General features: G+C 41.5%; 2 protein-coding genes across 4 annotated transcripts in view; both read right to left on the bottom strand.

Annotated features, from left to right (window-relative positions):
• Positions 1 to 9,651, bottom strand: part of C2H4orf19 (chromosome 2 C4orf19 homolog) — a 17,651-nt gene extending 8,000 nt beyond the window's left edge. The window contains exon 1 of the mRNA XM_027599927.2: positions 9,602 to 9,651. The gene's annotated coding sequence lies outside the window, so the exon portion shown is untranslated. The remainder of the gene's footprint in view (positions 1 to 9,601) is intronic.
• A 65,538-nt stretch (positions 9,652 to 75,189) lies between these two features.
• On the bottom strand, positions 75,190 to 243,813 carry NWD2 (NACHT and WD repeat domain containing 2). Of its 3 annotated transcripts, XM_027599542.2 has the most exons (7): positions 243,562 to 243,813; positions 183,728 to 183,816; positions 162,190 to 162,306; positions 98,936 to 99,139; positions 91,491 to 91,635; positions 85,818 to 86,407; positions 75,190 to 81,396 (listed from the first exon to the last, which is right to left on the bottom strand). In XM_027599542.2, exons 1-7 carry the CDS (start codon positions 243,710 to 243,712, stop codon positions 77,464 to 77,466), a joined length of 5,229 nt encoding a protein of 1,742 aa, XP_027455343.1. In that variant the 5' UTR covers positions 243,713 to 243,813; the 3' UTR covers positions 75,190 to 77,463. The 3 variants fall into 3 exon arrangements, with proteins under 3 accessions (XP_027455343.1, XP_027455344.1, XP_027455345.1); XM_027599543.2 differs by lacking the exons at positions 183,728 to 183,816; positions 243,562 to 243,813 and having other exon boundaries at positions 162,204 to 162,309; XM_027599544.2 differs by lacking the exons at positions 98,936 to 99,139; positions 162,190 to 162,306; positions 183,728 to 183,816; positions 243,562 to 243,813 and having other exon boundaries at positions 91,505 to 91,533.
• Between the last annotated feature and the right edge of the window lie 44,545 nt (positions 243,814 to 288,358).

Here is a 288,358-nt window from a genome sequence, read left to right as displayed (position 1 = left end):
TAACCTGGGTGGAAGAGTGAAGCAACATCTGTGAAGCCCAAATGGAGGGGTATCCTGCAAAACAGATGGCCTGTACTCTTGGAAAAAAAAAAAAAGTACTAGTGCGAAAAACACAGACAGACTTGAGGAGCCATTCCGGAGTAAAGAAGACTAAGGAGCTACGATGGCCAAATGAAATGCATGCGCTTTTTGCTAAAAGGTCATTATTGACACAATTGTTGAAATCTGAGTAAGGCCTATAGATTAGGTAACCGTATTAAGTCAATGTTAATTGCCTGATTTTGATCAATGCACTGGGGTATATAAGAGAACCACCTTGTTCTTAGGAAACGCCCAGGGAAGTATTAAGGAGGAAAGGGCATGGTATCTGTAATTTATTAAAATGACTTAGAAAAAAATTTGTGTGCGCGTCTGTGCGTGTGCAGAGAGAGAGAGGATAAAGCAAATGTGGTAAATGTTAACTTTGGGGGACTGTGAGTGGAGGGTATACGAAGGTTTTTGTACTTTTCTGACAGCTTTTCAGTAAACCTGATGTAATGTCAAAATGAAAAGTTAAAAGAAAAAAAAAGTGGGAAATTAAAAAAAAAGAAGGCACCAACCTAACGTCAGCTCTTGTTCTGTGTATCTCTGGACTAGGACCGACCACCGACAGGAAACCGCTGATAGTAAGGTACTCCCGCTAAGGAAGCAGCGGGGAAAGGGTTTTGGAAGGGAGCTCCCCAAGCCCACCGATTTTTTCTGGATTTAGTTATTCTGAGCACATCCTGAAGACCTTTCCTCAATAGCCAGTCCCAGGCACCGGAGCACCACAGGCCAAGAAACTACGGTTCCTGTCCTCCGCTGCCGTCTTCGAGGGGACGAGTGCTTTGGTGTCCTCCGCAGTCTGCTTCCTCTTCTATCCCAAGCTCCTCGCAGGCAGCGCCTAACTCACGGCAGCATCCAGCTCATACGGGGCCCTTTGCACTTGCTATTCAACCGAAGGCATGCTGGGCGAGTGAGAGCTGTGAGTGAATTAAGGACGAGGAGGAGATTTTCTAGGTTATTCCGACAGAGGGCCTGCCTCTTCCTGTGATTGCACTACCCAGTGGCCCAAAACAAAGAGCCAGGCGCAGGAGCAGAGAGAGATGGGTGGGACTGGGTGCAGCAAACCCTCCCTCGGGCCGTTCCCCGGGTCAAGGGCGTTCGGCGCCCAGGGTTCTAGCCCTTGAGCCGTAGAGACTGCAGCGGGGAAGCGGTCTGAGTTGATTGAAGCTGGAATGCTTGGGAGAGAGACACAAAATAAAACGCTTAAATTTCCAGCTCCGTTTTTTTTGAAACACCAACTCGCCGGTGTTTGCAAAACAGCTGGGATTTCATGTAACCTGGGCAGCAGGTGAAGTTGACAAATATTTAGTGAGTCGTTTCTGGGTACTGAGCTCCTGGGCTCAAGAGGAATGAAGGATGATAATTGCCAGGTGCTGAAGAAATTGCTAGGTGCTTTATAGGACAGATCCGAGATGGCCTGCCCAACTTCACTGACTGTGCTGAATTCACAACAGTAAAGGGACAAGAAGCTAAATTCTAAGACCACTCAATCCATTTCCTCCTTTCTGGACAGCTTTTGAAAACTCTTGGTGTGTTTCCTTTTCTCCTTAAGAGGCTAAGCTTGGGTGATTTTGGAGAACCTGAAAGACTATATGAGGACCTTTATTATCACCGTCTATTTTATGCATTCTCAATAGTTGATGTGCAGGGCACATGGGCCGCTCAGTCCGTTAAGCTTCCGGCTCTTGGTTTCGGCTCAGGTCATGATCTCAGGGTTGTGAGATCAAACCTTGAGTTGGGCTCTGCCTTCAGTGTGGAGTCTGCTTGAGATTCTCTCTCTCTCAAATCAATAAATAAAATCTTCAATAGTTGATGTGCTACGATACGTGTTAGCATCACCCAGAACTGGGTTTGATGGGATATTTATGTGCAGAGATGTGTTTGTAGGTTTTTCCCCTCAGAAAGGGGTCCATGGTCAGATAGGTTTGGGAACAGTAGCGATTAAAGGTTAAAGATGAAGGGCGCCTGGGTGGCTCAGTCGTTAAGCGTCTGCCTTCGGCTCAGATCATGATCCCAGGGTCCTGGGATCGAGCCCCACATTGGGCTTCCTGTTCAGCGGGGAGCCCGCTTCTCCTCTAAAATCTTAAGAAAAAAAAAGATTAAAGATGAACACATTCGTGATTATGAAAAAACTCTTTCACTTGGCTGACATCGGTATTTACCCAAATTATTTGACCACAGAATTTTCCCCCCATAAAAGACTTAACAACCAACAAAACTTGTGTTTTATGAAATATTTTGGGAAGAACAACGGTCGAAATGACAGTCCTAATTATCAGGGGGCAGTTTTGTGCCTCAAACTCGAAGTGTTATACCGTGTCTGGGGGGAACCAGCCCGGCCAAGTTACACATTAGCAACAGCTCCCTCACCAGGTGCAGACGTGGGAAACTCTGTGGTCTCTCGATTCCTCAGTTTCTTTAGTTGCAAAAGGAGTCCATGACCTCAAAGCTCTCCTCCAAATCTGATAACCTAAAAAGGTGACTCAGTGAAGAAAGGGGGACTTCCCTCATGACCCCCTCCTCCACCTGGTTTACACACGCCTGTCCCCTTGAATACTGAGGCAAGGCAGACACCAGTAGGACGCTGGCGCAGGCGAGGTTTCTCGCAACGGCTTGTAAACTACACCATGGCCATACCGCTGAGGTGTGTTTGGGTCCCGGCTCCACACTCGCCCCAGCGCAAGATCCTGACCAAATACAAAAAGCTTCCCCTCCTTGTCCTCCCTCAGGCCCCGAGTTTTCTGGCTCATTCTCTCATGCGTGCGGCTCTTTGGCAGAGGTCTCCTCAGCCTCTTTCCAGGGAGTCCCCGGGGCAGAGAGAGCATGTAACAGCAAAGCCCCTGGGAGGGGTGAGGGCTCAGATCTCGGGGACCACCCTGTGAGGCTGGAGGAGGTGCGCTGCTGGACCTGTCTCCACTGGAGAATGGGGGAGGGGGAGGCGTGGGCTTTGAGCTGGAGGTTGAGTTCTCAGGAGCCAAGGAAATCAGTCAGTCTCTGAGGATGAAATGTCAGGGTTGAAATCGGTATTTCTTGATGAAAGGCTGCGCTGGGGTCCACTCAAATCATATTATTTAAAGGGCTGCCTCCTTGGTCTTTCCCAAGGCTGTCCTTGCCAGGATGTTCACCCAAGGAGGGTGTCTACACTGCTCCTGCAGTGCTTCCATTGCATGAACTGGGAGGAACAAGCCAGGTCCTGGTCCCGTAACTTCACCGCTGCTGCGGCCACAGGATCCTTGGTGTCTGTGTTAAATGTGGAAAAACAAGACTTTTCCAACAGCAAGAACGTCACTCCATTTTTCTCTCCTTGTGGTCCCGAGACTGGCAAATCGCAATCTCTCTGATGGATCTTAAAAACATTTTTATGGCCCTTCCTTCTACTCAAAATCTGACACCATTTTTTCTTTTCTGATGTGGTCGTTGGTGAGCTGTCCTTAAGACAGATGTTTCGTGAATGGCCACAGCCATTACACGGTGTCCCCGCTGATTCCACGGCTCTCCAAAGAACCCCTAGCATGTACCAGGCACTGGACCAGGGTCTGGGGAAACAATGGCGTCCGGGTACTCCCTGAGAGAACGTCTCGTCTTGAATGTGTGTGTGGTGGTGGTGGCGGCGGGGTATATGTGTGGGGTGGGATGGGCTTTAGATAAACGTTTGGGAAGACTCATCACAGCACACAGGCATTTCAGCCTGGTAGATGAAGGAGCAATCTAGGTGCCAAGTTGCCAGTTTCAATTCTCCCTCCAACACTTACTAGCTCTGTGACCTGGAGGCAAATTTCTCAGCTTCTTCAAGCTTCAGCGGACAAATCTGCAACATGGGAATGAAAGTGTTCCAGCTTGCCAGGATTGTTTTGAAAATTAAATGGCTAGAAGTTTGTAAGGCATTTACTATAGTGTCTGGCATACTGCCAGTTCTTATTAATACTTAGGTAGTTAACGTTTCAGTGTTTACTATGCATCAAGTAATGTTTTAGGAACTTATTTTATTTTATTTATTTCAGAGAGAGAGAGAGAGAGAGAGAGCATGAGCAGGGAGAAGGGCAGAGGGAAAGGGAGAAGCAGACTCCCAGCTGAGCAGGGAGTCCAATGTGGGTTCGATCCCAGGACACTGGGATCATGACCCGAGCCAAAGGCAGACACCCAACTGACTGAGCCACCCAGGCGCCCCTGTCCTAGGAACCTTCATGTACTCATTCATTTTAACTTTGCAACAATCCTTTAAGGCGTGAACCACTTGTTTTATAGATAAGTAAATGGATATAAGTTAGTGATACAGTATAGCTATTATTAATGCTGTTGTTCTAATTTTCATTATTATTAACATTTCCCAGCCTCTGTCTTGGTAGCTTCTGTTGGTTTCTGAGTCCATTGGGTTACACAACAAACAGCAGTTGGGGATCCAGTAGCTTCTGCAAAAGGGAACTAACTGGATCCTCTTAATTGGGGCTCAGACAGAATTTTACAGGTGTGCTTGCTTCTGTGACCACCAGATGGCAGTACACAGCGGCTGTTTAATCTACACTGGAGGGAGGGCCGGGTTGGGAAAGGCCTCTGAGACAAGGTTTAGGGCATAAATAGTGTAGGTGCTTTGCCCTGTGGCAAAGTTAGGGAGTAGGTGATGTGGTGAATATTTCAGATAGTGGAGTGTCACCTTTAAGTCCCGGTGGCTGTGGCACCACCATATGGCAGGGCCTCCTCCAGCTCTGGCCCTGCACGAGGAGGTTTATTCTGTAATCTGGCCACATCATGGTGGGGTCAAAAGGCTCCCACAATCCTATAGAGACCACTGTTGACACAGTGACTGCTCATCAGATCCCCAAATCGGAGAGTCTGGGTTGCTCCCTCCCCCACCTGTACGTCTGGACAATAATTCTGTGGAAGTGGCCGGGGAGGAAGGAGCCTGTGGAGTATGGAGTTACAGTTCCTTCCCCCCAAGTTAGATATGATGATGCTGGGCTGTCCATGTGGCTGCCCCTCCCCGTGGCCATCCCTGTGTTCCCCCCTGACCCTGCGGGCTAGCCCATGCGTGAGCTGGTTTTGGGGACCCATCTTCTGGATGAGGGTATGTGGCCATGAACTAGGGAGTGAAGATAAGCCACAAAATAACACGTGGATCAATCTGAACGTTTGGGGGGAAGAAGCTCATTATTTTTACTTAAAAATAAATTCAGAATATTGTGTGTCTCAAAAGGCAAAAATCTGCATGAATTATTGGACTTAAAACAGAAGGCATACAGGAATTTCAAGTCTGTTAGTAGCTTGGGGTCAGCCGTACCCTTGGTGGGAACTGTTGTAGGGGAGAAGTTTGAGTGGCTCTGCCTTTATTCTCTGGAGTGCACATTCCTAAGAGTAGGCTTCTCTTTGGAGCAGATGTACTTCTCCCCTTCTCTCTCTCTTGCTGCTTGGACAGTATGCTGTCCATCCTGGCACTGGCCATACCTCCCTCACAGCCCTCCACGGCTCCAGCTGCTGCCCCAGCATCCAGTTCTGTGCCCCCCCCTGCCCCCTGCGGTGCTCCTGTCTTCCTGCCTTGACCACCTCTGTGCTGCCTCACCGGTTGGTTTCCCAGTTCTGCCAATATCTGCATAACCCGCTGACTCTAATTTCCCTCTGTTTGAAAGGACAGGTTCGTGTTTCTGAGCCCAATACAAACAGTATCCTGGTCAAAGGCTTTCTCGCTACGCTACTAAAGAGTATACAGCAACAGTATTGGACTCTCAAAAACTGGTATTCTTGAACGTTCATGTTGTTGCTTGCTGCACATCTGACACAGGGCGGGCCGTGGGGGATGTCAGTGGTGGTTGGGGAGGGGACTTAAGCCCCTCCATCATCTCCATCAAGTTCTCTTCCCTTTCTCACCACATATCAGTCTGTTTCCTGTACAGTGTAACTTCCTTACAAGTCTCCTATCTTCCCTTCCCAAGCTCTTAAGCCCTCCTATATCTATATAGGGGTATTCTAAAACTGCCATTGGAGAAGGAATCGGGGCATAAGGACCTTCATGCTATTTTTAGTAATCTCACGAAAATACTCAACGTCATTGATGGGTGTGGGTGATGGTGATTAATAAATAAGCTTACAGATGTTCTTTACGGCTGGTAAAATAAGGAAGTTGTTCCCTATTATTAGTATAGGCACCAGGCTGTATTGACCCATTCCCCATCATCGATATAGTGTCAGGAAGCTGATTTGTAATATGACCCTAAAGGCTTCAGGGAGGCTCCAAGTCAATAGCTTAAGACAAATATCTAAAACTCTCAGCGGTGGTAATCCAGATATACCCGTGCTTATCAAAGTGCTTTTGAAGTATATGTTGAGGAACTCAATGCAGATTATCACAGACAGCTCTGAGGAGAAAGTGACTGGGACCATATATAGCTCTCAACTAGTATCTACATAATCTCATTGAAAATAACAGATTTTCATCAATGATGTGGAAGTAGATGTTTTTCCCAAATACTGCTCCTTGGGTAGAATCTTGTTGGCTGATGAGCCAGTAGACCATGCCATTGAAAACAAAACCAAGTGTGCTATTCAGGAATAATCACCATGGCACCAAGACTCAAACCCTACTGAAGATGGGCGGCGGGGGGTCGGGGGGTGGAGTTGGGGGGAGGAGACCATGACCTTCTGAATGGCTTTTACTTTCCAAGAATTTGAACAAGTGCATTTTGGAGCATCTTCAGATAATAGAAGTATAGTTTATTCGAGAAGATTTTAAAAATCTGAAGTGAAGATGATGTGTTTTCATTTAACACGTGCAGTTCTCTTTCTCATGTGCGATCAGGGGACTGACCCCTTTCTGGCATACTTTTGACCACCATGGTAATGGTATCATTGGACAAAACTCATCTCGACTCAGTTTGCTGGGCCCATCTACTGACTTTGGTTCAAGCTGCATAGGAAGGTCATCATCACCCTTCTTTAGTAGGGTATCTGCTTAGAAACATAAGAGATGCCCTTGGCATTAGCACATGGTTGCTTTCATTTTTCTGGCCACATTACCAGAAGGACCGGTCAAAGAACATGTATAAAATCATAAAGGGGGTCTAAGAGAAGAGGAAGAAGAACCTGAAAATCCAGTATGCAGAAGACAGTTTAGTGATGCAATTATGGGAATGGGCTCTGGAGTCAAAATTTGGATTGGCCTGTTCAAAGCCGGGTGATCTCCAGTGAGCCATTTAACTTCTGAGTTTGCCAGCCATCAGATGGGGGAACACAGTAAGACATAATCTCGCAGCGTCCCTATTAAGATCATGTGATTTAGGGGCACCGGGGTGGCTCAGTTGGCTAAGCGTCTGCCTTCAGCTCAGGTCATGATCTCAGGGTTGAGCCTCCGAGTCTGCCTCTCCCTCTCCTTCTGCCCCTCCCCCTGCTCATATTCTCTCTCTTGCACTCTAATAAATAAAATCTTTAAAAAAAAAAATCACATGATTGAAACATGGTGATGGGCCTGGCAGAGTGTGTCTGGCAAGCAGGAGGTTCTTAAATGTTGACTGCTCTCATGTTCACGGTCACTGTCTTTGAGAAGATTCTTGAACTACAGGCTGCTATTCGTGTTTACACACTGACTAGAATTTCTGAGTGATGTTCTGACCGAATCCTCCCTGGAACTGCATGGGAATCAGGGCGCATCTCCAACACACAGTATGCCTCCTATTTGGGAAATAGCTTTATTTGGGAGTGGGGAGAAGTCCGGAAGAAAGGTGAAGCATTTAGAAAAAGCTAAGGTTTGGAAATGACGAGGAAGCCTTAGAGGAGGCGATGTGGACTGAAGTTTATAGGGTATGGCCAGTCTTGTACTTCTACAGATAATGACAGCTTTAAAAGCAAGCACAGCTCAAGGCTAGATGCTTGCAATCAACTAGCTCTGTGTAAGTCCCAGTATCTTAGAGTGCCCAAACAGCAAAGAATCTTAGAGAACATCCCACTCAGTCACCTCATTTTATAAATGTGCTCCGGACTCAAGGCTGGAAGCATGAACTGGTCAGAGGACAAGAAAAAACAGATGGTCCCGTATTTAAGGTGACCTCTCCATATAAAGAATTGAATCACCAAGGTTTCTTTGAAGTGTAGTAAAAACAGTCTGTGCACTTGAAGAGATTGAACATGGTTCCAAGGCCTCAGTTAACCCTCAGCACCTAACTGGGGGCAGCACACTCTGCTAGTTCTTAGGACACAAAGAGACAGAAGATCTCTGCCGTTTGTTAAAGGGCTCACCACCCCATTCATGCAACATATATTTTCTGAGCACCTATTACGTGCCAAGTCCTGAATTCAATCTCAGGGATCTGGAAAGAATTTTACAGTCTAGCAAAGGAAAAACGTATAACTAACATACAAGCTTGGGGCGCCTGAGTGGCTCAGTTGGCTGAGCGCTCAGGTCATGATCTCAGGGTCCTGGGATCGAGCCCGCATCGGGCTCCCTGCTCGCTGGGGAGCCTGCTTCTCCCTCTCCCACTCCCCCTGCTTGTGTTCCTGCTATCGTTATCTCCCTCTGTCAAATAAATAAAATCTTTAAAAAAAAAAAAACATACAAGCAGATGACTAGTCTAGTGTTAACAGACTGAAATGCGTCACCCAGTGTTACATAAGGAGCACCTGAGTAATCTTGGGAAGATTAAGAAAGGCTTGTGGGCAAAGGTGAGCAGATAATGGTGCTGGTGGAGTTCTGCACCACATTCCAGGGGGAAAGCAACATGAAGGCAGGAATGCTGCCTCTTACACTGTCTCTCTTAGACCCACCATCTTCTCTCCATGTGCACGGCTACTGCTCTGCCCATAACATTATCCTCCTGTCACCTACATCCACCCGATACGCTGGCCATACAGAAGTCACGCGGTCTTTTCAGGACATAGATCTTAATCCTATCACTCTCCCTGCCCATAAAACTTTTCAAAGGTGCCCAATGCCCTTAGGATATTTAATAACATTTAATAATGATGATGATGATGATGATAAAAATATCAAACTTACAGAGAGCTTCCTAGGTACCTGGTGTTAATCTACTTGCTTTATGGGTCTAATTGATCCCCATTATTTGTGGATTCCATATTTGTTTTAATTCATCTAACCTGCTAAAATTTATTTGCAATCCCCAAATGAATACTCACTGTGCTTTTGCAGACACTTGTGGACATGGGCCGAGTGGCAAAACGTTTGAGTTGTCTGATGTGCATGTTTCTAGCTAAGCTCAAACAAGGCGATGATATTCCGCCATCTTGTTTCAGTTCCTCATAGTGTAAATCTTTCAGTGTGAAGACTTAGTTGGGTCATGCTCATCTCACATGTTCTAGAATTGTATCCCAAAACAACACGAGTAAAAAGGAAATAACGAAATTCTACTCAAACCTGAATGAAGCCAGAAAGAGATAAGACTTCAGGGATTGCTCAGTTTACTGGCTTTAATGTTTCGGGCAATAAAAACTGTAGTGAGAAACCGAGTAATAGAAAATTTAATGGAAAATGGAAAGACTGCTTTTCCCAAAGCATAAAGAAGAAAAGAAAATTGCTTACCTGCTGTGGAGATTGTCCATTAGGTTTCTCTCCAAGTTTAACTTCTCTTCCTGCAACAATAAAAGAGTTGCAAATTGAGTCTCCAAGTTGCCTCCTGTTCCCAGCCAAGTTGCATCTTGACAGTGACAGTAGACAGCATGCCCTGAGGGGTTGCTAGGCAGCGATGTGGAGGAAAGGAGTTCCTGGCCCAGAAAGACAAGTGTCTTGAAACCGGCCAGGTCTGGGTCTGCAGCCCTAGCTGCTGACAACCAGAAATCAATGAACAATCCACCCAAATTTCAGGGTTTTCTTTTATAAAATAACGTTGTAGTGAAATTTAAATGGCACAACATGGAAGCAGTCTATCACGTGCTGGGCATGCTGGAGTTGTTCAATAATGGAAAACTACAGTTGTTATTTAATAAACATCACATGACAACACATCTCTGCTGGGTGAAGTTTCAACTAAACAGAAAAATAATTCAAGGAATTTGCTTCCTGGAGATATATCAAAGTTTCAATGACTACATGTACAATATTTTAATAAAATACATAATTTAAAAATAGCTTTGCTTAGTGAAACTAATAATATGTAAGATTTGAGAAAATAAAGCGAATCTTCAGATTTTTACCAGCTTCTGTGATTATTAGAATAATTCACTTATACATAGACACAACTTTTTCAAGAAATGCTCTTAGCCCATTCCCAAGTAAATCACTTCTTGAGATCATTAATTCTGCCTCGAATTTGTCACGCAATATCAGAATGGTTATATACTTTTGGTAATTCATTTTCATTTTCTTGTCAGCAATGTGTTTTCACTCAGTATTATTTCCTAGTGTTTAATAATTTGTTAAAATGGAATACATTGCCCAAATGTCACATGATTCTATTATTCTTTTTTTTTTAAGATTTTATTTATTTTTTTTGAGAGAGAGAGAACACAAACGGGGGAGGGGCAGAGGAAGAGGCAGACTCCCCACTGAGCAGGGCACCGATGCGGGGCTCGATCCCAGGACCCCGGGATCATGACCTGAGCCGAAGGCAGACGCTTAACGACTGAGCCACCCAGGCGCCCCATGATTCTATTATTCTTAGTTTTTACCACAGTGTTCATAATTCAACTCAAACATCACTTGGTAAGGAAGACACGAGAAAGGCAAGCTCTCAGGGAGCTAGCCATCTGGTTGTGGAGGGCAAGGAGACGAGAGTTTACAAATCACTAAAACGTTATGCAGGGTACGAATAATGCCATCAGAGGTACACAAACAAAAGGCCAGCAGACTTGGATAGCTGGGGCCAGCAGCCCTGAAGCAGGCATTCACTGAAATTTGAGAGCAACCGTGGTAAATGGAAACATAACGATGGTGAGATGAGGTGGGAGGGCCTTTCAGATAGCGGGAACGTGACAGAGAGGAGACAGGAAAGAGTGGAATATTATTTAGAGAACAAATCATTGAATTCCTACTGTGTGCCAGGCACGAGGAAACTGCAGTGAATGGGACACCATGTTGTGTGCCCTATAAAATGACAGCCCTATGTGCAAGACAGGGAATATTCTGGATTGCTTGGTGTTTAGAGAACCTGGAACTTGCCATGTGGTGGGCAGACTTGCCATGTGCTAAGTGCACCGTAGGAAGCCAACGGGATGTGGCAGTAGACTGTAGGGACAAAGGGGTAGGGCCACAATCAGCACGATTTGGAAGGTGTGTAAGAAGCAGTCAGGTTCCTAAATCTCTTTCCGCCCGCCCAGCTTTTGGGGTGGTTGCCGCTCTCTATCTCATCCAAAGAATGTAAGCTAGTTTGTTTGTTTATTTTTATTTAAAAAATTTTTTTTAAAAATATTTTATTTATTTGACAGAGAGAGAGAGAGCGCGTGAGCGAGCGCACAAGCAGGGGGAGCAGAAGGCAGAGGGAGAGGGAGAAGCAGGCTCCTTGCTGAGCAGGGAGCCCTGTGCGGGGCTTGACTCCAGGATCATGACCTGAGCCGAAGGCAGACGCCTAACCGACTGAGTCACGTAGGTGCCCCAAAGAATGTAAGTTTAGTGTCTGGAAAGGGTAAGGCAGGGCTTCTGGACTAGGAACATAGTAGAGAACACACAGCAGCGGGCAGGGGTGCTGAATCCAAAACTGGGTTAAGTGAACGTATGCACATGCAGCCCTGAGAGCCTCAGTCTGCTCCCCTCCTTGGCTCTGGGAATGTTGGCACGCACCCTCCAGCTGTCCTCCAGACATTTGAGGAAAGTCTTGAACAGGAAAGACAGACGGAAAGCACCCAACCAACCAACGAACCAACAAAAAACACTTAAAATGAAAAGTAGGGAGAAGAAAACTAAATTGGAAATTAAAACAAGACAACAGGGGCGCCTGGGTGGCTCAGTCGGTTAAGCGTCCGACTCTTGACTTTGGCTCAGGTCATGATCTCAAGGTGGTGAGATTGAGCCCCTCGACATCGACATCAGGCTCCGCACTCAGCAGGGAGTCTGCTTGAAATTCTCTCTCTCTCCCTTTTCCTGTACCACTCCCCCCCACCACCACACTCTCAAATAAATATTAAAAAAATAAGACAACAAAGATGAATATTTCAATAAAGAGTCTGAAAGAAAAAGATGAGGAAATCTCATATAAAGTAGCAAAACAGATAAAGACATAGAAAATCAAATAGAAAAGATGAAAGAAAATTAGAGGACCAGTCTAGGAGGTCCAACATCCAAGTAATAAGAGCTCCAAAAAGAAAGAACAAATAAAAGGAGGGGAGGAATTCATCAACAAAGTCATTTGAGAAAACGTCACATAACTGAAGGAGTTTCTCGATGAAAGCACTCACCAAGTGCCCACCACAATCAATAAAAACAGACTCAACACCAAGACACACCATTGTGATATTTCAGAACTGGAATCCTATACAGGCTTCTAAGAAAGAGAAAACCAGATCATATTTAAAGAGTTGGGGATCAGAATGGTTTTAGACTCCTCAAACACACACACACACCCCATTCTAAACCAGGCCAAATGACCAATTGAGAGGGTTTTCAGATATGAAAGGTCTCAAAAAATTTACCATTCACACTCTGTCCCCTTCTGGAAACAAAGCTATTGAAAAATGTAACAAACACATGAAGGAGTAAACCAAGAGGGGAAGGCAAGGGATATAGGAAACAGGAGAGGGACAAACGTGTCCCCAAGGATGATGGTGGCTGAGACCCCCGAATGCCAGCAGTGGACACAGCCACAAGGACAGCTTGTTCAGACTGGACAAGGCAACAAGGCTCCGGGCGGTTTTCTTTTGAGAGAGGAAATCAATAGAATCACTTAAGGATCCCCTTTACTTACAATAAGAAAAGAATTTTGGGGGTTGAATCAGTGAAGTATGCAGAATACTCAACAAATGAAAAAATGAGCCATTTGTGACCCCAGAGAAAAAGCTACGTGGAAGGGAATTGTAATTCTCTACCTGGGTTGGCTGTGAACAGCATTTACAGAGTTCTAACGGATACTAGATATTCACCAAACTAAAACTGGAGGAGGTACACAGTGGGGGTTGGGAACATGTCTTATGTGGGGTACGGGATGGAAGCTGAATCAACTTCCATAATGGAAGATAATGTCTAAACCAGAAAAGAAAACCAAGACATGGTAAGAGAAGCATTCATTTAGAGAAACAGAGGCAAATAACCCAAATAATCAGCTAAAAAAGTGACTTTCAGAAAAAAGAGGGTTTTCCTTGGAAGAAAGAAAAATGTGCTCACAAGTGGGCAGTCTGGGCTTCATTTAAAGATGTGGGAATCAGTCTAGTCATAAGAGCAAAATCTCAAGAAAGGGTAAACTGGTAGCAAGCAGTAAAAATGATGCTTTTGAGGAAGTCGAGTCATATCCATTTACTTAACTTATATTAATTATTCAACATCTAGTACTGTGGGCCAGGTCATGTGCTAGTAGATGATCACAGCAAACTGAATAAGACATAAAGCTTATGACCTAGTGAGGTGGGCAAAACATAAGTAATTATGACCCACTGATATGCTAGAGCTTATAGGCAAAGTATTATGAAAATGTAGGGACCAGCAATCAAAGTTTCAGAATATTCTAGAACTGTGTGTCCAATATGGTAACTACTGGCCACATGTGGCTACTTAAATTACTTAAAATTAAATACATTACATAAAAGTTCAACTCCTTGGTTACACCAGCCAGCCATGTTTCAAGTGCTCAAAAGCTACTATATTGGGCAATGTAGACATAAAACGTGTTCTTCATGGCAGAAAGTTCTACTGGATGGTGCTGATCTAGAGGTTCTTAAATGGTGATTTTTTACAGTGTTCTCAAGTACATTAAACCCCTGAAGGGATCACATTCCATGGGTCTATTAGTAAATAAAGCTTTGCAGAGCTTGATATTTAACCAGCTACGTTATCTGAACATGGAAAGGAATTTTTACTCTGTTAGAAGTTTAGTTTGCACCTGGAGCCACTTGGGGAGCTAGTAAAGGGTGTCTCTTGCAGGTCCTGACCCTGTTTGACCACACACAGATGTTGGGAGCGAATGCCGCTGGTGACCAGCCTGTGAGTCTTTGCGAAAACACTTTTGCTTGGCAGAAGGAGGGAAAAGTTCTGGAGAATGCAGAAACTCCCAAGTTCGAATTTTGGCACCACTACTTGTTAGATCGGGGGCCTCGAGCACATCTCTCAACCCCTCTGGGCCTTTGCTTTTTTCGATGCGAGGAGCATAACGAAAGCATGGATCACAATAAGCGGGTGGCAGAAACACAAAGATGGCAGCCTCCATTCTTCTCACTGGTCTTAATCTCCAACAGGCAATAAGCAGGCCGCTGAGGAGGGGCCCCACATTGGAGGAGAGGGCTGGCTCTCTTCATTTCATCGCATCACTACCCTGTTTCCTGGCTTTTGTTAAAGGATCGATCACCGACCAGGAAGGAAGTACCTATAACAGGAAGGGGAATTTCTGTTCGAAGCAAGGCAAAGAGAAGAAGGAGGAAGGGTACTGACATTTATCAAAAGCCCAGGACATACCAGACCCAGTGGCATGTACTGTATGTCCTTCTAAAAATCCTCCCAAGGCCTAGGAGAGTGGACGGATGTGAGGAAGGGGGCTGGAAGCGAAGGCTTGTGGGTGTTGGAAAGACAGCACGGTGGGACATAAACCCACCAGGGATGGGCCGCACTTCCGTGGGGAGGGACGGACTGCCATGTTAAGGGCCCCACCTGATGAGACCTTCAGTTCACGGGAACAAGCGGGGGCAGCGTGTTGGACTTACTGGTGGGCCCAGAGCAGAGGTGGCGGGTAGAGGTAGCTGAGGTGAGTTGAGCCGGCCCGTCTCCTAGCCGCAGACAGGTCTTTGCTCAGAGTTTTTACTACGTGGTGGGCAGTCCATCCCTGCTACCTTCTTTAACTACCATGAGGAGAAAAACAAAGTTGCTTTCCAAGTGGAGTTAAACTCCAAATATGATAAGCCTGAGTTGGCACCACCAGTTGCAAGAATTAACTTTTCCTGGTAATTTGTAAGTGCATTCAGGTCTGTTTTCAGGTTTTCTTTTAAGGGTTTTCCCTACCCCCACCCCCAGGCAGGGCCAATATACGAATAGAAAGAAAAGATCTCCAGTTGGGCTCCTTTCTTCGAACAAGCTTTGAAAGCTTTGCAACATCTTCCTTGGATGCAATTCAGCTGGGGGCCTTCCCTGTGTTCCAGAGGAATCTCTGCGTCCTCACACAGGGGCCCTTTGTTGTCTGAGGTTATGAGAAGTTAACCAGGACTTCGCACAAGGAAATATCTTTTCCTTGTGTGAAGCAGTGATCAAAGAGGAATGTCATTTAAACCAAAACCAAAAAACCAAAAAAACGAAAACAAAAACAATAAAAAACCGCCCCCAAACAAAAAAGCAAAAAAAACCCCACTCCAAAACCATGATTTGTATCTAGAATCTCTACAGAAAAAAGATCCGAGTTACCTCAGTAAAGCACAATCATCACAGTATACGGTGTAAAATTAACTCATCTATTGATGGATTTTAAAGCTTAGTCCTTGGTACAAATTCTAAGTACTATTTTTAAGTATAAAAACTTTTTTTTCTTTTGCATCTGTTCTGCTCACAAATATCTCCAGTCCTTCCAAATCCTTTAAGAAGTTTTTCATTAAAAAATGAGATGTACTTTTGTATGTATACATATTCATATAATGTACATATATAAAAATAGATATAATGATACAGACATATAAGTACACAAAATTTGGGAAGAGTGCAAAAAAATGTCAGCAATAATCATAGCAACCTAACCCTGTGTTACGTGTTCATTTTCTCCCCCAGGATTTTAGTTTATATCCATTTACAGACTGATTTTACACAATATATAAATAACTTCACGCCCTGTTTTCACTGAACATTTTGTTTCTAGCCTTTCTCATGACAACACATAAGGTCCATAATGATTGTTTTAAATGGTGCAAATCATTCCGAGAGCGACCATCAGCCAGTTAATTAAACATTCTTCTCCAACACTTAACATTTCTGGAACTTTCCATTTTTGGTAAAGTCACCCTCCTTGCAGTTTCCAAGTTTAAAGTCTACAGTGCTGACTTTAAGCGTGACATAATTATAATGTGTGAGATGATTTTGATTTTCCTTGCCTTTCCTTTTTAAAATTGTCTTCTGATCCGAAGCAAAGATGACCCCATAGGACCCAGCGGTTAGAGGCCAGCCAGGAAACTGTGTCTCCATCAAGAACCAGGAAATGCTGGCTCCACAGGGCATCACTACTATTCAGATTCAGAAGTCCAGGAAAAGAGCAAGAAAAATCAGCCCAGCAATGACCTGTCCCAGGCAGAAATCCTCCTTTCCCCAACAGTTAAAGACGCTGCATATAACACACCCCAGGAGTCTAACTCCTACTAAGTTAATCTCTTCCTTCTCTGCACACAAGCTCTTCCCCAAGGAGGCAGGAAGGGTATGGCTCTCTTAGCTGCAGGGGCCCCAGAATGGCTAACAGCCCTCCTGTAAATCTGTAGGTAGGCGCGCCAATGCCCTTTGGAGATTATGTTTGCTATTTATAAAGTCCTATTCTGTCTCAATTTTCTCACATTTGTGGCATAAGAGATTTGTCTCAGATGTGCAAACCGTCTCACACATGTTCATTTACGAAGGGCAGGTGAAGGGAACAGGGGAGGCTGGAGGGAGACAGAGCCCTGGGGCCACATCACCTCAGCCTAGTGCTGTCAGTTCCTGCGTGAATGGGAGCTCAGGGCAGTGGTGGCCACAACACTCTTCCATGGGCCCTGGCAGGCAGTGTTTGAAAACAACGGATTTTCAAAACCCAGACTTGGGGCTCAGGATGGATCTGATGCGTGCAAGTCTGTGTCTGTGCGCACGTGCACGCGGAGGTAATGATGCCGACACTTGAGCATCCATTACGTGTTTGATACGATACACTCACTACCTCATTTTCTTCCCAGCAAGTCTACGAAATAGGTACTATGAGCTCCATTTTATGAATAGCAAACTTAACTAACTCACGTAAGGTTTCACAACCGGCACATGGTGAGGCAAAGATTTAGAGTTTAAGTTTTCTTCATTGACACCTTGGAGTCTTTCACATGACGGGATGAACGCAACCAAGCCTAGTATTGTGGACGTAGGCAGGGAATATGGGATATAGGAGGCCAATTTACGTGGGCTTCCCATTCATGAAGGGCCTCAGATATAGACTCTTGACAAGTATCTCCAAGTACATGCCCCGAACTACTATTGACAGGATTGAAAGAAGACAATATTCATCACACAGCTTTGAACTTCAGTCTCATTTTTCCATAACAGATCATCTGTAGCTCCTTATGAACTAATACTTTATCTTAATAGGAAAATTCTATCACCTCTATGCATGTGTACAATATCGCACATTTGTACATGTTAGCATTTAAAATATTAATTTTTCTAACCCTGTTTTGTCATTATTTTAGTACTTTAATATATTGAGAGCCTCCAAAATAACAAAAAAGTAATCCAGGCTTCTTTCAATGTCTGAGAGACCTTGATCTGATCCTATAGTTCTAGAAAAACCAGGTTGTATGTTCACCATTAAGTATAATGCAAAAGTAAATATTAGGGACAGATTTCTGAGCAGTTATATTAAGGGACATTCTTGGGGGTGGGGGTCACCTCTCACCTCTTGTAGAGACTCCACTATTTGTGATTCCTTAAGTATCTGTATTTTAAGAAATCTTAAGAGCTGATATCTTATGGATGACACACTTTAAATGGGCGCAGGTAAGCAATCAATCACAGTAGCTATTATTATGGTGCTTCTGGTCCTCCAGCTTCTGGGCCTTTTCTTTCTCGTGTAGGCAGGCAAGCACCCTGCTGCCCAGAATCCATCACTCTCTGCAAAGCTGGCCTGTCACACCATGAGTCCCTGAGACTACATGCTTTAATAGGAGGAACGTGAACATGTCCGTTAAGTTGTCCCTTAAATGTCTTCCATTCTAGAGCGAGATTTGTAAAGGATTTTGACACTCTGGTTAAACTAATTAGTGTTAGCAGAGACAGAGAGAGAGAGAGAGAGAGAGAGAGAGAGAGAGAGAGAGAGAGAGAGAGAGAGAGAGAGAATAAATGGCTATGAATAAAGATGAAAGTTAAAATCACAGCATTTGTGGGGTGAGAAGTCCCTGAGAAAATATTAATCTAACCCACATGTATTACAGATTGGGAACTGAGCCCCGAGAAGCTAAGTGGCCACCAGGACTAGTTTTGCTAAACCATGCTTCTATCCTTGTACAGATCTGGAGCAGGGATTAGGCCACCTTTTGTTGGTAAATAAAATTTTATTGGAATACAGCTACGCCCATTCATTTACGAGATGTCTGGGGCTGCCTTGTGCTACACAGCAGAGAGCTGATATTTGCAACAGACGTCGTTTGACCCACAAAGCCTAACATTTACTAACTGGCCCTTTACAGAAAAAGTGCTGACTCCAGCCCTACAGGGTAAACAAAGTCCATGAGGCGCAACCACAGGATGCCAGCAACGATGTGAGTGAACTTGGAAGTGGATCTTTGGAGGCCTGCCAACAGGCACCTGAGTGAGCTTGGAAACAGATTCTCCAGCTCCAGTCCGGCCCGGAGATGACCACAGCTCTGTCCGACGGCTTGGCAAAACCTCATGACAGACCGTGAGCAGAAATGCCCCGTTAAGCGGTGCCTGGGTTCCCGACCCACAAAGACTGTGAGATAAAAATGGTTCTTGTTTTAAGGTGCTAGTTTTAGGGGCAATCTGTTACACAGCAATAGATAACTAATACAACTGCATCTTTTTGGCTGGGCTCACCTTTTGAAGGTGAGTGAAATTCTATCTCCAAGGTCAAAGTCTCATCATGATCTGCTCTGTGGGGACTTTTGGACCCTCTGTCCCCAACTCCAAATGGAACCACATCAACGTACTGTGCCAACTGCTCACTCCAAGTCTATCCCATACCAAGTGGTCAGAATCTGATTAGTGCCTAGTAATTAGAATAATAATAATAATACATATTTATTGAGTGCTTACTATCTGTCAAGCACTTTATGTACAGTATCTCATTTTACCCTTATAATGATCCTAGAAGGCAGTACTATTTTTTTTAAGATTTTATTTGTTTATTTTTGACAGAGAGAGACATAGCGAGAGAGAGAGCACAAGCAGGGGCAGTGGGAGAGGGAGAAGCAGGCTTCCCGCAGAGCAGGGAGCCTGATGCGGGGCTCGATCCCAGGACCCTGGGATCATGACCTGAGCCGAAGGCAGACGCTTAACAACTGAGCCACCCAGGCGCCCCAAGGTAGTACTATTTTAAAGCCCATTTAATAATCAGGGAAAAAGCAAGTTAAAGAGGTTAAGGAACTTGCCTTATACTATCCGGCCAGTAAGTGACAGCACCAGGACTCGAGCTCTGACAGATCCTGAAGCTGCCACACTTTACCGCCTGGGACCCAGAGTCCCGGGACACGTGGCTCCAGTCTTGGCACCACCATGTTTAGCTGTGGACTTAGCAAAGTCGCTCATGGAGAGGAAACCAATTTCCTCACCCATCAAGCAGTGACAATGATGATGATGATGATGATGATGATGCCCCTTTCCTATTTCTCAAGGCTATCGTGAGGAAAACACCTGTCCTAAAATAATGATTTTCAGTTCACGGTAAACATGGAATCAAAACAAAGTGATTTACTGATCTTTTGACCAAACACCCCTTGGCTGTGGCAGACCTGAGAGATCAGGAAAACAAGCAGAGGTGGACAGAGGTGAGAGGGTATTTAAGGAAAGAGCCTGAGGGAAAGGAAAAGGAACACTGAAGTCTACTTCCTACCCCTTCCCACTTCCTGTTCTCCCCCCCGTCTTGGCATCATCGCGGCTCCCCACCCCATCTGCAGAAATCCCCTAAACAATGGTGGCTATCCAGGTCAATGAGAAGAAACCCTCAATTATTTAAAAAACGTCTCATACTTTTATACTGTGGGAGTTGGTTTTTTTTTTTTTAATTTTATTATTTGTCAGAGAGGAAGAGAACGAGCACACCAGCAGGGGGAGCGGCAGCGGCAGGCTCCCCACTGAGCAGAGACACCCCCCCCCCCATGCAGGACTCGATCCCAGAACCCCCTAACCGACGGGAGCCACCCAGGCGTCCCGTCCACTGTGGGAGTTTTTACTAACACTGCATATGAGCTCTTTCTTTCCTGGAAAGCCCTCTTTATATTACCTGACTGACTCCAACTTCTCACTCCATCTCGGCCTCTTCCAGAAAGGAAGGTGTCCTGGATCCCTCCAGGCTGGATTAGATGCTCTGGTTTTTAACTCTCACTGCAGGCTCTGCACCTCTCACACAAGACTGAATTTTTCATAGTTGAATCCTCAGTATGTGGACAAGTGCCTGATATACAACAGGCATTCGATTGATTTTAGGTGAATAAAGGAAGGGATTTTCACCAGCTTCATGGCCGTCTTATGCTAGAATGCAAATTCCAAAAGGTAGAAGGTACTCAATAAATATTTGTTAAATGACTGACCCTAAAAATCTGGCCTCATCCTATTAGATTCAGGACAGTATGGTCAGATGAAAGAAAGTAGAGTTCAGAGAAGGGCTTCAAGGCTAAGAAGACACCTGACTCTGGTCAAGGCCCCTACTGTGGCCACACTAGAACAGATGCCCAGAATCTTCCTGGACATGGGCTCTTGTGACTTCATCCTCTAGGACGAGTATTATCTATGTATGTACGTACTTATCATTATCTATTATAAATATCTAGTTGTATCTATCTAGACTGCAGCCAATGACCTTGGATTTAAATTCTATATTTCTTGGACCAGTGAGATTGAAAAGTTTAAAAAAAAAAAATTGTTACTTCTGTATGGACTACTTTATTCATCTTGCTTTCTTCAATGTCACCGAAACAAACAAACAAACATCCAAGCTCTCAACCCACAAAATCCCAAGAGACAACCAACAAAATCCCAAGAGAACTTTGTCAGGGTTTCTTTTCAGCATCATTTCTGATGAATTAGATAAAACAGACATCCCAAGAAAATAAAGAACCTGATGTATTCTTAATAAAACCAGAAAAAAAAAACCCTGCCTAATAATCATCAGCAAAATGTGCACTGTAAGTATTTCCCACCATTACTTGGCAATCGCCTAGTTTTCTAAGGGAACCAAGAACTCTGCAGACAGGATCTGTCTCCATTAAGATGACTGTTCAAACCTAAGTCATATTTTTATTGCCCAGTTATTTTTATCCCTTCTACTTCAGCATTCCTAGTCCTATATAAGAAATTTTCTACGAAATATTGGAAGGGTCCCTAGTTGTTTTTTATTTCCTTCCTTCCTCTCCTTTCTACCTACCTTCCATCGTTCATTTTTTTCACTAACAAACATTAGATGTTCATAATAGTAAGGTGAAAAGGATGACAATTCTCAAAATTTTGCATATTACAGTTTGCTCAAAGAAAACATGGCTTGGTCAAAGAAAAACTGCTTATTTATAAGCTAAAATAGGCAGGACAGCCCCACCTTCTATAGCGTGGAATGTAATGCAGAAACCCAGTTTGTGGAAATCGTCCAAAACCAATTAAAGTAGATTTAAGTAACGAGAATATAAAAATATGCATGACAATCCACAGATTTCTAGAGTATTTCTAGAGAGTGGTACAGGGTAGACGTAAAACAAAACCAGAAATTGATAAGCTCTTAACCTACTTTTAATTCACTCAACCATGTAAATATGAGACCGGCTTAAATTCTCATTTTTTTCCCCATCCTTAATGTTTCCTTAGCGTGATACACTAACACGCAATGTATATTAGCTTATCGTCTTTGGGGGTAAAAATCCTACTGCTTCAGCCAGAGATAGCTGGAAACGGATCCTATTATTAATCTTCATTAGCCAAAAAAAGGTATGTGTACACTCAGCAACAAAATGCATGACATTTCAGGAGACACTCATCTGTGCCCTGGTTTGGGGTAGTTGAAAGAATTCCTGACAGTCTTCTCTTTTGTTGGTAGATAGATGCAGAACATTCAATACCAGGAGTTGGCATGCTTGTTAGCGTCTCTTTTTTTTAACAGCAGTATAAAAAGCTGTGTACCTATTTCAATGATGTCCAACAGGGCATCAGTGTTCCAGGGTACGGCATGAATTTTGCTCGCTGGTTCTGGCAGTGGCAAGTTTGCAGACCAGTGATGCCCCACTGGCAGTGGTATGCTGGCAAGTATTTAGCAACTGGTTCCATAGAAAAACATGTTTATCATTAAAAAAAAAAAGGACGTGTGCAACACAGTTTGTAAATAACAATAAAACAATCCTCTCTATTATAAATTCTATGTAGGCCATTGGCTTTCACAGAATGCTTTAACAGAGTTTTGCCAGACTCTTCTATCAGGAGTTAACCTATGGTTACAACTGACAAGTATAGTTCTAATATGAATGTTAGCTGGTAGAATGATTTAAGTTGACAAGTTAGACAAAAGTGAAACAAGGAACACATGTGTGGGAATGTCACTGGTTTGTTCATGACACGAGCAAATTCTTTTCTGAATCAGATAGTTTTTGAATATTGGACGAAAAATGTCTTCAGGATTTTTTGTGTTTTTCCCATGTCACAGCTACAGACTCAGCAAAGTTCCACATTTCATTTGAGTTAACATTTTCTTTACCATATTCTTAAGTGTAGTCAAGCAACAAAACGTTACGTTGAGCCCTGATTTAGAGATTTGCTCATCTCCACGTGTAGATGCCCCAGTGGCTGACGTAAGACACAATGTTAAGTCAGCGAACACAGAGCTGGGAAGAGATGGAAACTGTATACCATTTTGCAGGATTTCTACCATGCAGACACAAGAGAAGTCTCAATAAATATCCCCAACAGCACAGAAAACAGTAAAATAATTTGGAAGCGATGAGTTTTGAGTACTTGTTAATTTTGTCTTCAACGTAAGTTAATTATACTTTAATACAATTTAATTTTTAATATCATCTCACAGAACTTCCCAAATTCGACAGCCAGCCCTGGCTGGCCCCAGCACAAGGTTTCAGGGTTCTGAGCCTGAAGGGCAAATGCATTTCTCAGACAATTTTCCCTCAGCCACACACCCCTAACCTCCAATTAACAGTCACCCCAAGACCCAACTTCCCCTGCGATGTGTTAATATTGTCTCCAGAAGGGGATGTCTGGTTTAAGTTCCCAGGAGAATATTAACATTTAGTGAGAGAGAAAATGACTTCAAGAAAGTGATGCGCCTTTGAGACAGTACTCAGTTTCCTCACCTGTGGAATGGGGACAGCACTGTGCCTAGGGCTGTTCTATGGATTAGAGATAACGCACCCAAAGCCCCTGAATGCTGCCTCAGCGACAGCAGATGCGGATTAACTAAGTGTTGATCATTAAGATGAGGGCAGAATCACCGTAAAAGATCCCTTTTCTGGACACACCTGGGTCCGTCAGGCAAGCTGCTTCCTTTCCAACAGAGAAGCAATTTTCAAATGGGATTGAGGGAAAAGGGCTTGAGAACAAGCCCAGTCATGGTCAGATTTCTTGAGTTTGTGGAAGATTGTTACCTGGCTCCCAAGGATCACTACATTCATCTCTTCCCTGGAAATACTGAAAAAAGTGAAGGCAAATTTGTAACCAGAGAGTTTTAGCAAGGACCCAAAGAACCCAAAGCGTAACTTTTTTTTTTTTAAGATTTTATTTATTTGAGAGAGGGAGAGAAAGAGCCAGAGCCTGAGCAGGAGGGAGGGGCAGAGGGAGAGGGAGAAGCAGACTCCCCGCTGAGCAGGGAGCCCAACACGGGGCTGGATCCCAGGACCCTGGGATCATGACCTGAGCCAAAGGCAGACACTTAACCAACTAAGCCATCCAGGCGCCCCCAAAGAGTAACTTCTGACAGTCCATATTTTGGGTCAGAATCATGGGCTAGAAATTAGGACGACTCCTTTGTCGCCTGTGAAATCAACACAGACAGTGGTCTGGGAGCAACCTGTTTAGATAAAAGATAAAATCTTTTAAAGCGTTTTTGATACTTCGAAAAATATGGTGCCCTAGAACATTTATCTCCAGCCTCTTTAGATCCTTTCTTTACCTCTTTGGTTTTTTTCCCCTTAAAGCAGACATTTAAAAAGCAAAGTGAAACAGTACAAATAAGGCTTACATTCCTTTTTAAATATATGGATTCAGGGTGATGATACCTATCTTACAGGTTGGTTGTATTCAATGAACTAAAGGATTTATTTTATTATTTTTTAAAAAGATTTTTATTTATGTGACAGAGAGAGAGGGAACACAAGCAGGGGGAGTGGGAGAGGGAGAAGCAGGCTTCCTGCCGAGCACAGAGCCCGATGTGGGGCTCGATCCCAGGACCCTGGGATCATGACCTGAGCCGAAGTCAGACGCTTAACGACTGAGCCACCCAGGCGCCCCTGAACTAAAGGATTTAGTGCATGGAATGCATGTGGCACATTTCGGCAGTGGGGGAGGGATACACCTCCTGGCAGCTGTTGGATGTAAGCACACTGCACTCTTCCCTCCTTTCAAAATCTACTTAAGGTTAACCGTGGAGCGGGGGCAGGGTTTGGGGGGCGGGCACAGACAAACCCTTCTGAAGAGGCCAGCCTCCTCCTGTCTTCTACATGGTTGGCTAAGCAGGTTGAATTGGCTCCATCTTTTTTCCCCCTCTCTAGAAGACGGTTATTTTCTTCCAAGAATAAAAAGAACAGCCCCACTTGTGATAGTTATTAACCAGATCAAATCTCAAGGAAGTCAGAGATTCTAAAATCTTGCTTGTCCTGTTATTTATCTACATTTATTAAGCTCGATTCTTTATTCTGGATTTCAGGGACACGTAAGATTGACAAGTCACAGGCAATTTTGGCAAATGCAGAGCGTTTCAAGCACAGAAGGTGTAATAGAGCAACTAGGAGTCAGCATTGCCTTCCGATATAAGATATTTATGGTATCAATAATACATGATCATATGGTTGGGGAGGAAATAGGAAGGGTACATATGAGTCTCAAAGCTAGAAATATTAAAAAAGAATTAAATTAAAAAGATTACTCTTTATAATAAATATATTTATGTGGCATGTTATTGAAGTTTGATAATGGGTGCTAGGGAAATCAGAGAATTTAGCCTAGAAACATTTTAAGGTATAAGGACTCCAGGTAACATTAAGTTTAGCATTACTCAAACTCAGAGATTTCCAGATTTCCAGAGCTGTTAAATCATCCCATTTCATAAAAACTCAAGCTAGGTTCCTGGGTAGAAAACATTCTAAATGGAAAAAAAAAATTCAAAGTATGATAAACCAAATATATTAGAAGTAAAATCTCAAACCATGAGCACTGAACCAGATTACCTACACTGAATTTTTGAAATTAATACGTGTGTGTGTTTCTATGTACAAACTTAAACTGAAACAAAGTAGGAAGTTCTCTCCTGGTGGAGTTTACATAATGTACACTAAGGCTAAAACTGTGCATGAGAACAGTTCCTTCAACTACGGTATTTTTAAATTTGAATACTCACTGCTGTATGGTTTTATGTGACTTTGGAAGGAACGCAAAGTACATTTATGGGATCAGTCTTTCTAATTCAATTTCAAACTCTTCCTTCCCCACACGAATGGGCTGCCTTCCTGCGTAGGAGAACGCTGCATAAATCAATATGGGCTTCTTCCTCTCTCGGACCAATTGCAAGAAACGGTTTTGTGTTTTTTTCTGAAGCATTTTCTTACCTCACTGGGCTTCTGACCTCATCAGACCTATACTGGGGCTGTGCTGCTGAATCTTCTCCTTTCTTTGTGCCAGAGGTGCCCCAAAAGCTTACATCCCGGGGCTAAAATCCCAGCAGGTCCTTAGGACTTCACACAGTTGTGCAATGGTTAAAAAACCAAACAGAAAATCCAGCCCTGAGCCCTCTCGGCTGGGCTGTGGCTTCAGGTTGGCTGCGGGGCTGACGGCTATTGCTTAACAAAACCAAACACTCAGCGCTGACTGAAGCCAGGTGTGGGGATTACATATTAAAAAGAAGGACCTATATACCTCCCATGAAATCCCTTTAATCGATGCTCTTTGGGGTCAAACATTACAGTGCTTTTCAACTGTTAGCATTCAAGGAGTACCTGGAATAAAGACAAACCAAGCCCTAACTTCTGTCTCCCAGGGATCAATGATCGATGTGATTAAATTTGGTGGAAAAGGACAAACTCAATTAAAAAATTCTGAAGCGAAACCAAATATTACCATTTATACTTAGATATTATGTTTCAGCTTACTGCCTGATGAAGCTTAACATATTTTGGAACCCGAGCTGCGAATTGACCTAAAAAGAAAACCATACAAAATATATATAACATTTCCATTACTCATTGCAATCCTAAATTGCATGGAATGATTTCAAGTGAGCCAGGCAGTGTTTTAAACGTCATTAGGTTTTTAGTCCACTGAGGCACTTTAGAATTTCAAAGCAAATACAGACATCTCAGGCCCAAATATTTTATAAGATACTGCTGTAGGTTTTAATCGTTAAAAAGTATTTATTCTACACCCACATGTACCTATATGTATCTAGCACTGTGATAGCCACTGTGGAAAAATAAAAAAGTGTATGTATGACCCACTCTTTCCAAGAATTTCATAATGTGATTAAGAAACCAAATCCAACACACATGAAGCAATATGACGGTAACTGTACATCAAATACGGTTCCGGATACCAGTGTAATAGTAGGGGTCAGTCCTCAACTCAGCTCGGTCTGCAGCCACTCTCCGGCTAAGAATTTACAGGTCTCTTTTGCTTTGATGTTTACAGTTTACTTCACTGTAAATAGTATGATATAAATGTTTAGTTTATTAAACCCTAGGGGTAGGGGGCACCTGGATGGCTCAGCTGTTTGGGCATCTGCCTTCGGCTCAGGTCATGATCTCCAGGTCCTGGGATCCAGCCCCACATCAGGCTCCTGGCTGGCTCAGCAGGGAGCTTGCTTCTCTCCCCTTGCTTGTGTGCTCTCTCTCTCTCTCCCTCTCTCTCTCAAATGAATAAATAAAATCTTAAAAACAAAAAACAAAAAACCCTAGGGATAGTACAAATTTTACACTCCAGGGGTGATCAACTCGTATCTAATCAGGAAGACTATACCAAATGCAACGCCAGCTATCCACTGATTAAGATGATTAAGATATGAATTCGTTAATGGCATAAGTGGGTTTTCATTGATGAAATTCATGGCTTATTAATCAGGAAATTAAATGTGAGAAAGAGACCCTACCTGTGGGGATTGAGGTTTGCAGGTGGCCCTCTGTGAACAGGGAGTAGAAGTCTAATGAAGCTTGCAGTCTACACCCTTGGGTGTGTTCCCTGAAGCCAGATTCCTGGTCCTGTGACACACCAGTAGATCACCTGATTCCTGGTGCCGGATGCTGACTCCAAGAGTAACAGAATACTGTGTCTGGAATATAGTCAGGTCGGACTTGAGGACTTTTTCTGCAGTGTGGTGGGAGGAGACCCTAAAAAGTTAGAGGACTGGGATTTCAAGTTTACAAAATGGACTGATGGAGTGTTTTGTGCCTGCTCGCTAGTAAATGTGGTTTAAAAATACATGTGTGGGGAATTTGGTCTGAGACTCGCTTTCATTACGTCTTGGCAGGGATGATGTTGGAGTGGCTAATTCTCATCCACCTTCAGCTTTCCTTTGGCTGCTGTTACCTGTATGTGATCTAATTTAGTTTGATTTTTAGACGCCGGGAAGACCTATTTTAAAGTAAAGTGCAATTCTGACCCCTACTAATTGGTTACGTGGCTGACCGTAAATCCTCTGGGTTCAATTTTACTCCCATTAAATGAGAATAACAACACTTACCTCCCAGGATACGATAGGAATTAAAAACCACTGCGTACATACCCCAGTCAGATACTCACAGTTCGTGCACCCCCTCTGTATTACTATCCCATTGCTGTCCCTTTACTGTCCCATTTTCCTGTCCTAGAGGAAATATACAAACGTTTGCAGAACTGAAATGAAGAACCTCTTTTTATTGTCCAATTTTAGTGTCACTGGATGGAACAAATCTTGGAATCGTTAATTTGGGACCTACAATTTACTCCATCTTAAATCTGGATGCCTTGAATCATCAGAGAGGCTGGAACCCTCCGGCCTCTCTACCTTCTTTCTAGTACGGGGCATCCCTCTTTAGCCTTCTGGAACCAAATTCTGCTCCTTCACACTTCTTGGACTCTCCAAGAGTGACTACTGCTTTGGCCTCTCTCAACATCACCTCAGTCATCTGCCTTAGACACACTCAGGAAGAGGGTACCTAGTTAACCTTCATTTCATAAAAAAGTCCTCCCTCGCTAAGCAGTAGAAGGTGAGAAGCTACAGCAGGACGGTTCTTAGGTGTGGTAGCCGGCCTCCCTGCTGGCCCCCAGCGGTCCTTGCCTCCCGGTTCACCTCCCCGCATGGTCCCCTTCCCACTTTGAACCAGGGCTGGCCTGTCAAGGGAATATGGCAGGAATGGCGGTGGGTGAGTAAGTCAAGGCTAGGTTAGGAACGGCATGACAGCTTCTGGGATACTCTCTCGTGTTGCTCACTCCGAGGGAAGCCAGATGCTCTGCGGTGTGGACAGGAGCAGCAGAGAGGCCCCTTGGCAAGTGTTTGCTCCAGTCTCAGTCAAGTCTCAGTGACTGAAGTCACAGCTGATGACCGACTGCAACCTGACGGGTATCCCGAGCCAGAAAGGCCACCCGGGGCCACTCTCCATTCCTCACCCACAGAGACTGTCAGAGATGATGTTGACTGTCCTTTGAAACCACTACTTTGGGGAGAACTTACTACACTGCAATCGATAACCAATACATTAAGAATGCACTTCCTGTTCTCAAATGGCCTCATGATGGAGATAATCCGATGCAGGTGAAGTATTTTAAAGAAGGAACTCACTTGTTGCTTGACTGGTTACCCTTTTTGCCACTTTCTTCTCTTTTTGAAATGTAAATGCTAATTTAGCTGTGAGGGAAGTGCTATGGGCTAAATATTTGTGTCCCAAGTTCACCGGCTGAAGCCCTGATCCCCACTGCCACGGGTGTCTGGAGGTGGGGTCTTTGGAGGTGATTAGGCTTAGATAAAGTCCTGAGCGTGAAGCGGCCCGAAAGGATTAGTGCCCTTATAAAAGGAAGAGACAAAGAACACTCTCTCGTCCTCTCCTGTCTAGGAAGAAAGGCCACGTGAGCACGGAACGCAGAAGAGGACCCTCCCCAGGAATCTGACCAAGCTGGGACCCTGATCTTGCACTTCCAGCCTCTAGGACGATGAAAAAGAAATGCTCGTTGCTCAAGCCACCCAGACTATGGTAATTTGTTGTAGCAGCCCCAACTAAGACAGGAATGCGTTGTATACGTGCATATAGCACACGAGTATGTAATTTCCTTTTACTTGTGGAGGAAAACAGAGACAGCATATAACCCTCCTTTGGGTCTTAACTATACACAGAACGTTTGGAATGTTTGTGCCCCACCCCCGCAAATTCATCTGTTGAAGCCTAAACCCCAGTGTGATGGTATTTGGAGGTGGGACCTCTGGGAGGTGATTAGGTCATCAAGATAGAACCCTCAAGAATAGGATTAGTGCCTTTATAACATAGGTCCTAGAGGGCTCCCTCCCCCCTTCTGCCGGGTGGGGTCACAGGGGAAAAAAATGGCCATCTGTGAACCCGGAAGTAGGCCTGCACCAGACATCAAATCTCCCGGGCCTGGATCTTAGCCTTCTCAGCCTCCAGAACTGTGAGAAATAAATGTGTGTTCTTTATGAGCCACCCAATGTATGGTATTCTCTTATAGCAGCCCAGAAAGACTAAGACAGTCTTATATGAAGACTGACTGGTAAATTCCAATAACTCTGCAAGGAGTGGGCTGTTCTTTGTGCATGTTAGGTGCACAAGGGTAAAGGTGTGCCAGGGAAGTCACTGATAGCGATTGTTTTATTATACAAATAATACACAGTCACTGCAAAAGAATTAGAAAATCCAGATGAAGCAGAAGTGTAATAATACCAAAGATAGTCATCGTTAACTGTAGTCACCTCCAGCCTTTTTATCTACTTAGAATTATATCATGAATATTTTCCATATCAGAGCATATACACATTTTATAATTTTTAATAGCCAGATTATAATCCTTAGAATTAGAAACTCTGGACAATTTTTTACATTAGCCTATTAAAAGTCATTGCCAAATTATCATCTTGTAAGCAAATAAGTACCCATTTCCCACAACAAACACCAGCTATCATGGTTCCTTAAAATCTGCTATTAACTTCTAGAAAGCCAAAATGTAATGATCTGTTAGATATGTCAACAAATATTTGCTAAGAATGTGAGGAAAGGATTTTAAATATATCTTGTGAACTGATCATTCCACTACAACGTGTCATGAGAGTATTCACGTGTGTCTGGCCAGTGGGGCCAAAGCAGGATTGAGCCATGTGAGCTCCTGGTATGATTTAGGCCAGTGGGTGTCCAGATGGGGTACTCGTACCTCTGGAAGTTACTAAGGTGAAACATTGGAAATTGGGAGAAAAAAATCACAACTCCTATTGATATTTGTTTATCTCATCTTTAAAAAAAATCTACTCAGTGTATAACATTGTTTAAAAATATTAGTATAGTATATGTGTATTATACAAACATGCACATGTGCCAAAATTTTTACTGACAGGCTGCACAATCCAAAGATTGGAAAACACTGATTAGGTCATTGCTTCCCAAACTGGAATGTGTTCAAGAATCTCTTGGGCATCTTGTTAATATGTAAGCTCTGATTCTAAAGGCTTAGGGTTGGCCCCAAATTCTCTTTTCAACAAGCTCTCAAGTGATACAAATGCTAGGAGTCCACAGATCCCTCGGAAGAGCAAGGATTTCGATCACTCTTCCTCTGGCTTCCATGGTACTATGTGCTCACTTAATCAGAGATCCTGTCACAAGGACCCAGAGTCCATACTCAAAAACTTTCTTTAAACGAACAAGGATGAATACAAATGACAGGCCTGGATTCCAGCCACTGGTTTATGTGTTCTCAGGCCTCAAATTCTGTTATGGACTGAATGTTTGTGTCCCCTCTAAATTCACATGTTGAAGCCCTAAACGCCCCAGTTTGGCTCTTTTTGGAGAAGGAGCGTCTAAGGAAGTAATTAAGTTTAACTGAGGTCATAAGGGTAGGCTGGGGTCTGACAGGATTAGTGCCCTTATAAGAAGAGACACCAGAGAGCTCTTGCTCTCTCTGTCTCTGTCTCCTTGCACAAGCATGAAGGCCACATGAGGACAGAGCAATAAGATGGCCGCCTACAAGCCAGGAATAAGGCTTTTGCCAGAAACTGAACTTGGCCAGGACCCATTTCCTTGGACTTTCTAGGCTTCAAAACTGAGAACACAAATTTCTATTTTTTTTTTTTTTTTTAAAGATTCGGTTTATCTGTCAGAAGAGACAGAGAGAGAGAGAGAATGAGAGCACAAGCAGGGGGAGCGGCAGGCAGAGGGAGAAGCAGGCTCCCCACAAGCAGGGAGCCCAATGCGGGACTCGGCCCGAGGACCCCGGATCACGCCCTGAGCCGAAGGCAGACACTCAAATGACTGAGCCACCCAGCTGTCCCCAAATTTCTATTTTTTAAGCCACCCAGTCTCTGATCTTTTGTTATGGAGGCCAAGCTGACTAATATAACCTCTGTGCACTCCCTCAGCAACTGGGAGCAGATAGGTAGAACAAGCTTTGGAATTAGACTTTTCAAATCAGGTGCTGGCTTATGATGAACATAAGGAGCTTATTTAACCTCTCAGAGTCTTTGTGATCTTATGTAAAACATAATGAGATCCATTTCAAAGAATTGTATGAGAAATCAGTGATTTTTCTGGGGAGGAAGGTTACTGCCTTCCTCCCCAGAGGGAGGGACATCTGGGAATGGTTAGAGGATTAGTGTCTTAGTGTCTCAATGACAGGACACTAAGGGCATTTAATGCTTACGTGTAACCAAATTGTAATGCTTGGGCTTATCCAACACAACAGAGAATTCCCTTGTTCAAAATGCCGGTTGTACCCCACTGAGGAAACAAAAAATTATAAAGTGACTCTCTGGCAGGTAAGAGATGCCAGTATTCACTTTCTTGACACTATCTGTAGTTAACTACAGGAATAGTTTCTCTCACCTGTAAAAATTCCCAAGCCATTTTATAAATGAAACAGTCTCGCACTGTGATCATTCATGTCATGATAAATCTCTCAGTAGAGTGGCGGGGGAAAGAGAGAGGGTTATAAACTCTACAGTACCCGCTACAGTGCTATGGACCAAACAGATACGCAAGAAAGTATTTGTTGATAAAGCCGAGAATGATTGTTCAACCAATATGTTAAGAAGTGAGAGAGAACAAAAATTTATGGTCAGAGGTAAATTAGGTTTTTTTCTGATAAACAATTTAAAAATTGTTTTATTTGGAGTCCTGTAATTCATCACTAATTAGAGTGGATAATTACATGTTCTTGGACTTCCGTGTGATTAATACATTGGTAAATACTATTTATTTATTTTAAAGATTTATTTATTTGAGAAAGAGATGGAGAGGGAGAGAGAGAATCCTAAGCAGACACCTTGCTGAGCGTGGAGCCAGACACAGGGTTTGATCTCACGAGCCCGAGATCATGATCTGAGCTAAAACCAAGAGTCAGAAGCCCAAATGACTGAGCCACCCAGGCGCCCCTATGATCTTTGTGTATTGGTAGAACATCAGGTAAAGACAGTGGATTAAACATACTCATCAGTTTTGGCCTACTCCTGAATCTTATTAAAACTAAAATAATTTGGGATGCCTGGGTGGCTTAGTCAGTTAAGCGTCTGCCTTCAGCTCAGGTCATGATCCCAGGGTGCTGGGATCGAGTCCTGTGTCGGGCTCCCTGCTCAGCGGGGAGCCTGCTTCTCCCTCTCCTCCTGCCCCTCCCCCTGCTTGTACTCTCTCTGTCAAATAAATAAATAAAATCTTTAAAAAAAAAACCCTATCTCTTTTTAATAATACATTCAGGAGAGGTGACAAGAGTAGCATTTTGCAAGCTAGAAAGCAGGTGGATAGTGACCACTCGGTGGACCTGAGAAAGCTGGACCAGAAACTGGAGGTGGGCCGGATGTGCCCCACCCAATTTATACTGCATCCTCAAAAGGCTCAGCGACTGTTGGTGGCAGGTGCCTCAGGCAGAGAGGGAGGCTGAGGCCTGAACAGTAGTAGTGGTTGAATTATGTTTGAGAAGCAGTTGACACCCCCTGCCTTCCCCAACTGTCCCCTGGGTGACAACACCTACTCTATGTCAGCAGGAGCCTGGAAGCTTATCCTGTGGTAGGGGCAAAACCAGGTCTCTGAATTGGGGGGTGTACCGGACAATATTCAGGGTGGGATACTACGTAAAGACAGGATTCTTCTAGTCTACTTCGCACCCTCATCTCCCAAACAAACACTGACAGACAGGTTTTTACCCTCCAGGCAAGGACTTGGAGGAGTTTTCTTAGAGGATGTGACTAATCCATGGGGAAAGCCCTAAAGATCCTGGCACTAGAAGTTTCCCAACAACTGGCTCAGCCAGATTATTACAAGTCACCATCAATGAGCCCTCCCTCCCCCGCCTCATCCCCTTCACGTTTAGAACTTCGGTTTTTAGTTTTCTGCTTACATATGAGCAGGACAGCAATGATTATCAAACAGCTGGGGAAAAACCAGAAACAATCTAGAGGGATCAGGAACTATGGAGGAAAAAGAAAATTTCAAAAATTATTATTAAAAATCTCATGTAGGGGCGCCTGGGTGGCTCAGTCGGTTGAGTGTCCGACTCCTGCTTTCAGCTCAGGTCATGATTTCTGGGTCCTGGGATCGAGTCCTGTGTGGGGCTCTGCACTCAGTGGGGAGTCTGCTTGAGGATTCTCTCTCTCCCTCTCTACCCTTTCTTCCGCTTGCACCTTTCTCTAAAATCAATCAATCTTGGGGAAAAAAATTTCATGGATATAAGAGAATACATTGTATCGTGAAGCAAGAAAATGATGCTGTAAAAAAAGGGTACTCAAAAAACAAAACAAAAAAACCTCTTAGAAATTAAAAACCCAAACACATAAATACAAACCTCAGTTGAATTGATACAACACCTGATATATAACTGACAGAATCATGGAACATCCTGAGAGAATATTTAGACAACTAGTAAATATTTTAGTATTGAATGAATAGTTAAGTACATAAAAAACACACACTCAAGAGAAACAAACATACAAAAATAAACAAGTAAAAAGAAAATTATTAACAATTGGGATAAGTTGTACAAGAAAAAAATATAGTTTAGTATATGCCCCATTTCTGAATAGCATATACAGTGGACCCTGAACAATACAGTGATTAGGGGCACTGGCCCTGCTGTGCAGTTGAAAATCCATGTATAACTTTTGACTCCCCCAAAACTTAATTACTAATAGCCTACTGTTGACTTGAAGCCTTACTGATAACTTAAAACAGTTGATTAACACATATGTTATATATGTTACATGTATTGTACACTGTATTCTTACAATAAAGTAGGCTAGAGAAAAGAAAATGTTATTAAGAAAATCAATGGGAAAAGAAAATACGTTTACAGTAGTGTACTGTATTTGTCAAAAAAAACTGCCTACATGTAGACATGCACAATTCAAACTCATGTTGTTCAAAGGTCAACTGCATAGTCAATGTAAACCTTGAATATTTTTCTTTCTTTCCTTCCTTCCTTCCTTCCTTTTTTTTTTTTTAAGTAGGCTCCACGGCCAGCATGGAGGCTAATGCAAGGCTTGAACTCAAGACCCTGAGATCAAGACCTGAGCTGAAATCAAGAGTTGGACACTGAATCGACTGAGCCATCCAGGTGCCCCAAAACCTTAGATCTTTTTCTAATCAAAACCAAGCTGTAACTATATTGTGAGGACGGAAATTGATTGTGCATGGTGTGTATGGAAAAGAAGAATAAAGAGTTAAGACCTCATCTTCCAAAGGGGAAAGACAATGTACAATGCCCCAAACTAAAAAGAAAAGGTGGCGGCGATACTTGCTTGCCATTAAGGTATGTGGACATAATACCAGGCAAAGAGTTGAAAGTGGTTTCTGTGGGGAAGAGGAACTAAGGAACAGGAGAACTGGGGCCTGTTCTTTTTCCTGAGAAACCTTGTCGAACTAGCGGAGGTCCTTTAACTGTACCCTACTATATAGCTTTGACGAAAAATTAAAAAACTAATTTAAAGTATATAGAGAGTGAACATGCGATTTTTCAAAATAACATCTACGTGATTTTGGTGAATAATATTTTGGGTGTTCATTTTCCTCTTTTATAAATTGAAAGGCTTGCATTAAATAATTTCTAAGATCCCTTGACCTCTATGTGTGCATTTTTTCTTTGAACATGCTTCTGTACTTGTGAAAACAAACACACAGAGATCTGATGACCAACAGCGGAATTCCTCTGATTATTCTGATCATTAAAACTTAGTATGTGTTATCCATATATCTATAAAGGCGCAGTCTGATCCTACCAAATGGAGAACAAAGTGGCACAACCATCTACCCATTTGTAGAGAAACACCTGAGGCTGCATTTCTGTCTTTCTCTGCCCATGTGAGAGGAGACACAGGAAGAGACTAAAGTCCCCTGGTATTTAGACTTTGGCTTATGACTCATGGAGGTGCTGACCTAAAAGTTAATATTTATCCATCTCTGTGGGTTAAACTCTTCTTGAGAAGTCGGTGGGGGAAAAAAGAGGAAAGCCCTACAAATTCGGGTAGAGATTTGTGCTAAAATCAATATTAATCTTGGTAGCATAGCCAAGCCACTCACATTCTCTCTAGCACATGCCAAGGAAGATCATGGCTAGGACTATAAATAATACCAACACTAATATGGGGATGGTGGGTAGAGAGCTCAGAATTAAAGAGAAAAATGAAGACCGCATAGTTCAAACCTTCTACTACTTCCTAGCTTTGGTAGATTAATCAGCTAATCTCTCTATGCCTTGGGTTCTTCATCCATAAATTGCAAATAGTAATACTATTCCATATGGTTGTTAGGATAATTTTATGTGTGAACACCTGTAGAGCATTTAAAGAGTGCTCCAATATACCTTCTCTCAATAGAGATGCAAAGAACATAATGGATTCACAAGGGCCTTGGATCCATGGCATCCTCTCTCTCTCTCTCTCTCTCTCTCTCTTTTTAAAGATACGTAACCTGGTCTTTAGAATAAAAGAAGACCTAAGAGGAGAGAATGTCCCATGACAGATTTGGTAAAGTCAATCTCAAAAAGTCAAGGAACTTATTGTTCATTGACTATAATAATCCTGTTTGGAAAAATCTCAGTTTACTCATTTGCACTACCATTTTGGATCTGACACTAAAGCTTTCCTTTGGTTGACAGATGTATTTGGCACTCTGGGTTCATGGACAGACTCATGCTAGTGCCAAGTCAAGGAGTCCAATGACTGCTTTAGGGACACCCTTTCATTCTTGTTATCCCCGGGCTTCAATAATATTTCACACACAAAGAAGATGCCCAATAAATTTGTTGAATTAAACAAGGAAAAATACATTGGTGTGCCTCTTGTAGTAAAAAATTACATAACCAGACCTCACAGTTACCCACAATTCTTAAAGATCACAGCCTTATTTTTCTCATTCATTTTGTTTATACTAAAACTTGTGTAGGTTAAACCACTATATTAAATGGAACATTACCGTATCACAGCATGGTGTGTATGATGTACATTAAGAAAATTAATAAAGAAGACTGTCATCCTAAGGAAGTGGTACTCTTAAATGGTGAGCTATTTCTGTCTGAAAACTCCCAAAGAGCTATAGCAAAAATCAGACATAAAAATAATATGAAACAGATATTTCTCCCCTCTCCCCCAAAATGAGATCATAGGATATATAAGAACTTAGTGTATAAAAAATACAGAATTTCGAATCCATGGATTTTATTTACTTACTATGGTAAGAACACTTAGTATGAGAACTACCTTCTTAGCAAATTTTCAAGAGAATAGCACAGAATTGTTAACGATAGCAGATCTCTAAAACTTGTTCATCTTGTAAAACTAAAAGTTTATACCAATTGAACAACAACTCTTGAGTTCTCCTTACCCCCAGTCCTTCACAGCCACTATATTCCACTTTGTTTCTATGAATTTGACTATTTTAGATACCCCGTGTCAGTGCGATCATGCCATATTTGTCCTTCTGTGACTGGCTTATTTCACTTAGCATAATGTTCTCTAAGCTCATTCTTAATATGGCAGGATTTCCTTCCAAGGCAGAATAGGATTCAATTGTGTGTACATCTAGGTTTTCTTTATCCATTCATTCATCATTGAACATTTAGGTTGTTTCCACAGCATGGTTATTGTGACTAATGCTAAAAATAACATGAGATCCCAATTTTAATTCTTTTGGGTTGTATACCCAGAAGTGGGATTGCTGGATCATAGTAGTTCTACTTTTAAGCTTTTGAGGAACCTCCATACTGTTTTCCATAGTGACTGCACCATTTTACATTCCTCCCAAGTGTACAAGATGCCAATTTCTCTACATCCTCACCAACACTAATTATATTTTGCTTTTTTCAGAACAGCCAATCCAATAAGTGTGAAAGGACATCTTATTGTTGTTTTGATTTGCATTTCCCTGATGATTAGTGATATTAAGCATCTTTCCATATACCTGTTGGCCATTTGTATGTCTTTTCTGAAGAAATGTCCATTCAAGTCCTTTGCCATTTTATTTATTTATTTATTTATTTATTTGCTATTGAGTCATAGGAATTCCTTATATATTTTGGATATTAACCCCTTTTTTTTAAAAAAAGATTTCATTTGACAGAGAGAGACAGTGAGAGAGGGAACACAAGCGGGGGGAGTGGGAGAGGGAGAAGCAGCCTTCCCGCTGAGCAGGGAGCCCGACGCAGGGCTTGATCCCAGGACCCTGGGATCATGACCTGAGCCGAAGGCAGACACTTAACCAACTGAGCCACCCAGGCGCCCCATCACTGTGTATTCTTAGCGCGCTTGTCAAAGATAAGTTGACCATATGCTATGGACTGAATGTTTGTGTCTCCCCAAAATTCACATGTTGAAATCTAATCCCCAAAGTGATGATGTTATCTGGAGCTGGGGCCTTTGGGAGGTGATTACATCATGAGTATAGAGCCCTAACGAATGGGGTTAGTACCCTTAGAAAATAGATTGCAGAAAGCTCCCTTGCCTCTCACACCATGTGAGGTTATAGCCAGAAAAGAGTTATAAACCAGGAAGTAGGCCCTCACCAGACACTGAATCTGCTGATGTCTTGATTTTGGACTTTCCAGCCTCCAGAACCAAGAGAAATAAATTTCTGTTGTTTATAAACCACCCAGTCTATGGTATTCTGTTATAGTAGCCCTAAAGGACTAAGACACCCAATAGGCATGAGTTTATTTATGGGCTATTCTGTTCCATTGGTCTATATGTCTGTTTTTATGCTAGTACCACACTGGCTTAATTACTGTAAAAAATATGTAAGATTTCATTTATTTTAGAGAGAGCGAGAGTGAGAGAGAGTGAGAGAGAGAGAGAGCAGGAGCGGGGGCGAGGAGCAGAGGGAGAGGGAGAAGCAGACTCCCCACTGACCAGGACCCTGGGATCATGACCTGAGCTGAAGGAAGACGCTTAACCGACTGAGCCACCCAGGCACCTGTGATATATTTTGATTTTAGGAATTGTGATGCCTACAGCTTTGATTTCCTTTTTCAAGATCACTCTGGCTGTTCTGGAACTTTTGTGGTTCCATATAAATTTTAGCATTTTCTTTTTTTTCTGTAAAAAATGCTACTGGGATTTTGACAGGGACTGGACTGAATCTGTAGATCACTTTGGGAAGTATGAACATTTCAACAATAGTAATTGTTCTGACGCATGAACACGGTATATCTTTCTATTTATTTGTGTCTTCTTTAATTTCTTTCATCAATATTTTGTAGTTTTCAGTGTACAAGTCTTTCACCTCCTTGGTTAAGTTTATTCATCAGTATTTTATTATTTTGATGCTGCTGTAAATGGGATTGTTTTCTTAATTTCCTTTTTGAATAGTTTGTTATTAGCATATAGAAACACGACTGATTTTTATACATTGATTTTGTATCCTACAACTTTATTAAATTCATTTATCAGTTCTAACAGGCTTTTTTTGCTTGTCTGTTTGGTGGAATCTTTAGGCTTCTCTACATATAAAATCCTGTTAACTTTTATTATTGCCTCATAAATGGTGCTGGGACAATAGGTTTTTAGGAAGAAGTTATATCAATTACATTATATAATGTAATTATATACATTAGTTACATTAATACATTTTTTGTATTATGAGAGGAAAATACAAGTGAATATTTACCTAATTTAGGAATAAAGAGGACCTTTTCAGTTACGAAAGGTCTGGAAAAAAACACAAAGTAAAAGATTAATGGATTACGTAAGAAGTAAACATTATTCGCCTTAAAAGACACCATTAGCAAAAATGCAAGACCAAATGAAACAATATTTTGACACAGATGATAAAGGGTTACAATCCTTACTTTAAAAGGATACTTAACTGGATATTTGTTAAAGACACCAATAAAAAAAACAAAGGACATGATCAGTTAATAAAATACTAAAAGAACAGCCAATGAATATGAAAAATTATCAACTACAGATATAAATAAATGGATAACCCTTTTGCCTAACAGATTGATATTTTTGTTTTTTTATAACAGCCAGTGTTACAGAGCCTTTAAAATATCAATAACTTTTGCTTCAAAATTCCAATTATTAGAATCTAACCAAAAAACATCATTAGAGACTCAGAGAGGTGAACAAAGATCTTTGAAAAAGGGTGTTCCCACTTAGTTTTTATTTTTAATACTACAGGACATTTTAAACTTTGGTGCTCAAAAGCAGAAGTATCTTTAAATAAATAATCGTATATTCATAAATTGGAAAAAGGAAAAATAGTATTAGGTGAAAAAAACAGATATGTATATAAAATGTAATTTCAATTTCATTTTAACAATTAATAAATGTGAATATAAACACATACATAAATAATTAAGGAGAATATACCGAAATGAAACAAAAGTCACCATGGGGTAGATAGGATGAACTCATAATTTTTGTGCAAATTGACTCACATTTTCTTTTTAACCATGAAATATCCTTATTGGCAGTCTCTACATAAAGACAGCATGTATCATATGATGCTGGATGAGAACATTTGTCTAAAGCACATTTTGGAAAGAATTAATCAGCATGACTTTTAAAATACCTGTCTGTCACACAGATTCAGGGAATATCTTGGAATACTGGAAGAGCGGTGTTATGTTCTCCCTCCACATGTTTTTTTTTCAATTTCTTCTTTATTACTTTTTTTTGGCTTGTATTTGAAAGAATTATTTGACATATACAAAATGATAATTTTATTTTTTGTTTGACATTATACCTTTGATCAAAAATTGGAAGAATATTTATGTTTCTCTCTCCTTGAATACATGTCTTCTGATATTAACATGCAGTCCCTAATTTCTTTTTTTTTGCATCTAGTTGCCTTATCTTTGTCTTTCCTTTTATTATTTATTTTCTTTGTCACATTCGGGGTGAACAGCAATTGACATTACTCCTTTCTAACTCAACCTAAAAGTCTCTGCCTTTTAATAGAGAATTTTAAACCATTTACATTTATGCTATATGCTGAATCTCTCTTTTGTTATCTTATTTCACCATTATCTTAATGCCTCCTAGTTGTTTCCTTTATTTTCAAACTTCAGACTGCTTTTAATTTTTGCTTTGTGTTTAATTTTCTCCAGCATGTTGTGAAGTAGAAGATGTGTTTTAAAAATCCTACTCAAGAGAGAAAATATTCTCTTTTTATCCTCCTCCTTTAAAAAGAGTTATTTGCGGGATGCCTGGGTGGCTCAGTTGGTTAAGCATCTGCCTTTGGCTCAGGTCATGATCCCAGGGTCCTGGGATGGAGCCCCATGTCAGGCTCTCTGTTCATCACGGAGCCTGATTCTCCCTCACCCTCCACCTACCACTCTGCCTACTTGTGCTCTCTCTGACAAATAAATAAATAAAATCTTAAAAAAAAATTTTAAAAAGTTATTTGCATAAATTGGTGCCCAAATGAAGTTCTAATGTGAGCTTTCAAGTGCAGCGCTAATTGGGTAACTTTTGAGGATAAAGGCAGCACTCATATTAATTACGAAAGGACAAGTGTCAGTTGGAAGCATCTTAGGTAAACAAGGATTGTGGTCACTCTATCTCTGGGTGATAGGAATAAGGAGGTGCAGGCATGGGGGTGAGCAGATTTCACTTTGGTATATTCTGTATCTAAAGTGATTGATAAACATTCAAAGGTAGGTGTTCAGTTGGCAGTTGCATACATTGGTCAAAAGCTTAGGAAAGAGCTGTGGGCTTGAGATAAAGATTTCATAGTTATCAATAACACAGCTAATAAATAGGGCCATGAGACTGAATAAAAAAATAGAGGCAGTAAGTATATAAAGAAAAAACTGATTCCTGAACACCACCACTTAATGTTAAACAAACCTAAAAACTAAGCAAAAAACCAAAAGACTCACAATTTGCGGTCAGAAGAGTAGGGGGAAAAAAAAACAGGGTTGACTCCATTCCTTGCCATGTCTTCTCACAAGACTTTTAGGATCCAGTGGTTTCTGACCAAGAAACAAAAACAGGATTGTCCCATCCTGCAATGGATTCAGATGAAACCTGGTAAGAAAATCTGGTACGACTCCAAGAGGAGATACTGGAGAAGAACCCAGCTGGGTTTATAAGAACTGCATCAAGGTCACTAGCATCCATCTTTTCATATCAAGCTGAAAACATTACCACTCTCTGGACAGTTGGATAAGTCTTACCGGGAAAATGGCTTTTTTCTCTTTGTTTCTACACCTTTGTATTAGTAGGTTGGTTCAGTAATAAATACGTGAGATCATTGGTTTGAAAATAAAGAGAAATAAGTGTAGTAATGGAAGGAGGTAAAGTGTTTTAGGGAGTAAGGACTTGCCAGTGTTGTTAAAGGACATTCAAGGATCAAGTAAGGAAAGGACTAAATAGGCATATCTCAGATATTGCAAGTTTGCTTCCAGAACACCTCAGTAAAGTGAATATTACAATAAAGCAAGTCAAATGGATTTTTAATTCCCCAGTGCATATAAAAGTTATGCTTACCCTATGTAGCCTATTAAGTGTGCAGTAGCATTATGTCTAAAAAAAATACAAACTCTAACTAAGGAATACTTTATTGCTAAAAATGCTAACCACTGGGGCATTTGGGTGGCTCAATCGGTTTAGTGTCCAACTCTTGATTTTTGTCTCAGGTCATGATCTCGAGGTTGTGGGATCCAGCCCCGCAATGGGCTCCGTGCTGGGCTTGGAGCCTGCCTGAGATTCTCCCTCTCCCTCTCCCTCTGTCTCTCCCCACTGCTTATGCTTGCACATGAGTACTCTCTCTCTTAAAAAAAAAAAAAGAAAAATGCTAACCATTACCTGAGCTTTCAGCAAGTTGTAATCATGGATCACAGATTACCATAACAAATACAATAATAAAAAAGTTTGAAATATTGTGAGAATTACCCCACAATATGACACAGAGACACAAAGTGAGAAAATGCTGTTGGAAAAATGGGGCCAACAGACTTGCTCGACACAAGGTTGCCACAAACATTCAGTTGGTAGAAAACTGTGTCTGCAAAGCGCAGGAAGAAGGGCAGTAAAGCAAAGTGTGCCTGAATATGTCTCTTAGATTTAGCACCAGGGATGTAACTGGTAACTTGGAAAAGGCAAGTGTTTTTGCAGTAGTGAATCTGGAAGACAGATGGTTGTCAGTTAACCAGTAGCAGGAGATGGGGAAGAGGAAACACTAAGCATAACAACCCTTAGGGGCGCCTGGGTGGCTCAGCTGACTGGGCGTCTGTCTTTGGCTCAGGTAGTGATCTTTGAGTCCTGGGATCGAGGCCTGTGTCCTTCCTGCTCAGCGGGGTGTCTGCTTCTCCTTTTCCTTCTGTCCCTCTCCCACCATGCTCATGCTCTCTCTCTCCCTCGAATAAATAAAATCTTTAAAAATATATTTAAAAAGAAAACACACACACACACACACACACACACACACACACACACAACCCTTAGAAGGAAGTGGGCCGTGCATGGAAGGTGAGAGACAGGAAGTAGGATTAAGGGGAGGACTGCTTATGTTGGGAGAGCTTCCAAGTTATTTGGATATGTTGGTAGGAGACAGTTGGAAGAAAGGAGCTGAAGACAGAGGAAAGAGCATAAATAACTAAGGTCCATCAGCCGGCAGGAGGGAAGAGCAAAGTATTAAGGAACCTTAGGTGAGAGATGGAGAAGGAAAAAGGGGGACCTTCAGGGGGGCGCAGTGTCTTCATCTTCTGTGCCTTCCGGTTCTGCAGAGGCTAGACAGAGCCAAAGCAGAGGCAGGTCTCCCAGACTCTCTTGCAGGAGGGGTCCCATACAGACGTAGATTCAGACAATCCTCCGCCAGATGAGAAAGTGGAAGGAAGCGAGGCAGAGGTTGTGCCAAGGCCACTTCTGCTTTTTCTGCCTTGGCAAGTCCTTGGTGGACACATGGGTTTTTCTTCAGTCCTGTTCCAGCGTGTAGGTGCTTTGTTGCTCTCAAAAGGCAGAATGTTGGGCATTGCTTTTTTTGCCAAGGTGGATCCTTCAGGCGTGGTGGGACTCTGTGGCCACCAGCTGTGGCAGCTCATGGGCTAACACCCGCCAAGGCAGTGTTCCTGGGGCCAAGCATTCCACCGTTCCTTTCCAATCCCCCTCCTTTTTGATTGTGTAAAAGGAAGCAGGTTCCTGGAAGAGCTCGTTCTCTGGTGGCGCTGTTAGTATTAATGGGCTTGCTAGTTCAGCCCTTCCTGTGATATTGTATTGCATTCTGTTCCCTGTATGGGATTTCATTTCGCTTGAAACAGCTAATGTAATTTCTGTTTTCTGCAAGTCAACTCTGGCAGCAAGGGCCATCATCTATTCTTGCTTGAAAGAGGGAAGGAAGAGATAATGGGTGTAGATACAGATAAATTAGTTTCTTTGGTGATGGCCATCTCCTGGAAGGTAGGAGTTCTTACTGGGGTATGCAGTGCCCTCAAGGGGTTCATGGATAGAATTCAGGGCATCTGTGAACTTAAATGAGAAAAAGTCACATCTCGGGGCGCCTGGGTGGCTCAGTCGTTGGGCGTCTGCCTTCGGCTCAGGTCAGGATCTCAGAGTCCTGGGGTAGAGCCCCGCATCGGGCTCCCCGCTCCACAGGAAGCCTGCTTCTCCTTCTCCCACTCCCCCTGCTTGTGTTCCCTCTCTCTGTCTCTCTCTCTCTGTCAAATAAGTAAATAAAATCTTAAAAAAAAAAAGTCGCATCTCCTCTTCACCAACCACTAACTTTGTCATTTTCTTCAATTCTGAAGGTAGGCATCAAACTACAGCATCATCAGTGGTTCCCGTGACTTTGTCTCTAATAGAAATCACAGGTGTTTGCATATTACATTAAGAGCTGTTGTAGATTTCAAAATACTGGTTAACCTCATAACTATCGTAGTTATTAGACTTGCTGCTAGATCTTGTTCTTTAATGCATTTATAAAGAGTCACATATTACTATATCGCAAGTTTTTAAACTCGAGAACTGTATTTCTTTCACAATCTTATGTATTTTATTTTATGCACTTATGAATATTATTCTGAGAAGCGGTGCATAGGCTTCAACAGACTGATAAAACAGCCCATAGCAGAAAACATGTTAAGAAGCCTGTTCTAATGTCTTCTATTTTCCCTGTAAAGCAGGATTTCTAAACTTCAGTACTATTGACATTGTACAATGGATAATTCTTCCTTGCAGGGAACAAATCTTTTGCATTGTAGGATGTTCATCAGCCTCATTCCACTGTATGCTAGCAGCATCCATCCTGACTACATGACAATCAAAGACTTTGTCACTTGGGGGGCAAAAGGGACCATGGCTAAGCACCGCTAACATGAAGTAGTGCTAAGAGTGAGGGCTGGAAGGTGACCGGGTCTGAGATCTGATCAGAAAGGTTTAAAATGGATGCAAGAGAAGATGAGATTTGACAAAAGAAGGAGCAATGCTGAGGGACCAGGAGAATTCCTCACTTAGCCCATGGATAGAAGAAAGAGGTTCTCAATTTGCTTTTCTCTGCTTGACAGACATGATGTATTTGTGCAGTAGAGGCTACTTAAAATGAGAATTACCTACAATCCAAAGAACCGTTTCTCCCACCAATGGCCCATACACCAACATGGCTTAACACAATGGTTGGGATATACACCGTCTTCAAGCAAAAGGATAATGAGAACATTTACAGTCTAAAAACGACTATTATTGCCCCTTCTTCTGCTCCTGTATGTGGAAAAGAATATTCTGGACTTGAATGTATTGGAAGTTGCTATTCTGAGAAAATCTGAGCCCAGTAGGCATCGATATGGAGGATATGGAGCAACCTTATGATACAGCAATTTGACTCCTAAATATTTACCCAGGACAAAGGAAAACATATATATCCACATAAAGACTTGTCCAAGACTCTTGACAGCAGCTTTATTCATAATAGCCCCAGACTGGAAATGATTTCAATGTCCATCAACAGTATAACACACTGAAATACTATAAAGGAAGTACTACTGAGCAATAAAAAAGAATATGCAGCGTCATGAATGAAACTCAAAAACATGCTGAGTAAAAGCAGCCTTACACAAAAGAGGACTTATGGATTGTATGATTCATTTATTTGAAGTTTTGAACAAACTAATCTCTGGTGATAAAAAAAAATCAGAATAGTGTCTGACTCGACGTAGGTGGGGACAAGCACTGATTGAAGGGATGGGGGGACTTTCCTGGGGCGATATTACTATTCTCCACATATCCTGATGGCAAGTTGGGGTACATGGTTGCATGCAGCTCCCCAAACTCACCAAATTTCACGCTTAGACATGTGTATTTCACTGTATGCAAATGATACTAGAGGAACAGGTTGGGAAGAGGGAAAAGAAAAAAGAGAACCATAAATAAAAACTGAACTCACGGTTAATGAAATACATGCTGTAACGTTTGAAATGAACTGATGTCTGCAATACTCTGAAATAGTTTAAACAATGCAGTTAAAAAATGGGTTGATGGATAGCGAGCTGGTTGACTATGTGATAAAAATGTAGAATGTTAATTGCAGATTCTAGACGGTTGAGTGTGGTTCGTGCGCCATCTTCCAACTTTTCTGTAGCTTCAAAAATTTTCATACTGCAAAATGTGAACATTTGTGGGTGAATCTCTTTATGCCTTTCGAAGTATTTCATTCATCTTTGGGCAAAGAAGGCTACTTCAACACAAGCAAAGCATTTCATTTGGTTCTTGCCCTATGTTAACGAATGGGTCCTAAAACGCCACATGCATCAGCTCCATCCAGCGACAACCAGCGCCCACCATCGCCACCATTTCTGGATCATGGGAGCTCGTCCCAGGCACCGCGCTAATTACTTTACATGTTCTCGTCACGTAGAGAAATTAGCGGCCTTCTTGACTGTTTAACAAAAAGCTCTGGGCTGAGTCACATCTTCAGAAGTTCCAGACAGCCATGGACCAGAACAAGCAGATGTCCAAGAGGAAGCTAACATCCGTGATGGTAGGTACTTTTAGGAGAATGTATTATTCAAATGTGTTGTGAAGCTACGTCACGGCGTGCGTGTGTGCGTGTTTGGGTGTAGCAAGCTGAAGTGGGAGAAGGAAAATATATTTTAGAAAGAAGATACACACCGTAAGTCATACAAAGGAACAGTAACTTGAATCCAATTTCTACAGAGAAATAAACCTAGTTCCTTTTCTCTTTTTCCCTGAAGCTCCTTTCTGGCAGAGCAGCATGACAAAGGCTGCCTGGATTTGGCACCTCCAGCCCTTTTGTGGCTTTCCCCTCTCAATAAACCTTTGACAAAGGTCGGGCGTTTGAAAGGCTGGGTTTTTCCTTGTTGGGTCTAAGTGTTTGTTGCTCAGCAGAGTGATTCAGTGTCTCTGAGGGTCAATAAATAAGTGGTTTCACTGAAGCTTTTTGGAATCTATTTCCCTATGGGCTGCTTGGTGGTGTGCCTGGGATTGCGTTGGTTTTGTGTGAAACTAGTAAATAAACAATGTAACTACCAGGCTGCCCAGACCCACGACTCCTGCCACCTGCAGAGTCAAGGCAGGCGAGGAGAGAGCAGGGATAGAGTATCTTCACCTCAAACCAGGAGTTAGAGCCTTTGAACTTCAAGTGAGACGGACAAAATGCCAAGGCACTAACGTGGCCGAAGCCAGATCTGAACTAGGGAGATCTTAGGAGGACTGGCACAGCTGGAATAGGACTAGCAAGAATCTATGAACTAGGTAAATACCTACTAGGAACAAAACAGGAAGCCAGCCTTGAACAAAGACACATCAGTCTCTTTATGGACTTTATTCTGAGCTACGGCTAGCGGCCACATTCAAACCTGGTCCATGAAGAGATGCCCATTAGAACTGGCTGCGTATGGGGGAACGTACCAGAATCGGACTAGCCAGAGCAGCCCCATGGCGAACAACTTCAGGGAGATCTCGTCTGTTCATTTTTTTTTTTTAAAGATTTTATTTATTTATTTGTCAGAGAGAGAGAGAGAGAGAGAGCACAAGCAGGGGGAGCAGCAGAGGGAGAAGCAGGCTCCCTACTGAGCTGGGAGCCCGATGTGGGGCTTGGTCCCAGGACCCTGGGATCATGACCTGAGCAAAAGGCAGATGCTTAACTGACCGAGACACCCAGGCGCCCTTCTTTTTTTTTTTTTTTTTCCCATGGACCCTCTAGTGCTGTCATCAAGGAGAGAACGGTGGTTTTTGTAAAGACAGGCCAAACCACCTATTCTTGTCAAGTATTCTATTCTTGACTGACATGTAAACCAAGCATTTTCTGCCTGTCTTGTTGGAATAACGAGGGATGCATTTCAGAAAAAACTCAGTGATATCCAGGTTCCAGAAAGTAGCAGACAGACTTTGAGACTTAAGAGGGCTGAGGGGAAAAAGGAATTTTGGCTCCTTCCCTAACACAAATTGTCTATAATCAGCAAATAAGCAGGCAGTTTTCATTGGTTTGTGATTCATTTGGGACTTAATTCCAATAAAGATGATGTGATGACATTTAAAAGGGTGGATGAAACTAGGTACACAGGAAAACCGAAGGTGACTTTGGTGGAGAATACAGAATATAAAATAGAATACAAGGTAATAAAATATTCACTTCTTGGCTGGATTTTATGAGTTGCTGATCCAATACATCTGCGCTATACCAGTGTGATGGTAGGAAATAAGGGACTTACTTTTACAGTCACAAAGTGTCCTGGTTTTGTTTTGTTTTTTATTTTTATTTTTTTAAATATTTTATTTATTTATTTGACAGAGAGACACCTCAAGAGAGGGAACACAAGCAGGGGGAAGGGGAGAGGGAGAAGCAGGCTTCCCACAGAGCAGGGAGCTTGGTGCGGGGCTTGATCCCAGGACCCTGGGATCATGACCTGAGCCACCCAGGTGCCCCTGTTTTGTGTTTTTTAAAAGAATCATCTATTGGCATCATCATCTCAACCATTCTCCCAGAAGAAACAGAAAAATTGAATGACCTGCTTTCTGAGCAGAGAAGGAGCATTTAACAGACTGCCTGCCCCCACCCTGCACCCCGCATATAGGAGGCCAGCCCTCATGGATGCCCCACTACGGGCTTCAGGCACAGTGTGGTGGAGCAGATCGCTGTTCACCTGTCCTTGGGTGCTCTGCGCCCTCAAGGTGAAATGCTGGTCTCACCCCGTTAGAAGACAAATCCAGAAACCTCCACTAACATCTCCATCTTCGGGATCCAGTATGGGGCTGATTAGAGGAATACCGAATGTTGCATTTTTCTTACCTTTTGTTGTTGTTGCTTTTTATAGGATTACTAATAAGCCTGAGTAAGAAAAATCCTGCCACTGTGTGTACTGGGGAGAGTGCTGATGATGGAAACATTTCAGGATGACTCTTCGTGGCACAGGGACACCAGATTTCGGATGTGGTGTAGGCTGTGGAGGCTCAATGGTGGTGCTAGCTCTAGAAGAGAACTTCGTGCCTCTGGGGCTGTTATGGGCTCAATTCTCTCCCCATCCCCACCCCCCACCAATTCATACATTAACGCTACAACCCTCAGTACCTCTGAAGGTCACTGCAGACTGCATTCAGAAGGAAGACCTTTAAAGAGGTAATTAGGGTAAAATGAGACGCATCGAGTGGGACCTCAGCCAATCTGACTGGTGTCCTTATTAGAAGAGAAGAGGGCACACAGATAGCATGCAGACACCGAGGGATGAGCGGGTGCAGAGGCCGCGGGAGTGTGCCTGCCTACAAGCCAAGGAGAGAGGCCTCGGAGAAGAAAAGCTGCCATCACCTTCATCTCAGACTTCCGGCCTCCAGAACTGTCAGAAAATAAATCTCTGTTGCTTAAGCCACCCAGTCTGTGGTGTTTTGTTAGGGCAGCCCGAGCAGTCTAATACAGGGGTTTCAAAGAAAAAAAAAAAAAACACCCAAAAAACAAAACAAAAAACAATGCAAAGAATATTTGGAATTGTTCAAAGTAAAAGCCCACGTAGGCTAACTCAGTTGTGTGAACTGTGTTCCCAGGAAGTTCAGTAACTGTCAGCAGAAAAAGAGCAGGGGGATTCCGGGCTCAGATGAATGTGGTGGGACCTGCTGGCTTAGTTAGCCAGGTTTCTTTGCTGCAGGACTTCTCAGAGTCTTTAATGGTCTGATTCACACATGAGCACGATTCCTACGATTTGTGTGTCATCCTTGACACCTGTCTTTCCCTCGCATTTTATTTCCATCTATCACCAATTCCTGATGACTGTATCTTTGAAATACTTGAACTCGTTCACGTCTCTCTACTGAACTGCCGCTGAGACCCAGACCAAACTTCCCATGTCTCTCGCTTAGTCTGCCACAAAACCTTTCTGATGGGTCTGCCCACACCGGAGGGTACTCTCCAACCCGTGCGGCACAAATACCACCGGAACAGTCTTCGCCAAGCAGTGGGTGGGTCATGCCAGCTCCCTGATTGTTTTAAAGACATTTTAGTAGCTTCCCATCGCTCCTAAGACGAGAAGACAAAATTCCTACTCCTATCTTCAAGCTGATCTTGAACCATCTCCCGTCCTGGGGCCCATCTTTACAGGTCTTCTTTTAGACTCACGTTATTATTTCGCTTTTGCCCACTAAAGGGCTTTTGATCCTGCTGTAGTTTCTTTCTGGTTAACTCCCTTCGTCTTCCCTGAGAAGCTTCTTTCACTTCCCTTCCTTATTGGGTCAAATCCTCCACTATTGATTCACATTGCACTCATTACTACTGAAAGTTTACATTTATTGATTATCTGGTTAATACCTGAATCTCCCTCCTCTAGACTACAAACTCTGAGTTTGTAGAACATCTTTTGTGAAATAGCCAGTTAATTTACTGAAGGTTTCAAAAGGACACATCTGAAACTCAATGGGAAGAACATTTATGAAGAAAGAAAAGTGAGCAGGGTTAGAGAGAAAGGTTTGGGGTCCTCAGAAACACGCAGTTGGGGTACCTGGGTGGCTCAGTCAGTTAAGGGTCTGACTCTTGATTTTGGTTCAGGTCATAATCTCAGGGTTGTGGGATCAAGCCCCACGCTGAGTGTGGAGTCTGCTTGAGATGCTCTTTCTCCCTCTCCCTCTGCACACCACCCCCCTTCATGCATGCACTCTCTAAATAAATAAAGTCTTAAAAAAAAAAGAAACACGCATTTATTTGCTGAAATTTAGCATCCTTTGATATAAACCACCCAGGATATGATATTGGGCTAAGTTCTGGAGATACACATGGGTGTGTAACTTTTTTTTTTTAATAACAGAAGATTTGTATTTAGAACATACACATATCATCTAATTAACCAAACTCTTGCATTCAATAAGATGAAGAACTCAAAAAAAAAAAATGGGCAAGATCTTGATCGGACTCTTCCCAACTGATGTAGATTGGCCATGAACAGAACTATCCATCCCAGAGACACTGATGCCAAAGAGGGACAGAATGCAAGCTTCAGCCTACAAAAGGCCTTTGAAAGTGGGGCCAAGAGTCCAACAGGAGGAGCGTGTTGTAACTACTCCTGGTGGAAAAGAAAAGAGGCCAAAAGATCCTTTGGTTTCCTAGACCTCAACCATGGAGTTTCTCACATCTGACAGGTGTGGCCAACAGGGAAGCCTCATGATACTGAAAATGGGTGGACACTCACTGGGAGTGTAGCTTTTTGTTTTTAAAGTTTGATTCTCAAGTGTTTCCAATCTGTAGAAACCATGGAAGACTGGGACAATGAACAGCCACCTCCCCTTTAAGCAACATGCCTAATGTTTTGATTTTGCTCCGAAGAAGCTGCTCTTTCCTGCTTTACTGTGGACAGGTAAGGGGCGATTCTGATCGCCCCTCAGAAAGACAGGAAGGACCTCGAAATTCGCTCACCAGCGCCCACACTGCGGGAAGGCCACCCATGCCTCCTGGCAAATAATTCATCAAGAAATGTTTAGGGCTTGACCTTACATAAAGTGCTGTGGGAGATAAGAAGACATTTACGGGACATAACTTTAAGAAAAAATTTACAACCATATGAGAAAATAAAACACTTTCATGTGAAAGAATAACCAGCAATAAAAATAATGGATAAGCCTTGATGGAGAGAGATGCAGAAAGTTGCCGAAGGTGTTAAGAGAAGATTGTTTCTAGTTAAGTTTCTTCACGGAAATGGATTCCCTACCGAAAGCAGCATACCTTACCATCAAGGAAAGTTCATTTCCATTGTACCAACCAAGGAAAGTTCACTTCCTTGTACTAAAAGGCCAACTCAGGATAGTAATTTTATAAGGCAAATTACAAATAAGTATTTCTTCTGTGAACAAACAGAAGTATAAGAGGGCTCATTCCTTATCTGAACAATATTTACAATTATTCTAGCTCTTGACTGGAAGGACAATTCAAAGCTTGGGGAAGTTATTTGTTCCCTTACCGGCTAACCTTAGTTTGGTGGACTTAAGCCAAATAATCCTTTTTTTTTTTTTTTTGCCTTGACAAAGAATGGGCTACTATATTCACCTGATGTACTAGGACAGTCCCACACTAAGAGCCTGCTCTGCGAAGGGTGTGATTCTCAGTGTCTCCCAGGCCTGGAGATCTGGGCAGCATTTCCCTTAGAGCCCATTATTTGCAGAGGTCTGCATTTAGGGCTTCGAGAGAAGACCCGTGTCGGGCACCATGCTTAGCGTGGAGTCTGCTTGAGACTGCTCCATACTCAGCACAGAGCTCCGTGTGGGGCTTGATCTCACAACTCCTGAGAGCATGACCTGAGCTGAAACCAAGAGTCAGATGCTCAACTGAGTGAGCGACCAAGAAAGGAACCTCTATGTTTAAACTTTTAAGGAAATGCCAGACTGTTTTCCAAAGTGGATGCATCATTTCACATTCCCACCAACAATGTATGAAGGTTCCAATTTCTCTATATCCTTGCAAACACTTGTTATTGCCCATCTTTTTAATGGTAGCCATTCTCACGAGTGGCTGCTATAAAGTGGTACACTTCATTATTTTTTAACATACGTCTTTAAGAATTGTTTTCTGATTACAGAAGTCATACGAATTAACAAGCACAATTTCTTCATGCGCATGCACTGATTTGATTCCCAGCTTCTAGGCCAACAATAGCACCATCTATGTGTTGGCACAATTATTTCCCCCAGTTTTACAGAGACGGAGGCTCAGGGATGCTGAGAAGCTCTAAACCTGGGACTTGAACCCAGGTGTGTCTAAAAGCTTCTGCTTTCCATAACCGTGTTATCCTGTTGTATTGGCTACTTTGTGCATATATAAATACATGAAGATCAAATGGGATAAGGAAGTGAACTTTATGAATTTATAGCATCTAGTAAGGAAGAGTAAGATGTTGAAGGGACACGGCTTTTGGATTATAGAAACAGGCAACATGTTATCTGTTGAGAGATTAAGGAATAGAGCGTGATTTCTGTGGCCACAGAGAAATTTAAAGAAGACCTGGGATTAAGGACTCTCACATCAGTTTGGAGAAACTAGTGTCTTCATCACCCCATCTGGAGAATGAGAACATTAATCGTCCTAGGATTATGGTCATAAGTAGCATCAAAGTATGTGCTAAACGTGTTCACCTTTTGGTTTGTGCACTTGAGAGAATGAGGCCAGTTTCTCCTGAATTACTCTAGTATCCGAATGCAGCAGGATACCTTATTTTGGTTTTGTGGTTCTTTTCCACCGCACATAAAACTGTTCCTTTCTTTTATTCTTTATAGTTGAGGAAAAATTATTCTGCTATAATTAAAATTATTTTGAGTTTTGGCCACAATCAGGAGGAGTTCTAGAAATTAAAATTCCCTGTGCTCTAGTTAAACATTATTAGGAAAAAGTTCCCGCTCACTAAAATCCCTTCTCTAGAAATCTATCCCGTGGTACTAGGCATGTGATTGTATCTTCATCTAGACTCTCAGTTTTCAAGTTTACATCTGTGACTCAAATAGAAGATTTCAAGGGAACTGATCTTCTAAGTAACTACTTTGTAAACATTGTTAGAGATGGCATATTTTCATTCCCCAACTTCGAGAATCTTAAAAGGAGCATGCTAGTGTGGGGTGGGACAGAGTTAATTCAGGAATGAGAGCTACAGACTAGAACGTGCATTATTTAAAAACTATGTGTATTTTGGGGGCGCCTGAGTGGCTCAGTTGTTAAGCGTCTGCCTTCGGCTCAGGTCATGGTCCCAGGGTTCTGGGATCGAGCCCCGCATCGGGCTCCCAGCTCCACGGGAAGGAAGCCTGCTTCTCCCTCTCCCACTCCCCCTGCTTGTGTTCCCTCTCTCGCTGTGTCTCTCTCTGTCAAATAAATAAAATCTTTAAAAAAAATAAAAAATAAAAATAAAAACTATGTGTATTTTGAAAAAAGGATCCTCATTGTCTAAATCTTGAGCTTGTACCTGGCAGCCTGAATTTGGAGGGTTTACCCTCCCAAGGGGTGAGGGGGTGGGGTGGGGACAGACAAGAGAGCACTTCCAGTTTTATCACTCTTATGAATTTTGTGCTAGGGTTCAAGTGCTCAGCGGAGGGAGGGAGCCTTGTTTCTATGGACTATATAAAGGAGAGGGAAGGAGGAAATGTTAGGAGGATGATTCCCCAATTTTTATTTCTTAAAAGGTGCTCTTGTGGCTCCATTTCCTCTAAACCCAATGTTTGGTGTCCATGTCGAGTGAAATGCATCCTTCTTGGTGAGGCAGTGGATGGAAAGGTCAGGAAGGATTTTTTCCTAAACCAGCAGAAGGTCGAGCAGGAAAGCGGGGAGAACGGATTCTGCTGATGTATCTTCAGTAAGTGACCGTACTGGTCTTTGAAATCATTAAGCTTTGGCATTTTATTCTGTCTAAAAAGGTCAAGTGAGCTCTTTTATAAGGAAATGAAAAAACATCTGCTAGATGATTATAAAGTAACTTCTGAGTTTCTAAGTGTCATTCGGCCTTCATAGGCACATCAGTAATGCCACTGCTTAACAGTCAGTCAGGGCCATCTAACCTGGTGTGGGGGCATCTGCTCTGAGGTGAGGCAGCTAACACGTAGGCAGGAGTATGCTGGCTAAGAGCGTGGGCTCTGTGGTCACACAGAACTTGACTTGAGTCCCAGCTCCGCCGCCTTGAACAACTTGCTTAACCTCTCTGAGCCACCCCTTTAAGTTAGATGATGTATACAAATCACTTCGAGTGCCGGGCACATATGAGGTGCTCAGTAAATGTTAGCTATTCCTGCTGGCCTGACAAAGATTTTAACTACTACCAACACAATATGGGCCCTTGCCCTTCCCACTCATCCTAAGGCATGTCTCATGTCATCTGTATTTTATTTGGCCCCTACTGTCAAGTAGCGTGCCCTGACCCAGAGTCCTTGCGCCTGATGGGAAGGAAAACTAGGTGACGTCATCCACTGAGGGTACCGGGAGGGAGGGCCAATCAATGGGGTTGGCGACGGGGCAGCGGTGAATGCAGTTCCAGATGGGTTGAGTTTGAAGGGGTCTGGGGATCCACAAGGGGATCTGCCCTGCAGGCACTTGTTATCAAGGGATCCGTAGCCGTGTGGGGAGAGTGGGGCCGGAGATAGGGCGTTTGGTGTCATGCGCATCCGAGCCCCGAGGGGCACACACATTCTGACGCTGCCAGAGGTTGGTGAGGGAACGAGAAGACGAAAAGGGCTGTGGGGCGAAGGAGGAGCCAAGGGGCACACCCATACTTGGGAATGGGGAAGTGGCAACTGGGGTGTTGGGGTATCTCCTAGGGCCCCAGATAACATGACATGGGGCTATCTGGGTTTTCTGATTAATATTTATTAAAATAACGTCCCAAAATGTAGCTTTCTCTCGAGTCGAGATAACTGCAAATCTTATATTCTATTTACAATTCTCTAAACTCTGCCAATCCTTTTAAGAGTGGTTTTCCAACGTGGTTAATTAAAGGAAAGGACAGTTAAATGTTTTATTTGGAAATGTAATATATTTGATTTTTTAAAAGTATCTCAGTGACCAATAAACCCTTCTGCAGTACTTAAGTCATTTTATAAAACTAATAAACTCATAAATAAGGTAAATCTTCAGGTGTCATAAACATTTCACTCCAGTATAGAGCAAAGCAAAACTGGGGCGCCTGGGTGGCTCAGTCGGTTAAGTATCCAACTCTTGATTTCGGCTGGGTTGTGATCTTGGGGTCATGAGATTGAACCCCACACTGGGTTCTGCACTCAGCGGGGAGTCTGCTTGAGATTCTCTCCCTCTCCCTCTGCCCCCCCCACACACTGTATGCACTCTCTCTCTCTAAATAAAAATAAATCTTAAAAAAAAAAAGCAAAACTATCTGGAAAGTTTCAACTTAAAAGAGCCCAAGTCTAAATCAATCAGCTAATGACACATTTTAAAGTGGAATCAAAAGACTTAACATGTTAATTAACAAATTACCTTACACACTGTGAATACTGTACATGTTCAAAATAGTGAATACAGGCTCTTCCACAAACTGGTCTAAAAATATAAATACTTTGGGTTTTATTTAGTTCATCATAATTTAATTCTAAACCTTCCCAGGGTTAAAACACCATCTCGTAAGGACATAATTTGCTTTAACACGGGATCCACACCTCACAGAGGGCTCAGTCTTCTCACCTCTGTCCCCAGGATTCAGATTGCGAGTTAGCTAGTTCTCAAGTCCTCTGAGTCTCCCATCTCCAGCACAACCTGCCGCTGACCGGAATCAATGAATCTCGTCACCGTTTGAGAGGGCTCTGAATTCGCTGTCCACCCTTCCTCGCGACACAGTCATAACTCCTAGGTACGCACAGGACCTGTGACTGGGTTCTGCATCACCAAGCCCCAGCGTCAGACCTGACAGTAGACGGCAGGCAAACAGGGACCAGTCATGGAAGGAGCTGGAAAACCAGGAGTGAGAAGTAGAACTGTCTAACAGAAGTCAAAGGAAGGAGAGAATTTCAGAAAGGAAGGCGGCATCAATGTCAGTAAAGTGCCACGGGGTAGTCTGTAAGGTAAGGGGATGAAATATGACTGTCAGTCTTTTTTTTAAGATTTTATTTATTTATTTGAGAGAGAGAGAGAGAGAGAGAGAGAACGCAAGCAGGGGAGGGGCAGAAGGAGAAGCTGACTCCCTGCTAAGCGTGGAGCCCGATGTGGGACTCAATCCTGGGATTCCAAGATTATGAACGGAAGGCAGATGCTTAATGGACTGAGCCACCCAGGCACCCCACGACCATTAGTCTTAATGGTCATAAATTTAAATTTAAATTTTGTCAGTGAAATTTTCACGTCACAGTGTGGGTAGAAAACAAATAACCATAAATAAAGAGTGAACTAAGAAGTGAGAAACTGGGAACTGCATTTAAAGGCAGAAATGAGTCAAGAATTCTTTAAAATTCCACTTAATATTTTAATAAGGGAAACTGGGGGTGGGGGTAGGTAGCCAAAAAGGAGAGGAATGAGGCTCAAAGGAAGAGATGTCTGTTCTGTTTTTTAATTAAAAAAAAGGGGGGGGGGTTGAGTGTGTTCACTGAAGACAGCGTTGACTCCTTTTTCAGGGGGAAGAAGGGGGTTCTAAGAGCTTGAAAATTTGGGAGAGAGCCTTACTACTTGATGAAGCAGTGTCCCAGGGGACTGAGGCTAAAAGCAAAGGAGTCCATGTGAAAAGGTTGACCTTGAACAGGAAAAGGAACACCTTATCCTCTGAGAATGGAGGGAATGAGGAAAGAATTGATAGCAAGGTAGATACTGTGTGGCGGGGGCGGGACAGGAAGCTGGGCAGCTCCGTGGAGCTGTCTGAATCTGGCCCCAGGGCCAGTCCGGCAGCAATGCATGCAGCACACAGTTTCTGGGAACAGACTAATTCTGGGCTGGGATGCTGACAGCGAGCTTCCAGGTAAGGGAGCAGTTCATATTAATCACAGATCAGAGAAGAAATTCTCGAGGTTTCCGTTCAACGTTGGTCCTGGGTTCAGGAAAATGAGACCAGAGGTTAAGATGTGCTCAAGAGTAGTTGCTAGCATCTCTTAAACTAGAAACTGGGTTTCTTGGCTTCCAGAATCATGCTCCCCTCTTAAAAAAAAAAAAAAAAAAAAAAAAGCTAACCAATTTCTTCTCCACCCCCCCTCCCTGGCTAACCTGTCTTCTTTCTTCCTGTTTCAGTGTGTCACTTTCTCTGAAAAGCCTTCCCTGACCTCTCTCCCCTCCTGTCTAAATCAGATTCCACAAAGGCTCTTATCTACCCGTTTTATCCTTCCTTTGTTGCACCATAGGCTGAAATTCTAGTTTTATTTATGTGACTTGTTTCATGTTCCTCTTTCCCAGTAGATATTATAAGCCACATGAGGATAGGGACTCTTATTTGTTCACTTCTGTATCCTGGTCAGCACACAGATCAATGCCTGCCATGCAGTTAGTGCTCAATAAATATGACAAATGAAGGGCGCCTGGGTGGCTTAGCCGGTTAAGCATCCATTGCTGGATCTCAGCTCAGGTCTTGATCTCAGGGTCGACAGTTCAAATCCTGCACTGGGCTCTGTGCTAGGCATGGAGCCTACTTAAAAAAAAAAAAAATTATGAATGGATTTATATTCCAAGTGTATGGTGTGGGAGCATGGGATTCAAGAAATTTGTCTGCCTGTTAAAGGTAACAATTGTGAAAAATGCACAATGGTGGGATTCCCCGGCAGGCTGACTTACACTTTCTCTGTAGGTCTGGCATCTGGGAAATGCTCGATACATATTTGGTGAGCGATTAAGAATTTTTGCACTATTGGAATTTTAATTCCCTTAAGAAAACAAACATAGCTGCCTCCAAGTCACTCAACGTAATTTAAAGATATTACCTAAACATTAAAAAAAAACTTATTTAAAAATAAACAAATTAAAAATTTCCAAAAATGTTATTCAGACTAAATATTAGAGTTCATCATCGGTACTCTGTTAATAATTATAGTGAAAATACTGATCATATAACTAAGGTAGCTTTTGGGATAATATATAACTAGAAAGCCCAATGTTTTATTTCTGAAGTTTCACACTTTTTAAGTGTCTCAGAAACATCTTCTTAGATCCAGCCTTGATACTTAATGAAATTACCAATTTTTAGTATAGAAATTCATGGACTTGCAAACATTTAAAAAGAGAAAGCATCACCAATGAATTCTCTGCCACCTTTCTCAGAGAAGGAAATTTGTGAACACATGCATGAAGGTTAGGACCATACAGTAGGCAAATATTTTTCCATGTCCCACCCAAAGCAAACAAATGAAAATTGAAACTTCAAAGACAATTATAAAATATCTCCAAATTTAAAGATACAGCATCCTTTTCTAGATTCACAAGAGGAGGAAAAACAACTGATTTGGAAGAACTTAAAACTAAGTTTTATATGAACGTGTGTGTGTGGTGGGGGGTGAGTGCATACAGTCTAAAAAAAATCAAACAGATGGTAATTAAAAAAATGGAAATGTTTAAGATATGGAAAAGGCTGAGTTGAAATAAATTAATAAAACACTGTAAACAAGCTCACCAAATTTTTTTTAATGGGAGAATAGTTTCCGAAAGACAGTGGCCCATTTAGGTGATGAACACCAGATGCCAACTGCAGTTCATTACAGACAAAAGTATTCTGATTAGCTTCAGGGGAGAAGGAGAAAAGAATCAGGCACCAAAGGTGGGAAAGCCAAACACAGCCCTCCACGGGCTGCTGGCATGTGGCTCCCCAACTGTCCCCAGCTAACTCCTGGTCTAAGGACAAAGTCGTTTTCTCTCCACCCTTTGGTCAGTGACTCCTGATCCAGAATCATCTAGTTCACTGGGCCACCACCATGCACAGTGGAAGATCTGAACCCACAGTCAGGCCAGGGCCAGCTGTGTTTCCGTAAGGTCAGAGTCCCTGAAACCCACTCTTCAGGGGAGCAAGAGCTCAGAAGACCGCAATGGGAAGTCACCAACATGATCAACTCATTAAAGGAATCTTTGACTAGGGATGCCTTTGCCTTTGGAAGGTCCAGAATACGGGGGTATTGTTGCAGGGGAGAAGGGTACTTGCTGACCCTCCCCAAATCCAAAGTCTATGTTCCCAGCATAACCAAGGAGGCAATGTGGCTGAGTGTCCCTAACTTATCCTTACTCAGTGTGGCATGAGAGAGAGTGGGGGAGTGGAGGCAGGGAGACTGAGGGTGTCTTTCTCCTTGAATTTTAATCCTGCCTCTTGGATCTGAAGTCTAAAGTCTATCCGTTGCTTTAGTGAGTGTTCTACAGAGTGCTGAGAGCACACAATGCGGGACACAGTCTGAGCACATCATTCAGTGGCAGACAAAGATTTATTTACTCGACAGTCCAATAAAAGCCAAGTTATTCATAGATACAGTGTGTGCTAGAGAAGACTTAGCTGTTGTAGCAGAAAGAATTTTAGGCTAAGAGTTAGCATATTCCTGGATTCCGGTCTTGGCTCTGTTAATTTAGGGTCATGTGATTTTGGCCAAGCCCTTAACCTCTCTGGGCCTCAGCAGCCTCGGAGGTGAAACGGAGATAGTGAATCAATCAAATGACGGCTAAGGCCCTTTTTGGATCTAACACTCTGGAATGAATGTGGCCTGTGTGTTCAGAAGAGGGAGTAATCATTCTGGGATAGAATGATCAAGAGTTTTTACAATAGAAGTAGGGTAGTTTGTTCATTTTCTACAAAGTCTGATTTCTCTGTTGCAAAAACCCCAGGGTACAGAAATGTCAAATGTAGATGGCAAATGTCCCTAGCAATCTTTGGTTCACAGACAAATAAATACTGGTAACTGTTTGGACTTTTTTTCTTCCAGATATTTTAATTATAAGTGCTACTTACAATCATTACTATTGCTAAGTGCTAATTAGAATCATTACTATCTGTATTAAAAGGGAACACTAAGTATATGTTTCTTCAACAAATTTTTATGAATTTAGAATTATATCCTCGGCGTCCTTCTACCATGTCATCACGTACATCTCATTATTTTCATTAGTGCAGGGTGTTGCGCTGTGTCTGTGAGTGGTACTTCATTTAAACAATGCCTATTGATTATAAAAATTCCTTGCATACCCATGTCCTAAAATTCAGTCTTGACACTGCCTGCCTCTCTTCCCATTCCCGCCATCACCAGGTCCGGGTGCTGTCACCCAGTATCTCAGGAAGCCAGCTGTGTCTTTCTCTCCCTCCAAGTACCTCCACTTCATTCCAGTGGAGGTCCAACCACAGGTCCTACAACCACAGCCCCTTCACGGGTCTTCTCTCTCCCCGGCTCTGCAGCCAGAGAAGCAAATCTTAGGAATTACACGTTGAAAACCTTTGATCGCTTCTCACTGTTCTTAAGGCCACTGACTTACAATGCTTGTCCGGTCTATAATTTGCTTTACGATCCAATGGCATAGACTCTGGGATGCATGAGTGGGGTTTTAGTCTGTACCCTAGGCTGTACATTAAGTTAGTTGCCCTGGTCAGGAATACGCGGGTCCCAGGTCCTCAGTAAGAATGCTGTCACAAGGGCTGCAGGCTTGAGGCAGTTTCTGCAGGTAGGTTAGCTTCTGTATCTCCAATCAACACAAAGGACTTTGTTAATTAGCATATGGATGTTAGAAGCTGTTTTTCCTCAGGGAAATCACTTTCATAGAAGATGTACAGACCGGTTGGAAACAGAGTCGAGGTGCCCCCATTCTTGCACCAACACAGTAGCTAGTAGATCCAGCCACCTGTACCCTCCCAGGGGGGCCCAGTACTTGTTTCTGCCAAATGCCTGACTCGTGGCCAGCTCAAGGGAGTCTTGCTGCTTAAGTTACACTCTTAGGTTAGCTCAACCCTGCCTGTGGAAGAGGTCACCTTTGCCTCTAATGAACTTCCCACGAGATATAGCTGGAAAAACTAAATGAATGGAACCAGGGACTTCATCAAGCCTACACAACAGGCCGCATGACTGTTCTGATTCCTGCTTGTGGATCAGTGTTGGAAGGGGGCGCTGCATTGAGCCTGAGATCTGCTTGCAGACCGAGTGGGAGGCTGTGAGGAAGACGACCTTCACCCTCACTCAACTCTAGATAGTGGAGGTTTCGACATCCACCAAAAAACCCCTAGATAAATAGGAAGGGTCACATTGGTAGAGGTCAGATTATGTAAAGCTTGTGGACTACAAGGCCCTGCACCTCCTGCCTACCTCTCCTGGTACTCCTCGTGCTCACGACATTTCTAGGAACACTGCTCCCTCTGGATGTGTGCCCACGCCGTTCCCTCTCGCACCCCTGTGGCTCCTCGGCCTACCAAGATCTCACTTGGATGCGCTTCCTCTGGGAGGCCCTTCCTGCCTCTCGGTCCAGGTCCCTGCTCCCATCCACCCCCAGCGGCGCCCAGGACCTCTCTCCCCGCCGTCCGTCCACCCAGGAACGCAGAGCGAGAGGTCTGTGTGGTTATCACACTGATAATTATGAGATTGTTTCCAGGTCTGTTCTGTTCACCTTTGTAGGCCCGCCAGCTAGCACGGCCTCTGCATACATTTGCTCAACAGAAGAACAATCCACACAGCATTAGTAGAGGGGAAAAAAGCTTTTTATGGCACTAGGTTCACTAACTAAAGTGGGCCTCTATAGTGAAAAAACTTTACAATAAAGTTCTTAAAACAATCCAATCAAACTCACAAAGTAAAGGATGCAGAATATATAAAATACATAAGGTGAGGCAATGGCCATCTCTTTTAAATAATATGAATGCCAACTTGGTTATTTTGAAAATCCTTTATGGAAATGAGGACCAGGAAAAAGTCATCATCTTCAAGTCTCATTTCTCCCAATTTTGCAGTTTTCTTTAGTCTTGCTTGGCACTTATGGAATGATCATTCCAGCATGTAACTAAGTTCTGCTTTCTCAAAGAACTCCACGTTTGTCTCCTCAAATGAAGTCCTTGGCACCCTCCCTACCTCCCACTAATACAAACATGGAATTGTGACTCCAACCGCCCCCCGCCCCCCGCAAGGTTCTCTATGCTTGAGGTACAGAGGGCATTTAAAACAGACCCTGGATAGACATTTAAGTAGATGACTTTATAATAAGGAAAGTTCCATATCTGGTTAGAAATTCAGGGCAAATCCCATGTGTCTGAAGGCTGAAGTCCGCTGTCACTCCGTGTGGCTTTTATCGATGGTAAAGACGGAGTGAGTTGTGGGGAGACGTGGGTCACCTGATCGCCTCCGCCAGCCCCAACCTTTCCTTCCATCCCATACCCTACGGTGCTGCTCCGGTCCAAACCTCACATTTTACATCTGAGAAAACTGGAGGCCACAGGCTGAGACTCAGAGTTACTACACATCTGCTAAGTGCGGATCAAATATGCATAGGATGCTGTCATCTGTGTTTGAGGGGATGATCCTGATGACTTCTGACTTACAGGCGCACGTACGTGTGCCTCACCTGGTCACACCTGCCATTAAGGGCCTGCAAAGTGCTAGGGTGGCAAATTCTTGAGTTTGTTTGTTTGTTTGCTTGTTCTGCTTTTTGTTCATCTAATTAACTCTTACAGGGTAACTGCCTGTCAAGGGTGCAATTTCAGTAATTTTACTTTCTCTAAAGATACTTCAGCTTTTTTTTTTTTTTTTGGATTATATGAAAGTCACACTCCTTTTGCTCCATTAAATCTTTGAACTTAGGCAGGGTATTAAAAGACAACCCTCAAGCTTTCTCCACACTAGTGGGCTGTGACTTCTCTACCCCTTCCTTTGTTTTTAGGCTCACCTCCCCAGACGCACACCTTAGCCCTGTACTTCAGCACCAGGAAACGCTCGCCTTTTAGCTTTGACAAGAGAAAGTCTCACATCAGTAATGGAGGCGGAACTAACTTGAGGCGGGAGGATCAGGCCTTCGTCAGCCATCTTCTGAGGCTGGACCTCTGCCTGGGTTGCAGCGTCGCACTGCAACTGTTACTATGTCCACCTTCTAGGACATTTGGCCTCCTTCACCAAAACCAAATCCCAGTGAGGATCATAAAACCTGTCCTGTCAAGTTCAAAAGAGAATGCAGATAAATTGTACTTTGTAAACTACATCTTGACTGTCTAGCCAATTAACTCTTGTTTTATGATTCTTTGTAGAAATGACTGCAGCAATAAACGCATCCTGGGACATGCTAGACAGCCAGCAAATCAGGATTCAAACCCAGGTCATCTTGACTTTAAAACGTGAGCTCTCCCAACTTCCCCAGGGTGCCCCCCCAGAGGCTGGGAAACACAACAGGGAAAGGAATTGCTCTGAAGTCTTTTAGTCAAAGAGTACAGGGCTTGGCGGGTGGGGGAGTGGGGAGGGCCCAGGGTCCCGCCCTCGTTTTGCCTCTGACTTGCAGGGTATCCCAGAAAGAGTCTGATTTCTCTTCCCAGGCCTCAGTTTTCTTAACCCTAAAACCGGGTTTGGATCAGTGAAGGCCCTTTCCAGGTCATGCTTCTGTAGCCTACAGACATTTTCAGAGCCTTAGCTTAGTTGCTTAAGAAAAGAGGCTTAAAAATTTACTTGGAAAAAAGAAAGATCTTTTTATCACTCAAAGGATCAAAGGAAAAGGTTGCAAAATTGCGTCATTTGAAATATAAAGTGGGATTTGTTGCCGCTGGAACCAACGGAGGGATTCAACTCGAGAGGGAAAACAGATAAAGGAGGAAATGTTTTTATGAGGCATTTTTAAGTTTCCATGAAGTAATTACTTCAAAATCCCCAATTTAAACTTTCAAGCATCTGAGTTTGGCACAGTGTCTATGAGACGAAGAGAAAAGAAAAGAAAAGGAAAGAAAAGAAAACCCCAAAGCAAAAATCAATCAGTTTGATAATTTCCTCCAAAGACCAAATAGAAAACCTGCAGAGTACTTCGCGGGTTAGTCAGAAGACTGGGCTTGGTGTCAGCAGACCTGAGTTCAAGTCTTGGCTGAGTGACATCCCGACCTCTCACTGTCCTTAACTTACGAAAGGGGCATAACAATCCTGTCTCTACAGATGTCACGGGGAAGATCTAATAAACTGAAGAACTATATGAAGAACTGTTTCATTATAACTCATTGCCTGCCAAAAAAAAAAAAAAAAATTCTTTCACCATATACAGGGAGTGACAAGGGATACAGATTTGGAACTTTGTTTGAACTGCTTCTTAGCAAAAGTTGAAAAACTGCTACAACTCAAGGGAGTGGGAGAAGCTGCCTGAAAGCAGACAAACAGAAAACCAAAACTACCATACCACCAAAAAGGATCTTCTTTTTCAGGGGTAAAGAAGGCAGAGGTAACATCCCAGCCTTAAAGTGTGGGAAATGCAGCTCAGAACTTGGCAGTCCAGAACCATCTCTTCACTTCCTTTATTTTTTCCCTTTCCTCAGAATCCAAGTTGGCATCCAGTCTTGGGGGATGTGCTTTGCTTCTCAGACTTCACTGTACTTATGAATCGAATGGGGATCTTGTTAAAATGCAGATTCTGATTCAGCAGATCTGAGGTAGCATCAAGACTGCATTTCTAACCAGCTCCCAGGTGACCGCCAGGCTGCTGGTCTATGGACACCACTTGGAGTAGCAAAGCTCTTGGCTTTCTGGGGAAAAAATGGTGGAGGATTGTTTTTGGAGACATGTGGATCTGGGCCTGAATGCCATCTCATCAGCTCTTAACTGTGTGACCTTGGGCAAATAACTTCACCTGTATGGTGGGACCAATACCTATTTTATATAATAGGAGGATCCTTTGAGATATTAATAAACAGATACGATTCTTTTCAAATTAGTCTTTCCCTTGGCTCCCCTAAGCTCATTATCTTGTCCCCTATTACTCTTGATTGATCCAGTTGGCTTATTTTTCTTTACTCTGAATCTTATTGTTTAAATACCTTATGTGCACATGCACACATACCGTACCTTCTTTGAGGGCACAATCGTCTCTGATTTTATTTCTTTTAGCACATAAATCAAGCAAAAGTACTCTTAAATTTTGTTTGTACAAAACCCTGAGTTGTAGGATAATACCATGCTTCCCATCCTTCCCTGTCCCTGTAGCGTCATGCAGGGGCAGAGAGGCAGAACTGCACCGTGGTTACAAACATGGGCTTTGGGTTGGGTCTGAGGACTAAAGCTGGTTCCATCTCTTGCCAGCTGCATTTCCTGCCTAACTCAGACTGACATGTCTGGGTTGCAGTTTCTTCACCTGTAAAATAGGACTTCTGCCTGCACCTCAAGCGTTGTTGGGAAAATTCAGTTAGTTGAGTTATACAAAGTGCTTAGCCAATGTGGTAGACTGCAAAAATGACTGCGATTTCCCACCGCTCCCTGAATCCCTCCTGTTCTCTAAGGTGAGTCTGCCAGTTCCTCCCACCAAATGGTGGAGTCTACTTCTCCACCCTCTGAATCTGGGCTGGCCTCTTCACTGGGTTTTAGAGGAGGCTGGAGGAGAAGCAACTCTCGTCCCTTTCAGCCTAGGCCTCATGGAGTGCTGCTTCCACGCTCCCTCCTACAGCCATGGGCCAACACGTGAACAAGCCCAGGCAGCCCGGGACTTAGCTGATGGTCAGCCGACACTCAGGGGGCAGGGCTACCTTGAGACCACAGATGCATGAGGGAGTCTGACAAGACCGGTGCAGTCGCCAGGCCCCAACTGCTGACCCACAGGGTCATAAACTAAATCAATAGTGGTGATTTTCAGCCACTACATTTTGGACTGGTTTGTTACACAGCAATAGATAATCGATACTCGATGTAAGTAATTTCTCCACAAATAGTGGCTGTTATAACATTTTGGGGAAAAGGTACTTAACGAAAGATCAACTTCCCATACCACTAAAATCTGTCCTTTCGGCCAGGTGTAGTAGGAAGGTGACTGCGCTGGGAATTGGGATTCTTGGATTGTGGCCCCAGCAGCTTCTGTGTTAGGCGACTGTATGACCTTAGACACCTCATTTAGCCTCCCCGAGCCTCAGTTTCCTCTAAATTAAGCTGCTCAGAACCAGTGATTTTTAAAGTTCTTTTCTGGGTCTAAGAAGGATTGAGGGTGCACTTTTCCAGAATGCGACACTTATTTCCTTGTTAACAGATAGTTCCGAACCCAATTTTTCCTGTCTTGTCGACTCAGAATGTCATCGCAGGCAACCTTCGCTCTATTGGTTTTGCTGTTTAGCAAAACCAGTTGTGACTACATCCCACGCTTATCCTAATGGCTTTATGCAGAATCTGGGAGGTGAGCTTCCCTGCCATGGACCACGAACCCACATAGCCAAGCTCATTAGGAGTCCAAAGAGAAATAATTACATGTATGTACCTTCTGGTGACGGTCTAAGTATGTGGCTTTTTTTTTTTTTAAGATTTTATTTATTTATTTGACAGAGGGAGACACAGCGAGAGAGGGAACACAAGCAGGGGGAATGGGAGAGGGAGGAGCAGGCTTCGGGCTGAGCAGGGAGCCTGATGTGGGGCTCGATCCCAGGACCCTGGGATCATGACCTGAGCCGAAGGCAGACACTTAACCGACTGAGCCACGCAGGCGCCCAAAGTATGTGGCTCTTAACAACTCTTTACGGGTGCGGGTAGACTTTTATTCATTTCTAGGTTGCCATAGTCTGGAGAACTGAGGTTGCTGGTCGTCTGACCACCAAAGAAGAGGGATAATGCTTCACAGCCGTGACATGCAGACCCAGTCTTTATCACACAGAAATGACCCAAGGTATGCACTCAATTACCAAATGGAAGGAAAACGACTTAACACCAAAATCAAAAGAAATGTCCAAACTCTAGGGTGCAGAGATGGACTCTGGGACTCAGGAACAAGTGAATCACAAATGCATCCAAACACATGTTGTACGACAGAGCTCTGCCTGGGGCAGTGACGGAGGTGACTGTCCCACTGTCCCAGGCCCTCAGGGCCTCCTGCGTTCTGCTGGGGGGGCGCTCGGACACTGCATTTCTGCACACTGCGACACAGTCAAGGGTGCTATTCCCAGAAGGAGTTAAGCTAAATCAGAGGATGTGTATACAAAATGAGGGCAACCGTTTATCCTAACTTTGCCTTCCGATGTACACATTTAAGTCTGCTTGAAGAAGCACTGCGTTGCTGAAAGTGCGAACTATACTTGGCTCATTCTTTGTCAACACCTTTCTCCGTGAGAGAAACAAAGGGCGTAGAAGGGGAAGCACGTGGCTCACAGCTACCTGCCTGCAACAGATGTATTTTGAAATGACATGGAAATCAACTGCAGAGACCTGAGTCACCCAGTATTTTCTTGGCTTGAGGTCCCCAATACCTTTGTCCCGCTAAGTATCTTTAGAATCAATTCAATTCTCACTCCCCTCTCGTGTGGATTTTTACAGCAGCTGCCTGGCTGGGATCTTTCCCATTTCAGGCTTCTCGTTGCAGCCGGAGAGAACTTTCTAAGAAACAGAGCTGCTCTGCTTAAAATCCTCCACTGGCTTATCTGAAGACTGTTAAGTTCCCTGAAGGCAAGGACGGTGTCCCCGGCACCTGGCTGAGTGTGCATCTGATTATCTCTGGGCTTACAAACCTGCTGTCTCCAAGGTCAGGGAGGGGTTTCACTTCATTTTAGAGAGCCCCTCGACCACTGAATAGAAGGGAATTCACTGCTCGGGGTAAAGTTTGAGACATACTCCTTTTTAATATTCACTGCAGCTCAGGAGCATCTTTTCCAAGATGCTTGATGACACTGAGCTAGTATTTTGACTTATTTTAAGTATCTGCTTCAGGACATATATTCATCTGATGGCTATGTTAAGTCTTAGGATAGGGTCTTTTTTTTTTTTTTTTTAAAGATTTTATTTATTTGAGAGAGAGAATGCACACGAGCAGGGTAGAGGGGCAGAGGGAGAAGCAGACTCCCCGCTGAGCAGTGAGCCCAACGCGGGGCTTGATCCCAGGACCCTGAGATCATGACCTGAGCCGAAGGCAGACGCTTGGCTGACTGAGCCACCCAGGGGCCCCAGGAGAGGGTCATTTTGATGATATATGGTCCTTCTGAAGATTCCAAACTCTATGGGACCAGGATATTCTCAGGTGAAAAGGGTGTGAGTAGATAACAGATTTCACTTTCATGTTATTCTCTTAAAACAGCATTCAGGTGGTAACCACACTAAGAAAGGCTACAGATGGGTGACCCATCTGACCTGCAGATGGGTGAAGGCTCACGCCTATCCTCCCCTAGGATGAGGCTACTGACTCTTCTTTTTTAGATATCTAGAAAGTATACCTGCCACCAGATAATCAATCTAACGACCAAAAAAAAAAAAAAAAAGGGCAGAAGCTAGGTACTATTTAACCAAGACCTCAAAAGGGCCCAAGATTCAGGGTTACTGGGAACATTGTGAAACTAAGGGAATTTGCAAGTCCGGGTAGAGGAAACCCAGCTACGGGGAGACTGGTATTCAATTATTTGGAAATTGGAGTCCCTTCCAAGAAGCTCAGTAAATGGGCTTTTGAGGCCCCAAAGGCAGGGCAGTTGCAGGAGGAAGGCAGACAAGTACCTGCTCGGCCCCTGGGCTGAGACTCAATTCTGGCCAGAACTTGGCTAGGTTGCGTTTCCAGGCTGAGAGAGACATGAGGTGGGGAGTCAGGGGGAATCATTCCATTTTTAGGCTACTGAACATACTTAGGTGACATGCAAGTTTCTGTCTGGTTTTGAATCCAGATTTGCAACAGCTCTTAGAACATAGCAAAGACAGGCCACGTTTCTGGGGCCAGATGCCACGAGAAAGGCACTTATCACATACTTGCTGAACAGAAAGAGCAGGACCAGGAGGAACAGTGAGTGAGCAAAGAATAAACCCAAGCCCACCTTCCTGGATTCATGTCTGCTCCGTTCTTGTTCTGGGATCAAGGCACCTTCCCGTAGCTGACTCTTCACACGTTAGGTAAGTACAAAGAACCCCAGAGTCCTACTTAGCCTTAAGAGCTTCAAAGTACTGTCTCAAAGACCTGCCTCACGACTGCTGAGGTGTTCTATAGATACTGGTGTTTAGCATCAGAACCTCTAACATCTGTCTCCTTAAAATATTAACTGGAGGATTAGATGTGGAAATAAGTGGAATATTTTTGTGGGAATAAGCGGAATTTATTGTGTTTAAAAGCAGCGACCACTTTCTATTTCTTTCTGATTCAACTCTCAAAACATTTCTCATCGTTTCTACAGCCTTGCTCCTCACAACAGCGGGGGTACAGCCACCCAGGACACTTATAAGCCATATGAAAAACGCCACCAGTAATTCTCACAATGACGGGAAGAAAACAAAACACCCTGTTCTTTAATGATCTGAACCACTTCGTGGAACACCGACTTCTAAATTCACTGGGCAAAAGTCTATATACCACAGTGGAAAATAAAATGTACTAAGTTACTAAGGGGAGTTTTTGTGTTGTTTTTAAGGTTACAGTCCTGGAAGGGGGTAAAAAGTCCCACTGATTTTGAAATCTGTCTTATATCATTGGAAAAATTCTTCAGTGGTGGTTTGTGAAAATCTCACCTCATCAGGGCTGCCAAGGTCAAATGAGACCCAAGCAATCGACCTGGGAGATGCTTGCCTGATTATTAAATATGCAGCAAACAGTTTGTGACCATTTAACAGTTTGCACCTGGCACGCTCTTTCAACACGTGCCGCTTCCCAGCGCTGCACCCTCCCCGCCCCACCCCTTCCCACCGCCACCCAGGGCGCCAGCACCCGGACCGGAGCAAATCCTGGGGACCAAGGACATTTCAAAGAAACAGCGGCGGTCAACATTCCATTTCCGTTTTATTCGAAAACGCTCAGATGCTTAAAAATGGAGGGAGGGGGACACTTAGAAATAAGGGAAAATCTCTTGCAGTTTTTCCAACTCAAGTTCTAAGGCGCAGTTGAAAGTTCATTAATTAGGGATTTAAAAACCAAAACTGTTTCATACACCACTGAAATGCCAAGCTTTCCAAACTGTCCTGGTCTTGAGTTTGGGGAATTTGTAAAAGTCCCGCCCGCCGGCCCCCCCGCCCCCCGCCGGTGCTGGATTTGGCCTCCCTTTTCGTGCCTTTTTGAATTCTGTGACTTTTCCGAAGTAATCAAACTGAGAATTGCCTCGCCCCATTTTTTTTTTCTGCCAGAAGGAAGTAAAGAAAGAAAAACGACCTGCGAGAGAAATCGGGGAAATAATGTCCCAAAGCCGAGCTCGGCAGGAGGCAAGCCCACGGCGGGGCCCGACGCGCGGGGCGGGGGGACCGTCCCTACCTGGGGCCGGGGGGCGGCGGCGGCGGTGGCGGCGGCGGCGGCGGCGGGGTAGCGGCGCCCATGGCTTCGCCGGCCTCGGGCGGCAGCGCCGGGAAACGCCAGCTTCTCAGCGCCGTCCGGAGCCCGCCGCGCTCGCAGCGGCCGCCCCGGCGCCGTCATTGGGCCTGCGCGTCACGTGGCGCGGCCCGCGGGCGAGCCTCCCCGGCACGCGTAACCCTTTACCTGCGCGCCCCGAGCCGCGCGCGTCCCCCGCCCCCGCAGCCTCCGGCCGCGCGCCCCCCGGAGCTGGGCTGGCGGTCCCCGGGCGCGCTCGGCCCCCGGGCAGCTACTGCCGGCTCGCGTGCCCACCGCCGGCCCGCGCGGGGTAACGTCTCGGTGCCTACTTTTCCGTAGTGCTGGAGGGAGAGGGGAGCCTCCTAGGATGCGGGACGTCAGTGGGGAGATCCACTGCGGCCCCTGGCAGAGAGATCTGTACCCCTCACCCCGTATTTTTGTGTTTGGGGTTCCTCCTCAGTTCTAGCCTCTTCCGTTTCGTCCTGGTGTGTACACTGTCGCCCGCCTGCACTATCCGAGTGGATGGTCTGAGACCCAGCGCGGACGCTACCGAGATGGAACTCCCAGGAAGTTGCACACACTCGCCTGCGCCCTCGACACCACAGTGGGAGCTCAGCGAGATCCTGCTTCCCCCGCACCGCCCCCTTCCCTCTCTTTTCCCGGGCTCTTGCAGCCTCGGCTGCAACACCGCGTCCACACCCCCTGGGCTCCACGCGCGTACTTGTTGCGGTGCGCGCACCTACGGTGGGTGGAGAGCTGGTGGCTTTACCTGAAAATGCTACTTTGGTTGTTGGAAGTTCTTTTCACCTGTGCGCCCAAGTTGGGATTGACAGGAAAATGTGTTAAGCAACCGCGCCACCTAGCTTACCCTCTTCTCTCCCCTTTAAATTATCCAGGGAGAGTCAGGATAGAACAGGCGGCTGCGGAATGGGACAGAGCATTATTTAAAGACCGACATACTGTCCTTAGTTTCTAACGGGCCCACGTTAGGGATTCCAGCCCCATTTACACAGTTGTCACCCTTTGTGGGAGTAAACTCATTTTGGGGGGCATCCTGCCAGTCGTGTAGTAGCTGCATGCTTTAAAATGATAGATTTAGAAGGAAGTTCTCTGCTATTTTACATCATTTTCTGATAAAACCCTTTGTCACACTTCTAGTGGATGCTTTAGTAACGTCCACAGAATACTGGTACATTTATCAGTTAAGTTACTCTGACCAAAAAGACATGGGTATTTATCTTAGGTTTCGAAGTGTGGTTCCCAGACTAGCGGAATCAGCTTCATCTGGAGGGATTCAGTAAAAATGCAGATTTGGGGGCTCTACCCACGACATACGGATTCTGAAATAATTGGGGATAGGGAGGGTGAAGTAATCTGTGTTTTAACAAATGATATACACTCCAGTTTGAGAACCACTGCTCTGAATATGCTCAAGCTGCTGGCTAAGTTACCTTCATCTATCAAAGGCTGGGATTCTGTAAAGCCAGAGATGGTGGTGTTATTGGTAATCTTAAATTCGGTGTTATATTATTTGTCATATTGTTACACTGAAACGAAACCCTCCAATATGTCCATATACGTGTAATCTGTACTTCATGCACATCACATGGAATGCCAAATGGAGCTGTCAAGGGACCCTTGTGAAAAATACAGAAGAAAAACCAGTGGTTTCTGGCTGCATGAGGGAGTGAAACACCATGATTCAGTTAGTGTTTTAGGTGTGTTCATGTTTTCATTGGCATATAAATCGCTCCAACCGATGAGTCATGGAAGATAGGAAAACTAATTTGTTTGAGGGGATTTGTCAATAGAGTTCTAAATTTGTCAATATGGTTCTAAAAAAAGAAGACCCACAATTTTAAGAAGTTTATGGTATTGGCTTATATTATGAAAAAAAAAGCACCATCTTATGCATTATTTAGATTTTTGAGAAAGAGATAACGGGTTGGATTCTTTGCCTTTAGCTATAATTTCTCTAGGTCCAACTTTATTTCAGTATTTCCTTCATCTTCATCTCCTAAATGTATTCATTTTACATCTGTAATTCTGTCCACCCAGTTTCAATTGGAGCTGGAATTATGTGAGTTCTCCTTTGTTCATCACACAACTCTGTCAGTTAAAGCCCTGAAATCATGCCTCTTCTTAGCATCCTCACTACGGCTGTCCTAAGATCAAGATCTTCTACTTTCTATATCAGATCCTTAAAATAGTTTCTTTACTGGTCCCCAGCTTCTGGTCTCTTCCATCTCCGATCCATGGGACATAGTACTGCCTAAGTCATTCTAAAACACCATTTCAACCAGGTCTTTCCCCTTCTCAAAAACTTTCCCACGATTCCCTATGAGTTACAGAATAAAGTTAAACTTTATGTATGTATGTATTTAAATAACCTCTATGACTAATGTGGGGGTTGAACTCATGACCCTGAGATCAAAAGTTGCATCCTTTACCAACTGAGCCAGCCAGGCGCCCCCAGAATAAAGTTTTTAAAAAGCCAGCACAGCATCTGTAGTCATCCACAGTGTATGTTGACTCTCCCTGTTTGTGCTCACAGAGCTTCCTTCTCCTGAAGTGTCTTTTTGACATTCTGACAGTTAAGTTCCATTTGTCCTTCAAGCCTCCACTATCACCTCCTCTTGGCCATTCCTTTTGAATCCCAGTTCGAGTTAATTGCTCCTCTGTAGTGTGTTCTCAACACCTGCATTTCAGTTATTATTAACTTTTTAAAAAATCTGTATCACATCTAATTTAGTTGTGTCTCCTTTAGATTTTAGGATTCTGGAGGGCAGGGGTTGTGCATGACTCATTATGAGATCATCCTAGGGCATGAGCATAATGCCTTGGACAAAGCAAACACATGGTATTTGTTGCATTCTTGACACTGGGAAAGAAGATATTTAAGTTTGTTAAACAACAAACTCCATGTATATGAAATGCTTTTATGCAAACAATGACAATCCACTCCTCTACGTTTTCTCAGAACTGAAAGAGAAGGTTTAACCTTCAACCTAAAGGATTTAGATTAGAATCCAAGAAGGAATTCCCAGCATGGGTGGTGGAATTAAGGAGAGTTTTCAAGGGGGGTAAATTCTAAACAGAAATAAGTCTCAGCCACATGAAAATGAAACCAGATAGATGATTTCTTCAATTTTTTAACGTCTTGATTTTAAATTTCTCTGAGAATGACTTTCATGAAACTACACACAAAGTTTTCATCTGATTATTTCCTAGTTATCATCACTTAAGCTCTCCATTGCTAACTTGTTTAAAAATTTTTTTGTGAGTGCGGGTGTGTGTGTGTGTGTGTGTGTGTGTGTGTGTGTGTGTGTGTGGATTCTCAGTTCCCAGAGGCAAGAAATGGAAAAAGGTGCCTATGGGAGGAAGATCCCCCCTTGGTCCTGCCCTCTCACCTGGAGGCAGTTTCTGAGTGGGATGACTCCTTGGTTATCATTCTTCCCACCTTGGCCCCAAGCCCCAGAAGGAAGCACACTGTCCTTGCACTTACCCGTAGAACTTGTTTCCTGTTTTCCTGTTAAGACTGTGCGATCCTAGAAGGCACAAGCTACTTTACTAACCTTTGCATTCCTGGCGAAGTGCATGACCAAATAACTATTTGTGGAATGAATACATCAGCAGTTGTGGTATACCTGAAACTCCTGGGAGTTTGCAAAGACCTCCGTTGATCTTTAGAGCCTAACCTGGTCTCTAATCTGCAAGCTGGAAAACATTTTGTAGGCCATTATCAGTAAGTGCCTACTGGATATTCAGTGCTGTAGTCTATGTGCTTTGGAAAAGGTAACAAAACCACATTGATGGTATATTGAAATCCTGTTCAGCAATTCCCCCTGGACCTCTGTTTCTAGGTTGTTACGTTTGTGAATTTGGAATACTAACAGTTACCTACCTCATAAGGCTTTGGTGGAGATCACATGGCTTAGTACATACGAGGCTCCAAAAATAGAGTCTGGTATACAGTAAGCATGAACAATTATTATTATTACTAAAAATCTCTAAGTACACTTGCAAAAGTTGGGGAAGAAAAACCCACAAATCTAAGTAGTTTACCTTTTATTCATACAAACAATACATACACAAGACTGTACATTGTTTGAAGACTGCAATAATTTTCTAGTGTAACAACTCTGTAACAAAATTTAACTAAATGTAACATTTATGAAAATATAAATCTCTGATTGGGTAATTCTTCCCAACAATACAAAGTTTACATAAAAACATTCAATATGAGCTATCAGTTGCAAACAAGTTAGGAAAAATCATTCAAGTCACTTGTTAAACTCTATTGGCTGTTACATAGAATATTCACACACTACATTTAATCCATCTAGGCATTTAATTCTTAGAAATGTGTGGCAGGGAGGTCCAACTGATAATCACAGGAGTAGGAATGTGTTGCCACAGAAGAGCTAAAGAAAAAAAAAAAAAGCATTGACTCATACAATCAACTCCAGGTGATCTCTACGTGGGCTAAGCCTTCGCTGGGCTACCCCCTTTCCGGCTGGTAGCTAGGCCAGGAGGAACATACTGAAAAAAATTCTTCCACCACGGAGTGGGGTGTTATGTCTGAATCCCATCTCTGTATGCTTTCATGTGAAACTGCTTTCCAAAGTGAAATGCAATGAACTTGGATTCCCTTTGGATCAGATCATTTTGCTTCTCCCATTTGCAAAAACAATCAAGCTGTCGCTGTCTTCTTCCTCACATTGCTCCCCAACATCCCTATAAGGGCTAGAGCAGAAGCTATCACTCCCTTTATTTTGCAGCTTACAAAACAATACAGCGGAGAGGCTAAAGATCTGCCTGCGCGAAGAGTTCGTGGCCGAGCTGGGTTGAGAGCACGTCAGTTCCTTGGTCATCATTCTGCCGCCACAAGTCACTCCTGTCACTCTCCAAAGCAAACCAGTGCTTCTGACACCCTTTGAAAAGTCATCCAAGGACATGCCATGTGGAGGATATGGAAGGAAGAAAAATCACTCTCCCCCTTTTGGGATGTGATATTTTCTTTTAAAAAGGTGAAGTAGTGTTTTTAAAAAGTATTTAATACCATTTCACAGCTTCTGCTTTGAAACGGATAAGACTATAAAGGCCCCGAGGAGCCCTCCAGCAGAAAGGGTGACAGAGGAAGAAGCCTACATACACTGTGGGGAAGTAAGAAAGTGATTACAAACAGGGACAAGAAAGAACCTTTGGACACCCTTAAGATATGGAATATTTTAGCACAAAGACAGGCATATTCAGTTTGTCCCCGAGTATTTGGTCGTCTGTCTGCATTTTACACAGGAGAGAGGAGGAATGAGAATAAGGCAAATGTCTTCAGTATTTCGTAGATGACATGTCAAGAAAGCTTTCTTTCTGTTAAGATTTACCGCAGGGATTTAGGAAATAATGTATGCTTCCATACAATTGACTGAATAGCCCAGACTTTTGTTAGTACAATGATGGAAATGAACAGATGTCTTATCAAATCTATAATGCCCTTTCTGTAATTCCGCTTTAACTTCTAGCACAAAGAGGCATTTCAAAAACACACGAAAAGACTCTGGTTTCCTATTAAATGTGTTTCTCTTGCAGCCCGGGAAGTAGTTTAAAAATCGCATGTTCCGTTATACAGAAACCCTTGCATGCAACTGTCTCAACTGTATCCTAATGAAGACTGACTGCGTGCTCAGTAGCCCTAGGAGGGTGGTACTAAGTTCTTGTGCCCAGTCCAGTTTGTGGCCTTACCTCTCACGTCCTTTCTCCTGGGAAACTGGGAGTACGAGGGGGCATTTTTGTTACGTGATTTTGCACCTTTTGACCTTCCATCTGCAGACTGGGTTTACACAGTTGTCAGGATTGTAAAATGTAAGGAGAGATTAAGGCTGTGTTTACTTATGGCCACACCATCATTGGAGGTCAAACAGCTCTTTGTGTTCACAATTTCAAACGATTTCTGTAGAACGAAGTCCAGTCCAAGGGGTCTGGATATAGTTCTAGCTCTGTCTTCTGAACCCATGGAATGAGTTATGCTGTTGCTTCCCATGCAGCTAACGTGAAAAATATCTCCTAGCTCCCAGTTGACGTAGCCGGTTAAACACCATTTTTAGAAATGCTCTGCCAAGGTGTCATTCCTGGATTAACTTTGACAAAAAGAGCCAACTCAAAGCCGATTTCACATTTCTGTCTTTTTGACAAGCATGTTAACACTTGAACTCCAGCATCTTTCCTGTCTTTAAAGAAAGGAGTAGTTTATCATTTGGGAGACAGAAGATACTTTTTTTTTTCTCCCTTGTGCGTGTGTATCGCGCATGTCTGCTGAGCAAGAAGAATGTTTTGTCAGTTGTCAGGGGCGTAGCTGTGGCCCCTGGATTCCAGGGCGGAGCACACCCGGTCATAGCAAGGGTTGTGTTTCTTGGATGGTGTCGCCTCATTGGGCTCAGTGGAATCACTCACCGTGATGGGACTGTCTCTCGCAAAGACCTCGGTAGACTCTCTCCATAGGCAATCCACAGACACTTTAAAACAGTAACGACTACACTTTGGCCTGGATGACTGTGTCGCATTGTTGAAAATCTGTCTGCTATTTGAAGTGGCAATTTTAATTTTCAGGGCTGCGTCTACACGGTCTACCACTGTGTATATCCCTATACTCCCGTCGTCAAAACCCACTATGATGTTCAGGTGCCTCTGTGAGAGGGCGAGAAAAGTTGGTGTTTTGTAAAGGGAGCAGGCACCGATATTTTTGCCGTCAGCCAGTCTCATTACAATCAAACTGGATACTGCACCGTTTTCATCCCCCTCCTCCCCATTTCGGAAGCAAATGTATACCAGGTAGCGACCATCTCGAGAGAGCCTTTGCCTCCAGATGACCCCAGAGGCGTGAACCACCCGTAATTTGCCACTGTGTAAATCCAGCACATTGATATTTTCATCTCCCCTGGATATAATGCCTAGCTTGCCATTGGGAGAAATCTCGAAATCCTCCAGATTTTTCAAGAAGTTGTTTGGAAGTTGCACACGGCGACAGATGACTTCATCCGTCAGACTCCAGATATTCACTGTCTCGGCTGATGTGATGAACACAATGATGTCAGGGCAGTCGGGGATCAACTTAAAATTCACAATGGTGGTGCCATCTTCACAGCAAAATTTCTTGGTGATGCTTCCTGTCCAGAGACTGACAGCCAGCACTTTGCTTTTCGTCATTCCCACCACGAAAGTATTTGCGGAGGTTATAAAGGCATTCTGCAGGGTGGTCAAAATGTTGCAGACCCTGTGGCCTGTGGCCAGTCTCCAAACCCTGGAGGCATTTTCCTCACAGAGAGAGACCACAAACTGGTCATTGTGCGTAATTAGCAGCTGAGATATTCTCTGCCCGTTAATTCGGAAGAGGTTCTCCCCGCTGCTGGTGTGCCAGACGTACTGGCTGCTTTTGTCATCTGATGTCACCATGACATCTCCAGAGGACGTCAGCACGCAGTGCTCGACTATGCCCTCATGTTTGAATACTGCCTCAAGGAACCCACTGCTGAAGTTCCACTTGTGGACACAATCCGAGCCATCGAGGGAATAAATGATTTCCCCTCTGGCAGGTAACACCAGGCTTTGAATGGGTTTCCCAGTCTTATCTATGTTGGACATAGCGGTGATTATATCTATATCCCAGATGGAAAGAACACCACTGGTTGATAAAGAGAGCAGCATATTATGGTGACTGGATTTCACCAGCTTGACTATGGTACCTGAGATTTCCTGTAAGCTCGCCATACATTGTCCTGTGTCCCGCCTCCAAAAAAACACAGCTGAGGTATTTTCCATGGTCGCGATGATGCAGTCTCCGTTTTTGGACAGCACAGCAGAAATAAAACGTTCGTTGTGCTTAGCTCTGAACTTCTCAGCCACCTTCCACATGCCCGTATCTAAGAGCTCAATGCTGAGGGCTTTACAGATCAGAATCGCATTTTGGTCCTCCGAAAGTTCAATGCTGACCACCTCGCTGTCTTCTCTTCGGCAGTCAAAGTCGTCAGTCAGCTGGGGATTGGAAATGTCCTCAGTATTCCAAACCGAAAGGCCTCCCTCGCTGTCCACCATTACCATTTCTTGAGCCATGTCCAAGATAAGAAGAAACTTCACAAACCCACCTGAAAATTCAGATGTCACCGTACATAACTTTTCTCCACTCCCTAAATGAAATATGGTGGTGGTGTTCAGGTACTGTCCACAGAAAGCATACATGCCATCCAGAGAGCACTGGACACAGGTCACTTCGTACCAGCAGTGGAACTGGTAAAGGGGCCACCCGTAGAGCAGATCGATGACAGTGACATCTTTGCTGGCTTCAAGCCATGCGAGGGCGTGGTTGACAGACAGTGTAAATCCATTGATGTAGGTGGAGCCGCTTCCGTGCTTGGTGCCTTTGATTTCCACTTCAGACAGAAGACAAGAATTTACATTGTCATAAATCAGCAAGGTGTTATTTGTCGTAGCCACCACAAGATACTTTTCGTCACTGGTGAGTTTCATGCCCAGGATGACAGACTGGGCTGTGGTGATTTGCCGGAGGAGTTGACGGGTTTCCACATCCCACGTGCTGATGGAGCCATTTTCTAGAGCTGTGAGGACAGTACTGGGGTTACATGTAGGCAGAATCTCGGTGACATGCAGGTGACTAGAGGACAAGGGGAGACGCTCTGGACTGTATGTCACATCCATGGATGAATGTAATGGCACAATGGAGCAATATTTGGGCCCATCTTTGTCACATTCTAAAAGGAGGTGTCTAAGTTTGGGCAGGGAACTTACAACAGGCAGCAGCCTTTGCTGAAGCTCTGCTGAAAGAGAGCCCGGAAACGTAGTGACCTTGGTTTTGATGCCGCGGAGAGTGCTAGCCAGGAACTTCAGCTCCTTCTCTTGCGAGTAGTTGTAAGCCAGCTCAATGTCTGAGAGCACTTTGTCGAACTGGCCGATTTTGATCATGGTATAAAGCCAGCTGAAGTTCATGATGATCCCGTAAAGCAGGTCATCGGTTTTTCCACACCTTGTCAGGTGGTGCAAGAGCTCAGACATTTTCCGATGATTGACAAAGAAGATGTCAGGCTCCAGTGGATTACACTGGAAAACCCAGGGCTGGTCTGGAGCCTGCCTGTCAAAGGAAGCCTGTTCCATGAAGTGCTTCTCTTCCTCAAGCAAACTTCTGCTCTCCAAGTCAAGGCAGCCATTCAAGTAGGGGTCTTCAAGGCAGAAAGCTTTCCTCCTGCCCCCTGACCAGACTCCCAGAAAGTAATCTGCCAGGATGGTGTGCATTTCGCGCAGGTTACTGTCGTCCTGCAGATACAACTTCTGGGCTATGAGCTGCAGGTGTCTATTGGCCCAGACCAAGAGTGTGACGTTCTTCACATGTCTTTCTATTAAGTATCCACTGAGACCCTCCTTGAGCCTCGCAATGTACAGATAAGGTACTCTCAGGGGATTGCTGGGCCTAGTGTTCTCATTGAGCTCATTCATCACACTGTTGTCTAGGGCCAACACATCCTCCAGTTCCATTTCACTCAAACCTATTTTGGCCATGGTGATGTAACCGAGAGCCCTGGAGACCAGTTTCTGACCACACTTCTTCTCCAAGGACCAGAATAGCTGCTCTATACTTTCGTGAACCGTGACACAGAGGGAGGATTCATCGACGTCTTTGTGAGATCTCCAACATCTCACCTCCCTGAAGGTCAGGTTCACAAACATGGGCAGCGTGCACTTGGAGAATGCATTGTTCACATAAATCTGCTGACCTGATGTGACCTTCCTTTTGACCCGCAACAGCTGGTGTTTGAGGACCTGGCTGCACATCTTCCGGTCCCGGGGAATCAGCTCGATGTAGTTGGCTTCTTCGTGGATAAGGCACCTCAGTTTCTGCAGGATCCCATGTCTGTTGGGCAGTGTGGACAGGACTATTCGTACGAAGCGGGGAAGGTGAGCTGGGAGCCACCAAAGCTTCCTGGCCTCGTCACTCTCTGAGAGCTGCTCTAGGGCATCGAATATTATTACTAGAGGTCTCTGCAATGAAGACTCGTTCAAAAGGTTTATAAATAAGTCTCGGAGGTCATGGATCTTCTTAGGGTAGCTTTGAACCAGACACCGGTAGTTGACTGCCAATTGTTCACAAACACTTAGAAGGAGAGTCTTAAGGTCAGTACTCATGTCTGTGGTTCCTAGAAATCTCATGACGACTACTGGGTCAGATTCTGGTCCTGTGTCTTCATGAAGCCAGCCATAGGCCTAAAACATAGAGGTAGTGTTTAGAACGGTAATGTATATTCACATGGTCGCATACACAGCATTTCCTCTCTCTAGAGGTCAGACTTCTGGTAACCCTGACCATGCAGAAAGTGGCCTAGAACCAGGGAATGGGAAAACCTGAGAAGATCAAAAAGCTGTCACAAAACTCATGCACCAATATCTATAGATGAGATCCTCAGGATCACTCTACTGAAGGTAATAAAATAGTGATAATAGTCTTATTCAATCCCAAGGCAGCACTTAGCTTGTTGTATTCTAAAAGTGACAAAGGATTTCATAAACAGTAAATCTGCATATCTAGTATGGTCAGCTTTTCCTCACTGAATCCTGTTTCCTGGCATGGTTTGTTGGTGCACAGTAGGTGCTTAGTAAGTATTTGTTTAATGAATAGATTAAGTAGTGACTTACGCATTATATTGAGTCAAATGTTTTCACTAATTGAGATCACATAAGGCTGATCAAATTCCTAGCTAATTAGAATGTGATAAAAATAGTACTAAAATACTGAATAGAATCCTGAATGATTCAGAGGCATTTTACTATATTGTGGTGCTATAGGGTCATCTTTATGATTATTTACCATTGTCATAAAAATCTGTATAATTCTGGCTAAAACGTTAAGCTTTATGTTTTATAACAGACAGCTCACTATATATTAACCGTCAGTTATCAGTCCTCACATCACTTCCCTGTAGGGCAGATGGGATTATAGTACCATTTAACAGAAGAGGAAACCTGTCCAGCCTGGATAAATGACTTGCTCAGAGTTAAGCAGTTACCAAGAGACAAAGCTGGAGGGTTTTTTTGTTTTTGTTTTTCAAATTGTAGAGTGAAGGAGTTAGCATATATGAGGGGGCTGTTAAATTTAGTATGTCTCTGGCTGGAAAGGCGAGGACGAGAAGGGGTATGATCAAAGTATAAAAAAAATCCCTGTCTATTTTTAGGGAGATAATGTCTTTCAGTAATCCATGGAATTCACCAAGAATATTGCTTAGGAAAGGATGAATTTTATTTGTGAGGAAGCAAGTTTATGAAACTTGGTTCCTCAAGATGTAGTTCAGGTTAAGGCATGAGTAAGTTTAGGAAAAAAAAATGTAGCAATTAAGGAAAAGAAGCAATTTACTGTTTAGCCCCAACCTTTGAAGCCAATATGGAGGAAGATAATCCTGCCATCCTACTACAACTGTCCTTCCGTGGCAAATCAGAAACAGAACATGATATTTCATCCCTACGTGAATTGCTTATGATGATTATATGTATTGTCCTCTCTTCCCCCAGTCACGTGTTATTGAATGTGTAGAGCGATCCTCTGATCATGAGCTCGTGTCCATGAAAATGCTGAGCACGGAGGAGATAACCTCGAGATAAACATGAGACATCTCCCTGCATTCTCACAGGGACATGAAGTCACAAAGAGAGCACAGGTTGTCATTGGTGGGACAACATTCTGCAGGAGAGAGGCAAGGGACCTGGAAACAGATGAGGCTTCTTGTGGACCAGAGACCTGGACTGTGAATAGACACACTCTGGTGGTTGGACAAAATATCCAGAAGAGTTAGAGCTCAGAAAACCATTTCTCAACTTGACCAACTCGACTGTCACCACCCCTGCTCTGCGGGGTCCGTTGATCTGTACAGGGATATCAGCACATTCCACACAATTCTGTACCTCCCCTGCTACGGCACATGGACTTGCATCACAGTGAATATAGTCAAGTCCAACAACATTTGCCCCTCCAACGACTTTACCCTTCCCTCTTCCGGAGGCAAAAAGCCCTAGAATGAAGGTGAAATGGTGTTACGTGGATGTTTTCTCATTAGATTTCAGCTTCCATGTGCTCTTTGTACTGTTGTCTTGTTGACTTGGAACAATTCTGAAGTTTGAAGATTCACATACAAATTAGTGTTCACACACACACATGCACGCACAGACACACACTTTATTTTGATGCAACAGGGCTCCTAAATGTAAGCCTGCCACTTCATCTGGTGTTCCATTAAAAAAGAACTATGTCATTTAACACTAAAAGAAACACCAGGGTCGCCTGGGTGGCTCAGTCTGTTAAGCGCTGGACTCTTGGTTTCGGCTCAGGTTATGATCTCACTGTTGTGGGATTGAGCCCTGTGTCCAGCTCCATACTCAGTGCAGGGTCTGCTTTGGATTCTTTTTCCCTCCTCTCTCTCTCTCATAAATAAAAATTTTAAAAAAGAAGAAGAAGAAGAAGAACAACAACAACCCGCAGCTGGGCTTGGCATATTAAGAAATGGTAAATTAACTTTCCTGGGGACCTTTTTTTTTTTTAAGATTTTATTTATTTATTTGACAGAGAGAGAGAGAGCGTACAAGCAGGGAGAACAGGAGAGGGAGAAGCAGGCTCCCCGCTGAGCAGGGAGCCCAATGCGGGGCTTGATCGAAGGACCCTGGGATCGTGACCTGAGCCGAAGGCAGATGCTGAACCGACTGAGCCACCCAGGCGCCCCTCCTGGGGACTTTTTAAAAGTAAGTTAATACACCAGATCTTTGCCTGTGAGCTTAATTTGAAACCTAATCCCCACGTAAGGTACAACACAACTGTCCCTGTTCTTGTCCTCAAGATGACCTCCCTGAGATTGTGATAGCACACGACAGATGACCAGAGTGTTCGCAAAGTTAAAGAAAGCTCTGTTCTTGAAAGAATAAGCACAGGAAGAACAATATAGAGATTCTGAGGTAACACCAAGATAAAATAAACTACCAGACCTGGACATCCAGTGCAACAGGAGGGTATACTGGAACTAGTTTAGTCCAGTTTAGACTGACATGCCAAGACAATAGACCCAGGGTGAGGTTCCACACCATCATGCAAGATTTGTAAGGGAGTTGTGAAAACCAGTTTTGCTACCTTTAGTGGACTACCCAGCTCCAGCCTAAAAAGGAGTTTCAAGAGGCCAAGAAAAACATTGGAGATTAGGGTGCTGTGGGTCATATCTGTTACCATCCACTCCCAAAGGGCAGGGCTGAGAGATGTCCTCACTTCTCACCTCGGGAAAGGGGCTGCAATGGACCACTGACAGGGTCTCCACTAGAGCTGGAGAGACAGGGAGACAGATGTCCTCAAACACCTGAGAAATATGGAGGTTGACTGACAAGGCTGGCTAGCTCTTTGGGTGGAGGAGGGATGGAGAGCTGCTGTTTCCTAGGGCAAAAAATTCCCAAGTGCTTCCCATGTGTCACATGTGGGCCACTGGCAAGACTGAGCTGACAGAGGTTTTTGTTGGTTCTGTTTTCCTCAGGTCCTGTCTGAGGGAGCTTGCTGGGCTGTGGATCTTGGCAGAAAGGTACTAGAAGTGTGTGGCTGGGTGTCTAGGAGCCATGGAAGTGACCAGCTGGGGAAAAAGAAATGCATCCCCCTGTGTTTGGAGAACTGTAGGTAAGACAAGATGCTCAGGGAGGACAGGGCAGGGGAGGCAGGAGGGAAAGGACATCCAGGAAACTAGAAAAAGGCCTCAGAGGAACTAGGAAGCAGCTTTATTTATTTATTTATTTATTTGTTTGTTTGTTTATTTATTAAAGATTTTATTTATTTATTCATGAGACTCAGAGGGGGAGAGAGAGAGAGAGAAGCAGAGGGAGAAGCAGGCTCCCCGCAGAGCAGGGAGCCCAGTGCGGGACTTGATCCCAGGACCCTGGGATCATGACCTGAGCCGAAGGCAGACACTTAACCATCTGAGCCACCCAGGCGCCCTAGGAAGCAGCTTTAAATGCCTGCCAAGATCACAGAGTGTGGAGTCCAGTTTTCAGAACAGCACTGGTCATGTGAGAACTTTCTGGCCACCTTATCTTTCCTACTTCCCTGAAGCCACAACCCTATAGGAGTCACAGCCCTACAGGGATCATGTGCTTGGGGTTGGGGACAGAGGGGAAGAAGTGCTATGTGGTGAAGGAAGGAGAAGATGACCACATCCCCATTTCCCATGGCAGGTACCTTGCTTATGTGAGCCTCAGCTGTGGGAGAGAAACATAAACTCAAGTTTTAATTACCATTTTCGATTGGACAGATTTAATTGCTGAACTGTGAATGACTTAGGGTCCAGAGTGATAGGAAGGCTTGTCTTTGCTGAGAGGGATGAGAAGAGCTGTGAGATCTGCCCTGGTTTCCACCCAAATGGGAACTAGCCCCACAACAGAAGTTTGACCAATGAGAGAAAAAATAAAGCTGTTCTCTAACTGTATCCCAAGTGCTTTTTTCTTTCAGTATGACCATTATACCAGCATAAGAGAAACACCAAAGTATCCTTTCCAAAAAGACTAATTATAATTCAGAAGAAAACACAGAAAACGGAAATGAATTTTGACCAGTTTATCTTTTCCCCAAAGTAAAGGATTTTTACAAATAAGCTTGCGAAAGAAAAGGCTCTCACCTTCTTTGCTACTTCAGCTAGCAGGAGGGTCTTCCCAGTGCATGGTCCACCATATATGACGAGAGGGTTGATGTGCCCGGTTTTGCTTGGCAGAACGTATTTATGCACGATGTTGAGAGATTCACATTTATACTCGTAGAAGGAGGCGTACGTCTTACATAATGAGGAATGCTGAAGGATTTCATCATAGAGCGTGTCGGTTTCAGTGTCAAAATTCTGTTGTACGGTTGCCTGAATGATATCAATCATGTCCTCATAAAATTGTTTACCAAGTCCTTCTATGTAATGATTTTCTATTTCTTGGGAATAGCCCAGTTTCATGTCACAATGAGTAACAGATGTGTACACTCTCAGATTAGATGATGCAACAATAGTTGGAATAAATTCATCCCTGAGTTTTATCAGCTTCTCTTGGGCTTCTGCATCCCGCATAATCCTTGGTTCTGTTCCAGTGATATCCATGTATTTTCCCATCTCCGGGATTTTCACAAAACGCTCAATGTTAGCAATTTTCCGAATGTAGCAAACACACTTCTTTAGGAATGCTGGAGTTTGCTTTCCTAGAGCAAAGTCAAACTCGTCCTCTATCGCTGAAAGAAAATGTGGCATGGGGTTTATTGTCTAGAACAAAGAAGCAGCGGGCCCACACCCCCAGTACTTATCTCTCAAGTCACCAGGGGGAGATTATTTTGCTTGCAGTGGGTAGCAGACTCTTTTGTAGATTAATTTCTTAATTCCTTAATTTCTTATCTCTCTTTTCCTAAACAGCCAGGAACCCAGTACAATGGGTTTTAATTAAAATTAATTTCCTCCCCAGTCAGAGAGAGAGAGCTTGAATATAGGCATAAAAAAGAAAGCATACTGAGTTTATAGTTGATTCTTTTAAGCTCCTGTTTAGTTTCTCTCTCAGACTTAAGGGGTTCTAATAGCGAAGAGCAGGAACCAACAGAGACCAGTAAAGAATGAGGAAGAGGCCAAATGACGCATCTCGCTGACTTCTTCCTTGTCACTGTCTCCTTTACAATGTGGCTTCACTATTTTGTTTGAGGATGCACTATACCCCAGACAGATATGTGTAAATAGTAATACAAATCATGTTCAACATCTAATCATGTTCTGATCAGTGATCAGTCTGAATTTTCCATATCACTGTTAAATTCCATTATATCTACCAAAGCAGGTACAGAAAAATGACTTAATATGTAAATGTATTTCTTCAAAGATAAACTGGGTCAGACAACACATTGGCTTACATACAAGTAAATATACATCATAAATCATTGAGGCCCCATAAGAACATTTAAAACTGGAGCATCAGTAACAAAAACATCACTGATGCATGATTTTATGGAGGAAAAATAAGAAGGAATAAAATAATTAAACCAATGGCAATGAACTTTAAGGCAAGCAATCTTTTAAAACTGGCTGCCTCCCCTCACTCCCCCTGCTTTCCTTCATCCAGTTGGTCTTAACTGAGTGTCTACTATGTGCTAGGCATGCTGCTGGTTACTCAGGATATAGTGGGAAGAGAAAACAGATAATGCTGAGCGAAAAAGCCATTACAGCGCTTGCAGTCCACTGGAGGATGGTGGACGTGAGTCTCAGAGTCCCATAATGCATGTTTAATGATTGTTTTTAGTCCCGCGAAGGAGAATAACATGGTACAATGAAAGCAAACAATCAGGAGGGCTACCCCACTAGGAGAGGTCAGGGAAGGCTTTCTTAAGGAGGTGCCTACTAGGCAGCAGTCGGATAGAAGAAGGGGGGGCTGGGGTGGGCCTTGAGTATGCAGGGCCGGGCTGGCCAGAAACTGAAAACATTTCAATGTGCCGGCCCAACTCGAACATCAAACAAAACCCAGAACTTGCATGTGTTCTCTACAGTAACTATTAAGGAAGGTGGGAACTGTAATTTTAAATGGTGCCTTTTAGGACTCTCATGATAATAATTTTTTCAGGAATGATAGCCCTCAATCAAAAGCAATGACTCAAGTAAAAAAGATCTGTTTATAGCCACCAGCGTGGAGTGAGCCGTGCCATGGTCACCAGTCCACGTTACAAAGGGTTTTGTTTTTTTGGGTTTTTTTTGTTTTTTTTTTTTAAGATTTTATTTGTCAGAGAGAGAGAGAGGGAAAGCACAAGCAGGGAGAGTGGCCGGCGGAGCGAGAAGCAGGCTCCCCGCCGAGCAGGGAGCCGGATGCAGGACTTGATCCCAGGACCCTGGGATCATGACCTGAGCCAAAGGCAGAAGCTTAACCGACTGAGCCACGCAGGCGCCCCTACAAAGGGTTTTGATGAGGTAAGTTGGTTAAGGAGGCCAGTCAAAGGAGTTTATACAATAGATATCTACTCTTCTTTTTACAAGAGTAAGAACTTGTAATGTAGATGAGGCAAGATGTAGGAAATCTGCAGAAAGCAGCCTTTGGCTCATCTCTTTTCCAGCCATCTGTGCAACATGCTGAGAGGCACCCTGGACGAACCAGGTGTTACCTTCTGTGGATCATGAGAAAGGAAGTGTCAACCTATAGTTTGTATACCTAATTGATGATAACCAGAGATTGCACCATCACCTCTGACTCCCAGGAAACAAATCAACTGTAACATAACTGCCATTGTTACCATCGCTATGGAAAGCATGTGCCAATCAGGAGTGTTGATTATAAATGCTTTGTAAGAAGACATAGAGACAGACCAAGTTGGTAGAACCCAGCGAAGCTTGGCTCAGGGTGAAAAAAAGAGGCTGTACGTAAGAATGCCTGTTGATGGTATAGACTTAATAAATATACCTGAATAAATGAATCATGTGAGACAAAGTCAACTCTAGAGTTCTTTCTAGAAGCCAAGTGCATCCTCATGATTTTGGGGGACTTTTATTGATAATTTCTGATATTTATTGATCTATAAATATTATAAACTTCCCCTTCCTTACCAGAATACCATATTTGTTTTCTGTCCTTGCATTTTTCTAAATATCCTAAAGGTTAACTGGTCATGGCACCCGATGAAGATAACATTAGGAGAGTTCCAGCCCTGGCAACTATCATTCATGAGACATAAATCCCCAAAACTACTATCCCTGAGACCATTCAGTTTTAATGTTCACAGTTGGGCACTATTTTGGGGTCTATTTTATTTCTCTTCATCTCCTGTTATTTATAAAGGAGAAAGTAGAAGTGTGAAAAATTAGGGGCATCTGGATGGCTCAGTTGGTTAAATGGCTGTCTCTGGCTCAGGTCATGATCCCAGGGTCCTGGGATCCCCCTGCCTTTGCTTGCTCTCTCTTTCTCTGTCAAATAAATAAATAAATAAATAAATAAATAAATAAATAAATAAATAAAATCTTAATCTTTATATGGCTGGCCACATGGACAGAGTTTTTTAGTGTAGAGAAAATTAGGAGAAAGTGTTTGCCAGTGAAATACTTGAACACTGGAACTGTATGATTCTACATAAGAGGATGCTCTCCCAAACTGGGGTCTCTTACATCAAGAATAGGAAAGCTTTGGAGTGTCTGGGTGGCTCAGTTGGTTAACCGTCTGCCTTCAGCTCAGGTCATGATCCCAGGGCCTCTCCCTCACCCTCTGCCTGCTGCTCCCCCTGCTTGTGATCCCTCTCTCTCTGTCAAATAAGTAATAAATAAAATATTAAAAAAAAAAGAATAGGAAAGCTTTTGCTCTGGGCATTTTCTTCAAATACAGCACGTTTTTAGGACCAGAGTAGTTTTGTTCTTGATGAAGCTGAAGAACCAGAGCCTCAAAATTGGTTAAAAAAATCCCAAAGGAACAAGGATATTTGTCAGTCTGTATATTCTAAAGATGGTACTTATTATTGCCAGTTTTAATATTTTCAGGGACACCTAAAATAAGACCTAATTTTTTTTGGGGGGGCGCCTGGGTGGCTCAGTTGGTTAAGCGACTGCCTTCGGCTCAGGTCACGATCCTGGAGTCCCGGGATCGAGTCCCACATCGGGCTCCCTGCTCAGCAGGGAGTCTGCTTCTCCCTCTGACCCTCCCCCCTTTCATGGGCTCTCTCTCTCTCAAATAAATAAATAAAATCTTTAAAAAAAAAAGACCTAATTTTTGATAGTTTGTTGAGAATGAATTTGTCAAAATTACATACAATTGCCCTAGCTTGAAGTACCCATATACAGGGAGAATGGTATTGAGTGCCTTTTAGGTTTTTGCTTTGTCATGCCATTCACAAAACCAATCTGAAAACCCAAGTGCTATTGCTTTTTCCTCAATCATTCTTCACTATCAATTTTTAAGATTGTATTTATTTGTTTATTTTAGAGGGTCAGGGGAGGGGCAGAGGGAGGAGAGAGAATCTTAAGCAGACTCCCCGCTGAGCACAGAGCCCAACGCAATGACCCACTCAATCTCACGACACCCTCCCCGCCCCCGCAACGAGATCATGAAATCAAGAATCAGCACTTAACCTACTGAGCCACCCAGGTGCCCCTTCACTATCAAGTTTTAAAATAAATGTTATATATCTGATTACTCTTACCCAGTAGTATTTGTCCCCTGGAAAGTACGACTGACGTATTCCTTCAGCTCTGTGATTTCCTGTGCGTCCTTTAAAAATAAAGCCTCCTTTCTATGGCTGAGAAAGGCTGACAAATGAGTCTCTGCTCAGTGGATTTTTATTTTAAGGTTAAATTAGATCCTGCCACTGTCTTACTTCTTTATTTCTCAACCTCCAGGGGCTTCCCAGCTTACCCAGAATAAAACATAGGCTCTTAGTATGGCTTCATCTTTCCTTCCCCAGGCCTGGCTACCTTCACCTTCTTCCTGCTCCTGGAACTTACTAAGCAGGGATCTTGACTCTGGTAATCCCTCTGCCTGGAATTCTCTCCCTGAGATAGAGCACACCGGGCTCTGACTCTGTCATTCAACTCAAAGTCCTCTCCTTACTGCCCACTCCATTTACATTTGGACCCCCATATCCTTCATCAGCCCCTATTACTGTGTCTTGTTTGTTCATATTGCTTATCCTTTCTGAAATGATCCTGTTCATTTATTTGATTACTTGCATATCATTTATTTTCCCCGCACTAAAATATAAGTTCCAAGAGAGAGAGAGACCTTGCCTTTTTGTTCATTGTTGTATGCCCAGTGCCTGGCACATAGCAGGCACTCAATAAATGTTTGCTGAGTGAGTGAGTAAATGAATGAATGAACAGAATGAATGAATGAACTGAGAACATTGGCAGAGTCTGGTCTAATACAGGCAGCCTCCTCTGACTTCTTTAAAATCACATTTTCAGGGTGTCTGCCTTCGGCTCAGGTCATGACCTCAGGGTCCTGGGACTGAGCCCCACATCAGGCTCCCTGCTCAGCGGGAAGCCTGCTTCCCCGTCTCCCGCTCGCTCCCCCTGCTTGTGCTCTCTCTCTCACTATCTCTCTCTCTGTTAAATAAATAAATAAAATCTTAAAAAAAAACAACAAAAAAATAAAATCACGTTTTCTGGCGAAGTCTTCAAATTAAGTGAAGGCTTATCTATTGGTTAAAAGAAAAGAACACTTGCCTCTTGAGGAGAAGGAAATATTTAGAAAAATTAAATTTCATCGGGCAGTAAATGAAATTAAACTTGTAGACCCATAAAATGGAAGCAGTGAATGCACCTATTACTTATCTGTTCCTTAGTTTACCGAGGATGTGTAAAAATTACCTGAGAACAGGTACCTCTTAGCTTGGCTATATTTCATTTTCCCCTTTTCATGTAACAGTTTTACAGCAGCCTTAAATATCCTCTTGATCTCATCTGATATCTCTTGCCAGGTCTTCTCATTGTCAGCTTTGGCAGAAGGCTGCATCTAGGAAAATGTAAAAGTGAGATACTAGTCTTAAGATCATCAAAGAAAAAAAATCAGTATTAAAGCACAAGAAAAAAAGCACTATTATCTGAAGGTCTACTGTGGGCCAATACTATGATAGGTGCTTAACAGGCCAATGCCCCTAGTAACCCTGAAAGTTAGAAATTATCTCCATGTTATATGTGAATTTGCCCAAATTACACAGAATTTGTTTATTGGGCTTTCTTATTGTACTACATATTTCCCTTTTTTTTTTACATTTTTATTTTAGTTCCAATTAGTTATATTAGTTTAGTTTCAGGTGTACAATATAGTGATTCAACACCCATACAACACCTGGTGTCCCTCACGACAAGTACACTTCTTAATCCCCATTCCCTATTTCACCCTTCCCCCCACCCCCTCTGGTGACCTTCAGTTTGTTCTCTATAGTTAAGAGTCTGTTTCTCGGTTTCTCTCTCTCTCTCTCTCCCCGCTGCCCCCGTTCCCTCCCTCTCTCTCTTTTTCCCTTTGTTTATTTGGTTTGTTTCCTAAATTCCACATATGATTGAAATCATATGGTATTTGTCTTTCTCTGACTTATTTCACTTAACATAATAATCTCTAGCTCCAGCCATGTCATTGCAAATGGGAAGATTTCATTCTTTTTAATGGCTGAGTAATATTCCACTGTGTGTGTGTGTGTGTGTGTGTGTGTGTGTGTGTGTGTGTGTGTGTGTGTATCACAGCTTCTTTATCCATTCATCAGTCGAAGGACAGTTGGGTTGCTTCCATATCTTAGCTATTGTAAATAATACTGCTATAAACATAAGGATGCAAGTATCTCTTTATCTCTGTGAATTAGTGTTCTGTATTTTTGGGGTAAATACCCAGTAGTGTGATTGCTGGATAGTAGAGTAGTTCTAATTTCAACTTTTTAAGGAAACTTTATACTGTTTTCCAGAGTGGCTGCCCCACTTTGCATTCCTACCAATAGTGCAAGAGGGTTTCCCTTTCTCCACATCCTTGCTAACACTTGTTGTTTCTTGTTTTGTTGGTTTTAGCCATTCTGACAGGTGTGAGACGATGTCTCATTGTGGTTTTGATTGGCATTTCCCTGATGATGAATGATGCTGAGCACCTTTTCATGTGTCTGTTGGCCACCAGCATGTCTTCTTTGGAGAAATGTCTGTTCATGTCTTCTGTCCATTTTTTCATTGGATTATTTGTTTTTTGGGTCTTGAATTTTATAAGTTCTTTATACATTTTGGGTATCAGTCCTTTATTGGATAAGTCATTTGCAAATATCTTCTCCCATACCATATGTTGCCTTTTAATTTTGTTGATTGTTTTCCTCCTTGTGCAGAAGCGTTTTATTTTGATATAGTCCCAATAGTTCATTTTTCCTTTTGTTTCCCTTGCCTCGGGAGACATACCTAGAAAAGAGTTGCTATGACTGATGTTGAAGAGGTTATTGCCTATGTTTTCTTCTAGGAGTTTATGGTTTCAGGTCTCACATTTAGGTTGTTAATCGATTTTGAATTTATTTTTGTGTATGGTGTAAGAAAGTGGTCCCGTTTCTTTCTTTTACATGTTGCTGTCCAGTTTTCCCAACACCATTTGTTGAGAGACTGTTCTTTTCCCACTGGATATTCTTTCCTGATTTGTTGGAGATCAATTGACCATATAGTTGTGGGTTTATACCTGTGTTTTCTATTCTGTTCCATTGATTTATGGGTCTAGTTTTGTGCCAGTACCATACTGTTTTGATCACTACAGCTTTGTAATATAACTTGATGTCCAAAATTGTGGTGCCTTCAGCTTACTTTTCTTTTTCAAGGTTGCTTTAGCTATTCAGGGTCTTTTTGGTTCCATATAAATTTTAGAATTGTTTGTTCTAGTTCTGTAAAAAATGTGTTGGTATTTTGATAGGGGTTGCGTTAAATGTGTAGATTGCTTTGAGTAGCATAGATATTTTAACAATATTATTAACCCATGAACATGGAATGTCTTTCCATTTCTTTGTGTCATCTTCAATTTCTTTCATCATTGCTTTATAGTTTTCAGAGTATAGTTCTTTCACCTCTTTGCTTAGGTTTATTCCTAGGTATCTTATTATTTTTGGTACAATTGTAAATGGGATTGTTTTCTTAGTTTCTCTTTCTGCTGCTTCATTATTGGTATATAGAAATGCAACAGATTTCTGTACATTGATTTTGTATCCTGTGACTTTACTGAATTTGTATATCAGTTCTAGCAGTTTTTTGGTTGAGTCTTTCGGATTTTCTATATATAGTATCATATCATCTGCAAATAGTGAAAATTTTACTTCTTCCTTACTAATTTGCCTTTTATTTCTTTTTCTTGTCTGATTGCTGAGGCTAGGACTTCCAGTACTATGTTGAATAAAAATGGTTAAAGTGGACATCCTTATCTTTTTCCTGACCTTAGGGTAAAACCTCTCAGTTTTTCCCCATAGAGGGTGATATTAGCTATGGGTTTTTCATATATGGCTTTTATTATGTTGAGGTATGATCCCTCTAAACCTACTTTGTTGAGGGTTTTTATCATGAATGGATGTTGTGCTTTGTCAAGTGCTTTTTCTGTGTCTATTGAAATGATCATATGGTTCCTATCCTTTCTCTTATTAATGTGGTGTATCATGTTGATTGATTTGTGAATATTGAACCACACTTGCAACCCAGGAATAAATCCCACTTGATCGTGGTGAATGATTTTTTTAATGTATTGTTGAATTCAGTTTGCTAATATTTTATTGAGGAGTTTTGCATCTCTGTTCATCAGGAATATTGGCCTGTAGTTCTCTCTTTTAGTGGTGTCTTTATCCAGTTTTGGTCTCAGGATAATACTGGCCTCACTGAATAAGTTTGGAAGTTTTCTTTCTATTTCTATTTTTTGGAATAGTTTGAGAAGCGTGGGTATTAACTCTTCTATAAATGTTTGGTAGGATTCCCCTGGGAAGCCATCTGGCCCTAGGCTTTTGTTTGTTGGGAGTTTTTTGATGACTGATTCTCTTCCTTCCTCCCTTCTCTTCTCTTCTCTTCTCTTCTCTTTCTTTCTTTCTTTCTTTTTTTTTTTGATTCTGTTTCTTTGCTGATTATCAGTCTGTTCAAATTTTCTATTTCTTCCTGTTTCAGTTTTGGTAGTTTATATGGTTCTAGGAATTTATCCATTTCTTCTAGGTTGTCCAATTTGTTGGTGCATAGTTTTTCATAATGTTCTTTTATAATTGTTTGTATTTCTGTGGTGTCAGTTGTTATTTCTCCTCTCTCATTTGTGATTTCATTTATTTAGGCCTTTATTTTTTCTTGATAAGTCTGTCTAGAGGTTTATCAATTTTATTGATTTTTTTCAAAGGACCAGTCTCTGGTTTCATTACTCTGTTCTATTGTGTGTGTGTGTGTGTGTGTGTGTGTGTGTGTGTGTGTGTGTTAGTTTCTATATCATTTATTTCTGCCCTAATCTATTATTTCTTTTCTTCTGCTGGTTTTAGGTTTTGTTTGTTGTTCTTCTTTGAGCTCCTTTAGGTGTAAGGTTAGGTCGTTTATTTGAGATTTTTCTTGCTTCTTGAGGTAGACTGTATTGTTATAAACTTCCCTCTTATGTACTTTTTAATTTTTTTTTATTTGCTGGTTGACCCATTCATTGTTTAGTAGCATGCTATTTAACCTCCGTGTATTTGTGGTCTTTCCAGATTTTTTCTTGTGATTGACTTCAAGTTTCATAGCATTGTGGTCAGAAAAGTTGCATGGTATGACTTCAATATTCTTGTATTTTTTTGAGGTTTGTTTTGTGGACTCATACGTGATCTATTCTGGAGAATGTTCCATGTGCCCTTGAAAAGCATATGTGTTCTGCTGTTTTAGGATCTGAATATATCTGTTAAATCCATCTGTTCCTGTGTGTCATTCAAAGCCACTGTTTCCTTGTTGATTTTCTGTTTAGATGAGCTGTCCATTGATGTAAGTGGGGTGTTAAAGTCCCCTACTATTATTGTGTTATTATCTATTAGTTCCTTTATGTTTGTTATGAACTATTATATGTATTTGGGTGCTTCTATGTTGGATGCATAAGTATTTACAATTGTTATATCTTCTTGTTGGATTGTCCTCTTTATTATTACATAGTGACCTTCTCTTTCTCTTGTTACAGTCCTTGTTTAAAGTCCGATATAAGTATTGCTAGTCTGGCTTTCTTTTGACATCTATTCGCATGACAGATATTTCTCCATCCCCTCACTTTCAATCTACAGGTGTCTTTACATCTAACATGAGTCTCTTGTAGGCAGCATACATATGGGTCTTGTTTTTCATCTATTCTGTCACCCTCATTCTTTTCATTGGAGCATTTAGTCTATTTACATTTGAAGTAATTATTGATGGAAATGTATTTATTACCATTTTATTATGTATTTTGTGGTTGTTTCTGAATATTTTCTCTGATCCTTCCTTGTCTTTTTTTCATGTTTTGCTGATTTTCTTTAATGATATATTCGGATTCATTTCTCTTTATTCTTTGCATATTTATTAGTGGGTTTTGATTTGTGGTTACCCTTAGGTTTGTATATAACTTCACATGCATACAGCAGTCTATATTAAATTGATGGTCATTTAAGTTTGAACCCATTCTTTTTTTCCTGTCCTCCCACATTTTAGGTATATGTTATTATATTTTATATCCTTTTTTGGTGAATTCCTTGGCTGATTTTTTTACAGAAATATTCACTTTTACTGCTTTTGTTTTTCTTACCTTTGTACTGTCACTTTTGTTCTCTCCTTTCCACTCAAAGAGCCCCCTTTAATATTTCTTGCAGGGCTGGTTTAATGGTCATGAACTCCTTTAGTTTGTGTTTGTCTGGGAAACTCTTTATCCCTTCTTCTATTCTGAATGATAGCCATGCTGGAAGGAGCATTCTTGGCTGAAGATCTTTCCCATTCAGCATTTTGAATATATCATGCTACTTTCTTCTGGCTTGCAAAGTTTCTGTTGGAAATCTCATGCTAGCTCTATGGGTTTTCCCTTGTAAGTTACTGACTTCTTCTGTCTTGCTGCTTTTAAAATTCTTTATCACTAGATTTTGCCAATTTAATTACAGTATGTGTCTGTTTCTCTGTGTTAAGAAAGTCAGCTATGTCTTCTGCTCTTGAAAGTAGTGACTTTATGAAGAAGAGGTCCTGGAGTGCCCTGCAGCACAGTGTCCCCTGTCCACCAGAACTTGACCCTTCAGGAGAGTACCCTATCTGTGTTGCTTATGCCCTGCTGTTGTGTTGGAGTCACTTTTCCTTTCAATGGAGTCATCCGCACTGGCTCTTTGCCTGATGTGGGCTATGCTTGCTCTCAGTGGTGTTAGTGGGACCCAAGGAGGCCAGTTCTGAGGGGGCAAGACTGCTGGGGAACTTGGGATGGGTGATGGTGTTAGCAAAATTTGTGCTGGCCCCTAGTCTTAAGCCAGATCTCCAGTGCTAAGGCGGCTGGGGGCTGCATGCTGTGGTGGCGAGGGATGGGAGGCTGGGTGGGGTGAGTGATGAGGGTTAGACATGCCTGGGCCTGGTGTGAGATGGTGGCTGGGGGCACATTGCTGGGCATGGTGTGGTGGCAGCTGTGGACCAGGTGGCAGTGTGGTATGTGCATGGCTTTAATAAAACTTGCCGTGAGCCCCGGGGCCGAGGCTAGCAAGTTTGGAATGGGCGAGCCCTCAGGAGAACTCGTGGGCTTGGCTCACTGCTAGCAGGTTAAGTAGCAAGTCCCTCTTGGGTTTTGATACAGAGAACAGAAAGTTAAAGGAGAGGTCCTCATATGTTTCCATTTAATTGTCTTTAGTTGTCTCTTCATTTGTTTCTGAGTCTCTGGGAAATCAAATGGGAGGACTGCCGACCAAGCAAGTAACACTTATAGAGTCTTGGTGATAATCTTATTCGTGCATTCATTTATTTAACAATCATTTATGCAGAAATATCAGGTGGGGTTTAGAGAATAACTTAAATTTTCCCTAGATGATCTCAGAATGACAAAGGAACAACTCAAGCCAATTAAACAGTAACATATGAGCAAGTGCTCCCAAACCGCTGTCTAAACCTGGTTTTGTGAGGTATTAGGTTTTTTGATATCTACATTTACCAGCAATACATTTACTCCTGGCATATTCAACTGAGGAATGGCTTGGATTTGCCCTACGATTCCTATCCACAGAAACCAGATTCTTGCAGATAAGTACTTTGAATAATGCATGGAGGGGGAAGAAGAAAAATTAAGGATCCTGGCATGATTTCATATTGCATGCAGAAAATGCTGTATGCTAAATATGAGAATGACAAATACACAGGTTCTTAAATGAACTGTCGCCAAGTCAGAGCTGTTCTCCTCTCAGAGATGCCTTGGCACTGAATGTATCAAGGATGTTCTCTTTGGAAGAGGGATGGATCTCTATTCCTTCTTTTCAATCTCTCCAGGAATCCTGTGCAAGGAAAAGACCCATCCGTTTTCTCTTCCTCCTTTATTCTGTTTCAGGGGACACATGGTAGATACATTTAGGAACCAAGTTGGAGAGGAAACATTGATACTGTTTCCATCATACAAAGGCATGAATCAACCTCACTCCAAGATTATACATAAGATACAAGAATATAAACTATGCATGAAATATTAAAGGAAAAATAATTAAGTCAAAAAATGAGAGACTTTAAAAATAGCTAGGCAGATTTTAAAAAGCCGCTCCCCCCAAAAAAACTTTTACAAATCAAAAATATAACTGTTAAACCTGAAAGCTTAATGCATGAACAGAGTGGACACAGCTGAAGAAAAAAAAAATACTGAATTGGAAAAGACCTAAAATAGTCTTCTGGACAGCAGCGTGGAGGGCTAAAGAAATTGATATATGAAAGAGAATCAAGAGAAATGGAGGACAGACTGAGATGGTACCGTGTAAACTAAATTATAGTGCAAACAAGAAAGAACAGAGGGAATAGAGGAAAGACGTTATTTGATGAGATGATAGCTGAGAGCTTTCCAGGACAGATAGAGTACATGAATTCATGAATATAGGAAGCACGACAACATGACTTCAGAATATCATAGACACATTATGGCAAAATGATTTCTTCAGATAAACAGACCCCAGTCCGAGAGGCCAAAAAGAAAGGTAAGTCAAAAATTGGAAAGTTTCTTAGCTTTGGATTTTGTTGTTAAAAAGAGATGTAAGGTCCAGGGCAGAATAACTTTCTGTCTGCTATGCCTTTTCTGTGGATGACCGACGGTTGGAAGTAATAGACACGTACATACTTTGGAGAGAAAGATAACTCACTGCATTTTTATTGCTTTTCAGCATTTCCGATTTAGGTCTGAGGTAATAAGCTGCCGGCACTGAGTTCTCGTCACGACAGTACCACTCTTCCAGAAGCTTGGTCTCCAGCTTCGCCTCTATAGCAGCATCCAAAATCATTTCAAACTCCGAGGCTTCAACTTCTCCAGGGATTCGAATGTTCCCGTACTTTTCACCCAACAGTCCCTGTGTATCCACAAGAAAGTTCAGGTTAGTGTATCACCAAGAAAATTCATTTTAGTATTCACATCATGTAGTTAAATTGAATATTTATTGAACATTAAATAGAAACAAGATACGTTGTTCTATCACTTTTCTCTTTTAATCGCAGTGGATACTTTTTTCCCATGCATTATTTAATAAGTAGTTAGATCAATTATATTGTAATTATAATAAATTCATATAATGAGAACTGAGATTGCATATCACATCAGACAAATTCAAAATACAGAGTTTTGTAGCAAATTTATTTCCCCCAAATTTACATAACACAACAAAAGTTGTTCTACTCTGAGATTTTTGTTTGTTTGTTCATGACAAAGAAAAATGACATGCTAGGCTCTATGAAATATCACACAGGCAAACTCTCAAGAGAATTGCTTTGTGAAGAGTTAGATTTTCGCAGCTATAAATGAAAGTAGGAAATCACTGAATGCGATACTACTATGGACCCCACTGTAACTCAAGACAACTTATAAAATGTAAATAAGATATCATTTTCTCCTTATTAAATCGGGAAAGAAAAACATGCTCCATGTTATGTGAAAGTGTGAGAGGATACCCACATAGTGCTGATGAGTGTGTAAATGGATCCAATATTTCACTGAGGAGTATTCTGGCAGAATGTATTAAAAGCCTTAAAAATCTATATAACTTTGGACTTCTGGGAAATTGTCTTTAGAAAATAATTAAGGATGTGCATAAAGACTTACCAGAATATTTATGCTGATACAGTTATAACAGGAAAGAATTGACATAACAACCTAAGTGTCCTGCAAATGGGAACATTTAAATATACTATGGTACGTCTATTCAAAGGATAGAGCAAGTCATGTTCCATTACTGTATTGATGTAGAAAGATTTTTTTCAAGTTGTTATTTAAATTCCAGTTAGTTAACATACAGCGTAATATTGGTTTAAGGTGAGGAATTTAGTGATTCATCACTTGCATACAATACCCAGTGCTCATCACAAGTGCCCTCCTTCTTCCCTATCACCCATTTAACCCATGTCCCCGCCTGCCTTCCCTCCATCAGTTTGTTCTCTATAGTTAAGAGTCTGTTTTCTGGTTTGCCTTTTTTCCCCTTTTTTTCCCCCATGTTCATCTGTTTTGTTTCTTAAATTCCACTTATGAGTGAAATCATATGGTATTTGTCTTTCTCTGACTAACTTATTTCACTTAGCATGATACTTTCTAGCTCCATCCATGTCATTGCAAATGGCAAGATTTCATTCCTTTTTTATGGCTGAGTAATATTGTGTGTTTATGTGTGTGTGTGTGTGTGTACACCACATCTTTATCCATTTATCTAGTTGATGGACATTTGGGCTCTTTCCATAATTTGGCTATTGTTGATAATGCTGCTATAAATATGGGATGCACATATCCTTTCCAATCAGTATTTTTGTATCCTTTGGGTAAATACCTAGTAGTGCAATCACTGGATCATAGAAGATGTTTATAATATATTATTAAGTGAAAAGCTAAGTTACAAAACAATATGTATAAGATGATTCCGATGTTTTATATATATTACATATATATGAGAGAGAAGATTGTATATATATGTATATACAAACATACACATAAGAAAAATTTTATAGGAATGCACAGCAATATTATCAATGGCTATCTCTGGGTGGCTTGAATTTACTTAGGTTGTTTTATGAATTTATTGTTTTTTTTAAGTTTATTTATTTTTTTAGTGATCTCTACATCCAATGTGGGACTTGAACTCACAACCTTGAGATCAAGAGTCACATGCTCCACCGACTGAGCCAGTCAGGCGCCCCAGAGTTTATTGTTTTTTTTTTTTAATTAAAACTTTTTTTTGTAGTATGCATTATTATTTTGTAATGAGAAGAACCACGGGCACTGAAAAATTTTAAACCTAGTGATGCTGTCTATACTGCTTTGTGGAACAACACTCTTGAGCTTCCTCTAAATGTCTGCTTAAGACTGTGGTTCTCAAAGTGTGGTCCTCAGACCAGCAGCATTAGCATCACCTGGGGACTTACTAGTTCTGCAAATTCTCAGGTCCTAGCCCAGACCCACTGAGTCAGAAACTCTGGGGGTCTCTGCTGAGCAATTAGTGCTTTAGCAAGCCCTCCAGGTGCCTGAACCACTGTTTGAAGCTAATAAAAATATTACCTCATATAGCATCTGGTATTTCAATTACTCTTCAATGTCTTATCTAGTGAGAAACAAGGAAAGGACATAATGGAACCCTAAGACAAATCTATGCCATCCAAGACAAGTTTGTCTGCTTTATGGTGTCCATGGGAAGGTTTCCCTTTAATCTGTGGGCACCTTCATCCTTTCCTCCTGTTGACTAGCACCTTTACTATAAACTCCAAGCCCTGTTTATGCATTGAAACGTGGGTGGTTTGGCTTCCTTGGGGGCACTTCTTACTACCTCTACTGCCTATCACTGCAATATCCACAGTGTTTTTTCACCTCATATAGCTAGATAGTTGAGAGAATTAAAGTCCTGGGGAGATCTGTGTTCCAACTAAATTCATAACCTAAACTCTACTGCAAAATGGTAAGCCCCATAAGGGTTGAGGCCTGAGATGTTGATTCCTAGCACATAGAAAATTAAAAAAAATAACAACCCTATTTGTTAAATAAATGAATGAACCAAAATAGAGAAGAAATCTTTAGACTGTTCTATTCATTCTTTAAAAGATTTATTTATTTATGTATTTTAGAGAGAAAGGGAGGGAGGAAGAGAGAGAGAGAGCATGAACGGGAGGGGCAGAGGGAGAGGGAGAGAGAATCTCAAGCAGACTTTGCACTGAGCACAGAGCCTGATGTGGGGCTCCATCTCATGACCCTGAGATCACAACCTGAACCGAAACCAAGAGTTGGATTCTTAACTGACTGCACCACCCAGGCAGCTCTTAGACTGTTCTGTTCTTAGTTGAAGCTGCTTCTCATATTCCGAGATAATATTTCAGCTCTCAACAGGTGGAGTAACAATTTGGGAAGGTGCTAGTCTTGTCTGCAACCTTCATTTCAGCCTGTAGTCTTTTAATAGGTCCTGTCTAAACACATCCCTGGTTGGGCCATGCCCTATCTCCTTGGGACATAATCCATCTCATCTAACTGGCTCACTCCAGCTGATTGTGGCTAACTGAACTCACTTTTTCAAGCTCAAGTTTCCTCAGTACTAGCCTCAGACACCAGGCAGGAGGGAGATACAACTTACTTGTCCTCTTTGGCTGCATAAAGGCCCTTTGTAAGGGCCTTGAATGGAGGGACACCACTGCTTTGGTCTCCATTATTTCAGCACAGTAAACGGGGGTCTACAGAGGGTTCTTTTGAAATAAGGGTGTTCTCACTCCAACTCACTGTATCAGCCTGAAGGCCAAATGAGAACCCTTTTATTTCAATCTGCATTTGTTTTGGGCTATTCTTGACAACAGGCTGTATGCAACAAAGCTAATGTTATTTTGAGTTGTGTCTCACTTTCTATTTTGTTAAGGAATAATCGACAATGTTGCACTCGCCTCAGGTATATAGTATAGTGATTCAATACTTGTATATGTTACAAAATGGTCACCACAATAAGTCTGGTTACCATCTGTCACCATACCAAGTTGTTAGGATATTATTGACTACACTCCCTATATTGTACGTTATATCCCCGTGTCTCATTTATTTTATATCTGGGAGTTTGTAGCTCTCAATCCCCTTCACCCATTTCGCCTATGCCCTCACCTCCCTCCCCTCTGGCAATCATTGTTTTATTCTCACTTTTAATGTTCCTCTTCCAAACTCTCTCATGTTAAACTTGGGTAAATGAGCAGGTATGACCTCTCATTCTGCCAGAGATACAAAGGGAGACAATATTTTTAAGGCTAGCCAGACTGGGGATTATCCTGTTCCTGTTGGTTAGTTCTGGATAGAGGAGAGTCAGCATCTTCAGTCAGGACTGTCTGTCATGAGGAGTGAGGTTTTCGTGCTGGGATGAGCCATCCAGAAAACCTATATGGGCAAGGTAGAGAATAAGAAGACTTCGCAGCAGTAGCCACTGGAGACATTCAGTAGAGTTTGGCCGTGGGTGGAGGATCTGGTGGATAGCCAGAACATTAAATATGGGGTTTAGTAATTGACACTTCTCCATCTGGCAGCCAGTGAAGCCCAGGAGTATCATGGACCTGGCTACCAAGATCCAGGGCAAGACTGGCTGGATTTGGGGTATGGAGTAGGAAGGAGGACAAAATAGTGACTTCATGAGACAAGACTGTGTCCTAGCACAGGACCATCATCACTGCACTAGCAATGAACTAACTGCTGGTTCTTTGTGTTTCTGCCCCTAACTAAGGCTGGTCCCAGAGTCCAGGGCAGTGTGAAATCTATGGCTCGGTTTCTAAAGCATGCACTGTGGATTACCTGCACCCCAATCATTCAGGGTGCTTGTTAAAATGTAGGTTCCAAGATCACTTCTCAGACCTAAAGAGCATTGTGGTTGGCAGCCCAGCAAGATTCATTTTAAAATGAGATTACAAAGGACACCCAAATTTGAGAACCACTTCTATGGGCAATGCACATGTGGTCTCATGACTAATGGTTAGCAAGCATTGAAGGGGCAGGATGGGGAACACAGCAGATCATTAGAAAAATTGAAGGCTACACAAAAATAATTATTTGAGGGGCGCCTGGGTGGCTCAGTGGGTTGGGCATCTGCCTTCGGCTCAGGTCATGATCCCTGGGTCCTGGGATCGAGCCCCGCGTTGGGCGCCCTGCTCAGCGGGAAGCCTGCTTCTCCTCCTCGCCGCTCATGCTCTCTTCTCACTATCTCTGTCTCTCTCTCTGAAATAAATAAATAAAATCTTCAAAAAAACAATTATTTGAGCAGAACTGCTGGCACCAAATACTACAATTACATGATCGATATAGTAAGGCCAAATGTATTTTAGAGTAGAGATACTAAAGAAGAAAAAATATCCTCATCCAATTCAAATAACAAATATATATTGAGCACTTACTATATATATAGTGGTAATATAGAACTTCAGGAAAGTAATAATGTGCTACAGGCTTAAAGTTTCTTATTGGATTGTTCTCCCCAAGTCTTTTCCTTCTATTGATTCTTCCTTTAGGTGGAATGCTCATAAATCACGAAGCAGTTACTTTTCAGGAGTCCAAGACAGGATTCTGTCTCAGTCTTATCTTGCTATTTGAGAAATAGCAAAAAGAGAAATAGCAAAAGAGGAGTTTGCCACCACATTTTTCAGGAAGACTTTATGGGGTTCTACATGCTTATAGTTTCAAGGTAACACACAAAGCATGCCTATTATCTACCAGGACTAGAGACAGTCAACTTAGAGAAAGAGTCAGTTAACTTGGTTGCAAAGTCCAGCTCATATGGTTGATGGCTCAGAGTATGGGTAGAGAGATATAGGAACATGCCTAAGAGGCTAGCAGTTAAGATTCAAGGTAGCAAGATGGTGTCCATCTTGGTTTTCTCATCAGATGATTCCTTAGCTCTGGAGCCATAGGGCAGTATCCATGAATGACCATGGAAACTATGAGCAAGAAGGCATCCTCCTCTGTCCACTGGCAATAGCATATTTACTCCCACCACCAAAGGAGAAACAACTGGTCCACATCCTCCTGACCCCAATGCTCAATGCTCAAGAAGGTCATTTTTTGCTCAGTTAAGCCAACTTTGTCAGTTTGTAGAGAAATTTGGTGGCAAGTTGAGGGACTACATTCAATTTTGCATTGAGGTCCATTTTTATTAACTACACCACTGATCAGTCTGTCTGCGTGATCCCTTATGGAAGAAATGCATATGTCTGAAACAATTTTCAACTTTTTGTTGAATTGCTTTACACACTGTCAGTATACATAGGAACATAAATATAGGGAATTTCTCCTGTCTGCAGAAATCCATAATCACCTCTCCCACCCACTAATCAAATGTGAAAACATTTAAATTACCCATTCTTTAATATTGAAGATATGTTAGTTAGGCAAGTAGAAACAATCCAATTGAGTTCTCCAATACAATGAGGGAGTTAAGTTCAAATGGTTGAAAAGCCTAAGAAAATCTATTTTCACCGTAGTTTCTGCATGTAAAATTCTAGCATAAGAAATACTTTCAGATGCTTTGGGAACTAGATAGAGGTGGTGGTTGCACAACACTGTAAATGTGCTAAATGCCACTGAATTGTTCACATTAAAATGATTAATTAAAAAAAAATTTTTTTTTTTTTTTGAGAGAGCACGCGCATGTGGGTGGGGAGGGGCAGAAGGAGAGGGAGATGGAGAGAATCTTACGCAGACTCCAAACTCAGAGTGGAGCCCGAGTCGGGGCTCCATCTCACAACCCCAAGATCATGACCAGAACCAAAATCAAGAGTCAGATGCTTAACCGACTGAGCCACCCAGGCGCCCCCAAATGGTTAATGTTATGTGAATTTCATCTCAATTTAAAAAAAAATTCTAAATTTTTAAATTCTTTGCAACCAGGACCTTAAATGTAAAAGGACTCCTCTTTTTGTATCTCCCTGTCTTTCTTTACATGCTGATATAGATTCATCTAAGCCATTGTTTTTAAAGGCTTAGAGATGACATTTTCTTTCCTCATAATTGATTTTTCTCTTCTATTGGGCAAATGCTGATTCCCTCCACCACCCCCTTCTGCTCTTCATGTGCAGTTCCTTCTGCCTGGGCTTGCGATTCAGAATATTTGGGGTCTGAGTCTGATGGTTATGCAGTTTATGTTGTAGCAAAAAGAACAGAAGGATTGAGATATTGTTAAAGGCATGGGGGAGTTCAGTGTGTCTTTGCTCTTACTGTGTTGTGGGATGCCAGGAAAGACATGCAAGAGCAGACTTTGGAGGGTTATGGATGCCATGCTCTGTAGGCAGGAGGACAGGTGCTCTCTGGGCTTCTATTTATGAGCCCAAACTCATGGGGGCAGCTGGAAGGAAAAGGAGAGATCGCCCCCAACGGTGGAACTATAACAGGCTGAAGCAATGCTCCATAAACGCACTGGTCCCCCTAACTCAGTCACTCATGAAAGGCAGGTGGGACTCTTCCTTCCTCCTGTAAGCTTCCCTTTTATTTATTAAAATAAAACCCACATTTATATATATACTTCTCCTTCATGATTCTGTGACGTAGGTAGAGTTGCAGAAGAAAACCCTATCTCACAGACCTCAGCCGGCTTTCCTAAGACTACTTCTCTAAGAAGACACCGTAGCACCAGCACTTGAATATGGGGCTTTTCATTCAACAACCTCATTCTTTCTACTTCATCAAATTACTGTGCTATGCAACCTCTAAAAGTGCCTTCAGGTCGCATATTTGCTTGTGGTGGCTCTTATAGCTGGTGCCCTTGGCCGGGCCGCCATCCATGGCCACGCAGTCTCTGCACCGCACACCTCCATGGGGCATTGTTCACAAGGACTACAGCATGTGCAGTGTTAAGGCCCTGGGTTACAGCCCTTGGTATTCTTTTTGTCTGATTTATTGTTGGGTGGAGGGACCAAAATGGTTGTGATGTATTCCCTGGAGCTCACAGCCCACCTTCATAGAGCTCTGTTATAGAGTGAGGCCACCTGAACAAAGCCAAAGGGTCAGCACCCGCTTCCCACGCTTAAGACTATTTTCTCAATTTTTTTTATTATGTTATGTTAATCACCATACATCATTAGTTTTTTTTTTTTAAAGATTTTATTTATTTAATTGACAGAGAGAGAGAGAGAGAGAGGGAGAGACAGAGAGAGAGGGAACACAAGCAGGGGGAGTGGGAGAGGGAGAAGCAGGCTTCCCGCCGAGCAGGGAGCCCGATGCGGGCTCGATCCCAGGACCCTGGGATCATGACCTGAGCCGAAGGCAGTCGCTTAACCAACTGAGCCACCCAGGCGACCCACATCATTAGTTTTTGATGTAGTGTTCCGTGATTCATTGTTTGCATATAACACCCAGTGCTCAATGTTTTTTTAAAGTCAATAAGCACCTTCACAACTGACTTTTACATTTTTAAATCTAAACATAAGATAAGGTACTTTATTTAGCAGTGAATTGCAACTTAGTTACTCCAGCATTGTTCCATATGTCATAAGAAGCAAGAGTAAACGCAGAGAAGGGAATATAAGAAATGCAGAGAAGGTTCATTTTATGTATCAACTTTAGGAGGTGCCCAGGTATTTGACCAAATGTTATTTCTGGGTGTGTCCCTAAGGGTGTTTCTGGATGAGATTAGCATTTGAATCAGCAGACTGAATAGAACAAAAAGGTAAAGGAGGAGAGACTTTGCTCTCTCTGCCTATCTGAGCTGGGACCTTGGTCTCCTGCCATCTGCCTGGGACTTACATTATCGACACGGCTGGGTCTCCAGCTTGCAGGAGGCAGATCGTGACACTTCTAACTTATCTGTTAGAATTAAATAATGTCCACACTAAAGATAGTCTGGATAAGATCTTTAAGAAGGGTCATAACTTTTGGCACGAAAAGACATAAATATCTTTAGAAACCTGTTCATCTCTTAATCATTAGAGATGGACGGTTGCATGCAGGGTTGCCAAGAATGGATGTTAGCAGATATGTTTAGCACCTAGGGCACACAATTATCCAGATAACCATGATGGAATTAACAGGTATATTCTGATTAGACATTTACTGGCATCTGTCTATGGGCAAAAAATACACTCATCTCCCACCATTTGTACATAGTGAGCATGTTTCACATACCACAACAACGAATTTCTGAAATACAGTATATAGACAAAAAGATCTGTTCATGCACACAAATGATCTACATGTCACTCAAGAATATTTTGAGGTTGGGAAAGGCAAGTGTCAGGAATGACCTTGGAGAGTTGCTTCACTTCTTTGGGTCTCAGCCTTCCCATCTGTACACGGAGAGATTACTTTAGGCTTTGTGTACTCATCTGGCCACACAGCTACCCTGGTTTGTTGTGAGAATCAGGCAGGTCCTACAGGTGAAAGCACTCTGTGAGGTGCAAAGCACCTGGAGATATATAAGGTGCCACTACTTTACCCAAATATAATTTATAGAGAAACACACGTGTTCAATACACTCAGACATACATCCATGGAGTAGAAATCAATCCTGAGAAGTATGGCTGGACAGATAGGGAAAGCAACGAAGTATCTCTCGATTGAAAAAAGAGAAACGGAAGACAGGAGGAAAAGAGTGGGTAGCTGTTTGCTTACAGGTGGTAAGAAGGTGAGGCAATATAGAGTCCAGCCTGTAAGGATAAATTCCTCCGTTCTCGGGAAGTGGGGCGAGAAAAAGAGGCTTAAGGGGACTCTGCTGGGTGAACTGTCTTAGGTAACTGCAGCCACAGCAACAGATGTGTGGAGTGAACCTTTATGGAGAATGACAGGCAATGCTTTAGGGGTAGCTGACGGCTCTCATGTAAAAATAAGTATTAAAAAATGGTGCAATTTGTGTCATTATCCATGTGTTAATAGCCATGTTTGAAGGAACTGAGTTACTGAAATTCAATTATGCTACAAAAGAAGACCAGCATTGCTTCTGACTGAACTGTGTCTCCTGGAATTCATATGTTGAGCCCCAACTTCCCCACGTGATAGACATGGGGTCTTTAAGGAGGTGATCAGGGTTAAAGGAGGTCATCAGGGTGGAGCTTGGAGCCAACAGAAACGGGTGCCCTTATAAGAAGAGGAAGCGAGCCAAGAGTTTTCTTTGCTTTATGCCAGAAGGAAGTTGTCTTCAGGCCAGGAAGCGTTCTCAACAGACTCTGACCGTGTTGGCACCCTGAACTTGGACTTGTAAATGCCAGAACTGTGAGAAAAGACATTTCTGTGGTTTAAGCCCCCCATTCTATGGTATTTTGTTATGTTAGCCCGGCTAATATGGTGTGGTAATATGCTATGTTAGAACTGACTAAGGCAAGCCTAATGAACAAAACGAAGCAAATTTTGTCAATGTAAGATCTGGTATTTCTTTTTTTTTTTTTTTAAGATTTATTTATTTATTTATCTGACAGAGAGAGACACAGCGAGAGAGGAAACACAAGGGGAGTGGGAGAGGGAGAAGCAGGCTTCCCGCTGAGCAGGGAGCCCAATGTGGGGCTTGATCCCAGGACCCTGGGATCATGACCTGAGCCGAAGGCAGACGCCCAACAACTGAGCCACCCAGGCGCCCCAGATCTGGTATTTCTGACAATTCATCATAAAATGTACTGAAGGGGTAAAGTCATAGATTAAATGATCTACCAATTCCGTAAAGTATGCAACAGAATGTTAATGCTTTGATCTAGTTTGAGAGTCTCAGCTCGTAACAAAGTATAGTTTTACCTTTTTTATTTAGTTATTTACATACTGACACGCACTGCTGAACTTAGATTAATAATTATATCAATAATCTACCTTTTACTTATTACAATGTGCTTTTGAGTGTAAGGACATTTTATTACCTGGAAAATACTGGACACACTCTGACTCTTTAGAACCATCCCAGCAAGGGAAGCAACCATAAGTGCGAAAGGACTGGGGAGCAGAACCTTCCTGGGGTTGGCCGTTAATTTGCATCAGTTTCAAAGTACAGGTTATAACCCTAATGGTGGCCAGCTGCCTCACAAAACTGAGAACTGGGACATGTGTAAGGATTATTGGGATTCTAAAATGCTAAAGAAAGAATTCATTGAAAAAGTGGTTACAAAAGAGGAAGGGCTTTGGGGGGCGGCGTGGAAAGGAGTGGGGAGAGCGTTTTGGACATATTGGAAGTGAGATGCTATTATTTCAGTGGTGCTGTTCATAGAGCAATTACAGATATGGATCTGTAAGTCAAAGGAGTAATCCATCTGGAAAAGCAGCCCCCGAAATCCTCATGCATTCATTCCACAAATATTGAGCACCTAACTCGGCAGGGTGACCAACATTTCGGTTTGCTCAGGACTGTCCCAGTTTGACAACTGAAAGTCACAGACACCTCCTCGGTCCCCAGCAAGCTGGGATGACTGGTGACATGAAGGCACTCATGGTCCTTGCTCCTTTGAGCTTTCTAGGAGGGCAGTCGGATATCTGTACAAATTAGATAGTTCAAGGGGGAATGACAGAGTGGAAAGAGAGCAGGGCTGAGGACCACCAAACTTGAGTGTGGGCATGGGCGCGGGAGGAGGAAGAGTGGACGAGTGTCCCAGAAGTCCAGAGGGAAGAGAATGATAATGCTGAAAACATTTATACAGAGTTCTTACAAAGCAGTGGGAAAATGGACAAAGGACACGAACTGGTAATTCAGAGAGGCAGAAAAACAAGGGCCGGTAAGCATGAAAGGGAACAATGCTCAAGGCTAGCTTTTGCAAATGCAAATACACGTGATTGAGGCTTTTTGCTAATCAAACCGATAGAGAGAAATAATACCTCGCAGTGCAGAGGCAAAAGGAAACGGGCACTCTCCGACACAGAGAACTGATAAAAATGGGCACAACTTTGCTGAGAATGTAATCTGGCAGTAGGTGTAAGATTCTACTTTTAGAAATCCATCCTACTCTTTCCACAAAGATTTGTGTACTAAGATGCTCAACAATTTTTAGCTTATGTCTTGGCTTTATTCTCAGAAGAGATTTTAAATTTACCAGTGTTCATATAAACAAACAAAATTGCCAGCCATAATCACTAATTCACATAAGGTGTGGGAGGGAATTCTGCTCAAGTGTCTATTTTCCTAAGGCTTCGAAGAAATTAACTAGAGAAACACACAAAGCATAAAATAACCCGCTATGCCCCACACCAGCTTGGCCACTCAACATTTGGTCCTATTTTCAAGTGGCTTTTTTTTTTTTTTTTTAATTAATAGATCTTTCCCACTGATGGATATTTAGATTCTTCCAATCTTTTTTAAAATATAAATAACACCATACGAAATATCCTATCATTAAGGTAGCAGATATTGAGGGCATTGTGTCCATGGAAATAGCATCCGTTTATATTTAACATAGAAAATGTCCCACACTCAGATCAGATTCTAACTTCACACTTAAAAATGTGGATTCCAGTCCTGTTTTAGAGCCTGTGGAGGCTGGTTCTCGTTGCCATGGTCCAGCTGGCTGGGTTCTCCTCCTGGCTTTGATACATTGCACAATGCCTGGCCCACAGCGGGCTCTCCCTTCTCTTCCGGCTGCCCTGCAAGGGTCAGCCCCGGTCAGTGTGTCTAAGGGTTCTTTCAGAACTGCCCATCTGTGTGCAGATCCTGGGAGGCTTTTCAGCGCTGCTTTGAAAGCCTTACGGGGAAAAAGCTAAATTGCCCATGCATGCTGCTGGCCCACAGTTCTAAGCAAAGTTTCTTCTTTTGAACTGGGGCAGAGCAGAGAGGTCTAGGCGGAAGGCTGGCAGGTGCACCATGGACCCGAAAGCTGGACAGAAGGAAAGCCGGCTTAAGGGTTAACTGTCTAACTGGCAGTGTTATTAATGGGTATCCAGTAATAAGGTCTGGGCTCAGGAAGGTCAATGGTGACTTACCAGCATCCCGTTCAGTATATGTCTAATCTATAATTGGAATTTTACATTTCAAAGTCCTTCTAATATCTTGTATAATCTCTCCCCTTAGATGGTAGTCAACTGACCGGTATTTTCAAATGCATTTAAATGGTTTTCATTACAAGGAATGTTCATTTGAATATCCTCTTTCTTTCCTGATGGAAAATATTGGGTCATACGTGGAAATATTTATGCCATCCATATTTCCTAGGCTCTAGTGGCTGGTGATAAACTAGAGTCAAAATCATTGCTACAGAAGAGCTAGAGCTGGCTTTGCATCTACCTTCCATGGAGCTCTGAATCCCTGGAATTCCTCCAGAAGAGTTCTGGGAGGCTCAGGGGGAACTTCAGATTTGCTCTGGGGTTTAGGGGTCTTCGTGTTGCTGCCCTGCCATCTTACCTTGGTAAAGCCCTCCTTGTCTAAGGCAGTGTCTCCAGAAGTGGGGGTGGGGGGCAAAGGCAGCAGTTGGGTGTGGGAACCTAGCAGCACCGCAGCGGCCATAGTCCGTACTCACCATGGACCACGATGCTAGAGCGGATGCCTGAAGACCTTTATGCCACGGTTCCTGGCGATGGGTGTCCCTCCCTCCTCCCATCCCCCACCGATGCCACATGCTGGCTTTGCCTTCTCTGGTCACTGCAGATGCAGAGGTTCCTGCGGTCCCGAGTTCTTAGCTGTCCACAGCTCCATTTGCTCTGAGCATCCCCCCTTGCCCTTCGGATGCAGGATGTCCTTGGACCCGCGCCTCCCTTCCATGATGGCTTGTGTCCTTGAGACCAAACTCCTATGTTTTGTTTTACCTTTCCTGGATGAGAAATTTCTGTAGGCTTTTCATGTGGCCATTTTAAGGGACGCTCCATCATTCCTCTCATCTTTGCTAATTTGCTTGTATTCTGGGGTAAAGGCAGTTTATGAGGCTCCTTCTTGGATTTGTCTTCTGCTAATTTCAGCATGTCTATTACAAAGAAACCCAGTTATCCAGCACCACTAGCTCTTGCACATGAGAGGGGGGAATACGAACTAATTATATGCCATTAACTCATCTGATCCTTGTAACACTATGAGTTACTGCTTCCATGTTGAAGCTGAGAAATCAGAGGATCAGAAATGTCAAGTAACTTGCCTAAGATCCCACAGCTGGTTAAAGATGGAGCTCAACTCTGAGCCCAAGTCTTTCTAATGCAAGTCCATAATCTTTTTACCGTATCATGCTTTCTTCAGGGAGATTTCCAAATAGCTTGTTTATCCCTTTAGGCAGCTTAAAAACTCTTTAAAATAAATTTCAATAGAAAAAATGTCTAAGCTGTATTTTATACTTTTATTTCACTTTGATATATATCTTGGAAGACAGTGGGTACAGTTTACCTTTTATTAATGAGGTGGCACTGAAAATGGTTAAGCACACAGTCTCTTGTTACGTGACCTCAGGCAACTTTGCTCCAGTCATAACAGGGCCAACCTCAGTGGATTGCCATGTGGATTAAGAGCATTAATATATAAGGGAATTAGAATGGTAATGAACATAAATACTCAGTAAAGGCTACATTTTAATTGAAGAATTTGTCAATAATCACTGTATAATATGTGGATCCAATTCTTTTACACATTTTTATTTGGTCCTGTAAATGTCAGGCTGTGGGCTATCATTTTTCCTGCTGTCACAATACCCAATTCCAGCAGACTTCCTTTACTAGATCTAATGGGGAATGAGAAACTAGACCAACCAACTTTTACAGAACTGTATATTAAGTCTGAATGACATTTGAAGAAGAAAGATTATTCGTGACTTTAGTTTCACTACAGCTAGGAGCAAGGAGACCATTTATCTTTATTTCTGAGTGTCGGGTTACTTTTTGAAGTTCATGTTGAGGCCACTGGGAGGCTGATCTCCAGATGAGGAAAATGTAATTCTCTAAAATGTGAGGAAGTCTAGTGTAGGCAGTGATCATTTAAAAAAAAACAAAAAACAAACCTCCTCCCCACCAAAAACCAAAAACTTGTGAAAACTTTCAAACACACCCAAAAGTAGAAAGACTAACATAACAAACCCCCAGACCTATTTCAAGTAATTACTAATACTTAGATAATCTTGTTTCACCCATCCTTAGGAATCCTGTTGTTTTATCAAACAAAAACAAACCAAAAAACCTTCAGCATGTATTTTTCCCTTTTAAAAAGTTTTAAATGTCCTCCTCATGCTGTTATTAAACTCAAAAGAATTAAGTGTAATTTATTGACTTAATCCCCCCTCCACTCCATATTGAGATTTCCCTAGTTGTCTCAAAAATTTTTTGTAGTTGCAGGTTTTTTAAATCGAGATCTGAATGAAGTCCATAGATTGCATCAGGGTTGTATACCTTTTAAATTTAGCTTCTTTGGTCACAGCCCCCCTCTCTTGCAGCTCACTGGTTGGTGGAGTAAGCAGGTTATTGGTCCTGTAACCAGTGTTCAAAGTGTGGGTCCCAGAGAAGAAGTGTCAGCCTCCCCTGGGAACACGTTAGAAATGCAAATTCTGTTCTCCGGCCCCATCCAATCCTGAGACAGAAATTCTGGGAATTAGGCCCAGCCGTTTGCTTTCCTGTGCCCTCTAGCACCCGCATGTGGGATAGTCAACAACAGTGGTACCCAGTCATAGATGTGGCTGATTGCCACCTCCTGTTGCCATTTATCTTCAATCAGCCTTCATATTTCCTATCAGCTGGCAATTAGATTTAGAACCTTGATTATATTCAGGTTCAACTTTTTTTTTTTTTTCTTAAGGACAAGACTACACCGATCATGCTGTGCTTTCTTCCTGCATCAATCATGAAGCTCACAAGACCCGTTTGACCCAATGCTAGGAATGCTGAGACTGCCCGGGCTCAGTTGGCGCCCGCCTGATGCCTGCTTTACTGAGTAATCGTATCAACCATTGATAAGTGTAGTCTAGACTTACTATTTCCTTTGGGGTGGTGAGACGATGATTTCTAGTATCTGTCCTGCATTTATGGATCATTTGCAGCCCTTTGTGGTTGTTGCTTAGAGACCAGGACAACCTCATGACATATTAGCAAGTTTAAAAAGCAGCATGAATTTACATGACTCTTTGTTTACAAATTTTTAAAAAATCATGAATTTTTGGATAACTCTTGGGATAATCAGTGATAGACCTATGATTTGCATTTGTTCAGAAACCACTCAATTAGTGAAGAAATGATAATTTAACAGTTTTGAATATGGGCTCTGGCTGTGAGTCAATTGTGGTCTTCCTGTGCTAAAGCCAGATCCGCTGCTCCACCAAGATGTGTTCATAGGCATGTGTTCGGATGCCTCGGTACGCTTTATGCTGTGATGACTATATCCCCTATTCCTACCTCCCTGATAAGAATTTTAAGATAGTCTGAGCTAATGTCAGAGTACCTTGGGTGAAATCATAAAAATGCATCTCTTAGACCTGACTCATTTAATCTATGAGACAGAGCAACGTTTCTCAAACCTTTTTGGACAGAGACCTACAGAAGAAATGTTTTTTATATTGTGACCCTGTTCTCCATCCCTTCCTCCCCCCTCCCCCCCCCCACACGCCTACTTTAGAAGTGGAGAGTCTGTGTCTACTCCAGACCTATGGAATGAGAAATTGACAGCAGATCCAGTAATCTGTTTCATCAAATGATTATATTACATGCAATGCAGCGTGATGCTTGCTTTTGATTCTCTCTAGTTCTATCCCACTCCACTAAAAATTGCTGGTCATAACCCACTATATTAGAAACTAGAATAGAATGATTTCCTAGTCCACTATTAGACTATAATCCACATTTTCAAAAATGTGTAATCCTTCAAAGAAAAACCTCTCCTCCTCCATGGTTTTAAAATCACTTTCCCCAAGATTGCTTCATTTTTATTTGGTTACCTATTGAACATAAGTGTCCCTGATCTCAGGCACACACAACTGACTGTAATGCGAGGTGGTGCTGCTAATAAAAGCATAAAGTGAATTCACAGAGGTGGGAGCCATTATTTGAACTAGGAGCACAAAGGAAGTTTTTATGCTGAGGATAATTTTTTTTTTTTTTTTGAGACGGGAGGAGGGCCAGAGGGAAAGAGAAAATCATTTTTTTAAAGATTTTATTTATTAGAGAGCGTGTACACACGTGCATGAGAGGGAATAGGGTCAAAGGAAGAAGCAGACTCCCTACTGAGTGGGAAGCCCAATAAGGGACTCGATCCTGGGACTCTGGGATCATGACCTGAGCCGAAGGTAATCGCTTAACCAAATGAGCCTCCCAGGCGCCCCGGAAAGAGAGAATCTTAAGCAGATTCCATATCCAGCATGGAGCCTGACGCAGGGCTTGAACTCACAACCCTGACATCATGACCTGAGCCGAAATCAAGAGTCAGGTGCTTAATGGACTGCACCACTCAGGCGCCCTGCCGGGGTAAAAGTTTATTCATTTATTCATAATTTAAGTGAAGAAGTAGGTACAATAAATGAAGGACGAGATTCTGGTCCTTCCTGAGGTTACAGGCCAGATGGGAAAGGAAAGGAGACATTCGGTCTGGACTCAGACCTCCGAGAAGACTGACCTAGTCAGAAGGCTGACTGCGGAGGAGGAAGGAAGCAAAACTTGAACCAGCCCCTGCTGGATACAAAGGTCACATGGCGGAAGGTCGGGAAAAGACCTTCTGGATGCTTGCATTTATAAATGAGGAGAGGCGCTTTTCAGAGGCCACTGGAAGCCTGGCAACAATAACAACAAAGCTTTTATTTTTATCAATAATAATAACAGCAATTACTATGAAGTTATGAGTTAGGTACTATTAGTTCCAACATTGAGAAAGTCTGATGAACTTGGTCACACAGCAAGTATATGACAGAACAAGGATTTTGACGTCAGGTCTGTGGAACCCTAAAGGTCGCAGTCCTTATGCCCTGGAGTGCGGCTGGGGCAGAACTCACATTACGAGCCGGCATGCCGTGGTGTGTGATGCCATTTAAGGGGTGGGTGGCTCAAGTGTGGACTGGCAGGGGAATGTGGACCTAATTCTACAGGCCTCTGATTCCTAGGACTGGATCAGCTATGAGATGTCCAATATGACTGAAAAGGAATTACTCAAGTTTGTGAATGGAAGATTACTACGCCTACCAATAGTGACATTCTTTCTCCTTTTCCATCTGGTGTACATTCCTGAATTCGACTAAAGGGACGAGTACCACAAATTGCCCATGACCTGAAGCCTACCTCTTCCATGCCACAGGCCATAAAAATACCTGGGTCTGCTCCTAGGACTGGTGTATAGATGTAAACCCCATCTTGAGGTGTGTGTATTAGAACAACAAGGGAAGAGTTGCTGCTGTAGGGTATCAAAGATGATCTATGCGCTTTAGCTTTGCCCTGGAGAGGCTGTGAGCTTTGTATTGGGTATGCAGTTGCCTCAACTTTAGGGAAGTCCTCTCCACTGGGGAAAATGGATCTGACTTCTAGGAGTTTGTTTCCTCGTGGAACAGACCCACTGGGATCCAGACTTATGGTTGGGTAGGTTGCCTGGTGCCGATTCTGAATGTGTAGACTGATGGAGTCATCCTAGGCTCTGCTCAGATGTCACTCTCACCTAAACCTGCTCTATCCTCTCGTGTTACGCTAGCCTTTCAAGTACAGATCATACCTCACCATATCGTTTCTTATTGTGCCTTATCACCAGCTAAAGTGGCCTTTGGAAAATTCTTTTGTTTTCTTGTTCATTATGTTTTCTCTGTTATAAGCGCCAACAATGCTGGGTCCTTATCTGTCTTGCTCATTGCCGTATTCTCATGCCTAGGACAGGGCCTGACGCACAGTTGGCAGTTCAGTAAATACTGGTGGATGAGCAGAAGACAGCTCCAGGGAGTGGTGGGCTGGGGGTCTGGCAGTCTTCCCAGTGCTTTGTTTTCCAGTTTTCCAATGCTTTTGTTGTTGGTGATTCCATGGAAAGTTCAGGAAGAAGTGAATAGCCCCGTCCTTTCTCCCAGGGGGTTAATTACGTGGGTTGAGACCTTTTACCATCAAGAAATCCTCGTGGCGTTCTAAGTACATTTGCTTATGCTGCGAAATATGGTTCATCAAAGTTAACAATCAGTTGGTGGTGTACAACAGAAACTAATGAAAAGTCATGGTAATGGCTAAAATAATAAAATCTTAGCCTTGGTAGAAACGTTAGGGAGAATGTAGTACCAACCCTTCGTTTTACAGATAAGGAAATGGAGTCTTTCCAAGACGAAATGACATGTCAGAATCTATGCAGCTGGGTCATCATAGAGAGCCAGGGCTAGAACTTAGGATTTCTCATCCTGGCCTTACTGTCTGCTTTATAACAGAGTTTCCATAATGCTATCTTCAAATGAGAAATTAATTGATCAAAGGACAAATATTCTAGATATGGGTGAAATACATTGCATTTAAGTAATATTGCAGCAGAAGAAAAGGTCTGCTAAAAATGAGCTAACATTCTCCTCTATAATACCTCTGTGTTTATCCCTGCGATTAACAGCGCACAATTTAATCCAGTGCTTAAACATCTCATTATGGGAAATCCCCATGTTTCTCAATGGAGAACCTGAAAAAAAAAAAATCAAAAGACATTGTTCCTGATCTCAGGCATAGATAACCCTGATGGAAGGTCGTGTTGTAAAAGTATCAAACGTGTACACAGAGATGAGTGCCACTGATTTGAACTAGAAGCACACCAAGGATAAGAATTTCAACAAGCAGAAGACACTGCAGTTGGGGGAAAAGCAGGAGGTCTGAAGGTGGGCAGGGATGCTCAAAGAACTGTAGGCAGCCTTCTGAGACTGAAAGAATGCGTGGAAGACCCTCTTTTCCGCAGAGGAAAGCTGGGCACTCAGAGGTGGATTGTGGAGGACCTGGTTCTCATTAAGGTTTTTTTTTTTTTTTTGATACCACTGAGTTTTTGAGGAGGGGACTAACTTCATCACATACACCTCTTAACAACGAAGTCATTCTGGTGTAAAATGCTGAGAAGAAAGCTGCTGCCATCGGAGGGACTAACGAAGGGTCCAGATGAGAGGAGATGAGGTTCTGAACCAGGGTGGTGTCTCAGGTCCTGGAATGGGGAGAGATGGAGTGTGTGCGCCATGTTGAGCTTCCAGTGGACAGGGAGGGACAGAAGGTCCAAGAGAAAGAGCTAACTGGAAGAGAAGATCTGGGGGCAGCTGAGGCTCAGGTGGCTCTTGGGAGAGCAGCCTTTCTTGCCAACTCAATCTGCAGACTAGACCCAGTGGAGGTGAGGACGTAATCTGTGAGGGGGGTAGGGGGGTCAGGGGGTTCGTGCTGATGTCCTTTGTTTCTCAGTAAAGAGGGAGATGAGCTCTCTTGCCAAGTTGGAGAGAGAGAAAGTAGGTTTTGTGATTGGTAAGTGAAAGAGCTACTGCACAAAATACACATTATGGGCTCTTCCAGGAGACATGGTTCCTAACTTAATGAATGGTTTACTGCTCTTTACTTACATATATACATTTTAAATGAGTGTTATTCTCACTTGTTCTGCTAGGCAATTATCTGTGCCTCGAACAAAATGACTACACAGCATCCATTAATGATAGCACATGTCACTGAATCCTTAATGTTCCTTTTTTGCTGAATCAATCCTGTTGAAGTTCACTTTTAAGCACACTTGTAGCCCCTGTGACCACAAAAAAATATACATAGCCATCATTCGTTTAGTTTCCCTAAAGCTATCTGGCTTCTCCAAACTTCGTTTCAAGAAAGGCAAATTGAGATTAAAATGTATGCATTTTGCATTTTGTTTATGATGCATCAGCGGTCACAGTAAAAACAGAGCATTCCATCCTGGCTTCCATAAAATCATAACATGCCCATTTGTCAGCCTCTCATCAAGAGCAAGTGTCCAAGGCAATTAGGCACAAAGTTGAAATGAAGGGTCTGAGAATTTTTAGTGGGCTTTCTAAACCTTGGCAAGAATCCGGACTATTTTCATTTCAGAAATGGCCCCTCTCGTGAATTGATTGATGATGGCCAGGAACTCTTGCTCCTGTGAGGGGGAAATACCTGCCATCACCCCAACTTTTCTGACTACGGCTGGGCAATTCCTCCCCACTGCAGTTTGGTTAACAGCCACGGACAGACGGAAAAATCCATGCTGAACAGCAAGCCTGATACCCCGAAACCCAATTCAGGAAGGCAATTTTTCTTTATCTTCCCACTGGAAGAATGGATGGGGGAAATTGAGCTGTTCCCTCTGCACTTCTTCATTACTTAAGTTATATAGGACAGATAGGAACACATTTGGAGACGAACACCAGGAATATTAGATCAGATGGAAAGGCAAACTGATGATAAGGGATTCAATTTACCCATGTGTATCTGTTTAGATTCAGTCAATTTCCAAGGCTGTTGAAGCTCTCAAGTTTTGAAGTGGTTGGGGATGCAGAGTGTACAGTCTGGCTTAGCTCCAGGTACCTGCTACTTACTGATTTAGGAAATGTGGGGGACAGAAAGGAAAACCTGGGGCTCAACATGAGCCTGCTTCAGAATCACCTGGCGAGCTTGTACAAACAAAGATCGCTGGGCCCCACCCCAGAGTTTCTGATGCAGTAGGTCTGGGGTGGGGCCAGAGAGTCTGTATTTCTAAGCAGCTCCCAGGTGATAACAGTGGCAGCTGGTATGAAATCATACCTGAAGAAGCAGCAGGAAAGTTATAATCGTGAGTGTGAGTACAGAGACTGGACTTCACTGCAAGGCTAAAGAAATTGAACTTTATTTTGGGAAAGAAGATGAAGAGGCAAACCATGTTACCAACTGGAAGGATTGGATCAGAAATTCAGTTCATGTCGACAAGAGGCAGAACAGGAGAAAGTGGTCTAAGCGGTAAGGAGCTCTATTATAAGGTTGGGTATCTGGGAAATATCCGGCCACCAAAGTTGGATTCGTCAAATGAGTGATCTAAAAGGAAAATCCATCATTTTAATCCCAAAGTACTAACTTGAAGACTGGTAGCTCATGAAATAATTGCATTTGAAAAAGCAAAAAAATAGAAATTATTTTGACTAAGATATTTGGAATTTTAAAAAATAGAAGTTGGCACACAAGTTCATGGGGGCTGCATTCAGGTCTGTTCTAGTGTATTCCTAGAGCCAGATGACAGCCAGAGAGCCTTACCCAGAGTCTCTTGGCCTGAGCCACCTATTTACTGAAAATGTGATTGGCCCTGTGAGACAAATTCTATCTGAATTTTTCTTGAGGGATTGGATAGGGAAACGACAAAGACCTAAACTTTTCATTGACCTTCATATGTGGACATCTGCTTTGTCTTAAAATTGCAATTGATGACATAGCTGTCATGGGAAAAAAAAAAAGACCTAAGATAAGTCTCTTTCACAATTCAGTATTATCAAATTTGTACCTTCTCCCATAAACTGCCATTCCTGCTTTATCACATGATGAAAGATATGAAATTTACTGTTCCTCTTTTGGTCATGGCAGCCAGGAACCCCAGAGCTAAGTTTTCCATCTGGCAGCTTCCCCTGAAATGCCTTTCTGATATTGTTGTCTTTCCCTAGCTCCTTATTTCTTAGCCAGTAAATTTTTCACATTAAAAAAGACAAAAACTTTTTCTTTTAATATAAATTCTTATCCAAACTTTTTTGCTATAGCTATGGTTACATATGAATTTTAAAATATATAATCCAATTTTGTCATAAATATTTGTTCAATATATAAAAGTCTCTTTGTTGATAAAGGCAAAGCTGACCCTGAAGCAGGATATTCTTTGGGGGGGCCATAGCATTGGACTATAAAACACAGGCTGTAATTTGAAACCCAGCCCTGCCACATTGGCTATGGGTCCCTACATGAGTTATTTAACCTCTGTGGGCCTTGGGTCTCTCATCTGTAAAATGGTCTCAATTGCCGTACAAACCACCATAGATTCTTGCGAGGATGATTTAGTGCTTTGAGTAAAGTGCCTTGAACAGTGCCTGGATCACAGTTAAATACTTAGTAAATGTTAGCTATTTCAATTAGAAACAGTGGTGATGAGATTGTGTAACTCACTCCATTGTGGGGTTAAATGGTATCAATCACGGGTTCACGTTTCTGGGCAACAGGAGTTCTGGTTTTAATTTGGACTTAATTTGAAAGATCCATTTCCACTCAGTGAGCACTTATTATAAGAAACTTCTATGGCCTTAGCGTGGCCAGCGCCAAACCCAGAGGCAGTGGACAGAGAGCCACAGAAAGATGTGGATCTGTAGAGACGGGGGAGACCATTCCCAGGGAAACAGGTTGCTAGGGGCAAGCATTTGGCCAAGGGCGCCGGAGAAATGCAATTTCCTTGAACCCCATCTAATGAAAATGCTCTGTACTTACAGTGAACCTTAAGCAAGTGTGAAGGGAACCAGAGTGCGTTGGGGAATTAGAAATAAGGGTTCTGAAATCACCCTCACTCCAGCATGGGCTGCTTTATGGTAAGAACAATGTGGGCACACAAGAGGAGACAGCAAGGGTCTGGGTGACACCAGAGAAAATCTGGAATTGAGCATGATAGATTTAATCCCCTATCTTGGAGAAGACAGTTTGGAACCTAATGTCCCAGCTGGGTGGTTAGTGTATGTGGCTGTATAAATTTATCTGCCAGACAATCATGTACTAATCTCACTTCATCATCTGGGTTGTTCCCCTTCTAGGATATCTAGAACATCCTTGTGATGTCTTCATAAAGTTCTGAGTTAAAGACCTGTTCTGGGTACCGGCGAACAGATGTTTACAGGATAGAATCCACTACCTATTGGTGAGGAGATTAAGTTGTCCAGAGTGAGCAACACAAGTTATAAGTCTTTGTAGAACTGATATAAAATGTTGAATAGGGTTGTATTAATCAGGGTTCTCTAGAGAAACAGAACCAGTAGGGCATGTGAGTGTGTGTATCTCTATTTTTAGGAATTGGCTTATATATATGTGGGGGCTGGCAAGTCTTAAATCTGTAGGGCAGTCTGGAGACTCCAGGAAAAGCTGATGCTATAGCTCAAGTCCAAAGGTAGCCTGCAGGCAGAATTCCTCCTTCCTGGGAGGACTGTAGTCTTTTTCGAGTAAGGCCTTCAACTGATTGGATGAAGCCCATCCACATTATGGAGGGCAATCTGTTTTACTCAGTCTGCTGATTTAAATGTATAAAAATACCCTCATGGTAACATGTGGACTGGTGTGTGGCCAAATATCTGGATACTTTAGTCAGTTTGACACACAAAATTAGCCTCTTCCTGAAATCTCAGACTTTTCACTAAAATCCAAAGCGAGGGCAACAGGCCATTGCAACAATGTAAGGAGGAGTTGCTGGACATAACTGCTGGGCTGACTACAAAGTGGTCACCTTGTTCCCATCACCCACCTCCAGTCCATATAATGGAAGACCGGAGACTAGACAGAGGTTCACTGGAGGAAACTGCAGCAGAGTCTGCGTTGCTTTTTTTCTTTTCCCAGACTGAATGCTGCTTCCCCCGTCCACATCCCCACAAGAGGAGGGAAGTTCTATCTGTAGAGACCGGGGAGGCCACGTTCTACTCCCCAAGACCTGCTGAGCTAAAGCAGCCCATAAAATCCTCTCCAGTGAACACTGGGGAGTGGAACATGGTTAAAGATTTCTTGAGAACCCACGGTGTGGCCTCAGAAGCTTTGGAAGATTTGCCCGGAAAAAGGACCGATTCTTGCTTCCATCCTAGAGAACTGAAGGCAGAGTAAGCACAGGGCAGCCTGTGGCCTCCTCGTAACGAGCTCCCGAAAGAGCCAGTATGTAGACACTAGATGTGAGGGAGTGCAAGACGGCAGGTAGGGGTGGGCAAGTTTCTTCATTTTTGCTCCTTTTTCTCCCTCCCTTTGACCTGAAGGATCCAGCAGCCAATTCTGATGGTCGCAGGCTGGGTGTGGAATGAAGGGAGGACTAGTATTAAGTATGGACCCAGCCCCTTCTCTATTCCCTATTTGAGAACCTGAACAAGGAGAAGCAAACACTAAACTGGGAGTGAAGTAGACACTTTTACTTAGACTCACTTGGACTTTTTTTTTTTTTTTTTAAGACTATTTGTCAGAGAGTATGCACAAGCAGGGGGAGGGGCCTAGGGAAGGGGAGAGGGAGAAGCAAGGCTCCCCGCTGAGCAAGGAGCCCGATGGGGGACTCTATCCCAGGACCCTGGGATCACATGACCTGAGCCGAAGGCAGACGCTCAACCGACTGAGCCACCCAGGCGCCCCTCACCGGGACTTTGAGTCTTGATAGTATCTGGCCGAAAGCGCCTCCAGAAAGGGATCTGGCAGAGCATGTTTGGGGGCAGTAATGCAAGAAACTTATCTAATGTGTCCTTAACTGAGTTCAGCCCTCTCAGTACACTGGTTCTACAAATGTAAAACGGACCCCGCCCCTTCTGGGTTTAGTGGGTGTCACCACTGTTGTGGTGTATCCCACATCTTGGAATGCTTTTTGGCCCTTGACTTGTCTGGGCACTACATCTCTGTCAATTGAGGCCTAGGAGGGGGGTGAGGTCCCCAGCAAGAATTAAAACAAAGGCTCCCGAGAGAGGAACATGGGTCGATTTGTACACTGTTTCAGCATAATGATCCAATCGGGGACAAAGTTCCCATGTGTATGATTAGGTCTCCACTGCAAACATGCCTGTGTAATCTTCCTGTTCCTCTAAGGCTAGACTAGCTTTCAGGTCAGGGAGAGGAAAGAGGAATTAGAAACGACCGCAGGTCAGCTAGAATACCAGTGCCATGGCTTACCTGTAGTCCCTCTTTCAATTCAATGGGAGGGGTCTGCCCCTAACTGATGAGTATTATCAATAAGTACTTAAATGCCTGTTTCTGGGGATCACTCAGTCACTTGCTGTGCTAGACACTATTCAAAGCAACAGGTGTTTTTGTTTTAGCTTGTGTGACTCAATTACTGTTATTTATGTCCAGCTTCTGTTCCAAGCCCATCCTGGTGTTAACTGATTTTACTATCTCCCCTGCAAATCCCTGGTCTCCTGCTCCTACCCCTTTTGAGGCTTCTTGTTTAATCATGTCAAAATCATAGACACATGCATAAGGAAAATACTGGCAAAGATCTCCGATTAAAAACTGAGGCTAACCAGGTATCAGTGAGGTGAGATGATACGTTTACTGCAGTGTTTAGGGTGGTTATATTAGGGGAAGACAAATCCTAGGCAGATTAGAGCTGCAAGGGTTTCCATATTCACTTTAAATGTTTCTCCTCCTCTATCTCATTTTTCTTAGAAGATGTCTGAAAGGAATAATACTCCTATTTGGAGGGCTTTTCTTTGCAATTGGAGGACAGTTCTGTTTGCAATTCTTTGCTGAAGTAAAGAATTCTTTTTCAAAGGTTGACCTTATACTCCCAGCCTGGGACTCAGGGAATTAGACCAGCTCACATGGCCCCACACATGGCTTTTAGCCTCAAGGAGGTGAGAGTTGTGCTAGGAGAGAGGGACGTTGGTTGAGAGGAAAACCACAGAAGGTGTAGGAACTGATAAAACCCCATGTTACGTCAGGAGCCGTGAAGAGTGTAGATAGAAAGGAAGTGAGGAGTCCAGAGTGCTAACTGCTGTGCAGAATTCAGCTTTCCAAAGCATTAAAAAAAAGATAGTGGTTCCGACTGAGAGATTCTACGGTCCATGAAGGTGTCTATGGTAGTATTTGCATCCCTTTGCATTTTTAAAATATGTCTGGACTATCTGGACATTTCCAAGTTATCCTGGGTAATTATGAAGTTTCTCTACTCTTCATGATGCTCAGGCATTTTTTTATAACACAGAGCCCAGGAAATAATAAAGGGTCTTGATTAAAAATATAAAAATGACTGAAATTCCTGGAAAGCCTCTTCCAAAAATTTGCTCTGAAAAGGATCAATTGCCTCTCTTGCAAATTAGGTAATGTCGATGGTTCTAAAAGAGGAATGATATGATTAAAAAGCCCAACAAGGGGCGCCTGGGTGGCTCAGTCGTTAAGTGGCTGCCTTCGGCTCAGGTCATGGTCCCAGGGTCCTGGGATCGAGCCCCGCATTGGGCTCCCTGCTCGGCAGGAAGCCTGCTTCTCCCTCTCCCACTCCCCCTGCTTGTGTTCCTTCTCTCGTTGTCTCTGTCAAATAAATAAATAAATAAAAATCTTAAAAAAAAAAAAAAAAAAAGCCCAACAAAATGACAATTATTCACGGCATGAAAGACCGTTTTCTCTGAATCCCATCTTTATTTGATTATAATCAAGGTCAGTTTTTCCCCCCGGAGGTTTCCTGCTAGCTTAAAGCAGATCCTTTGTTTTCTAAGAAAAAGGCCTAACATTCATGGCTTGGCCCCAGGGCCCGCCGCTTCCCACTTCCTGTGGCTCCGTGGGTCGGAGCTGGTGGTCCCCAGAGAGGGGAACCGAAAGATGGCCTGCTCCGGCTCTGCTGTTCACTTGAGTGTAGCTGGAAATGATTTGAGGACCGACCGAAATTGGGGCCAGTAGAATTCTGAAGCGTCCATACATCCACAGACATCACAGTGAATGAGAGCATTCCTTGGACCCTGGCAAATTCTCTAAGAGGGAGACTAGTTCTGTAGTTTTAAGGAGACTCACACCTCAGACTGGTGGAGACCATGTTCAGGTGAATACATGGTCGACTGCTGAGTCCGTCTTCACTCACAGAAGAGGTTGTCGAGGACCCTGCTGGGTGCAGAGCTCTGGGGGACCAAAAGCTCAAGCTCAAGCTCAAGCTCAAGCTGTGCAAAGGTGAGCGCTCACACTCAGGGAGGTCCACTGCCGGCCACTCTGCCCACTGCTAATCCGGGATCCTGAGGAACTAACTGTGCTCTTGGATTTTCTCACATCTACATCGATAGTTCTCAAGGGAGGTGGGCAGGGATTCTGCCCCCAGGAGACCTTTTGGGTTGTCACAACCTGGGGGTGGTGGTGGAGGGTTGCTACTGCTATCTAATCAGGCATGGTCAGGAATGCTGCTAAACATCCCACCATGCACCTGATAGACCCCTGACCGAAAATGTCAATAGGGCCGAGGATCAGAAACCCTGATCTGAATGGTCTGGTCTAAACTATTCATGATTGCTTCATCATCAATGTTCTCATCTTTAGTTTTTATGGGAGATGATTAGGCTCAAGCCTGTGTAATTCATTCTCAGGCACGTTAAGAAGGACAGGCTCAAAATGGAGTTGCTTATGCTAAGCCCCACCTCCCCAAACTGACTTAATTACAGTTTCAGCTGTCCCCCAAATGGAATCTTAAACTAGTCAGGAATTGTCTGATCAGCACTTGTTAGGTCATCTGCCTGAGAGGCCCCTGTCATCCCCTAAAGGAAAGTAACTTTGCAATAACCAACCCGATTTTTTGCTTACTATAAATTCCTTGCTCCTGTTCCCTTTTGCCTTAAAAAGTCTTTTCTTCATTTTGTACAGCTCCTTGGAGCTCCCTCCTGTCTGCTAGATTGGATGTTGCCCAACTGAATTTGATTTCTGTTCAAATAAACCCTTGAAATTTTTAATATGCCTCGGTTTATCTTTTAAATAGGATTTAGGAGGTGGTTTTTGCCTTCATGTATTCATACTTGAATTCATCAAATGAGTATTTTTGATGAAGGCATGCACAGAACATACAGATTCTTAATTATCTCACAAATTTGGTGAGGTGAGGCCATCTACTATAGCTGAGGGAAGACACTGGAGCAGGAGGGAGAACTTGGGGTTGGGGGGGCAGTGGTGCTACGTTGTTGAGATCTCTCTCTGTCTGCTTCCTCCCATGGATGAGGAGGATTGGCTTGATCTCCAAGTTCTGTTTGGCCTCTAACATTCTACCATTAAAAACTCCTGGTGATTGGGACGCCTGGGTGGCTCAGTGGGTTGAACATCTGCCTTTGGCTCAGGTTCCTGGGAGTGAGCCATTGAGCCCCTCATTGGGCTCCCTGCTCAGTGGGGAGCCTGCTTCTCCCTCTCCTCCCTGCCAGTGCTCTCTAGCTATCTCTGTCTCTCAAATAAATTTTTTTTTTTACTCCAACTGAAGATGATTATTAACTTTGTTATTTCAAGCCTTAAGTCTAAACCCTTCCTTTCCTCCCCATTCAAAATTCATCTTCTGGAAGCCCCCTCTGTCCCCCAACACATCCACTGCTCTGTTACATGCATATTATTTCCTAACCTCTGTCTGTGGGCGCCTTTACATATCACAAACGTGCTCAGGTGATGTTCTAACACTCTGTTTTTTCACGTCCTTTTAATCCTATAAAGCTGTGTGTGTTCTCTTTCCACACATAGAATTCTGGAATATGGGCACTACTGCATTTAATCGTCGTAATTTATAGGGTGTGGAGTTTTTGATGGATAGTCGCAAGTGCTTTCCTGGTTATTAGTAAGAGACAAGGCATTGCTATCACAAGCAGTTTGAGAGAAAAATAACAGGAAGGTGATACTATCTTACTGAATTCAGGGCTGTAGGTGGCAAATGACCTCCTCAAACTGGCGATGTTTTGAAAGCAAAGCCTGAGTGATGTGGAGTGTATTGACACACAGACTCTAATTTGAATTAACTCTGTAAATGAAAATTTAACAGATAAATCCCACAAACTTATTGAAATATAAAAACCCGTTTATAACTTGGAAAACAAATTATATATATTCTCCATTTTCTTTCTAAAAGCCTTCCAAAAAAATGAAACCTTTCCTGAACTTCTGACAGGTTCCAAGGTATCAAGGTCCTTCATGAAACTTCTTTACTAATCACCAGTGTGGCTCTTGGCAAGTCACTGAAACTCTCTGTACCACAGTTCTCTCATGTGCAAAACTAATTTTTGATGGTTTTCTAATACTACAAGTCCCAACCTTGGCTGCACAGGGAATCCCCTGAATTGCTTCAAAAAAAATCCTGATGCCCATGTGAGACCCCAGACCAAATAAATCAATCTCTGGAGGGTGGGGTGAAGCAACAGTACTTTTAAAACTCCCCAGGTAATTCCAGATGTTCAGCCCAGTTAAGCTCAGTGTTCACCCCTGACTTATGACAAGCCAAATCTTAGATTGGTGACTTTCTGAATGTTGTAAACATGTCCCACTGTCAGAAAAAGCATTTCCTAGTGTGCCTGAGTACCCACATGAATAGGTTTTAAGATTTCAATAAAAGGAGTTTGTGGAATGTATCTGTCAAATTTTATAAAAAAGCCATATCATGCACTCTGATATTTTCTATTCTATAAATTAAACAATTAAGTTTTCATGACCTATACATTGAAAAACACAGGCTAGATCCTATAATTTGGCCACTAGATGGAGCCCTCACATTTAAAGAAAGGAACAACTCCAGATTCAGAACTCCACAGAGCAGAGTAAGAATAAACATGCCTGTGACTGAATAGCTTACATCTAGACAAAAGATCTTTTGTACTAGAAGCAGTGTGGCTGTTGGAAATGGTAGTTATATTAATAGTAGCTAACACTGACGAAGAATGAGACCCTGTGTTGAGTGCTTCACTCTGGCTGTTGTACTCACAACCACCTGATGAGGTCACTATTCTCCCCCCTTCCCAGTTGAGGGCACTGAGAACCGGAAAGGTTCACAATTGTGATCAACACTCAAAAAAATGGCAGCTCTTGTCAATGGGGAGGAGCAGAGGGGAGAGAAGGGTTTGAAATCTCATCACAAAGTGACAAAGAGACAGAAGCAGAATTTAAGTCCAAATGTGCTGGGCTCTCGCTTCTAACTGTGACAAAGGTAAGAGAGTTAGGGTTGATAACATCAACATGTAGATTAAATTTGTACAAAACAGGAGCACACTGGATTTTTTCTTTCCTGGGCTTCTAGGCTTCAGAGGGCACACATTTAAAGAAAAGGGGAATGAACAGCGAGCACCACAGGGGGCTGGCAGAACAGTGGCCTGAGGCAGAGGCTCTGATAAGAGGCTGCCTGGGTCCAGGCATGACTTTTTGTTTTATTCAAAGTGCACTGGGATCCCACTGAAGGGTTTTGACAGGGGAAGAACTTGATGGACTTTTGCACAGCCCATGCCTTCACTTCACTCCCCTCCCTGGGCAAATGCCTTTTCCTCTGGCCTTTCCTGATCATCATCTTGTCCTCCAACCCCTCATGAGGCTTTCTTTTTTTTTTCACCAGCATTTAGCATTTAGCTTTAGCAGACATTATGTTAAATATCTTCTTATTTACTCTCTGCCTCTCCTCAGGTAGAAGCAGGCTCCATGATGGAAGCTGAAAAGTGAGTTAACTCAGATGTTGGGGAGATGGGGAGTTACTGTTTAATGTGTCCCGAGTTTCTGTTTGGGGTGATGGTTGCACAGCATTGTAAATATAATTAATGCCACTGAATCGTACAATGGTTAAAATGGCAAATTTAATGTTATATTTTACCACAATAAAAAAAATCAAAATCATTAAAGTCAGTAACTCAAAATTCAAACCTACAGAGTGAATTAAAAAATATCGCTACTGGGGCACCCGGGTGGCTCAGTCGGTTGGGCAGCTGACTCTTGATTTTGGCTCAGATCTTGATCTCATGATCCTGGGACATAGCCCTACATCAGGCTCCTGGCTCAGCTGGGAGTCTGCTTGAGGATTCTCTCTCTCTCTCTCTCTCTCCTTTTGTCGCTCCCCCAACTCTCGCTCACTCTTTCTAAATAAATCTTTTTTTTCTTAAAAAATATTACTATCACTTATGGATTGCTTTCTGTGTACCAAGCGCTTTACATCTGTTAGCTAAGTGGATCCTTGCAGCAACCCCGTAAGGTAGATCCTATTATTGTTCCCCTTTTACAGATGAGGAAACTAAGTCACAGACTAGCAATTTGCCCACCGTCACTCCGCTGGTAAGCAGAGGCAGGATTTATACTTGGATAGGCTGCTCTTAACCACTCCACCTACTGCTGTATCTAACGCTTAGAACAGAGCCTGGCACGTAATTATTTGATAAATACTCATTTCAAGAGTAAGTATTTCAAAATGCTTACTTCGGCTGCTGGGTGGAGGACAGACATGGAGGGGTGAGGAACTGTGGGGGATAGTAGGAGGTCTGTGGGTGAAAGATGTGATTGCCCTGGAGGCAGAGATGAGCGGATGGTTTACATATATTTTAAGACAGAGATAACATGGTTCTAATTGGAGGAATGAAAGAGGAAGCTGAGATCAAGGCTGCGCTGTCCATTAGTGCCATGCATCTGCTGAGCACCCAAAATGTGGCTGGTAAGAATGAGGTGTCATTGTGTTAACTATACTGGCATTAAAAAACTTAATTAAAAAAAAGTGCAGATAATCTAATTTCAGGGTCTCTGGTGAATGTTAATGCTTAATCTCATGTTTGACGAAGCCATCTATTAATTAAAAATATATATAAAAAAAGAAACGAGGTGTACTGATGGGCATAAGATACATTTGGGATTCCAAAGAGTTTACTTTTCTGTGATATTTTGATTTTTAGATTGATGTAGTGATGACAGTATTTTTGCTATACTGATATGTTATTAGTAAATATATTGTTTTAAAATGGGGCTACTAGAAAATATAAAATGCCTTCTGTGGCTCACATTGTATTTCTATTGAAGGTGCCGATCTAGGATAATGTCCTGGTTTCTTGCTTGACCAATGTAATCAATGGTGACACGTTTACTGAACTGGAAAGGTGGGGAGAGGGAGACTTAAGGGTGGAAATAAATTATGCTCAGGACACATAAAGTTTGCAATGTTTGCGAGATACTCAGGTGGAAATGGGCTGCCTGGGGCTTGAAGCAGAGGTCAAAGCTGGTGCTACACACTGGATGCCATTAGCCTGCAGATGACAGTGCCAGCTGAGTATAGGAGATCCCTTCCAGAAAGCCCGTATGTAGGAGAGAGCCCACTAAGCACCCAGGACCAAGCCCAACATTTAGGAGTGGGGTAGAAACAGGTGACCAGATGTTGCAGAAATGATACTACATTTCTATGTTCAACTTTCTAGCTAAGAAAATACCTATACATTCATTATGGTTTCATGTCATTGTACTTTTACCTAGAATTTTTTTTTTTTTTTTTTTTTTTTGGTGAACTGCAGTTTATTTCAATACACACACTAGGAGTGCTTTTTATTTTTTAGACTACATTCGTAGAGTGTAGCAGCAGAAATCCTTGGAGGGCTTCCTTTATACAGAAATAACAAAACTCATTATGATCAACAAGTGCCATAGAGAAAGCTCACAAGATCCCTAAAAATCCATCATCAAAGGAAAAAGTACTGCTGCTTAAACTCTCAAGTGACACCTGCTTTATGGCAAGCACCTTGGTAGGTTGGTATGCTTGTTGAGAGAGGGACATGTTTTTAGAGATTTTAAAAACGTCAGTTAATCCCCAAAGTTAAGTATTTCTTTAGAGAACTTTTAGATAACAATTAATGATCACGTAGTTAAAGAGCTTGAACTTTGTGGCCGGCTCCCTGTGAGTTCATGAATGCGCTTAGTAGAATTGCTGGCCTTTCGTGAGCGCTTGGTAAATGTCACCATCATTGTTCTTGTTAGGAGTACGCTTAGCAGAAGTTCCTCTGCGCCACCCCGTTAATTTCTATCCTAATAGGGTTGTCTGTGTGTATACACTGTATAAAATAAGTATGTTATATCACGTATATCAAACCAGTTTATGCGTTTCTCCCCCTTGTTCTGAGATACAGCACATGTTTTCTTGGTGAACGTGTTCCTCTGCTTGGTGTTAAGGTGGAACTTTTTGCAGCTGGTGTTTCCACGGGGAGAGACCCCCAGTTCTCGCCGTCCTTCAGTCCCTCCTCGCGGTGGGGGAATGACTCTCTGGAGGCTTTGGGAGATGGAGCTGGGCATCTCTTTTTGGAATCTGCCTGTTGGCAGAGACCGAGTCTGCTCTGCTCCACTGAGCATCTGGGTGCCTGGGGACAGGAGCCCTGGAGGGAGACATGAGGCTGTCCAGCACCGGGTGGTTAAGTAATGATTGTGACACTTAAACCCGCTTACCTAGAAATTCCAAGTGGCTAGATCCATGGTGAGTTTTTAAATGTTACCTGACTCCTGTATTTGTCTCAGGTGGTTCAAAATTTAAGCATGGGTAATTGGAGTGTTATTTACTTATCTCTCTAAATCCCTAGTGTCTGGTACATTCATTCAGCCAGGAACTTTGAAGAATAGACCAAGAATGGGGTTTTTGTGGGGCCAAGGCACACGGCTTCAGGCCTCTAGGGTGAGCGAGGAGGGGTCATGTGTTTTAATCTTGGTAGGTGGCAGGTGTCCCTATTGTGACCTGCAGCTGTTTTTCACCATTGGCTTTTAACTGGTGGGGCTGAGTAGAAGGCTTCAGGCTTTGGCCAGTGGGAGTCTTGTGGGATTCCTACTGAGGCTGAGGATGGTTTTACCTGCAGGTGAATAGCTATTTTTATATGGGTAAGAAAATACTTTTAAAAAGATTTGAGAGGGGGAGCGAGCAGGGGGAGGGGCAGACGGAGAGGGTCCCTGCTGAGCCTGGAGCTGGACTTGGGGCTCGATCTCATGACCCTGAGATCATGACCTGAGCCAAAATCACGAGTCAGATGCTTAACTGACTGAGCCACCCAGGCGTCCTGGTATGCAAATATTTTTATGGAGTCAGGACTGTAGTTGCTCGCGACTTGGAAGGCAGTCATGATGGAAGTCAAGATGAGGAGAGCGTTTGTACAGGTAAGGCTTTTACATATTCATGAGCTAAATGACCTTTTGCTATTTCTCAGCTGCACCTGTTGGCCAGGACTTGCAAGAGGAGACATAGCTGAGCTCCATGTGCACTCCATGTGCATTGGTAGGATCTAGCCTTACATTATTAGTGCCAGGCCCAGGAAGCCAGCATTATTCTGGCGGCCTCAGAATCCACACACTACATCCAGGGCCGAAAGACGAAATTCATATGGCTAACCTCTTGTGATTATATGCTCTCAAGGGTCACCTGTGAAAGGCAGTATATTCAAAATAAATAGAATATGCCATCTTCTTGGATTGAAGTAGAAAACAACTCAAGATTATTGCCAATCCCAAATCCTGACGCTGGGAATTAGGGAAGGAAGGGAGAACTCAAGTGCTCTGACAAATGTGCTCCCGTTTGACAATCCTATCAGGAGCAATGGATGATTGAAAACATAAGGCAAACTGATTACAAGTTGAAGGGACAAAAAGATTCTCCTGAGGGAAAGGCTGACATCTTAGGAGACAAACTAAATAGGTATGACATCTTTGAAGGCCCGAGGAGCCAGCTCTCAAATATGAGACAGGCCTAAGTCTGTCTGTTCCTAAAAGAAAGGCGAGACCTTTAAGTTGCTTGTAGATCAGAAAGAGTGACCTGAGCCCAAGGAACCCCACCAGAGAACAGAAGGCAAGATTCTAGAAAACAACCTGAAATGACTCCCCTAGAGGGCCCTGCAATCCAGAACACCTTTTGCAAACCCCTTCAGAAACTGTGGAGTCCAAAGTGAAGAGCCATGGAGGACCCACATTCTGGAGGTTGGGTCAGTGTAGAAAGTAGTTACATATGTGGACAGACTGGATAGGAAAAGTCAGGTGATAGAGCCTCTGGAGGCGTGTGGGTGTTTCCTGCGCTGTGAGGGTCTTGCTCAAGAAGCTCATGAGGTTAGAACTTGAAGACGGAGACCAGGCGGGGCAGCCGTGGAGCATGTCCACATCCGTCTCCATGCTCCATGGGAGCAAATCACCGGGGTGGAAGTGTCCAACCTCGCAAGGGAGAGAGGCAGGATTTGTTTGAAAAGGAGAAGCTCCTGGCATATCGAGAACTCGTAATTTCCTAGTTCTCCCATGAGGATTCTAAAGAGATGTCTTAGAAAATCAGTTGTTTGGGCTATAAATTAAGGGGGCAAACACCCTCAAATTTGGTAAACAAGGCTAGTCCCAAGTGTGTTAGGAAAGGGAAGGAGACCGAGGATTAGCTTAAGCTGTTAGAAATTCCCGAGGTTTCCTAAAATACTAGGTGTTGCTACTGTAGGGAAAAATAACCCAGGGAAAAGCTCCTCAGGCTTCAAACACTCAAAAACTGAGAAGAGAGGGCTTTAAGGAGAATATGACGGAGGAAATGGTTCTCAATAGGCTCCTGAGACATCCACAGCATTTCTAGTTCTGGAATCTTCTTAGGGCAGTTCTCCAGGTGAAACAAATGTGTGGATGCCCTGAAAATCCTCCCTAGGAGCCATGCTTCATACATGTAAGCGATGCTACCACAAGAGGCGGAGTAACATTTGTCAAGAGTTTCACAGAAGGCTGTGGTTATGTCCCTGGGTCCCCACCTTCAGCATGTGGGGCCAGCAGCCTGGGGCTCAAAGGTGAGAAGTGTGGGCAGAGGTGGAGGAGCACCATTGCCCGCACTCATATTGCCACTGGGAAAGACGGGCAACTCTCAAATCAAGCCTGAGGTCTGGGGGTTGTCACCAACCCAGATACCAGTCGGCAAGGGGGGAGCCTCTCCCTGTTACTTCCTGTGAGGGGAGATGGTGCATGTAAGGAGAAAGGTGCTCTGAGGATAGGTAAACAGAGGGCCCCGATTAGCCTCTTGATGGGAACTTTCTCCCAAATGAAGGCAGGGCCTCGTCCCCGGAACGCCGCACGGACAACCGGCATCCCAGCGCGGCAGAAACCAGACCGTTCCTGTTGAGTCTCTTTCACTTGCTACCACTGAATCTCTGCTGTGGTTTTTGGCAACACAAAGTATGGGTTGGGGGAACGCAGGGAGCCCAGGCTAACTTCTTTGGGGCCTGGGGTTGGCTGGTTTTCTAAATGTCATGGGTGTGGGGACAGCACTGCCATGGCTGGTTGTGTTTTATCATCTCTTTGGAAACAGACTATTAGTTCATTTCTGCGAAGCTGAAGTCAGAACACCCATCCAGGGGAGGACCCGCCCAAGCTTGTCCCAGGCATCAAGATTGCCTGTGAACTAGACTGAGCAGAATAAGACATTAGAGAAGATCAATTTTGAACTTTAATTTAAAAAATTTTATCCTACAAAAGCAAGAGCATTTCCAATTATTTTGCTATTCAACTTAACTAATTTGCACTTGAATTTTTTGGATGTTAATTTTTTAACATTATTTAATTTCTCCCATTACAATTAATAGTGGCATGAGATTTCTATTCAAATATAGGACTGTTTATTAGCATTTCATTATCAGAGTGGACATATGCCTTCTTTTAATGTTCTTACTGAACCTCCAAAGGCCTATCTTGGATAATGTGGCTGCACATAACTTGGGAAGGGAAATAGAATATAGACCGACTTTTGGATTTAGGTACAGAGTAGCCTAGGTATTAATTAATAATTGTCTATTTCTGACCTGTTTTGGGGCTTTCTAGGGGAAAAAACCCCGCTGCCTGGCTGTGGTTGGGGAAAACCCACAGAAGCAGGAGTTGATAGTTGATCTGGGTGAGTGGTCTCATGAGGTCTGGGGGCAGTCCTGCCCAGACAGATGTTAATCTCCTCCCCTGGGAAACAGGGATCCGAGAATGCTAAATTCCCATTCCCCTCTCGGGGAATGTTTCTGTTTGGAGGAGCTCCATTAGAGTGACACCCCTGGCCTTTCTCCCCCTCCACTCCTTCCATCCAGGAGCAGAGTCCCTTATCTGATTGGTGATGGGGGAGAAAGGATGGAATTCGAATGAATTCTCTTGCCTTCTCTTTCTGGGATCTGCCTGCAGCAAGTCCTCACCCGGCTCCAGTCCTCCACAGGGTGGGCTCCATGGGGTGGGCATGAGGGGTGATGTGTTAGACTGGCCAGGAGGCAGGTCATTCTGTCTTATGAAAGATTTAATAACTGGAACCAAATCGAAGCCATGTTCTTCAACAGCTCTATATGGTCTAAAAGGTGACATTTTAATTTCCACCTGCCCGATTCCTGCAACCACCTCTTAACTGGTACTAGATTCGAGCAGGGAAAGTAAGGGCATTTTCCCTCACCTGCTACAGCCCTAACACTTGGGCTCCCTCCCGACTGGGAGAAGTCTGTCTTAACTTGTCTGTCAGAATAGATGCAGAATGGTGAGGGCTTGGACGCCCACCTGCCTGGGTTCACATTCTGGTTCCACTGCTCATGGGCTGTGAACATTTGAGCAAAAACTTTAAAACTCTCAAAATGACATTTGTAAATTAGAAATAATGTAGCAACCACTTTATCTGATTGTCACAAAAACTGTAGTAGACGCTAATATTATTCCAATTTTATAAATGAGGTAATTGAAGCTTAGAAAGACTGAAGTTGTCCAAGGTCACAAGAGTAGATATTTGAACCCTGACAGTCTGAGTTCGGAGTCTATACTGTTTAATAATACGCTGTCTCTCTCAAATAACACCTGCCATGTGTTGGCTGCCTAAAATGTGCTTGGCATAGATTAGGAGCTTTATCTCCTAATGTCCCCAATCCTATGTCGGTTACGGACACAGACTTTATAGTCAGATATAGTTTTGATTTCCAACTCTGCAATTTTCTAGTTTAGTAATCTTGGGGAAGATCTCTTGAACCTCAATTTCTCATCTGTAAGTTAGGGACAACAATCCCTACGCCTCCAATGTTTGCTGGAAGGATTAAATGAAAGCCCCTTAGTATCTGGCCTACTAGAAGCACTCAATGAAAGGCAGAATTTCTTATTCCCACTTTACAGATGAACAGACTGAAGATCCCAAGTGCCAAGTTCAAGTCTAACTGAATCCAACTGATCCAACTAAACCAACTTGCTTTTTCCTATATGCTATTCCGGTTGTGAGTAATTTCTGGCCTCTCCACAGCGAATTTCTCCTTATATCATTCAGTTCTTCCGGGAAGAACAAAACCAGTCCTTACCTTTGTGAAAGATACCGCAGAATAAGGCAGTGGGTTCCCAGCTGTGTTCCGTGGAGCCTTCTAGGGTCCTCTGGGGATGGCAATGGAAACAGGTGGGGGTAGGACAGAAGTCTAAGTACCTGATCACTCTGCTTCAACTAGGACAGTTCTGCCTTCATTTGTCTTATGAAGAGATAGTTTACTTTTTTCATTAAATGAAATTGTTCCTTGGGAAAACAAAAAATGAAAGAAGAGTAGGTGGCTTGGGACCGAGACGACTTTGCATTTGCTAGCGTGTGGCCTTGCTCACTTCAGCTTCATGATTCTCTGTCTTGCTTTATTCAAGCGAAGCAGCAAAATCATAAAACCTTAATACATCCTGGGGCTATTAAAAGAGGAGTAAGTGAAAAAATATTATTAAATGTGCTTTGTGAAACACAAGGGCATGGCACAGGAGTAAATGGACCCCGGAGCCAGACTGTCAGGTTTGGAATTCCGGTTCCCTTTCTTACTGTGTGACCCTGGGCATCTACTCAACTTCTCTGTGCCTTGGTTTGTTCTGTGAAGTGAAGGTACCTTCCTCTTCACTCACTGTGAAGTGAACAGTACCTTCCCCTTCATGCTGTTGGAAAGACTGAATGGTTGAAAATATGGAAACTTGCTCCATAATTATTTTGTTGTATTCTTTTTTGGGGGGTATTTTTTGAGTATAGTTGACACGGGATATGCTGTATTAGTTTCAGGGGTACAACACAGTGATTACTTCTTAGGTTTGACGGACTCTAGTAGCTCTCTCTGTCTGTCACAAGTCTTATGAACACCTTGCAAAACAGATCATAAAACGCTGCCCTTTTCTGAACCTCAAATCTAACAGAATATTGGGCAGATTCATGAACTTTCATCTGGCTGTCCACTGAATGATCAGATAACTGGAGAAAAATCAGCTTTTGGAGGGGGGACACAGAGGAGTGCATATTAGCAAGCATTTGCTAAGCTTTGGCTTTCCTTTGTACAATTAGTCTGAGAGTTGAGTTATAAAATGGGAATTGAAATTGTAGCCGGTTTTATAGCCTCAACACAAAGGAAATAAAACGATTCCATTAGCTTTCTAGTTTCTAATTGAAAACCTATAAAAACAAATGTTCATTCCCTTGGCAGCTTTAAAACAACACATAGGTCGTTGGGAATGCCAGTGAAAATTTCAGCAAAAAACTTCACCAATTCTTTAAACTTATTTGTTAAAGAAATCTGTTGTTGAGCCCAGCATGAGGGAGAAAGCAGTTTAAGGAAAATGACTTATAGAATTACATCAAGAGAGGACACATGGAGGGGTGCATTGAAAGAAATACTTTTCTACCAGCCACCAAATAATAAGGCCCTCTGACTCAAAGGTCACTCAAAAAAAAAAAAAAAATTCAGGAAAATAAGGCAAAACATAAGAGCCAGCAGAAAGGCAGTGGCTGTTTTAACAGGCCAAGGAGTTGTCCCAAGACCCTGGCAGAAACAGGTTCGAGTCTGGCTGGCATCAGCCAAGGTTGCAAGGAAAAATGGAGTTCCCTCCTAACTTTCCTGAAATTGTGGACTATCATCCAAGATGAATGATACCTACTGAACTAAATGACACTGTGTCCACACTGCTCACTACTTAACCAAGAGCCTCATCATTATTATTATTTTTTGGTTTGTGTTTCACTTTTTGAGAAAGCTTAGATAATAAAATTGAACCTAAACCTGTCCAATAAAGATGACTGTTACATATGTCCTTTATTTCAATTCAGACTTCAGTATAGAAGCACATAATAATAGAATAAAGTTCCCCAAACCAAAGTTGTTAGTATTTTGTAAAAGGATTTATTAACAGGGATGTGGAGCCAACAGGCCCCTACGTGGAGGAGGGTGGGATGGGGTGTGGATGGAGGGCATAGAGAGCCATACAAAATTTATTTTCATCATCATAATGAAAATCAGGCTTACAAATTTATATTTTTATTATGAAAAATATGGTCTAAAATATGCTTGAAGCTATTTTATTCTGAAAAGCTTCCCTCCTCTGAACTTTTATGACTTTGTTCTGACAGTGAAAATAATTTTAAAAACAAGGTTGACTTTTGCAGGTTTTATAAAACCTTCACAGTGAGATTCATTTTTTGTGTTTTCCTCCCCCAAACCTTGGGAGATGCTGAAAACATTTCTTTTTCAATGGAAAGGGGAGGGAGCCATTTGCCGAGGTGGACACTGTGACTGCTATGTCTGTTCATCAAATCACACTGTCACGAGGTGGTCCCCACTCTGGCACGTGCCCTTGAGTGTGGCCTGTGTGGCACTGGCCTGTCATTGGGTCTGCCCTAAAGAATGTGGTTAGCAAGTAGTTGAAACTATAAAAACTGCCTTTGAGAGCTTAAATGTGAGTTATTTCTATTTTTAAAAAATTCTGCAATAGGAAAATGATAAAATGTTTTAGGGGCTAGAGAACTGGGATCATGACATCTATTCACAAAATGTCCTTTGGAGGTACAGTAATTTTATATTCAGCTCAGTACAGTAGATATGCATTCCTAATACATATCACACTTCGTGCTAGGTACTGGAGATCCAGGACAAAAATAAAACTCCTCCTGAGATTCCACAATCTATTGATAAGTACATATAAAACCAATATGAGTCTAAATAGAGCTCCAAGTAGGTGACACAAAAGTGTAGAGTAATATTTTAAAATAGTTACCATTTGGAGGTTGCTGTTTGTGTACTGAACACTTTGCATGTATTATTTAATATTGATAATAGACCAAGGAAGTATTATCCCACTTTAAAGATGAGGAAATGGAAGTTCAGCGAAATTAAGGTTTGTGGGATCAGTATTAACTTAATCTTCAGGAATAACTGGACGACTTTCCATGTCAGCCTCTATGTGAGAACAATTTAGTACAGTGATATTTTGTTTTATTTATTTTTATTTTTTAAAGATTTATTTGTTGGAGCACATGCATGTGCAGGGGGAGGGCAAGAGGGAGAGAGAGAACCCTAAGCAGACTCTGCACTGAGCCCAGAGCCCAGCGCAGGGTTCAGTTTCACGTCCTGGAGATCGTGACCTGAGCTGAAATCAAGAGTTGGATGCCTATCCAATGGAGTCACCCAGGTATGCCAATGTTCTGGTTTTTTTCCTCCAAATTTTTATTTAAATTCTAGTTAGTTAACGTATGGTGTAATATTGGTTTTAGGGTTATATTTTGTTTCTTAAAAGTTGAAAGCATCTTGCTCCAGAGCCTGACAAAAATGACTGTTTTTTTTTTTTTTTAAAGATTTATTTATTTATTTATTTATTTGACAGAGACAGAGATAGCAAGAGCAGGAACACAAGCAGTGGGAGTGGCAGAGGGAGAAGCAGGCTTCCCCCTCAAAGAGGGAGCCTGATGTGGGACTCGATCCCAGGACCCTGGGATCATGACCTGAGCCGAAGGCAGACGCTTAATGACTGAGCCATCCAGGCGCCCCAAAATGACTGTTCTTAACCATTATCTATGCTGCCTTTTTCTGAGGCAGGCATTAACAGGTAAATTACAAAACAATATTCCAAAGGCTAATTCACATATGAAGATCTATTTCTAAATGTCACCAGCCGCCAAAGATGTGGAATAAAGTAAGATACCACTTTTTCACCTATCAGATTTGCAAAAGTGTTAAATATAGTGGTGCTATCCAGAGCTGATAGGTGGGCACACTCAGCTTCTCTGGGTAGAAACACAAATTGCAAATTCCTTCTGGAAAACAAACAGAAAATCAGGATGGCTCACAAATATTAACTTTTGGCCTAGTAATTCTGCAGCTTGGAGTTTATCCTCCAAGAAAAAATTAGGCAGCTTGAATTTATATGAAAATGTTAAATGCATTAATATTTATAATAAGAAACAAATGACCTACATATTTAAAAAGGCAATTTTTAATTACATAAGAGTTCACTCATATGCTAGAATATTCTACAATTATTAAAGTTATAATTTTAAAACACATCATTGAAAAAGGCTTATGATAACATATCGGAAAAATGTCTCTGAAGAGACAGTATAAAGCAATGGATAAAGGGAGTGAATTCTAGAGTAATACCCCCAGAGTTGACACCTCAACTATGTGCTTGATCGGCACTTGCGCAAAGTACACCACCTTTCTAAGCATCAATCCCCTCCTCAGGAAAATGGGGATTACAAAAATAATACCTATGGCAGAAGATGCTTATAATTAAAACATGCAGACTCTTAGAATTGGGCCTGGCATATACTAAAAATATTAGTTAACACATTAATGGTGAGGATCTCTAGATGGTGAGATTATGGGTGATGACTTTTCTATTTTCTTTATAATCATCTGCAAATTCCTGTCAATAAAGCATTGATTTTATAATAGGCATTCCTAGAGTAATCACAAAGCTGGTTATTAATTATGATTGATATTCTTAAAATGTAAAGGAAGAATCTTCCTATTGGTAGACTTACAGAATTCATTACTAGTTAGAAATGGGTTTTGAATTTTATTAAGTGCTTTATTTGGCAGCAATTAACATTTTTGCATTGATTTACTTACTAATGGGCTTTCTCCTAATCTTACATTTCTTGGATAACTCAGTATGGTAGATACTTTTGTTTTTTTGGTAGAAACTTTTCTAAACTTTTGAATTTAGTAATTTATAAAGAATTCGTGGATCTATATTAAAATTAATAAGGGGCATTTTTGTGTTCTTTCAGATTTGGGATCAGGGCTATGCTAGTTTAAAAAGTGAACAGGATGGCTTTTGCATTCCTGTCTTCACAATGGAATGGTTTGCATGGGAACATGTTCCTTGAAAGCTTACAAGAATACACAGGTAAAACCACTTTTTATTTTTCCACTTTTTGGAAGCAAAAGGAACCTTGTTTTTGGAACTTAAGCTTTGATCAACTTTCAGTGTCTTTGACAACTACCAGTTTGTCCAACTCGTCTTGAATCTGTTTTGGTAATTAACACTTCTCAGGAAAGTGTTCATATCATTCAGCTTTGAAACTTTCAGCATTGAGTTTTACACAGTATTTTCTTGGAATTTTAAGAGTTTTCTTGTGATAGGAATGTTTAAAACTTCGTATGTGTAATTCTTACTCATGGCACTTAGCACTCTATTAGTACCATTGCTGTTATTCTATATATGTAGCTACATCATCTTTTTTTAATTTTGCTTCTATGTATTTGCTCTATTTTGTTAGATTTGTGAAAGACCTACATTTTTACTGCTCATCAAAATAATTTGTGCAAATTTTTCTTCTTCTATTATGTCTCTGATTATTGTTTCTGACCCTACTGTTTTCCTTGCTGAAAACACCTGTACTTCAGGGGTTGGAGTCCATTCTCTGTTATTTTTCCTTTTATTTTTTATCATTCCTTTTCCTCTGCATACCAAGAAATTGTATTTATTCTCTGCAACACTGACTTGATTTTTACTACATTAATTTTACTCATTGTCTTCCTTGCAAGTCACCCATTTCCTATCATTTAGCTGTTTTTTTACACGACTCTGTTCACATCATTCAATTTTCAGCCTCAAGAGAGTCCTCGGCACACTACTGAGCTGCCAACATGTTTTCTAAAGTCTTTTGTTTCCTGGAGCAAAGCATTTTCAGACATATTACCCTTCTTCCTAGTCCACATCCTTAATCCATAAAATCTTTTTCTCAAAATCTTTTTTTCCAAGCTTGATGTTGAATATATAGAATGTCTGGCTTGCTCTCTTGTTCTGATCTCCGTCCATTTGAGTGTTGGTCAAATCTTCTTCTCCATCTCTTGCTGGAGGACAAACTGATGACCTTTCTCCTACTTCAGAAACCAGTGTCTAATGGGCATTTAGCAGAATGAGCTGGATCTATCCACCACTGCTGCTTATCTCTAAGTGTCTTCAGTGATGGGGTATATGAATATTTAGAATTCTCAGAATGCAGTGCTAGTAAGGTATTTCCAACTTTCCAACAAGCAACTGGTTTATTGGGAACACCTATGCCAAAATATGGTAAGCTACCAAACCTCTATCATGTTCCTTGTTGATAATGATTTGCAGGTGTGGAATTTTTGCTGATTGAACTTTGACTACCTTTCTGGAAAGCTGTATATGTACAGCCATGAATGGTGGCTTAGTGTATTTCATACGACTGCCGAGGATTTTGAGGCTAAAGGGCAGGTGGTGAAGTCAGAATGAAGCATCTCATACCAAGTGGCAGGAGTCATGTTTAGAGTAGTTAAGACTATGAACTTCAGAGTCAGTCTATCTAGCTTCAAATCCCAACTCTTTGTGCCTATTTCCTTATCTTTAACATGGAGATAATAGCACCTACCTTATTACTGTGAGGTCCACAAATGACTATATATAACCACATAAGTAATGCCAAGTAAATGTCCACTGCTATCTTCATTTACTACCCACATTTTGTGACTCTATTTAGCTCTATGTGTCTTATAACTAGTTGAATTTCCTTCTTGATTTGCTCTAGGTTTTAGCATTGTAAATTTTTATCTTTGCCTTCTAGCCTAAGTTCATTCTATTTCATTGTAAAGCTAGGACAGTCGGACAGAATTTATGATGTGAGTCTGCATGCTTTCATTCATTTTCTTGCCAAGAATTAGAGGGATGATGGCTTCTATGGGAGATAAGGAAACACAAACTAATCACCTGTTGAAACGAACAGTTTTCTGTGCTGCACAGCACAATGGCACGTGAATGTGCCTTAAAATAGAATGAAAAGTATGGAGTGGAATGTTGAGAAGGGTGGAAGTTGGGAATGCTATTCTTTAACCTTGATATCTATGAACTGGAGGCATACTGAGAAGGTGTTACCAGTAGATGACTATGCTCCAAGGGGAATTCAAGACCTGTTGATAAAGAGGACTTTGTAGGTTGGACTGAACACACATCTTAATTCAGGGGAAACAAAAAGCTGAGCAAAGACAAATTGAGGAGCAAGACTGTGGAGTAGTTAATGTGGAAACCTCAGACCAGACCTACTGAGTTTGTGTCCTGCATTGTTCCTTCACTAGCTGTGTGTACTTGCAGCCCAGGAATCCTTTTTGGTCCTGGGTTACCTCATCTGTACAGTGGTTATAACAACGGCAACTTTTTCATACACTATTGGGAAGAGTAAGTGGATTAATCCACATATTGTACTCACAGTACAGCCTGTGTAAGTGTCCCATTAATGTTTTACATGTTTACATTGATTCATAGATCTCTATAATCTGGACATTTTTTTAAAGATGGAGTCAAACAAGTGTGTGTTTAGTTCAAATAATAGTGTTGAGGTGGAGATAATTAGGTAGTAAGTAAAATAAGATACAAATAAATTGTTATTAAATGTACAATTATTATTAAGATAAAACTTAATTTCACCTAACAATGACTTGAAAGGATTTCACTGTACCATATTTTCAATATACTGTATGAACATATTAATTTTCTTATTAAAAACACAATATTTCAAGAAATAGCAGTGACTTTTTGACTCCCTAAAATTTGTTTCATTTTTGTCCTCACACTTTATGAATGTTATTACCGTGAATACAGTTCTGCTTCATTTTAGAATGCCATTGTTAAAATATGAATAGTTTGAAATTGTAAGAATTCATTTCTTTGCATTAGAAAAACTTTTAAGAAAGGAAAAATTATTCTGTACTACAGGGTAAAAGGAGATAGAATATCAGCACATATTTTAACATTTTCTCCAGGGGAACAAAAAGGTGGAACATATATTCAGTTGATTGGTTTGTAATGCTAAGAAAGGAGAACTAAGTGAGAGATAGCTGGTAAACATGAGCCAATACATGTCAACCATAATTATTGATTATACACCATGAGGTGAGAAAAGGGAAACTCTTGCCTCCATTCCCTGAGAAACTTCAACACATTTAATTAGAATAAAAGCAGAAATTATATCATGGGTAAAAATTAACAGGAAAAGCTTTCTGTCTTAAACTTTATTAAAGAAACTATTTTAGCCGTCTATTAAGAGGAAATAGAAAACACAGTGATTATGATTAATAAGAAAGTAGAGGAATGTATGGTGGTCCATGTGGGTAGCAAGACCCTCATCTTACACTGTGTAGGTTGCTAGAGGCAGACTAAAAACCAAACACCACTTTAATCTGTAGGTGTGTTCACACTAGGTAACACAGTTACAAATCTAGGGGCACCTGGGTGGCTCACTTGGTTAAGTGTCTGCCTTCCCCCGGGTCCTGGAATCAAGCCCTGCATCAGGCTCCCTGCTCAGCAGAGAGTCTGCTGCTCCCTCTGCCTCAGCCCCTCCCCCTGCTCATGCTCCCACATGCTCATGCTCTCCTGCGAACGTGCGCTCTCTCTCTCTCATAAATCAATAAAATCTTAAAAAAACCCCCACAGTTACAAATCTAGTAAAAACTAAGGCTGGGCTGAACGTTTTATAATGAAGCTCTAGTCTCATTATTATTCCTGTCTTGAAGAAATGAGGCATAGAGATGGATGTAATGACTAATACAGATTCTTTTTATACTTCTCCATTTTGGAAAAAGTTGAGTCCAGTACTTCACTGACACTGCTGTAGAAAATTAAGATGTAATCACTTCCTTGTTGGTTCATCAGGGACACCCCTACATTTATAACTGGTTCAAATTGGAGACCAATTAATATCCATTGTCACAGGGACATAATTCAAAGCCTCTTCCAAATGCTTACTCAGCTGCCTCTTACAAAGCCCACACCCATGTTTGGGCAAGAAAATAATTTTATGGTTAAAGCACCATGGTTAATTCAAAGCCATGAAAAGATAACCCTTTTAAACGACGTATAGTATTGATGGTGGTATATGAGTATCTGATTCTAGGTCAGAAACAACTCACCTTAATGACAGGTTTGGAAAACTTGGAGCATTCATGTATGTCTTTTTGAAAATAGACAATGTATAAATGCTGAACCAAGTAAAAATAAGCAGAGATTCTCTCTCCAAGTTAAAACTAAAAAGTTAAAGTCATTACTTCTTCCATAGTCGGAAATGTCATATGTAAATAAATAAAAATGCTGAAATATTTAAATTGCCTCAAACCATTCAGTTCAGTTCTGCAGAATGGCTAGGAAGATGGTTTTTCCAACTTGTTAGAGCAAAGCAGGCTGGGGAGGTGGAGCACTGAAGATCTACACCTAGATGTGCACTTCCCCCAGCATCTCAGGTGCTGGAGAAAGAAGAGAAAGAACAGCAAAAAGGGAAGGACCTCCCGGTATTTCACGGGCTGTTATGGACAATGAGAATCAAGAAGGGGTCATAAAACAGAGAAGTCCCTCAAGGCTGTCCCATATTTGTGCATATCTCCAAGCTAGGAGAGCACCTGCTTTGACCTCCACCCCCAGAGTTTTCTTTGCATTGGACCCATAATAGATGTTCAAAAAACTGCTCCTCTCCTGATACTTGAAAGAAGAAAAGTAAATACCAATGTCAGAAGTGTTTGTAGAGTTCTGATGATCCACACTGATTCTGTGACTCAGTTCACTCCTTATTCACTCTTGGTTACAGGTTTTACTCCTCTCCTACACTGCCTAAGATGGAAAAGACTCAGGAAGAAAACAGATTGCGAGTAATAAATATTATACATTCTTGCTGGTGCATATAGATTTTATATTCAGCAAATAATTACCTTTTGTAAAGCTGGATTGTATAGGTAATTCCGTGATGTGAGAGTTTCTGTGTGTAATTTAAGTGTCTATGAGGGTGGGATGGGTGGAAGAGCCCTGGATATTAGCATAAGCTAATACCCATCCTCCTTCAACCCCCCATTTAAGCAGTCAACATCAAATCTATTTTTTTTTTAAGAAAGAAAGACAGCATGCGTGAGTGGGGGGTGGGGAGGGGTAGAGGGAGAGGGAGAGAGAGAATCTCAAGCAGACTCCCTGCTGACGTGGAGCCTGATGTGGGGCTCGATCTCAACAACCCTAAGATCATGACCTGAGCTGAAATCAAGAGTTGGATGCTTAAACCGACTGAGCCACCCAGGCGCCCTGACATCAATTCTATTTCTTAAATGTCTCTAATCTATGCCCGCCTCTCTATTTCACCTCTCACCACACCAGATAATCTTTCACCTGGATAACGTCACCTGCATGACATTAGCTGGGCTCCACTGTCTCTAGCTTCTTCACAGTACTTTCTCCAGAGTTACCTATCTGAAGAGAACGTTCCTCCTCACTGTCGACAAGCATAAGCTGAAACTTGCTCTGGCCTCAAACTCCATTTCTTGCCTCACGTTCTTTGCTGCCCTGTCATGACGCCTGTATTCTCACTACATTCAGGAACTATTGGTCTCTGGACATTCAAGGCACCATCACATTCCCTGCATTGAATCTAGAGATGAGAAGCTCTTAGTCCTTCTAGCTTCTGTGTCAACATCACTTCCTCTGCAGCCTTCTTCTGACTCACAGAGTCAGAACAAGTCACTTTCTCCCTTTTGCTCTCATAATACTTGTCTAACACCATATTGATGCATTTGTCAAACTGGGTATTTACCTGCATACACATCTCTTTCTCTCTATTTAGGTGGGGCTCAGGAGGACAGAGATAGTATATTCCTTATTTTTGTATCTTTGAGCACACAGAATATTCGGATATTAATCAGAGAATTTAGCATAGAGTCTTATACATGCTAGGCCCTCCAGTAGATTTCTTTTTTATTGAGCAACACAGTGCATTTCCAGAACCACATGGGGACTTTAGGTTGGTCTGGCACAGCAGACCTGGACCTTGTACTGTAAGTAGATAGATAGTAAGTGTAAGGGGGGGGGAAATCTAAGAAACCTTTGTTGTTTTCATAATTTGCATGTATGGCATTCCCAAGCACAGATTTTGGCAGCTTCAAGTTCCTCTGTCCAGGGAAATTATATTAAAAAGTCAAAGTTTATTACAGAATTTCATGACTAGCTTAAGCAATTTTAATAAAGCCTTGGGCAAAACAGCTACATTCCCCACTGGAGAAAAGTATATTGCACACTAGACCAGTGATTATTTTATCTAACTCATTCAACTATGTGTGAAAGAATCCCACAAAACTGAAACAGAGGGTACAATTCCTGTGTTTTCTTTTTTAAAGATTTATTTATTTTTTTAGAGGGGGGAGGGGGAAGAGGAGTAGAGGGAGAGAGAATCCAAGCAGACTCTGCTGAGCACAGAGCCCAACTCAGGGCTCGATCTCACAGCCCTGAGATTGAGACCAGAGCAGAAACCAAGAGTGGGATGCTTAACCAACTGAGCCACCCAGGCGCCCCCAATTCCTGTGCTTTTATAGTGTGAGAAGAAAGAGACCGGGAGAAAGGGATGTTGGTTCTAGACCTCACTATCACCTCCAAGTAAATCACTTAGGGTCTTATAGGAAGACTATGGGCATATGGGCTCTGGAATTGGAGACCTAGGTTGGAATCCTGGCTCCATCTCTTATTAGTTGTAAGACTTCAGGCAAATTAAAGAAATGACTTCTACTTTGCCATCCTTGTTGACAAAGCTGGAAAAGTAACAGTAGTAATGGGTTAGTATAAGAAATGGTATAGTGCTCAGCACAGAATCTGGCATATTTTAGGAGCTCAGGAAATATTGGATGCTTTCATTTCTTTGGGTCTCAATTGCTACCTGTGTGTAAAACATAGGATTTCTTTTTTTTTTTACTACTTAGTTATGTGATGATCGCAAGGCTCTTTCCAGTTCTGAAGTCCCATCATCCTTTTATCTTTACAGGTGCAAACAGTACTGAGAATCTTTGAAAGCATTTTAAAAGCTGCTGCATTCTGATGAATGGGTCTCTTTCTTCTAATTTCCTCAGGTTTAATTTTCCCTTTTTCGAGCCTCTTTGAGATGGGCAACTAAATCATTAATTGTCAAACTCTCTTTTCTAATATATATATTGGAAACTATGCATTTCCTCCTTTTTTCCTGTAAGCACTGCTTTAGTTGAAGCCCATGTATTTAGATGTTGTTTTCATTTTAGTTGGTTAAGAATATTTTAAAATTCCCCTTGTGATATTTCTTCTTTCACCCATGGTTTATTTAAAACTATGCTGCTTAACTTCTGCATATTTGGAGATTCTCCAGTTACCTTGCGGTGATTTTTTTTTTTTTTAATTCCACAGAGGTCAATACACAAATTTAGTATAATTTCAATCCTCTGAAATTTGTTGACTTGTGTTATTACCTGCCATATGGATGAATCACACTTTATACTTTAGCAAATTCTCTATATGTAACTGAAAAAATCTGTAATCTGTAGTTATTCGTTGTAACAGCAACAATATAAACGTCAATTGGGTCATTGTGGGTCATATTATTCAAATCTACATACTGATTTTGGTTTCCTGCTTATTTACTCAGATACTAAAAGAAGTTCATAAAAATTTCCAACTATTTCTCTTTTAGTTGTGTCAAGCTTTGCTTTATATACAGGCATACCTCACTTTATTGCACTTTGTAGATAAGTGTGTTTTTTACAAATGGAAGATTTGTGGCAGCCCTGCGTCAAGTACATCTATTAGTGCCCTTTTTCTAATGGCATTTGCTCACTTTTCATGTCTCCGTGTCACATTTTGGTTAATTCTTGAAATATTGCAAGCTTTTCCATTTCTATATTTGTTAGGGTGACCTGTGATCTTTGATGTTATTATTGTAATTATTTGGGGGGGGAACACAAACTCTATCCATAGAGAACAGTGAATTTGATTGATAAATGTGTGTGTTCTGACTGTTCCACCAACAGTTGCCTGTCTCTCCCTCTCCTTGGGCCTCCCTATTCTCTGAGACACAATAATATTGAACTTAGGCTGATTAATAACTTTAGCATGGCCTCCAGGTGCTCAAGAGAAAAAGAAAGAGTCACACGTCTCTCACTTTAAATCAAAAGCTAATGATTAAGCTCCATGAGGAAAGCACCTCAAAAGCCAAGAGAGGCTGAAAGTGGGGCGTCTTGTACCAGCGACCCAAATTGTGAATGCAAAGTATAAGTTCTTCAAGGAAAGTAAAGGTGCTACTTGAGTGAACACACGAATGGTAAGACAGCCCTATTGCTGACAGGGAGAATGCTTGTCTGGATAGAAGATGAAATCAGCCACAATATTCCCCTAATCCAAAGCCCAATCCAGCACAAGGCCCTAATTCTCTTCAATTCTGTGAAGGCTGAGAGAGGTGAGGAAGCTCAGAAGGAAAGTCTAAAGCTAGCAGAGGTTGGTTCATGAGGTTTAGGGAAAGAAGCCTTCTCTACAACATGAGAGTAAAGGTGAGGAAGCAGGTGCTTACGTATAAACCATAGCAAATTAGCCAGGAGATTGGGGCAAAATAATTAACAAAGGGGCTACACTAAGCAGATCTTCAATGTAGACAAAACAGCCTTCTGTTGGAAGATGATGCCATCTAGGACTTTCATAGCTAGAGAGGAGAAGTCAGTGGTTGGCTTCAAAGGACAGGCGGGTCTCTTGTTAGGGGCCAATGCAGTTGGTGACTTTCAGTTGAATGAAGCCAGTGCTCATTTACCACTTCAAAGATCCTAGGGCCCTCAAGGATTATGCTAAAGCAACTCTGCCTGTGTTCTCTAAATGGAACAACAAAGCTTGGATGACAGCACATCAGTTAACAACACAGTTTACTGAATAAGCCCGCCGTCAGGACCTGCTGCTCAGAAAGACTGCTTTGAAAATATGGCTGCTCATTGACCATGCACCTGGTCACCCAAGAGCTCTGATGGAGACGGACAAGATCAATGTGATTTTCATACCTGCTAACACAAACATTCTGCAGCCCATGGATCAAGGGCTCATTTCAACTTGCAAGTCTTATTAAAGAAATGCATTTAATAGAGCTGTAGGTGCCATAGACAGTGATTCTTCTGGTGGATCTGGTAAAGTAAATTGAAAGCTGTCTGGAAAGGATTCATGGTTCTAGGTGCCAGTACGAACATTTGTGATTCATGGGAAAATGAAATAGATGTATATAAATAAAAGAACACTAACAGGAGTTTGGAAGAAGTGGATTCCAATCCTCATGGGCGACTTTGAGGGGTTCGAGACTTCAATGGCGGTAGTAAGTGCAGACGTGGTGGAAAAAGCAAGAGAATTAGAAGGAGAGCCTGAAGAAGATATGATTGAAGTGCTTCAAGCTCATGATAAAACTTGAACAGATGACGAGTTGCTTCTTATGGATGAGCAACAAGGTGGTTTCTTGAGATGGAAACTATTCCCGGTGAAGATTCTGTGAAGATTGTTGAAATGACAAGAAAGGGTTTAAACTAAGTTGGTGAGGCACTGGCAGGGTCTGAGAGGACGGACCCCAATTTTTAAAAAAGTTCTACTGGGGGCGGAATGCTATCAAATGGCACCAGCAAAAAGATGATGACTTGGTGAAAGCTCGGATGATGGTTAGCATTTCTTAGCAATAAAATATTTTTAGGTTAATACATTTTTTTAGAACAAATACTATTAATAGACTACAGTATAGTGTAAACATAACTTTTACATGCACTGGGAAACCAGAAAATTCATTTGATTCACTTTATTGTGATGCTCACTTTATTGTGGTGGTCTGGAACCAAACCCTTAATATCTTTGAGGTGTTTCTGTATTTTGAAGCCATGTTATTAGGTGCTTATAAACATAGGAATATTATATCCTTTTTTTTTTTTTTTGAGAGTGCACGTGTGTGCTGGTGAGTGTGGGGGGGGAGGGGCAGAGGGAGAGGGAGAGAGAACTTGACGTGGAGTCTGACATGGGGCTCAAACTCACAACCTCAGATCATGACCTGAGCTGAAATCAAGAGTTGGACGTTTCACTGACTTAGCCTCCCACATGCTCCTATTACATCTTCTCAATGAACTGAACTTTTTATCAATGTGAAATGTTCCTTTATCTTCTTAGCTTAAAGCCCACTCTGTATTGACAAAACTTTCTTTTGGTTTGTATACAGCACATAGTTGAATCTGTATTTTAATTGTTTAGTCTGTTTACACTTAATGAAATAGTTGGGTTTAAGGCTATAATTTTTCTATTTATTGCACCCATTCTTTATTCTTCTTTTCTAGTCTTCTTTTAGAGGAGTTACTCTATTTAATTTCTTACATGAAATTTTTATATCATTTTGTATCCTTATTTAGTGGTTCTCCTATATATTGGTGTGTTACAATATTCATCCTTGACTTATTACAGATCAGCTTTAATTTTTACTTTTATCACTTCCCAAATAATGCAAGACTACCTTTGTCCCTTTTGCCCTTTGAGCTATTTTGGTCTTATTTCTTACTTCCTTAAATGTTACAATCCCTACGCAGCATTATTATTGTTGCTTAACAAAGTCAATACTCTTTAACCTTATCCTTTTCAGTGCTCTTGATTCCTTCTTATGGATTTGAGCTTCTATCTGTGGTCATTTTCTCTAAGGCAGAAAACTATCTTTTACTTTTTTTTCAAATGTGGATGAGCTGATGACAATGCCCTTCTGTTTTTGTCTGAAAAGATCTTTGTTTCATTTTACTTTTGCAGGATACTCCCACTAGGTACAGCAATCTAGCTTGGCTGTTTTTTCCTTTTAGCTCTTTAAAGATGTCATTTCATTGTCTTTTGACTTCCAGAACTTCTCTATTAAAAAGTCAACTGGTAGCATCTCTGTTGTTCTCTGAAGGTTTTACACTTATGTGAGATGATTTGTGCCTCACATGTCTCCTCCACTTCACTCTGTTTTTCCTACTTTTTTAAAGAAAATCTGTGTTTCCATTTGGATATTTTGATTGACTTCTCTTTGAGTTCACTAATCCAGTCTTCTAACTGTATTGAGTATATTATTAGACCCATCAAATAGTTTTAACTTTTAGCTACTGTATATTTTAATTCTAAAATATTTCACTTTTTTGTATTTTTTATAGATTCCAGTTCTTTGTTGAAATTATCCATCTTCCCATTCATTTTACCTATCTTTTCTTCTATTTTCATTAACATTTAAAATAGCTACTTAACAGCTTTTGCCTGCCAACTCTATTGTCTTAGGCATTTGGGGGTATGATTTCTATTATCTACTTTTTCTTGTTTATTAATCATATTTTCTTTCATGGCATTCTTTGCATGGCTTGTAATTTTCATTGTATTCTGGGCATTTTTTTATTGACGCATAATTAACATACAATGTTATATTAGTTTCAGGTGTACAACACTGATTCAATAATTCTATACTTTACTCAGTGCTCCCACAATAAATGTAGCCACCATCTTTCACCATACACCCTTATACTATTATTGGCTATATTCCCTGTTGTGTACTTTTCATCTCCGTGACTTATTTATTTAAAAACTGGAATTTCGTACCTCTTAAAATCCTCTTTACCTATTTCACCCATATCCCCACCCACCTCCCCCTTAGAAACCACCAGTTCTCTGTGTTGAAGTGTCTGTTTTCTTGGTTTGCTTGTTGGCTGGTTTGTTTGGTCAAACTTGTTTTTTTAAATTCCACATATAATTGAAATCATATGGAGAAGATATTTGCAAATGACCTCTCTGATAAAGGGTTAGTATCCAAAATATACACAGAACTTAGAAAACTGAACGCCCATAAAACAAGTAATCTAGTCAAAAAATGGGCAGAAGACATGGATATTTTTTCTAAAGAAGATATACAGAGAGCTAACAGACACATGAAAAGATGCTCACCATCACTTATCATCAGGGAAATACAAATCAAAACTATGAAGAGGTATCACCTCACACCAGTCAGAATGGCTGAAATTAACAACACAGGAAACAACAGATGTTGGCGAGGATGCAGAGAAAGGGGAACCCTCCTACAGTGTTGGTGGGAATGCAAAACTGGTGCGGCCACTCTGGAAAACAATATGGAGGTTCCTCAAAGTTAAAAACAGAGCTACCCTATGATCCAGCAACTGCACTACTAGGTATTTACCCAAAGGATACAAAAATACTGATTCAAAGGGATACATGCACCCCTATGTTTACAGCAGCATTATCAATAATAGACAAATTATAGAAAGAGCCTGAATGTCCATCGACTGATGAATGGATAAAGAAGTTGCGGTATCTTTACACAATGGAATATCAGCCATAAAAAAGAATGAAATCTTGCCATTTGCAATGACATGGATGGTGCTAGAGAGTCGTATGCTAAGGGAAATAAGTCAGACACAGACAACATGATTTCACTTATATAGGGAATTTAAAAAACAAAAGAGATGAACATGGAAAAAGGCAAACCATAAAACAGACTCTTAACTATAGAGAACACACTGAGGGTTACTGGAGGGGAGGTGGTGGTGGGGGGAATGGGTTAAATGAGTGATGGGAATTAAGGAGGGCACATGTGATGAGCACTGGGTGTTGTGAGGAATTACTCAATTCTATACCTGAAACTAATATTACATTGTATGTTAATTAACTAGAATTTAAATAAAAACTTGAAACTACAAAATAAAAGTGAAATCATATAGCATTTGTTTTCTTTGACTTATTTCACTTAGCATAATACCCTCTAGGTCCATCTACGTTGTTGCAAATGGCAAGATCTCATTTTTCATGGCTAATACTCCATTGTATATATATATTCACCACAGATTCTTTATCCATTCACTTATGGATGGACACTTGTTTCTGTACCTTGGCTGCTGTAAATAATGCTGCAATAAAACACAGGGGTGCCTATAAATAATTCATATATGAATTAGTGTTTTTGTTTTCTTTGGGTAAATACCCCGTGGGATTACTGGATCATATGGTTCTTCTATTATTGTATGTCTTCTTTGGAGAAATGTCTGCTCATGTCTTCTGCCCATATTTTTTTTTAAAAAAGACTTTATTTGAGAGAGAGAGAGAGAAGAGAGCAAGAACAAGAGCAGAGAGAGAGAGGGAGAAGCAGACCCCCCGCTTTTAGCAGGGAGCCGGATGCTGGGTTCGACCCCAGGACCCCAGGATCATGACCTGAGCCGAAGGCAGACACTTAACTGACGCACCGAGGAACCCCTCTTCTGCCCATTTTTAATCAGCTTTCTTTTCTGGTGTTGAGTTGTGTAAGTTCTTCGTATATTTTGGATATTAACCCTTTATCAGATATATATCATTTGCAAATATCATCTCCCATTCCATGGGTTGTCTTTTTGTTTTGTTGACAGTTTCCTTTGCTGAACAAAAGCTTTTTATTTTGGTATAGTACCAATAGTCTGTTTTTGTTTCCCTTGCCTGAGGGGACATATCTAGAAAAATGTTGCTAAGGCTGATGTCTAAACGATTACTGCCTGTTTTCTTCTAGGAGTTTAGGGTTTCAGGGCTCACATTTAGGTCTTTAATCCATCTTGATTTTTCGTGTATGGTGTAAAGGTGGTTCAGTTTTCTCGGCACCATTTGTTGAAGAGACTATCCTTTCCCCATTGTATATTCTTGGCTCCTTTGTCAGAGATTAATTTAGTGTGGATTTATTTTTGGGCTCCCTATTCTACTCCATTTATCTGTCTATTTTTGTCTGGGTATTGTATTTAAAAGAACCGTTATTTATAGGTTCCTTTTCCTATGTTAGATTGGATAAGAGGCTAACGTGATAGTCTCTCCAGTACTTGAACCTTGGTACCATAAGGTTGTAGTTTTAGTTGATTCAGTTGACTTGGAGTTAAAATGCGTCAAAGGCAAGACTTAAATATTCATGTTAGGTTTTAGCGGACTTTGTCTCCTAAACACCAAGAGATGGTGGAAGAAGACTTCACTCTGCTTTTCCATCCCAGGTTTCCGTTATCCCATGCTGCCCACTGATCGGCACGTGTCTCATGGAGAAAACCACTGAGACTTTGGGGCTCCTCCATCTATAAATCCAGCTCACCAAGAAAGGGCTTTTTTCTCTGGAAATTAACTTGTCTAATCATCTATGTCTACATAGCTCTACCATCTCTGTAAATATAGGATGTTTATAGTTTTTTAAGTTGAAATTCTCCTCAGAAGCAGAAGTCCTTTGGACTGTAATCTTCAATGAACATTTTTTTCTTACCAACTAAGTTACACAGAGACTGACTGCTCTCTCGGTCACTTTCTTTTCTCCATAATTCTTTTTGCCACCCAAAACAAGCCATACCATGTGAACTGTGAAACAGGGGCTTAAGCTATATATATTAGCAGAAATGAACTAAATTAGGGGTCTCTTGGATTCTACCAAGATAACAGTCTTTTCAGTAATAATTTTCAAGGTTTGCCCATTGTAACATTCCTTTGGTGATGATGAGGTAATTTATTGTTGGAACCTAACTGGAACCTATTTTCGAGCTATGACGACTAGTTGATTTCAACTGGACAAGCTTAATTTTATAAAAAAAAAAAGTCTTCATATGAAAAACTAAGGTTTTAGATTTTTATTTAGTTTTTTAAAGAAAGTACTTAAAAAAATCTGGATTAATTTAAATGATTTTTCCAGTTCAGATCAACAACTATTTTTCGACGTTTAGTACGTTTTGGTTAGTAAACCTATACTTACAAATAGGAGAACTAAATCATACAAAAGCCGGCACATTTTACTGAAGTACAAACCAAGACTTCTATTTTTTCATGTTTGTATTTAATTTAGTATACCTAAAATGGCAAATCAATCGTATAATGGAATATGGATACAATATTTTCCAAAGCTCAGCTGTTGTAAGAACACAGTCTTTCAAATTCAGTGATTTCAGAACTCTCACTGTATAGTTTTCCCTAATTGAAATTTACTTTAAAAAACTACACTGAATCTGAACTATTAAGGCAGCATAATGTAATTTTGAAGGGAAGTGGGGACACAGGTGATAAAGAACTGATCTCTATGCTGTAGGTTTCATTCAATAGTGTCCCTCAGGGATGTACAAATATGGGAAGGTTTAATTTTTACCAGTAACAACTATGGACCTTGCTTTGTCTCATCTTTACTCTCCTGCTTAGTGGAAAAACTTAAAATTGCTCAGTAATGATAGATTTCTCAGTCCAACCCTTTCTGTTTTCGTCCTTCTGGTTTGAAATTTAGCCCAGCTGAAAATGTCTGTTTCCGAGTTTCCTTCTTCCCGCTTTGTGCATGGTCCGGTGTGGCTGCCAGGAGCTGCCTGTGGCGGGCAAGAGTGGGGCCTGCCCTCTGCTTGCAGCATCTATGCCAGCGACGGCAGGGGGCGTGTAGGGGTGGGGGGTGGAGGTCCGGGCATCCACTGACACTCAGGTAAGAATGATGGCAGTAGTCCCATTCTTTTGGTCTCAGCTGCTTCTCTATCCAATGCCGACAAATTATGTCTGTTTATATTCGGTCCCCCCGATGAGGATGCTATATGGGCTTTGGCTCCCTGAGACTTCTGGGAATTGACAAAGCCTACCACAGGCGGCATTCTCTTTGGCCTGACTCTAAGATACAGGGAATGCCCCTTTGAGTGTGAGGTCCTGGAATCTTCTCTTACCTGTCTCAGTCAGTAGTAACCGGAACTCCCTGTGCTGGTTCCCTGCACGGCCTGGCTTGACTCCCTCCCTGGGGCAGCCTACCAACAGCTTTCCATCAGGAAATCTCTCCATCATTCACTCTGGACTGAGGGATGGAGTGAGGCGCTGTCTGCATCCCCCACAGCTCCTACACACTTGGGGGCAGCTCCCTTAATTCTCTGAGGAAGCTTTCAAACCCCCAGTTCTTCAAGCCAGCAGAGTAGTTGTTTTTATCAACTTTGGCCAAGAGACAGGACTTCACCTAAGGTCCAGGGTCAGGGGTCGAATGTCACAGGAAATTCTTTTGAGGTACTTCAAATCTGGAAGGATGACAAGACGAAAACCCATCCTCTCCATCAACACACATCATGAAGAAGGGGCAGGGATGAGAGAACTCTGCTCTCTGCAAAAGACAATACTCCTCTCCCCCTTCATAAGGAGTTTTTAGGGACTAGGTGGCTGGGGCAGGTTGGTGGGGAACATTCTGCCAACCTTTCCATACTTCGCGGGGGAGGGGCTGAGGCCATTCTCTGCAGATAAGGACTCTGACCTCAACTGTAGGCTGTCTTCCTGTTAGGAGCAGTCCTGGTCAAAATCCCTCCTCCGGAGCAGATAATGGTTTAAGTACATTCCAGCAAATTCCTATCTAGCAAATGAATACACACTCTCTACATTTTACAACATTTGTTAAGAATGAACTCAAAAACCCTTTAATATATGACTTTAATGTCTGATGGTGTGAATCAAGTCCTAGTGCTCTTCTACATTTAGACTATCATCATTTTCAAAGGGAAAATTTTCCAGCGTCACAGAAATGTCCATTATGAGTAAAAACATTTTTATTCTCATTTGAAAATAACTTAAATCACAACTTAATAATAACTAATGGCTGTGTAGCCCTTTATAAAGGACTCCTATCACATTTGGTTCCTACAATAAACCTTTGGTATTTATTCAACATTTACTTGTCATTTACAGTTATTATTTCCCCATTTTAAAGCATGGTGAGGTTAGTTAACTGCCCTGTCCAGAGCTCTAACTCGGGGTGTGAAATAAAACTTCTGGGTTTGTCCCCACTGTGGGTGCTTTCCTACAAGAAAGTGATGTATTCTCAGTATGACATGTCTCCTGAGCCAATCCTCTGAGGGTAGAACTGGGCACAGGGACAGGCCCCGTAGTCCATCTCATCCTTGTGATCAAAAACCAGTGTACAGACAGCTGTGTAGGATGAACAGGCACAGTCTGCCTGCCTCTACGACCTCAGGCCACATCCCAAAGGAAGACTCGTAGGAAAGGAAGCTGGAAAGAGCCAAGCACATGTAACCTTTAAGTCCAGGTTCCTTTTGGGCCTTAGCTCCCTGGGTACTTAAAAGGAAAGCGTTGTTTGGTTCCTGAATTTATCTGTAACATATCTGTAAAGCCTCTGAAAATATAAAAACCTTGTCATTCAGCAATAGTGAATTTTCTTGCCAAAAACTTTAGCATTAGGGAAAATAATATGCCGTGCTTTGCAACCCACAGGGGTCATCATGATTTCTAGAAGTACCATAAGGGAGCACGGGGCAAGGAAACTGAAGCTCAAAAGCGATACCGAGACGCCTGCTGTTACCATAGTTACAACAGGAAAGGAAGGAAGAGATGTACTATTTCCCATAAGAAGTGAGGTTAACTCTTGCCTGATTTAGGATCACTAGGGTGAATAATCCGAGCTGTATCCACAGGGTTTCATCGTGGTTGCCGTGAGTTTCAACATGTAGCAGTGAGCAGGAGGAGGGATAAATCGTTTGTTTACACTCAATGAAGCTGTTTCTGATGTGCCATCACTTAACCTCTACTCTCAGAACCTGCTGGAACTTGCAGGCTTTATTCACTCCCCTACCGGCAAATTGTTAGAATTAATGGCCATGACTAATTTTAGTTAGTTTGGGTAGGACACGCCACAGGGAGATAAAAGGGGAGAATGTCTCTCTCATTCCTGAAGTTCCGAGGCTGGATCAGGACAGAGCGGTGTAGAGCATCACAAGGGTGACTTCCCAGGGCATACCTCCCAAATCTAGCTTCCAAGCATCATGGAACCCGGTCTGACTTGTCTTCCACTGTTTGAATCTCTTCTCTGGCAGTCCCCTGCTGGACTGCATTGTATTCTCTCCTTTGAGGACAACTTTCTTGGTGATGCACTCATTACAATTTGGGCCAGGTGATTTCATCTTTAAATGGTTTTGAGAGATAACAGTAATTACCACAAGTAACAACAAACACTTGCTGTGGATTGCTGTAGGTGAGACATTACAAACTGGAGTTTCATTTCATCTTCAGAATGACCCCAGGAGCTAGACAATGATCATCATCATCTCCAGTTCACCGATCAAGAGACCGAGGCTCAGGGTAGTAAGGAAACTCCTCCACTATCACGCAGCTATGAAACGTCAGACCCCAGGGATCTGTGAGACCCCAAAACCAGTGAATGCCGAATCCTCCAACTTCTTCACCCGGCACTGAAACTTGTGTCCATGTACTTTCCATCTGCTGGTCCTAGTCTAACCTCTGAAGACCCATGGAAAAAGTCTTAAATCCCTACCACTACTAGATCTTCCGATATCTAATATGGCTTTCAGGACTTTCTGTGTTGTCACTGTTTTTAGATGTCCATTCTTCAACCCCCTAAGCCATGTGTTTTTGTTGGGCTTCCTGCATTAACATTTAGGGGGGCTCCATGCTTTGCCCTCTGTCCTACACCTGGAAGCCATGGGGGGGGCCTTCAAATACGTCAGATCACTTCAGTCCTCTGCTCAAAATACTCTGTGGCTTCTCAGGTCACTGAAGGCAAAATCTCTGTAACCAACTTCAAGATGCTAAAGCCCAAGACAGGGCCTCCTCTGCAGTCCTCTCCCCTCATGCTCATACTATTCCCTTGACATGCCAGGCATGGTCCCATCTTCTTTCCCTGGGGCATTCTGGTCTGGAAATCTACCTGGTTCTTTCTTTTCCCCTTTCTTATCTCCCCTCATGGGTCTTCCCTCACTCTATCCGTGAGGCCTTCTCCTTCCTTTTTGTATTTTTCTCCATAGCACTTATGATTTTCCTTATTTCCTTCATCTTTGCCTGCCCTCTCCCTTTGACCCCAACTAAGCATGCAAGCAAGCTCTAAAAGTTTTATCTTCTTAGTTCAAATCTAAGGTTAAATTCTAAGTGGCACACAAAATAACCAAATCATGTGGGTCAGCCTACCATATCCCCAGCACTAAGAGCCATTCCTGGCCCAGCAGCATTCAATAAGCAGTGGGTGAATAATTTACATACTGATACTAAAAATGTTATAGAGCTTTTATGTACTTTATTATCCTAAGAACTACACCACCAACTGGTCAGATTTCTGATAGCATCTCTGTCTTCTTAATCCTATGTGGAGCTTAACAGATACACAAATAAACACTGAAAACTCTTCTTGATACACCAAACCTAGCTTTTAATTGTATGAGAGTTTCCTTGAAGCATTCACTAGTAATTTCAACGCTCCTCCATCAGCCTCCGAACATCCTGTGTTAAGAGGGGCAACTTCTGTATCAATTACTAGAATCTGTTTGGATTCAGGATAAGGTTCTTTTTTAAGCTAAATGCAGACAGTGATTTTACACCATCACCTGCTATAGAACGACCTACTTATCTTACTACCACTGTGTTTAGATAGAAGAGTGGGTATTCTTTGGTAAATAAGGTTCCACTTGAAAAATCTTGTTAATTTGTAGCTTTTAATGAACATTTAGCTGAAGATCACTCTAAAGACAAATTTTTTCACCCCACAGGGCATCACTTTCTGCTGGTGGATTTGACATCGTATATTGGTTGACTTTAACAATGTTTCAGTCACTGTGTTAAAAAACTGCCAAAAATTCTAGTGGCCAGACATGGAGACACTGTGATCGAATACATTACACAGTGTGAGGAAAATCAGGCTGTTAAAAAAAAAAAAAAAAAAAATCAGGCTGTAGGTGTTGTAGAAGTTGTCATCAAACCCCAGTCATCCCTTAGATTACCATTTCAAATTATTCACCATTAATTTGCAGTGCTGCTTATGGAAGGCTGAAGGTTTTGTTCTCACATGTTGAGGGCAAGGAGACAGTTAAAAGGTTTTAAATAGACACAGAAAAGGCAGTATTTTTTCCTCATTCAAAATAAGTAAAAAAGTCCTTAAAAATCACACATTCACAACAATTCTCACAGTCATCTACAATTTTGTATAAAGCATTAGTTTTTTATACCCACAACAAAACATGGACCTGCAGAAGTTTTCAAACAATCCTCCAGCAGCTTCATGCGGGTCTTCTGGAGCTCTGGGCTGTCCCATTCGTCTTCATCGATGCCCCAGTAGAGATCTATGACCTGGGAATCAATGGATGAGGCAGCATTAATTTACCTGCAGGAAAACTTCATTTACCTGTGGGCTTTATTCTTATTTACAATGTTAAGCTAATGTGACATTTAACTTTTCTCTTTGCAGCATGTTTTCCCTTACGAGGGAAAATTATGTTTAAGATCTATTCAAATAGGTATATTTTTTATTCCATGATGGGCTAGGGATGAACATCATAATTTCTTTTTTTCCTTATTATACTGTTGACATGGCCCCAGAGAAAACTGCAATGTTAAATGTCAGAGACTTTGCAGGGCAGGCTTTCATTATATTGAAATGGTAACAGGATTTCAAAAAAAGTGTTTGGAAGCACCTGGGATATGGTTACCACATTATCTGAGACAAAAAATAGTGTATACTGTTACTGTGTATCTTAACATGGGAGGCATGGCCTGGGTGGCTCAGTCAGTTAAGTATCTGCCTTCTGCTCAAGTCATGATGCCGGAGTTCGGGGATCAAACCCTGCGCATCTGGCTCCCTGCTCAGCAGGGAGTCTGCTTCTCCCTCTGACCCCCCCTCTTGTGCACATTCCCTCGCAAATAAATAAAATCTAAAAAAAAAAAAATGAGAAGGGAAAAGCACAATGGCAATTAATATACTGACCTAAAGGCAAACATTGAACTTTCTTAAAAAAATAAAAAACCTAAAAAGAAAAACCTGTTATGATGCTTTATCCCATGGGGATAGACATTTTGTTTATGTTTGTTTCATCTGAAAGCAGTTTGGCTTTCATCAAGACATGTCTGAAAACCATGTATTGGAAACAATGAAAGGTGGTATGCCTTAATGAGAAGTGAGGATAAGAGGGTCTTCAATCTCCTTACTTCAAAGACTATGAGGGAAGATTCTGAGAGTCTGTAAAGACATTTACAAGCACACTCTTTGAAAAATCAGCTACGAAGAGCAATATGGGTTTCATTCCCTTTACTCAACCGCTGTTCTGCATAAAGTAAAAGTTTCCAATTGTAGCTTTGAAGATTTCCTTCCTTTGTTTCCCACAAGCTGAAAAAGACCCTCCCCTCCTTACTGGCTGTATGGCATTTAGTGTGATGGAAGGACGGAGCATGGGTCCTCCCTTGTGCCCCAAGCAGACCTCAGGGACTCTGTGCTCTTTCCATCTCTTGGCCATGGCCCTGCATGGCTGTGTTTGCATCAGATTTTGTCTATCTGCATCTGAGTTTTTAGATGGCTGATAAAGATATAACAACTTTTTCAAATAATATTCCCATGGTCCAGTCTGTAAGTTTTATAATAAATGAAACTATCATATATTTGGGGGGGGGGGGCTCTTCCCTTTAATCTACCTTAGAAGGTTTAACCACAGTATCAAGGAAGGGGCCATCTGAAACGCTAACTTCAGTGTCCCATATGAGTGCCTGTAGCTACGGCTATTTAAAATTAAATAGAAATTAAAATTAATTGAAGACTCTCACGGTGGAAAGCACAGATACAGAGCACTTCACCATCACAGAAACCTTCATTTGGCAGAACCATAAATCACGGAGGTCGTTAGAACAAGCCATTTTGGCCATCTACCAATAAACTGTCAAACACACAAATCTGCAATGTGAATGCTAACTCTTAGTTGTGCTGTGCACAAACTGATAATCCTTCACAGAGCCTGCTCTCCATCCTTGTGGCTGACACCGTTTGGACATACCTGAAGAAAGGTCTGATTTAAAACAAATGAAGAGAAACAAATGGTAAATATAAATGATATAAAGGATAATATCACAAAAGCTATAAATATATACCTGCTTGTCTCTCACCTAAAATTATATGATTATAACAATATAACTGGATTTGTAACACATACAAATGTCACATACACAAAAAGGGAATAGAGATATAAAGGAGTAATCTTTCTATAGCTCACTGGATTTAGTTGGTATAAATTATAAGTAGATTCTGATATGATGTGTCTTAGAATAACTATGAACTTATAATAACTAATAACTTAGAATAACTAAGAATAACTATATGAAAATAACTCAAACTAGTGAAAAAATTATTAAAAGAATTAAAATGTCACACTAGAATATGTTCACTTAAAACAAAAAAATAAAAGAAATAGAGGAACACAAAGATATAAGAAAAAAAAGTAAAATGGCAGATGTAAATCCAACTATATTAACACCATTAAGTGTGAATGAATTAATCCAATCAGAGCAGAGACTGACAGACTGGATTAAAAACAAGATCCAACTATGTGCAGTCTATAGGCAAGACACTTTAGATTCAAACAGGATGAAAGTGAAAGGATGGAAAAAGATGTATCATGCAAGCAGTAACCATAAGAAAGCTCGCATGACTACTGATATCAGGCAAGAGAGTTTAAAACAAAATGTAACCAGAAATAAAGAGGGACATTTTATAATGATAAAGGGGTCAATCCATCAGGAAGATGTAACAATTATAAATGTATATACAACTAATAACCATCTTAAAATACATTAAATTCAACTGACAGAAATGAAGGTAAAAACTGACAATTCAACTGTAATAGGTGGAGACTTAAATATCCCACATACAATAAAGGAAAGAATGACTAGGAAGAAGATCAGTTAAAAAGTAGAAGACTAGGACAATATTATAAACTAACTAGATCTAATATATTTATAGAACTACAGAATATACATTCTTAAGTACACATAAAACATTGTCCAGGATAGAACATATATTAGATCCTAGAACAACCCTCAATAAACTAAGATGGATTTAAATGAAATAAAGTATGTTCTCTGAACCCAAGGCAATGACATTAAAAATCAGTAATAAATCTGGGAAATTCATAAATATATGGAAATCAACATGCTTCTATTTTTTTTTTTAAAGATTTATTTATTTATTTTGAGAGAGTGAGAATGAGAGAGAGAGAGTACACGAGAGGGGGGAGGGTTAGAGGGAGAAGCAGGCTCCTCACTGAGCAGGGAGCCCGATGCAGGACTCGATCCCGGGACTCCAGGATCATGACCTGAGCCTAAGGCAATCGCTTAACCAACTGAGCCTCCCAGGCGCCCGAAATCAACATACTTCTAATCAAAGAGTCAAAGAAGACATCACAAGGGAAATTAAAAAAATACTTTGAGATGGATGAAGACACAAAATACCAAAACTTAGGGGATGCAGTTACAGTAGTACTTAGAGGGAAATTTTTAACTATAAACATCTATATTAAAAAGATCTCAAACCAATTATTTTTCAACCTTAATAGAGATTGAGAAAGACATAAAGGGAAAAACTTATTCCATGCTCATGGGTTGGAAGAATAAATATTGTTAAAATGTCTATGCTACCCAGAGCAGTCTGCACATTCAATGCAATCCCTATCAAAATACCATCGACATTTTTCACAGAGCTGGAACAAACAATCCTAAAATTTGTATGGAACCAGTAAAGACCCCGAATAGCTGGAGGAATGTTGAAAAAGGAAACCAAAGCTGGTGGAATCACAATTCCGGACTTTAAGCTCTGTTACAAAGCTGTAATCATCAAGACAGAATGGTACTGGCACAAAAACAGACACACAGATCAATGGAACAGAATAGAGAACCCAGAAATGGACCCTCAACTCTATGGTCAACTAATCTTCGACAAAGTAGGAAAGAATATCCAACGGAAAAAGGACAGTCTCTTCAACAAATGGTGTTGGGAAAATTGGACAGCCACATGTAGAAGAATGAAATTGGACCATTTCCTTATACCATACACAAAAGTAGACTCAAAATGGATGAAAGACCTAAATGTGAGACAGGAGTCCATCAAAATCCTAGAGGAGAAACAGGCAGCAACCTCTCTGACCTCGGGGGCAGCAACTTCTTGCTAGACATGTCTCCAAAGGCAAGGAAAACAAAAGCAAAAATGAACTATTGGGACTTCATCAAGATAAAAAGCTTCTGCACAGTCAAGGAAACAGTCAATAAAACTAAAAGGCAACCTATGGAATGGGAGAAGATATTTGCAAATGACATATGAGATAAAGGGCTAGTATCCAAGATCTATAAAGAACTTCTCAAACTCAACACCCAAAAAACAAATAATCCAGTCATGAAATGGGCAGAAGACATGAGCAGACATTTCACCAAAGATGACACACAAATGGCCAACAGACACATGAAAAAACGTTTGACATCACTAGCCATCAGGGAAATACAAATCAAAACCACGATGAGATACCACCTTATACCAGTTAGAATGGCAAAAATGAACAAGACAGGAAACAACAAGTGTTGGTAAGGATGCAGAGAAAGGGGAACCCTTTTAAACTACTGGGAATGCAAGCTGGTACAGTCACTCTAGAAAACAGTATGGAGGTTCCTCAAGAAGTTAAAAATAGAGCTACTCTATGACCCAGCAATTGCACTACTAGGTATTTACCCCAAAGATACAAATGCAGTGATCTGAAGGGGCACCTGCACCCCAATGTTCACAGCAGCACTGTCCACAATAGCCAAACTATGGAAAGGGTCCAGATGTCCATTGACAGATGAATGGATAAAGATGAGGTGGTATATATATGTAAATACACACACACACACAAACACACACACACACACACAATGGAATATTAGCCATCAGAAAGGATGAAATCTTACCATTTACATCGACATGGATGGAACTGGAGGGTATTATGCTGAGCAAAATAAGTCAATTAGAGAGACAATTATCATATGGTTTCACTCATATGAAGAATATAAGAAACCATACAGAGGATCATAGGGGAAGGGATGGAAAAATGGAATGGGAAGAAATCAGAGAGGGAGACAAACCATGGGAGACTCTTAACTATGGGAAAGAAACTGAGGCTTGCTGGAGGGGAGGTGGGTGGGGTGATGGGGTAACTGGGTGATGGGCATTACGGAGGGCATGTGATGTGATGAGCCCTGGGTGTTTTTGCAACTGATGAATTACTAAACTCTACATCTGAAACTAATAATATTCTATATGTTGGCTAACTGAATTTAAAAAAAAATAGAGAAAGAAGAGCAAGCTAAAGTTAGCAGAAGGAAATAATAGATAATAGACATTAATGAACAGAGAATAGAAAAACCAATAGAAAAAAAATCAATGAAAACAGAAGTTGGTTCTTTGAAGAGAACAAAATGGACAAAACTTAGCTGGATTAAAAAAAAATGAGAAGGGACGCTCTTGGTTAAGCATCTGCCTTCAGCTCAGGTCATGATCTCAGGGTCCTGGGATCAAGGTCCGCACAGGGCTCCTTGCTCAGTGGGGAGCCTGCTTCTCCCTCTGCCGGCCGCGCCCCCTACCTGTGCTCTCTCTCTCTCTGACAAATAAATAAAATCTTAAAAAAAAAAAGAGAGAAGACTCAAATTACCAAAACCATGAGTGAAAGAGAGGGCACTACTACTACTGACCTTACAGAAATAAAGGATTATTAGAGAATACTATGAACAACTGTATTCCAACAGATTAGATTACTTAGAGGAAATGGACAAATACCTAGAAAGAGACAAGTCACATAAACAGACTCAAGACAAAACAAAAAATGTCAACAGAAATGTGAAAAAAGATTAGTGATTTAAAAGAAAAGCATAGGTCCAGATGGATGCACTGGTGAATTCTACCAATTTTTCAGTCTTCCAAAATAGAAGAGGAGAGAACACTTCCCAGCTTACTCTATGAGACCAGTATGATCTTAGTACCAAAGGCAGCCGAAAATGACAGAGCACTATCTCATGAATATAAAAGGAGACGATACTAGAATATTCAAGTGTTTTCAAGAATACTTGAAAACCTAATCCAGCAGCATATGAAAAATATTATACAAAACAACTAAGTAGTATTTATCCCAGGAATGCAAGGTTGGCTTAGCATCAGAAAATTAACTAATGTAACACACTAAATATCAATAAAGGGCAAAAACCAAATGGTCAATCTTAACAGAGACAGAAAAAACAATAAATTTGACAAAATCAAACACCCTTTATGATGAAAACACAAAAAACCAGGAATAGAACTTAACTTCCCCAACCTGAATAAAGGGCATACATGGGGAAAAAACAACAACAACAAACAAAACTACATCTAACAGCATACTTAATAAAAAATGAAAGCTTTCCCCTTAAGACAAGGAACAAGAGAAGGCTGTTCATTCTCACCACTTCTATTCAACACTGTACTGGAGGTTCCAGCCAGGGCAATTAGGCAAGAAAAACAAAGAAAATGCATACAGATAGGAAAGGAAGAAGTAGATCTATCTTTATTCATAGATGATACAATCTTATATATTAAAAATCCTAAGAAAACCACTAAAAAATGTTGGAACTAAGGGCGCCTGAGTGGCTCAGTTGGGTAAGCGTCTGATTCTTGGTTCTGGCTCAGGTCATGATCTCAGGGCCATGAGACTGAGCTCTGCATCAGGCTCCAGGCTCAACATGGAGTCTGCTTGAGATTCTTTCCCTCTTCCTCCCTCTCCCCGCTGTGTCACTCCCCTTGTCCCCCACCCCCCATTTGCATGCTCTCATTCTCTCTAAAATAAATAAAATCTGTAAAAAAAAAAAATGTTGGAACTAATGAGTTGAACAAGGTTGTAGGATATAAGATCAATATACAAAAACCAAATGTACTTCTGCACACGAACAATGAGCAAACAATTCCATTTAAAAAGACCACCAGAAAGAATAAAAAGCTCAGGAACAGAATTAACAAAAGAAATGTAAAATTTATACTCTTAAAATTACAAAACACTATTGAAAGAAATTAAAGATGATCTGAGTTAACTGGAAGACATCCCAAGTAAATGAATTGGGAGACTTAAGATGTTAATACTTCCCAAATTAATCTTTAGATTCAGTGCAATCACTATAAAACTTCCAACTGGCTTACTCACAGAAATTGACAAGCTGATCCTAAAATTCATACGGGAATTCAAGAGACCTGGGATAGCTAAAACAATCTTGTAAAAGAAGAACAAAGTTGGAGGACTCCCACTTCCAGATTCAAACTCACTACAAAGTAATTAAAACAGTGTGGTACTGGCATAAGGATATTCAGTGGAGTAAAACTGAGAATCCAGAAGTAAATCCTCACACTTATGGTCAACAGATTTCAACATGGGTGCCAAAACAATTCATGAGGAATGGCTTGTCTTTTCAACAAATGGTATTGGGACAACTGGATATCCACATGCAAAAAAAAAAATGAAGTTTGACACCCTACCTCACACCATATATAAAACTAACTTGAAACAGATCATAGACATACACTTAAGAGTTAAAACTATAAAACTAATTTTATAGAAAACACAGGCGCAAATTTTTGTGAACCTGGATTTGGCAATGGTTTCTTAGATAGGACAGCAACGTACAAGTAACCAAAGATAAAGAGAGATAAATTGGACTTGCACAAAATTAAAGTTTTGTGCTTCAAGAGACACTATCAAGAAAGTAAAAAGAGGACCCTATTTGATAATGGCATTACCGTCTAGGATATATAAGGGACTCCTACAACTCAATAATAAGAGGACAACCTGACTGAAAATGGACAAAAGATTTGAGTAGACATTTCTTCACAGAACATATACAGATTGCCAATAAACACATGAGAAGATGCTCAGTATCATTAGTCATCAGGGAAATGTGCTAATCAACCACAATGAGATAACACTTCACACCCACTAGGATGGCTATCACAAACAAGACTGATAACAAGTGTTAGTGAAAATGTGGAGCAATGTCCTACATTGTTGGTGGGAATACAAAATGGTGCAGTCATTTTGGAAAACAGCCTGGCAGCTCCTCAAATAGTTAAACAGTTACCACATGATCTTACAGTTCTCCTAGATAAATGAAAACATATGGTCTGCACAAAAACTTGCACATGAGTGTTCATAGCAACATTATTCATAGTAGCTAAGAAAGTGGAAACAGTCCAAATGTCCATCACGCTATTAATGGATAAATATAATGTAGTATATCCATATGTGGAATATCATTCAGCAATAAAAAGTAGTCAAATACTGATGCTAGGATACGGATGAAACTTGAAAACCTTCTTAGTAAAAGAAGCTAGTCACAAAGGAATCTGTTGTGTGATTCCATGTATATGAAATGTCTAGAACATGCAAATCTACAGAGATAAAAAATAGATTAGTGGTCAGCTAGAGCAGGGAGGGAAGGGGACTGGGCTAATTTGAGAGTGTTAGCCAAAGAGCACAGGGTTTCTTTTTCAGGCGATGATAATGTTATAAAATCAGAATGCTTATACAACTGTGAACATACTAAAACATACTGAGTCGCACACTTTGAATGGGAGAATTTTGTGGTAGGTGAATTACATCTCAATGACACTTTGCACATCTATTGAGTATTGTGATTTTCTACAGGTCTCACATCCCCTCCTCATAGCAGAACTGAGTGCAAGAACAGATGTTTAAATCAAGCACCTAGTATATTAAGAGTGAACAATAAGATCTAACGAAATATATGTGGAATAAATGACCAGGGTAAAAATCAAAACAATATTTTTAAATAGAAGCCTAAGGGTCACGTGATTTATCTGCCACCAGTGGAAGTCTTTTGCAATAGTTTTTGTCCCTGTTACTTCAAGTTTGGCCACCCCGGCCCTCGTCCAGGCCTTTCTAATTCCAGGTCACCTTACTTTGGTCACTTTGTTTAAATGTCCTCCTGCTTCCAGCTTTTCTCCCTTAAATTATTCTTTCTCAAACGTCTTTATAGGCAGAAAATGATGAAAAAGGATAAGATCAAGCAACCATGAAGGCAGAGAGTAAATAAATAAATGAAACATCTAACTTATGCAACACAAAACACCATTTCGGGCAAGCAAATTTGTCATAGATCTGCATGATCAATAACTGCCAAAAAGCAGTTGGAATCCAAAGTGCTCAACAAGACAAGATTTATTATATACTTACAAAAATTAAGTTTAGCTTTTATCCTAATGTCCAGGCACTGCAGACACTGAATCTAATTTACTATTTATTGGAATACTAACTTGTTGACAGCACATTTTATGTGCCTTTACTTATTTCATCATTAAGTATAACACCCAGGAAAGTAATTTATCTTTTTTTACTTAAAACCATTGGACTTGCTTTAAAATATTCTTAGGGAGGCTAATTAATCATGATTATTATGTCCTGAATTGGTCTGAAAACAAAAAGCCGGCAAATAAAGGCCCTAACAAATTTTGCCACTTGAATCAGACCTAGCCATTTAAATACCCAGATCACCAAGCAAACAATAAAGCGACCTGTAAGAAACAAATAATGACCTCATGATTTACCCCCCAAAAAAGGTCAATGTGAATTCATAATGGCTTCACACTATCATTTCTTCAGAAAAAGCCTTTGAATTTAAATATTTTCCAAAATATTTTCCTTCTCAATTTTCCCATGCTATAAGACACTACCTGAATGCAAAACAAAAATGTAACTACAGAGGCGATGTGACTGATTTTGTTTTTGAATAAATGCAGCACTGAAATGAATGCTGTTTCTCAAAATTATTCTAATGGGAGGCTACTCATCCATTCCAAGGATTCTGCCACCACCCACAATTTCCTCTGTAGGAATTATCCCATTTTTTTTAAAAGATTTATTTATTTATTTTGAGAGAGTGAGAATGAGAGAGAGAGAGAGAGAGAGAGTACATGAGAGCGGGGAGGGTCAGAGGGAGAAGCAGGCCCCTCGCCGAGCAGGCAGCCTGATGCGGGACTTGATCCCAGGACTCCAGGATCATGACCTGAGCTGAAGGCAGTTGCTTAACCAACTGAGCCACCCAGGCGCCCGGAATTATCCCAGTTTGTATTGAAAAAACTCTTGTCACTGTATTGTTCGATTTGTTTTCATTAAAAATGGTATTTTCCCAGCCTATCGGCCTTTACATGATAAGACGTGGCTTTGGAAAGACCTTTCATGCTTTCAAAAAAATGAAACCTATCTGCCACCACTAGAAATATTCAAAAGAACACACAACAGAAAGTTTTGAATGAGGGCAACATTACTATGCTATGGACATAACTTTCAAGGTCAATACAGCACTCATTTGATTTTTAGTTGTGTCCTGTTAACTAGAATGTGCATCTTACAGGAGAAGGTAAACAGGGAGGAGTCTTTAACTTCAGACTAGGTTCACCAGATACTGTTTACCAGCGGTGAGGTGAGGTATGGTATGGTATGGTATGGTGAGGTATGGTAATTCTCGCTCTGGTTAGAATGACTTCCCCGAGATGCATAGGATACACAAAACAAAACAAAACAAAACAAAACAAAACAAAACAAACAAAACAAAACAAAAGACAACTCTCTTCAGCTCCACGTCACCCATGGCCACACTTTTACTAGAACTATATAGCAAATACTGACTTTAGGTCACCTTGCAATTATTCTCTTGGTCATGAGATACAGGACTAAGATTTATGGGAACAGGACTAAGATTTATGGGAACATGACTAAGGCTCTTCTGGGAAAGTAGGGTTGCTAAATCAAGCCCAGGGAGGATGGCCTGGCCCGAGTGGTCATACACAATCATCAGAAAGAGGGTCCAACAGTCCAGATGTAGGATGATGCTTCACCCAAAGCCTCGTGAGGATGACTAACAGCTCACACCTGAGGCCTCTGTGTCTTGGGAGACTGAGCCTCTGGACAGCCCTAACAATTATAATGGGCCAGTAAAGAAAACTAATCATGGACTAAGGCAGGACCTCTGATGTTCTAGGCCTAATGAACATGTGGGCAGAGAAAGGGTATGAGTTGTTGTTGGGGGCAGAGAAAGAGCCACAAGCCAGAGGCGACTGTGGTTGCATCTGTGTTGAGAATAAGCTGGAGAAGCTCCCTCCACAGAGCAAGAGTAGCCAGGCTGTAACCAGGGACCAGCTTCCTTCAGTGGCAGCACACCCACCACAAAATATGTGCCTGAGAGAAAAACCCAAAGTTGGCTCTGTTCCCGTCACTGGGATTTCGGCAACCACTGCTCTGGAATGCCCCCTCCGTGTGCACCTGTGCTTGTCTTCCTATTGTGAGTCCCTACAGTGCCTTCTTTCTTCTCTCCTTGCTCCATCTACTCCATTCACTACACTGAGGCAGAGGGAACTTTTTTAAAATGAAGATCCGATCACCAGAGCTAAGACTTCCTCTTACTCTACCAGACGCTACACGGAGTAACTTATTTATCAGATAGGAATATTATCTCTGTTTTGTAAATGAAAAACGTGAGGCATAGAGAAGTAACTGTCCCAAGTTCCAGAGGCAGCAAGGAGTAGAGGTGGGATTTGAACCTGGACTATTAACTTGATGGTGCTTCCTATGCATTCTATCAGCCTGAAGATAGAATCTAGAATCTCTGATCTGCTTTAAGAGATCCTCTGTAATCTAGTCCCTCCCTAACTCCCCAACCTCACTTCGGATCATGTTCTCCCTCACTGTTCATGCTCTAGCTCTTTATATACTTTTCACACATGCTTGTATAATTGTATAAATGTATACTGAGATGTCCATACATTCATACATGCACATACATTTACACAGATGCTTACATTTACACACCTGTACTTATCCATATACCTTTTCGTGAATGTGTAAATGCAAGAGGCTTTTTGGTGCAGTGACTAAGAGCCTGGACAGTGGGACCACGCTGCCTTGGTTCAAATCCTCCCTCTGCCCCTTACCAGCTGTGAGGTCTCTAGCAGTGATTTACTTCTGTATTTCTACGTGTCCTCATGCAATGAAGTGGAGGAGATGGAATTTACCAATGAGGCTCACGGCAATGATTAAACAAGTTAATGTACACACAGCACTTAGAATGAGTGCCTTGTGGACGGTGAGTACAACATAATGTTGACATTCTTTCCCAAATCTGCCTATGAAAATAGGTTCCTTCTACTTGAAGTTTTCTTTTCCACATGAGCCTCTCCATCTACCCATTCTTCAGGATTCAGCTTAGACATCAGTTCCTCAGCAGTTGTCCTGATGCCTCGAGGTTTGACGAAGCCTCCCGTTGTGCATGCCCAGGGCACCCCATATTTCCTTTGCAGCCAGTGGCACTCTGGTCATCACTGTTCACAACTCCAGGAAGGCAGAGACTAGGTTGGTTTTCAATGCTAGGGTATCCACTGCGCCCACAACTCTGCCTAGTGCGGAGGAGAAGCTCAGTCAATGTCTGTGGATAAATAAATTAGGCCCATGGGACCAATCACCTAAATCTGGCCCTGGGGATTTGGGGGTAGACGTCAGTGAGGAAATCTGGACTTGAAGGCTGAATGCATAGGAGACTGTTCTTCGGAGAAGAGGGACTTCCAGATGAAACCGCCCCGCAAAGACAGAAATGTTGACAGCCTATCCAAATGGAGATGAGGAGGTCACGACATCGTCATTGTGGAAGCCAAAAGAAAGCAAAAATCAAGCACAAGAAGCACTTTGTTTTAAAGATAAGAAAACCAAGTTGAAGTTACTTTTTCAGTGATTCATAACTAATTATTGACAAAACAGATCTCTTAAGTGAGTGCTCTTTTTACTGCACCGTCTTGTTAAAGGTGTCCTCTCCCTGCTACAAGACATAAAAAGTGAGGATGGGAAGAAAGAGCTGCCTTGTGTTAAGAATTTGAGAAAGGCTTCATGGTGATTGTACCCAACTAGGACACTTAAATGTCACCTGCAAATGAGGATCTCTCATTCTGCTTGCTGGAGGACTAATCTTCTTGGGTGATTTCCAGCACTGGGGTAATCAGCCAGCCACAATTTAGCAGAATGAAATGTTCAGCAAAGTAGAGCTCCTCCAAGTAAATTCTGGAGCTCCCCACAGTGCCAGGGCTCTATATTTAGGAGAAATATTAGGCAGAAGATTGTCTGGGCACGCAAGTAAAGGAGGAACGATAATGCTGTCTTGGGAAGTCAGGGGTGAGAATTCCAGAAGAGCCCTCCCATGCTGCAGAAATGGCGAGCCAACACTTAGAATTACACTGGAGCAATGAAGGTGCCTCCCTTTCTCATCTCTATCAATCTTCCTTCCCCCTTTCCACCACTGGCTCCTGGACGGGAGAAGGGTGATGTCACTCGCTTACCGGACTTCCACAGAATATGAACTTGGTTAAGACCTGCCCAGGCGCTGACGGATGGAACTGAAATGTGAAGTGAGCAAGATAAATTGAAGTGCTGGCCTGAGTGAAACAACGTGTGATTGAATGAGAGGATACGGCATCTCGCTTTAGAAAGAAGCACCATTTGATTAACAGGAAATGGAAAAGGGCGATGAGTTGACAACGTGGGGAACAGACCAAGGGCGTCACAACATATCCTGTCAATTATAAAGCCAATGATATATTCTGGCAACTCAGGAGGCAAAAGGCATTCTGAGATTTGTGAGCACATAGACAGTGGGAAAGAAAAAAAGAACAGAGCAGGAGATGCGGCTCGACATATCAGACGGCTGTGGTGGAGGAGCAATGGATGGACCTTCGGCGTGAGACCAAGTGGCTGTTCAATTTAGGAATCATTCCCAAGGTGAAGCTAACAGAAGACTCATGGAATTTCACTTAACCTACAACTTGGATGTGCACAGAGAATATGGCCTCTTCATTTTGTCTAAGACTAGTTTGTGCCTCCTGTCCAAGTCTCCACCCTCTGGCTCACAGGACAAGGTGAACTTTCAGTTCTGTCCAGTTTAAACCTTAGTCTGATGTTTTCAAGGACTCTTTAAGTGCTTTTTCTCTCCTTGATCAAAATGCTGAGTCTCTCAAAAGACATGGCTTCCCTGTTTCCTTTTCCCTAAGATGATCTCCAGATGACCTCAGACCCTGAAGGGGGAAAATGGAGCTCTTGGGCACAGTCCCCAGGTGATGCCCACTGTCTGCCTGGTCGCTGGCATCATGGCTGGGCTTGGGGCAGTTGTCGCCCATGGACTGGTCTTTCCCTCTCAGCTTGGTCAGAGCCTTGGGTTGCTCGGCAGCCAAGCCAGGCCAACTTCCCTTGCTGTGGATGAGCCGCCGCAAGCCTTGGGGCCCCTGCTCCATCCAGTTTATTCACCATGGGCCTTTTTTGCAGCCACCACTCCTGGTTATGGAGACTGGTGTTGGCTCTTAACTCAGCATATGTGACACACGATAATTGAGGGGAGCAGGGGAAAGTTAACCTTCCTGGTTGCTTGCCGCCATGGCCGTGCTGCGGCCATACCCGGGTCTGCTGGCAGTGGTGGGTGTGTTGGGGGCTGATTACTGTATGGCCATCTCCTTCTGGAGTCCTGAGTGGACAGCAGAGGCAAGATGCCCTTAGTGCTACCTATCCACCCACTTATTTTCACTTATCTAACCCACAGCCCCTTTTCTGAAGAACTCAGAGTAAGGAAAGGAAAAGTGCATCTACTGACACTGCCTTTCTCTCTTCTTCTACCATCCTCCCAGGGACTACATGGGGTAGGTTCTGGCTCTGCCTTATGGGGCCCTTTTCTCTGTATTTTAGATCTCCAGGCTCAGAGTCCTACGGTACTGGTTGCTGTGCTAAGGAAATGATTAAAAGAATTTAGCGAGATCTTCTCTCAAGCCAACAGCCTGACCTTTAAGGTTTTTGTCTTTCTTGTATGTGACATAATATTTCCTAAATATTCTCCCCATTTATATTCCTTCTGCACTAGACACTAAGCACCCCTCAGACAGATAGATGCCTTTGGTCAGAGGTCTGCTGTATTCAGAAAGACAAAAGAAAAATGCACATAAATAATTTCATTACACTAGGTTCTTCACCAGGAGAAAAGACTTAAAAAGGCGAGAAGCAGTGACAAATTAACAATGGCTGAGTGTCTTCGATGTGCCAGGTGCTTTGTGTGATCTCATGACTTCTCATAACGATCCTGGAAGATAAACACTATCCCACTCATTTTACAGAAGGGTCACCCGTGTCAAAGAAATCCAGCAATTTGCCCAGAGTCACAGAACTGGTAATTTGCAAACCTAGCATTTGAATCCTAGTCTAACAGAAAAATACACCCTGTTGCCACTAACTCCCATAATGACATAATGTGCTATATTTTATTGAACTGCAAACATCAGTTGTAGGTTGCTCCAATACTGTATGTTCCACTAAAAAAAGAAACGCACTGTCAATTACAACACGACACACCCTTCATTTGTAAGATGAATTCGATTTCTGACAAGTAAAAATGTGGAAAAAAATACATCTAAGAATGAATTAAATCTGGTAAATACTGCTTCAGGAAGAGGATCTGAGCATCTGTGTACAGTCTGGCCCAGAAGACAAAACACCCAGGATAGGGAAAGATCAGGAAAAGGTTTCCATAGTCACTTAGCTATTAAGGAACAGAAGGCTGAGTAGAGACAGAGCCTTGTGAAATGGAAAGAAAACGTGAATTTTTTCATTTCATTTTATTTTATTATATTATGTTAGTCACCATACATTACATCATTAGTTTTTGATGTAGTGTTCCATGATTCATTGTTTTCGTTTAACACCCAGTGCTCCATGCAGTATGTGCCCTCCTTAATACCCATCACCAGGCTAACCCATCCCCCCATCCCCCTCCCCTCTAGAACCCTCAGTTTGTTTCTCAGAGTCCATAGTCTCTCATGGTTCATCTCTCCCTCCGATTTCCCCCCTTCATTTTTTCCCTTCCTTCTCCTAATGTCCTCCCTGGTATTCCTTATGTTCCACAAATAAGTGAAACCATATGATAATTGACTTTCTCTGCTTCACTTATTTCACTTAGCCTAATCTCCTCCATGGGTGGGTCCATGTTGATCTGAAAGTTGGGTATTCATCCTTTCTGATGGCTGAGTAATATTCCATTGTCTATATGGACCCCATCTTCTCTATCCATTCATCTGTTGAAGGGCATCTCGGCTCTTCCCACAGTTCGGCTGTTGCGGACATTGCTGCTATGAAAAGGTGAACTTCTAAGGAATACCGTGGCAGGTAAATCAACAGGAAGAGACCGTTTGTAGATTGTAAAGGGTGAGGAATGCACTAGAAACCAAGACTGGATGGGAAAACGGTAATAATTGAGAAACTGGAAAAAGGGAGAAGGACGACTTCCATCTCCAATACAGTAGTGTTCCCAAACCAGAGAATTCTCTTCACGTCACTCTGGACGGAGAGAGCCGGAGAGGAAGACATGGCGATCGCTCACCAACACCAGCTCAGGGACAAGACAGCACTCTCACTGGGGGTCTGAGGGTGGAAAAAAACCCAGGGTTTACTGGATGTTAAAGGTGAAAAAAAAAGGAAGAGGTTTATGAACATTGGTGATGAAGATGAAATGAGATAAATACTACGTGCCACTAAGGAAGCTGGCTGTCAGAAGGTATTCTTAAGGAATGACACAGAGTTGAATGGCTGGTCTCAAATGAAAATCACTTTCAAAATGGATGTGTCCTAAGTGCCCAACTGAGTCAAGCACCCACCCAGTTAGAGGTTCCTACACTAACAGGGTTTACTCTTGAGTCAGATTACCAGTGGGGGCTGGGTGGGGTGGATTTATAAGAGTTTACAGAGTAGAAGTGGGGAAGACTTTTTGAGAAAGCTAGGCCTTGAGCTGGATTTTGAGGTTGGGAGCGGGGTGAGGAAGAGAAAGGGTACATTTTTTTTTTTTTTTAAAGATTTTACATATTTGAGAGAGAAAGAGAGTATGCATGTATGTGCACATGAGTGGGGAGAGGAGCAGAGAGAGAAGGAGAAACAGACTCCCCACTGAGCAGAGAACCCGATGTGGGGCTCGATCCCAGGACCCTACGATCATGATCTGAGCGGAAGGCAGATGCTTCACTGACCGAGCCATCCAGACGCTTCACTGACCGAGCCATCCAAGCACTCCGAGAAAGGGTATTTCTGATAAGAAAGTCAAGAATGAGCAATCCACAAGATGTGCTCCGAGAGGACAGGCTTGGAGTGCATGTTTGTGTTGGGGAGAATGGGAGATGAACTTGGAGAGACAGCTGAGTCACAGTAAAGAGGGACCCCCGTAGGCAGCAGGGAGCCATTAAGAGCTTTTAAGCAAAGGACCTGACAACATGACATTTACGTCAAGATTGCTCTGGTGGTGATGTGTAGAAAAACTCAGGCAGGGCGATGGTGTAGGCAGTTCTTAACAAGCTTTTACTAAACCCCACTAAATATTAAACACTCTTTCAGGCCCTGGGAACTTACAAATAAGTGAAAACTAGTCTCTTCCTCAACAACTTGTAACCAATTGGCAGTAAGTGGAGAACAAGCTCAGTTAGGATGCTTTTCACATATCCAATTTTTGAAGCAACGAGGGTTAGACCAGAGTCCCGGCAGCGGGAATGGAGCAGAAACCTCAGAAAGCAAGAACGGATGGCACCTGTGGATAGAATTACAAGTCCTTTACTCACTGGGTCCCGCACCGCCTGCTTTTTGCCCCAATCTGTCTGTATTTTTCCCATTTTATTCCCCTCGGGCTCCCTTTCTATCCTTTTCTCCTTAACCAAGGGCATTAACCGAACACTGGCAAGTCAAACACCCTATTATTTAAACACCTCGTCTTTCTGAAGCCACGTGTGTTCTCTGCTCTGGGTGAGCTTGATGTTCCTCCCATTCAGTTGTTTCCATCTCCGAGCAACAACAACCGACCCATGTGAAACACACACAGAATTACCTGGCGTTCATAATCAGAGGGTCTAATTAGCTTTTTCATTAAATATCTTCGTTTAAAATGAAAAAAATTAAGGAAACACTAGAGAACAGCCTGCCCGACAGGCATATAGAGAGACAACGTTAGAAGGCCTTGTGTCAAATGTAACTCCATATTCTACCAATTCAATAATATTTAACTCAATGGTCTATTAGGTGCCAGATACTGGACTTATCACTGGGATACATCGAGGAAGACACAGGTCCAGTCCTGAGAACTTTGAGACCTTAGAGACAGGTGATGAAAATGTCACCTCACCAGATGTCTCATCCTCTCCATCGCTGGCTCTAGACCATGCCATGATCATTTCTTAACTTGCACTATCCCTCCTGCTTCTACCATTCCCTTCCCCCATTCTCGTCCCTTCACAGAGCTTGAGTGACTCTCTTGAACACAAGTCCTATAATGTCCTCCTTTCCCTTCTCACTCAGGACAATTCTAAGTCCTTAATCTTGGCCCATAATGTCCCATGTGATCTGAATTTGATGTCCTCTCCTGCAATTATTTCTCTTACTCCACTCCACCGACACTTGGCTTCTTTACTGTTTCTAGAATATTCTGAACATGATCCCACCTCAGACCCTTTTCCTGGTTGCCTATACCCGGATTTCTCCTACCAAAGCATCTGCATGATTTGCTCCATCACTTTCTACAGATCTCTGTTCAAAGGCTGTCCTATCACTGAGTCCTTCTCTGACTACCTGGTACTCCCTAACCCCCATATCCTGTCTTACTTTTCCTAAAAGCATTTACTCAATAAAACACATCTATCACCACTGAGGATTTACTGTTTGTTGTCTGCCTCCCCCAACAATATTGGAAGCTCCACAAGAAGAGGGTCTGATTGGTTTGTTTTTGTATTCCCAGCACTTGGGATATTGCCTGGCACATGCTCAATGGTCAACAAGTACTTCTTGAACAAACTGGATGCATAACTGAGAGTTATGCCTGGGATTATAGGGGAGCAAAAAGGTGGGTACATGGCATAACCTAGGAGGAACCAGGGGCTCAGAGATAGCTTCCTTAAGCAAGTAATGTTTGGACTGAGACTTCAAAAGGCATTCACTTGTTCAACACATTCCCATAAGAGTTTTGCTATGTGTCAGGCACTATACCAGGTCTAGGAAGGTAGCTGTCACGAAGGCAGACACATCCCTGTTCTTGTGAAACTTATAATCTAGTGGGACAGAGACAATAAGCAAGCCAATAAATGAAAAAGGCAAAATATCCAATATTCACACATGCTATGCAGATAAAAATAGGGTGATGTAAAAGAAATCCTCTAGGTGGTTCCTTTAGATTGGGTTACAAGGGAAGCATCTCTAGGAAGCGACATTTCGTGGAGACCTGGAGAGCAAAAAGAAAGCTCCCATGTGAAGAAGATGAGGGAGTGAACATTCCTACAGAGAGAGCACAGCCAGGACAAAGCCCTTAAATGGGAATGGGCTTGCAGTGTTCAAGGGTGAGCCACATGGAGAATATTTAGCTACAGGGTTGTAGTCAGAAAGAGAGGGGCCTTAGGATCTATAGGAAGAGTCTTCAGAATGAGTAGGACTTCGAGGGTGGCAGGGGAAGAAGCAGGTTGCAGAGCATTGCGGGTGGAAAGAACAGCATAAACAAAGGCAAGGAAGCTTAAAAGGGATTGGTATATGTTTGGGTAACTGTAGGAAATTCATTTCTTCTGGGTTCAATGCAGAGCCAAAGATGAAATCCAGAGTACTATACAGGTAAACTTTTTTTTTTTTTTTCATGAAGCTTCCAGCATCATATTTTGTTGCAGTTGAGAAAGGAGAACCATCTCACTAGAAAACACATCTTCAGGAAGGTCTATAATCAACTGACTAGAAGAGACTATACTAAAGAGTATATTCTTAGAAGATTCAAGTATGACATATATTTGAGCTCCCGTTAAGCTCAGAAGGTGGGAAACAAATGCAACCCTGCATATTTTTATTCCAAACACAACCTTAGATATGAAGCGGTCACCACTCCCATTTCGGACACTGACTGAGGGAGTCACAGTGGAAAGCTGGGGGTTCAGTCCCAACTTACTTTGCCCAGTGTGGTTTCCACTGCTGCCCGGTATCTCAACGACGCATTCAATGCACCTGCCTAGAATGATCCTTGCTGTCAATTTATTCCATGGACCTTGACTTCTACAGCTTTCCTCTGGCTTTATCAGTCTTTTCCTGGCCCTACTTATAATTTAGAAAATATATTTTTCTTTATTTTCCTCTCAGCTAATCTGAATACCATGTTTTATGCAGGCTGGTCTGTGGCTCAACAAATTCCTACCTCTACTAAAAAAAAAAAATGATGCATATCCAAACAAACTCAAAGATGGAATTAACATGCTTGGACACATCTCTTCCTCCACGGTAATTGAGTCCCCAAGGAGTGTCCAAGTCTTTGGGAATCTTGACAGATCAGAATTTTTTTAACAGTTGAGACTCTGTTATTAGTAGAACCAGGTTCCTCAGAGAAGGCAGGGCTGAATTCGCAATGAGGAATTTAATTTAGGCTCACCATTTATCTAGCAAATGGTGACTTATGAGTAACTTTTCAATATGTGTGTCATAATGGCCTGCTGCTCACTGACAGGAGGCAGTAGGAGATGGAAGCCATTTTGAGACCAACTGTTTTACACATCACACGAGAAAGCATCATGAAGTATACTAAGATAAAATATTCAGGAGGAAATAAATGAAAGGTGGAATTTTCTTCCACTAACAAAGATGCATTTTGTACTCTTAAACCACAAATCTCCGGTACATATTCCTGACTTACCAATGGAAACATATAGTTAAGATAGCACTGCAGAGTTAAGATGTCCGTTGTGAATGAGGTTGAACACTTTTGACTGAATAATGTTATCTGTTCCAGGAGCCATTTACTTTTTAAATCTGGGGATGTTCAAGATATGCCCAATGTTTTCTAGTACTTTTAAAAGAAAAGGTGGTAAAATCAGTGGTGTCTACAAATACCAGGGTATTCATGAACTTTAGCAATGACACGCACAGTTATTGTCTCTTGAAAGGCTGATTTTTTTTTTTTTTCTTTTTTGGGTAAATGGCAGATCCCTGACATAGGAAAAGGGACATTCTACAATGTGAACAAAATCTAAAAGGCAAGCTAGAAGGCAAGGGCTGGCCAGGCTGCTAAAAGAAAACACCTGGGAGAAAGCTGCTCCCAATTTTTAGGTGCAAACCATTTCTAGAGACCACAGCCTATAGGCATGTGCTCAGCAACCTTCACCTTCCTGAGAACAGTAGAGATTGCGGAGAAGCAAATAAACATGGTTAAAAGGAGAAGATGAGCCAATACCAGACAGAGGCCAAGAAAGCATAAAAGTGCAAAGCACCAAAAATGACTAAATATTTTTCTTAAGATTTTATTTATTTGAGAGAGAGAGAGAGAAAGAGAGCATGCGCGTGCGAGAGTGCAGAAGGAGAGGTGCAGGAAGGCCAAGAGATGCGGATTCCCCCACTCAGCAGGGAGCCCAATGCAGCTTGATCCCAGGACTCTGGGATCATGACCTGAGCCGAAGGCAGACGCTTAACTGACTGAGCCACCCAGGTGCCCCCCAAAGGACTAAATATTTTATTTTCCATTTTCCAGTGTTCCTTTTTACCCATGCTTAAAGAAATAAAAATTTTCAGAGTTTGAAACGTGTTTAGAACACCGAAGTTGTGACAATAAACAAGCACAAACATTATTCAGCAGCCATAATTAAAAATGGAATTAATATCAGAGTTACCTGAAATTCTAATCCATAGTTTTCTCTGCAGAATTCTCTCAATTTAGGATACACATTTTCTCTTAGTGCCTGTCTTTCTGCTCCCGTGTCTGTGGTAGAAAAACAAACACAGAGAAAAGGAGTTATGTCCACACATAGGTATTTCTGGAAAAAAATGTAAGCTTACAAATTAATATTAACATTAATATAATCCAGTTGGGTGCTGATTGTGAAATGACAGGATATTTGACTGCTGGGGGGAGGAGGGAACCTGCTCCTAACAGAGCAGGGACAGCAGAGAGCCCCCTACCAGATGTAAGAGCCTGTGGGATGGATGGGAGCCCCACCGGTCAGTTCCGTGTGGGCCGGCAGAGCTGAGAATTCACATTTGAGTCTTTATGCCCACACAGACGCTCCCATGAATCTCTTAAGTAGCTGGACCATGCGGTCTTTGGAAGAGGCAGAAGGAAAAATCGTAAGGCTACTGGCTATCAGGTGTTTTAGCCCCATGACGTGTAAAAGTTACCAATTCACACACACATCACACACGCACATTAATTTAGTTACTGATTCCAAATACTATCCAATCTCTATCATCATTTCTATAGTATTTAGAAATAATTCGACTTTTGCAAAATTCAGTACAGTACCCATGCAATCAGCACAGTAGTGAGGAAAGACAAATCGTGGGAGCCAGCTTCCAAGGTAGCCTGACAAAGTGACAGAAACCAGTGTTTACGGGGAAACCAAAGACTCACTACAAGCTTCTAGACTACCCTATGGTCTAAACGGATAGGGTCTTTTCTAGCCATAGATCCAACACAGACCCGAAGTCCAAAGCAGGAGGACCAAGCAGAGGAGTGATGCATTTGAGCAGTGCCCGTGTGTTGTCATGGCCCTGGTGGAGGCCATACACTCAGTGTTTACATGATCTATATAATCTCAGGATCCAAGGCCCAGCCTCCTTCATCCCGCTTTAAGGGCTGAAAACATTAACTTCACAATAAAGGTGATTAATATTCAATCAATCTCTCTAGAAGGCTACAGGTGTTTAACACACAAATAACAGAAGTCACTTTAAAAATAAACAAATACTACCAGATGCGGAAGTTGGGAATAATATGCATATTATAACAACATGATTATACTATTACAAATTAAACAAACAGGATTAAGAGATGCTAAAATAGTATCAAAATAACACATGAACAAATTTTTTTATTTCTTAAAAATGTTAATTGTAACTCATTACTAGGTACTGCCATCTGAATGTGGCATAGTACGATAAGACAGAAATATAGTAATATTTACTGAGTGCTTACTATAAGCATGTACTAAGTATTCCTATGTGTATTTTCTTAGTTACTTCTGACAACTCTATGAATAGGTAAAATTACTATTCCATTTTTAAAGATTTTATTTATTTATTTGAGAGAGAGAATGAGAGACAGAGAGCATGAGAGGGAGGAGGGTGAGAAGGAGAAGCAGACTCTCTGCTGAGCAGGGAGCCCGATGTGGGACTCGATCCCGGGACTCCAGGATCATGACCCGAGCCGAAGGCAGTCGCTTAACCAACTGAGCCACCCAGGTGCCCTATTCCATTTTTAAAAAAATATTTTATTTACAAAGCGAGAGTGTAAGCTGAGTGAGGGAGAAGAGGGAAAGAATGAATCTCCAGCAGATTCTGTGCTGAGTGCAGAGCCCAACATGGGGCTTAATCCCACGACCCTGAGATCACAACCCAAGCTGAAATCAAGAGTCGGGCACTTAACTGACTGAGCCACCCAGGCGCCCCACTATTCCATTGTTTTTATAAGAGGAAACTGAAATACAGAGGGGTTAAGAGACTTGCCCGAAGTTCTATGACCTCTAAGTTGGAGAAACTGGACTTGAATCTAGAGAGCCATTTGAATCTAGAGTACTCCATAGTTTGCTCTAACCATAGGAAATCTGCAACGGTGCAAAGAATCAATCTTCGAAAATGATGCATAGGATAACTTCATGGAGTACTTAAGGGATGCTGATCTCACCTCTCAATCTGGACTCTTCCTCCCTGTTCCCATTCTTACCCCCTTTAATCCATTCTCCACAGAGAAGCCAGACTGGTCTTTTATAAACGCAAATCAGATCACATAAAGCCCTCCAGCAGCTCTGCATGGCACTTGGAATGAAATCCACACTCCTTACTTTGAACGTTCTCCCTCTCCCAAAGTGATCTCTTAACCACTTCGAAGATTATACACCTACTCATGGCCTTCACTCTAGCTAGGACTTCCTCCTGTAATGCTGGTGATCAGCTCATGGCGTCTCCTGTCAATCAGGTATCAGCTTTAGAGCCACCTCCTCAGAGAGACCTCCCCGAGCCCTCCATCTACAGAACCGACTCTCTGTCCCGTCGCCTTTCAAATTCTTTGCACATTACTCATCACTACCGTTGCTATTCGTTTACTATGGGTCTCGCCCACTACAAAGTGAGCTCAAAAAGCGTTACAACCTTCTTCTGTCTCATTTACTGCTACATCCCCAGTGATCGGAGTTGTGCTCAATTAAGAAATAAGTGAATGAAAAAAACCCACACATGCACCAGTGACCAGAATGAGCTGACAGGCAATGCTTCCTTGTAATTACCACCAGAAACAGAAGGGCTTGCTACATTACAATTTGTCCTTGGATGGATACAGAATCAAGACTATGGTTCACGAAGTAAGTGAATGAGAAGTGAAATACTGATTTCTTTTTTGGTTTCTGTGTTTCTGGCAGAACGCTAACGTATTTTACCAAATTATGTTGAACCTTCCCCAAAGTGTGAAGGGAGCGTATGCACATATCTGACATTCTGTGTTATTACTTACGTTACAAAAATGACTCAGATTTTCCTGTATTTGTATTAATATGTGATGATTGGCTCTGGAAATGGAAAAGTAATTGAGATAAAATGGATTAATTATAATGGGTGACAGATAAGCTGGCTTAATTATATTAAAAAACCTGATTCATACAGCAAATCCAGATGGTTGGCAATTAAATAACATTAGAATGTCATAAATAGGAAAAATTAAGTTACAGAATGTCACACATAAAAAGGGACCTCTTAAAAAAAGTGTAGATCAGAGACAAGGTATGTCATCATTGACTCTTTCTACATAGTCATCACACATCTATTTGTATCTGCCCAGTTCCTCATCCCTTTGATAAGATGAATTAACACTTGGGCAGCACTATTAGGTTTTTTAAAAAGGATTTGCATTCTAAATAATTCCTCAATGATTTCAGAGTTAATGATTAGTCTCTGTGCAGTGTCTGAATTACTCACAGGAAGAGCCCTAGTTGAGGGAGTATTTTTTTTTTTAAATTCAATTAGCCAACACATTATTAGTTTTTGATGTAGTATTCAATGATTCATTAGTTGCATATAACACCCAGTGTTCATCACATCATGTGCCCTCCCCTCCTTAATGCCCATCACCCAGTTGCCCCATGCCCCCACCCACCTCCCCTTCCACAACCCTCAGTTTGTTTCCTAGAGTCAAGAGTCTGTCATGGTTTATCGCCCTCTCTGATATCTTCCCAGTTTTCCCTCCCTTCCCCTAGGTAAAAATCAGAATCTGGATTTGTTACAATGTATTACTTAAAATGTCCACTTTTCAACAAAAATGTTGAGATATATAAACAGAAAAATGTGACACCTATTCAGGAGAAATAAGTAGTCAACAGAAATTGTCTCTTAGTTTTCCTATGTGAGGTTTAGTTGACAAAAACAACCTCAAAACAGCTATTATAAATATATTCAAGGAACTTCAGGTAACCATGTTTAAAGAATAAAGAAAAATGAACAGAAAGCTGTGAGACAACATCAACTGTAGTGGCATGTAGGTAAAGGGAGTCCCAGAAGGACAGGAGTAAGAGAAAGGAGGAAAGTAATTTTGGATAATTGTTCAAATGTCCTAAATTTAATGGAAAACATTAATCTACATGTCCAAGAAGTTCAAAGAACCCAAACAGGATGATGACTAAGAGATCCACAGACACCTAGTCAAATGGCTGAAACCAAAGATAAAGAGAAAATCTTGAAAGAAGCCAGAAAAAAATGACTCATCACATACAGGGAAATACAACTAAGGGCTGACTTCTCATGAGAACGCGTGAAATCCAGAAGACAATGGAACAATATACTCAAATACTGGGGGGGAAAATGTCAACCAAGAATTCTATAGCCAACAAAACTATGCAAAAAAAAGAAAAAAAAAAGACCTGGAGGACATGATCTTAAGCAAAATAAGTCAGGCACAGAAAGACAATTACTATAGGATTTCACTTATTGTTCAAATCTAATGTAGTCAAACTCATAGTAGCAGAGAGTAGAATGATGGGGGCCAAGGGCTGATGGGGGCCAAGGGCTGAAGGGGGAAATGGGGAAGTGTTGGTCAAAGGGTATAAAGTTGCATTTAGACCAGATGGACAAGTTCTGGAGATCTAATGTATAAAGATGTAGATATAGTTAACAATACTGTATTGTAGGCTTTAAATTTGCCAAGATGGTAGATCTTAAGTATAATCACCACAAAAACAAGGGGGAAAAAAAAGGTTAACTCTGTGAGGTGACAAATATATTAATTGGTTTGACTGTGATGATTATTTCACAATGTAGATCAAAACATCAAGTTGTATACTTTAAATATATACAATTTATTCTTGTCAATTATATCTCAATAAAATTGAGAAAAGGTGAAATAAGAACATTACCAAATTTAAAAAGATTAAGAAAACCTGTGGCTAGCGGATCTGCATTAAGAATTTACTAAAGAAATTCCTTCAAACTGAAAAGAAATAACATCAGACATTAACAAATCTATACAAAGAATGAAAAACACTGGAAAGGTAAATATGTAAGTATGTAAAAAAACGATTACATAATTATATAAATATATCTTTTTTCTGTATTATTTTATACACTTTAAAAATTTTTTAATGTTATTTTTTTTAATCATGGTAACTATATTCTTTAATCCCCATACCCTATTTCCCCATCCCCCCATCCACCTTCCCTCTGGTAACCAACAGTTTGTTCTCTATAGTAAAAGTCTGTTTCTTGGTTTGTCTCTTTCTCTTTTTTCCTTTGTTTCTTAAATTCCACGATGTTTGTCTTTCTCTGACTTACTTATTTTGCTTAGCATTATACTCTCTAGCTCCATCTGTGTTGCAAATGGCAAGATCCCATTCTTTTTTTATGGCTGAATAATATTCCATTACACACACACACACACACACACACACTCCACATCTTCTCTATCTGTTCATCAATTATGAACACTTGGGTTGCTTCCATATTTTAGCTGTTGTAAATAAAGCTGCAATAAACACAGGTGTGCATGTATCCCTTTGAATTAGTGTTTTCTGGTTTTTTTGGTAAATACCCAGTAGTGCGATTACTGGATTGTGAGGTAGTTCTATTTTTAATACCTTAAGGAACCTCCATACTGTTTTCCACAGTGGCTGCACCACTTTGCATTCCCACCAATACTTCAAGAGGATTCCTTTTTCTCCACATCCTTGCCAACACTTGTTTCTTATGTTTTTGATTTTACCCATTCTGACTGGTGTGAGGTAGTAACTTATTGTGGTTTTGATTTGCATTTCCCTGAAGATGAGTGATGTTGAGCATCTTGTCATGTGTCTGTTGGTCATCTGTAGGTCGTCTTTGGAGAAATGTCTGTTCATGTCTTCTGCCCATTTTTAATTTTATTTATTTTTTTAAAGTTTTATTTATTTGACAGAGAAGAACAGAGAGAGAGAGCACAAGCAGGGGGAACAGAAGAGGGAGAGGGGAAGCAGACTCCCACTGAGAGGCAGGGGGCCTCATGCGGGGTTCAATCCCAGGACCCTGGGACCATGACCTGAGCTGAAGGCAGACGCTTAACCAACTGAGCCACACAGGCACCCCCCTTCTGTCCATTTTTTAATTGAATTATTCGTTTTTTGGGTATTGAGTTGTATCAGTTCTTTATATATTTTGGAAACTATCAGATATGTCATTTGCAAATATCTTCTATTTAGTAGGTTGCCTCTTTTATATACTTATTGAAAAAACATAAGACTATATAATAAAGCAATAGTTAGAACACTGCATGGTTGGGTTTGAACAAACATATAAACATATATGCATATATAATACATATATTATACATATATAACACAAGAAGGAAGAAGGGAAAATGGAGGTATAGTGGTACAAAGTATTTATGTATTTATTAAATTATTATTCATCTAAACTGTGATAAATCAACAGATTTTGTAATCCCTAGAGCACTTAAAAAAACTAAATAAAAACAGAACACAACAAAGGAATTAAAATGATACACTGAAATATTTAACAAAGAAGAGTAAAATGGGAGCAGGTGAAGAAAAATGACATGTGATATTTAGAAAACAAAGAGAAAGAGGTCTGAAATAAATCCAAGCATATCAATGATAACTTTAAGAATAAACACTCAAAAGACTGGATATTGAAACCACATCCAATTATATGCTATCTACAAGTGACACACCTTAGGTTTAAAAAAACATCAATAGGGGGCGCCTGGGTGCTCAGATGGTTAAGCGTCTGCCTTCGTTCGGCTCAGGTCATGATCCCAGGGTCCTCGGATCGAGTCCTGCATCGGGGTCCCTGCTCCTTGGGAGCCTGCTTCTCCCTCTGCCTCTCTCTCTCTGTCTCTCATAAATAAATAAAATCTTAAAAAAAAAATAAAAAAATAAAAACATCAATAGGTTGAAAAAGGATAGGAAAAAAAAACATGCAAACAGTAACCAAAAGCAGATTGAAGATACAATATCAGACAAAACAGATTTTAAGAAATAATACTAGATAAAAAAAGAGCCATGATATAACAATTTTAAATGTATACATACTCATAAACAGAGCCCTAAAATTTATAAAGCAAAAATGGACAGAAATAAAAAGAGAAATAGACATTCTAACATCAGCTAGTGATTTCTATAGTGCATTCCCCAAAACTGATAAAATTACTAAACAGAAAATCAACAAGGATACAGAAAACTTAAACAATCACTATCAAATAACTTGACTTTACGTTTGTAGAACTATCCACCCAAAGACAGCAAAACACATATTTTTTCTAGGGCTCCCATGATAGGTCATATACTAGACCACAAACAAGTCTTGTAAATTTAACAGTACTAAAATCTTAACAAGTATGATCTACAACCATAATAGAATTAAATTGGAAATCAATAACTGGAAATCCCCATTTAGAAATTGAACACACTTGTAAATAAATCATGTATCAAAGAACAATACACAAAGAGAAACACAAGTCTTGAAGTGAATGAAAACACATGTTAAAAGCTACGAATGGAAAAGGGAAACCAAGTTAAGGCACTGGGGCCACAATTACTGAAGGGTCTGGATTTGATGAAGAGACAGGGTGAGGACGTGGTAAATGTGACCTCATGGAGAAGAACAAAAGGAAACAATCTGTACGGCAGATGTGACAGGAAGAACCTGGAATTGGGAGGATTACCTGGAAACATATAGTAATCCACAGAGGAGGTGAAGAGATTTTATTTTATTTTAATTTTTATTATTTTTATTATTTTTAAAGACTTTATTTATTTATTTATTAGAGAGCGAGCGAGAGACAAACAGCACGAGAGGGGAGAGGGTCAGAGGGAAAAGCAGGCTCCCCGCTGAGCAGGGAGCCCGATGCGGGGCTCCATCCCAGGACCCTGGGATCATGACCTGAGCCGAAGGCAGTCGCTTAACCAACTGAGCCACCCAGGCGCCCAGAGGAGGTGAAGAGGTTTTATACCTTTGATTATAGGAGGAAAAAAAAAAGAGGCCAGATAGGACAGATATGCAAGAAGGAGATGGCAGAATATGGCTGTTCAGGAAAACCCCTGGTTTGAATACTGGCTTGGTTAAACATCAAGTGTATGTCCTCGAGGTAGTTCATAAACCTCAGAGAATGTCCATACTGTCCACTGCATCAGGATTCAATCAGTGTTCAACCTCTCAGTAAAGGCTGGTGGCACCACCACCATCATCATCATACTGGAGTGACTAAAAAATTTTTCTACTTTACACACTATCTTTTCCTTGTAATTGGTAAGTATCTTGTGGGGAAATACTTTGAGATGATATAAACGTCCTGTTGCTCCTCAACTTTTCACCCACCAGTTAAGAGCAACCACTGAAGATCCCTGCCTGAATAAACTGTTACAACTGCCAAATAATGATTTTTTATTTCCTCATCTTTTACATTTATCAATTACCCTTCTACGGTAAGAAGAACTCTCTCCCTTCCCATCCACCCATACTTTCATTCACCTGCCCCATCAACCCACCTACCCACGTACCTACTTCAGTAGGGATGCTTATGTTAATCACAAAGGGAAAAAATAGTAGTAAGAAAAAAAGCAGTCCCTGGCTGTTATTAAATGGGAGCAGACCTAGCTCTCACAGCTAGATGATGGTGTCTGATTGTGAATGTAAATAATTTCACCTAGCACCAATATTAGACAAGGTCACTCTGTGACCAGGATGGAGGAAAAGAAAAACAAAACTACCCATAATCACATATGGACACAGGAAAAAAAAATACTGTCCAAATTATAAAGAATGACCAATTATCCCCCTCTCCCTACTGACATGAATGAATGTTCCTTCTTTATCAAGTACAGGTTTAACTTTGCTCTATTTCTCTTGCCTCCTAGATACAAATTATTAACCAAGAATGAAACCACCTGTTTCTGAAAGCACCCATTCTAGAGTAAAACCCCACTTCCTTGAAACATCCCCCAAGTAATCAAACATAAGTCTAAACCTGATAATAAGTACCCCTTAATACTCTCTGAGGGTAATACTGAGATGTCCTGAAGTTCCTCATGGTCTGCACTCTCCCCACTGGGAGGCTGGTTTTCAGCCAACCAACCCAGCTTTGTTCAACCAGTTATATTCTTGGGGCTGTTTGGCTGGAGAACATGAACAATAATTCTGGAGTGGAAAAACCTGGCAGACAGCACCTTAACCAAGCAATCAATTAGCATTACCAGAAACGGAACAAATCAACATCGTATTCTTCCTGATATGGTATACTGGGAACACTCACTTTTGTCATATTCCTGCCAAAAAAGGCACAATATAAATTCAATCATAAAGAAACATCAAATTACGCTGAAGACATTCTACAAAATAAATGATTATATGCTCCTAAAAACATTAATGTCAAGGACTAAGAAAGCGGACCGAATTAAAGATGGTTAGAGAGACATAACAGCTGAATGGAGCACATGATCTGGTATCATCAGGACAACTGGTAAATCCTAATAAGACCTACAGATTATGTAATATTGAATTTATGTTAATTTTCTGATTTTGAATATATAATTTCCTTACTTTTAGGAAAGACACATTGAAGCATTTTGGTGCAAAGGATATCCATCTATGTTGGAATTTTGTGTGTGTATATACACATACAGAGAGAGAGAGGGAGAGGAATAAAGCAAATGTAAAATATTAGCATCTGGGGAATCTAGGTGAAGGGTGTCCAGAAATTCTTCTTACTCCTGCAACTTTTCTGAAAGTCTGAGATTTCAGCTGATTCTGGTTATTTGCAGTAGTTAAGTTCTACGAAGTTTGGTATGAACACAGAATGAGTGAATACCAAAGCACTGCTCCTAAGAGAAATACAGGGTTAGGTTCCTGGGAGCTGCTAGTCCCAGTATTTTGATCGACTGATCAATACAAAACCTTATGTGCGTTCTCTTTAAAGACACCTTATTTGATAAATACTTTTGATTCATGAACACTGGCCAAAGGCACTGTAGCTCATGCCTGCATGAAGCTCATCTAGCACATAGATGTTCATTCGCCCACCTCACAGACCTCCGGTGCTTAGTGACACTGTATAGCCATCAGCACTGTCCTTTGAGGCCCTTTTACATAGAAAAGTCACCAAGAAAAAACACAAAAATGTGGAAAGTGTGGCACTACATAAACTGTGGAAAGAATACTTGTGTATAGCAGGAAAGCCGAGACAAACAGGCATAGCAGGGAGCGGGGCACTGCTTTGCACGTGTCCACAATGACTCCTGTTAGTATCGGTGTTGGGGTTACAAAGAAATTTTAGTAAGTGGGCAAATTTGCAAATATGGACTCTTTGAATAATGGGAACGGCCTTTGTATCAAAATAAAATGTTACAAAAATACACTTTCAACCTGGAAGACCAGAAAAAAGGTAGTATGATAAAATGAATTTATGGCCACTGGGCAGGGGAATCATTCTGGAAGGGAAGATCCTGTTTAATTCCGGATATTACAGGTTTCAAAGGTTTTTCCAGCAATGTTTTAGAGACATTTGGAAATCCAGGATCTGAGGAAGGCCAAGAAAGGGTAGGAGATGAAGTTATGGGAATTAGTGGTAACATAGTAGAGATAATTGATGCCATGAGCAGAGCAAAGGAAGAGACAGATTATGTGCCTAACCAGGAACACAAATGAGGGTTAAAAATTATAAGGAAGATAGGCCAAATTAAGGCTTAGGAATCAGGAACGGGACACACAGTGACACCTGCCTTTGTTGTGAATAGGTTATTAAAATACACACACCGAGTAAGGGACAACAGACAGGTTTCAGTGAGATAGTTTCAATCCAAAGCAAGAGAAAAATTTGACTCTGTTAGAGCTTTCCAGGTCGAACGGGCTGCTTTAAAAGATGGATTTGCTGCTAGTGGAGGTATTTGAACACAGGTCACAGGATCTCTGACTGCGATGTGCCATACTTTGCATGATCTTTAAGACCTGAGTAATTCTAGTTTCTGATGACTAAGTTTTTGCTGACTGCGGTTTCAACCAAGGATTCCCATACCTGATCAATCACGAAGCAGGACTGACATCCTTAAAAATCATCAAATCTATCAAATTAAGCAAAAAAAAATTTGTTGTAGATAAAATCACGTTCCATTTCACTGGAATATCTGGAACCCAGAGAAAAAGGAAGAAGCCACATCTTCACCAAGCTCTCCACCTGTCCCTCGGCTTTCTATCTCATGAACAGGCAATGAGTGAGGTGGATGTTTGGGGCCTGGGCCACATCCTTCTTAGCTGTTCCTCATGGAAAGTCACCATGAAATGAGTCCTCCAGGGTCAATAATAAAAAAAAAAAAAAAGAGAGAGAGCGATTCAGACTTCAGAAAACTGGGAGGAGGCCTGTCAGTGAACATTCTTCTCTATTCTAAACTAATCAAAAGCAGTTAAAGGGTTTTAGGTAAGTTTAAATACCATGATCATCACAAATTTATGGCTGTGTTTTTCAGAACTCATCACTATTGGGGTTGCGCTATCTTAGTCATATCACACCACATGAAGCACATCAATACAGTTTTACACAGAAAAAAACAGCAAAACAACGTTTTTGTAAAGGTATCCTCTCACTCCAATGTCTTGATGAATAATATATTATAATCAGTATGAAATTCTAACTACTACTCACAGCTAGAGGTTGTGAAGGTTTCCTTATAATCCATTAAAGGATGTTTTCACTGCTTTTCCCCAGAGTATCTATATTGAATTCTACAAAAATGTTTTTGCCATTTGCTTTCAAATAAAATATTCAATGCACAATGCTTTCATGGAGCATTTTCCTTTAAAAATCCATTATACTAAAAGTAAATATCTGCATGGAGCCCACTAGGCTGATGTAATTAAAATTAAATTTACAAAAAGGTAATGGAGATTTTATCAGCAATAGCACACAATTCAATGCAGCAACTGAATCACTGTGGATTTTTTTTCCTATAGACTCTTATCTGGGATGCACAAAACATTGCATTATAAGGGATTTTTTTAAGCCTCACAAAACAATCCTTACATTGGAATGTTATTTTTGTTATGAGAACTTAATTTTATTACAAGGTATTAAATAATGCAAGAAAATCAAAGTAATTCAAAGGTAAGAAATTGGCCATATTATTTTTTTTAAAAAAGATTTTATTTATTTAACAGAGAGAGACACAGTGAGAAAGGGAACACAAGCAGGGGGAGTGGGAGAGGGAGAAGCAGGCCTCCCGCGGAGCAGGGAGCCCGACGCGGGGCTTGATCCCAAGACCCTGGGATCATGACCTGAGCCGAAGGCAGATGCTTAACAAAGAGCCACCCAGGTGCCCCCATATTAAGTTATTTTTAAATTGCTGAATTACCTACCCGGGGAAGGCCTGCTAACAGGTGTGGTTATGGCTGCTGCGTGCCCTGGGCGGATTCTGGGCCTCTGAAGGAGAAAGTGAAATTCAGGCCTTTGGTCTAAGGATTCCTGCTTTCCAACTTTTACCTTTGCTCTCAGACCCGAGAGAGTTTTTTTTTTTTTTTGGTTAGTTCATGTCTTTTATTATTAACCCATATACAATTACTTGTCTTCTGGTTTGTTGAAGCAGTAAGTCAGACAACATTTGCCACAATAATGTCTGTCGAAGTGGCTAGCCATGAAAACTCCAGCACCACACTCATCTGAAGGGCACTCCCGACGAAGGCGACTGATTTTGCCATTCTCATCCACCTTATAGTATTTCAGGATGGCCAGTTTAACCTTCTTTCTCTTATGCTCATTCTTCTTGGGAGTGGTATAAGACTTCTTCTTCCTCTTCTTCGCACCACCACAAAGTCTCAACACAAGATGAAGAGTGGACTCCTTTTGAATGTTGTAGTCAGGAGAGCAGCTTCTTTTAAGAAGTCCGATGAAACTACAGTCGCGTCGTATCATTCCTCTTTAGCTCTTCCTCTTAGCATTGCTTCTTTCTCAAATAGTACAACCAATTCTAGATGACACGCAGAAGCTAATCCAATACATCAGTAATTGATCTGGGGCGTGAACAGTGAGAATGGTGCAGGCTCAACATGTCAAATATGGACACCTTCTCCTGATGAATGTTGTAAGAATTGACTGGATTTACCCCATCTCCTTCTCCAGCTTGACTTTGTCACTTTCCTCCTTGCTCTCTGCACTCTACGTCCACTCTTGCAACATGCCGTGCTGTTCCCACACCTGTATTCAAACTCCTGCACAGCCCTTTCCCCTGGTTTGCTTCTGCTTGTCCTTTAGATATCAGCTTAAAGGCAATGGCTTCCAGAAAGCCTTTCCTGACTGCCTGCATCCTCTCGGAGGGCCTAGGAGGCTCTATCCGCCTGCTGTTGGCTCCTGCAACACCCGGCACTTCTGATCTGTGAAAACTCTGGGCTAAAGCTCTGGAGGGCAGGAACTGTGTTTACCTTGTTCAGGGCTGTCTCCCCACTGCTTGGCACACAGGGGAGACTCGGTAAGTATCTTTTGAACATAGTAAATGAGTAACAGTTATTTGCTTATTGTCAGCATTCCCGTACTATGAGTTCTTCATGTTTTATTCATCTTGGTATCCGCTGTGTCTAGGCCAGGACCTGGCACAAAGCAAGCCATTAATAAATGCCGGTTGAATTTATGTCTGAAATGGTCTTGACCTTCCTAAGGACACTTCCCTCTTCCCTCAGCTTACCCATGAACTATGAGAAAGGAACTGGAAGATGGTTAGATTATTAGGGAGAAGGGTAAGTGAGCCATCGGGAGAGCAGAAAGAACAGCTTCAGAAAATATGACCGATGTGAAAATGGAAAATGGACTGTTCATTCAACCTTCAGGCAGGGTACCTATGCGTGTTGCCAAATCCAACCAAAGTTTTTTTTTTTTTTTTTCTAAATGGGGGGAAAAAAGCATTTGTTAATAACTGGTTGCTTTAAGCTAATCTATAGTGGAAAAAAAGAACAGTGGTTGTCTCTGGGGGTGGGTATGGGGTTTAACCGGGAAGGCATTGCAGGGTTTGAAAATGTTCTATACTTAGCTTAAGATTTCTTTCAGATGGATACAGGCATTTGTCAAAACTCATCAAATGGTGCCCTGAGGACTTGTGCATTTCACTGCATGTTAATTTTACCTCAAAAACCAAACAGAAGGTCAATAAATATTGAGCTCCACTTAATGACACACCAGACGTGATATGTTAAGGGTGGAGTGCATGGATGATTCCAATTTACTCTGAAATCCATAGAATAGGAAAGCCTGACAGAAACAAATGTTAAAGCAAATATGTAAAATTGTAATTGTAGAAACGAGGTAGTAGGTATACTGTATTTTTACTATACAAGTCTCTCAACATTCCCGTATGTTTGAAAATTTTCATTAAAAAATACTGGGGAAAATGGTTGCTTGGCCTCCTTTAGATGTAGGTACATTAGTCCCCAAAAGTACTAAGTTGTCTTCAGAGAGTCCTTCAGCTATGTAGTCAGAAATTAAGATCAATGGGGGGGGGGGGCTCCTGGGTGGCTCAGTTGGTTATGCAGCTGCCTTTAGCTCAGGTCATGATCTCGGGGTCCTGGGATTAGTCCCATATTGGGCTCCCTGCTCAGTGGGAAGTCTGCTTCTTCCTCTCTCTCGGCCCCTCCCCCTAACTTGTGCTCACGCGCGCTCTCTCAAATAAATGAGTAAAATCTTTAAAAAAAAAAGAAATTAAGATCATGGATGAAAGGTTAAGATGGATTAACAAAGAAATTCTAAAAATCTCAGGAAAATGGGAAAAGTTCTCATTATCTGTGACGGATGGACTCATTCATTCATTCTTTCAATACATATTTATGGAACTCCTAGGATGTGCCAGAAACTGTTTTAGACACACTGAAGAAAACAGAAAAAAATCTGGATCTTCATTTAGATTTTCATCATGACTTCAAGGGGGATCCCTACAAAGATGGGAAGAAAGGTGGTGGCAGGGGGTTAGCAGCAGACAAGGGGGCAGTTCTGTTCCTGTTTCGGGCCGGACTGTCCTTTGAAGGGAATATCACATAAGGACATAAAATGGATCAAGGTATTGTGACCTGGAATTTACTGGCAATCTACTTGGTGGCACCTAAAATGTGGCAAAACACCTTCAGGTGAGACCAGTTTTCGTGCACAGCGGTGAATTAGCATGCCTTCCAAAGTAGAAAGAATCAGCGTCTTTGATTTTCTTAACTAATGTTAACAGTTTGTCCTGGTAACAATGTATCCTGTACAATACACAGGATGCCTACATGTTGTAACCTTTTCCAACCAGACATAACTACACAATATACAAACTCATGCTCTGCTCCCTTAAGGAAAGGAGGGGGAGGGAAGTGGTCAGAATTTTAGCTGCATGGATGATTTACTTCTTTAAAAAAAAAATCTGAAGTGAGACATCTGTGGCGAAACACTTATTAAATCTGGGTGGCACATTTTCTTCATGTTTAAAATTTTCAGAATTAAAAATGTCATAATTAAAGAAAAAAGATGATATACTCTAATGGGAGTACCAATGACACCAGGCTATGTGGGATTTTCTGGAATGCACTTTAGGGGGAGGGGAAAAGTAAAAGGAAAATGCAACTGTCAAAATAACACATTGTAAAGTAAAACTGATTTTTAAAATTTTTTTATTTTTTTAAAAAAGACTTTATTTATTTGAGAGGGAGAGAGCAAGCAGGTGGAGGGGCAGAGGGAGAGGGAGAAGTAGGCTCCCTGCTGAGCAAGGAGCCCAAAGCAGGGCTCAATCCCAGGACCCTGAGATCATGACCTGAGCCAAAGGCAGATGCTTAACCAACTGAGACACTCAGGTGCCCCAAAACTGATTTTTTTTTTAAAGATTCATTTACCAAAGTATTCTTTCATACAAAGCAATATATTGGAAAAAATGGGTGAAGTAACCCTATTTATTTAGGAAACTATACTTACTAAGTATTGTACTTTCTGACATTAATGAATTAAATCAAAGTATTAATTATAAATTGCTTATTTTTGAAAAATGGGGCTTCTGTGCAGATATGGGGTATAAATAAGCACGTTACAAATAAGAATTGCTGAGGGCTTAGGAAAAAGTACAGAAGTCATGTGGAAATTTCCAATTTGTATCATCCAAAGCTAGATTATCATCTGAGGTAGTAAAATTGGAACACTGCAACCACATTGGCGGTATCTGTCCAAATATCCATCATTAAGTACCAGCTTGAATTCTAGGTTAAAAGATTTATTATGACAAATCATGGGAAACTTCAGGGATTTAAAAAAACAGTAAGGCAAAGCTAAAATACTGATGTCAACCGTATACGGAATTAACAAACACACTATAAAACATCATTACTAATAATTCAGCACAAATTTATAACCTTTTTTCCCTAAGGCTCAGTTTTACTTAAATAACAAATGATTCGGTCCAGTATAATCATGCCCATTCCTTTATGTTCCTAAAACAACTGGGTTCCATTAATCCCACAAAAACCAACCACTAATTTACTTCTATTGTTTAGCATGGTGTAATCATTGCAAATGGGCCGCTACCAGCAATTTCTACTTTTCTACAAATTCCACTGCTGTGCCTAAGGGCTCTGCCAGAGGAGGCAGAAGAGATTCCAATGCCTGAATTCTATTCCAGAATATACTCACTAAGCCTCCTTGGAAATAACAGGTTGCTGATTAAATTTCTGCACACGCGATCTTGAAAAATTATTACATGTCAGGTTGACAATTAGAATACTATAAATAACACGTTTAATTTGATAGCTCAGCTATTGTAATAAATTGAACAAGTGTTTCTCCCTCTTGGTGTATTCATTTTCACCTTGGGGTTAAGTGATACTGGCCAGAGTGATCCTGGAACAGGAGGCATTTGCAGAAGGCTAGTGTGTGAAATTAATTCTCCTTGCAGTGGCTTTATTCCTGTTGACATAAAGGATACACATAAAACACTGCACTCTAGAATATATATCCTATCTTCTTTGTACTGATTTTTTTTTTTTTTTTTTTTTTTTTGCTTTCAGTGTCATTTAAGTTAAGCTGTGTGAGAACACGAGCAGTGAAGATTCAGACTTGACGAACATTTATTAAGACCTCCTCTGTGACTGCTCTGGGTACTTTGACATAAACCTCACAGTAATCGTGTGAAATGGGTATCGTGATCTGTATTTCACACTGAGGAGACTCAAAGTTGCTAGGCAACTTGCCCGAGGGCACACTAGTTGTGTTGGTCAATTCATGGTTTAACCCTGGGGTACCAACTCCAGAGTCCACGTTCTTTCTACTGCCCATGACACGGATTAGAATTCTTTACCCTTTCTACCCCAAGTAATTGTCTTTGCACATGCATCTTGCAATGGGAACTGGGCTTCTATCTGACTCATCTCTAGGTTGGAATCTCATGAGGGTACTTGCACATTCTAGGGTGCGAGGACCCATTCACAATAAGCTAAACTGTAAGGAAGAGTTAAGACACATCTCTATCTCAGACAGTGGGGGAAACCTGACCCAATAAGCACAATCTAATTTGGAAGATACTTCAACACTCGACTATCTTGGGGATTTCATCATCACAGCTGCTATTGTTACCAGAAGTGCTAAGTAAAGAGGAAGTCTCTAAAACTGATGCTAGATAAAACAATACTACATAAAAATGATTAACCCAATCATATTAGAAAGTTAAAATTTTTTTTACAGATGGCAATAAAAGTTTTATTTGAAAATAACCATTATGCATTAAATGATATTCTGTGATGCTATATCCTATTTGTTCAGTCACTAAATACAGAAAATTGTTCTCTGTAGATTTCTGTTGGCAATGCTTTTAAATGACTTGCTTCCACACATATGGCCTAAGTCCAGTTGGTGATATGATTCTAACACCAAGCTGCTCCAAAATCCTTACATGTATCTGATGAGTATTCAAAAAATTGTAGTGAAATTCTTTTCAGTATCAAACTGAACAGTATCAGTTTGATACTGAAAAGTAATTTAAACAATTCCTATCACTTGAATGGCATAACCAGTGACACCACTAAACAGGATACCCTATATTCTGATCATTAAAGAGAATTTTTTGCATATAAAATTTTTGATAAAAAAATCAGCTTACTGTAAACTTCTGCATATAACTTCCAAGAGAATAATGTGAAGATAAATATATATACATATATTAGAAATTAGAATCCCAAATACAGTGACAACATATTGTTAACAAAAGATTTATAAAACATTATCCAGTCCAAATGAAACCAAGACATAGATGCTTTCTCAAAGAAAATCATATTAGTAAATAGCATTTTCACGTGTAAAGCAATTAGTTAATAAAAATCAATTTGTGAAAACAATGCCTATTTTCTTCATTCAGTTCTTGAGTACTTATAAAAATTATAAATCAGGGGTTCACCTGGGTGGCTCAGTTAAGCATCTGCCTTAGGCTCAGGTCATGATCCAGAGTCCTGGGATGGAGCCCTGCACAGGGCTCCCTGCTCAGCGGGGAGTCTGCTTCTCCCTCTCCCTTTGCCCCTCCCCCACACGCATGCTCTCTCGCTCACACTCCTCTCTCAAATAAAGTCTTTAAAAAAATTATAAATCAGAATGATCCTACTGTTCTCTTGTAATATTACTATAAATGTTATTATATTGTGCATCACCTGAAAGTCTTAGAGATCAGCCAATGAAATTGTATTTCAAAACACGGGAGAAACTTGTAGGATAATTATTTACAAATTTGTTTTAGCAAGTCCAATATTTTTTTTTCTAACAATTCTAGAGCTTTAGAAAAATAACCCAACGTTTTTGAATTACAGGTAACACATACCTGAGATCGTAAAAAACAAACAAAAACCCAACAACAACTACAAAGTAAAAAGTCTACCTCCTTAAAATTTACAGTGTGCTATAAAGTTGACCAGAAAGGGAGACACATGGATAAAGTCAAGTTCTGCCAATAACTACTGTTGCTTGACCAGGCTTCTGTTCCTCACTGGTAAAAGGAGTGCACTATTGGGGGGTTGGCAGTAGTACGTAGAAGAAGGAGTGTTAAATTAACATGGTATCCAAGGTCATATATAGTTCCAAGATTTTTTAAAATCAGTCCTATCCATCTTTAGACACTGAAGTGAATGTCTAACTGTGGAACTGGCTGAGAGAGAGGCACTTCATAGGTGAAGCAATTACTAGGAATGTCATCCCTGAAAGCAAACCGGCTGCCGGCATTTCTGTCCACAACCCTCTCTGATAGCCCCAACCACAGGCTTCCAGCATGGACAGCTGCAAAGACACAAACATGCAGCCTTGGTTCTGGAGTCCAGTCCACCACGAGGGCTACCATAGCAGTCTGAGCACCAGATACTCATTGGGGCTGGGCAGAGAGAGGTATGTGTACCACACTGACATTCTACATTTCCAATTGAACTACATCTTCCTTCATTCCTTAATTTTGTATGATTCATGCTAAGAGAAAGTTACCTGTAAATGGGCTGTAGAGATAGGGCCATCAGATGCATAGGGTTACTCTGGCTAAAAGAGAACCTGGAGCTCTGGGGCCCCGTAAGGAAGTCCAGTGGTAGAGCCAAGGACTGGAGAGCCCCTCAAGATGGGCTGTGAGGTCTTGAGGCTGGTGGAACATTCTGGGCTTTGGATTACAGGAGCTATACTGATTTTAATAACTCAATGCTAACGACCTTCCAGAGGATACTGCCAAAATGTTTCTTGAAGAAGTTTAAATAAAACATTTGCAGTGTTCCTTCAATTTCATATTGTGTATATAGTAAACTGATCATGAGCCAACCTCTTAGTGTAAGTGAGAAAACTGAAAACCCAAGAGCTTTGGGGGCATTCCCCAGAATCTCTATCTCCTGGGCACATACCAATAAAGCACATAGAAGGGTGCTGAATATACTACCCAGAGAGGACAGTTTTCTCTATCACTTTATACTTTTCAGACACTATGGAGATATCAAGAGAAATCTTGGTCAAATTATCTGACCCCCCCATGTAAATTCCCATATGATTCACATTAGTAAAATTTAAGTTCCAATTCTTTATGAATACTACAAAAATTGTAAGACCTATACGTTACTGAGTCTTATCCTGTTAAGTGTCAAATCACTCTGCTAATATACAAGGTTTATTAGAAAGATGTGGTACCCCTAAGTTCATAAACTGGGGTAATAATACAACTCTACATTTGTGATTGATATAAACAGTGCCCACTACAACTACTGTAAGACAGAACTGAAGTCTTCCAGTGTCATTCAGAACTCTTAAAGGACATATATAAGCACAGTGTATTAAGAAAAAATTAAGCAAACACATTAAAGAGAACGTGTTATCTTTTAGAAATTATTTTGTCAAAAAAGCTGATTGGTCCTCACAGAGAATGTTTTCCTAAATTCATATGTATCGAGCTTAATATTCCTCCATAGTAGTATAAAAGAGACTGCTGCATATTAAAGTATTACCAACAAGAATTCTGAAAATTAACACATCTTAGGTAGGGGAAACCTTTTCACTGATTGCAGAAGGCTGGATCTGAGGCAAAACCAGTAGACGATTCTATAATGCCTGTGGTGCAACAGGTGGCTTGGAGCTTGAGTCAGGCAGTGGGTATGTGAGGTCTGTTTTCACCACACCATAGCTGTGTGACTCTGGGCAAGTTACCAAACCTCTCTGAGCTTTGGTTTCCTCATCAGTAAAACAGAGGGAAAAGTAGCACCTTTCTAATACTCTGTAAATAACTGAGTAATCATGCAATGTCCTGGGTATTAATTAAACAGTACCATTGGAATTACATTATTGACATTTGTCAATTAATGTATTTCTCACAACAACCATAAAAGGATAAAGTATAATACGACTTTTACGGTTCCAACAAAGGGAATGTTGAGAGATTAATTTCTCCAAGGATACTCGTGGTGTAGTTTTACCCACAATATTTAGTAAATGCTAAATAAGCAGAACCCAGGGAAAGAAAAGCTAATGCCTCAAAACCAAAAATAGAGATAACGTTATGGGAACATAGCTTAATAGCTGGAGCCAAAGACAAGTCCAATAAGTGAATATGAATGATGGAATTGCACCTGAATATTTTTACAACTCAAATTGTGCAAGAATTCATATGGACTGGTAGGTCAATGGGTCTGACTTACAGATTACTGATGTTTACCAGGGAGAGGGTTTACTATTTTTATAGCCCCAAACTGCATTCACTGTGCAGGAAACAGCACCCCGGGGAGATTAAAGTCTTCACGTGCTTTCTTAAGCAGCTAATTTACTTCAAAGCCAGGAAATAAAACAAGTTCATGGGAGAAAAACCATTGCTATTCTACAATTTTCCTCCTACCTCAGAAATACAATATGGCTAGACTATAAACAGTTTATAAGCAAGAATTTTTTTTTTCCAGTCTAAGCAGTAGATTGCAGACCCTATACTTAAGGTCTTGGGAATGTTTGGGGTGTTTTGTTTTGCTTTTCATTTTTAACAGCTTTCCACTGAAAGAACCGTGACTTCTACAAGAGCTATGCTGGTGATTTTAAACTGAGAGACTATTAAGTTATGTTACTGACCACTAAAGGCCTATACATAGCTGCTCTAAAACAGTACCTGAGATCAGCAACATTATACTCACTGTAGGGAAAAGAAATCCTGAAGACAGAGCTTTCTATTTCTCTCTAGGGAATTATAAACATTGTGGAGACTTTACAAAGCTACGTTTAGTCAACTATTTTGATTTAGCGACTGGAACGCTACTGTATCTGTGTAAATTTCAGTTACAATTTTATATCCACAAATTAGTTTAAAATAAAAATATCAAAAAAAATCTTCATATGAACCATGATGATTAAAATGAGATAACAGAATAAAAACATATAAGGAGTTGAGGGGTCTTATATTAATCTTAGTATTTTATTACTAATATTTGTTTTTAAGCAGTGATGAATCTCATTCTATCATTGCACATGATGGATAAAAGGCACCCAGGGCAAATTATTCATTGAGATTTAGTGGGAGACAAGAGAATCATTACTCCATGCTTTTAACCTCTTTATAGCATAGGTGGTTTGACAAGATTTAAACCAACATTACTTGATTATTTAGCACTGCAAGTTCTTGTTGGGTTACAAAGTGTAAAAGTGGTTAACACAATACAGGGACATAGTCCAGCAGACCCTTGAACAACCTGGAGGTTAGGGATGCTGCCCTCCCCTTCCCTGCACTGTCAAAAATCTGCATATAACTTTGACTCCCCCAAAACTTAACTACTATTAGCCTACTGTTGACTGGAAGCCTTACTGAAAACATAGCCAAGTCGATTACCCCAGATTTTGTATATGTATTATATACTGTGTTCTTCAAGAAAGCTAGTGAAAAGAAAATGTTAAGAAAATCAGGAGGAAAACAGAATATATTTTCAGTACTGGGACCATATTTATTGAAAAAAATCTGCATGTAAGTGGACCCATACCGTTCAAACCCGCGTGGTTCAAGGAGTCAACTGTTGTTCATCCTTAAACGACAGCTATCATCCTCACTAAAAACCCTCCAATCACTCTTCCTCTTTTTCTTTCCTACCTTTCAGGTTTGGGAAGTGGGTGGGAGGGCATGGTGACGGTCTGAATGCCAGGAGCGGTGAGGGCACCATTACCTAGCTCAAATCCCACCTTCCTTGCTTGCTTACGGTTCTATGCTTCAGTTTTTTCCTATGTACATGGGGATGGTAACACAGTGAATCCCATGGGGTCATCAGAGAAATAATGATTTAATGCATACAGTGCTTTAATAAATCAAGTGCTGAAGAGGAGAAACGGGTCCCTGTCCTCCCCCTGCATGTCTACTCCGGTCTCCCTTGACAGGTGCATCCAGACATGGTTTAAAAGTGCCTTTCTTTCTTCTCCCATCAGAACTTTGAGGGCTGCAAATTGAGTTTATTCTACCAACTTTATATCATCATTTTTTAACAAAAATGTCTGACACATGATAGCTTTAAAAAAAAAAAGGTAAAATTCTACCAAACCCCTCAACTGGTCCCAGAAATACTTGATGTGGTTCAAAAGAGAGGGGGCCAAGACTGCCTTTTGAGGACATCTGTTGGGTAGTTTTACCTGAGATAGGAAGGAAATCCTTCACAAAAAAGTTTAATCAGAGTCCTGCAACTGACACTTAGGCTTTTCTCTTTGCCGTTCATACTTAATCGGGTTTTGGTTGTTTTACCGACACACTCGTCACGGGACTGTAAGTTCCACAGGAGTAGCATTCTGAAATAGCACGTGGGGCAGCCTTCTTCCACTGTCCTCCAGGGTCACCCCTGATCCTTCTCCATCTGTTCTTCCTGCAAGCCAGGAAGTCCATCTATAGAGACTGTCCATCAGCCTGCCCCTTAGTCCTCCAGCTTCCTGTGATGTGTGGACACTGGGAGCCACAACACAAGGCCAGACGGGAAAAGGAGAAAGAAAAGCTAGAGTCTTTACTTCATTCCCCAGGTTCCTGCCCTGCAGAGTCCCCTCAGGGGGACCTTCTCTTTGCATGACTCAGTAAACACACTTTCTCCTGGATCCTTTGCATGAGGCTGGGTAACAGCTCTATTGTTATTGGCCCCGGGATGCTGTACTCTCGTAATTTCTCTCCACTCTTCCCACAGCTTTGCTTAAAATCCCTTTCTAAAGCCCTCTAGAAAGGTTCTAGTTTGTGCCGTCTGTTTCCTGCGGGAACCCTGACTGATAAAGTACTCTAGATATACAAAGAGAGAACCATAAAACAGCCATTAGGTTTCCTCTAACTATGCAGCCAGATAGCAACCATTTTTCCTCTTTTATTTTTTTTTAAAGATTTATTTATTTATTTATTTGACAGAGAGAAACACAGCGAGAGAGAGAGAGCACAAGCAGGGGGAGTGGGAGAGGGGGAAGCAGGCTCCCCGCAGAGCAGGGAGCCCCATGTGGGGCTTGATCCCAGGACCCTGGGATCATGACCTGAGCCGAAGGCAGACGCTTAACAACTGAGCCACCCAGGCGCCCCCATTTTTCCTCTTTTAAGTCCCACTTAGAACCCAAGTACTTCCCCCTTGCTGCTTCCAACCGATTCCTATAAATATCTCCAAGAATTCTAAAAGAATAGTCTTCTCCATTCTTTTATTTCTTCCTTCAGGAAATTCTTTTAAGAGAAACAATCTTTGCTATAACTTAGCAATAATTTTCTATGCCCTATTTTTATTATTTTTAGTTTTGTTTTGTACTTTTTAGAGGCATCATTGTGCTTGATTACACTCTACTGTCCATATTTAAATTTAGCTACAGGTTATAATATAATCTGAATGTAAAGCAGTAAATTTTTCAAAATAAATTTTGCTCTTACTGAATTTTTTCAGTGACTAAGAGTTATAAAACTTACAAGGATGCCACTGACAAGAAGCATAATATAAAATAAATTATTTCTGAGATAATACAGATACAATAGAAATGCTTCTACTTTTCATTCTGTTGCTTTTCAATCTAGTCCAGATATTATAGCAACCTTAAAACACATTTGGGAGTAAGCAATTGACACTTATTTATAATGAACTTCTGTCTCTATATATTATTTTGGGAAATTCCACTATTTGGAATTGTGAAATGAATAGCAAATTACTATGTTAACTTTTTTTCTTCTGCAGGTGTAGTCTTAGTATTACATAATTCTTTGTTGTTGATAAATCAACCCTTCCATTTGGTGAGGAACATTTTCCAGCAAAGGCTTTGTCCTATTTCTGTTTATTTTGGCTTCCAAAGGGATGGGTATTCAAAAGGAAAGCAGAGAAATATGGAGCTAGAAATCTGTAAAACGAATCATTATGGAGCTCCTTGCACAAACAGATCTAAAACCCAGAAAAGACTAGCAGTGAGTTCTACATCTCCTTTATTTAAGCATATAGATTGATATTTAACTGTGTGGATTTCTCCACATTTTCATCTTTCTTTGAATTCTGTCTTCCTTTTTTCTGTTATTCTTGATATTATAGAGAAGAGCCAAATGCAGTGGGGGTAAATGCCTATAGTAAATCAGTTTGTTTAGTCCTACTGTTTTGACAGAATTGACAATAATAGTCAGAAGATTCAGGAAGCTGAATAAGCTGCACTTAACAAAACCGACCAACCATGTGCTCTTCCCTTTTGGGTGAGAGGGCTATAAAGCCAGCTGTACATAATGGGATGAGGGAGGATGTTAGTAAAATCAGAAAATGGGCTGCTTATCTTATAGGAGTGAGCACGTGTGTGTTTTGGAAAAGAGCCCGTTTCTCTTTTGCCATGGCTGGGTCAATTTCACTGCACTTAGAAAGGAAGTGAGTGCTAGTTTCCACAAAGGTTCAGGGATGGCAGAATGGTCAAAACCCTCACAAAGGCAGCAACGCACACGAGGATTCACCTAAGTGTGTTTTCCCAACATGCTTCATCAATTTTAAGTTGCACATTTGAAGAAAAATGTCACTTACAATCATGGACGTCTCACAGTTGCTGCTGACCCGAAAGGCTGACCTGGAGGCCCTGCCATGGTGGGGGAGGGCAGACCCTGACGATGGTGTTTTATCTGCTGCAGGTAAAAGGACTCACTTAATTTGGAATGCTGAGTGCGACCCGTTCCCAGGTTTGATGGAAATGATAAACTCAACAACAGGTAAGTGGGCAGGGCCAACAGTTAGGGAAAGTCATAGGGGGCGGCATAATTGCGGCTGTGGCTACGCACACTTGTGGGGAATACCAGAGACAGCCTGAGCTATTCACATACTCCTAACCAAACCTAAGCTTATGCCAATGTACATAAGAAACCTCAAAGGGTCCAGATAAAGTAAAAGAGCAGAATTTTAAAACAGCCTCAGCTTTGAATGCACTACTCACCCCATACACAGATTCATGGACCATGGACAGAGGACTTACTGGCAAGGAGGCTGAGTATAACCTTTCACCACCAACCTACAAAGATTATATGGGACAACCCCCAGGGAAGCAGACCTGAAAATTAAAACAAGAAAATACCTATGGTCCATGTCTACATACAAACTGAGCAGAGGTATCAGTAGAAGCAAATGACAGGGGAGAGAAATTTCACAAAATTAGCTCCAGTAAATTATGAAACAGTGAAATAAAACACAGCAACAATAATACTCTTCAGATTATGATTATTATTATTAGGGAAAATATCAAAATACAAAATACAGCCATATTATCTAAAATGTCCAGTTTTCAACAAAAAAATTGTGAGACATGCAAAGAAACTGGCCAAGCGTGACTCATACTCAGAGGAAAAATGTAGTTAGAAACTCTCGAACATCCCGATACTATAGCAGACAAAAGCTTCAAAGAAGCTATTATAAGTAAGTCCCAAGAAGTAAGGGAAACCACAGTTAATGAATTATAGAAAAGCATGATGACGGCGGGGGTCCAAGATGGTGACATAGGAACACTCTGGTCTTACCTCCTCCACGGACACACTAAATCTACATGTACACACAAAGCAATAGATCCTGAAAAAGAATGGAGAGCTGACTGAAGAGTAGAGTGACCACACAGAGAATAACAGAAGAGAGGAGACAAGATGATGGGGAACCCCACACCCAGCACTGTGACCTGCAGTAGGGAGGGATAGGACTAAGGAACCACCAGCCAATTCTCCCAGTCCTGGGGCACAGAAAAGTGAACTAACCTTACAGAGTCTGCCAAACAGCAACATCCCTTTTCAGGGATCAGAGGTGCTGGTGAACACCACTGTTTACAGTCCCTCCTCCACCTTGACAGCAGATGGAAGCAGAGGCAGGGCGCCCCAACCTGCTTGCTGCCCCAGTGAGCCCCAGACCCACAGCTCACACCAGCCCCAGGTGCTCCTCTCGGCAGCACCCCTCCTTCCCCACCAACATGTGTCAGGAAAGCTCCAACTTTCTCACCAAGGGCACTGGGACTGGGCCATTCCAGGACAATGGTCATTATAGCTCAAGCCACATCATCAAGGCAGCATAGGTGCAAAGCACCCTAGGACCCTCCAGCCTGCACCTGCTTCAGCTCCAGTTGTCCCACCAGGCACCCCCTCACCTCTGTGTAGAGCTTTCTGAGATCCCTTGGACTGTGCCTGCCTCAGTTTCATCCATCCTGCCAGGGTGCTCCCTGTGTGGAGTGCTCTGGGACCCCCAAGTCTGCACTGCCTCAGTTCCTGCCATCTTGCCAGGGCATGTCCTACATGGAGCACCCTAGAACCCTCCAAGCCTATGCCTGCTTTAGCCTCGCCCATCTCACCAGGGTGGCCCTGGTACAGACTACCTGGAAGCCCTAGTCTGTGCTTACTATGACTCAGGCCAGCCCACTAAAGCTGTCAGGCACGTGCAGTCTAGACAAGGGACATTACTACACAAGGCCACTCTTTCAAGATCAGGAGAGATAACTGTTCTGCCCAATTTACTGAAACAAACACAGAAGACAAGCAAAATGAGGAGACAGAGGATTATGTCCCAAATGAAAGAACCAGATGAAGTAACTAAATGAAACGGGGAAAAGCAATCTTCCTGATAAAGAGTTCAAAGCAATGGCTATAGAGGTGCTCACCAGACTTAACAGAAGAGTGGATGAACTCAAAGAAAACTTTCACAAAGAGATATAAAATATAAAAGAACCAATCAGAATTGGAAGAATACAATAACTGAAATAAAAAAAACACTAGAGTGAATCAACAGCAGATTGGAGGATATGGAAGAATGGATCAGTGATTTGGAAGACAGGGTAATGGAAAGCATTCAAGCCGAACAGCAAAAAACAAAAAAGAATTTAAAAAAAAGGGGACAGGTTAAGGAACCTCTGGGAAAACATTAAGCACCCTAACATTTACATTATAGGGGTCCCAGAAAAAGAATAGAGAAAATAAGGAGCAGAAGACTTATCTGAAGAAGAAGTAACTGAAAACTTCCCTAACCTTAGGAAGAAAACAAATATCCAGGTCCAGAAGCAAAGGGAGCCCCAAATAGGATGATTCAAGAAGGTTCACATAAATAATTAAATACACATAAATACACACAGTATTTGTTAGACACATAAATAATTATAAATAATTAAAATGTCCAAGATTAAAAATAAAGAAAGAATCTTAAAGTCAGGAGAGAAGCAACTAGTTACATACAAGGGAAACTTCATAAGGCCATAAGCAAATTTTTCAGCAGAAACTTTTGCAGGCCAGAAGGTAGTGAGATAATATATTCAAACTGCTGAAAGGAAAAAAACCCTACAACCAAGAACACTCTACCTGACAAGGTTATCATTTAATAATTGAAGGAGAGATAAAGAGTTTCCAGACAATGGTGAAAACAATCTGATTTACAATTACATCAAAAAGAATACCTACAAATAAATTGAACCAAGGAGGTGAAAACCTGTACTGTGAAAACTATAAGATGGTGATGAAAGAAACTGAAGACAACACAAACAAATGAGAAGATATGCTATGCTCATGGATTGGAAGAATACTGCTGAAATGTCCATCCTACCCAAAACAATCTACATATTCAAAGCAATCCTTACCAAAACACCAATAGTATTTTTCACAGAACCAGAACAATCCTAACATTTATATGGAACCAAAGATGACCCCTGAATAGCCAAAGTGATTTTGAAAAAGAACAGAACTGAAGGCATCACAGTCCCAGATTTCAAGATATATTACAAAGCTGTAGTACTAAAAACAGTATGATACTGGTACCAAAATGGACACACAGATCAACAGAACAGTAGAGAGCATAGAAATAAACACATGCTTATGTGTCAATCTACAACAAAGGAGGCAAGAGTATGTAATGGGGAAAAAAACAGTCTCTTCAACAAATGGTGTTGGGAAAACTGGACATCCACATGCGAAAGAATGACACTGGATCATTTTCTAACACAATACACAAAAATAAATTCAAAGTGGATTAATGACCTAAATGTGTGACTTAAAACCATAAAACTCCTAAAAGAAAACAGAGGCAATAATCTCTTTGACATGAGCCATACAAACATTTTCCTAGATATGTCTCCTTTGGCAAGGGAAACAAAAGCAAAATTAAACTATTTAAATTACATGAAAATGAGAAGCTTTGCACAACAAAGGAACAGAAAGACAAACGAAAAGACAACCCACCAAAATATCCGATAATCCAATAAGAGGTTAATATCTAATATATATATAAAGAACTTAGACAATTCAACTCCAAAAAAACCTCCAAACAATGCAATTAAAAATGGGCAGAAGACATGAACAGACATTTCTCCAAAGAATACACACAGATGGCCAACAGACACATGAAAAGAGGCTCAACATCACTCATCACCAGGGAAATTCAAATAAAAACCACAATGAGATATCACCTTACGAGTGTCAGAATGGCTAAAATGAAAACCACAAGACAACAAGTGTTGGTGGGGATGTGGAGAAAAAAGAACCCTGTGCACCACTGGTGGGAAGGAAAACCAGTGTAGCCAATGCAGAAAACAGTATGAAGGTTCCCCCAAAAGTTAAAAATAGAATTACCACAGGATCCAGTAATTCCACTACTGAGTATTTAACAAAAGAAAACAAAAACACTAATTCCAAAAGATATATGCACCCCTATGATTGCTGCAGCAGTATTTATAATAGCCAAGAGATGGAAGCAACCAAGTGTCCATCCATAGATAAATGAATAAAGAAAATGTGGCATATATATTCAATGGAATATTATTCAACCATAAAAAAATGAAATCTTGCCCTTTGAAACAACATCGATGGATCTAGATGGTGTAATGTTATAAGTGAAATAAGACAGAAAATGACAAATGCCATACAATTTCACTCATATGTGGAATATTTTTAAAAGAGTTTATTCACTTGAGAGAGAGAGAGCATGAGCAGGGGGGAGAGGAAGAAGCAGGCTCGTCGCTGAGCAGGGAGCCTGACATGGGGCCTGATCCTAGGACCCTGGGATCATGACCTGAGCCGAAGGCAGACGCTTAACTGACTGAGCCACCCAGGTGCCCCTCATATGTGGAATTTAAGAAACAAAACAAAGTAAAAAGAGACCAAGAAAAACCATACTTTTAAATATAGAGAACAGGTGGTTGCTGGGGGTGGGGGGGTGGGAGGGGGGATGGGAGGCTGGGTGAAGTACATGATGAGCGCTGGGTAATGTAGAGAACTGTTGAATCACTATATTGTACACCTGAAACTAATATAATACTGAATATTAATTATACTGGAATTTAAAATAAATAAAAATTAAAAAAAATAAAAAAAATGAAAGGAAGTGAGCCTAGAAAGTGACTGGAATCAACTAGGTAAGATGGAAAGCACTGGAAATGGTAAATGTGTGTTACCGTAAAATACTCTATATTTTTTAGTATTAATCTGAAGAGACTGCGAAAAAATAGATTTTTGTTATAATCCCTAGAATACTAAGTAAGCAATTTTTAAAATACAGTTTAAAAATCAACAGAGGAATTAAAATGACATACTATAATATTTACTTAAGACAAAAGAAGGCAGTCAAGGAGGGACAGAGGAACAAAAAGACAGGAGGCACATAGAAAACAAGTAGCAAAATGGGAATCTGAACTACATTAAATCAACTATATTAATTATTATATATAAATAGTCTAAAAACGAATTAAAAGGCAGTTGTCAGACTTGATTTAAAAAAGCAAGATTCAACCAACTACATGCCATCTACAAGAGACACACTCTAGATTCAAGGATACCATTACATTGAATGTGGAAACATGAAAACATATGAATGCAAACAGTAACCATGAGAGAGCTAGAGTGGTTATAGTTAACATCAGGCAAAACTGACTCCAGGGCAAGAACTTTTACTAGATACAAAAAGATATTTTGAATAACAGGGTTAATACATCTGGAGGCTTTAACAATGATAAGCAATATGTGTACCTAACAACAGAGTAAAAATTAAGAGAATTAAAACAAAAAATAGATTTCAACAGTTGATAAGACAACTGGGAAGAATAGCACCAAGGATATAAAACACTATCAAACAAGTCAACTGACATTCACAGAACTCTTTACCCAATGTTCACAAAATACACATTCTTTTTGAGCTTACATGGAACATTCTCCAGGAGAGACCATATGCTATGCCATAAATGCTTGTATTAGAAGAGTGGTTTAAAATCAATAACTTGTTTCACTGTAAGAAGATACATAAAGGGTAAATTAAATCCCGAGTAAATAAAATACAGGAAATAAGAGCAGAAAGCAATGAAATAGAAAGCAGAGAAAATTACATAGCCAAAAGATGGCTGTCTAAAAAAGTTAGTAAGATTAATAAGTAATGCTAAGATGATTAATATTAACAAAATTGGTTAAGGGAAAAAGAAGAGAAAACTCAAACTATCAGTATAAAAAATAAAGGGCATACCCCTAGGCATCCTACAGATATCAAAATTTTATTCTAGTAAGTTCAACTTTAATGAAACAAATTCCTTGAAAACCTCAATCTATCAGAACTGGTGAAAGATAAAGTAGAAAGTCTAAATTGTCCTGTATCTTTTAAAGACATGAATTATAAAATGTTCCCTCAAAGAAAACACTGGCTCATATGACTTCAGTGCTACATTCTGTCACCCATTTAATGAAGAAATAGTATCAATCTTACGCAACTATTTTAAATAAATAGAGGTGGTGGGAAAAATTCTCTGTTGTTTCTGAGGCCAGCGGTACTGATATTCAAAACAAATACATTACAGAAAGAGAAAACTACTGATCAATGTCCTTCATGAGCAAAGAAAGGTCCTTCCAGTATTAGCCAATCAAATTCAGCCATACATATTAAAAGGTAACAAAACATGAGCAAATTAGGTGTATCCCAGGAAGGGAAGATTTAACATTTAATATTAACATAATTAACCACAACAACAGACTTAAGGATAAAGAACCTATAATATCATTTTACATGATGCAGAAAAGTCTTTGATAAAATTCAAACCCATTCATAATAAAAGCCCTCAGAAAATTAAGAATCAATTGGAAAATATGCAATCTGATAATGGGCAACTGCAAAAAACCTACATCTAACACCATACTTTATAGTGAAATATTGGACACTTCTCTCTCTAAAATTGGGAACAAGGAAAAAATATCACTTCTGTTCAAGAAGTTTTTCTGAAGTAGAACATGGTAGTACAGTAAGGCAAGAAATAGAAATAAAATATGTAAAGACCTGAAAAGCAGAAATGTAACTTTTTGTTTCCAAATGACATGATTATGTATCTAGAGAATGCTAAATTATTTACAAAAGAATTATTTGAACTCATAAATGAACTCAGGATAATCATAGGGCATATAAGGTCAACATAAAAATCAACTGTATTTTTTATATACTAGGAGTAGACAATTAGAATGTTATATAAAATAGTTCCACTTAAAATGGCATACTAAATTCTAAGTATTTAGGAAATAATTCTTAAGAATGTACAAGACCTCTTTACTGAAACCTATAATACACCGCTGAAAGATCCATGTTCATAGATTGACAGACCCAATACTGTTAGGATGCCAATTATATTCAAATTCACCTGGAGATTCAATGAAAACCAGTCAAAATTCCAGCAGGCTATCTCACAGAAATGGGCTGATTTTAATATTTACATGGAAATTAGAAAGATCTAAAGTAGCCAAAAGAATCCCAAAAGAGAAAACCACAGCTGGAGGACTTACACTACCTGATTTCAGGACAATATAAAGCCATAGGAATCAGGTCAATGTGGTACGGGAACAAGGAAAAAGTGACCAATACACCAGAACATAGTCCAGAGAGAGATCCACACATACAGGGTCAACACACAGCTTTGATTTTCAACAAAGCTGTTAAGGCAATTCAATGGGGGTAAAGAACGTGTTTTAAATAAATAGCACAGGGTCACCGCATAATGTGTAGAAAGTAAGTCCCAACCCCTGTCCCATACCCTATCTAAAAGTCAACTCAAACTGCATCAGAGTCCTAAACCTAAAAGCAAAAATTATATAGTTTCCAGAAAAAAAAGTCAGAATAATTGCTATCTAGAATAGGAAAACGTTTATTTGGACACAAAATGCACTAAATATCAAAAAATTGATAAGCTTTCACCAAAATTTAAAACTTCTGCTCATCAAAAGACATCATTTAGAAAATGAAAGGTGCATGCTACACACTGTGAATAAATGTTTGTAGTATATATATCTGACAAAGGACTTGTATCCAGAATATATAAGCAATTATACTAATCAATAAAAAGACAAAAACCCAATCAGTTAAAGACTTGGAACACACATCACAAAAGAGTTAAACGAATGGCCAATAAGCAATTGAAAATATGCTAAATATTAGTATTCCTCAGAGGGATACAAATTAAAGCCTCAATGGGATACCACATCACACTCACTGGAAGACTGACAACACAGAATGACGTAAAGCATTTAAATTGCTCATATACTGCTGATGGGAATATAAAATGGTACAATCATTTTTAGAAATTGACAGTCTCTGAGCCAGGAATTCCACTTCTGGGTATTTAATCAAGAAATGAATATACATACAAAGAGAGACTCAAAAAATGTTCCTAAAAACTCAAATTAGTAAGAGCAAAAAACTAGAAACCTAAATGTTCACCAAAACAATAACAATGTATGTTCATAAAACAGAATACTACTCAGCAATAACAAAAAATGAACTACTGTTACATACTCCAGAATGATGAGTCCAAAACCTTATGCTGAGTGACAGAACCCAGATAAAAGAGTACCTACTGCATGATTCCATTTGAATGAAGCTCAAAAAAAAACTAATCACTGGCAATGGAAATAAGAAGAGGGGAGCTCATCATGGGTGGAAATTGACAGGTGAGGAGTGCATGGAGTTTCTGGGGTTAGGGAAATGTTCTACAGCTCCATTAGGGTGTGGATACACCAGTGAACACACTGTTAAAACTCATTAAGTTGTATCCTTAAGATCTACATATTCTATTGTACATAAATTTCATGTAGGATTATTGGATTGTTCATAAATAAGATTGTAGATTAAACTTCCACTTTTTACTTTAATATTCTAGACCTCAGTCTTGCGTGGCTCAGATTCTCTCTAATTAAAAAGTACAACCAACCATTAAGAGCAGCACAAGAGGAGACAAGCATCTGGATGTCCTGGATCAAAGCAAATCGTGACTGGCATCATCATTTTCAATATGCTCCATTATTATTGTAAAAAATCTTATTTGTGGTCATAGTACAGTTGCATGTTATTTATTCTAGCCAAAGATACAGGCTGTTATATTTAATTCCTATAAAACCATCCATGTACACATCTACATAATATGAATAAAAATAAATCTCGGGGCGCCTGGGTGACTCAGTCAGTTAAGCGTCTGCCTTCCAATCAGGTCATGATCCCAGGGTCCTGGGATGGAGCCCCGCATCAGGCTCCCTGCTCCACAGGGAATCTGCTTCTCCCTTTACCTGCTGCTCCTCCCCACCATTTGTGCGTGCTTGTTCTCTCTCTTGGATAAACAAAATCTTAAAAAAATTTCATAATGGCAAAGGAATTCTTCAAACACTACACTTAAAAATCACTACAATGGGAAATCTGGAATTCACACTAACTGATCTTACTTGGCTACAAACAGACTTTTTTTGGGGGAACAATGGAAATAAATCCTGATGATTTATGCTTTAGCGACATTTAAATAATTATGGATGCAGTGGGTTCTAGTGTGTTCTGGGGAGAATCATGGCCCAGATACTCCCATGCCTCTAATCCTTGCTATACTGCCTGGTGCACCTACCTTGGGTTCCTCTACTTGCCTCCAGTCTCCCTCATCTCATCAACTCACCATGTGTATGGCTACCAGAATAACTTTCTGAAGAATGGACTTCCTCACAACAGTCTGCTTTCTCCTTAAACATTATTAAAGAACTTTTTATAAGCTCTTACCAATTACAGGACACATCATTAATTCTCATGAGTGAGCTTACTGCATAAAGTACCATATTTCAAATTACATTCTTAATTGTGTTATCAACATTCAAGCTGCGTATTGTGATACCGCATAGTCATCGGGTGCCTTTCTGGCCAGGCACTGTCCAAGGTGCTAAGAATCAATACATGAATATAATAGTCCCAGTGCTTTATTAGTTAACAATGAATACGGGAAACAAGGCATAGACATTAGCAAAGTAAAGCAATAATGTCAAAGGTCTATGATTAAAAATCAGTATTTAAGCAATAATTTTCCTAGGAGTTCACGGAGAATGGCTTCCTGTAAGAAGTAGACCTTAAAACTGAAACACAAAGGCTCATTTGGGGAGTACATGAGGGTAGAGTACAGGAAGAAATCAGCTAGCTGGCAGGATGATGCCAAATTATAAGAGCCTGGAAAACCAAACGCTTACTTCAGATTTTATTCCACAGGTGGTGAGGGGTACTTTAGAGGTTTCCGAGTTGAGAAGGAACATAGAGAAACAGTTTCTCGAATACAAAGCTATCTTCTTTGTACAGAGGACTCCTACAGGAAGTAAGACAGGTGATGGGAGCAGGTAAGGGTAGAAGCAGATAAAGAGCAGACCTCTGAGTAATGAAGACTGGTGGCAAGCACACAGTGGTCCCATGACACTGGGGTCAAATGGCTTGCACAGTTCTTATTACGTCCAATTATTATTTTCTATTTCTTTCTTTCTTTCCCTCCGTAGACACAAAGTCCGTGGAGGCAGAACCAATTTGTTATTAATTGTTATAATTGTTCCAATTATTGTTAATTATGTTGTAATAATAATTAATATCAATTCCTGGCATATAGTAAGGACTCAAGTCTTCATTTTAAAGAATACATTAAGACGAAGAGTAGGACTCTGGTCCCAGGATCTTTATTACTCCAAATCTATTATTAGTCTTTAACTTCTGTAGGTCTATAGATTATGGGTAGATGCATCCCTAGGTGAGGTGCTCAATTCAAAGGCATGGTCTTGTCATCTACATTTTCTAGAGAAGAGGCATATCAAAAACATGTACAGGGCCCCTTGATGTCCACAGTAGAGGTTGAGGCACTCTTTTTGTCCTGATTAATGGGTTCATGAAAATTCTTAAAAGTTGTAGGCTCTGATAGAGTCGATACTGTCATGGGTGGCAATGTTTTTCTCCTTTTCCTCAGCATTCTTCTCACAGCTCCTTACCTCCCTCAGTGAGATGGTAGTAGGTTCCTTACCATGAGTGACAGCTCCTACTACAAGTAAATAATCATCATAAACCCCCAACCACATAATTAAATGGGATGACTGCTTGGATGAATCACTGCAAGTTATGGAAAAACTGCTATTCTGCAATGATGATTTCTAATTAATGTGAACATGAAATATTTATGATTTATAGCAAGAGAGTCATAGAGGGGGTCTCAGAACCAGGAGGAGACAATCTCCACCTAGAATTTAGTTTTCCATTTCTCCATATTTCCCTTATGCTCACATGCCTTCTGTAACAATTCATACTCTTCGACTATATGTCTTTCTTTTTCTACCCTAAATTCTCCTCTTCCAAGTCCCAGCTCAAGCTACCACATTTTCTCAAGTCACTAAACTCCCTGGTATACTTAATTTCTCTGAATTTTTAGCACTTATTTAAATTAACCTGCAGTTGCCTCAAGATATCTCTTCTTCTAACATGTTATTTTCAACCAAATCTAACACATTTATCGTACATTTACTATCAGTATTGCACAGGACTAGGTGCTAGGTGGGAGGGCTGGGGTGAAAATGAGAAAGACATATGCACTTCCTCTAAGGATTCAGTGTGTCAGTATAATGATCCAAAGTAATATATGACCAATGTCATGATAGAAAAACAGAAGATAAAATAAAGGTGGTGTAATTAACAGCAATATAAATTAAGATGTATACAAATAAAATGGGGTTTGAGAAGTAACACTGGGGTGGAGGCTACAGCAAGTATTTTCTTTTTCTAACACCTTTTTCCTTCTTTTCCTCTCTTAAGAGACTTTTCCCCATTTCCAATCTCCAGCTTCACTATGTGACCATCTGTACATAGTGACTGGTCTAAGGGTTGGACATGTGACCAAAGCCAGGCCAACTGGAGTCCTTCCCACAGAATTGTTTTCAAACTCCAGCTGAGGGAGAGTGCCTCTTTTTCTTTCTGGGGTTAAAAGTTGTAAAACTGTGAGACCAAAGTAATCTGTGGCCACATCCACTTCTACCAAAGTTGGAAGAGCTGGTCTGAGAGAATTTGGTAGGCATGTGGAGAGAAGCAAAAAGCAGCAGCAGAAAGACAGTCCTGAGAGTGTTCAAGCTCTTTATTGTTAATGACTGAATGTGCCCCCCAAAAATCCATGTTAAAATCCTAATCCCCAAATGTGATGGTATGTAGAGGTAGGACCTTTGGGAGGCAACTAGGTCTAGATAAGGTCAAGACCATATTGGGATTAGTGCCCTTCAAAGAAGGGAAAGGAAGACCACAGCCATCTCTTTCTGCCATGTGAGGACAGAACAAGAAGGCATCCATCTACAAGCTAAGGCGAGGGCTCTCACTAGGAAATCAATGTATTGGCACCTTGATTTTGGACTTCCCAGCCTCCTAAACTTTGAGAAATGCATGTTTATTGGTTTAAGCCACCCAAACCTATGGTATTTTGTTACAACAGCCCAAACTAAGACACTGATCCCACCTATTTCTGAGGTCAAATTCACCCCGACTTGCCTCTACACAAGTCGATTACTCGAGTTAATAACATCTCCAGTTCTTGCTTAAATCAGTTGGAGATGGGCTTCTGACACCTGTAAACTAAGTGTCTTGGCTAATTTGGGAAAAATCAAAAGTACTGAAGGGAGAACACTGCATGACAAATTGCTCTTGAAGGAAGGGTAGGATTCTGAAAGGTGAACAGGAGACAGGAGGATTCACAAACAAAGGCAGAGAAGAGAGAATGGGCAGGGCAGGACCGTAGCCAGAAATAATGCACTTACGGGTTTGGTGGGTAACGAAGCTAAAGACAAAGACGTATTATAGTACCTTCAAATTGAGGCTGCAAGCGCGGTTTTTTGGTTGCTTAAAGTTGCAGTAGGCTAAATAATGCCCCCACCCCCAACGTCCATATCTTAATCCCTGGAACCTGTGAACATTACATGACAAAGGGGACTTGGAGGATGTGAATAAACTAAAGAATTCGAGATGGGGAGATTTTTCTGGCTTATCTGGGAGGGCCCAAGGATCACAAGGGTCCTTATAAGAGGGACGCAGAAGGGTCCGGTGAGAGGAGGAAGTGCGACTATGAAAGCGGAGTCAGAGGTGGAGCTGTCACAATGGGAACAGAGGTCAGAGAGACAGAAGTGAAGAGGCTGCACTCCTGGCTTTGAAACTGGATGGGGCCATGAGCCAAGAAATACAGGCAGACTCTAGAAAACTGGAAAAGGCAAAGAACAGACTCTCCCCTCGAACTTCCAGAAATAAATGCAAACCTTGCCAACACCTTGACGTTAGCCCAGAGAAACTGAGCTCAGACTTCTGATCTCCAGAACTTTAAGAAAATAAATTTGTATTGTTATGAGCCACTAAATTTGTAGTAACTTATTACAGAAGGAACAGAAGTGAATTCAAATGTTTTATGTTTGTCGGATGCTTTCTAACTTCAGATGTCATTGTTAGTAGCTGAATTGTCAGCTCCTGGATATAAATCCCATGTCACATACTTCTGTGTCTTTACACATAGATTTGTTCAGAGTAGGGTCAATTAAATCTTACTAGTTTGTATAATTCGGGCAGCTCATCACCCTGTTAGAACTATAGCATTTGATATCTGGATCTTGAGGACTTACCCCACTTTTTAAAACAGAATTATTCAATATTGCCATTACTATCACTGGACTGGGCTTGAGGTATAATTGTTTGGATGTGATTTTAATATCTCCAAATTTGTGTCATTTTAAGTACTTAGCAGGGAGACCTATTTTTGAGGTTCATTCTACCTACAGATTGGGCAGTAAATACTCCTGCATATTTTGACAGTATAACTCTTATGGCAGAGAAGTTATGCCAAAAACAAATGCTCTGTATTTTTTTTTAATCTTGCAGATGTCATTTTGATTGAAAATGGTATTAGATAACCACAGTATTTTAAAACATATACTATACACATCTAAATAGGATTAGTCTATAGAAATTAAATGGGAAATTAAGTATTTACAAATGTACAAAGGATATAACAGCATTAATGGTAAAGGGCCAGATCCTGCATTTTTGCTTCTGATTTTCTTATTGAATAAAGCCTCATTTTTACATCTTTTTTGACTTCTGAAAATGTCTGGTTATATGTGAAGGGCATTTGTTTTCATTTTATTTTGTAGAACAGGGAATTTTATAATGCTACAACCTCAACAGCTCTCAGATATAGGTTGAAATATCTGTTTGACATATGGACACATTCAGATATAAATATATTCAACCTCCTTGGGCAAAAATCTCCAGAACATCGAGTTTACTGACTGTACCACAAAATGACCTATTTAGGAAAAAGGTCAGCTGGTAAAAGAAAAAAAAATCAAAATGATAAACAACACGACTCCAGGATGAGAGAGGATACAGAAACATCGTTTTACCCGAGAGAGAGAAACTACAATTCACACATCCACCAAAAGCAAAGCAAGCTCTTCTGAAATGCTGGGAACATCGGTTTATGAAGCTATGTCACCTTCAGTGAGCCACTCCAATTCTCCATGTCTTCCTATTACATAGCTAGTGACTGATAAAAAATAATCACCTATCACATCTGAATTCAGCCAGGCACTAAATTAAGCTGACAGTTATCTGTTAGCACTGAGAGTGGATAGAGAGACCGAAAGGAGTCCGGGTCCACAATCTCCCTTGGTCTGGTTTGGTTTGTTGGATCAGAAATGAATGGAATGGCTATTAACTGCCTCACTGTCCCACTCTGGACTCTCCATCATATGAACAATCAGATACAACCCTAGTTCTCTCTGTAATTGCTACCTTGTTTCAGGGATGCTCAGAAGGGGTTTTTCATCTCACTGTGTACCGGACCTCAGTAAATGGTCAGGAATAAAGGAAATCTTTCATCACTTCCAAAGACCATCCAAAACCCTATTGCTAAAATCATTTCTTCTATTTTAAGTAATTTAGGGCCCATTCCAGCCTATCATTCTCTTGTCTTTAAATAATTTTTCTGTTAAAATTTATAAGGACTTTGACTGTTTCGTCTTCACACAGCTTAGCACACCTCTGATTTTTTTTCCCCTGCTGTATTTCTCCTGGATATTCTCCCCTCCTCCTTTCCTCTCCCTGCTCTTCTTTCTCCCCAACTCTCTCTCTCATACACACACACACACACACACACACACACACACACACAAACTCTATGTCCATTCCGAATTATAACAACCACGAGCATTAGTGTGTCTATTATGCCAGGCACAGTGCTAAGTGTTTTCCATACACGATTTCATTAGTCCTCATGCAAACCTTCTAAGCCAAATACTGTTTTTAGCCCGGTGTCAGTGATAAGGAAACCAAGGCTTAGAGAAGTTGAGGAAGATGACACACTGCTCCAAAGTGGTGGAATGCAGATATGAGACCCAGGGCTTTCTGATTCCAGAACCTAAAGCCACATGATTCTCTGTCATGGTTAACATCGTGAAAGCTTTCGTAACCCATGTTCCCTCAGCCTCCCAACCAGACTGGGGAAGGGAAAGTGGCAGGCAGCTCCAGCCATGTGGTGTTTCTTTAATGAATGAGTGCATGAATTTTCATGAAAAAGTAATTGCCAGTATGAGACTCTTGGTCACCCTGGGGACCTGCTATGAAACACATAACTTATGTGTTCTCCTTGTGGGCTGTCACGTTGACCTGCTGCAATTACAGGTCTAATACGTACAAGTTGCCCTGGGATCTTAGCAGCTATGAAAGCTGTACCATGCAGCCCCTGGCCGTCCCTGATGAGGGTCACATCACCTCTGGGCTGCAGGACGCCCTAGGTGACACTCGCTCAGGCCTCTGACGTTGACCGCCATCAATCTCACAGTTGGAGCTGCCTTCGCCGAGACAGACATGGTAGTGCTCATGGTCCTCATCCCATCAACTTTATAATGGGTTCCTGAATTGCTGCTTTGGTTACTCTTCCCAAAGAATTTTTAACAGGTTTCCTCAGGACTTTGATTAAAATGCACGGCAGGGAATCCACCTGGGAGATATACCGAGAAGCAGCCTGGGCCAATTTCCAGCACCCAGAGACCAAGGCTGACCCCAATCTCTACCACCTCAGAGAGAATTTCCTATCTGCCCAGATCACATATGAGGAGGTGGCTTTTTCTTCTCTTGTAGTCATCTTATTCCCAAGGTTGGGGGCTCTTTGCCACCTGCTGTCTCCAAAGATCCAATAATTACGTCTCTCATCCCCTTCCATTTTAGTTCCTAGAAGCTACGGTAGTCAGGGGCTGCAGGTTAGGTTCCACACTTTTTTTATCCTAATGATGAAGGAACTGCTTAATTAAAAACAAACAAATACAAATCAGATTTGTTTTAACAAATCTGACATTTGTTTAACAAATGTAGATTTGTTTTAAGAAATCTACCTTGAGGGACACCTGGGTGGCTCAGAAACTTAAGCATCTGCCTTTGGCTCAGCTCATGATCCTGGGGTCCTGGGATCGAGCCCTGCATTGGGCTCCCTTCTCCCTCTGCCTCTGCACCCCCTGCCTGTGCTCAAATAAAATCTTTAAAAAAATAGTTAAAATAAAAACCAAAAAAAAAAAAATCTACCTTAATTTTCTTAGAATCACTTTAAAAAGAATTTTGTTTAAAGATCTATTTGAAAGAGAGAGAGAAAGAAAGCATGCATGCCCACTGCTTATAGATGGCATCTGTTCTGGTTGATTGGCACCTGCCATATAGGGGTATAAAATTTTGTGAAAACTGCCCTGTCTCCTTCTTTTTCCCACCACACTGATCCCGCTGCTCCTTGGGCATCGAAGGCATGCCATGCCCATGCCACAGGGCCTATGCACTTCTTGCTTCTTCCTTACACTTACTTCTTGGCAGAAATTCTTGGCTCCCTTCCTCACTCCGTTCATATCTCTGTTCAAATATTATCTCCTCAGACAGACTGTCTGTGACCACTCATTACTGGGAGACAGTATGTGCCCCAAACACTTTCTCCTTACCCTGTTCTACTTTTCCTCACAATACATACCATCACTCCCACAAACTTTACAAATGTATGTATTTGCCTTTTTCCATTACGGTCCCTCCATCAGAATGTGATAACCACAAGGGGTACAGGTACTGTCTATGTTAAATAAACACAGTTATTTAGTTATTGGTGAATTCAATCCTCAGGGCTTAGAACTGTGGTTGTATTGAGTATTAATATACTCAATAAATATTTGTTAAATGACTGTTGTGAATTTCTGATTAAAAATGGGGTCTGAACTGTAAAGGAAGGAGGCACGCCTATTTCTTGTGGCTTTAAATTTATTTCTGATGATAATTCTACAAAAGCATTTTTAAAAATGTTTATGATAACTATGGCCTCTTAAGATGTCAACCTTGACAGACAGTTGAAAGTAAACATTCTGGCTTAATATAAATAAAGAGTATAAATGTTTCCTAAGTGTGTTACCATGTCACACATCTTTCCTTCTCGTATTGAGTGGGCAACAAAGATACTGCTGGCAGATGAGTATTTTTTTTAATCAGCATCTCCCAGGTAAAGAGATAATGGAGCTAATAATGGTAATAATCCCAGTTAACATTTAATGAGAGCTTATTAAATGCCAGGCATGTGATAAGCATTTCACAAGCCTTATCTCATTTAAGCCTCATAAAAATCCCATGATATTTTCAATTTTAGAGATAAGCGAATCTTGGATTAGAGAAACTGAATACTTTAAGGTCACTGAGTCAGAAAATGGCACAGAGCCATTTTCTGAGCCACAGAGCCTCAAACTCAAGTGTTTCCAACTCCAGATTCTGAACCTCTAACCTCTATTATTCACTAGTCCCCATATGTACTGTGTGTTGTATGTGCACACACAATGGATTCTGCCACAAAATTCCTGGTAGAATGCCAATCCCTTCCGTGCAGGAGTTTATATTCAACCATCCTGCCCCATAGCCCCATGATTTTATCGACCTAAAAGTCTTATTTGCTGGCCTAAAGAAGAGGCCCTTTATGCGCATTTCATCCTGCTCATGCTCTCCAGCTTAATACTGAATGTGTGGTCAGAGTTCCTAAATCTCACTGTTTCCCACTAACTTGGGCTCTTTGTTATACATTCCACATTCCAATTGATAGTGCATATTCATGCAGGAGTTTCAGAAGTGCTTTTCCATCCATTATCATGACAAACTTCTGAGGCCAGGAGGACAGGTAATATTATCTTTTCCTCAGAAGATGGAACAGGACACACTCACAAAGTCAGAAAAAGAGCTAGACCCCACACTCCCTCTCCCTGAACAGAAATAAAACAAAACAGAACTGCTGGGGAGTTTCAGAGAAGTGGAATAATGTAATGCTGGAGCTGGAAGAGGTCCCAGAGGTCCTGTGTTTCATCCACTTCATTCTATAGATGAGGAAAGAGTCCTGAGAGGATGCCCAAGGTCACAGAGCTGCTGTCCAAACCAGACGTGTCAGTCCATGGTATGTCCCCCTTACCAGCTCGTGATGCCTCAAGGACAAGAACATTCTCCCATATGCACCCGTGATGCTGTCAGAGAGCAAGGAGAAGGTCTCTGGTGAAAACACATCTCTCCAACTTCTAAATGGCTGTTATGCAAGCCTGACTGTGCATGATTGAAATGGAACACAAAATGAAATTTGCCATAAAAATAATCTTTCAAAGTGGCAGGGTGCCTAACTGGTCCCCGAAGACACAGTGTAGCTGGACCATAACGCTAGCGGTATGTGATTTCTCCCTGTTCTTGTGAGAAATGCACAGGAACACAAAGCCGCACTGCAAGGCACATGCCATGTCCTCCCTAGTCCCTGACTGCCTGGTGGGAAGGCATCCCTCTCCCCCCACGTCCCTCCCCAGAGGCTACAGCAGGAGATGGGCAGCTACGTGCATGGAATGTGGCTTCTTGAGAACTTGGACCTCAGGGCCTGGGGACTCTCAGGCTGGGCCTCTATGGGTGAGGCCTTACCGGCTTGGAGATAAAGGAGTAGGGGAGGCATACAGGCATGAGGAGTTTGGGTGTGGGGGCAGAGGGTTAGCTTTACTGGGGAGGGACTGGAGACAACAGGGTGAGAACCGTGAGGGGTTTGGGATTTGGGAACCAGAGTTCCGCTTCTCTTAAGGGGACTTAAATTCAATGAGCATCTCTTGAGCACATACTCTGTGTGAGTACTACATGTCAGTTACTTTATTATATTGTAATGTAATCACTTAATGTTGGCTTAAGTGTCAGTTTACAACTGGCGCACTTGAGAGAGTTCTGAGAAAAGAATAATGCTTCATTTCTACGTAGAGCTCACTCTTTGTACGCTACGACAGAATTTAACCTTCAGAACGCCATAAAACATACAATATAGGGGTTTTGTTTTTGTAGAAAGGAAGTTTGAGACTCGAGGCTCTAGAAACTGCCTCCGGTCACACAGCTGGTAAAACACGGGGCAGTGTTCAATCTAGAATTTTGGTGTTGTGATTCCCAGATGCCCTGGTGTCAAATGAAACTCATGGCCTAGGAATTTGCATGGCTAGCCCCACGGCAGACGCAGGTGCTGGTGGAGAGGAAATCTGCATACACATTTGAGGTCAGCAGAGTGGTAAAGGGAACCCTCCCTCCTGCTTACATACCCACTGGAGCTGTCCCCAGAGCACAGCTCCACCTTGATCCTGTTCTTGGGATCAGCACAAGTGCAACCTGTTTGTTCCTCTCTGACACAGTTGAGACAGACTCATTTCTGAGCGGAAAAAGGGAAGGAGACACTAAAGATTACACAGCAAGTACTGAATCCAAAGGAGTTTCAAATATTTTTTAAAATCTCAGGTAAAAAGAACCAAAGCATTTGGCTATGCCCTGAATTTCATTTTCTTCAGATTATTGTATGAGGCACATAAAGGATGGCGGGCTCACTGCCTCCCTCCACCCAGCTGAGGCTCAGCATGCTGGCTTCCCTGTCCCCAGAGGGACCAGAGTCCCTAAATATCTATTTTCTACTATAACCAAACTCCAAACTTGAGAAACAAAACTGTTGTGTTTCAAAACTCCTCGATTCCGGAGCCTTCTCCTCCATTCCAGTCTGAGATCTGCAAAGCAGAATCAATGAACAAATGAAGGATTAGCCCTTTCCAGATTCAAGCTGTCATCCTCCTATCCCGGACCTTGCACAGACTCAGTCAAGAGACCCATCTCCTTCCATCTCTTCCCATCTCCTCTCTACCCTCCTCCACCCCAAATACCAATATCCAATTACTATTTTCTGTTTCTTTCTTTCAGGAATACCTAGATCGTTTGCTCAGTATAATGTGGGCTTACAATGACCATTCCATGCATGCAGTAAGAATTACCAACTTACATAATAAAAGCTGGCCATTCTACCACAATGGCCACGTGGAATGAAATAGTTTTCAATCATACATGGGATTTAATGCTCCCCTTAGGGAGTACTGAAATCCTCCCTAAAGGGGCCTGTTCATTTTTATGAAGAGTGGTCCTGCTCACCGTGAATGTGGATACCACATGCACTTTGAAACACTGTAGCAAACTGTTCATCAGGGTCTAAAAGATTAACAGGAGTTGGAAAAATGACAAGACTTTGCCTGGGTGGCTCAGTTGGTTAAGCGACTGCCTTCGGCTCGGGCCATGATCCTAGAGTCCCGGGATCGAGTCCTGCATCGGGCTCCCTGCTCAGCAAGGAGCCTGCTTCTCCCTCTAACCCTCCCCCCTCTTATGTACTCTCTCTCTCTCATTCTCGCTCTCTCAAATAAATAAATCTTAAAAAAAAAGACTTTATGTAGATTTAAAGCAACATTAAAGGGATTCTTTATGTGTGAAAGAAATTATGGTTTTTAGTATAAGATTAGAGCACACCTTACATTCAAAGGTGGAAATGCTATCTTTTTAATCTGTCTGAATGTCATTTTATTGAAATCTGCCTGTTATCCACGGTTTTAAAAGAGTGTTAGGGGCTAATTTTTAAAAAGCATGTAGTTCTGCTCTATTCTTTAGAGATGGAACTTATTAACTTAATACCTTAAAATGTGGGCTGAATTCATATTTATATGTTAAACCATCATTTAAAAATGGTGTTTTTATATAGTCCCCTCTAGCTAAAAGCATACATGATTATGTGGATGGCATCATCTGGGAATAATGACCATTTCATGCCATGATTTACAAAAAAAGAAGTTATTCAAGTAATTCTCATTCCCTTGAAACCCTTCGGCCTCTTCTCTTCTGTAATCTTCTAGGGCTCTTAACAAATTCTGCTCTAGAACTTTTGAGTCCTTGCTATGTTTCAGGCATTGTTTTAGGTGCTTGCATATTTCATACATTTCCCACAATAACTTTGTAAGGTAGTTATTACTATGTCCAACTGTCAGAAGAGACAATGAAGCTTGAGGAGATGAAGTATTTCACACAAATTTATAACAAATCCTGGGGTTCAAAACCAACCCTAGCTAGTCCCCAAGTTCTTTCATCTTAGCCAGTACACACTAGCATGCATTTATTTTATTAATTTGATTTCTCTTTTGCCTGCATAACAAATCAAAATCATTGGCTGAAAACAACAACATTCACCTTCCCCTTGAATCTGCAATTTTGGCAGGGGTCAGTGGGGAAGGCTAGTTAGTCTCTGCCTCAGCTGGGAGAGCTCCACAGGTGGACAGAAGTCCACTTCCTACACAGTGCATCCTCCTCGCTGGCAAAGCTGTGCTGGCTGTTTGCTTCTCTCACAGGGGTTTCTCCCTGGGTGGCCTGGGTTCTAAAGAACAAGTGCTTCCAAAACCAGAAAGTGGAAGTGGTCAATTTCTAAAAGCCTGGGCCCAGAGACCGGTGCTGTACCATTTCTTCCCTATTCTATTGGCCAACAACAGTTGGGAGAGCCCAGATTCAAGGAGAAAAGTCATGGATTTCACCTCTTGGTGGGATGTGTGCCAAAAAAACTTAGGGGCCATGTGAGAAAACTCTCCACACCTTGTAAGATTTCAGGTTCAACAGTGACTTCATTAAATTGTGAATTTCCCATCTTATGAATGCTTTCATTCCCCAGGACTTTGCAGATGAATGCCCCCAAACAGCAAACCCTCCAAGGTGGGAAGGTCTGGGTCTTTTCCCATTTTTCCTTCGTATTCTCCTTGTTACTGCAGTTGCTTCTCCATATGGATTATTCAGGCTTTGGAATAGAGCCCCTGGCTTAAAAGGGAACTTTATTTTCATGTCTTTCTAGTGTTCTCAGCAGATTTTCTTTTTAACGTTTGATATCTTTGATCAACTTCATTGCTTTTTATCACAGTGACTACAGTTGTTTCCGAATTCCTTTTTTTTTTTTTTTTTTTTTAGGATTCTATGAGAGAGAGCACACGTGCACTCACTGAGGTGGAAGGAGCAGAGAGAGAAGGACAAACAGACTCTGAGCTGAGCCTGACATGGTGCTCTATCCCAGGAAGCTGAGATCACGACTTGAGTCCAAACCGAGTCTGATGATCAACCGACCGAGCCACCCAGGTGGCCCTGAATTCCGTTTTAATTGGAGAATTTTCTAGAACACTGTCAACTGAGTGAGATCCTCTGCTTGAAGCTCTACCCTTTGCTTAGCAACTAACTAGTATGAAGGTTCTACCCAGATGCAAGCAGATTTTCGGTTTATTTTACAGTTGCAACACATTTTTCCTCCTTTAGAACATGGTGATTCTACCAGTTCTGTCATTTGGTCAAGAAAATTTCTCACCTGCTATTTCTTGGGCACTCTTATTCACTCTGGCTTGTCCTCTTTGCTTTGGCCAAAGGAACCAAAATAAAAGCCTTTGGTTTGTTGTCCTGCGCACCCCCCCCACCCCCGCCACCATCCACCTGAGATTTCCAGGAAGCATTTCATTAGAAGTGGGTATTATTCCCTTTGAATTGCACCCAAAGCTATAGTTCACAGTTGCAAATTCACTTCACAAACAAGGACACACCCCATTCCTCGTCCACAGCAGACATTACTAATCAATCTCCACTCTCCTTCCCACTGAGCATGGATGTGGCCCCAACGCATTTGTGGCTGCAAAATATTTTCGTCGGCTGCTAATGATTAAGCAATGAGAATAACTTGACTTCCAGGACAGATCCTATTCCCTCTCTCTGGAACACCGCATCATCTTCACCTAGGACAATCAAGACTTTCTAATCTCTCAAGCACAGTTTTGAATTCCTTGTTTTTATTGAATAAGGCTTCCTGCTGCCTAGCCCCTGCATCTTTTCTCTGAGATATCCAGAACCACACTTCCTGCCACCTGCAGTGCTGGCTATTCTCAGCCAGGAAATGTTTCCTGTTACTTTCCTATTTCCTATTTTCCCACCCCTCTGAGACTCAGGGTCCGATCACTCAGGCGGCAGGTGTGACCCTGGCCTTGGGTTCCAGTCCCAACAGCAGCCTGCATCTTGTCCCAGAACCTCCGTCCCACCTTACGACAAGGGGCTGGGCTCCTGCCTTGATTTTGCCAGATGCTTCCTGCCACCCCCTTCTCCTCCCCACACACTCCTTTAACTCAGGATGGCAGTCTTGGGCCCAAACTCTTTCACCTTCATATTTTCCACATGCCCAAACCCCTCCAGTTACTATCTGAGTAAGCTCCTTGAGTTATTCTGACACTCGAGGAAATTAAATTTCAGCATCCACGTGCTCACGATGCTTCTTTGCTCTGACTCTTTGGTAAAAAATGCTTTCTCTTCCAAAACAGTGCCTCTCTCTTGGATCTAGACTTGTTCCCCCACCAGCCACTCCACTACAGCACAGAGGTCTACTTCTTAGCCTTGACACATCCTGGTCTTTCCCTTTTGCCAAAGTTTAACCAGCTGGTGCCCGACTGGGATCTGGACACCACAGTGGGATTCCAATTACTCCAAGCGGCCTGTGGTCAAACACCCCTCCCACAGCCACAGGGTGTTTCTGATAGCTGCGTCTGTCCTGCCTCCTAGCAGCAGGGGTTGAAAGAATGAAGACAGTATGTATCTCTTACGTCCTCTGTCACTCCCCACAGTGACCAGTTAGAGGAGTTCAGCTGTACACAATGGGTATCTAATAAATACTGCCTGTGCTTAGAATGAACTTTGAAGGAAATCTATTCAGTGGCAAGACTCTCTCTGACACTATCCATACTGGATCAGATTAACCATTATGAAAGATATCCTTTTAATTTTGTGGTTTCATTTCTGTTAGATTCTGTAATCACTCCTGGAATAAGACACCTGACATCTGGGCTTTACTCTTTAAGTGTACCCATGTCGTGTAAGCCTAGGAAATATTTTGGATTGAAAATGAGATTTCCAGGAAGCATTTCATTAGAAGTGGGTATTATTCCCTTTGAATTGCATCCAAAGCTGTAGTTTCTATCCTTTTATTAACTTTCTGCCACAGATCCTCTTTCTAATTCTACATTAGTCTACTTACTTTAATTTGCAGAATAAATCCTGTTTGATTTCAATAAAAAAAAAATAGGATGAAAGATGAAGCTTTGAAGAAGCAATACGAAAGTGTCTTTAAGTTAGTAGCACCAGACTTTCTTCTAGATTGATCGTCCGTAACTTAGCCCTTATGTATGCTGTTGAACCACTTACAGGTTTTACTTTGATTTAAATCATATGACCATTAAGGGCAAAACTTATAAGAATGTTTTGGGTTGAAAAGAACTTTGAGCCTACTTTATCAGGCCCAATTACCCTGTAGGTCTGAGTTCCTGTTACACTGTAGGAATTGTATCACTTGCCATTTTAAAAGGTGTTTATGAGTGTGTACTTTATTTTTTTCCAGCTGTCTCCTGTTGCATATCAAACTACCCACTATCAAAACTTAGTGGTTTAAAACAGCTTACTATTTCTAGAGAGATGAAGTGACTTTTCCCAAGGCATGCAAAGCACTTACCTTATAAAAGTATCTGATCCTGATAGTTGATACAGTTCCTGCTATTACATACAAAGTGTGTCACACTTTCTAGCTTAAGGTCTTCTCTCGTGTCAGATATTGGCTGTGATAGAATTTGGGTTATGTCAAGCTAGATATCCAATTTAAATGATCCTGGGTAATTAAAGGATCCCACTGTGTACAAATGTTAAAACTGAAATAGGTAAATATTCAGGTTAGGGAAGAAGCCCTTCTTCCTCTAACGGGAGGTTTCTTCTAGAGCATGAGCCTCCTGGACTCCTTTTACCTCCTTCCTACCCTTCAGTCAAATAAGGGGTGACTTACTTGACTGAAAATGTGGGAAAAATAAACCAGGCAAGCTCAGCCCACCTGCTTACTCCTTCCCGCAGGAAATGACCTGTCCACACAGCGTGTGTGTCATGCTCTCTTCTCCAGGCTCAATGTTTTAAGGGGCAGGCCCCCTGGAGGCCCATCACTGCCAGAGTGTGGATAGAAGAATGTCTCATCCTGGTGTTCAGTATTAGGAAGCACAAAAGCATTCTTCCATTCGCAGACTCTGGTTTTTCTCAGGTTAGAATTTGGAAGGTTCTAGAAGAGTATACCTATGGAGTCACTGTCAATCCTCCATATTGTGGAGGATTAACACTGTTGGGCACTTGCTATGTGCCAGACCACCAGTTTACTCACTTTTCATGCATTTTCTCATTTAACCTAATTATGACAAAGACAGGCTAAAGAAACTACACAATATAATCGAGGTTTAGGTAGCTTTCAAAGTTGGCTACCATTAATTCCTATCCTGCCCCCCACCCCCATGCACCTGCTTCTCCTCATATGAAGAGATAGGGTCTATTTCCCCTCCCTCTGAATCTAGGCTAGCCTATGACTTGCACAGACAGAACACAGTGAGAATGGCATCCTGGGACTTCCAGGGCCTTAAGAGGCCTGTTAGCTGCCATTTCCTTTCTCTAGGATTGCTAATCCCCTAGAAGGAATCCTGGGCTAGACTGCTGAATGATGAGAAAAGCTGGAGAGCAGGCCCTCATGGAGGAGCCCTGAGGAGCCAAACATAGGCGTGAAGCCTTCTTGGACCTTCTAGTCCAGTTCCGCCCAGGCCTAGCTGAACGCAGTCAAGTGAGTGACTCCGGCCAAAGGCTCAGTGGAAGAGAGCTACCTGTCTTCTGCAGGCCAAGCCCTGCCTGGATTCCCAGGCAGGCATAGAACTGTGAGAAATGATGGATCACTGTTGTTTTAAGGCACTGAGTTTTGGGGTGGGCTGATACACAGCAGTAGACAACTGAAACAAATAAAATACAAACTTGCCACACACCCTTTAAAACAGCAAATGGTGTCATTGCAACAGTGTGATGAGAATTTTAAAAAAAGAGTTGTGGATGGTTTACCAAACCATAAACACACAATCTATCTGTAGAGTGTACTGTATACTCCAACCCCGGCTTTCTTTTAAATGTCATTCTAAATGAGCTACCTTTAAGGGACAAGCGATAGTATCACCTCAAGACATCCGCTCCACTCTCTTATCCAAAGGGATAAAAACTCTTTGAATAATAATGTTAACCTCTTTCTATTCTCTGCAGAGATCTCATCATTGCTTTGCCTCCTATTTGATTACCGTGGAGGAGAGTGTTTACACCCTAGCTCTATTTGCACCTCTGGGGAGCCCTCCCAACCCGCCTTCTGAGCTCCACACTGGCTTACTCCTCCTCGGTGTCTCTTTAATGCCCTGCTCATATCTTTAGCCTGGTGCTTATCACACAGATTATTTATGTAAACTGCACGAGAACAGACGTGCCTGTTTTGTTGCTGCTGTATGCTAAGCACCAGAATAGTGCTCCCTATGGAGGAGGTGCTTCATGACTATTTCCTGGTTGAACCGGTCAACCTGCCTGCTTCCCCCTGGAGTAAGATACTCTTCTCGGGGGCTGAGTATCCAGTAGCACTTCCTTTCATTCTCTCCCTGTGGGTAAGGGCGGAAAGTCTGGAAGTTCGCTGACTTACTTGCTGCAAGGGTCCGCGTGCCGTTCTGGTTCTGCCAGAGGGGTGTATGTGCATGACGTGTGCGCAACAAGGGCACGGGGGATGTTCTGCTGCCGTGAGCTGTGCTGGCCGCCGTGTGGTTTCAGCAGATGGGCGTGTTTGCAGAAATTGGCCAACTACACAGTGAGCAGCTAGGATAACTGGCGGTGGCTTCTACAGTTTCCGGCCCTCTAGGTGACAGCTTGGGCAAGGGGACCTAAGTGCCCAGTGGTGACCCTTTCACTCATTGGATCCTTACGATGATTTTTGGGATTGCTGGGTTCCCTGAAGTATCTGGAGTGGTTTTTGTTTTACTACGGAGCTCTATCTGATATGCATCTATGAACTGCATTCCTCGAGGGCAGGAAATGCCTTTTTAGGTTTCTATACCCATACCTGCACAGTGTCCGGATCACGGCGGAAACTAGTAATGAAGATAATAAGGGTAATAATTGCAAACACTGATTTCATGTTTGCTCCGTGCCCAGCACTGTTCTAAGTGCTTCACATTAGCTTATTTATTCAATACCCCTGCAAGGCAGGCACTACTGCTGTCCTCTTCTACAGATTAGAAAACTGAGAACAAAGTAATTAAGCAACTTGCTAAAGAATCACAGCATTAAACGGTGGATTGAGGAGGCAAACCCAGGCAGGCTGGCTCTCCAGTCTGTCCTTGTATCTAACATTCTCTCCTGCCTGAATAACATTTGCTCAAGGACTTGAAGATACAACCACTAAAATTTTAGAACACATTGTAAATGTTCTATGCACATTTATCATAAAATAGCAGTTCAGTATGTTCTTCTGTAAGGCTCTTAACTCTTAAAAGATGTTTCTGAGGCATCAAACAGCTGTGTGCAATACACATACACACACACACACACACACACAGAGGTATGATTTTGCTGTGTTAACTATTTTTTCCGATTACTCACAAAAACAATGAAAAAAAACAAGGAGCCATTGAAATAATTAGCACTGTAGGGAAGGTAAGAAGAACCAGGGTAAGGAATATTCATAGCTTTCATGTGCATTTCTTGATGCAGGTCTTTCTGCCTCTTTCTTGCCTGGGAGCACAAGCTAAAGTAAAAGTAAAATAAACACTGGTTGCAGCAAGGTGGGGAAAAATCCTTCTCTCTTTACTGTGGCTTGTGCCAAAATGGAGAACAAGCTTTCCTACTAAGATCCCAAAGATATGCAGAAGAGAATCCAGGAAGATACAGAGACATGCAGAGTACAAAGTCTAAGTGGAAAGAGACAAAGCACCTGATCATTAATACTGTGCACAAAGGTGCACGATTCTCAAAAAGATGAGGGGTACATAAATCTGAGTGGGCAGGAAATGTACAAAAAAGTAGGTGTTGTGAAGTATCTTTTCCTCCAATGTCTCCCAACACACAGAGGGTGATCCACTAGCACAGTAGCCCTGGACAGGGCTATTACTTACTCCTCAGGGGGAGAAGTGTCTTAATCGGATGGATGCCTTTGGAAGGAAAATCTGAACACAAATAGCCCAGCCCCTTCATTCTCTCTTGTAAGTGAACCTGTCATTCTTCTCTGTTCCTCCATGTCTTAAATTGTAAAAGGGTCAACTCTGTCCACCAGGTGGGGGAAGGGGCAGGTTTATGACCTGCCCATTGCTGACAGTGACTGGGGAAGGAGGGGGTAAGTTTACACAATCCTGAGGTTCAGTATTGGAAAACCCTACTTGCCTAAAGTTAAAGGCCATATTCCCCGCAAAAGGTCCACAGTCCTCACCTGCACTTCCAAAATCCTAAAGTGTTGAAAACAAAAAATTTTCCCAATTCATCTGGCAGCAAAACCTTAAGTGACCTGAGTCACCAGTGGCAAAACCTGACTTTAACAGACACGAAGCAAGCCACTTACAGTCCTGATTTCTCCACTCAGAGCTTTGTGTTGCATGTAGTACCCAGTAGCTGCATGTGCCTATTTAAATTAGTTACTCTACTAAAAATTCAGATTCTTAGTCATACCAGCCACATTTTAAAAGCTCAAGAGCCATATTTAGCTAGTGCTACCATATAGGACAATGCAGATAAAACCCTCCCAGCACTGCAGAAAGTAGAACACGGATGTAGAGTGAAGTCATTTCCTCATAGACATATTCATATTTGATGATGGGGTATTACCCCAGACCCTACATAATCAACAGCAGATGCACCATTTTCTCCTAAAATCTAAAAAAATTTGGAATTCCAAAATCCTATCTGGCCCAAAAGATAAAGGATTCTGGGCCTGCATCAGTTTTTAGCAGTAATAAAGGCAATATTTTGGTCTTCTTTCTACTTTAGACTTTACCTGTTATAGACTCGGTGGTACGGACTCACGTTGAAGCCCCACCCCGAAAGTGCTGGTATTGTGGGGCAAGACCTTTGCGAGGTAATCAGGTATGGATGAGGTCAAGAGGGTGGGGCCCCCATGATGGGATGTCTACCACATGAGGACATGCCCTTCCTCCCTGTGACCACAGAGGAAGAGGCTGGAATGACAAAGCTACAAGCCAAGGTACACCAAGGACCGCCAGGAGCCACCTGAAGCCAGGAAGAGATAAGGAAGGATTCTTTCTGAGGGCCTTCAGTGGGAGCATGACCCTGTTGACACCTTGCTTTTGAACTTCCAGCCTCCAGAATGAGACCATAAATTTCCATTTTTTAAAGCCCAGTTTGTGGTAAATGTTATGGCACCTCTAGGAAATGAAGACAGATTTTTGGTGCCAAGAAGTGGGTGCTGCTGTAACAAATACCTAAACACGGGGAAACAGCTTTGGAACTGGGTGACAGGGAGAGTCTGGAGGTGGGTGCTAGAAAATGCCAAGATCGCCATGAAGACACGATTATTGGCAATTCTGGGGAGGGCTCAGAAAGAAAAGCGGAGAGCTGTGGAGAAAGCTTCCACCTTCTTAGAGAAGAGAGAAATCATGAACAGAATCTGGCCACTGCAGTGACCCCGAAGACAAATGAGGAACGTGTTATTGCACAACAGACAGAAGGGGAGGGTTGTAAAGTAGTAAACGATGTAGCTCGACTGCGCTGTAGGGTTTTGTGCAAGGTAGCACTCGTAAGCCATGAAACTGGCTGAAGGGGTGGCTTGCTTCCTCCTGAGCGCTTATAGTAAGTTGTGCTGATTGGGGGTCGGGGAAGGAACCGAGAAAGGAATTAAGCAAAAAGGAACCAGAACTTAAAGATCTGGAAAATTCTCAACTTATTCCTATTACAAAAAATGGCAAAGCTTGTTTGAAAAGAACACCAAGGGTGTGGTCGAACACCATTTGTAAGGAAATTATGCGTGTAAACCATGGACCACCCCAGCAGAAACAAGGTCGGCTGAACTGAGGAAGACAGAGACCAGATCAAAGGAAGGCAGGCTGACAGACTTCTTAGATTCTGCAGGACTAGAGCATTCAGCCATTCAGCTGTGCATGTGTGTGATTCTTAAAGACAAAGGAAGAATGACCCCAAAGGAGATTTGGAGATCATCAGGGCTGCCTCCTTGGTTTCAAAGTGGGGGAAGGCAACTCCTAGGCTTCAACAGGGCAGATGGTGTGGCTCTGAAGCCTTGGGGACAGGGCCTCCTGGAGTCTTGGTGGGCAACTCCTTCCCCCCAGTTACAGAAGTGGAGCTGCCACCCCAGGGGGTGTGGAAGGCAGAGCTTCAAACCCAAGAGGTTTATTCCAAGAGCCTTAAGACCTAATGGTATTTGCCTTGCTGGGTTTTAAACTTACTTGGGACCCTTCATCTTTTTTTTTTTTTTTTTTTTGATTTTATTTGAGAGAGAGAGAGCATAAGCAGGGGGAGAGGCAGAGGGAGAGGGAGAAGCAGGCTCCCCACTGAGCAGGGAGCCAGGTGTCAGGCTGATCCCAGAAACCTGGGATCATGACCTGAGCTAAAGGAAGACCCTTAACTGACTGAGCCACCCAGCCTCCCCAACTTACTTGGCATCCTTCATCTTTCTTTGGAATGAGCATGCTAATCCTCTGCCTGCCCCACCATTCCATTTTGGAAGCACATAACTTTCTTGGTTTTGCAGGTTCACAGCAGGAAAGGAATTCTGCCTTAGGATAAATCATATCCAGAGTCTCACCCATATTTAATTTAGATTGTATTTAGATAAGACTTTGGGCTGTAGACTTTAGAGTTGATGCTGGTCAAAAATTTTGGAGTTGTTGGGATGGAATGAATATACATGAATTTGTTGGGGGTGGGCAAGGGCAGAATGTTATGGACTTAACGTTTCTGCCCCTCCCCCATGCATACATTGAGCCCTAACAGCTAATGTGATGGTGTTTAGAAGTGGGACCTGTGGGAGGTAATTAGGTTTGATGAGGTTTAGAGGCGGTCTTTAGGGTGGGGCTTCCATTATGGGATTTGCATCCCTTTTAAAGAAAAAAGACCAGAGCTTGTGTTCTCTGCCATGTGAGGACACTGTAAGAAGATGGTCACCTGAAAACCAGAAAGAGGTCCCTTACCAGGAACCAAACCTGCCAGCACCTTGACCTTGGACCTTCCAGCCTCCAGAACTGTGAGAAATACAGGTCTGTTGCTGAAGCCACTTGGTCTATGGTATTTTGTTGCAGCAGCCCAAGCTAAGACTGACTTTGTTCTAAACTGGTTAAGAATTGAGGCACAGAGATTACCTATTAGGCCCCTGTGAATTTCAACATAGGGAGACAATCATGCTGGCTCCTCTCTTCTGCATATTCATGCACAATTCAGGCTGATCACAGTGGAAGATTTTATATGTGTTTTAGAATCATTGTTCCAAGGAGGTGTAAGTGCCATTCTGGCAGAGAGACAGTGGCTAAGTGACAAGACTTCCAAGGATTAATACAGATGCCACAGATTAAATTTCTACGTTGGGTAGAAGGTGGGACTAGATGAAGTCCAAGGTCTATCTGTGTCAGAGAATCTGGCACAATGCTATTCCCTCCTCCACACAGGATATTTCTCCAGGGTCTTCAATGTGGTGGGGACTGGTCAGATGCAGACATACTTATGGATAGGAACAAGTCCATTAGAGTCCAGAACATTCTGAAATTTCCTTGAATGCCCTTAATACCACCTTTTAATGCAGGTGAAGTGGGTCAGGGCAGCCAGCCGTGCTCCCTTCCTGCTAACTCAGCTCTGGCCGTCCGGATTCAAGAATAAGGAGAACACTCATCCACTAGATCCAGCTGACTTGTCTTGTCCAGTGGGGATAAGGTACTTCACAGAAATCTGGCCTGAACCTAGGCTGGCCAGAGTATCAGGAGAGAGGTTTTGAGTTCCCTGAAGGCTCCTACCTTGTTTCATTCTGGCATAGGAGTGCAGGCAAGGAGCTTAACCTGGTGTTGCCTTAGTTTCCTCATCTGTACCAGAGAACAGCCCCTGGCCCAGCATCCTCACAGGATTGGACAATGGAAATCAAAATTAAAATACTGAATGGACTAACATATGGGAAAGTAATTTTTCCATTTGAAAGACATAGGTTACCTTTATTACTGATGGGTTAAGTCCACAGAAGCTTTTTAAAGCAAGACCTATTAATAATCTAAGGGAGACCCTTGCTGGATTCTGAAACATATTGCTCTGAGTTCAACACAAAGCAGCTTTTATTTAGAGCATCAGTTGACTTCCACTTGTAAAGAAAAGCATGAGATAATGTTCTTTATCTTAATTGGGCAGTGGAGAGGCTCTTGAGTATTGGCCAAGAATCTAATATTGGATTGAACCAAAACACAACCATTTGCTTCCTGAACTGCATCCATAAAAATTTTGTGGTAAAGTGCTGTCTCTGATAGAGCATTTACCAAGACTGCAAGGTTTCATACACAAGTCCAAAAAAATACCCATCTCTGTCTTTTCTATTCAGTATACCCCCGCCTCTCCAATCTGGATAAAATTTGAGATGCTGCCCCCTATTACAACTTCTGAGATAGAAGTCACATTTCTGGTCCTTTCAGATCAATGTGCAAGCTCTACGGCTCCAACAGTGACTAGGAGACATGAAAGGGTCAGGGCTCCCTCCTCCTGTTTGCCTTCCGAAGAGTAATACATGGTAAAGCTTTCCAGAAACTAGAAAATTTGAAGAATCGCATGTACAAGCTTAAGAAAAATGACATTAATCTTAAATATGAATTCAATATTAAGCTGACTTAAACTCATGATCATTGGTTTTTATTTAAAGGAAACACAAATTTAAAGGAACTACTGATTATATTAACAAAATTTTCACAGTAGAAGCAACATGTTTAAAGAAAAACAGTCATTTAGCTAGCTCTACATCAGCAGACTTAAACACTTCTCATGACATTTAAGCTTAGAAGAATTGACAATTTTAAGACAACATTTTCTAACACAATTCTCTCAACCACTTAAAAAATATTTCAGCAACATTAAAAAAAAAACACTGAATACTTAAGTTGCAGATTTTCCTAACCTTTAAATAGGCTGCATATTTCCACGGTTTTCTTTATTCAGATTTAAGTTAAAATCCTGGAAGACATACCTGAGATTTTTAAAAGGATTTTAAAAGCGTGCACAGTAGTTTCCTAAATGCCTCCTTAAAGTAGTAAATTCTGTGAAAGTGAGCTGTAAACTTTATAGGAGAGTCGTGCCCCCATCTCAAAAGTATACATTCCCTCTATTACTAATGACTGTGAGTTACCTATTTCTTTCCTTAATCCCCTTGTCATAACAAACTTTACCTGAGATTTCTGCTTTTTCTTTTTTTTACAACTATTTTAGAAAGTTATTTTTGTTAGTCCTAAGTGCTTTTTCATCAGCAACCAGTCTTGGGTTTTCAAAGGACTCTCTCCAATGATTGTTAACTTTTCCTTTTACTTTTTTGTCAGACTCAAGGCTTGTTACAGCGCATAAAAAGTCTCCTACAAATTTATGTTATGGCCGAACAGTTACTTTTTTCTAGAAAAGAGCAATTCCTGCAGTTTTATCCAGCTTAAGTCAAATGCATCCTACTTTCCCTTACTAGTAACGAAAGTTAACGTCCGGTCCTAGAAATCAAAAGCAGTGTTGAGCAAAAAAAAAAAAAAAAAGAAAAGAAAAAAGGAAAGAAAAAGAAAAAAAAGAGAAACGACCCACCCAGCGCCCAGCCGCTGTGATTTGTGAATGCAATATATCAACAAGTTTGCGTTTTGCGCCTCCCAGGTGCCCTGCCCTGAGCAGGTACACGACAGAGTAGGCCAGGTTCTGGACAGGGAAATCAATCCTGTGGTCCAAATATGGAGATGAGCTCATCTTGAGCGCTCCACCAAAAAGCCAGCGCCCGACAGACCGAGCGCCCATCCATCCCGAGGCCTCACCGCGTGTTTCCTCCCAACCCCCACGGGCCTTCGGTTTACAGAGGATTCCTTTGCGCTCCAAAGCAAAAGACACCATCGCGCTGGCAAGCGGCGAGTCTCAGGGAACCCCCGGCTCGCTTCGCCTGGGCGGGAACAAGTTGCAAAGGAGGGAGCTCTCATTCAGTAGCCTGAGGCGGAGCCGGGAGCGAGGGGTAACTACTACTTGCGTTTACGGTAACCCCGGAGATGGAACGCGCTCAAAGAAAGGGTGGCGGTAGTGGCAGGATGGAGCTTCCAGAAGCGTCTGCTACTGCCTCGGACGTTTCTTAGCTCGACCTGAAAGAGTAACCTGGGCGGGGAGCGCGAGCCTGGGTGTCCTAAGGGGAAGTCAGCACGCAGAGGGGCTGAGCAAGGGGAAAATACAAGTGATTCAGATGAAATTCCCACGCGCTCGGGGCAGCCGCGGCTTCAGCTGGAGGAAGGGAAAGCCGGGCATAAACGGCGCCCCCGGCTGTGTTGCGGTCACTGTCGGGCTCCCGGCGCGCGGACGGACAAGACTGACGGACAGATCCGAGCGAGGGACTTACCTTCAGGGTTGGCGCTGATAAAGACCCGGACACTTCGGCCGGCGGGCACGAGGTGAGAAGGCAGGGCGGTGAGGTTCCCAGAGAAAGCCGCCCGCCGGAGCGCGGAGTCCCGGGGACAGGGCAGCCTGGTGCCCGCACCTGCCGGCCACATCGCCCTCTGGGAGGAAGAGCCGCTGCCGCCGCCTCCTGGTCCTCGGGTCCTGCCCGCGGCTCCGCGGAACAGCTAGGTCGATCCCCGCAGGCGGCGCGGCTCAGAGTCGTCCCGAGCCCGAGGCGCCGCCGGCGAGCTCGGTGGCGCACAGTACCGGCCGGCGGGGAGCGGCCATACGGACCGTGGGGCCGCTAACGCCGCCTCCTCCTGGCCCTCTGGGCGTCCGCCTTCGCCGGCTGACGGGGCTCAGCACAGCAGCCGGCGGGAGGGCAGCGTGGCAGCAGCTAAGCGCGCGGCGCCCCTTTGCGCCGGGAGGCGCCCGCGCCGGCCGCCCAGCCCGCAGCCATCTCCCCGCCCGCGCCTGCCGCGGGGAGAGGGGTCGCCCAAGGCAGCGGGGACCGACGGCAGAGAGCAGACCAAACTTTCTCTGCGATGGGCGTCCCGACTTTATGGGAACCTCCTCCCGCGGGGCGCAGGACTCACCCTCGGCTTAAAGGGCGGCGGGGGCGGGGGCGCGGGGGCCTCGGGCTGCCCATGGGCTTCCGGGCCTCTTCGGGACGATCCCGAGCGCTCGTGGCTGTCTCTCTGGTGGAGGACAAGAAAGAAACTATCCCGCGATCCCTCCGACTCCTCCAACTCTCCTAAAGGTCAGACAGTCTTTGAGCATTTTCGGGAATGCACGCCTACCCGCGTCGGCGCCTCTCTGCCTACGTGCGGGCAATTCCGGCCTCAAAGTTAGACGCACGCACTAAGCCCGGCCCCCGAGGGTCCGAAGCATCAAAACTCGGGACAGTCTTGAGCGTCGTGGAGGGAGCGTCGCCGTCGCCCGGCCTGCGGCGGCGCAGGTAACTCAGTCCTGCCGCTCCGTTAGCCTCACGCTCAGTAGAGCGGGGTTTTTATAGCGAAGGCGCGTCGCTCACGTGTTCCTCGCCGCGTAGTCGCGGAACGTTTCCAAGAGCGGATCTCCGCGGGAAGCCTTCCTGAGGTCTCTAGGCTCCGGAGGGGTCCATCCTGCCCCCGCCCTGGAGCATTCCCGGGCCACTCCGCCAGTTGGGCGGCTCCAGCAGCCCCGCGCCGCCCGGTGCGCGCCTGGGCCCGGCAGGCCCTTGGGGGCTCCGGAGAGCGCCGCTCCGCGCAAGGTCCCGCAAAGTGCAGGTGGCCACGGATTGAGGCGGGGTGCGAGAGATCAGAGTTGGCCGGTGGCCGCTTTTCCAAGTCCGTTCATAGCGTTGAGTCGGCTCCACCTGACGCTGATCTGACGGGGCCAGAGCGGACGGGAGTGGAGTTGGGGTGGGAGCGCTAGGGGTCTGGTTTACCGCCGGGGTGACGCGAGATGCGGAGGGACCCAGGCGTAAAATTGCCATCTCCGTTCCACCCTCGCTGCACCTGCTGAAATACTGCAAATTCCAGGGGAGAAAGGAGGCCCTCGTAGAATAAAAGTGTGATTGTACTGTGGGGTGGGGGAAGGGAGGAGGGTGTGTTTGGATCCTTAATTGGAGTTTGAGCTTTGGCGCAGGAACTCCGGTATTCGAGAGAGGAGGAACACCTTTTCCAAATCTTTGAGATTGAAAAGGGGGTGGTTAGGCACAGGATGAAAACAGCTCAGGTGCAAGTTTTGTCTTCCTACGTGGGGCTTCTGCCGTAGGCCGCTCCTGACCTCCTCCTGGCCTGCACTTCTCCTGGGTCCTGCTGGTGGCAGTGAAGTCCCACGCACTGCTGTTTATTTTCTGACCCCACCCCATTCCCAGCACATGCTTTCTGGGGTAACCTTTTGGAAGAACTGGGTCTCTAGGTTTTTAAGGCTGCCTCTCCACTACTGAGAACCAGGGGGCAGTCAGCAGTTCTTCCTCTGTCATAATTTGATGCAACCAGTAAAGGAGACTTGAACATGCCCAGGCAAGCGTTCGTTCAACCGATTCCATTTAGCAAATTCTCTCCTTCCCCTCTCCCGCCTTATTATTCCCAGGTGAGAACATTCTCCAGCAGGAAGGAGGTCTCTGAAAGATTTCCTGATGTCCCAGGAGGTATGGACCTGAGAGTTCTGGAACAGGTTATGAATATACAGTATCTCTTACAGTATCAGCCTTTATAAGTGTATAGTATTTATTAGTGGAGAAAAGAGCCAGGACCACTTTATGCCTAATCTCAACGTTTATAGGAAACTGATAAGAAGTTGCCAGATTGTCAGGGACCTGCTTCCTTCCTTTCTCCCCCCCTGCCCCCCCACTTATTTGGTGGTTTCTCTCTTAAAAATCAGATTGGTGTTTGTGTCTCCTGACCTTTGCTTCACATCTTAAAGTGTTGCACTTTCTTAGGATGACTTTGGGATTTTTGGCAGCCTGTATAACCTAATTAACTGTTCTAGACAGGCCGAAGTTTAGCATCTGCCAGTGTCATGCAGACCAAGGATGCAGAGGAGAATTTCACATTTTCTGTGGGGCAGTGTTTTAAAGGGCTCCCTGCACAGCCAGCTTTGCATAGGTAGGGCCAAATGTTGTCTTTGGGTTATCAGGAAGGTTTCTACCTAAAGGCACCTGATCAGCCACCTCCCTTCTCCACACGTGCGCGCGCGCACACACACACACCCTTCTACCTTCTTCGAAGCATCTGTCTCTTGCTAACATCTGATATTCTAAAAACAGAGATTCATTCATTAGCATGGAAGTGGCATAAGGGGAGTGTCGACCATGGCACTAACACTTTATTAGGAATTAATTAGATTTAGTTCCTGCTCTGAGGCCCTGTTGGCTATACCAGTGGAGAGAGAGAGAGAGAGAAGGAAAGAAAGAAACTGGAGGGAGGAAGGGAGGAGCTGTTTGAATGTGGAAACCAGGCCCTGACTTAAAGCTTGGAGACGGTTTTGTTTTTTTATATCTGTTTAAAACACTTTACATTTTCTCCTCTTCATCAAATATTGAACATGTTATTATTATTCCCATCTTACACGTGAGCAAGCCAAGGCTCAAAAAAGAGAAAGGGCTTGTTCAAGGTCATATAACTAATGCTGGATTGGGGATCCAGGTACTGTCGCTCCTACCTTGGCCCTCTTGGCAACAAACCTCTTCTGTTTTCTAATTTTGCCTGGGTCTGGCCCTGGTTGACATCTTTAGTAACCTGAAAAATAGATGTGCAGGCCTGTGTTTACAAGTGTGGAAAGCTGGTTATCACTTTTGCTTTCCTCATGGGAGAGAAGGTCTACGTCTACAAGAGCACACAGGACTAGACTCTTCCAACTTACAGGATGTTGATTGGATGACAAAGATTTCCAGATTCCTTGTTTTCTCTGGGTTCTGTTGTTTCCTCATAAGACCACAGGTGAACCCATATCATCCTCACAGTTCGCTGGAAAGTTTAAAGCATCTAGAAACTGGAAGATAAAAGTACATGGAAATGGGCTTGGAACCAAGCTTGTGATCAAGGGCAGGTATTTCCTTCTCTATCCTCCCACTCACCCCAATTAGCAGGATAGAAGACTACAGAAAGGCGTCTGATCTTTATGAAATGATGGTCCCAGCCCTTGATAAAAACAGGCTGTTCAAAGGTGCAATCACTGCTGGGTTCTTCGTACTCATACTGCTAGGAAGAACAGTGTGGTCCTGGGATCCAACTCCCCTTGATATATGATAATGCCCCCCCCACCCACAAAGTAGTTTTATAAAACAGGAGGAAGGAAACTTACTCTAACATATTGAAATACCAAGTGCCTGTAAGCTAGACACTGTATTAGATTCTATTAATCCCACAATTTCTGGGGCCAGGGCCCAACACCTCTAATATCTCCATTTGATGTCCCTTTTTGGACACTGCTGTCCCTTGTATACCTTTTATGGGGTGCAAATGTCACCTTTTGTGATGTATGTGCAAGTTGTCATGTCCAAAGTCCATGTTATGCAAATATACCTCACCTGGTTCCCTTTCCTGCAATGGTGGTGATTTTTCACTCATCTGCATGGCTGTATCTCTTGGACATTTCATCCTGCTTAGATGACAGGGCTGGTGATCATAAAGCACACAGCCAGAACCCCTGTGACTGACACTGACCCAGCAGAAGGAAGATCCATCACTCAACCTGTATTTGGCTACATGTATACTCACTTTTCTATACATCAAATATCCTGACTTCTTCTGCACCAGTGTTCTGTTTTTGTCCATGTGGACAGAAGTGGAAATAGAGCCCCTGGGGCTATAAAGAGGACCAAATTATCACACCATACTATTCTAACTATCTCAGGAAATCTAGCCAATGAAGCCAATGATGTGTTTTTGTGTTTCCCAGACTTGATAAGGATATCAAATTTAATATTACACCAATGTTCAAGGTGGCTCTCGGATTTGGGTGATCAGTGTTTGAATTTGTTTGGCTAATGTGAGGAATGGATGATACAGGTCCACTCAAAGGAGGACTCTGCTTTTGGACCATCAGGAACCCACTTAACTTGTTTACAAAATGGAAATTTTTGGTGTGTGTGAGAATTTGTCAGCCTAACAATTTGCCAACAGAGACTGTTGATTCAGAGGTGTCTGCGGCATGGTAGAATTCACAGCAGCTTGGTTTTAAATAAAGTTACACCTTTCTGAAATTGCTATCTGATGTTTTCATGACTCAGAAATTCTAACTTTATATCCACCCCCTTCCAAATCTGTTTAATATATTTTTTGATCAGTCTGCCTCTTACAACCTTCTAAACACGTTTTGTAAGCACTATGCATACCACACAAAGTAGAAGAAAGTAAGGTAACTTGCTTAATAAAATTTTGTAGATTAATTCATATTTCTAAGTCAAATGTTTTATTTTCATTTTATGATTGTCAAATACTTTCCTCATCATGATGTTAATCTTAAATACAGTACCTTTAAACAGTGTCTTCTTTCTTGTTCTATCATCTGTTACTTGTTTGGAGAATTGCTTTTTACAAAGCTCTTTCATACATACTAACTCATTTTGATTCTAACCCTGAGAGGTAGGTTCTGTGTTAATTAAACTCCCCCTGCCCACCTTTTTTTTTTTAATATGAAAAAGCAGATCAAGAGATTTTAGTGGCATGTCCAAGTTCATTCAGTTGGTGAATGGCAGAACCAGTATTAAAACTAAATCTCTGAACACCAAACCATGGATTTAATTACAATGTATCACATGGCAACCAATGTATAACAAGATCCCAATCTTGGATCAATTTGGCCAAATTGATGGACATCATTTGCACCTCTCTATAAAATTTACACTGGTTGTTAGGTGAGCCAAACAATTGAGGGTATAAAACACTCTACTTGGATTGCAATGTTAGTTACATTGCCTATTTATATTGTTTTCTATATTTTTTATTGAGTGAAAGCTAAGTTCCTTGTCCTTTAATTTCATTAACAGCTCAGTTTTGTAGACATGTAACAAGAGGCTCAGGGAGTTTAAATAATTTGTCCAAATTCAGATAGTAAATGGCAAAGCTAGAATGTGAACCAGATTTCTCTCCCTGTTATATTAGATGGGGTCTTTTTACCAAGCAACACTAAATCCACATGAATAAACTAAGAGAAATATGCTCTTTATAGTATTCCATACTGACATGGCCCAAATATCTTAGATATATTGTCTTAAGTCAATCATCTCATTGTTTAAATGCTTGTACTTGAATAGTACTAAGCTTGAATGTGTGCTGATTTTGCTTTATTCACAAAAAGACTTTAATGGGACAAAATGTTTTTCTCCTGGATATTTTCCCTGTAAAAATTGAAAATAATTATTCTGTCACAGTCTTGCTAAACATAATTTTATGGATTCTATTTTCTAAAAAAAATACAATGGTTTGCCTTTTCTCCTTTCCTCTCCACTCTTGCAGTTCTACTTTATATTTGTTATTTAGTAGAATTTACTTCACAAAATAATGGCCCCATCACAGTCCTTTAGCCTGAACTAGTTACAGAGTTGCACCAGGCGTCTTCTTAGGTCACCTATCAATACATAATGTAAATGATACTATTGTCTAAATTTAGAAAACAATAGGCAGAAGCTGACACGTTATTTACATTTAGTTCAGGGTAAAGAATAGGCAGCTATTGTAAATGGGATCGGCTTCTTAATTTCTCTCTCTTCTGTCTTGTTGGTGTATAGGAATGCCACTGATTTCTGTGCATTGATTTTATATCCTGCCACTTTACTGAATTCCTGTATGAGTTGTAGTAGTAGTTTTGGGGTGGAGTCTTTTGGGTTTTCCCCATGAAGTATCATATCATCTGCAAACAGTGAGAGTTTGACTTCTTCTTTCCCGATTTGGATGCCTTTGATTTCTTTTTGTTGTCTGATTGCTGTGGCTAGGACTTCTAATACTATGTTGAATAGCAGTGGTGACAGTGGACATCCCTGCCACGTTCCTGACCTCAGGGGGAAAGCTCTCAGTTTTTCCCTATTGAGAATGATATTCGCTGTAGGTTTTTCATAGATGGCTTTTATGATATTGAGGTATGTACCCTCTATCCCTATACTCTGAAGAGTTTTGATCAAGAAAGGATGCTGTACTTTGTCAAATGCTTTTGCTGCATCTATTGAGAGGATCATATGATTCTTGTTCTTTCTTTTGTTAATGTATTGTATGATGTTGATTGATTTGCGGATGTTGAACCAACCTTGCAGCCCAGGGAGTCCATCAAAATCCTAAAAGAGAACACAGGCAGCAACCTCTTCGACCTCAGCCGCAGCAGCTTCTTCCTAGAAACATCGCCAAAGGCAAGGGAAGCAAGGGCAAAAATGAACTATTGGGATTTCATCAAGATAAAAAGCTTTTGCACAGCAAAAGAAACAGTCCAGAAAACCAAAAGACAACCGGCAGAATGGGAGAAGATATTTGCAAATGACATATCAGATGAAGGGCTAGTATCCAAAATCTATAAAGAACTGATCAAACTCAACACCCAAAGAACAAATAATCCAATCAAGAAATGGGCAGAAGACATGAACAGACATTTTTCCAAAGAAGACATCCAGATGGCCAACAGACACATGAAAAAGTGCTCAACATCGCTCGCATCAGGGAAATCCAAATCCAAATCTCAATGAGATACCAACCTCACACCAGTCAGAATGGCTAAAATTAACAAGTCAGGAAACGACAGATGTTGGCGGGGATGCGGAGAAAGGGGAACCCTCCTAACCCTGTTGGTGGGAATGCAAGCTGGTGCAACCCCTCTGGAAAACAGTATGGAGGTTCCTCAAAAAGTTGAAAATAGAGCTCCCATACGATCCAGCAATTGCACTACTGGGTATTTACCCCAAAGATACAAATGTAGGGATCCGAAGGGGTACGTGCACCCCGATGTTTATAGCAGCAATGTCCACAATAGCCAAACTGTGGAAAGAGCCAAGATGTCCATCGACAGATAAATGGATAAAGAAGATGTGGTATATATATACAATGGAATATTATGCAGCCATCACAAGGAATGAGATCTTGCCATTTGCAATGACGTGGATGGAACTGGAAGGTGTTATGCTGAGTGAAATAAGTCAATCAGAGAAAGACATGTATCATATGACCTCACTGATATGAGGAATTCTTAATCTCAGGAAACAAACTGAGGGTTGCTGGAGTGGGGGTGGGGTGGGAGGGATGGGGTGGCTGGGTGATAGACATTGGGGAGGGTATGTGCTATGGTGAGCACTGAATTGTGTAAGACTGTTGAATCACAGATCTGTACCTCTGAAACAAATAATGCGATATATGTTAAGAAAAAAAAAGAAGATAGCAGGAGGGGCAAAATGAAGGGGGGGAAATCGGAGGGGGAGATGAACCATGAGAGACGATGGACTCTGAAAAACAAACTGAGGGTTCTAGAGGGGAGGGGGGTGGGGGGATGGGTTAGCCTGGTGATGGGTATTAAAGAGGGCACATTCTGTGTGGAGCACTGGGTGTTATGCACAAACAATGAATCATGGAACACTACATCAAAAACTAATGATGTAATGTATGGTGATTAACATAACAATAAAAATTTAAAGGGGGAAAAAAGAATAGGCAGCTATTTATGTTTGCTTTGAGGTTTTGAGAAACTTTTACAAATCAAATGATTCAAACACAGGTTTTAAATTCTGAATTCCTGTCACTTCTTGGAAAGAATGGAAAGATCATTCTGCTATCACTTGGAGACTTTGGAACAAATTCAAAATTTAGGGGACTTATTTTCTTTCTCTCAAAATAAATATAGTGTAGAAATATACTATTATGTTTACCTTTTTGTTTATATTTATAATATATATTTTTATTGTAAAAATATAATTGTGTATAACATTTCTGAAAGACAATACAGATCTAATTCTACATTAGACAAAATTTTTTAAAAGATTTTATTTATTTATTTAGAGAGAGCACAAGCAAATGCACCCACATGTTTGCATAGGGAGAGGGGCAGAAGGAGAGGGAGAGAGAGAATCTCAAGCAGACACCCAGCTGAGTGCTAGAGCCCGAGGTGGGGCTCAGTCTCACCACCCTGAGATCATGACCTGAGCTAAAACCAAGAGTTGGATGCTTAACTGACTGAGCCACGCAGATGCCCCTATATTAGACAAAATTTTTTAGTGGTAAATAATTCAAACCAATAAGGAATTTCTTTTAAGAATATAGGATTTTATTTTTCTTTATTTATTTAGAATATAGGATCTTATACAGATGCAAGGGTAGAAATGGAATTGAGTCTCAGGAAAAACTGGAACTTAGCATTGGAAATGTCCTTAGAAGAAAGGACATTATTATTTTTCCACATTTCATCTTTGGTTCTCTCTCAGCATCATGAATATTTTCCACTCCCCCCACCCCGCACCCCGCACACATATCTTTGTTATCTAATACTCACGTTGGGATATAGTCAACATACATCTCAGGCCTTAGGTCATGGAAAGGCTATCCAACCCTTTTTTGAAATCTTTTTAAGAGTTACTGAACAGCAAACTAGTTGTGTTCATTTTGAGTTCGTATTTGACTATAGATCTTACCACTCTTTTAAGAAGTTACCATACCTCAACACAAATGCTAATGTCAAATTGTGGAAGATTGTCCCAGAGGTAGCAGAAAATCGTCTTGATTCCTTTTTCTTCCACTATCAAAAAGTAATTCTGATGTACTTCCTATGAGTGAGGACATCGTAGGTCAGTACCCTAAACTGACCTTTCCTTAGAAAGACTTCTATAATTTTTTCTTTTCATTAAAAAAGTGATTTTTGAAAACATTTTATTGAAGTATGATTGACGTGTAAAATGCTGTGTATATTTAATGTGTACAACTCAGTGAATTTGGGGCTAAGTATATACCATGAAACTATCGCCACCATCAAGAGCATAGATATTCCCATCACCTCCCAAGGTTTCTTCCTGCCCCCGTTTATGATGATGATTGTTATTTTGTGGTAAGAACACTTGAGATCTACACTCTTAGCAAATTTTAAGCATACAATACAGTATTGGTAGCTGTGGGCACTATGCTGTATATTAGATCTCCAAAACTTACTTATCTTGCATAACTGAAATTTTGTATCCTCCACTGTTCCCTTCTCCTAGCCCCTGGAAACCCACCATTGTACTCTTTCTTTCTATGTGTTTGACTATTTTAGATTCCATATGTAAGTGAGATCATGCTTCATTTGTCTTTTGGTGTCTGGCTTATTTAACTCAGCACAATGTCTTCCAGGTCCAACCATGTTGCAAATGGTAGGATTTCTTTCTTTTTTTTAAAGACTGAATATAATATTCCAGTATGTGTAAGTATAACATTTTCTTTATTCATCTATTAATGAACATTTAGGTTGTTTCCATATCTTGGCTACTATGGATAGTGCTGTAATAAACATGGGATCCTGATTTCAATTCCTTGGATATATATCCAGAAAGAGGATTGCTGGATCATATAATAGTTCTATTTTTAATTTTTTGAGAAACCTCCATATTGTTTTCCATAAAAGCTGTACCAATATCCATTCCCACCAACAGCATACAAGGATTCTTTTTTCTCTGCCTCCTTGCCAACACTTATCTTTTGTTTTTTTAATAATAACTTTTCTAATAGGTGTGAGGTGATATCTCATTATAGTTTTGATTTGTGTTTCCTTGATAATTAGTGATATTGAGCATCTTTTCATGTACCTGTTGGCCATTTGTATGTCTTCTTTGGAGAAATGTCTACTCAGTTCCTTTGCCCATGTTTTAATTGGGTTATTTATTTATTTATTTATTTATTTGCTTTTAAGTTGTATTGAGTTCCTTTTATATTTTGATATTAACACCTTATTAGATATATGTTTTACAGATATTTTCTCCTATTCCATAGGTTTGTTGGTGGTTTCCTTTGCTTTATGGAAGCTCTTTAGTTTGATGTAACCTCAGTCAGTTATTTTTGCTTTTGTTGCTTATGTTTTAAAACTCATTGCCAAGACTAATAGAAAAAATAATCCTAAAATTGATATAAAACGACAAAAGACCTCAAGTGGCCAAAGTGATCTTGAGCAAGAAGAAGGAAGTTGGGAGTATCACACTTTCTGATTTCAAATTATGTTGCAAAGCCACAGTAATCAAAACATTATGGTACTGGCATAAAAACAGACCAGCAAAACAGAATAAAGAACCCAGGAAGAAATCCATGCATATATGGTTAACCAATCTTCAGTAAGAGTACCAACGAGACAAAAAGGGGAAAGGATACTCTTTTCAATAAATGTTAGAAAAACAAGATATCCATATGCAAAAATGAAATTTGTCCTTTATCCTATACCATACACAAAAACCAACTCAAAATAAATTAAAGACTTAAATATAAGACCTAAAAACCTAAAACTTGTAGAGGAAAACATAGGGGGAAAAGTGACTTTTTAAAAAATGATTTAAACACTACTTGCTAGGTTCTCAGGTACTCAGACCAGTAAAACTAAATAGGAAGTGGAAGTCAAAATAGAACTTTGATGCTTACTTTTAATAATTGGGTTAATAAGATTGTAACAGTTAAACTTACTGACCATAATCCAATATATGGCTAAACTATGGTTAGAAATCAAGTGTTTGCTTTATATATGATTTAGATAGAAAAATAAGAAATCACCCATATGTTGTACACAGGGTACTTGGCTGAGAAAAACCCAAACAACTGGTACTGATTGGCTTAAGCATACAAGCAATTTCCTGGAAAATTATTGCATAGTAACAGTATTGTGGGAGGGCTAGAGAACCAGGCTTGGAAAATGGGAGCATATCCATACCTATGGTGCCACGGGAACAGACATCTAGAAGAGCGTTTCCACCCCTGCCACCACAGTACCATTTGCTGGATATAACCATGGCTCCATTACCACTGGGTACTAGACATTGCCATCACTATTGCCCTGTACCGTTCTTTACTCTGGGTTCTGGGGCCAGGAACCCAGGAAGAGATACTGTCAACCCTGCATCTAGACTTAGGCTGTAGAATTCTCTAAATGCTAGAAAGAGGTTTAGAGGTTAGATTGTCAAACGCTCACTTGCCTCAAACCAGCAAATGTATAGTATGCTTCCTCTGCTCTTATATGGCCCAGAAAATTTGGACGCTATGGATACGAGGTGAACTGAATGCTTTTTGTGTTCCTAGTAAGAAAATTAGAATAATCCTGGGGCTCTTGGGTGGCTCAGTCGTTAAGCATCTGCCTTTGGCTCAGGTCATGATCCCAGGGTCCTGGGATCGAGCCCCGCATCAGGTTCCCTGCTCCGCGGGAAGTCTGCTTCTCCCTCTTCCACTCTCCCTGCTTGTGTTCCCTCTCTTGCTGTGTCTTTCTCTGTCAATTAAATAAATAAAATCTTAAAAAAAAATTAGAATAATCCTGCTCCACCTCTCTAAGGCTCGCCTCTGGCAAAGCTCACCTCTCCTGGGCCACAACGGAAAATCATAAAGGGAGATAAAAGGAATTCTCTAAGCAGCCAGACAATATGTTACAGTGTTAACACACTGATACTCACTTGACTCATGGAGATCCCCAGAGGCTCTCTGTCAGGGTCTCTTCACACTTAACTCTATACAAAATTCAAACGAGGTGAATTTTCCTGGTTGGCAAAACCACAGCAGATTAGAGACAATGAATTAGAAGAGAAAGGGCTGCTACCTGGAAAGAGGAAATGACTGCTCACAGCAAAGAAATCAAGAAGACATATGACTGAGGTGAGAGGTATTCACACACACATGCACCCCCCCCCCCCCACTCAGGGACCTAGGGACCACTTCATTTCGGAAGAGTAGAACTCTATATATCTCAAAATGGGACAGAAATGAATAAATCCTAAAGTTGAGACAGAATTACTTCAGGATTTTGCAAGTACTTGGGGGCAATTTTCAGCAGCAAACAACCCAGAGAGTTTAGATAGACAATTAGCACTTATGATATCGAGTAGTAAACATCCAGGAGGTGGAGAGAAGCAGCAGATAAAGTAGGCAGAGATTCAGTTAGAATCCTTCCTCCAAGAAGAGCACTGCAGGCATCTTTTACTTAAGTGCCTGAAGTAGTGGTATTATTATTACTACCCAAAACAAACAAAAATATGATTTTATGGGAATTCTAGATCTTACTTAATTCTAAGCTGGCATCCCTGGGAAGAAGGAGGTATTATGATTCCCATTTTCCAGACTGAGACTGAGGCAAGGTAACGTCAAGGTACTTGCCTAAATCACACAGGTGGGGTGTGCGGGGACCTGGATTTTAATGCAGGCTGTCTGTCTCCAGGATCTGAGTTTCAAACACTGATATATGCCATTTCTAGATGCTAGGTGTCATACCTCACACAGGCAAAAGAGAATTAGCTCAAGACAAGGAAACTCGGGTTGCAACGTTCCTCTTTCAGGAAAGGGAAGAGAAAGGAAGGGAAACAATGTTAGACGAATGTTTAGTCTGTGTTGCATTCATTACGTTCATTATCTCGTAGGGCCTTCCATATGCCCTACGATTATTATTCATTTTACAAATGAGCAATCTGAGGCTTAGAAAGGTGAAGTAATGCACCCATCTTCTCAGAGCTTGTACATGATGAAGCTGGGATTCAGTTTCCATGCTGGGCTCTCTGCTCTTTCTGCTTAAGGGTGACACTGCCTCAAAACAGTGCAAACGCCAATTGCAAGAAGGAGTCATTAAACTCCTCCATTCATAAACTCATCCATTTCATTGATTTGTTCATATATGCATCATTTGTTAAGTCCTTCTTTGCTCTGAGGACAGCCCTGTTCTCAGGAAATTCAATCTAACATGGGACTCTAAAAAAGATGGGGCAAGACTCTAATGAAATGGCCATCAGTCAGTTTAGAGGGTTCTTAAATACAAGTAAGCCTACTAAGCCAAGTACACGCCTGAAAAGACATTGGTTGACACTCTAGAAAAAAGCGTTGCAGGGAAAAGGAGCATCATAACAATACAAGAACAGGAATCTAAAAGGGGTTTGATGAACTCTCCCCCAAAAAAGGCAGTAGGCTATAAGATCTGGATGTGAGTTTTGGAGACAAATTGATAAATGTGGGTTCCAACACCGGCTCCAACACTTATTAGTTGTGGCTGTAAGCTAGTAAATCTTCTCTCAGTCTCAGTGTCCTCTGTGAACTACTTTGCAGTGGTGAACGGTAAGCAGGCTAAAGGACCTAGCACATTGCCTAGGACTCAGTGATGGTAATTATTGTTAGAAGAGAAGCCCCTCGACTCATAATTATTGATTCAAAAGAAGACCACGACAGCAAAACTGCCAGATTTTAAAAATTTGGCAGTTTGTTATTTCTTGTGTATATCCCTAGGGTATAGTAAAAACAAACAAAATCAAACAAACCAATCAATTAACAAAACTTCGTTTGAGGAATTTTGGCCCTTTGTGTCTTGTTTTTGTGTACATGGGGACAAAGGTCGCAGGGCCACGGGTAGGAGCTGAGGACATTGGGCTTTACTTCACGGGCAGTCTAGCTGAGATGAGAAAATCTGGATGAGGAATGAGCTGGAGCCATGTGAAAAACACAAGCGAAGCACATTGATTCCTGGGCCTCCGGCGAAGCGGAAAAGATCACAGAATGTCAACGGCAATCTTGCAAATTGAAAATGGAAAAAACCATACTGTTCCTGATATTGGGGTCCAAGATAAAAATAGAGACAGGAACGAGGCTCACCATCAGATTCATTCTCAGTAACTAGTAAATATTGTCAAGTTTGGAGCTAGGAGGCTCTAGAAGCCTGAGGAGATGGAGTCTAGGTACTGTTGAAGCTCTGGGAGCACAAAAGAGATCTGGGGACAGGCAGCACTAGCTACTTACCAGCTGTAGTACTTGCTATTTCCTCTCAGGGCTTTGGCAAGAACCTCCCAATTGATCTTTCTATCTTCATTCTCAATTTTCCCGTATGGCTTTTCACAGAGATTCTGTTCCTAACTTGTATTTCCTGTCTTCTCTCTGCTCTTCCTGTACAGATTGACTCTAAGTCAAGGGAGAAAACTCAATATTATATTTTTTTCATACTGAATGGCTTCACTTCCATCTTTCTAAGACTTAGGCTCTCTGGGTCATTCTTTCAAAAGTCTTTCCTGATTTTGCTATCTAAATGGAATCTATCTAAGGGCGCCTGGGTGGCTCAGTCAGTTAAGTGTCCGACTCTTGGTTTCGGCTCAGGGTATGATCTCATGGGTTGTGAGATTGAACCACACATCAGGCTCTGTGCTCTGAGAGGAGTCTGCTTGGGATTCTCTGCCTCTGGCCCTCTCCCCACTCCTCTGCTCTCTCTCTCCCCACTCAAATAAATAAATAAATAAATAAATAAATAAAATTAAAAAAAATAAATGGAATCTATCTTGATTTTTTTCTTCTAATATGTGCATTAAAGGCAAGGTTATATTGCAATAACAACCAATGTCAAAATTGCAGGGATTCTTCAGTATCATACTAGAGGTTCTAGACAGGGCAATTAGGCAAGAAAAAGAAACAAAAGTCATGAAATTGGAAAGGAAGAGGCAAAACTATCTCTATTTGTAGACAACATGATCTTCTATGTAGTCAATCCCAAGGAATCCACTACAAAAATATTAGAACTAATTAACAAATTCATTAACTTTGCAGGATACAAGCTCCGTATACAAAAATCAATTGCATCTCTATACACTAGCAATGAACAATACAAAGAAGAAATGAAAAAAACAATTTCATTCACAATAGCACCCAAAAATTAAAACTTATTAAAAATAAACTTAGCAGGGGCGCCTGGGTGGCTCAGTCAAGTGACTCTTGATCTCATCTCAGGTCATGATCTCAGTGTGCTGAGATGGAGCCCCGCCTTCGGGCTCTGCACTGAGCGTGGAGGCTACCTGAGATTCTCTCTCCTTCCCTCTGCCCCTCTCCCCACTTGTGCCCTTGCTCTCTCGCTCTCAAAAAAAAAAAAAATAAATAAACTTAGCAAAAAGTGCAAGACTTACACACTGAAAACTATAAAACATCGTTGAAGAACTTGAAGATCTAAGTAAATGAAAAGACACCCTGTGTTCATGGATCAGAAGACTCAATATTGTTAAGATGGCAATACTTTCCAGATTGATCTGCAGACTTAATGCAATCCCCATTGAAATTCCAGCAGGGCTTTTTTACTCCCTGTTTTTTCAGAGATTGACAAGTTGATCCTAAAATTCATGGAGATGCAAAAATCTAGACTACCCAAATAAATTTTGAAACAAGAATGATAAGGTTGAAGGACTTATACTACCAGATTTCAAAACCTATTACAAAGCTGCAGTAACTGATACAGTGTGGTGCTGGCATAGGATAGACACATGTAGACTAAAAATGGAAGAGTAGAATTAAGAGATCAGAAATAAACCCTTATGTTTATGGTCAGTTGCTTTTTAACAAAGGTGCCAAGATAATTCAGTGGGAGAAATGAAAATCCTTTCAACAAATGGTACAAACAAGGCAACTGGACATAAACATACAAAAGAATGAATTTGGACCTCACACCATGCATAAAAATGTACTTGAAATAGATCATAGATCGAAATATAAGAGCTAATAACCACTGAACTCTTACAAGAAGTCATAGGAGTAAATCTCTGGGACCTTGGCCTAGGCAGTGGGTCCATGGGTACAATGCAAAAAGCACAAGTGATAAAAAAAATGCACTTTATAAAAATTAAAAACCTTTGTCTTGCAAACACATTATTAGGAAAGTGAAAAGACAACCCACAAAATGAAAAACATCTGCAAATTATGGGTCTAATAAGGGATTTGCATATAGATTATATAATGAACTCTTTAAACTCAATAACAAGACATATATACCAATTATAAAATGATCAAAGAATTTAGTAGAAATTTTTCTAAAAAAGATGTACAAATGATGAGTAAGTACATGAAAGGATGCATAATATCATCACTCATTAAGGAAATGCAAATCAAAACCCCATAAGATACCATTGAATGCCCACTTGAATTGACTCTAATAAAAGTGCCAGACAATAACAATTGTTAGTGAGGATGTGAAGACAGAAAAACTTCCATGCATGGCTGATGTGAATGTAAGATGGTGTATTCCCTTTGGAAAATAGTTCAGCTAGTTCCTCAAACTGGTAAATATGATTACAGTATGATCCAGCAATTCCACTCCTAGAGAAATTCCAAGAGAAACAAAAATAGATATCAACACATAAATGTTTGTAACAGCATTATTCATAAATACCAAAAAGTGGAGAAAACCCAAATGTCCACCACATGATGAGTGGACAAACAAAATGGAGTATGTACATAGAATGTATTCAGCAATAAAAGGGAACACAGTACTGAAATACTGCAACCTGGATGAACCTCCAAAACTTTGTGTAGTGAAAGTAAGCAGTCACAAACGACTGCATGTTGTACAAGCCAATTTATGTTAAATGGCCAGAATAGATGAATTTATAGAGGCAGAAGCAGATTAGTGATTGCCTGAGGCTGGGAAGATGAGGGACAAATGGCAAGTGACTGCTGATGTGTTCAAGATTTCTTGTTGATGAAATCTTCTAAATGATGTTGTTTGGATGAAAGTGTTCTAAAATTAGATTCTGGTGATGGTTACACAGTTTTACAAATGTCCTAAAAACATTGAACTGTACATTTTAAATGGGAGAAATTTGTGGCATGTTAATTATCTCTTAATAAAGCTGTTTTTAAAAATCACGGTAATTGAATACAGTGAAAGCTTATTCCCTCATTCATGCTACATACTCACTGAGGGTCGGGAGAGGGGCTCTGCTCAGAGTGGACAGCCTAAGACCCTGGCTCATGGCAGCTCTACAGTACCATATACTTCTATGATCACTAAGGTTGCACAAAAGGAAAATGGTGAATTGCTTACTGACCCTCAAAATTTTCACCTGGAAGTTATACCCATCAGTTCCATTCATGTTTCATTGGCCAAAGAAGTCTCATGGTCACATTCAACTAAAGAGAGGATTGGTAATTTTAACTCAGTCATATATCCAGGAAAAGAGAAGAGCTGGAATATCTATGGAGAATCCTAATGAACAACATATAAGTCCTATCTTCTTTCCCAGGTTTGAATTCCCGAGAACAGTGGCTCCGTATTTCCTCACTGCAGTAGAAAACCAAGTCTCCTTCAATGCTTTTCTTCTTTTTGAATAACATGGGAGCATTTACATGTGTAAGATGAAAAAGAAAACACACATGCCTGCACGTTTAGAACAGTGCTTTCTTAATTAATAAATGAACATGAGTTGGTTAAGCAACAGGGCAGAGTCATGAATGATGAAGAGCCCAGTGTGTGAATTAAGGATGAGTACAGCAGGAGTTCGGAAGAGAGGAGATCAAGGTGAATCGAGGGCACAGTAATCGCTGTTCCCAGCCCGCGTCTCTCGGATCAGTACAGATGGATCACTAGGAGCTGCTGCAGTGACCCAGATGGACGGTGTTATCTGTGTCACTGTTTTCTTCTCAGATAGGGCTTGGGCAGAGCCCTGCGAGCTTAATGAGGGCAGCAAAGAATAGGATCTGGAATCCCTTCACCTTTCCGAATCTCCATTCGGGAATCAAGATTGTAAATTGCAGCTGTATAACACTTTAAAGCCCTGTGATAAAAGATGCTGTTATTATTGTGTGCAAAATGTCTCCGAGAGCAAAAGAGTACTTCCCAGATAAGGAATTGTTGAATCTGGCAGAGCCTTAATGGTCAGTCTGGAGGTAGACCCTGCATTGTGCTGAATTCAGAGTTTTCAGAGAATGGCTTTAATGAAGACGCCCTTCTTTCCAGAGATTCATTAGGCTGCAGTTACAAAGACGCTGGAGTCATTTTTTACAGGATGAAGAGGCTGTTCAGGGAAAAGGAGTGCCGAGTGTGGTTTCGAGGCATTGCTAAAGCTGTCATTATATATGGACTCTCCAGCAAAAGTTTAGCACTGGATTAGCCGGTGGAAATCGAAATCTCCACTTCCTCCACATTGCTGTTAGACGTGCATCTTCCTTCATTTCGGCTCTTCAGGAAAGCAGATTCTCACTTAAGAAGCCTTTTCTGTGTCTGTGATCAGTATTGGTTGTTACAGGGACCAAATCAGCCTGACAGTGGCCACATTCCACATCCTGGTTTGCAGACAACTCTGAACACAGAGAGAACACTTACTCTATTCTTACAAATATTCCTTGTTATTTTTTTTTAAATTGAGCTAAAAATATTTCTTTCCTTCTCTCACCGGAAGGGAACAGTAAGAATGTCAGTTTAAAAGCCAGGAGAGAGAGAGAGAGAGAGAGAGAGAGAGAGAGAGAGAGAGAAAAGGCACTGACCGCTAGCATGTGTAAATCTTTGCTTCAACTATTTTAAAATGAGAAAAAATAAGTAAGAGATATGGGAGCAGATCTCAATTTTTGAAAACTACTCTTATGATTATGGAAAGAGAAGATAATCATTTAGAAACAGAAACAGTGGATAAAGCATTTCCTTACCATAACCAATTATTTTTGCTTTTTATTTATTGGAATTACACAGCACTTTGAACACTGAGGGGGTGCTTAACAGAGGCTTCTAGAATGAATTGCCCACACCCTGGCAAATGATCTTGGAATATATTCAAAATAGCAGATAGTTGCATCTCGCAAAGGCATGAATACCTGCAGTAACACCAAGAAAGCCATATGTGGAGCAGAATATTTTTAGTACCTCCCTAAGGGAACCACACCTACTGCTAATTCTGAAAAAAGAAAAAAAAAAAGAAAAAACCTTCACAGCCTAGAGTTGCAAAAACAACAAAGATTAATACTCCAGAAATATCCATAAAGCACTTCTGATGTATACTGCTGCATGCTTAAACATCGATCTCTTCCCTATTTGCTGGTTCCATTAGAGGAGAAATGGCAAAGTCAGTCATGTGATACTGCACGTATTGGAAAAACTCACAGTTTATTTCTGCAAGAATTTATGGAACACCTATTACCTTCTTTCTACTGTGAAGTATATATATGTCACCATAGGATATAGACTATTGAAGTAGGACCTTGAGGAAAGACAGAGGGAGGAACAAAAATGACATTAAAATTTTAGTCTTAAAAAAAAGAAGGAGCAGAATTGGTATTTATTTTATGTTATCGTTATTTTCCAATTCCCTTACTCCCATCTGGCTCCATGACATGAGGATTATTGTAAGTAAAGAAAGCTCTCCATCTGTTAAAAATGTAGAATAAAGCACTTAATCTTGTGGGCAACCACACAGAGCACCAAGAAATTTCTCACAATTGAAATGATAAGAGCAGAATCCCATTTTCAGCTAAGTGTAACTGATGCAGATTTCTCAAAGATCTCGACTATATGCATAGACAGGTTTACAAATATTTCTAAGGGCCCAGTGGTCCTCTTTGTTCTCGAGTGAGAAGAAACGCACACGGTGACTGGTATGATACTCATACATTAGGAAGACAGTTTGCCGTGCCTTGTAAGGAAACTATGCATTAGATATCCAATACACGTGGCTTTCGTCTTTCGTCCCTTGCTCTCCCCCTCCATGACTTCTTTTCACATGGTTACAGAAGGACTAGCTCCTTCTGCCATGTTCATGTGACATTAACTTAACACTTGTCCTATTGATCAGTGCAAGGGTAGACTTGTCAAAATCCTTTCCCTGGGAATTTGGGTGGCTGGACCTGTAACAGGTAAATCCAGGAGGCTTGTTTCTCCCGGGTGCACCAGAGAAGCAAGGAAGCTGGTCTAGACAGAGATGTAGAGTAGGGTAAAGAACTACAATAAGCACCAGAAGGAGAGAAAGAGCTGGAAAGAGAGAAGAGTGAGGGGGAGAGAGAGGGAAGGAAGTGCAGCAGACACAGACACAAGAAACAGGAGGCAGAAAACGAGTCCAGATCGGGCTCACCTCCCTCAGTCACGGTTTCTCCTGAGGTCTGCCTGCGTCCAGGCCTTCCATTCCATGGGAAACCCTTCCTCTCTAATGAAGCCCTCCTTATGTGTCTAAGTACCTCCAATGGTTTCTATGTGCAACTTTGTCAATGTGATACCTCCAAGCAATAATGTAGTTGCTGCTGGGCATTAGTCTCCCCCTGCAACCTCTCACTTGATCTCTCTCACTTCATCCAGAAGACACTTTCTCGCTTCACCACCTCACACCAAAGGAGGGGTGATCCAACAATCTTCTACCTAAGTGACCATTAAGAAGCTGCCTTGAAGGTCCATTCCTCAACTCTGACTTGGAGTGCTTAGATGTCACTGCCCATGCAGAAGGGAGAGTGGAGGCAGAAACTCATCTAACAATCGTTGGAAGGGAAAGGATGGTTTAGAGACACAAAGTGAAAACCTTCAGTCAGGAGGACCAAATGCAAAATGAAAGAACCAAGAAACTGACTACTTCTCTGCCTGCTCACTCATCACCTGCCATCGAACAGTCCTAGGCCCTAGTAAATCCTCTGATTAAAGAAGAGGAGATTTGGACCTTTGTAGGAGTTTGGGCTGGGTGGTGTTATCACAACTATGAGGCTGTAACTAGTACAGACCACAGTTCAAATGTCATAGCTATTTCTCCATTAGTGTGAAATGGGAATGATTATCTCAATATTTCAGTTACTTAAAAAGAAAGTAGTTAAGGCTGAAAACTATTACCCAACTCATCACAACGTTCAGGTCTCAGTGGATGCCTGTCTTCTGTTTGAGGACATGCTTGTTTGCAGGTATGGAGTCAGTTTAGCTCAATGTTCAGAGGAAACATAATTAAAATAGGACTTTTTCTGAAGGGAAAAAGTGCCATCCTTCCTTTGAACCTGTAGCTGAGAAAGCACAGATAACTCAGACATCACTGGGATAATTCAAGCCCGAACATACCCCTCTTCCATTTGGATTACCCTGGGTCTTGGGACTCTGTATTAACAAGAAGAATTAACAAGCATATGGATGTTTTAGCAAATCATGTTGTCTTTGTGTCTCTAAGAAACAAATCTTTGATGAGACACATGGTTTGTGTGCATTCTCTGCTTTTGTCTGCCCTACTCATCTGGGAAGAAATGATGACCGAGGCCGGCCCCAGCCAGACAGCAAGCCAACTGACTTTTGTTATCAACCCTGCATCTGTAGCCACCTTTGAGATATATTTGCCCACTTAACTTCCAGCCTGCCCGACATCTTCAGTCTTTCTTCCCCACCTTCCCACTCAATTTCTTCCAAACTCCACAGCCCTGCATACTCTGATCATGTGCTCAATTCCCAGGCTACTAATACCCTGCCTACACTAGCCATGAAGGCTGTCATCTGTTTCAGGGGAAGTAGGAGGTCCCATCTGCTCAAACACATGACAGGGAACTCAGTGAGGGTTCGAGGAAGTGGGGCAAAGGGAAGCTGGAATTAAGCAGAGTGTGTGGAAGGAGTTGAGCCAGCAGCTCAGGAATTTGACACTTACTAATTGTCTCGACACGGTTCTAAGCAGTGGAGATACAGAGGAATACAAACCTCGTATTTTAGTGGAGTAACATAGAAAATTGTTTAATAAACAGTCAATAAGATAATCTAGGGATTGATAAGAACTATGATTTTTATTTTTTTATAAATTATTTTTTTAAGAACTATGATTTTTTAAAAGAGGGTGTGGTAAGAAGGGTTTGGGAAGGGTGTCCAGTTCAGACAAGGTGGTCAGGGAAGGTCTCTCTGAGAAAATGGCATTTGAGCTAAAGACCTGAATGATCAAAAGGATCCACTTATGCAGTGATTTGTGGGAAGAACATTACAGGTCAGGAAAACCACGAGAGCAGGAGCCCTGAGTCAAGACAAGCTTGCTTGTGTCCGAGGGAAAGTGGGGTTGAGGAACAATTAATGAGAGGAAGGATGGTTCTAGATGCCTTGAAGGGAGTCTAGGCAGCAAACAGTTCCTTTAGGGTCTTGAAGGCTGTGGAAGCCATTGGAGGATCTAAAGCCTGAAAATAATATCATCAGATATATGTTGTAAAAAGTTCAGTTGGGTATAGAAGTGAGCTATTGGATGGCAAGAGTGGAACCAGTGGGGCTCCAGTTGGATGGATGGCTTGGACTAGAATTGTTGAGTAATTTACTCAAGAGACGCTCAGCTAATAAGTCAAGATCAAGTGGGAAGTGGTTAACGGGAGTAGACGAGTTGAATGGAAACATAACATTTCCTCCTGACACTGTTGTTCTCCCTGACCTGGAATGTTGGCTGATATTCCGGCTCTGCCAAGAAACCAAGAGAGGGGATATTTGTCATTCTCTATGGCAGTCTGGCACCTTCGACATACCTACATTGGGAAGTTCACTACTCTAAGAGTCAGTATGTCCCTATGGAAGGTATTAGAAACTAATTTTTCTGACTTTTCTGCAGTTATGGCATAAGCATGTGATTTAGGTGCTGCCAACCAGAGATTTATGTGTAGGCCATAGATTTGGAAGGGAGTAATGGGGGGAAGCAAGCCTCGGGAAAAATCCACTGTGGTGAAGGCAGACCCAGAGACATATGGCTTCCAGAGCCAGTAGAGCAGAAGGCTATGAAAGTGTGTATAGGGCCCCATGTTGCTGATACCAGATATATATAGTGCTGAGTCTCTGTTGGGGCCATGCTCCTGTGTCAAGTTGACATTCTGTTTGGCCACAAAGCCTCTGAGCCTGGTTCTCCATCTTCCCCGAGATGCCAAAAACTACCTATTGTCCTCAATACATTCCTTTTCTGCTTAAATCAATTGGTTCTTTCTGTTGACTACTTAGGAACCATGACTGATACCTCCATTTTCTGATAGAATGCAATTTTGTGATTGAAAAGTCAAAGGAGAGAGACTCCTCATCAAGGTTAAAGGCTATAGTTTCAAAAGACTCTCTCCCAACCCAGCTTTGCCTGCTTGTTCTGCAACATTTCCCCCTTCCCATTAGAAAATAAAACCTGAGAGCTGCTTAACATGCCTCATGTACTGATCCGAAGAAAAGGCAAAGTGGAACTTGTCAGTGGCCTACAGACGGAGCACATAAGCCCTGCGCCTTACTAAAAGCAACTTCTCACCAAATGCATAGGGCAAGTGAAAACCAGTATCCTTAGTATTGGGCTTTTTCACAGAAATCATTTTGCAAACAGCAGTATATTCCTTAGTATTTACCTTCTCACCGATGTTACAAGAGAATGTGCAGTTTCTGACTCATCAGCAACATTTGTAGGCAATTTTCCCACTGCAGTTGGAAATCGCACACACACACACACACACACACACATGCACGCGCGAGTGGAAAAAAAATCCTACCAACTACCCCTTGGGAGGCATTCTAGTGAATAATAAACTTAAAATATGCCTTGAGCTCCCAATTCCCACAGTCCAGAATGGCTGCTCATATAAATTACAAGGAAATAATGGAGAAAAAATTGAGAAAGACTTCTAAGAAGATTTAAGAATATGCTTTTTAATATTAATTCAATTATTCATTACTTCTAAATAGATTTCTCTCAGACAATCAAAAAACTATCATAAATCTGAATCTCGAATGCAGGTTATATCCTTTTAGTGGGTTGCTTTCCGCTCCGGGCTCTGACTTCGCTATGAGTATTAGTTAAGACCTCAGGACAGGATTTTCCTTAGGCCACAAAAGGAGAAAGGAAACACCTTCACCTTACCCATCACTGCTGACCCAGGTCTTCCTCTTGGTGCCATTTTTAAGAAGTAGTATACGAAGTAGTCAGATTGCCTTATGTGTAAAGTCCTTCAGGAACTGACATCCATTTATCAAAGAGAAATACTTATTTTCCATCCCTGACTTTATAACTAGATTGCCAACATAATTGAAGTCTCGCCATTTTGTCTTCACTTTCCTTCCTCCTCCACCTCACTGTGAGCAGAGCTGTGGGCACCAGCCTTACTGATATCTGGTGTGGAGCAAACCCGTGATACAGTCCCCTTGCGAGGATCAGGGCCAGGAGAGGGAAGGTGCTTTATATACTTGTGAATAGCTTAATGTGGGACCCTCTGTGAACATGTCTCCCAAGTGTACTTTCCCTCCATTTATGACACACCTCCCAACAAATTAGTTTCTAAACTAATTCACTATTAATTAATTGCTATAGACTGAATGTGTGTATACGCTAAAATTCAGACGTTGAAACCTAACCCCCAATATGACAGTTTTAGGAATGGGGCCTTTGAGGTGTGATTAGGTCATGAGGGTGGTGCCTTCATGAATGGAATGAGTGTCCTTATAAAAAGAGGCTCTAGAGAATTCCCTTGCCCCTTCTGCCCTGTGAGGACACAGCAAGAACACGGCCATCTTTGAACCAGGAAGTGGGATCTCGCCAGACACTGAATCCACTGTACCTTGATCTTTAACTTCTCTGCCTCCAGAACTGTGATAAACACATTTCTGTGGTTTATAAGCCCCAGTCTATGGTATTTTTGTTGTAGCTCCTTGAATGGACTAAGACAAATGTACAGTCAAGTGCTTTGAAAGTTGGCTTCATGGATTAGCCAAGGCTTTATAAAGGCAGTGACTTTGAGCTAAACTTCCAAAGGAAGGGCAAGGCTCTTCTTTGATGAGCAAAGGTGAAGCAGAAAGATGAGTGGACTGTTGTGGACCTTTACAGATGTCTGGAGTTTTTAGGGCAACATGTGGGCAAGGCATAGAAAACTGATCCCTGAAGCTTAGTGTTTGCTGTGGTCTCCCTCCTACTTGGCTGAGAATAAGCATTCCATAACTACTTGAATGAATCATGCTTTGTGTAGGGGTTTGAAATGTATTGTGAGGGCAAGGAAGGAGTCATTGAAAGTCATGAAAAACATTTTGACATTTTGGAAGCTTTATTTAACATGAGCAGTATTCAAACTGTTGTTTCTTTTTCCCCTTCACAAACTTCACCGTCACCACCTCTCTTAATCTACCTTTTTGAAAACCGCTGTTACTTCCGAATTTATAATCTGCATTTCAGTGATGTTTAGCACTGCACCTGTTATTCCCTTAACTGGGTGCTGTCATTTCCTTTTGTTGCTATGCTGAGATTCCAGAATATTCTTTGTCAAAAGATTGTAAACTCCTTGAAGATGAATTCAGGAGAAACTCTTGAAGATACCTCTACACAGTAAAGGCACTCTAATGTTTTTGACAAATGTCTGGGCTCGCTTATGGTGGCAACCCTGAGCCAGACACTTTTAGCTCAGAAAGATAGGACAGCAGGAGGTAGAACATAATTTCTCTTTCTGCTCCGGTCAATCAGACAAGACACACAAAGATAAGAACACTCCATGTGGCTTGGAGTGCTGATGAGATGGTATAACCCAGAATGCTATAAATTTTAGTTGAAGTTTTGATGGTTTTGATGGCAGATAAACTGTATAAATACAACTTAGACTTGGGCCCGTTTTCTCCTCTAATCTTCATTTCCAATTCTGCAAGCAGATCTTCTTTCCATACAAACGGCAGCTCTGTACGAAACCAATCAGCAGCGATGTGAATTGAGTTACATGCTACAGTGATTTATTTTATTAACATTTGGTTTAGGTACCAAATGCTGCAACCATTTCTCAGGTTACTTTGGCTAGAATTTTCTGTCTCAAATTATATTGTTGCAAAACCTTTGAAATACAAATCTTATGGTGCAATCTGTAGCTATAGTCATTGATTTTACCTTGTCATGTGAAACAAGATAGGAACCTAATTAAAATATGATGGGGTAAAAATAAAATTTATATGGAAATTAATTTCCTAAGCACTGTCACATATAGTCTTTTGCAATTACTCTGGTTGATGATATCAATTTCACAGTTGAAGAGAGAGGTTAAGTGATTTACTCAAGGTAATCCAGTTTATTCTTATTTGTGGCAGAATCAGGACTCAAACCCAGGGCCATGTAGCCTATATTTCCATGTTTGTCGATCTGTGGTTCATTTCATCAATGGGAAATTATGTTTTTAGGCACCATGATAGGCTAATTTACAGCACAAGTAGATTTGTGAAAGATAATCCCAAGTATTAGAAAAGGAAAGTCATACAAGATAAAATATAAAATAAAGAGTGATGAAAGAAGGACAAAAGGAAGACAACTTGTAAAACAGGTGCCTTTTAAATAGCAGGAGATCATCTAGTCTTTCCTGCTTCACTGCTGTGTGACGCAGTGGGAGGGGCGCCCTCCCTCAAGCCATTCCCATTCTGCATGTATCAACTCAACTGATTTCGCTGATGTTTTCCCTCCACAGGCCAATATGTTAAAAACTGTGTTATTTGCTTTTACTTTGTTACTTTTTAGAGATGAGAGATGGTGATGTGAAAATAAAATTCATTGAAATGGTTGTAGAACCATCCCTCTAAGCATACAGCCCCCAGAACAACTCTCAGAGACCCCCAGGGAAACCGTTAGCATGACTTCTGGGAGAGTATTCCAAGTAGTGTGTTTAGACTCATGCCTCTCCAACGCCCTTACAGCCCTGATTTTATACCTGTATGAAGGCAAACACAGTCATTTTTATAGATACACCAAAAAAAGAAAGGTACTTTTTTTTTTCCTGAGTAAAAGTAGAAAAATGACATTAAATACTAGGGACTTGATAAGAAGAATACTGCTTGCATTTGGATGTTAGATATCAGGCAACCTGGATACTAATCCCTACTCTGCCTAGTTCCAACTAACTAGTTTACCTCTAACTAATTAGCTCAACTTAACTTTTCTAACTCTGCTTTCTACATGGGGCAGCATTTTTGTTTTTTGTTTTTTGTTTTTAAAATCATAGTAGAGCAGGCTTTGAAAGGGTGGTCAGGGAGCACTGAATTGCTCCCCTCCTTGCCCCATGAGACCTCAACATTAAGCCCGAGGAGAAACATGGATTAACTGATACGAAGGGTTAGGAAAAATCCACACTGGGAGCATGGATCAGAAAGGACCTCTTCGCTTACAGGATCCCCTTTAATATTTCTTGCAGGGCTGGTTTAATGATCAAAAATTCTTTTAGTTTCTGTTTGTCCTGGAAGTTCTTTATCTGTTATATCCACCTGATGAACTATTGAACTCTACATATGAAACTAATGATGTATTATATGTTGGCTAATTGAATTTAAATAAAAAAAACCCCCCAAATCTCCCCAAAAAACAAAACAAAACAAAAAGTAAAAAAGAAAGGACCTCCAACCTCTTGACTAAGAATTTTCTGAGCTTCCATCTCCTCCTTTATAAAGTGAAGACAGGACTAGATGGCCCTTAACAGTGATTCTAGTTCTAACAAATGTTAGACTTTATGACATTATCATTACAGTGGATTTGTGAGCAATGGCAATCTTCTAGAAACCCTTGAAAGTTGTGATCCAGCATGAGAGGTTTTGCAAACACATGCAGGGAGATAAAAATGCTTCTATATGCATATACATACACACGAATGGGTCTTTTTCATGTATTTAAATGATAAAAATTCAGATGTCAGTCTTCAAGCACTGCCATTTATTGCTTAGAATGCTCCAAGTCAGCATTCCATGACTTGGAGATGATTAGCATAACTGAGTTCATGTCAGCAGAGTTATTTTTTAAAGCACTTCCTTTAATTGAGTATCTATTTACATCTTCAGTATTGTGCATCTATGATATATAGGTACACAGCACCATTATAATATACTTCTTCTCAAAACAATTGAAGAAGGAATTGCCCATGACAAGAGAACATGTTCATTACAGTTTTCCCCTGTTTATCAGAGAGAGAAGACATCCTATTTTTGGTGGTGAGCATACCTCCCTTTCCCCCTGCCAGAGTACAATGACAAGAAAATGATTAATGAGGGCACTCCACATTACTGTCAGTGGCAATCCAGTCCAGGCATGGGGGAAGCCTGAATAATTGAAGGGAAGAGGTAACAGTGGTAACATTAGTTATAACAGGTCAGAGAAGCTTTATTCCTGGGCTTTCTGCCCAGTTTAAAGGATCATTTACACATTTGAGAGTGGTTTGCTTTGCTAATTGGTAAATAACCCTTATGGCTCAGAATCATAGCACAAGACTCCTGGTAATGTTAGAAAGGGAGGCTGGGCAGCACTCACCGCACATCCTCCTCATTACTGAAACCTTTCCTAATAACAGTTTCAACAAAGTTTTCACCTAATGGGTGATAAATGACCACATTCCAGATGGGCACCTTATCTCATTTATCACTGGCTCTGGAGTGCAGTACCACTAGAATCAGAATCAAAACTATTGAAAATGTCTGTATTTTGCATATTTGGGATTTCTTCACATCTTTTTTATTGCCTTCTTCATAACAGAAAAGAATATATTGTATGGCTGGGGGAATTGGAGCAGTGGTGAAGAGAAATGTGAGAAAAAAGCACCTCACTGTCAAAAGCACTTTAACAGAACCTATTTGTGCAATTGTATGAAGCCAAAACCAAATTGAACTGCAGACTCAGAGCAGTGGGGGCAGATTCATCCATGCAAAGGAAGCATGAGAGGAAGAGACGTCGCTGTAATGACCGACAGCGGGAGGTGGATATCGGGCAGCCCGCGAATGTGGGACCTGCTTTACAACAGCATGCGCACCTGCCTCCACATTTTGGGTCTTGTTAGCTACTTGGGCATGTGGATAATGACCCTGTCTTCAACTGTAACTTTAAATATGAAAGAGATGGCTTATCCCCATTCATACACACACACCCACACACAAACACTAAGAATCTAAGGAGCTGCCCTGGGGATATAGAAGTTGTTGATGTGGGGTTAAAACGAGATGAAACCAGTGATGACATTTAAAGCAAAACGAAAGCAACCTTGGACCAAACAGTAAGTTACTGGCTGAACATAAGGGGAATATGATACCATAAAGGTCAGCAAAATTATGGATGCTTTTTTTGAAATGAGTCTTTAAATAGTAGCCCTCAGTCTGACATTACCTTTTAAGGAGGAATTATTAAGGGAATTTTGTTATTTTTGTAACCTAGAAATTTACATTCAGTGAAAATGATTTAGGGAAAAATTATCCTATTTATCATAAATAAAAAGAAAAACTATACAAAACTTAAAAAAATAGAAACTATGAAAGAGGTCAAGAATTCTGGAATGTTTCATAAAAATCAGATTCCAACATAAAGTTGAATTGCATGAAATATAAAAAAAAGAAATACACTCAGTGAGAGGACAGATTTTAAAAAGTTGTTTTAAAGTCGAAAATAAAGAGTCTGGCATTTCCTTTCAAAACCCAGGACTCAATTTAAGATGTAAGCATCAATTAATGCATTTGAGAAGCAAATATACCTTAGGTTTATTTCTAATTTTTTTGTTATAGTATTTTAAAAAAGCAGCACAAAAGGAGCAACTTTTAAAATATTGCAAATACTGGGTGGCTTGGAAAGAGTTTGCTTTTATTTTTATTCCAATGTCAAGTGATGTTAAAGTCCTGATTCAGCTTAAATAGAGAGAGGTTGTTATTTATAAATATAAGGTATAAATGAAGGGCAATTAATTTAACCTATAACCTTCCCATTTTTGTCTGTTACTAATATGCTTCAAGTTAAACATTTATAGATTTCTCATCTCGCTTGTTGCAGACCTAGCTGAAAACCATATCTAATACATCTAAAAAGATGTGGCTTGTCACTATGACCAAATCACTATGACTGGTATATCCCCAAACAGAGGGAAGCTCTCTATGCAGACATAAGTCACAAATGTCCTTCTAGAGCAAGACTTTGGAAACATTTTTTTTTTCTGGAAATATGTTTTACCTTTCCCTTCTGAGGACAATATACCTGCAGCCTGCCCACAAAAATACCAAAGCACGCAAAGCCCCTTTTATTCAGGGCAAGTAATCTTTAAAATGGAAACTGGTAATTAATGTACAAGCTGTATAATTTGCTCTGTGAAACTGGATTCATTCAACTCTAACTGGATTTCGAGCTCAACGATTTCTCTCAAATCCAGAATTTTCATTCTTTTTGTGAAAAGTGTCAGACATAAATCTCCATTTTGGTCAAAATTGTTCTGTCTATTGCCACCAGAACTCTACTTGGAATTCTCATATATCCTGAATTCTACTCAACACCTCCTTAGCAAGTTTCTTTTCCTTAGGTCTTATGAGCTAAAAATATATGCCTCTGTGTTTAATGCAGTGGTAAATAGAGAAGATTCTGAAGGTCATATGCCTATATCCAAATCTGTCTCTGTCACTTACAGATAGGAGACTTTGGGAAATTTCTCCATATTGGAGATTCCTCATTGCTAGTGGAAATGTGAACTAGTACAACCGCTTTGAAAAAGCAATTCGGTGTTATCTTGTAAAGTTGAATATTTGCATTCTCTGCAACCCAGTGATAGCTTACTGATGTATACTAAGGGACATGCACAAGAATGTTCATATAGTTCACTCATGTCCCACAAATGTGCCTTGAGATTTAAGATGGGCACATAGTGTATTTTTTACCACCTCCTCCCCCATCCCTCAGTGTCTATGGCAGACATCACTAATCCATCCTAGATGTCTTTCCGGCTGAGTCTGGTCTTAGCCTCACAATTCTTTTCAATCCAGCCCCGCAGGTGACTCTACCATTCGGTTGGAATCTTGAGAAGACTCCTCTGCCTTCCTGGCCTTAGGATAACTAGGGGCATTGGGACTGAGTGTACTTGGCAGTTTATTCAAAATGGTTTGGTTTGGAATGTTGGTAATAATAAACAGATTTCCAAATGCTTATTTCCTCTTTCTTGTATATCATCTCATCCTGAAAGACAGGCTAATTTCATTAACACTTGCTTGTTGTATTTTCCCTTACATTTTAAAGAACTGAGTTATATCACGGTTTTAGGGTGAAAAATTAGCTTCTTATCTCTTCAATGTTTTTAACTTCTTGTCCAAATCTCAGACTTATTTTGCCTTTATAATTCATATTGATCCATTACATAATGCAGCTAATTTTCAGCTGTCATTAAATTGTTTATGACATTTTCTCTTTGGGTTATTGACACTATCTGCAAATTGCTTAGACCTCTTCTGGATATAGCACTCAATGGAAAACAAAAATCTAATAGGATAAAGGGATAGGTTATATTAACATTCCTTAGATCTACACATGGGTTCCCAAGATAGGCATAGAAATTGCCAAATCTATAATTTCATTCTTCCCAAATGTTGATATATCATCCTGAGCCACGATATATATTACAATTCTTTCCAGCAAATACATTTAGCAGGAGAAACCCTGAGTCACTGTGCAATAATTTAAAATTACGAGGACAAGGGAACAAGAAAAAAATATGGCTTTACATATAATATAATAATTTTCAGTGTTTTTTCCTATGGCTCATGGTCTAGGTTTTTTATTTTTTGGAATTGAGACCCTGATTAATAAGGGATTACTATAGAAACAGTGTAAGTGGCTGAGTGTCAACTTAGTTAAAAGATCCTTCCTGAAGAAGGAAAGAAAATCCTCACACCTTTAGATTAACTTTGTCACTGAGGCGAAGTTCCTCAACAAACTTTTCTTTCAATTAAGGGAACAAAGTTTAATGCTTGGGAGATGACTTGGATTAAATTGATGCCCTTGGAAGCAAAGCTCATATAGAATTTCATCCCCAGAATAACTCATGGGCAGTGTTTGTTTCCAGTGAGGTCCAGATCTAAGACTTTACTGGATGAACAAAAGTGGCAGGCAAAGAAGCCAGTTAGAAACCCCTTCTCTTTGAGATGCCTGTCTTGTTTTTAGGAACCTGTTCCATACTCCCCAAAGATGCTTCTTTTTAAAGTTGGTGAGAGTATTTGACAGTGAGGTTCACAAGCTCCGAAGGAGGTCTAAAAACTGGGGGAAGAAGAAAGTCCACTTCACACCTGAGTGACATTGCATAAGACTCCCAGAAATGCAAGCTCAAGGGCTCTGGAAATGGAGCTTCCTTCACCCGTTTTGAGATACAACAATATTTGAAATGCTTGTAAAGATGATGAGTTTTTCTCATCCTTTATATCCATGTGGTAGATCTGATAACATTGAATTTTAGTAATACTCTGAGTGTATAAAATGATTTTTCACTGGTAAGAAACTAGAAGAGGAAGTACCAATAACTGAATTTTATAAATACTGAAATGAAGGCAGGTCAATTGTAATCAATATTCTGAAGTTAACACAGTAGACTCAAGGCCTACCTAACCAGGATACCTAATATCATACCTTGTCAATTTTCTTTCTTTCTTTCTTTCTTTCTTTCTTTCTTTCTTTCTTTCTTTCTTTCTTTCTTTCTTTCTTTCTTTCTTTCTTTCTTTCTTTCTCTCTTTCTTTTTCTTTCTTTATTTCTTTTTCTTTCTTTCATTATGTTCAGTTAGCCACTATATAGTACATCGTTAGTTTTTGATGTAGTGTTCAATGATTCATTAGTTGCATATAAAACCCAGTGCTCATCACAACACATGGCCTCCTTCATACCCATCACTCGGCTACCCCATCTCCCCACCCTACTCCCCTCTGAAACCCTCAGATTGTTTCCTGGAGTCCACAGTCTCTCATGGTTCATCTCCCTCTCTGATTTCTCCCCCTTCAGTTTTCCTTCCCTTCCCCCATGGTCCTCCATGCTGTTCCTTATGTTCCACAGATGAGTGAAACCATATGAGTGAAACCATAAGTCTCTGCTTGACTTATTTCACCTAGCATAATCTCTTCTAGTTCCATCCATGTCTTTGCAGATGGTGGGTATTCATCTTTTCTGATGGCTCAGTAATATTCCATTGTATGTATGTACCACATCTTCTTTATCCATTCATCTGTTGAAGGGCATCTTGGTTCCTTCTACAGTTTGGCTATTGTGGACATTGCTGCTATGAACATCAGGATGCACGTACCCCTTCGGATCCCTACATTTGTATCTTTGGGGTAAATACCCAGTAGTGCAATTGCTGGATCATATGGTAGCTCTATTTTTAACATCTTGAGGAACCTCCATACTGCTTTCCAGAGTGGCTGTACCACCTTGCCTTCCCACCAACAGTGTAAGAGGGTTCTCTTTTTTCTGCATCCTCACCAACACTTGTTGTTTCCTGTCTTGTTCATTTTTGCCATTCTAACTGGTGTAAGGTGGTATCTCATTGTGGTTTTGATTTGTATTTCCCTGATGGCTAGTGATGTTGAACGTTTTCTCATGTGTCTGTTAGCCATTTGTATGTCTTCTTTGGAGAAGTGTCTGTTCATCTCTTCTGCCTATTTTTTGACTGGATTATTTGTTTTTTGGGTGTTGAGATTGAGAAGTTCTTTATAGATCTTGGATACCAGCCCTTTATCTGTAATGTCATTTGCCAATATCTTCTCCCATTCTGTGGGTGGCCTCTTAGTTTCGTTGACTGTTTCCTTTGCTGTGCAGAAGCTTTTTATCTTGCTGAAGTCCCAAAAGTTCATTTTTGCCTCTGTCAATTTTCAACCATGCTGTTTCCCTCCCACCCTCTCTCCCTCCTTCCTTTTCTCTTTACTCCCTCCTCCCCCCAAATAAGAGGCAGTTTTGCATAATGGCCAAATGCATTGACCTAGAGATTAGAATGCCTGGTTCTTCTACTCTGTAGCAGTGTGACGAAAGACAGAATCTTTGATACCCCTTGCTACAGGTTCCTCATCTATAAGATGGGGTTAATAATAGCACCTGCTTCAAATGGTTGTTGTGAAGATGAAATAGGTAATTAGAAGTAAAATGCCTGGTGCAGAGTCAGGTTTTCAATTTATGCTGGATAGTAGAATCTATCCCCACAGCTTTCTCTGGGAAGAATTGCCTTCTCTCCTTCTCACTTTTTTTTTCTTTTTATCCACAGTTACCAGCACCTCTTCCACCTGTTTGGCTCCTTATCTCAGTCTTAGTTAATACCCCTCTTTCCGGAACTCCTCTGTGTAATTTCATTATAATTCCTGGTCTGTAATTGTTTACTGGCCTGCTGATGAACAGGGAACGTTGGACGGGGCAGTTAAAGCATGGCATGTGCTTAATAATAAGATTGTCTGAATCTGGGAAGAGGAGGTGTCAGAAGGGACAAGAATGGAGCCAAGAATGCTGTTAAGGAGGCAATTGCCGCCTCCAGAGGAAAGCCAGCACTGAGAGAAGAGCAGTGGGGATGGAACAGAGGCAGGAGGAGTGGAACTAAACCAGGAGGCAGAATCTACAGAATCTGATTGTCAAGGATGTGAGGGGGGAGGAGTCAAGGATAATACCTGGGTTTCTGACATACACAATTGGGTTTGGAGATACAGATCTGGAGGTCAAAGCTTTACTGGGAGTCACTGAAGTAATGGGCATAAATAAGATTGCCAGGGAGCAGTAATGTATGTGAAAAGGAGAGGGCCAGCGCACATGTCTGAGAAGTACCAACATTTAAGGGTTGCGCAGAACAAGAAGAGAATAAAGAAACTCAGGGTAAAAGCCTAAGGCAGAGAATGTGAGCCAAGACAGAGTGATAAGACCTGAGAGAGACTGGTGCCACTGAACTCTGCATTGTACTGGACCAATGAGTGATATTTTAAAATTTACAAAAATTTGAGGAAACAAGAAATAAATATTTGTTAAACCTCTACAGATGCCCTAAATTTCTAAGCTTAAAAGTGGCACAAAGGTCGATAACAATGAATCATGGAACACTATATCAGAAACTAATCATGGAACATGGAATCATGGAACACTGTATCAAAAACTAATGATGTACCGTATGGTGACTATCATAACATATAACAAAATAAAATTAAATTAAAAAAAAAGAAGTGGCAAAAAGGAAGAAAAAGACAAAGAAAAAAGAAAAGAAAAACATTCACATAGGAATAAACAGATTTATATAAACACAGAGCTAAACTTTTTGATTGTTAGCAATCAAAACAGAAAGGCAAGCATCAAATTGAAAAACATGTTTGCAAATATTGGTGGTCAGGAAAATACCATCTTTAGAAAAAGACCTGGTATAAATTAGTGAAATATCACTAAGAATGCAATAGTTCAGTGGGTAAAGGCCTTGATGGGAGAATTCATAAAATGTTCTCACCACAAAAAACAATAATTATAGGATATGGTGGAGGTGTTAGCTAATGCTAAGGTGGTAATCATCTTGCAATATATAAGTACATCAAATCAATGCACCGTACACCTTAAACAATGTCATATGTCAATTACATCTCAATAAAAAAGGGAGCAAATACAACTAATTAGCATCTTGGGAAATGTTTATTTTCACTAATAGCAAAGAAGTGTATTTTAGAATAAAGAGATGCTATTTTCCTCTCATTAGCAAAAAAAAAAAAGTTTAAATAATAATATAACAATTCTAACAGGTATTTGGTGAAACCATTCCTAATGATTGTCGGTGACACTGTATATTGGTTTCGACCTTGGGGAAAAATATTTGTTGGAATGAATCTGGAACTACAAATTGTGCTTGTAGGAAGTTTTGCTAGTGTCTCCTAAAAAATCCAAATGGTAGAATATATGAACAAAGTATTTTGTTAAATCACAGACTCATAAGTAATTATGAAAAAAATTAGAATTTACCAGTAAGGCTGTTGTTAAATAATATATAATGTGACCTATGATGAAATCGTTGTACATGAGGGTTATAAAGATCGTGTAACAACCCCTTAAAATGATTAAGATATAATGTTTGTGAATTAAAAATCAGGTCTATATTTATATGTACGCTGAATATTAAAACCTAGAAAGAGCTTACAGTAAATGTTGTGTTAGCATGGCGGGGTTGAGCATGGTATTTCTTCTATTTGCCACCAATCTTGCTTTCTCGTTAGGTTGCTTATAGAACTAAAACGAATAGAATCACTGAATAGTTATTAGGGCTTCATTTATTTTTCCCTTTTCAGGTGAAATGAAACCAAATCATTCAGTCTTTGATGGGTTATGCTTTTTTATCATGAAAACGGTCTTAATGAAAATTATCTCGAAGTCAAGCAAAATATTTCTGATGCTAATACTTGTTATCAAATGATAGATTTACTAACAGCTCTTTAAAAAAGTGACCCATTTATGATAATGACTAATGGTGATGTTAATGATCGTTATGATTATAATGATGATGATACAGCAAACTTAGTTGAAAGTTTAAAATTGTCAAAGTTCTTCTTTTGTGTTATCTCATTTGATCCTTAATATAATTCGGAGAGCAGAAGGACTGCTATTATAAAGTGAGGGGTTATTATTTATTGACTGTGTGGCTATAGGTTCTGGAGGTATGACTATCTGTATCCAAAAATGAAGATAATAGTATGTCCACCCGCATTTTGTATATTTAAGGTGAAGTACCTGGCATTGAGGTTACAGGCAGTTGGTGTTCAATATACATTGACTCCAATTCTCCAAACGGAGGTATGACCCTAAAGGGGACATTGATCCAACACACTGAATATAAAATGTGTTATTATAGTCTCACAAATGAATATGTGTCATTCATCTGGAGCTTTATGGGCCAGAATTCCTGGCTCACCTGGATGTTCTCAGGGCTCCCCTTAGGAGTTCCACGAACGGGATCAGGACAACCCATTATTGCTGAAACATCAACCAAAAGCCCTGGAAGATCCATTCTCAATGTTATGTCTGCCTACCTCTCTGCATTTACCTTAAACCTTCAGCACTGGGTATCACTTGACTATACTAACATAATATGATATCTAGTGTCACACACAATGTATTTTATTTTTGATCTTTTGGATTTATGGAACATTATTTCATAGCCCTCTTTGAAGTGGTCTCTATGGCTCCTGGGTGTTCTGCCTTCTGCACTTATGTGAGAACTAATGGTCTAGGCCAGCATATTCATCATGATATTCATGAATCTATTCACGTACAATATATTTTAGTAAAGATTAAATTTTTACAAGTGTGAGGATTAGTCCCAATTTCTTTCAAATATCTAATCCTAGACAAAGATATGGGAATACTTCTTGCTTGAAATATATGTGTCAGGGCTTTTTGATGATTAAGAAAATCAACATAAACTGGTGCATCTTGGAGATTATAAAGCACTATGTATGTGTAAGACATTATTATACTTTTTGCCGATGTGTTCTATTATCTTGTTTTTAGCTTCTGTATCTATGTGCTTCATCTCCTTCACCGAACCCTAAATCCATCAAAGGTAGGGATTATAACTGCCACCCATAGGGGAACCCTCAGAGTGCCAAGCAGTTTTATGCACAACCATAAGCACCTGAAGAGCTAAGACTTGGTTTCATATCTTGGCTTTACTACCTTTTTGACTGTGTGACCAAAGGGAAGTTATTCAAGTTACCTTACCTCTCTGAATCTTAGTTTCCTTATCAGCAAAGTGGATTTATAATGATACCAAACTCAGGATTTCTGCAAAGATTAAATGTGGTAAGATACCTATCAGATGAGAGTCACTTAGCAAATGTTAGATTTTCTTCTCCTCCTTACCTTTTAGAAACTTGCTGGAAAAAACCCCAAACACCTAACAACGTCGATCTATTTTGGATCTACATGTTCCTGAATATACTGCACTGTATATTCCCTCTTTTCAAATTACAATAACTTCTCAGCAGATGGTGCACAACTGAATTGCTATTACTTTGAGACTGTATTTAATGAATCACAGTAGACTTTACCCTTTGGTTTCACAGAAATTAAAGGATTTTTTTTTTTTTATCTTCCGGGTCTAAAGCCACGAAATTGTGTCCCTGGCGATTAATTAATATGTGGTCGTTAGCAAACCTGTACCCCAACTTGAGGTCTCGTTTGTAGGTGTAACAGGTGAGAGCTCCTGAGCTCATTATAAATTCTGTGAGTCATTTGGTTAATTCCTTCATTGATAATGCTAAATTATCCTGCATAATGAGGCATCTGTTTAGAATAAGAATAAGATTCTGACAGGGTCTGGACAATTGACCAGCTCTCGATGTCTAGACAGAGGCTGTTAGGGAGCATTAACAGACACTGAGCCAAAAACTTCCCTGAAATCTAATTTGTCAGACGTTATCTTTACATAATATCCTGCACCACTTAGTTTTCCTTTATTAGGTGACGTCTTTCCATGGGGGTCTTTGACCCCATCTTTTTCTCCTCTAAAATGCTTCAAATTTGACTTGCTGATTTCAGACTCTTTATGTCTAATTCTTGAGTTGGCATAATGTTGACCAAAAAACCTACTCCTTTCTAATTTTTCCTTCACCTAAGTTTGAAGTTCCTAACATTCAAGGTACACCAGCATTGATGACTGTTTCCGTTCTCTTAGAATATCAGGATGCTGGTGTTGGTTAGTGTGTGGGTGCAGGAAGAATCCTGTTCATGACATTTTGAGACTGAAGACCCATAGTTGATGACCTGAGTTTGACTTCACAAAAGACTTAATAAAACTTCTTTTAAAAAAAATTTATTTACCTATTTTGAGAGAGAGAGAGAGAAGGAGCAGGGGGAGGGGTAAAGGGAGAGGGAGAGAGAATCTCCAGCAGACTCCCCACTGAGCATGGAGCCCTACATGGGGCTCCATCTCATGACCATTAGATCATGACCTGAGCCCAACCAAGAGTTGGGTGCTCTACTGACTACACACCCCAGGTACCCCAATGAAACTTTTCAATTATTTTCTGTGCCTCAGCCAGTTTTTCTCAAATGTTATTAGAACATAAAGTCCACTAGAACATAGGTTTCCCAGGGGCAGAAATTTGCCTCTGTTTTTTGTTTTCCTGTGCAGAACAGGGCTTACCACATGTTAGGCATGTGATGAATAATTGTTAAAGGAACAGGGTCTAAAAATAAGAGAGAGGTGAGGCTTCTTTAACAGGCTTTTTATTCCATTCCCATTTATTCTTGTCCCACTGCACTTTTCCTTACCTTGAAATAGAATTGTAAAAAGTGTATAAAGAGGAGGACAGGGTATATGGCTTAAAACTTGGAGTCCCCTCTGCAGATGGTATTGCAACTTGAAATGGCTCACGGAGGTTTACAGGTAGGAATACTAAGCATGGAATACTAAGAGGAAGTCTGCAGAGCTGCTTAATTTTGAGGTAGCCTTCAGGATGTTCTTAACCCCCTAAGCTGAATGCAGCCTAATCTATGAACTGATTATGAACTCCCAGCCGTGGTGGGCCTTCCCTAATAATATCTTTCACAAATATCCATCCCACATTCGTAACCATGTGCCTCAGGCCTTTGAGCCGAAATGGGAATTACCTCAGAGTATCGCATAGAGAGAAGATGAGGCTTCCAGCAGACTGAAGAATTTCTTCCAAAAGACTCTCTGCCGAATGGGGTAACCTCAGGAAGAAACACCTGTGAGACATAGTTTCCTCATCTATGTAAAGAAAGCAATAAAAATTCTGCTCAATGAATGTTGGTTGAATGAATGAAATATTTATTTTATGAATAAGAAAGAACATTAATGTATTAGTGACTCATCGTATATGTTTCTGCTCTGGGAAGTGGATTGCAGGGTGTAGTGAGGGCTCATTAGTCTGAGACAGAAGATGTGGGCTCAGTCTTGGTGATGTTACTCATTCTGTGAGCATGGTGGGCACTTTTGTCTTCCACCCAAGCATCTATTACTCAGAGCCTTAATTCCTCTTTGGGAGATTCAAAGTTCTCTTGTTCTCAGACATGTGATTTGGGTTGATTAGCCAGCATCAAGGATATTTGCATGGGGTGCTGGGAAGGCTGAATGGATTAATATATGCCAAGTACTTAGAGCCATGCCTGCCTGGTCCTTAATAAATTTTGTTGTTGCTACATAGACCGATATTTTCTTCATTTATGAGTAATTTTTGTAAGATTTTGCAACAGTACAAATCGTTGGAATAAATGACATTCTGCTATTTTATATTGAACTTCACAGCCTCCCTTCTTATTTATGAACTCATTCAACCAACTAGCCAATCAGTTTTTATGATGCAGCTGGTACATGTACTACATTATTATAGTAGCATATAAAAACAAAGAGAATGTGGTTTATGTTTTCGTGGAGCTCACAAGACACTTGTCTTATTCAGAGTTTTCACTCACCCAAAGGATCTGAAGCCAAGACTATCTATCATACTTGTTGCAAATGAATAAAATGTGTATAGTTGCAGTGGGCAGTAGGCTTATTTTTACCCATCCATGATTTAACTGGATGAAACAAGAAGATTTGATAGGTTGTATATTATGTAGGGTTTTACCCCTATATTCCATTGTCTAGTATACAGGGAGGAAAAGAGGAAGAAGTGAGGTTCAATATATGGATCCAGCACTTTTAAGTTGAGGCATATAAGGACCGCCAAATCTGTTTTCAATAACATTGCATGCTCTCGCAAAAGCCTTCCTTAGCCCCTGTGGAAAAATCTGTAATTTTTTATTCTGTTTTATGGAATCACACATAAAAAAAATAGCACATTTGGCTTTCCTATTCAAAGTAGCATATTGGAGACAGCAGACTTTTTGAAATCAATATATCTTATAAGTGAAGGTTGAGTATATTCTTTTGCTTTAATTATCTCCCCTTTCCCTCATTGCTCTGGGGGAAGTTCATTGGGAAAAAAAATCTAGTGATAACAGGCATATATAATTGCCCCATGATATTGCTGCAATACTCTAAAAAATGTATTAGATAAGGGTTGATAAAACATATAAAGCTTGGAGAATCTTCAAGTTCTGTGATTCTGGGAATAAATACTATGGATATTTGTTCTATTTGATTGGAAGGATCTCTCTCCCAACACCCCTGCCCCTTTTTTTGGCAAGCTCCTGTTCAGTCCTTCAATATCCTGTTCAAATACCATGCTGTCCAATCTCCATCCTCTCTGCATTCCCTGCTCTGAGTATTTCCTCCTCAGAGCTATAACTGTATTTTATAAGTATCGCTGTTATTGTCTTGTCCCATTATACTTAGATACTTCATCAGTCTAGATTTGTTTCTGGGTCATGAATTTCTGGAAGGTGAAGCTGATGCCTCACTTACCATAATTGTAGATATTATACACAGTAAGTTGCCCATTCCAGAGTAGCAGCTCAGTAAATATCTGTGGGATGAATGAATAAGTATCTCCAGTTCCATGACCTGATCAGGCTTTGGGCTTACATGGAAGTTAGATGGTGTGTCTTTGGAGGCTCGGGTTGTTAAAGAGTCAGATGATGAAGACTGAATTACTGGTTTGGTGGATGGGCTCAATCCTACTAATCCCTTTGGGGAAATCTGTGATTCTATGACACCAACCCTGAGTCTAAGGCAATGGATACATAGTAAGCCATACAAAAGTGGAAGAATTCTGTATATTTTGCTATAACAAAACATTTATTATTACATAAAGTGTCCTCCTTAATACTGTACTTGAAATTTGATTTGATGAGCTGTTAGCTCTTTGAAAACAATTTGCCTGTGTGCACACCCGTGTTCATTGCAGCATTACTCACAATAGCCAAGATATGGAAACAACCTAAATGTCTTTCATTATATAATAGTATATTTTGGGGGCACCTGGGTGGCTCAGTCGTTAAGCGTCTGCCTTCGGCTCAGATCATGATCCCAGGGTCCTGGGATCGAGTCCCACATCGGGCTCCCTGCTCGGCAGGAAGCCTGCTTCTCCCTCTCCCACTCCCCCTGCTTGTGTTCCTTCTCTCGCTGTGTTTCTCTCTGTCAAGTAAATAAATAAAATCTTTTAAAAAATAATATATTTTATATACATTATATAATTGTATATATAATATATATATACTGGAATATTATTCAGCCATGAGAAAGAAATAAGCCTGTCATTTGACAGCATGGATGAACATTGAGGCCATTATGCTAAGTGAGATAAGTCAGCAGAGAAAGACAAACACTGTATGTTATTTACTTTTATGCAGAATCTAAAAAAGCTGAACTTGTAGAAACGGTAGCATGGTGGTTGGAGGGTGAAGGAACTGGAGAGATATTAAAGCATAAACTTGCAACTAATAGATACATAGGTTCTGGAGATCTAATGAACAACATAGTGATTATAGTCAACAATGCTGTATCATAAACTTCAAAGTTGCTAAGAGACCAGATCTTAATTGTTCTCACCCCAAAAAAGAAATGGGACTTGTGTGTTGTGGTAGAGGTATCAGTTATAGCTATGATGGTAATCACTGCAGCATATAAACGTATCACGTCAGCGCGCGCACATATTAAACTTCCTCAGTGTTACATGTCAATTACATCGCAATTTTTAAAAAGGGGAAAGAAGAGGAGAGTGGATGTGATAGTCATTCTGTAATGCATAAAAAACAAAAAACAAAACCCAAATAATTTTCAAAGGCCTGATATTCCTCAAAATCACATAGCTAATCCCATGGATTATCTACCCTCCTCTACTTTGGAAAGTATGAAGCCGAAACGTCTTCCCAGATCTCCCTGCAGCTAGTGTTGACCATAGCATGGATTTCTAGGCAGAGAGACAAAGGCAGAAATCTCCAATGAGGCCTTCCCTTCCCAAAGTTAAAGACAATGCCTCACCTCTTCTTCCTGCTTGCAAACTGGACATGATGCCTATAGGAGCAGAAGCCATATGATACCATGAAGACTAATGCCACAACCAGGATAGGAAGATGGAAAGAGTTTAGGCCTGGAAGATACCATTGGACTACCTGACCAGCCCTGCGTTGCTTCCTTGGGCATTCTAATGATGTGAGCTAAATAAACTTCTTGTTTGTCTAAGCCATCCCAGTGGAGTTTTCTGCTCCTCTCAGCCAAAGACAAACACAACTGATACATGTTGCAATAGGATAGGCTGGTTTATGCTGCAGTAAAGGAGTAACCTGGAAATTTCAGTGGCTACATACAAAAGGAGTTTATTTCTTGCTTATAGTATGCTTGCTGTGGTTTAGGTGACTCTCTAGGGAGACATGAGTTAGCTCTGCATTCCAGGTATTATAGCAATCTCATCTCAACATGTGGTCCCATGATCACCACAGCAGGGGAAAGAAGCAGAGTTGGAGATTCAATCAAGTACAGTTAAATATTCTGGCCCAAAGTGACACACTTCATATCGGCCCATATTTCCCTTGGAAACCAAATCACCTGGCCAGGACTAACCTCAAGAGTGTAGAGAACAAAAATATCCTTGCATACCTGGAAAGAAGAACCTATAACTATCGGTGAGCAGCCCTAATGTCTTCCACATACATTGAAGGTCTACCATTTCATTGTCAGTTGAAACCTGAAGGACTCATGTTGAAAACAATGACAGGGCAAAGATGTTCAGATGGTTTGATAATATAAGTGTTAAAAGCAAAATCCTTCAGGTCTAGTAGAGAAAACAATACAACCCCCTTATCTTTCCTACATGGTATTGGTTCAGGGTGGGCCTTTGCTAGTAATTGGCGTGGAAGCAGGTGTGATGCACACATAGGTACACACTGCAGTAGAACTTTGGAGACATTCTCATTCACTCACTGGGCGATTTTCTGAGAGATTTCTTATTTTTCTCCTCCAAATGTTGAATCTGCTGTGATACTAAAGATGAAATCGGAAGAAATGCTGCTGACCTGTAATTGCTCAGGACACTTTCCAGCTGCCCTCTCTCAGCAGGTGCTTCTATATAACTCGTTTGCTCATCATTGGAACTCCAGTAAAGTGATTTTTAAAAGTCTCTTTGAGTTTGGTAAACAGAATTGAGTTGAACCATGACTCAGAGCACCGGGCTTTCACGTGGACTCAACGCAGAAGTTGTTGGCACACTACAGACGGGGTAAGTGGCTCAAACTGTGGAAGTATCAGCCAATAAAATGTGCCTTTCTTTAACAGCGCTCTATTGTATTATCATGGACATTCAGTGAGTGGAACAAGGAATGAGAACATAATTGTGGGTAAGTGCATTTGGATTTTTCAAGATCAAAATAATTCCTTTAAAGTTCTTCTTTAAAAGTTCTCTTTTTAAAGTGTTGTACGTTATTAAAATATTTCAGACTTAATAGGAAAAATCCAGTTCCTTTCTTCCCAGAAGTCCTTAGAAAATTATGTGATAAAAGTTAGCATTCAAATTACTTTTCTTTGAGAGGGGGGTGTCCCAATACAAGGTTAGGATGCAGGAGAAAATGTTCTGATTAAACTCTAGCCTTGTTTTGTTTATTGGAGGCTGGATTCACTAGTATCAGGGAAGAGGGGGAGTTAGATCAGATGGAGACACCAGGGAGATGGAGGTGAGAAACCGTTGGCTGGTTAGGATGGATATCAGATGGGATAACATCTTGAAATCCTCAGACAGTGGTTGTGGTGGGTTCTGGCCGCACCTGAAGGCAATAGCATGCGTGTGGCCAGACAGATTAGGTTCAGCA

Source organism: Zalophus californianus, chromosome 2 (genome assembly GCF_009762305.2).
Source record: "Zalophus californianus isolate mZalCal1 chromosome 2, mZalCal1.pri.v2, whole genome shotgun sequence".
Lineage (NCBI taxonomy): Eukaryota > Metazoa > Chordata > Mammalia > Carnivora > Otariidae > Zalophus > Zalophus californianus.
Note: the sequence above shows the minus strand (reverse complement) of the source record. Positions and strands in the feature narration are given on the sequence as shown.

Excerpts from the sequence above, each read along its gene's own strand:
- NWD2 (XM_027599542.2), bottom strand. The coding sequence starts at position 243,712 with ATGTGGCCGGCAGGTGCGGGCACCAGGCTGCCCTGTCCCCGGGACTCC. Across the intron at positions 91,636-98,935 it reads TGAAAAGCAATAAAAATGCA|ATGCAGCCTTCTGCCAAAGC; the intron begins GTGAGTTATCTT and ends ACATTTTCCTAG. Across the intron at positions 81,397-85,817 it reads TAGCTGAAGTAGCAAAGAAG|GCCTATGGCTGGCTTCATGA; the intron begins GTGAGAGCCTTT and ends TCTATGTTTTAG.